The sequence below is a fragment of the Nomascus leucogenys genome, chromosome 4, assembly GCF_006542625.1.
Source record: "Nomascus leucogenys isolate Asia chromosome 4, Asia_NLE_v1, whole genome shotgun sequence".
Lineage (NCBI taxonomy): Eukaryota > Metazoa > Chordata > Mammalia > Primates > Hylobatidae > Nomascus > Nomascus leucogenys.
Genome location: NC_044384.1, coordinates 61,987,870 through 62,276,227, shown reverse-complemented (window position 1 = coordinate 62,276,227; position 288,358 = coordinate 61,987,870). Strand labels below are relative to the sequence as shown.

At 41.1% G+C, this 288,358-nt stretch overlaps 3 protein-coding genes, 2 long non-coding RNA genes, 1 other non-coding gene and 1 pseudogene across 8 annotated transcripts; 3 read left to right on the top strand and 4 right to left on the bottom strand.

Moving 5' to 3' along the window:
• The first annotated feature begins 16,777 nt into the window (after window positions 1-16,777).
• Window positions 16,778-17,036, top strand: LOC100587716 (annotated as a pseudogene).
• A 29,053-nt stretch (window positions 17,037-46,089) lies between these two features.
• Window positions 46,090-62,589, bottom strand: MYL12B (myosin light chain 12B). Its single transcript, XM_003262027.4, has 4 exons — window positions 62,459-62,589; window positions 51,298-51,496; window positions 46,952-47,113; window positions 46,090-46,601 (listed from the first exon to the last, which is right to left on the bottom strand). The coding sequence occupies exons 2-4, from the start codon at window positions 51,479-51,481 to the stop codon at window positions 46,429-46,431; spliced, it is 519 nt and encodes a 172-aa protein (XP_003262075.1). The 5' UTR covers window positions 51,482-51,496; window positions 62,459-62,589; the 3' UTR covers window positions 46,090-46,428.
• MYL12A (myosin light chain 12A) lies at window positions 46,102-77,527 on the bottom strand. Of its 3 annotated transcripts, XM_030810691.1 has the most exons (5): window positions 77,097-77,245; window positions 71,299-71,494; window positions 70,656-70,817; window positions 68,795-68,941; window positions 46,102-46,454 (listed from the first exon to the last, which is right to left on the bottom strand). In XM_030810691.1, exons 2-5 carry the CDS (start codon window positions 71,477-71,479, stop codon window positions 46,429-46,431), a joined length of 516 nt encoding a protein of 171 aa, XP_030666551.1. In that variant the 5' UTR covers window positions 71,480-71,494; window positions 77,097-77,245; the 3' UTR covers window positions 46,102-46,428. The 3 variants fall into 3 exon arrangements, with proteins under 3 accessions (XP_030666551.1, XP_012361734.1, XP_030666550.1); XM_012506280.2 differs by lacking the exons at window positions 46,102-46,454; window positions 77,097-77,245 and adding an exon at window positions 77,416-77,527 and having other exon boundaries at window positions 68,450-68,941; XM_030810690.1 differs by lacking the exon at window positions 46,102-46,454 and having other exon boundaries at window positions 68,450-68,941; window positions 77,097-77,473.
• LOC101176362 lies at window positions 62,340-69,251 on the top strand. Its single transcript, XR_001115620.2, has 4 exons — window positions 62,340-62,619; window positions 63,339-63,397; window positions 68,371-68,448; window positions 68,849-69,251. It is a non-coding gene; the product is annotated as an uncharacterized LOC101176362 (long non-coding RNA).
• A 198-nt stretch (window positions 77,528-77,725) lies between the features above and the next one.
• On the bottom strand, window positions 77,726-136,656 carry LOC115834751. The gene is made up of 5 exons (XR_004029654.1): window positions 136,537-136,656; window positions 133,174-133,250; window positions 109,690-109,844; window positions 88,353-88,450; window positions 77,726-79,070 (listed from the first exon to the last, which is right to left on the bottom strand). It is a non-coding gene; the product is annotated as an uncharacterized LOC115834751 (long non-coding RNA).
• Window positions 107,000-264,434, top strand: MYOM1 (myomesin 1). Its single transcript, XM_003262025.2, has 38 exons — window positions 107,000-107,029; window positions 111,882-112,199; window positions 133,168-133,308; window positions 137,966-138,323; window positions 139,451-139,608; window positions 150,889-150,981; window positions 152,811-152,899; window positions 153,029-153,091; window positions 157,074-157,238; window positions 161,595-161,756; window positions 171,459-171,600; window positions 174,618-174,817; window positions 177,248-177,304; window positions 184,242-184,366; window positions 191,501-191,684; window positions 192,404-192,578; window positions 195,648-195,769; window positions 197,633-197,920; window positions 200,228-200,424; window positions 207,068-207,194; window positions 210,893-211,077; window positions 214,936-215,050; window positions 228,688-228,844; window positions 230,883-230,989; window positions 231,106-231,150; window positions 237,027-237,163; window positions 240,564-240,708; window positions 241,765-241,824; window positions 242,120-242,187; window positions 245,209-245,322; window positions 246,200-246,287; window positions 247,305-247,343; window positions 247,438-247,543; window positions 251,928-252,091; window positions 255,476-255,512; window positions 255,764-255,786; window positions 259,348-259,403; window positions 263,689-264,434. The coding sequence occupies exons 2-38, from the start codon at window positions 111,910-111,912 to the stop codon at window positions 263,980-263,982; spliced, it is 5,076 nt and encodes a 1,691-aa protein (XP_003262073.2). The 5' UTR covers window positions 107,000-107,029; window positions 111,882-111,909; the 3' UTR covers window positions 263,983-264,434.
• On the bottom strand, window positions 237,704-237,766 carry LOC115834921. The gene has a single exon (XR_004029909.1). It is a non-coding gene; the product is annotated as a U7 small nuclear RNA (small nuclear RNA).
• Window positions 264,435-288,358: the final 23,924 nt, after the last annotated feature.

Sequence of the window (288,358 nt, the reverse complement as noted above, 5' to 3'; positions counted from 1 at the left end):
GAGCCTGCAGTGAGCCGAGATCGCGCCACTGCACTCCAGCCTGGGCGACAGCGAGACTCTGTCTCAAAAGAAAAAAAAAAAATCTGTCACTTGCCACGTTTTTATTTATAAGTGACAAAAAATGTTAAAAAATGGATAATGCTCAGTGTTGGAAAGGAGGGACAGAGAAGAGGCACCCTGCTATATAGTCAATGGAAGGATAAATTGGCAAACATTTTGGAAGGGTAATTTTACAGTCTTCCAAAATTTAAAACACACATCATTTGACCCAGTAATTCTACTACTGGGAATTTACCTTATGGGATACATTTGCAAAAGTATTAATTAAATGCATACAGAGATGTTCATTAGAGCATTAATTGTAATGAAAAAATTCTGGGCCAGACACCATGCTCAAGCCTGTAATCCTAGCACTTAGGGAGGCCAAGGTGGGTGGATCACTTGAGGTCAGGAGTTCAAAACCAGCCTGGCCAACATGGTGAAACCCCATCTGTATTAAAAATACAAAAAAAATTAGCCAGATGTGGTGGTGGGCGCCTGTAGTCCCGGCTACTCAGGATGCTGAGGCAGGAGAATCGCTTGAACCTGGGAGGCAGAGGTTGTAGTGAGCCAAGATGGAGCCACCGCACTCCAGCCTGGATGACACAGCGAGACTCCATCTCAAAAAAAAAAAAGAAAAAGAAAAACTGGAAATAATCTAAGCATCCGTTAGTAGGAGACTAATTAAATAAATTGTGGCATGCAATGAAATAATGTGCTGCTGTTAAAAAGAATGAAATAAATTTACACATTTCATGTAAAGACTTCTAAGACATATTATGAAGTGAGAAAAATGGCAAAATATAGTCAGTATTTACTATATCATTTGTATAAATGTTTTCAAGACTATACACATATATGCTGATATTTGTATAAACAATTCTTGAAGGATAAATAATTACAGACTCTAATTATATTTAAAGAAAAGGGCTGGAAGTTGATGGAGAGGGAGACTTCATTTTACATCATTTTATACTGTTTGGATTTTTTTTTTTGCCATCTATGTATCTTATGTTTTAAAACATCCCCTCTCCCATGGGGAGAGATAACTGCCCAATACATCCATTCAAACAGTTTATAAAACTCAAAATTTTATAGCCTCATAATTCTAGACTTGAGATCTTCTTGTCTCATACATAAGAAAATTGAGGTCGAGAGCATTCAGATGATTGAGACTTGAAAGTGATTCAGCAAGCTGGTAACAAGCCAAGATGAGGCAGGTCCTCCTCTGACATGGCCCCAGGCCAAGCGACTGACTATTGCACTCCACTATCTTGATTTTGTGGTGTCTGGGAAATTTCTCCAAGTGTGCCTCAAATTTCAATTCATTTAGACCCCAGTATTAGAAAACCATTTCCTGAAAAGTGTCATACATTATATGTATTAAGCAATGGCCTCAAAGTTAGTCATTGTTTTTCACTGAATAATTTTGAAGTGGCTTAAATGCATGGGAACTACAATCCCCTTCAAACTGAGGTTACTGCTGGTGGCCAGACACCCTTCAGATTCATGGGTGATTCAATACACCTGCGAGGTGCAGTGTAGCCTTTCAGTCCACAATTGTGTTCACGGCACACACGTGTGAGCTGTCAGGCAGCTCAGGGCATTGCATGAAGGTAACTAGAAACACAATTTGCACCTCTTTATAAACTAGTGTAGTTCAAATCTTCCCTCATTTTTAAGTTCTTTTTTATTGAGGTGTAACTTACATTCAGTAATGTGCCAAGTCCTAAGTGTTCAGGTCAATAAATTTTTACAAACACACACATGTGCACACCCCCCTATAGCCACCACCCAGATCAAACACCCAGGGGGCTTCCTCAGGCCACCTCTTATCAATTTCCCACAAAGGTAACCATTATTCTGGCCTTTAACAGCAAAGGTTCATTTTCAAGGCTTCACTATTAAAAAACAACATCAACAACAAAAAACAACCAACTAATGGCATGGGGTCGTAGGCTGGATATGGAAGGGCAGCCAAGAGTGTTTTAATCTATTTTATTAAAAAAAGAAAAAACAAACAAAAAAACTCTGTTACTGTCTTTTAACTTATCTTCCTTGCTCACTGTGTTCTTTTAAAATATAACTGTGTGAAAGATCTTAGATTTAATACATCTCTTTTAAAGGATAATTTTTCTAGACTTCTCTTTTTATGATTTATTTGTGCTTGAACTTTTGGCATGCTCTAGAGATCAGAGAAAGCCTAACGACGCGGAAGGAGGAAAATAACTTCAGAAGGACATTGATTTTCTTTTTTAGTCTTAAGTTCAATTTTCATACCTGTTCTATTTCTCACTGCTTTGACTCTGGACCAACACTTAGCTCTAAATATTCACCAACGTGTGTGCATACTATTGCAGAATATACATATCGAAATATTATTGTTTATTATTTAGTGCTTTAGAATAACTGCAGGAAGATTACATAGTTTCAGCATAGAGATTTCAGGGAGGAAGCAGGTTCTGAAATGGATTTTGTTTAAAGTGTGGGGGTAATTACTCTGGAGTCCCAAAGCAGCAACTTAAAGGATGCTGAAATTGGACCCAAGTGCAAAGGGAGTGTCTGGTATGGAACATCAATGTACTGGGGTTGGGGGTAGCTCCTGATTGGGTGCAACCCAACCCAGAGTTCCACATCTGGCCATCAGCTGACCTAATGTGACCCTTCCTACCAAAAGTAGATGCCCTCTGCTGGCATCTGTTGGGACTGAGAACACTCCAACACCCTTTCAGCTGTGCTGAAGGAAGCTAACAACTTTCAAGAGGCTGGAGGTGGCAGTGGCAAAGCCAGCTCTGTCCCTTACAGACAGTAGCCCTGTCCCCTACAGACAGTAACCCTGTCCCCAGACACTTAAAGTCAGAGAGCTAAGACTTCAATAGAAAAGCTTACAAAACAACTGGATGCAAACTTCATGCAGCATCATAGTGAACAGTAAAGATCAGATTCATGGCTGATCCGGTATAAAACTATAAAAGCACTCTTCTCTATACGTTCAAAATGTGGAAGCAAAACTGATCATTGATATTTATTTAAAATCTTGATTGTCCCACCATGCCACATACTTTCCCTTTAGACTACTCTTTACAACTATTTTCTGAGGCTATTTAACAACAAATACAAACATATTGAGAGTGGTGAAAGAAAACAGGAGTGCTGTTAATTAGAGGTAAAACCACAAGCTGACACAAAATGATATTTTGCTCTAGAAATGAGAATTAGGAGGTGGGAGCTGATGCTGCTTTTTCAGATGGAGCCCCGGGGGGCCGTGGCTGGCCTGGAGCTGGGGTGGCAGAGTCTCTCTCCTGGTTTTGCTCTCGCAGAGCGTGACATCTCCCTGGAGCAAGGTGGGACCACTGCTGAGCTCACATCAGTCACTGTACTTCCTAGGAAGGTTTCTGACACAACGCCATTCCCTATAAGTTAGGATTTTTGCACATGGGACAAAACAAAGACAACAGCTCATCTCTCTTGACCCTGGTAGGCATTTAAGTGAAAACCCGAATCAATGATACATTGCCCTGGGATTTATATTTTTCTGGAAAAAGAAAAGAACAATCTCTGCCTACATCTGCATATCTAAAAGATGGATATAAAATGAAAGCCTCCTCCACTCCAAAAGGAAAGCAAAAGAGTGTTAATGAAAATCAAATGACCAAGGTCATTGACCATGTTATAGTACATCTGAGTGATGCAGAGGGGTAGTAGAGGTGATAGGAAACAGGTACACACAAAGGGGAAGCTGCAATTTTGTCTTCCTTTCAGGAATGTGGGCAAGAAAGTGAGTAAGCAATATATGACAGTTCTCCGGACCTGTTAGGTTAGTATTATAATCTGGGAGTAGGGGGGAATGTCTACAACATAAGTGTCTCATTAAAACAAAGAGGAGGGGACCGGGCATGGTGGCTCATGCCTGTAATGCCAGCACTTTGGGAGGCCGAGGCAGGAGGATCACTTAAGGCCAGGAATTCAAGACCACCCTAGGTAACATAGTGAGACCCCATCTCTACAAAAATAAAAGAAACTTAGTCTGGTGTGATGGCGTGTGCCTGTAGTCCTAGTTGGAGGATCAACTGAGTGAGCCCAGGAGTTCAAGGTTATAGTGAGCTACAGCTGTGCCAATGCACTCCAGCCTAGGCAACAGAGCAAAACCCAGTCTCTAAGAATAAAAAGTAAATAAATTAAAACAAAGAGGAGGGGAAAGGAAGGATATTTCCATGTGAAATAAAAGAGTATAATTTTGAAAGAAATAGTTGCACTTCTTGGCTGGGCACGGTGGCTCACGCCTGTAATCCCAGCACTTTTGGAAGCCAAGGGGGGTGGATCACCTGAAGTCAGGAGTTCAAGACTAGCCTGGCCAACATGGGGAAACCCCGTCTCTACTAAAAATAATAAAATTAGCCTGGTGTGGTGGCCGATGCCTATAATCCCAGCTACTTGGGAGGCTGGGGCAGGAGAATTGCTTAAACCCCGGAGGCAGAGGTTGCAGTGAGCCAAGATGGCACCACTGCACTCCAGCCTGGGCCACAGAGTGAGACTCAGTCTCAAAAAAGAAAAAAAAAAAGAGACAGAGAGAAATATTTGCACTTCTTTATGGCATTAAGCTGTGCTTAAGCAAGGATATTATTGGTAAGCACTTGATAAATGTCAGCTATAATTACAGGCATATCTCATTTTACTGTACCTTGCTTTACTGGGTTTCACAGATATTGCATTTTTTACAAATGGAAGGTTTGTGGCAACCCTGCATTGAGCAAGTCTATCTGTTCCATTTTTCCAACAGCATGTATTCACTTCCTGTCTCTGTGTTACATTTTGGTAATTCTTGTAATATTTCAAATTTTTCATAATTATATGTATTATGACGATCTTTGATGTTACTATTGCAATTTTTTTGGGGTGCCACAAACCACACCCATATAAGATGGCAAATGACATCAATCAATATTGTGTGTTCTGACTTCTCCACCAAATGTGCCACTGGGTGGCCATTCCCTCATCTCTCTCCCTCTCCTCAGGCCTCCCTGTTCCCTGAGGCACAACAATTTTGAAATTAGGCCAATAAATATGCTTACAATGGTCTCTAAGAGTTCAAATGAAAGGAAGAGCACACATCTCTCTCTTTAAATCAAAAGCAAGAAATGATTAAGCTTAGTGAGGAAGGCATGTCAAAAACCAACATAGGCTAAAAGCCAGGCCTCTTGTGCTGAACAGACATGTTGTGAAAGCAAAAACAATGTGAAATGCAAAAGAAGAAAATGTAAAATGCTACTCCAGTCAACACACGAATAATAAGAAAGTGAAACAACCTCATTGCTGATATAGCTAAGGTTTGAGTGGTGTAGATAGAAGATCAAACCAGCCATGCCATTCCCTTAAGACAAAGCCTAATCCAGAGCAAGCCCCTAACTCTCTTCAATTCTATGAAGGCTCAGAGAGGTGAGGAAGTTACAGAAGAAAAGTTGGAAGCCAGCAGAAGTTGCTTCAAGAGGTTTAAGGAAAGAGGGCATCACCATAGCATGAAAGTACAAGATGAATCCCAAGCGCTGATGGAGAAGCTGCAGCAACTTATCCAGAAGATCTAGCTAAGATAATTGATGAAGGTGGGTACGCTCAACAGTAGATTTTAAATGTAGACAAAACAGCCTTCTGTTGGAAGAAGATGCCATCTAGGCCTTTCATAGCTAGAGAGAAGTCAATGCCTGGCTTCAAAGCTTCAAAGAACAAGCCAACTCTCTTGTTAGGGGCTCAGGCAGCTGGTGACTTTAAGTTGAAGCTAGTGTTCATTTACCTTTCTGAAAATCCCAGGGCTCCTAAGAATTATGCTAAATCTACTCTTCCCACACCCCCTAAATGAAACAACAAAACCTGGATGACAGTCTTTCTCTCTTTCTTTCTTTCTTTCTTTCTTTCTTTCTTTCTTTCTTTCTTTCTTTCTTTCTTTCTTTCTTTCTTCTTTCTTTCTTTCTTCTTTCTTTCTTTCTTTCTCTCTCTCTCTTTCTTCTTTCTTTCTTTCTTTCTTCTTTCTTCTTTCTTTCTTTCTTTCTTTCTTTTCTTTTCTTTTCTTTCCTTCTTCTTTCTTTTTTTTTGAGACAGAATCTTGCTCTGTTGCCCAGGCTGTAGTGCAGTAGCACGATTTCAGCTCACTGCAACCTCTGCCTCCTGAGTTCAAGCAATTCTCCTGCCTCAGTCTCCCAAGTAGCTGGGATTACAGGTGCCTGCCACCACGCCTGGCTAATTTTTATATTTTTAATAGAGATGGGGCTTCACCATGTTGGTCAGGCTGGTCTCAAACTCCTGATCTCAAGTGATCCGCCTTCCTCGGCCTCGCAAAGTGCTGGGATTACAGGTGTGAGCCACCATGCCCGGCCAACAGTATATCTCTTTATAGTATGGTTTACTGAATATTTTAACCCCATTGTTGAGACCTACCGCTCAGAAATAAAAATTTCTTTCAAAATATTACTGCTAATTGACAGTGCACCTGGTCACCCAAGAGCTCTGACAGAGATGTACAAGGAGATTAATGTTGTTCTCATGCCTGCTAACACAACATCCATTCTTCAGCCCATGGGTCAAGGAGTCATTTTGACTTTCAAGTCTTATTATTTAATAAATACATTTTGTAAGGTTAGAGCTGCAATAATGATTCTGCTGACAGCTCTGAGCAAATATACTGAAAACCTTCTGGAAAAGACTCACCATCCTATATGCCATTAAGGACATTGGTGATTCATGGAAGGAGGTCAAAATATCAACATTAACAGAAGTTCAGAAGAAGTTGATTCTCTGGAACCTCAAAGTTGAACCCCTCAAAGTTAATCGTCATGGATAAAGTTGGACCCCTCAAAATTCATCCTCATGGATGACTTTGAGGGGTTCAAGACTTCAGTGGAGGAAGGAACATCAGATGGGATGGAAATAGCACAAGAACTCGAATTAGAAGTGGAGGCTGAAGATGTGACTGAATTGCTGCAATCTCATGAACAAACTTGAATGGATGAGGAGTTGCTTCTATGGATGAGCAAAGAAAGTGGTTTCTTGAGATGGAATCCACTCTTGCTGAAGATGCTGTGAACACTGTTGAAATGACAACAAATTATTTCAAATATTACATGAACTTACTTGATAAAGCAGTGGCAGGGTTTGAGAGAATTGACTTCAATTTTGAAACAAGTTCTACTGTGGTGGGTAAAATTCTATTAAACGGTATCCTGTGTTGCAGAAAAATCTTTCATGGAAGACAGAGTCAATCAATGAGGCAAATTTCATTGTTGTCTTATTTTAAGAAATTGCCACAGCCATTCCAAACTTCAGCAACCACATCCCTGATCAATCAGTAGCTATCAACATTGAGGCAAGACCCTCCACCAGCAAAAAGATTACAACTTGCTGAAGGCTCAGATAATCATTAGCGTTACCAACCCAAATGCTCAACAATGATAGACTGGAGAAAGAAAATGTGCCACATATACACCATGGAATACTATGCAGCCATAAAGAAGAATGAGTTCATGTCCTTTGCAGGGACATGGATGAAGCTGGAAACCATCATTCTCAGCAGACTAACACAGGAACAGAAAACCAAACATGCATGTTCTCACTCATAAGTGGGAGTTTAACAATAAGAACACATGGACACAGGGAGGGGAACATCACACACTGGGGCATGTAGAGGGGTGGGAGGCAAGGGTAGGGAGAGCATTAGGACAAATACCTAAGGCATGAGGGGCTTAAAACCTAGATGATGGGTTGATAGGTGCAGCAAACCACCATGGCACATGTATACCTATGTAACAAACCTGCATGTTCTGCACATGTGTCCCAGAACTTAAAGTAAAAAAAGGAAAAGAAAAGAAACCAGTAGTTGCCCCTACTATCTGTTCTTCCTTTTTCCTTAGCGGAAAAATCTACACGTTTTTATTGGGCACAAGGCCTACTCAGAAGAAAATATATATTTCTACACCAGCGTTGTAGCTAAGTGCAACCACAGTGGTGAAGTCCTATGCAATATGTACATCTTGTTTTTTTTTGTTGTTGTTTTTTTTTTGTTTGAGACGGAGTCTTGCTCTGTCACCCAGGCTGGAGTGCAGTGGCGCGATCTCACTGCAAGCTCCGCCTCCCGGGTTCACGCCATTTTCCTGCCTCAGCCTCTCCGAGTAGCTGGGACTACAGGCGCCCATCACCAGGCCCGGCTAATTTTTTGTATTTTTAGTAGAGACGGGGTTTCACCGTGGTCTGGATCTCCGGACCTCGTGATCCGCCTGCATATGTAAATCTTGTGAGAAGATATTTAAATGGAGTGGACATTCCCATTTCCTCTTCTTCTCTCTTTCTCCTGGCTATAAAGTAGATGTGATGGTTGGAGCTAGAGTGACCATCTGGAACCACCTGGTGAACTTGAGCTTGAGACTCTAACACTGCAGAGTGTCATACCAACTGTGATGATCTACTCAGACTTCTAAGTAAGACAGCAATAAACTTCATTCTGATTTAAGCCACTGTTACTTTGAGCTTTTTCTATTACAGTCAAGTCTAATCCTAGCCGATATATGCTCCCTTCAACTTTTCCTCAGGCACTGAGAGAAAAGACAGAGCACAAAAGATGCAACCTCAGACTGAATTTCTAAGAGGAAAACGAGTCTCAGGGCAGTGGGAAAAAGTAATAAAGAAAAGTAATAAATAAAAATTCATCCACACTGTAACTGCAAAAATAGAAAACATGGATAGAGCCCCACATGTTAAAGAGTAGTATGGAGAGGAGGATTATATGAAAATGCAAAAATACAGCAAAAAAAAAAAAGGAACGAAAGATTCAAACTATATCTGGAAAGAAACATACCTTTAAAATGTGAAGGAAAATTCCTAAAACTAAAGTTTTGTAGTCTAGGAAAAAAATTTGAAGTACAGATGGTCCCTGATTTATGATGGTTTCACTTGCAATGTTTTGACCTTACAAAAATGCAAAAGTGATATGCATTCCGTAGATGATGTTTGGTAGGTTAGCTGTATTAATGCATTTTTTTTACTTATATACAATACTTTCAACTTATGATGGGTTTATCAGGACATAACCCCACTGTAAGTTGAGGAGCATCTGTGTATGAATTCAATGAAACAAGAAATCAAAGGTGACGTAAGGCAACAGAAAACTGAGATTGCAATGTGTGATGGTTAAATTTATGTGTTAACTTGATCGGGCCAGGGTATGCTCAGGCACTTGGTCAAACATTCTAGGTGTGTCTGTGAAGATGTTTCTGGATGAGACTGAAATTTGAATCAATAGACCAAGTAAAGCAGATTGTTCTCTCTAATGTGGGTTGGCCTCATGCAATCAGTTGAGGATCTGAATAGAACAAAAAGGCTGAGTAAAAGGGAAGCTCCTCCTACTTGACTGCTTTGAGCTGGGACGTCAGTCTTTTCCAGCCTTTGGACTCAAACTGAAACGTTGGCTCTTCTTGGGTGTCAACCTTGCACACTTTTGGATAGGAACTTATACTATTGGCTCTCCTGACTCTCAGGCTTTTGGGCCAAGTTAAATCTAGACTACAGCCTAAAATTAGTTTTTGCATTCGTAAGTCATTTAAAAATAGTTTTGACATATGAAATACAAATGTGTCTGTCCATGTAATTTTAACTGGAACACGGCCACACCCATTCATGTCTTACTATCCATGGCTGCATTTGCTATATAAGACAAATATGTAGTCGCAATAAGACTATGTCTGGCAAAGAGGAATATTTATTATTTTTCCTTACAGATCTGATTTAGATAGAACAAAACGTGGAGGAAAATTTTTTTTTTATTAATTTTTTTTGCACACAGAACAATAAACATTTTCTAAAAATACATACAAACAAAAAGATGCATATCAAACATATTAGGAAGGTTGCACATGGGAAGACGGGGAATAGAAATGGGGGGTGGGAATGAAAGAAAATAAATGAGAGAGGGACTTTGTATGGATCAATGATAATAACTCAATCCTCTATGTCTTTGACAAAGAAGAAGGAGAAGGAAGAGGAAGAAAAAGAAAGTGGGATAAAGGATCAGAAAGGGAGGAAAATAGAAAAAATTAGAGTATGACTCCAGGGTAGACCTGTTTTGATGTTGCTGGGTTGGTTGGTTGGTTTGTTTGTTGTATTTTTCAAATATTTTGCCATGTTGGCCAGGCTGGTCTCGAACTCCTAGCCTCAAGTGATCAATCCGCCTCGGCCTCCCAGAGTGCTGGGACTACAGGCGTGAGCCACCACGTCCAGCCCCCACACTGCGTCTGGCGTCTGTGGTAGACCTCCCAGACGGGGCGGTCGGGCAGAGGCCCTCCCCACATCCCAGACGGGGCGGTCGGGCAGAGGTGCTCCACACTTCCCAGACGATGGGCGGCCGGGCAGAAGCGCTCCTCACATCCCAGACGGGGCAGCCGGGCAGAGACGCTCCTCACATCCCAGACGGGGCAGCCGGGCAGAGACGCTCCTCACTTCCCAGACGGTGTGGCGGGGCAGAGGCGCTCCTCACTTCCTAGACGGGGTGGCAGCCGGGCAGAGGCGCTCCTCACATCCCAGACGGGGCGGTCGGGCAGGGGCGCTCCACACATCCCAGATGGGGCGGCCAGGCAGAGACGCCCCTCACTTCCTAGACGTGGTGGCGGCCGGGCAGAGGCGCTCCTCAGTTCCCAGACGATGGGCGGCCCGGCAGAGACGCTCCTCACTTCCTAGACGGGGTGGTCGGGCAGAGGCGCTCCTCATATCCCAGACGATGGGCGGCCAGTCAGAGACGCTCCCCACCTCCCAGACGAGGCGGCGGCCCAGCAGAGGCTGCAATCGTAGCACCCTGGGAGGTCAAGGCAGGCGGCTGGGAGGCGGAGGCTGCGGCAAGCCGAGACCACGCCATCTCACTCCAGCCCGGGCAACACCGAGCACCGAGTCAGCGAGACTCCGTCTGCAGTCCGAGTACCTCGGGAGGCCAAGGCGGGGAGAGAGAGAGAGAGAGAGAAAAGGAAAATTTAATAACCCTTCCTCTAAACCAAATTGTCTGCGTCTTCCTTAAAAATAAATAAGCTAAAAGATTTTGAACAAAAATTCCATAGCCTAGATCTAAAAGTAAACAACCAGACTTCCAAGTTCCAAAAATAAAAGTACACACTTAAAGCAAAGAAAACAGAAATCATTAAGCAAAACATAGGTTGTATTAAAACTATAAATATATTCTGATGAAAAATTAACATCAAGTATATGACATATAAATAAAATACATGTAGTAAATACATAGGAGAAAAAAATCAGATTGGGCTAAAAAAAGATTACATGTCATATATAAGAGAGTTAGAAACAAAGTTATTCAGAAAGATAAAAGGGAGGGCCAGGCACGGTGGGTCACGCCTGTAATCCCAGCACTTTGAGAGGCCAAGGCGGGTGGATCACCTGAGGTCAGGAGTTCCAGAGCAGCCTGGCCGAAATGGCGAAACCCCATCTCTACTAAAAATACAAAAATTAGACAGGCGTGGTGGCACGTGCCTGTAGTCTCAGCTACTCGGGAGGCTGGGGCAGGAGAATTGCTTGAATCCGGGAGGCAGAGGTTGCAGTGAGCCGAGATCAAGCCACTGCACTCCAGCCTGGGTGACAGAGTGAGACTCCGTCTTGAAAAAAAAAAAAGAAAAAAAAGAAAGGTAAAAGGGAAAGATAGATTAATAAATCTCAAGACAATGAAAGCAAAAAGAGAGCTGGTATCAATATCAGTCAAGGATGAATTCAAAACAAAGAAAAAGTTGAAAAATGATAAAGAGAAATTTTATGATGATAAAGAAGTGAGGCTTTACCTATGATAAATCTTTATGGACTAAATTGCATATTCTTCAAATACATTAAGAAAAAATTGCAAATGCACAAAGAATTTTAAAAAGACAATAAGAGTAAAAAACACTAATTCCTTGGGAAACTCATTTCCAGTTCTTTGAAAAATACTATAGAATAGGCCGGGCACGGTGGCTCACGTCTGTAATTTCAGCACTTTGGGAGGCTGAGGCAGGTGGATAACGAGGTCAGGAGACTGAGACCATCTTTGCTAACACGGTGAAACCCCGTCTCTACTAAAAATACAAAAAATTAGACAGGCATGGTGGCGGGTGCCTGTAGTCCCAGCTACTCGGGAGGCTGAGGCAGGAGAATAGCGGGAACCCAGGAGGCAGAGCTTGCAGTGAGCCTAGATCACGACACTGCATTCCAGCCTGGGCGACAGAGTGAGACTCCATCTCGGAAAAAAAAAAAGAAAAGAAAAAGAAAAATACTAAAGAATAGCTAGAGGCCAGGCGCAGTGGCTCAGGCCTTTAATCCCAGCACTTTGGGAGGCCAAGGCAGGCAGATCACCTGAGGTTGGGAGTTTAGAGACCAGTCTGGCCAACATGGTGAAACCCCGTCTCTACTAAAAAAAAAAAAAATACAAAAATTAGCTGCGTGTGATGGTGCACACCTGTAATCCCAGCTATTCAGGAGGCTGAGACAGGAGAATCACTTGAACCCTGGAGGTGGTTGCAGTGAGCTGAGATTGTGCCACAGCATTCCAGCCTATGCGACAGAGCAAGATTCCGTCAAAAAAAAAAAAAAAAAAAAAAAAAGAGCTAGAAAATAAGGAAAATGATTATGCAAAAAAAAAAAAAAAAAAACTAAAAGAGAAGAGAATTGAAGGAGACTAGTCCTAACAGAAATGAGCATTGATTCCAAAACTTCAACAATTAACTGACCAATGGAGTAGATTAAAAAGTCCAGAAATAAAACAAACAAAAAAAAAGAAGTATTTTTAGGTGATAAAAATCTGTGGGACAAAAGTAATTATTCAATAAACATTGTTGGTTCAATTCACTAACCATTTAAAGAAAAGCATATTTTAACTCTTGCCTTACTCCAAAATAAATTTGAGGCAGAAATATGAAGCAATTGAAATGCTAGGAAATGCTAGAAAAATTGTGAACAAAGTGAGAAAATTTTAAGTACATATTGTTGAAGTAGATCTTCTTTCTAAGCAGAACACAACCCCACAAGCCAAAAAAAAAAAAAAAGGCATACATTTAATTTGATGAAAATATAAGGTTTCTGTTTAGCTTTAAAAAAACAATCACTCAATATAGTTTTAGAAAACAAGCAACAGGCTGGGTGTGGTGGCCCACAACTGTCATCTCAGCACTTTGGGAGGCCGAGGTGAGTGGATCCCTTGAGCCCAGGAATTCCAGACCAGCCTGGGCAACATAGTGAAACTCTGCCTCTACAAAAAATACAAAAAATTAGCCAGGTGTGGTGGTGGGCCTGTAGTCCTAACTACTCAGGTGGCTGAGGTGGGAGAATCACTTGAGCCCGGGAGGTTGCAGTGAGCCATGATGGGGCCATTGCACTCCAGCCTGGGCAACAGAGTGAGACCCTGTCTCCAAACAAACAAACAAACAAAAACAGGGAAGTAGTTGCCACGCACATCATTGAAAAGGGCTAATTTCATTGACAGATTTAAAATTTCTTATTCAAAAAATATTTGATAAAATTGAGTTTGTGGAGTGTGTGAGTAAACACATTACAAACTCCTGAAAACCTTTTGTTTTAGTTTTAAAAATTCTTTATTGAGATAACATTGACATGTAAAAAACTGCACATATTTAAATGATTTGATCAGTTTTGACATATAGATAAATCTGTGAAACTATGACAGCATGAAAATAATGAAGATATCTGTCACCTCAAAATGTCCTTGTGTCCCTGCAATCTCTCCCTCCGTCACTCCTCTTTTCCAGCCCCAGTCCCTAGGCAACCACTGAACTGTTTTTTTGCTCTTACGGATTAGTTTGCATTTTTATCATTGTATACACATGGAATTATACAGTAATACTCTTTTTTTGTGTGGCTTAACTCAGCATAAATATTTTGAGATTCATGCGTGTTGTTGTATATATCAATAGTTCATTCTTTTTTCTTTTTTAATTTTTTTTTTTTGAGACGGAATCTCCCTCTGTCGCCCAGGCTGGAGTGCAGTGGCATGATCTCGGCTCACTGCAACCTCCGCCTCCCAGGTTCAAGCGATTCTCCTGCCTCAGGCTCTGGAGTAGCTGGGATTACAGGTGTGCACCATGCCCGGCTAATTTTTGTATTTTTAGTAGAGATGGGGTTTCGCCATGTTGGCCAGGCTGGTCTCAAACTGCTGACCTCAGGTGATCTGCCTGCCTCTGCCTCCCAAAGTGCTGGGATTACAGGCGTGAGCCACCATGCCTGGCCAGTTCATTCTTAATCATTGATAAGTATTCCATCATCAGAATGTTCTACAATTCATCTAGCCATTCACCTGTTGATGGACACTTGGGTTGTTTCCAGGTTGGAGTTATTGCAAGTGGAGCTGCAATGAGCATTGGCATACAAGTGTCATATGGACATATGCTTTTATTTCTGTTGGATGAATATCTATCTAGGGGTGGTATATCCTGATATAGAAAAATATCCAAGATATGTCACTAAATTTAAAAATTGAATATAGCATGTATACTTGAGTCTCATTCATGTACATTTTTAAAAGATACACAATTTTGTATGTGCTTCATCACTAATTTCACAGTTTTGCTGAACTCCAAATGTCTGGCAATTAAAATCAATATTTCATTAAAACAATAACTAAAGCATATTATACCACCACAGAATGAAACTGCTGGGTTACAAGAATAAATCTGGAATTAATTAAAACATTAAAATATTAGTTAAAAATTTACTAGTCATATTTTTAGATGATAGACGTCTGTGGGACAAGAGTAATTACTTAATAAGTGGTGTTGGTTCAATTGGTTAACCATTTAGGGAAAAATATAAGTTTCAATTCCTGTCTTATTTCAAAATAAATTCAAGGCAGTGTTTCATGTAAAATATAAAGTAATCAAAATGGTTGAAAATTTTGTGCGAAATGTGAAATTTTGAAATATAATTTTGAAGTAAATTTTAAATATAATTTTGAAGCAGGTCACAACCCCACAAGTGAAAAAATAAAACATGCAATTAATTTGTGGAAAATATAAGGTTACTGTTTGGCTAAAATAAAAGTTACATAAATATAGTTTTTAAAAAACAACCAATAAAACTAAGAAAATATTAAATACCAAATAACTAAATAAAACTCTTAAGGTGTATTTGGCTTACCTACTTCACCAAACAAGTCTACAGAAATTTGAATTTTGATACTCTTTGATCTCAATTATTCTTCCTTGTATTAATACTTTTTATAAACATTTGTGGACTCAAAAAAGAATTTTGGATTTTTTCTTAAAGTTAGCAAACTATTTTTTTTTTTTGTGACAGAGTCTTGCTCTGTCTCTCAGGCTGGAGTGCAGTGGCACGATCTCGGCTCACTGCAAGCTCCACCTCCCGGGTTCAGCCATTCTTCTGCCTCAGCCTCCTGAGTAGCTGGGACTACAGGCGCCCGCCACCACACCCGGCTAATTTTTTGTATTTTTAGTAGAGACGGGGTTTCACCGTGTTAGCCAGGATGGTCTTGATTTCCTGACCTTGTGATCCACCCGCCTCGGCCTCCCAAAATGCTGGGATTACAGGCTTGAGCCACTATGCCCAGCCTAAGTTATCAAACTATTTTAATCTGTGCACTGCCAGTCTATTGCCTTATTTATTTAACTATTTGAAAATTCTTAATATATCTACATGAATGAGTGTGGTAAGTTGCAATAAATATTTACAAAAGCAGAAGGGAGACTAGATTTGGCCGAAGAGCTGTAAAGTGCAGATCCCCTGACCTGGGTGATAATTGATCATGCCCTGAGAATGCTAGAATGGATGCTGAATTTGGCATTTGACTATTAAATCGATCCCAGGCCAAATACGAAACCAAATAGATTTTGGCAGAACATTGAGACCAAGCTGATCTACAAAGCTTCCATAATATACACCAGTAGAAGCATCACGAAATTTTTAGAAAGTTAAATAATTGTCTTGGTTATGTCTGGGGAGTGGAGAGGAGCCTGGGGTAGGGAGACTTTTGCTTTTCATTTCGTATTGTTTACTTTGAAGTTTTTATCATGTGCATTTATTACTTTAAAACAAAGTCGGCTGGGCGCAGTGGCTCACGCCTGTAATCTCAGCACTTTGGGAGGCCGAGGCGGGCAGATTATGAGGTCAGGAGATTGAGACTATCTTGGCTAACATGGTGAAACCCTGTCTCTACTAAAAATACGAAAAAAATTAGCCGGGTGTGGTGGCGGGCGCCTGTATTCCCAGCTACTCGGGAGGCTGAGGCAGGAGAATGGTGTGAACCTGGGAGACGGAGCTTGCAGTGAGCTGAGATCACGTCACTGCACTCCAGCTTGGGTGACAGAGCGAGGCTCCGTCTCAAAAACAAAACAAAACAGCAAAGTAAAAGGGCAATTCCTTGCTGAAGGACAGAATACACAGAATCAGAGAGTTTGCCGTTTGGTATCAAATAAATATTTGTTGTGGTGGTATTTTCTTTTTTTTTTGGACAGAGTCTTGCTCTGTCGCCAGGCTGGAGTGCAGCGGTGCGATCTTGGCTCACTGCAACCTTCCTCTCCCATTCAAGCAAATTTCCCCTGCCTCGGCCTCCTGCGTAGCTGGGACTACAGGTGCGTGCCACTATGCCCAGCTAATTTTTTGTATTTTAATAGAGACGGGGTTTCACCATGTTGGCCAGGATGGTCTCGATCTCCTGACCCTCATGATCCACCCGCTTGGCCTCCCAAAGTGCTGGGATTACAGGATGAGCCACCGCGCCCGGCGGCATTTTATTTTGAATAGAAGATTAAGATTAGCAGACCACTTTTCTTTGCCATCGTGGTGTGTGCTTGACTTCGCTTCTCCCCATGTCTCCTCACAAGACTTTCAGGATTAAGCGATTCCTGGCCAAGAAACTAAAGCAAAATCGTTCCATTCCCCAGTGGATTCAGATGAAAACTGGTAATAAAATCAGGTACAACTACAAAAGGAAACACTGGAGAAGAAGCAAGCTGGGTCTATAAGGAATTGCACGTGAGATGGCACACATATTTATGCTGTGCCAAGGTCAGACCATCTTACCATATCAAGCTGAAAATGTCACCACTATCTGGACAGTTGGACATATTTTATTGGGAATATATTTTTTCTTTCTATGTGTGCTATGAAGGGATTGGTTGGCTGGGTTCAGTAATGAATGTGTGAGGCCTTTACTTTAAAAAAAAAAAAAAGATTAGCAGACCTCTAAAATGCCCTTCTGGTGATAATATATGACAATTCCTGTATCAGGATAATTGACTTAGTTGTGTTTTGGCACCCAACAATCGTTGCACAGGCAACCTAGGATATATTCAAATGCTACAAAGGAATAAGGAACATATTCAACATATTGGACTAAATAATATTAAAAGACATGAAAACTTTAATTCAGTTCATTGATTATGTTTTTATTCTTCTCTTATCATATTTATCATATCTTTGATTCAAATAATTTTTACCCAAAATTACTTTATAATTAATGATAATAGTGTGCAACAAGACAGAGTATTGATCAACGAACCTTGGAGAAATATGAATGACTAATGTCTCTTGAGCACTTATAATGAGCCAGACACTATGCTAAGTGCTTACCATGAGCTATAACAATCACTGTTCATAACACCCCTGTGAAGTGTGTGCTTGTATTTTCTCCATTTTACAGGTGATAAACATGAGGCTTGAAAGGGTTTACAATTTTGTCCAAAATTTAAAGTAATATATATTTACCTTATATTACTTTATATTTTACATGAAATGCTGCCTTGAATTTATTTTGGAATAAGACAGGAATTGAAACTTACATTTTCCCCTAGTTCTGAGATTCCAGCCTAAGCAATGTGATTTGATACGTGCCTGTTATTTCCTGTTACTCTTGCTACCTGCCCCACGGGAGAGGATGGAGAGGATGATTCAGAACGCATTTCCGTTGCCTATGGAAGACACTTTATGACTTCCCAGTGGGTCAGGAGGGACAAGGATAGGGAGGGTTTGGGGGGACAGAGTCACCTCCCCAGTGAATAAAATTGGCATTCCATTTCTGACAAAATGTCATTTGGACTCAAGAAGAAACCTGTACTTTTCAGAGCATCAGTAAAATTTGTTCAGATTTTTAAATGGATCGGTGTCAGGTATGACTCTATCTGCTCACAGAAGAGTAATTGTAATGAAAAAAGACCTCAATTCAACATCACCAATTCTTCCTGTAACCTAAATACCCTGATGCAGTGGAAACACTACAGCGTTTCTCAAAATGTGGGGGAATGCCAATAACACACACTCGGCAGCAGGCTGACCTTGGGCGAGAGCCAGAGGAGACAGAAGACAAGAAGCAACAGAGCAGAGGAAGCGATGAGCTCAGGTCTGAGGGAGAGGAGCCAGAGCTTTATCTGCTGCATGTGAGTACGAAGCAACCTGTGGCTGGAAGAGGAAATCACAGAAACATTTTAACAAGGAGGCTCCCTCTAATCCTTAGATGTCCATGCTTGCCCTCTGAATGACCAAAGCTCATAGAAAGATAAAATTAACAAGCCAGTGGTTTGCTGCAAACATTAGGGCCACAAGAGACAACCCAGCCTGATAGGTCAGGGGCCCAAGGTTCCATGGCCCAGAAAGCTCTGGCCACTGTGTCCAAATGTTCCACTGTTGAATCTTTTCTCTTCTTGGTAAAGTTTGGCTTCATGACTGAAAACAAAGTACTGAAACTTGTAAATCACTTACAAATTCTGTTTCCATTTTTCTTGTCTGAGATCCAGTTATTCCGGAGCCTGGCAACTCTAAGTTCATCTAATTAATCTGAAAATTCAGCCTAATTGGTATGTGAATGGTGCAGTGAACAAAAGCACCAACACCACATTCCTGCACACAGGTAAATGCACGGGCTGCATTCATGCCTCAGCCGGTAAATTAAAAAACACATCCAGACTACCAAGTGCCCGTCAAGTATGAGAGTGCATGGAAACCCTAGGCACTGAATAAATGCAGCCATGAGTCACTTAATCACAGGACATGTTCTGTGAAACGCATGGTTGGCAACTTTGACATTGTATGAACATCATAGAGTATACTTACATAAACCTAGATGGTCTAGCCTCCTACGCACATAGGCTATACGTGATATCCTATTTCTCCTAGGCTACAAACCTGTACAGTATATTACTGTACTGAATGCTGTCAGCAACTATAACACAATGATAGGTATTTGTGTATCTAAACATAGAAAAGGTAGAGTAAAAATATGACATAAAAGATTAAAAAATGGTACGCTTGTATGGGGCACTTACCATAACTTTTATACCAAAAGCTATAAAGATAGCAGTGGAAAACTTCCAAATTGCTCAAATGTATATTTTGGAGAGAACATTAAAAGTTACAAAAAAGAAGATTGTTTCCATGCAATTCAGAAGATCCAACCATCAGTTTAGAGGGAACAGAAAAATATGGTAATGACATCATGATGCAACCATCAGAATGCAGACTGCAGGCAGCTCTAGACTTTGCTACTCTAAGTGTGGTCCATGGATGGGCAGCATCCGCCTCACCTGGGAGCTTGCCAGAAATGCCACATCTCAGACCTTACTCCAGATCCCTGCGCTAAAGCAGAATCTATTTTTATTTATTTATTTATTTATTTATTTATTTTTTGAGACTCAGTCTCGCTCTTGTTGCCCAGGCTGAAGTGCAGTGGTGCGATCTCGGCTCACTGCTCAACTGCAACCCCCACCTCCTCCTGCTTCAGCCTCCTGAGTAACTGGGATTACAGGCACCTGCCACCACGCCCGGCTAAGTTTTATACTGTTAGTAGATACGGGGTTTTGCCATGTTGGCCAGGCTGGAGAATCTACTTTTTAACAAGATCCCCAGGTGGTCTGCATATACTTTAACATTTGAGAAGTAGCACTCTATTGGAGAAGACACCCAATTTCTTCAACAAATAAATTACAACCAAAAGAAAAAGAGGAAGGTAATAAATAGATTAAAAGAGATAAGACAGCCTGAGCAACATGACAAGATCCCATCTCTATAAAAAAATTTTTAAAATTAGCCAGACATGATGATGTGTACCTGTAGTCCCAGCTACTAGGGAGACTGAGGCAGCAGGATCTCTTGAGTCTAGGAGTTTGAGGCTGCGGTGAGCTATGATCATGCCACTGCACCCCAAGCTGGGTGACGGAGTGGGACCCTGTGTATAAAATAAATAAATAAAAGAGATTAAGAGACCTTCAGTAAGATTCAGTGTGTGGACTTTGCTTGGATTCTGAGATTTTATTTTTATTTTTTTATATAGTTTTTACAATTTCAATAGCTTTTGGGGTACAAGTGGTTTTCAGTTACAAGGATGAATTGTATAGTGAAGTCTGAGATCTTAGTGTACTCGTCACCTGAGTAGTGCACATTGTACCCAATATGTAGTTTTTTAAAATCCCTTATCTCCCTCCTACTTCCCCTTCTGAGTCTCTAGTATCCGTTTTACCACTCTGTATGCCTTTGCTTACCTATAGCTTAGTTCCTACTTATAAGTGTAAACATACGGTATTTGATTTTCCATTCCTGAGTTACTCCACTTAGAATAATGACCTCCAGTTCCAGCCAAGTTGCTGCAAAAGACATTATTTCCTTCTTTTTTATGGCTAAGTAGTATTCCATGGTGTATGTATACCACATTTTCTTTATCCACTCACTGGTTGATGGCCACTTAGGTTGGTTCCATATCTTTGCAATTGTGAATTGTGCTGCATAAACATATATGTGCAGGTATCTTTTTGATATAATGACATCTTTTCCTTCGGGTACATTCCCAGTAGTGGGATTGTTGGATCAAATGGTAGATCTATTTTTAGAAATAGATCTACCTGGGCTGGGTGCGGTGGCTCACACCTGTAATCCCAGCACTTTGGGAGGCCGAAGCAGGCAGATCACCTGAGGTCAAGAGTTCGAGACCAGCCTGGCCCACGTGGTGAAACTCCGTCTCTACTAAAAATACAAAAATTAGCCAGACATGGTGGCAGAAGCCTGTAATCCCAGCTACTCGGGAGGCTGAGGCAGGAGAATCACTTGAGCCTGGGAGGTGGAGGTTGCAGTGAGCCGAGATCGTACTATTGCACTCCAGCCTGGGTGACAGACTAAGACTCTGTCTCAAAAAATAAATAAATAAAATGAAATAAAATAAAATAAAAAAGAAATAGATCTACTTGGATGGGTGTGGTGGTTCATGCCTGTAATCTCAGCACTTTCAGAGGCTGAAGTGGGTGGATCACTGGAGCCCACGAGTTCAAGACCAGCCTGGGCAACATAGGGAGACCCCCATCTTTTTTTCTTAAGATACATTGTTTAAAAAAGAAATCGATCACTTTGATAAATCTCCATACTGTTTTTATAGAGGCTGTACTAATTTACATTCCCACCAGCAGCATATAAGTGTTCCTTTTTCACCATATCCACACCAACATCTATTGTTTTTTGACTTTTTAAAAATGGCCATTCTGGCTGGGGTAAGGTTGTATCTCATTGTGGTTTTAATTTGAATTTCCCTGATGATTAGCGATGTTGCACATTTTTCATATGTTTGTTGGCCATTTGTGTATCTTCTTTTGAGAAATGTTTTTTTATGTCACTTGTTCACTTTTTAGTGGGATTATTTGTTTTTATTTTCTTGCCAATTTGTTTGAGTTCCTTGTATATTCTGGACATTAGTCCTTTGTCAGATGCATAGTTTACAAATATTTTCTCCCATTCTGTGGGTTGTCTGTTTACTCTGATGATTATTTCTTTTCCTGTGTAGAAGCATTTTAGTTTAATTAGGTGCCATTTATTTGTTTTTATTTTTGTTGCATTTACTTTTGGGGTCTTAGTCATAAATTATTTGTTTAAGCCAATGTCCAGAAATATTTTAGCTAGGTTTTCTTCTAAAATTGTTATGGTTTCAGGTCTTAGATTTTTTTTTTTTTTTTTTTTTTTTTGCGATGGAGTTTTGCTCTTGTTGCCCAAGTTGGAGTGCAATGGCACAATCTCGGCTCACTGCAAGCTCCGCCTCCCGCGTTCAAGTGATTCTCCTGCCTCAGCCTCCCGAGTAGCTGCGACTACAGGCGCCCACCACCACGCCCGGCTAACTTTTTGTATTTTTAGTACAGTCGGGGTTTCACCGTGTTAGCCAGTATGGTCTTGATCTCTTGAACTCGTGATCTGCCCACCTTGGCCTCCCAAAGTGCTGGGATTACAGGCGTGAGCCACCACACCCAGCCTCAGGTCTTAGATTTAAGTCTTTTATCCATCTTGAGCTGATGTTTGTAGACAGTGAGAGATAGGGATCCAGTTTCATTCTTCTACATGTGGCTATCCAGTTGTCCCAGCACCATTTATTGAATAGAATATCTCTTCCCCAATTTATGTTTTTGTATGCTTTGTCAAAAGATCAATTGGTTGTAAGTATTCAGCTTTATTTCTGGGTTCTCTATTCTGTTCCATTGGTCTATGTGTCTACTTTTATACCAGTAACATGTTGTTTGGATAACTATAGCTTTGTAGTATAATTTGAAGTTGGATAATGTGATGCCTCCATGTTTGTTCTTTTTGCTTAGGATTATGTTGGCTATTCAAGCTCTTTTTTTGGTTCCATACGAATTTTAGGATGGTTTTTTCTAATTCTGCAAAAAAGAGATGTTGGTATTTTGATAGAAATTGCATTGAATCTGCAGATTTCTTTGGGTAGTGTGATCATTTTCATGTTATTGATTATCCAGACCATGAGCATGGGATGTATTTTCATTTGTTTGTGTCATCTATGATTTCTTTCAGCAGAGTTTTATACTTTTCTTGCAGAGATCTTTCACCTCCTTGGTTAAGTATAGTCCTAGGCATTTCATTTTTTTATAGCAATTGTAAAAGAGATTGAGTTCTTGATTTGATCCTCAGCTTGGTTGTTGTTGGTGTCTAGCAGTGCTACTGATTCATGTACATTGATTTTGTAACCTGAGATTTTACTGAATTTGTTTATCAAATCTAGAAGTCTTCTGGTGGAGTCTGTAGGATTTTCTAGGTTTATGATCATGTCATCAGCAAACAGATAGTTTGACTTATTTTCTAATTCAGATGCTTTTTATTTCCTTTTCTTGCTTTATTGCTCTGACTAGGACTTACAGTACTATGTTGAACAGAAGTGGTCAAAGTAGGCATGTTTGTCTTGTTCCATTTCTTAGGGGGAATGCTTTCAACTTTTCCCCTTTCAGTATGATGTAGGCTGTGGGTTTGTCATATATGGCTTTTATTATTTTGAGGTGTGTTCCTTCTATGCTTAGTTTGTTGAGGGTTTTATCATAAAGGGATGCTGGGTTTTATTGAATGCTTTTTCTGAGTCTATTGAGATGATCACATCATTTTTGTTTTTAATTCTGTTTATGAGATAAATCACATTTATTGACTTGGGTATGTTGAACCATCCCTGCATCCCTGGGATGAAACTCATTTAATCATGGTGAATTATATTTTTCATGTGCTGTTGGATTCAGTTTGCCAGCACTTTGTTGAGGAGTTTTGCATCTATGTTCATCAGGGATATTGGTAGGTAGTTTTCTTTTTTTATTGGTAGGTAGTTTTCTTTTTTTATGTCCTTTTCTGGTTTTGGTATCAGGGTGATACTGGCTTTGTAGAATGAGTTAGGGAGGAGTCTCTCTTTCTCAATCTTTTAGGATAGTTTCAGTAGGATTGGTATGAATTCTTCTTAGAATGTCTGGTAGAATTCAGCTGTGAATCCATCCGGCCCTGGGTATTTTTGTGTAAGTGGTAATTTTTTCCTTTGCGATAGGGTCTCACCTTTCACTCAAGTTGCAGTACACTGGCACAATCACAGCTCACTGCACCCATGACCTCCCAAAGCTTAAGTGATCCTCCAACCTCAGCCTCCCAAATTGCTAGGACTACATGTATGCACCACCACATTTGGCTAACTTTTGTATTTTTTTGTAGAGATGGGGTTTTGCCATGTTGCCCAGGCTGGTTTCTAACTCCCGGGCTCAAGCGATCTGCCTGCCTCTGCCTTCCAAAGTGCTAAGATTACAGGTGTGAGCAACCATGCCTAGCTGCTAATTTTTTATTACTGATTCAATCTCACTACTTGTAATTGGTTTGCTCAGGATTCCTGTTTCTTCCTGATTCAAACTTGGAGGGTTGTATGTTTCCAGGAACTTATTCATTTCCTCTAAATGTTCTAGTTTCTGTGCATAGAGGTGTTTGTAGTAGTCTCTAATGATCTTTTATATTTCTGTGGTGTTCGTTGTAATGTCTCCATTTTTATTTCTAATTAAGCCAATTTGAATCTTCTCTCTTTTTGGTTAATCTGGCTAATGGTGTATTGATTTTATTTCTCCTTTCAAAGAACCAGCTTTTTGTTTCATTAATCTTTTGTAATTTTTGTTTCAATTTCATTTAGTTCTGCTCTGATCTTTGTTATTTCTTTTCTTCTGCTAGTTTTGGGTTTGGTTTGTTCTTGTTTCTTTAGTTCCGTGAGGTGTGATGTTAGATTGTCAATTTGTGACCTTTCAGACTTTTTGATATAGGGATTTAGTACTATAAACTGTCCCCTTAGCACTGCTTTTCCTGTATTCCAGAGGTTTTGATACCCTGTATCACTATTATCATTCATTTTGAAGAATTTTTAAATTTCCATCTCAATTTCATTGTTAACCCAAAAATCATTCAGCAGCAGATTGTTTAATTTCCATGTATTTATATAGTTCTGAAGGTTCTTTTTGGAGTTGATTTCTAGTTTTATTCTACCATAGTCTGAGAAGATACTTGAAATGATTTTGATTTTTTAAAGTTTTTTGAGACTTGTTTTGTGGCCTGTCTTATGGTTTATCTTGGAGAATGTTCCATGTGCTGATGAGAAGAATGTATATCGTGCAGTTCTTGGGTAGAATGTTCTGTAAATGTCTGTTAGGTCCCTTTGTTCTGGAGTGTAGTTTAAGACCAGCATTCCTTTGTTGACTTTCTGCCTCAATTATCTGTCTAGGACTATTAGTGAAGTGTTGAAGTCCCCTACAATTATTATGTTACTGCCTATCTCTCATCTTAGATCTAGAAGTAATTGTTTTATGAATCTGGGAGCTCCAGAGTTAGGGGCATATGTATTTAGGATTGTGGTATCTTCTTGTTGGATTCATCCTTTTATCATTATGTAATGACTTTTTTGCCTTTTTTCTACTGTTGTTGCTTTAAAGTCTGTTTTATCTGATTTAAAAATAGCTACTTCTGCTCACTTTTGGTTTTCTTTTGCACAGAATATTTTTTTGCCACTCCTTTAACCTTGAATCTATAAGAATCCTTATGTGTTAGGTGAGTCTTTAAAAGACTGAAGGTATGTGGTTTGTGATTTTTTTTATCCGTTCTGCCAATTTTTACCTTAAAGTAGAGCATTTAGACCATTTACAGTCAACATTAATATTGAGATGTGAGCTACTGTTCCAGTCATCATGTTGATTGTTACCTAAATATTTTGTTTTCTTCACTGTGTTATTGTTTTATAGACCCTATGAGCTTTATGTGTCAAAAGGTTCTGTTCTGATTTATATCAACCTTTTGTTTCAAGCTTTAGAAATCCTTTGAGTATTTCTTGTAGGGCTGGTCTGATAGTGACAAATTCCCTCACCATTTGCTTATCTGAAAAAGACTTTATTTTGTCTTTATTTATGAGGCTTAATTTTACTGAATACAAAATTCTTGGCTGAGGGCTATTCTGTTTAAGAAGGCTAAAGACATTTTGGGAGGCTGAGGCGGGTGGATCACGAGGTCAGAAGTTTGAGACCAGCCTGACCAACATGGTGAAACCTTGTCTGTACTAAAAATACAAAAATTAGCTGGGCGTGGTGGCATGTGCCTGTATTCCCAGCTACTCAAGAGGCTGAGGCAGGAGAATTGCTTGAATCTGGGAGGTGGAGGTTGCAGTGAGCCAAGATCACACCACTGCACTCCAGCCTGGGCAACAGGGTGAGACTCCGTCTCAAAAACAAAAAAAACAACAACAACAACAAAAAAGAAGGCTAAAGATAGGATCCCAATTCCTTCTGGTTTGTAAATTTTATACTGAAAAGTCTACTATTTGTCTGATAGGTTTCCCTTTATAACTTATCTGATGATTTGACTCACTGCTCTGAAAATTCTTTCCTTCACACTGACTATAGATAGTCTGATGACTATGTTCCTTGGTGATATCCTTATTGCAATGAATCTCCCAGGGCTTCTTTGAGCTTCTTGTATTTGGATGTCTAAATCTCTAGCAAGGTCAGGGAAGTTTTCCTCAATTATTTCCTCAAAGAAGTTTTCCACATTTTTTTTTTTTTTTTTGCTTTTTCTTCTCCTTTGGGAACACCAATAGTTCTTATACTTGTCCATTTTACATAATACCATATTTCTTGGATACTTTGTTCATTTCTATTAATTCTTTTTTCTTTATTTTTATCTGATTGGGTTAATTTGAAAGCCTCATCTTAGAGCTCTGAAATTCTTTCTTCTATTTGGTCTAGACTATTGTTAAAACTTTCCAGCTCATTTTGTAGTTCCCTAAATCCCTAAATGTGTCTTTCAGTTCTAAAAGTTCTGGTTGATTTTTTAAAAAATATCTATCTCTTTAGAAAATGTTTCATTTATATACTGAACTGATTTTTAAATTTCTATATGTTGTTTTTCACCTTTCTCTTATATCTCCTTGAGTAGCTTAATGATCAACCTTTCGAATTTTTTGTCTGGTAAAGATTTCTCAAATGCCAGTAGTAGTGAACTGGTCATGTGGACAGACTCAGGACCCCCTGGTTAGCCAGAATGATGCAGGCAATGGTGGTAGCTGAGGTCATGCGCTAGTTTTCTCCTTCCTTGGTGCAGTGTTATTCTACTTGGAGATGCTGTAATGACTGTCAGTTGGCCTCCAACCAGAAGGTGGTGCTTGCCAAGGAGCACCAGCTGCCTTGGTAGCAGTGGGATTTGTGCTTGCCTCATGTTACCCAGGGGAGGTACTCTGGTGACTCAGGTAATGGGTGGGGCCATAGAGCTCCAAAAAATTTCTGTCCTTTGTGTTAAGCTACCAGAGCAAGCGAAGGAGCAAAGCCAGGTGGCGGCTGGGTCAGGCAGGTTCACGCTCTGGCTCCCCACATGTGGGGTAGGCAGTGGCCCCTGTGGGGGTCAGAGAGCATTTCTCTGGCCTCAGGGGTAATGTTGCAGGGAGGGGTGCAGCTGCCCTGCTGCACAGAAGTCTCTGTACAAGGGTTGGGGAGTAGCAGACGGCAGTACGCCCCCCCAGCGCCCATGCACTTGGCAAGGCAGGTCCCTCACCCACAGGGTTCCACTTGCAGCAGCTCGTCAGAATCCAGGCAGTCTGCATTCAGAACTCAAGACTGCCCCATGCCATAAGCCTTCCTCAAGGAGAGAGCAACCAAGGCTTTCAAGCCACACCCCTCCCAGACTGCCCCTGAAGCAGGGGTGCCCAGCTCCTGCACCCGTGGCTACAGCATATTTCCCATTCACTCCTTGGTTCTGCCCAAGGTGGTTTGTCCCCATTCGGGATTATATTGAGAATTTCAGTTGGGAACTTCTGTCAACCTGTGACTGCTGTCTGCATTAGCTGGCAGATTTCTGCACAGTCCTCTGTGAGGTAGGATCAGGAATGTCTTCCCTCCATCCTCACTGGAGCCTGGGAGTGCATGTAAAGCCCGTCCCAATGATGCTTTTTCTCATAAATTCCCCAGTACTCACTAAAATCAGCTCCATTGCTGGATAGGGTTAAGTTCTTCCCTCATGGGCCTCGATTGCCAGATTCCCAAGTGGGAGTATGTGGTCCAGAGGCAATTTATTCCTCTCTCACACTCTGGGGACTTAGTTTTCCACTGGCTCATGGTGTAGGCTGTGGCCCAATGCTTCTTTCAAAGGGTCTGTGGTTTCTTTCAGTTCTCCTGTTAAGTTCCTGTGTTGCTTCTAGGAGAAAAGTTCACAGTGTGAGTCTCTACACACTATCTTGTCTTTCCAACTGGAAGAGGCATGCTAACACTGCCTCCAATCTGCCATCTTGGGAGCAACAGAGTGAGACCTTGTCTCTTAAAAAAAGGTGGGGAGGCTGGGCGCGGTGGCTCACGCCTGTAATCTCAGCACTTTGGGAGGCCAAGGCAGGCAGATTACAAGGTCAGGAGTTCAAGATCAGCCTGGCCAACGTGGTGAAACCCTGTCTCTACTAAAGATAAAAAAAATTAGCCAGGCGTGGTGATGTGCACCTGTGATCCCAGCTACTCAGGAGGCTGAGGCAGGAGAATTGCTTGAACCTGGGAGGCAGAGGTTGCAGTGAGCCGAGATAGCACCATTGCACTCCAGCCTGGGTGACAGGGTGAGACTCTGTCTCAAAAAAAAAAAAAAAAAAAAAAAGAAAGAAAGAAATTGGGAGGGGAAGGAATCTTTTCTTTTAGAGATATCTGCTTTAATATGTATGAACAAATATCAGTGATTTGCTGACAAAATGATTTGTCGGTGATTTACTTCAAAGTAATCCAGTGAAGCAGGTAAGAGGGGCGAGAGATAATGATGAAAGGAAAATGGGAGGGGTTATAGATGAAACAAGTTTGGCCATGAGCTGATTATTATTGAAGCTAGGTGATGCCTACATGGGGATCCATATATTATTTTTTCTTTGCAATACAATCCTCACCTGGAGTAAGGTCAAATTTCACAGGTTAAGGGCACAGCCACTCACAGGACGCTTCTTACCCCAGATACCAGCTATTATATGTTCCAGGGTTCCTGAGCCACCTGTATGTCCTTCTGACCAACTGACTACAAATGCAGGGATTCCCACTAACTCCTCAGGGTTAATAATACACCAGAACGACTCACAGAATGCAGGAAAGCACTATACTTAGGCTTAGAGTTTCATTATAAAAGACACGAATCAGGGGCATCCAAATGAAAAGGTGCAGAGAGCAAAGTCTGGGAGGGTCCCAAATTCAAAGCTTCTTTATGCTCAGGACCTGTCATCCTCCTGGCACACTGATGTATGATTATCAACCTGGAAGTTTCCGCTAGCTTTCATGTCCAGAGTTTTTATTTGGGTTTTATTTTGTAGGCATGATTGGTTGAATCATTGGCAGTGTGATCGAATTCACTCTCCAGCCCCCTGCTGCTCCCTGGGGGTCAGAGGTCAGAAGTCAGGCTGATATCCACATTGCTCAAAGCCCCAACCCTCTAGTCACATAGATGGCTTTTCTGGCATGTCCAGCCCCTATCGTGAGTGGTATCATTAATATAAACTCAGGCATAATCTGAGGGTATTATTTTATAGAAATACAGCCTTCCACAAACGTTGGCACTGGTTAAAGAGTCTCTGTAAGACTGTAGTCCTTTCATCTGATACTGGAGCTTGAAGTCCAGAGGGCAGAGAGTTGGATAGCGACAATGCATATAAAGTGAGGAAGATCAAGAAAAGACTGGAACCCACAGCACGAACTAGAACCCAGCAGGACAAATTGAAACTCATGTCAGTTCATATTCCTTCTGGTGTTGATAGTGGGGACCCATCCTCATGGAACTAAACACACACACACCAGGCCCAGGAGTCAGGGAAGCTGAAGGAAAACCCAGTGGAAGGTAGAGCAGGCCCAGCTGCTGCTTCTTGCTGATGAGGTGAGTCAGCAGATCAGCAAAAATGTGTGTGAGCTACAAAATGACTGCAGCTTCCCATCTGCTTTCTGAATCTCACAAGAATCTCCCTTGTGGCCCACCATAACCAGAAACATACAAGAAACAAAATTGTGGAAAACGTAGTTCAGCTTAGCCAAGTCAATACATTACAAGGCCACCACACCACACTTAATAAAAAGTAAACATTTGTAAATCAATCAACCAGTGCCTGGAAGTACTTATTTAAGAGCCAAGTTATTTCACAAAGTAAACTGAAACACACCTGGTGAATCCCACCCACCACTGGACACATATTTGCATCGCCACCCATTAGTCCTTCCCTCTTCTCCTGTAAGAGAATACGATCTCCCACCAATTCTCCCTCCACCTTTTATTCTGTCTCAGTAATCATGCTTCATCAGTTAACTTCTGTCTCTGGCTGTTCTATATCTTCAGCTTATTTTTTTTTTTTAACTTCCCATGATTCTGTAAGCAAATAACCCTTTTTTCTCTTTTCCATTACAGCCAAGTGTTGAGTACAAAAATCTATTCATGCTATCGTTACTTCTATAATGTGATTTCTCTATAGTATTTGAGAATATTCAATTCTTCTGTAAATAACAAGAGAAACAAACAAGTAGAACAACAGGTGACACTCATAAAACATGTTGAGGAATGATAGGAAATGTACTGTTAGAAATCTTTTAAGTTAAACATAAATAGCATATACAGAACATATGTTTGATAAGCATAGATTAAAAGAATGGAAATACCAAGTGTGCTACTTGTAGATAGGAAAGGATAGAAGGACCGAGTAAACCTAAAATATTAGTAAAATCACAGATCATGTATCCTCCTGAATGACAGCTATGTCATGTTTAAATCACCTACTGAATCATGACAGCTATTCTTGCCCCATGTGACCCCTGTCCAAGATATGCAGATAAATCCACAGCTCCTCAGCACTTTATTGGAGAGTTTCAGTTGTGCACAGGCTGATTAACCTCCATCTCTTTGAAAGAGGAAGCATATGTTGGCTTCAGGCAACTTCAATTTGCTGAATCTCCTTGCTCACCCTTGACTCTGGTCCCTGCATCAGACCATGCCATCAGTAGGGAATTCTGATGTGTCTTTGTATGTGAGAGAGATAGGATATGAACGTTGTGTGACACAGGATTTTGTTTGTATGGCTCTTACATCCAACTTGGATCCTATCCTTAGTGTGACAACTTATCTCAGTTTCCACTTCCTTCTTGCTTTGTGTTTAAAATTTACACATAGGCTGGACATGGTGGCTCACACTTGTAATTCTAGCACTTTGGAAGGCTGAGGTGGGAGGACTTCTTGAGCCCAGGAGTTCAAGACCAGCCTGGGCAACATAGTGAGACCTTGTCTCTAAAACAAAAATAAAAATAAAAAATTAGCTGAGCATGCTAGTGTGTGCCTATAGTCCTAGCTACTAGGGAGTTTGAGGTGGGAGGATTGCTTAAGCCCAGAAGGATGAGGCTGCAATGAGCCATGATGACACCACTGCACTCCAGCCTGGGTGACAGAGCAAGACCCTGTCTCAAAAAAGAAAAGGAAAAATAAATAAACCTTGTGATCCCAGCGTCTTAATTTTCTCTCACCCTGTCTCTTTTGTGAACTCTAGAGCAGCCTGCCTGATAGTGTACTTGGAGGTAGCATGACCAACTTGTCCTGATTTGTAGCTTTTGCACGCAAATCCAGTATCCTAGAAACTCCCTCAGTTCTGTGCAAACGGGGACAATTGGTCACCCTACTTGGAAGTAATTATTACATCAAGTTCATTTCCCACTGAAGCAGTCCACTTACCTCTCCTTTTCTTCTTCAATTATTGTAATCTGGTTTCTACTGACACAAATTGCTATGGGTTGAATGTGTTCTCCAAAGTTCATGTGTTGTAAACTTAATCACCAGTGCAACAGTGTTGAGAGGTGGGACTTTTAAGAGGTAATTAGGTCATGAGAGCTCTGTCCTCACGAATGGATTAATGCCATTATTGTGGAAATGGATTTCTGATAAAAGGATAAGTTCAGCCCTCTTCCCATCTCTCTCTCACATGCTTTCCTGCCCTTCTGCCTTCCACAATGGGATGATGCAGCAAGAAGGCCCTCTTCAGATATAGGCCCTTCAACCTTGGACTCCCCAGCCTCCGGAACTGTAAGAAATAAATTTCTATTCTTTGTAAATTATCCAATCTCAGATATTCTGTTATAGCAGCACAAAATGGACTAAGACAGCATTCTACCACAAATGTTTTCACTGGAAGCACCAGTTACTTCCATATTGTCAAAGCAAATGGACACTTACTTGATTTCACTGAAGCAATTGACACTTTTGTCACATTTTCTTTCTTGAGATTCTTTTCTCTTAGGTTCCACCACGTCTCTTGCATTACCTAGATGCTTTCTGGATTTAACGTGGACCAGTTGGGTGCCAAGCATCTGTAATTCAAAAAGTTCAAATAAGGGTTATAGGCCTTAAAGAAGAGGTAAAGAGAGAGATGAGAATAGAAAGTTTATTCAACGGAATAATAACAGAGAACTTCCCAAACCTAGAGAAGATATCAATATTCAACTACAAGAAAGTTATAGAACACCAAGCAGATTTAATCCAAATAAGACCACCTCATGACATTTAATAATCAAACTTCCAAAGGTCAAGGATGAAGAAAGGATCCTAAAAGCAGCAAGAGAAAGAAACAAATAACATACAATGGAGCTCCAATACATCTGGCAGCAGACTTCTCAGTGGAAACCTTACAGGCCAAGAAGGAGTGGTGTGACATATTTAAAGTGCTAAAGAAAAAAACCTTCCTTTAAAGATCCTAAAATGATACGTCCAACAAAAATATACCTTAACCATGAAGGGGAAATAAAGACTCCCCCACCGTACCCCAGACAAAAAAAAAAGGCCAAGAGATTTCATCAGTGCCAGAACTGTCCTACAAGAAACGCTAAAAGGAGTTTTTCAATCTGAAAGAAAGGGACATTAATGAGCAATAGGAAATCATCTGAAGGTTCAAAACTCACTGGTAATAGTAAGAACACATAAAACAACAGAACATTATAACACTGTAATTGTGGTGTGTAACTAGTCATATCTTGAGTAGAAAGACTAAAATAACCACAAGTTGTAGTACCACAAGACATAGTACAATAAAACATAAATAGAAACAACAAAAAGTTAAAAAGTAGGGGTGGAGTTAAAGTGTAGAATTTTTATTAGTTTTCTCGTTGCATATTAGTTTGTTTATGCAATCACTATTATCAGCTTAAAATAATCAGTTATAAAACTAGTTATATTTGCAGGCCTCATGGTAACCTCAAATAAAAAAAAACACACACAAAAAATGAAAAGCAGAAAATTAAAACATACCACCAGAGAAAAATCACCTTTACTAAAAGAAAGATAGGAAGAAAGGAAAGAAGGAAAAGAAGACTATGAAACAACCAGAAGACAAACAACAAAATGGCAGAAATTCGTTCTTAACATGGAATGTAAATGGACTAAATTCTCCAATCAAAAGATACAGAGTGGCTGAATATTAATAGATCTTAAAAAACAAAACCTCAATGATCCGTCGCTTAAAAGAAACACATTTCATATATAAAGTCGCACGTAGGCTGAAAATGAGGAGATGGAAAAAGATACTTTATGCAAATGGAAACCAGAAAAGAGCAGAGACAAAAAAAGAGATATTACAACTAATATTGCAGAAATTCAAAGGATCATTAGAGGTTACTATGAGAAACTCTCTGCCAATAAATTGGAAAACCTAGAAGAAATGGATAAATTCCTAGACACATACAACCTACTAAGATTGAACCGTGAAGAAATCCAACAGCTGAGCAGACCAATAACAAGTGATGAGATCAAAGCCTTAATAAAAAGTCTCCCAGTAAAGAAAAGCCTAGGACCTAATGGCTTCACTCCTGAATTTTACCAAACATTTAAAGAACTAACACCAGTCCTACTCAAACTATTCTGAAAAATAGGGGAGGAAATATCTCCAAACTCATTCTACAAGGCCAATATTACCCTGATACCAAAACTAGACGAAGATACATCAAATAAAGAAAACCACAGGCCAATATCCCTGATGAATCTTGATGCAGAAATCCTCAAAAAAATACTAACAAACCAAATTCAACGACCTATTAAAACTTCATTCGTCATGACCAAGTGGATTTATCCCAGAGATGCAAGGGTGGTTCAAAACATGCAAATCAATCAATATGATGCATTATATCAACAGAATAAAAACAAAAACCATATGATCCTTTCAATTGATGCAGAAAGGCATTTGAAAAAATTCAACATCCCTTCATGATAAAACCCTAAAAAAAACTGAGTATAGAAGTAACATACCTCAAGATAATAAAAGCCATATATGACAGGCCCACAGCTAGTGTCACAGCAAATGAGGAAAAACTGAAAGTCTTTAAGATCTGAAACAAGACAAGGATGCTCACTTTCACCACTGTTATTCTAAATAGTACTGGAAGTCCTGGCTAGAAAAATCAGATAAGACACAGAAATAAAGGGGATCCAAATTGGAAAGGAAGAGTTAAATTATCCTTGTTTGCAGATACAGAATCTTATATTTGGGAAAACCTAAAGACTCTACCAAAAAACTATTAGAACTGATGAACAGCCAGGCACAGTGGCTCCCACCTGTAATCCCAGGACTTTGGGAGGCTGAGGCAGGTGGATCACCTAAGGTCAGAGGTTCGAGACCAGCCTGGCCAACATGGTGAAACCCCATCTCTACTAAAAATACAAAAATTAGCTGGCTGTGGTGGTGTGTGCCTGTAATCCTGCCTACTTGGGAAGCTATGATAATACCACTGCACTCCATACTTCAGCCTGGGCAACAGAGAGAGACCACCTTGTCTCAAAAAAAAAAAAAAAAAGGAAGAAGAAGTGAAAGAGCTCTACAATGAAAACTATCAAGCAATGATGCAAGAAATTGAGGACACACAAAAAAATGGAAAGATATTTCATGTTCTTGGATTGGAAGAATCAATATTGTTAAAAATGTGCATACTACCGAAAGCAATCTACAGATTCAATGTAATCTCTATTAAAATACCAATAACATTCTTCTCCAAAATAGAAAAAATATCCTAAAATTTACATGAAACCACAAAAGAACCAGAGTAGCCAAAGCTATCCTGGAGTAGCCAAAGAATAAAACTGGAGGACTCACATTACCTGACTTCAAATTGTACTACAGAGCTATAGTAATCAAAACAGCACGGTAATGGCATGACAGATACATAGACCATGGAAAAGAATAGAGAATCCAGGCCGGGTGCAGGGGCTCATGCCTGTAATCCCAGCACTTTGGGAGAACGAGGCAGGCAGATCATGAGGTTAGGAGTTCGAGACCAGCCTGACCAACATGGTGAAACCCCGTCTCTACTAAAAAACAAAATACAAAAATTAGCTGGGCGTGGTGGTGCATGCCTGTGATCCCAGCTACTCAGGAGGCTGAGGCAGAAGAATCGCTTGAACCTGGGAGGCAGAGGTTGGGCGATACAGCGAGACTCCATCTCAAAAAAAAAAAAAAAAAAAAAAGAATAGAGAATCCAGAAATAAATCCATGCATCTACAGTGAACTCATTTTTGACAAAAGGGCCAGGAAGACACATTGGGAAAAGGACTGTCTCTTCAATACATGGTGCTGAGAAAACTGGATATCTATACACAGAAGAATGAAACTAGACTCTTATCTCTCACCGTATACAAAAATCAAATCAAGATGGAGTAAACACTTAAATTTAAGTCCTCAAACTATGAAAACACTTTAAGAAAACATTGAGGAAACTCTACAGGACATTGGTCTGGGCAAAGATTTCTTGAGTAATGCTCCACAAGCACAGGCAACCAAAGTAAAAATACACAAATGGGATCACTTCAAGTTCAAAAGTTTCTGCACAGCAAAGGAAACAATCAACAAAGTGAAGAGACAACCCACAGAATGGGAGAAAGTATTTGCAAACTATCCGTTTAACAAGGGGTTAATATCCAGAATATATAAGGAGCTCAAACAACTCAATAGGAAAAAACATCTAATTATCCAATTTAAAAATGGACAAAATATCTGAATAGACATTTCTTTAAAGAAAATATACAAGCCAGGTGCAGTGGCTCATGCCTGTAATCCTAGCACTTTGGGAGGCTGAGGTGGGGGGATCACTTGAGGTCAGAAGTTTGAGACTGGCCTGATCAACATGGTGAAACCCCATCTCTACTAAAAATACAAAGGTTAGCCAGGCATGGTGGCGCATGCCTGTACTCCAGCTACTCAGGAGGCTAAGGCAGGAGAATCGCTTGAATCCAGGAGGCAGAGGTTGCAGTGAGCCGAGATCACGTCACTGCACTCCAGCCTGGGTGACAGAATGAGACTATCTCAGAAAAAAACAAACAAAAAAAGAAGATATGCAAATAATCAACAGGTATATGAAAAGGTGCTGAACATCATTGATCAACAGAAATGCAAATCAAAACAGCAATGAGATATCACTCATCCAGTTAAAATGGCTTCTATCCAAAAGATAAGCAATAATGAATGCTGGAGAGGATATGGAGAAAAAGGAACCCTTGTACACTTTCGGTAGAAATGTGTATTAGTACAACCACTATGGAGAAGAGTTTGGAGGCTCCTCAAAAGACTAATCATAGAATTACCGTAATCCAGCAATCCCACTGCTAGGTATATGCCCAAAAGAAAGTGAATCAGCATATCAGAGAAATGTCTGCACTCCCATGTTTATTGCAGCACTATTCACAATAGCCAAGATCTGAAAGCAACCTAAGGGTCCATCAACAGATGAATGGATAAAGAAAATGTGGTACATATACATGGTGGAGAATTATTCAGCCATAAAAAAGAAAAAAGAGTTCCTGTCATTTGCGACAACATAGATAGAACTGGAGATCATTATATTAAGTGAAATAAGCCAGGCACAGAAAGACAAACTTCACATGTTCTCACTCATTTGTGGGAGATAAAAATTAAAACAATTGAACTCATGGAGATAGAAGAAGGATGGTTACCAGAGGCTGGGAAGGGTAGTCGGAGGCAGGGGAAAGTGGGGATGGTTAACGGGTACAAAAATAAAGTTAGAGAGAATGAATAAGATCTAGTATTTGGTAGAGTAACAGAGTGACTACAGTCAACGATAATTTATTGTACATCTTTAAGTAGTTGAAAGATTATAGTTGGAATGTTTGTAACACAAAGAAATGCGAAATGCTTAGGAAACCCCATTTACATGGATGTGATTATTATGCATTGCATGCCTGTATCAAAATATCTCATATATGCCATAAATATGTTTGCCTACTGTGGACCCACAAAAATAAAAAATTAAAATTGAAAAAAAAAGTGTTTAAAACTGAACTCGTCATTTTCTCCCCCAAAACTTTGTCCTGAACTCTCTATCTCTCTTGACTATACCTCCACCCACTCAGCTACTCCATAGGCCTGAAAGTGAGTGATCCCAGACTCCTATCCATCCCCATATATGTGTTCCCTGTGTCTCCTTTAGGGGTCCTAGTATGCTCACCAGTAGCTGCAAGTGACTCACAAAATCAGGCCACTCTGGCATCTAGTTGCACTTTCTCCCTTCATTCTCCATCCCACCTGGCCTGATCCTTTAGCTCCCTCCTCCTGGCAAAGTTGGATGCATTTGATACTGCCTTTGCACGAGTTCCCTAGGCCTTAATCTGACATAGGCTTGGATGTTGATATGGTTTGGTCTGTGTCCCCACCCAAATCTCATGTCAAATTGTAATTCCTAGTGTTGGAGGAAGGGGCTGGTTGGGGTGGATGTCCCCCTTGCTGTTCCTGTGATAGAGCTCTCACAAGATCTGGTTGTTTGAAAGTACGTAGCACTTCCCCTTTCGCTCTCTCTCTTCCTCCTCCTCCCGCCATGTAAGACGTGCTGGCTTCCCCTTCAGCCATGATTGTAAGTTTCTTGAGGCCTCCCAGCCAAGCCTCCTATACAGCCTGCAGATCTGTGAGTCAATTAAACCTATTTTCTTTATAAATTACCCAGTCTCAAGTATGTCTTTGTAGCAGTGTAAGAACTGACTAATACAGATGCTGTCTGTCCATTTCTACTGTTACCTTCAAGTAGACCTGCAGTGACATCCTGACCCCTGTCTTCCAGGGGAGGGAAAGCATGGTGTCACTCCTATCATTTCTGCAACTGCCAGCTTCTTCACCATCTCACTCCTTTTTGGCCGAGGTGCTGCAGGAGTTCCTTAACTAGTCTCCTACTTCTAATATTATAATATTTCCCACCCCCAGTATATTTTTTTTCTACTGCTATTAGTGATCTTTGTTGTTGTTTTTTTCTGGGATTGGTTTTCACATTTGTATTGGGGGCCACAGGGAAGGGAGCTCTTTCCTGTCAACAGAGGAGCTCACAGATTCTTCAGCCATTCCTGCTTCTTCAGAATCTTCTTCCAATTCATTCATTCTCTCAATGTCCACCACTCCAGCTCAGATCTTTCTAAGAATATGGGTGTCCCAATGACAGGGCCAGGAAGGTGGCATCCAGGCCCAACCAATACAAACACCAAAGTTCTCACTGTCTTTGCCATAGCACTGCTATCAGGAGCCCTCGAACCCATGGTACTCAAGAGCCACTTGCTTACTTGGGAACATATGTTTGGCCCTTCAACATCTCTGTAGTAAAGTCATAAAGGAAAGATAACCTACTTTAACCTCCCTTCAAACTGAGGTGACAACTAGGATTTTATTCCCCTTATGCCAAGGAAGAAATTGCTCAATGGGACTGCTTTGAGATTTTCCTACTCTTGCAAAGAATATATCCTTTAGTTAAGATGATTATCTTATGTTTTAGTTTTAATGGGAAATGCAAGGGCACATTCTAAAATTTTAAAAAGAAAGTGTTTACAACGTAATTAAGTTTTCCTCTCACCCCTGGCCCATGGCTACTAAATTCCCACCACAACAGCAACCAGCTTCTGGTGTGTCTTTCCAGAGATGTTTGATTTATGGCTGCATGAACACACATGTGCACACATGCATGGAACACGCATATTATATATGAATTGATTTCAAAATACAATACCTTGGCTCTATTTTTTTTTTCTTTTTTTGAGAGGGAATTTCGCTCTTGTTGCCCACGCTGCAGTACAGTGGCGTGATCTCGGCTCACCACAACCTCCGCCTCCCGGGTTCAAGTGATTCTCCTGCCTCAGCCTCCCAAGTAGCTGGGATTACAGGTATAGGCCACCATGCCCAGCTAATTTTGTATTTTTAGTAGAGACGGGGTTTCTCCATGTAGGTCAGGCGGTCTCGAACTCCCAACCTCAGGTGATCCACCCGCCTCGGCCTCCCAAAGTGCTGGGATTACAGGCGTGAGCCACTGCACCCAGCCTACCTGGGCTCTATTTTAAACCCAAGCCACGGATTTCCCTATCTGTTTGTCATTTCTGACCTCTGTGACACAAGCACAAAAGCTGGAACACATACTTGTCCCTGACTCACACTGCCCTGGCCTGGACAACCCCAGCCTGCACCACAGGTCCTCACGGCTGGCCCATCCCACCCGCAATCTGCTATCAGTGTCTCTTTCACAGGTGAGGAGGTAGCTAATTTTGATACCTATGTCCACTTTAGCCCAGGTACAAAGAAAGTAGGACAGTGCCTTTGTATCTTCTAAATCAAATGCTTCTTTTCAAATAAAAGAAAAATGTGCCATGGAAGAGTTTCAAAATTGAGGTCTGTTTTCACATATTCAGGTAAAGTAGCAAAGTGGTAGCAGTGACATGACAGACAGGTGCAACATACGAGGTCAAAAAGAAAAAAATCACAACAAAAATCATATGCATAAAAACACAGATATGCACTGAAAAGGTAAGCAAGAATCTAACCTTTTCCATCTCCATGATTATGCAGAGTAGAAAAGCTTATTTTTCATCTCTTTAAAATTACCTTGTCTGTTTCCTCTTGGTAATAACTTGGTCACATCCATCTGCCTTCTGTTTCACTTGATTTACTCAGCCCTGGCCAATGCTGCCAGCCTGACAATGAGCCTGGATTTGCACAGCCAGCCCGGATTTGCAGGTCTCTCCAGTGTAGCCGTTGTGGGCTGGCAGTGGGCTCTCCTCCGCCCCTCCCCTCCACAGGGCAGGATGGGCTTGCTTCCCATCTGCCAGGCAACTCAGGGTCCGCAGCTCTGTGTTGCAAGCCCATCAGATAAAGAGGGATTCCCGTTCTTGTTTGGTTGGTGTTCTGTGAAGAGGCTGGGGTTGCAGACCCTTTTTGTCTTTTAACAGGGAAGAAATAGCCAGACTCACAAACAAGGGAGGGGCAAGGTTATATAAATGTGGTATTGTTCAAGGGGTGTGCTGTGAAGATCCCCTAGCTACCTCAGACTGGGAGCTAAAACCAGATTTGGACCAAGGAGAGAGGCCCACCCTAGAGAGACACAAGTCTTTTTTGCTTGGGAAGAGTTTCTCAGCACCACTGATTAAAATTTGCCGTTATGAATGGCAAATTTTCTAGGATTGCTCAGTTTATTCCCATGAATGCAGGCCTTGTTTCCTGCTTGCTTCTCTATTTACAGACCCTTGTCTTTTCCTATTGACATCCTTGGTGTTTTCATACCCACGGGGAAGAGGAGAAGAGTGGTGCAGAACTCAAGGGCAATTTAAAAACAAAAGGAAAAGATCTGGAGTTGGGTAGGGCAGACAGATCCCACTGCCTGATAAACTGGGTGAGACCACAGTGGCTAAGAAGAAGCCTGGATTAAGAGGCTAGTTCTGGAGGCTTTGGGGCCTTAGTCTTCCAATCTGAGAAGTGGGAGTTTATCTCTCAAGATGCCTTTCAGCAAGTGGCCCCTGCTCCCAAATGTTTATCATCTGGCAGCGATGAAACACAGATAATCTACTGAATTTCTTTAGCTTGTCTGTAAAATAATCAGGAAATCCTGGATATTTTCAGTATACAACTCTTCAAACTGAGGTTTTTCTATTTCGTGTTTGCTTGAGTTCTCAGCTATGTGATTGGCTGGTATGAAGGCGATCACCGGTAGCACTGAGAGAACAAGCATCACTGTCAGGGCAAGCATTTCTTTTTTTTTTTTATACTTTAAGTTTTAGGGTACATGTGCACAATGTGCAGGTTTGATACATATGTATCCATGTGCCATGTTGGTGTGCTGCACCCATTAACTCGTCATTTAGCATTAGGTATATCTCCTAATGCTATCCCTCCCCCTCCCCCCGCAAGCATTTCTAAAAGCTCCCTTTGACCTCTTCAGTGAGCGGTTAGACACCCGTCGCAGCTCCTGAACAGCTGTTTGGCACCCTGGTAACGGAAGAGAACTCACATTCATTACGTGCTTCCAAAGTGCTGGGCGTTAAAACACTCCCAGAGAGAAGGGTCCTAGTTTTGCTATCACCCTCGGCTCTCAGATGTAATGTGCACTTCAGTAAGTAAGAACTGAATAAATAGATTGAATAAAAGATTACTTGAGAAAAGTACAGTAAGCACAACCTCCCAAATGAGCCAATCTCAATTTACACTCGGATTATTAAAAAATGCGAGTAGACGAAAGTCTTCAGATTGGTTTTTGCTGTGCTAGTTACCAGTGTCCAAGAGGCAATATGCATCATCATCAAGTTCATTCAGAATGACTGTCTGAAAGGAAGCCTGTGTCCTGGCAATACAATCAACTGCAGTCAAGTGCGACTGGTAAAAGATGAGGCTGGTCTCCTGCAAGACGTGTTAGAACAATGTTTTATATTTAAACACACCCATTTATACACATCTCACAAAAAACTTTTCGTATCTTTTGAGACCAGCCTGGCCAACATGGCAAAACCCTGTCTCTACCAAAAATACAAAAATTAGCCGGGCGTGGTGGCAGGCACCTGTAGTCCCAGCTACTCGGGAGGCTGAGGTGGGAGAATCTCTTGAACCTGGGAGGCGGAGGTTGCAGTGAGCCGAGATCACGCCACTGCACTCCAGCCTGGGTGACAGAGCGAGACTCCATCTCGAAGAAAAAAAAAATATAGAAGCTGTCTCATAGTCATTTTTGCTAGAGCTGTTTTTAATCAGCTTATGTGCCTTATTAGAGTATATTATCTGGAACTATAATAGATACAGTTCTCAACATTCCTGAGGTGGTAATAATAGCATTCCTATATAAAGCATAATTTTACAAAGTATTTTCATACATACCCACTAGCTCTGTGCTTTAGCCTTCTCATCTCTAAAATAGAAGTGATAGTAACAAGAACGACTTGTTCAAGTCAGTAAGTTGAGGAAGTCTGGTCTTTTCAGTGCAAAGCCTATGATCTTATGTTCAAAAAAGGTCATTACTTCGGTGTAAAAGCTGCTGGAGCCAAGCTGAGATTCTGGCACTTTCCAAGCACTCAATAAATACTTGTAAATTAATGAAGGAAGGAGGAAGGAAGGAAAGAAGAAGGAAGGAAGGAAGGAAGGAAGGAAGGAAGGAAGGAAGGGAGGGAGGAAGAAGGGAGACAGGGAGGGAGAGAGGGAGGGAGGGAGGGAGGAAGGAAGGAAGGAAAGAAGGAAGGAAGGAAAGAAGGAAGGAAGGAAAGAAGGAAGGAAGGAAGGAAGGAAAGAAGGAAGGAAGGAAGGAAAGAAGGAAGGAAGGAAAGAAGGAAGGAAGGAAGGAAGGAAGGAAGGAAAGGAGGGAGGGAGGAAGGAAAAAAGAGGGGAGGTGAAGGGGAAGGAAAAGGCAAAAGGGGTGGAGAAGGAGAAGGGAATTTGCCATTGGTATTTGTAAAAAGGAGTCCTAGAGATTATTCCCTACACTTGGGGTTCATGAAATAGTATGAATTTAATTGTAAGACTTTTCATCATTTATTTAAGAAACAACTTTGACAAAGTCACAGCATTACTGACAATAATGCTGTCTATATACTCATGATTTGGCTGCTTTATCTCAAATTCATTAGGGAATGGGTTAAGACAGTACTATACTAAGAACAATAGTGCCACCTAGTGACACTTCTAGTTATTGTCTCTAAAATTGCCTATGACAACCCTTCTAAAAAAAAAAAAAGATCCGCTTAAGAGACTGTGATGTGTGCAATCCATCATCTTCATCATTTTTCTATACAAGAAACCTTTTCTTGAAATTTTAGTATGTGATAAATCTTTACATCCTCATTCAGATTTCCCAGATGATGTTTCTAAGGGACCTTTTTATACCTGATTTTTCAGTAGTTTATGTTTCTATTTCAAAAACTGTTTTTCTTATAATTTAAGAAATATAAATTTATTTTATATTCCTGTTTCTTATATTTTGGCACATATCAATTTTGAGATGCAAATCGGTATAATTGCTGCTTTTCAGGATAGACAATATTAAATATATACATTGTGAGACATTCTGATCAGGCTACAGGTACCAATTATTTAATTAGGAAATTATAGGTTTAATGAGAAGCACCCATCTTGGTCAAAAAGTGTCGAAGCTAGACACTTCTCTAGCTTCTTTATTATACAAAGTTGAGCGGGTCAGGTAACTTCAGTAATCTCATCTGTGAAATAGGATGACAATTCCTACTTTATCCACTTCCTAGGGTTCTGAGGATCAAGTACAATAACAAATGCTTGTAAAACTGGCTCATGACCATAAGAAACTAGTGATGGTGTTTCCATAATCATTTTCTTGGGAGGAGCACAACCGCCTGGGCTCAGGTGACTGCCCCACTGCTTATTCCTTGTGTAACTTTGGGAAGTTACCTCCTTGCCCCCTGACATTTCATTTGTAGAAGACGGATAATAAAAATACCTACCTCAGGCCGGCCACGTTGGCTCATGCCTGTAATCCCAGCACTTTGGGAGGCCGAGGCAGGCGGATCACTTCAGGCCAGGAGTTCGAGTCCAGCTTGGCCAACATAGTGAAACGCCGTCTCTATTAAAAATACAAAAATCAGCCAGGTGTGGTGGTGCACACCTGTAATTCCAACTACTTGGGAGGCCGAGGCATGAGAATCACTTGATTGAACCTGGGAGCAGAGGTTGCAGTGAGCCAAGACTATGCCACTGTACTCCAGCCTGAGTGACTCTGTCTCAAAAAAAAAAAAAAAAACCTACCTCAAAGGGCAGTTGTGTAACATGTTTAGTACATAGTGAATACTCAGTACATTTTCACTGTGACCACACACACACACACACACATGCTCACTGCAGTGGCCACGGGATCAACCATAAACTAAGGAGATTGTCACCATGTGGTTCTCAAAAGGAGAAAGATATTAAGTAGACAAAGTTTTCATTGTCATCATTAATAATATTTACTGGACACCAAAAAGAAACCGTCTTGGCCCAGGTGTCTTCCACTACTGGATTCCACAACGCTATTCACAAATAATATAGATGAAACAGAACAGTGTGTCAGGTAAACATAAGGCAGTCAAGAAACAACTAAGTTTTTTTGTTTTTAATCTTCAAAACTTTTCTCTCAATTTTTCAAATCTGGCTTTAAGCAGATCAATAAAATAAGCACAGTTACGATTATGCCAGAGATGGAAACAAGGCTGAGCTGGAGAGGAGGAAACAGGTAGGACCCAGAGAGGCGTTTTATAGCCATCTCCCCTGCTGCCTGAGTCCACGCTGCCCGCTCTTGCCTGGACGACGGCAACAGCCTCCATACTGGCCTTCTTGCTTCTCTTCGTGCCCCTCCATTCTAGACACAGCACCAACACTGATTTTAAAAATATAAATCGCCTTTCTTCCCCACAGTTCACGTTAGGACTCTGCTCCAAATACCCTCCTTGGACCCGTATCATCCATGTGCTCTCCCGATGCTCCTGCCCCGCATGCCTTGGAGTGGACAGCCTCACCCTGATCCTCACATGGGCCCGGACCTCCTTCCTGTCATTCAGATCTCAGCTTACCACGCCCTCAGAGGCCTTTCCTGACCACCCTGTCATGCTGCCCAGTTCTCTGCACAGCACTTACCTGGTATTGCACACGGATTGTCTCCCAGCAGAGAATGCAGTCCCAAGAGGGCAGCATCCTTGTCTGTCCCACCCCCCAGTTATCCCCAACCCTTACAACAGTGTCGGGCACATAACAGGTGGTTGACAGTGGTTCAATGATCATCAAGATTATCCCACTGTATTTTTCTGTTTCCTGTGAAATACACAGCAATTCTCCACCTGGTTTTGTGACACTTTGTGACTTTAAGCTTCTAAGTGGAAAAAAGAGCCAGATGTGGATTCTTATATTTGTTAGATCTTGGGCAGGAGCTTCAGTCTAAACCTCAGGTCTATTAATAAAAAGTAGAACTGATACCTCAGAGACTAAGAGGATTAGGTAATAAATACGACAGTTCATATGAGCTGCTCCCTCATTCTAATGATAAAAGGAAGCCCGGGTAAATTGTTAGCAAGTGAATACAGACCAGCCTACTGCCCCAAGTTGTAAAGCACCAATTTAAACAACATATAAATGCTTTGGTGTTAAGCAGACAAAATACCATCACAATAATTTTAAGAGGGGAAATTGGTGTTGAACAACATTGGGTAATTTTTTAAAACGGATTTTTTCCTTTTTTAGATTGTTCTCTTTATTCTCATATTGCTCGGCCTTGAGGATTCTGAGCTCAGAGCAACCTTGTCTTTCGGCTCTTTTCTAGTCTATATATTACATGAACTGCCTTCAAACACACAATAGTATTGTTTATTTTAACCTGGGATACAATTTTCTGAAATTCTGTTCCAATAATCAATTACCCCAAGATTCTTTTAAATTTCAATAATGACCACAGAATTGTATCATAATAGAACAGAAATGTCTTGACTCTTTTAAGCATTTGGGGCTTTTCATAGAGACAGTATCGTAGTTCCAGCACTGTGAGCTCTGAAGTTAGGTGCCCTAGGTTGGAATTCCAACTCTCACGTCCTAATAGTTACCCTAATCAACTACTCAACTATGCTAAGTCTTCCCACTTGAAATACAGGGCTAATAAAAATCCCACAAGGTTGTTGGGAATAAAAATTGTGTAGGCACAATGCTCCACATATAGTAAATGTACAATAACTAATCTTCGGAATTTTGCCTCTTCTCAGAATCTTAGATGAATGCAATGTTTAATGTCTTCCCAGATACATTCTATATTTATCATTTAATAAACATCTGACTAGAAGCATGAAAGAAACAATGGCATGACTAGTTTTTACTGCGTAATAATGTTAAAGGGTACTTAAAAGTTCTGAAGAACACTGTCCCATATATGTGAAAAATCAATTTTCCCATAAAACCTGAATCATATGAAGTTGAAAACCTGAAAAAAGGACTACCCCCACCTATCAATCATTTGTTTAGCTTGCCATTACATTGCATTTGAGTCAGCATAATCTTTATTTCAAAATAACATTTTTATTATATAAAAATGTAAAAATCCAGCAAAACCAGAAATACGAATATATTTTTCTGGGCTTTCACATTTGTTGATTTTTATTCGCGATCTCTTTTTCAATACAATTTACACCCTCATCCCCATTTCCAGTCTGATTATACAAGTGCTAAGTGGCAGAAAGGTCTGGAATAAATACATCAAAAAGAAGAGGCAAAGCTGTGAAACTAAGTTGCATGCAATAGGTTCTATGAGGGTGGGGGAAGTGTCTGAGAAATAAAAGAGAGTAAGACAATGTAACTGGAAGATTTTAGCTAAAGTTCTTTCAGTCATCTTTGTCTTTGGCTCCATGTTTCAGGATGCGTGTGAACTCGATGTAATTGAAATTCCCCTTTTTGTCAATAGGTGCTTCTCTGTACAGCTCATCCACTTCCTCATCCGTAAACCGATCCCCCATGGTTGTCAGCAGCTCTCTCAGGTAATCTTCCTGAATGGTGCCTGGAAGGCAATAGAAAGAAGAAAGCAGTCATCAATACTTCCTGGCACTTTAATGGTTCATTTCTAAAGCTCGTCAATCTTAGAAAATATTTCAGAATATCCATATCTATAAACAAAATAAGTTAGTGAACTACGGCTATATGAACTATATCATTATGTTTTCCAATTATTCTTAGAGTTCTGTGTTAATATTAGATCAAATCATTTAAAAGCTCAGAAATAGATCATATGCTTACGAAATTATTCTTAAGCAAATATTTTCTAGAGGTAAAAAAATAAAACCCTTTCTATTTTAGAGAAGTACTTTATATAGTCTGGAATGAGGCTGGGCATAAACAAATAGCACTCACCTGTTGCTTCTTCATCAAAGCAAGCAAAGGCATTTCTGATGACATCTTCAGGATCTGTGCCATTTAACTTCTCACCAAACATGGTGAGGAACATGGTGAAATTGATGGGGCCTGGTGCCTCATTCATCATGGCATCAAGGTATGCATCAGTGGGATTCTTCCCTGTAAGAATGCACATTTTAACATTTAAAGACAAAAACATTTAATTTCAATAGTTATTTCACTATTATGCTCCCCAACATATTTTAAAAATTTACATCATTTGAAACTAATTTTTCAATTAACTTTAAGAACATTTTTAAAAGATTATTTTTGACAACTTCAAAAATATTTGATACATCATTATAAAAATGTATTCCAGGCTTATATTGAAGGTTATTTATTCGTTTATGTGAACTTTCTCTTCATTATTTTTCATTAAAAACAAAACAAAAACCTGAAGCCAGGCAGTGCCACATTATTACATCTTAACTTTTTTTTTTTTTTTTTTTGGACTACAGGCATGTGCCACCATACCCTGCTAATTTTTTGTTTTTTGTAAAGACTGGGTTTCGCTATGTTGCCCAGGCTGGTCTTGAACTCCTGAGCTCAAGTGATCCACCTGCCTTGGCCTCCCAAAGTGATGGGATTGCAGGAGTGCATCACCGTGCCCGGCCTACATCCTGAATGTTGATAACATCAACGGTCCATCAGGGGAGTCGGTTCAATACCAGTCATACAAAAAAATCTAAATATTCACACTTCCAGTTGTGGTACAGATGCCCATGAGTTGGTATGCTTCAAAGCTGTATTTGTAAGTTGGCCATTTAAGTTTAAACTGTTAGCATGGTTTTGAATTGGGTGCTTATTTTGAACAATGTTAGATATCTTCAAACACTGTTTACACATGTCATTGAACTGTGGTCTTGTTTGGTATCGTTTGTAATGGGAAATCTTAACCTCCATTCCAAGTGTGAACACTTCTTTTAGTGCAGTGGTGAGGGAACTCCCGTGACCTTTCCCTAGGAGCTGGAAGAAATCTCCCTGGAATGGCCAGACATGGTGGGAGCGTTTTTAAGGCCCCATGGTGTGGGGAAAGCAGCACTGTACCAAGGATCTGGAATACTGGGTTTGAATCCTGGTTCTACCACTGGTTGTGTGATATAGGAGGAAGTGACAGAACTGGCATTCAAACCCAGTATTCCAGATCCTTCGTTCAGTGCTGCCTTATGTAGAATTTACTTCTTTTTTAAAAAAGTCTAACATTGACTGGTTAAAGTTGGTATCTCAAAGGTATCTTCCAGCATTTAAGTTTATATGATTTTACATGAAAAGAATATGTATTAGTCAGATATTCATATCTAAGGAACCATCTAAAAATTATACCCAACTAAGTCAAAGCTAGAATGACAATCAAAGCTACAATTATAGTTCATATGTAAGTTTTAATTCTGGGAATTTGGGTGAAATTTAAACATCATGTTGGCATCTATTTCACTGCATTGCAGTCCTACCTGATTACACTTACTTAATGTTCCAATATCAAAATTAGCCCAAAATTAAACTCAAGATTCACTGAATAGGTTAAAGTAGCTAAAAAGATCTACTTTCCTACCTCCAGACTTAACCCAACTCACTTGCAGCATTTTTTGGGGGGAAGAAAAACTGTAACCAAAAGGTGTGAAGAGAACTCTAGGGTACAAAAAGTTACAGGGATTTAAAATGAATCAGTTTAGGCTAAGCACTTATGGACCCGCTCAAGACATCCAATGTAATCTGTTGATTTGAAAGGTAAATATGTATCTTTTAAAAATTCATATTTATTTAAATTGTTATGGGTACACAGGAGGTGTATATATTTATGGGGTACATGAAATACTGTGATACAGGCATACAATGCATAATAATCACATCAAGGTAAATGGCATAGCCATCCCTTCAAGCATTTATCATTTCTTTGTGTTACCAACATTCCAACTATACTGAGTTATTTTAAAACGTACAACAAATTACTGCTGACTGCAGTCACCTTGTTGTTCTATCCAATACTAGATCTTACTCATTCCATCTATACTTTTGTATCTATTAACCATTTCCACTCTTCTCCCTGCCCTTCCCAGTCTCTGATAACCATCCTTCTACTTTCCATCTCCATGAGTTCAATTATTTTAACTTTTAGCTCCCACAAATGTGTGAGAACATGTGAAGTTTGTCTTTCTGTGCCTGGCTTATTTCACTTAACATGTCTTCCATTCCATCCATGTTGTTGCAATGACAGGATCTCATTTTTTATGGCCGAATAGTATTCCATTGTACATAAGTACCACATTTTTTAAATCCGTTCATCTGGTGATGGACATTTATGGGTTTTTCAAATCATGGCTACTGTGAATAGTGCTGGAATAAACATGGGAGTGCAGTTACCTCCTCAATGATACTACTGATTTCCTTTTTTGGGGGTATATACCTAGCAGTGGGATTGCTGTATCATATGGGAGAGCTCCTATTTTTAGTTCTTTGAGGAACCTCCATACTGTCCTCCACAGTGGCTGTACTTATTTACATTCCTACCAATAATGTACGAAGGTTCCCCTAAAAGGTAAATACATATGTTAAAGCAAACTAAATATGGCCTGAGAAAGACTCTGTACTTCTATAGTTGAGTCCTTGTGGATGAACTATATCCTAGCTTAACAGTCAGACGATTGAAAACCTAACTTAGGAGTGTGAGCCTGTAACAACTGCTAAGCCTTGGCCAATCCCAGCAGCCATACTTCAACCATTCATACACTGCTGAGTGTTCAACCATGTTCAAATAAGGCATATGCCGAGCTGTAATCAATCCAGCCATTCCATACCTCACTTCCAATTTCTGTACGTCATTTCCCTTTTTTTGTCTATAAATCTTCTTCTACCACGTGGCTGCACTGGAGTCTCTGTGAATCTGCTGTGATTCTGGGGGTTACCTGATTTGCAAATTGTTCATTGCTCAATTAAACTCCATTAAATTTAATTAGGCTGAAATTGTTCTTTTAACACATATCTTTAAAAGGATGGGTTTCTGCAAAACAGAAGGTCTCAAAGACAACCTCTGACTCTACCATGACTTGTTCATTCAACAAATATCTATTGAGCATCTATTATAAGCAGAGTATAGACTTGAGAGTTCAATCTTTGGAAGACGGCTACGTTCCTCAATTTTCCTCAGAGGCCTTCTTCAGTACTGATTTGCCCAAGAACATACTCAGACATTCTGAATGTGAGAAACACTAGGTTATAATCTAATTGCAAGTCAACAAATCAGATAAAAATATTTGATTCTACTCTCACCCTGGATAAAGAAAAGTTACAAAATGTTAACAATCAGTGAATATAGCTAAAGATGTATAGGTGGTCACTATAATGTTCTTTCCACTTTTTGTAGGCTTAAAATTTTTCAAAATCATATGTTGGATAGCAATAAGCACACACCTAAACTTTACTTTCAATGTGTTAGGAGAAATAATCAAAATCAAAAGTCAGAAGAATAAAAGCTAGCTAATCATTTTGTAGGCATTAAGAGAAAAAAAAAAACCCACCTCTTCCTTTGCCTTTTTGGCCAGTCAGCCAAGCAGGAGGACAGAGTGCAAAGTCTCACTGTAGGCCATCCCTGACCCACTCCCAGCCTGCCTCACCCCCTCCGCTTTGGCCTATCAAGGTCTCCTTTGCCTGCAGTTCTTTGACTCCCAACTGTAAAATAACTGCTGACTCTGGGCAGAACATGTAGGATGCTCCCTCCTGTCCTTCTTTTTAAGGTCAAAAGAAACAATAACGAAATCATACAAGGAATATTAACACCCATATACCAACATACAAACGACTGCTTATGTGTGCTTTAAATCCTGTATCTTTACATTTTATTTAGTTATTTAGAAAATCATACAAAATATTGTGAAAGTCTTCTTCCCTCTGTTCCCTTTTCCAGTCGCACTGCTCCTCCTTCCCAGAGATAACCATCATCACTTACTGTCACTCCTTGTTTATAACCTGTATTCAACCTTTATTAAGAATATTATTTAGCTACACTTGTTTGAAACTCTGGTATTTTGCTGCCTAGCCATGCCCTGGCTTTCCATCTACAGACCTAAAAAATTTAGCTAACAGGAACGTTAGCCTACCTGGGCACAGCATCTGCCAGGTCCCCAACCTTGTAGGCTTATCCCCATATGACTGGCCAAGTCCCAAAATAGCACCTCCCAGACCTAGAAATCTCTCCAGAGGCCTTTTGAGACTAGGAGAGAAATATTTGTACATCACACACAAAAATGATTCATAAAGAGACAAATTATTATTTTAGGGAAAATACAAATAAAGAATATAAAGTCTACCTAGAGAAGCAAGCATATCATGCAAATCTTCCTTGTCGATGAAGCCATCTCTGTTTTGATCAATCATGTTGAAGGCCTCTTTGAACTCCTGAATCTGTGACTGGTCAAACATGGCAAACACATTGGATGTTGCGCGCTGAGGGCGCTTCTTGGTGGTCTTGGTCTTTGCCTTTTTGCTCGACATGGTGGTTGTTTAATTCTGGATTTAAAAAAACACAAAAACATAAAACAAAAAAGTGTATAAAACAAAGCAAAAACAGAATACATAACACCTAAAGTTAGTAGGTAAAAATATCAATAAGGAATTATTACTTCAATTGGGTAGGAATAAGTACGCACCTAAACTTTATTTTCAACGTGACAATTAAATGACTGAGTGGAAAAAAAGCAGTTTTGAAACATTAAGGAACAGAATTTGCCAGACACCAGTGGCTCATGCCTATAATCCAAACACTTTGGGAGGCCAAGGTGGGAGGATCACTTGAGACTAGGAGTTCGAGACTTGCCTGGGCAACATAGTGAGACTCCCGTCTCTAAAAAAGAAAGAAACACAATAGAAATTATTGATGTACCTTCTCCTAAACTTCAGGGGATCAATTTTTATGAAGTGAGAATTTAAAATATCTAACAATAGCTAGCATTTATGGAGTACTTACTCTGGCCAAGCAGTTATGAAGGCATAGGGCTTCCTCAAAGAGAAAGTCTCCAAAGTTGATCTCTTACTCTGACAAATACTGTCCCCATTTAATCCTCACAACAGCTGTCTATGGTAGGTACTCTTATTCCCATTTCACTACCAGTATAACATAACCTCTCTGAGCCTCAATTTTTCATCAGTAAAACATGATATCTACTTCAATGCAAAGAACTAGTTGAGATAACATATGTAAAAAGATTAGTCATGTTCAAAAAAGGTTTCATCTTTATAAATATCAAACCTACCCTTTCATCTTTCTAGCTATCCCTGCATTTCCCTTTTCCCTTGACAAGACTTTCAGAATACCAGTCTAATGCTGAACTGTCTTAATTTTTCCTTCTGTTTTTTATTTGAGAGATGGGGGGTTTCTCACTATATTGCCCAGTCTGATCTTGAACTCTGAGGCTTGAGATCCTCCCAAACTGCTGGGATTACAGACATGAGCCACCGTGCCCAGCCCCTTTTCTCTTCTTCCCAATCATTCTTCGATTCTCTGTAATATGGCTTTGGTAGTAGCCTCCAACACTCTACTGAAAGCCACCAATAATTTAAATGTCAAGCAGAAAAGACACTTGTCATTTCATTTTTTACTTGCAGTTTTAAATAATAAATAAAACACAAAAATACCATCAGCTCTAGAGTTAGGAAGTCCTGAGTTCAAATCTCAGCTCCACCGTTAATAGCTACATATAATCTCTGAAAACCTACGTATCTGTGAGCCTAACAGCTTTCAGTGAGTTCTGTGAGTCTTAGCAAATAATCAAACTCCAGGGTGGTCTTAGGACATCCAAACTGGAAACTGCTGTCAGAAATGATGGTCTTGCAGACTGTTTCCATAACTTCCCGCAATGTGAAAACAAATGACTAGAGAGGTCAATGACTGAGCAGGGGGATTTTGGACCTGAGTCTCCAGGACTTCTGGTATTGGGATTTTTTTATATAAATTTATTGTCTACTTCTATTTCTTCAAGCTAAAGAACATCCCACAGGGTGTTTTGAAGCCTGGCTTAGTGGTGTAGTTTCGAAGTACACCAGCCTTACAGTCTTTAACATTCCAACTCCTTACCCTCCCCATATACAAGTCCTAAATAAATGTTCATTTTCTTCTCTTCCCTGTAACTTAGTTATTTGACCTTAGTTATATCGAAGGTTAAATCAGAGACAGAATGTAGTCTACTAACAAGGCATTTGATTATGTTTTCATTCTTCTTCACATACCAAAACTTAGATTAACATTCATTCTCATGCTAAAAATTTTGACTCAATTTCTTTAAGATTAGTCAATTATGTCTGAAGGCAAAAATTATTAGTTCTTTCTCTCTCAGTATCAGCAAGTAATTTTTGTAATCGAGTTATTTAGAAAAAGTTCCCAAAGAGTTAAATATTTATTTTTAAAAACTAATCAGGCTGGGTGCAGTGGCTCACACCTGTAATCTCAACACTTTGGGAGGCTGAGGCCAGAAGACTGCTTGAGCCCAGGAGTTTGAGATAGGACTGGGCAACAAACTGAGACTCTGTTGCTACAAAAAAATTAAAAACTTAGCCAGGTGTGGTGGCGCATGCCTGTGGTCCCAGCTACTATTTGGGAGGCTGGGGTGGAAGGATCATTTGAGCCTGGGAGGTCGAGGCTAGTGAACCGTAATGGTGCCCCTAACCTCAGCCTGGGTGACAAAACGAGACACTGTCTCAAAAAATCAAATCAAATCAAAATCAGTCAATTGTATCATGCTACTTCTACAGTTAACCCAAAAATATACTATATTTAAACATTTTTGAAGTTTAGTCCGAATTCTCTAAGAAGCTGATACCAAGATAGAATGAAACACCCAAGGATTTTATTAGGGGAAATGCCTGTGAGAAAGAATAGGGAGTTAGTTAGCCTGATAACTAGAAGAGCCATCACCATCTGATGGTGACGCCCAAGAGAAGGAAACAGAAGGCAAGTTGATGGAAGAGAACAAAAAACAATTCACTAACTGGTCCCAATCAAAATATGTTAGAGCAGATATAGGCTCAATGTAGTAATACTATATTTTAAATTTTTTTCAGACTTCATTTAAAAACAGTGGTACATTTGTATATGTATATGGTACCTATAAAAACTACACATACAATATCAGCTGAAAAGTGAGGCAAAGTTGCATCAAAATAATCAATCTGAAGGGAACTCTGGCCCCCAAAGAAATTACCACCCTCTCTCTTTCCCTTCTGAAATAAGTATCTTGGCTTCCTCCACCTTCTCACTTCCCACTCACTTTTCAACCCACCACAATCTGGCTTTCTGTTCTCTACTGCAACTGCTTTAATTGCCAAATCTGGTCTAAATCTTCTTGGATCAGTCTACTGCATCACACTATTATCCCTCTTTTCTTTGGAGACTCAGCCACTGTTAGCCTGGTGCTCCATAACTGCAGAAATAAACTTTCCCAGGTGGAAAGGGTCCCAACCTTGAAGAACTTACGCTCTAATGAGGAAGACTGCTAAGCATTATATTGGAAAGACTGATTATGTAAAACGGTGTATCTGACTTACTCCAGCTCAGTTCTCCTATTTCTAAGACTTCCTCCTCCATTTTCCTCTTAGATGTTTATCTCCGCTTAAATATTCACGTTTCCCAGTATTCTAGCAGCACATGGTTTAAAGTTCTTTTCAGTCTTCATTCCTTGGATGATCTCATCAACTTTCACTGTTGTGACAACGCCTGCACCTCCCAAATCCGAACCTCCAGGCCTGACCTTGCCTTGGAGCCTCGGACTCAAACATCCAAATGCCTGTGAAAGGCACCCTTCTGGATATGCCACAGACACTCATAATCAACATGCTGAAAACTCAAATATCTCTCCCCTCCTGAACTTTACCATCTTTGTTTCCAATCATCTACCCAGTAGCCAGAAACCTAGGAGTCAGCCTCCCCAATCCCTCTCCCTGATGAACCAAGCCCTGCCTCTGAGAAATATTTCTCAGAGTTGCTCATCTTCCTCATTCCTCTGTCACCACCCTAAACTGGATCCTCATTATCTCTTGTGTAAAATTTTTTTTTTTTTTTTTTTTTTGAGACGGAGTCTCGCTCTGTCACCCAGGCTGAAGTGCAGTGGCGCGATCTCTGCTCACTGCAAGCTCCGCCTCCCGGGTTCACGCCATTCTCCTGCCTCAGCCTCTCTGAGTAGCTGGGACTACAGGCGCCCACCACCACGCCCGGCTAATTTTTTGTATTTTTAGTAGAGACGGGGTTTCACCGTGGTCTCGATCTCCTGACCTCATGATCCGCCTGCCTCGGCCTCCCAAAGTGCTGGGATTACAAGCGTGAGCCACCGCGCCTGGCCTCTTGTGTAAAATATTTCTATGGCCTCTTCACTATCCCTTTGCCTCTCGGCTCTCTCAAAACTACCCTTAGTTTTCTAGCCAGGGCTGTCTAAAACATGCATATGACCTCATCATTCCACTTTTTAAAATCTTTTTTGGCTCTCCACTTCCTAAAGGATAAAGTACCAAGTTCCTAAACATGGCGCATGAGTCTTCCTTTCCCTACTCTAGAATGACCTTTCCAGCCTCCTCTCTAGCCGTTCCCTGCTTTGTACTTTTCCTTTAGCAACACCAAACTGCAAATGTCCCCAAGGTACCATGCCATATCTTATCTTATATATCTTTGTTCTTGCTATTTTTCCAGCCCCAATTGCCCTGATCTACTTCTCTGCCTTAGGAACAGAGAATTAAAGATCTACTCAACTTACAGCTACTACCATTTATTAAGTGACTCATGTGCTAGAAACATTATGTACGTTAAATGAAACATGCCCACCTGCTAAATGAAGAAACTGAAGTCCAAAGATATTAAATAATCTTGCCCAAGGTCACCTAGTGGCAGAGCTAGGATTCAAATCCCACTTGTTACAGGTTGTTTCTCCCTGTATATTTTCTACTTCCTGCTAAATACTCTTCTAATTATTTTGAGTTTAGCACAAAATTTTTTAATACTTGCAATGCCACCAATATAATTCAACACTGATTTCTGAGCACCTACATTCCTCTAAATTCAAATCCTAGACAAACTGAGTTTAAATCAAGTCAATCTACACCAGAAAAACCAAGGTACAGAATAGAGTTGCAGTGAGTAAATGAAATGTGAATGGCACTCCCTGGAATTGTGCATTGTAGTAGCCCTGGTTGGGTTTAGTCAGGTGGCAACTGTCAGTCATGGCTTTCCTTTGAAACTTTGATCTAGGACTGTCCAACTTATTAATGTTTAACCAAGAAGCATTCAAAAACAACAGCAAACAAAAACACGAAAAACTAATCCAACCCTTACAGACAGAAAATAGCCACATAGAACACAGCACAAAATGAATGTAATAACCCTCAATAGCAGTAAAAACACTTCTTCCTTCCTCTGCAACACTGTTACTCTGATATTGCTATAAATTTCTAATATAAAGTGAACTAAAGGATATAAGTAGTACTCAGAGGTTACATCAAAGGCAGGCATGTAGGAATTGATACAGCAGTCCCTCCTTATCTGAGGGGGATACATTCCAAGACCCCAGTGGATGCCTGAAACCAGGGATAGTACCTAACCCATACAGTTAGCCCTACATAGCCACAGGTTCCGCACTCACAGATTCAACCGAGAATCAATTGTTCGTTTATTTGGAAAAATACAAACAAAAAATACAACAATAAAAATACAAATAAAAAATACAGTATAACAACTATTTATATAGTATTTGCATTATATTAGGTATTATAAGCAATCTAGAGATGATTTAAAGTATTCAGGAGGATATGTGTAGGTTATATGCAAATACTATGCCATTTTATATTGGAGACTTGAGCATCTGCAGATTCTGGTATCTGCAGGAGGGTCCTGGAACCAACCCTCTGCAGATACAGATGAATGACTATATACACTGTTTTTTCTTATACATACACACCTATGATAAAGTTTAATTTATAAATTAAGCACAGTAAGAGATTAACAATAACAATAAAATAGAACAATTATAATATACTATAATAAAAATTATGTGGAGCTCTCTGAAAATATCTCACTGTCCTGTACTCACTTATTTTCAGATCTCAGTTGACCACAGGTAACTGAAACCGAGGAAGCAAAACCATGGACCGTGGAAAGAAGCATCATATAGGATTACTGTATTATGTATTATAGGTGGCTGTGGTATCAACATACTTAGTTGATAACAAAAATGTTTGTAAAGTCACCTGCAGTACTGATATGCAAACAAACATGGACACCATCATCATTAATAAGCAGATACTGTCTATGTACTTCAGCATATATGGCTTTATCGAAGCTTGGGGAAGATGCTCACAGAGCACATTCTGTCAGTTACCTATGATTTCCTTAACATTGCTTTGAGGCTTCTTCCTTTAAGTATCTTAAGTCAGCTAGAGCAAGTAAATACGGCTCTTAAAACAGTGAAATCCTCTGGTTTCAATCTCGGCTGCACATTAGAATCACCTCAGAAGTTTCAAAAAAGTGATGCCTGTAGCCTCAAGGTAATGGAATGTCTGGGGGTGGAGCCCAGGCATCTGTATTTTCAAAAACGCACCAGGTGATTTCAATGCACATTGAAGGTTGAGAACCACTTAGATTAAGTTAACCACTTAGATCACATTGGCTGTTTATACATCTAGTTCCCCTTAGTTTCTCAATGTTGTCATTGTGGTTTAATGGAGATGCCGGAGACATGGATTCTAATTCCAGTTCTACCACTCACAAGTTGTATGACTGCTGGTCATTTTGGCTTTCCCAGACCTCATTTTCCTCATCCATTAAATAAGTGTTAAGTAGATCAGAAGTCATAACCTGGCAGCTACCAAACTACACGCAGTCTGCACAGAGGTTCATTTAGTAATCCCCAGGGATGACCTTTAAAATGCCTCTTTTAAAAACTGAATTAGTTTGCCAACTTTTAAAAAAACTGAACATTTTACATAACCTAAATTTCAGATATTTTAAACAACTGTACAATAAGGAATCACTTGACCAGCATCCTGGAAATTCCTGTAGGTCATAAGTGTTCAACAAGCAATCCCCTCTACTCCCTACATCTCCTTATCCCAGCTGCTATTAGTTTGTTATCTGTCTGGCCCCTCAGAACACTTTAACTTGCTCCTCTGGTCATGGTGGTAGCCAGGTTCCAAGAAAGCCCTCAAAAATTCTCATGCCCTTGTGCAGTCCCCTCCAACAATGAAAAGTGTTGACCTGTGTAACCAATAAGATATTGTGACAATAAGGTATTGTGAAATGAGGGTGTTTGGCTTTGTCATAACAAACCTTGCAGCTTTTGCCCTGGTCTGTCTTGGATCACTCAATCTGCGGGAGCCAGGTCATAAAGACACTCACACAGCCCTGTGGAGAGATCCATGTGGCAGGGAACTGAGGATTCTTGCCAACAGCCAGCACCAACTTGTCGGCTATGCATCAGCCATCTTGGAGGCTGATCTTCCTTCAGATGACTGCAGCTTCCGCATGTGACCTCATGACAGACCCTGTTGTGCCAGAACCACCCACCTAAGCTGCTCTGGCTCTGACCCTCAAAAATTGTTCATTGTTTCTGAGGTGCTAGGTTTTGGAGTAATCTGTTATACACCAATAGAAAAGTAATAAAGCCACTGTCTCCTTGACCTCTTTAATGTTAAAATAGGGCAATGCCTTTATTTCAGATTTACAGCCACAGTCCAAGTTCCAAGGGACCACAGTCAAATTTGCATAGCACAGGGAATTTTCCATTTCTGAACAGAAAAGTTTAAGTCCTTCTACTCAGTTTCCATCCAAGTTCTGTAGGTTCTTCTTTTTACTGCACAAGTCACCCTTCCTCAACATTCCCACCACCACCATCCTATTCTTTTGGCTGAATTCCTCTGGCTCTGACCAGCAAATCACTTCCTGATTTGCTAGTTATTCCTGCTTTCTAATTGGATTCTCAAAGCTCTGTCCTTTTTCCTAAGTGCTGACTGAAAACTTGGTAGTATAAAGGTACCACTCAAAAATGAGGTAATTGGGGAGGGGAGGGAGGAGCTGGTTTTGTCAGCAAAGGATGATAAACAACTCAAATTTTAGCTGGGCCACAGTAGAATGCTAGTAGAGGACAGGACTCTGAGGGGGTCTTGTTAGCAGTGCTGATTTGTGAGCAGAGGCACAAGGTAAAGCCCTCAGAGTAGATGAACTCACACAGAAAAGCAGAGAGTAGTTCTTGGGCTAAAACCTAAGGTCATTTTTACTCCACCTCATCTTCACCAAGGTCTATCAGAATCTTTAGAAATTTCTCATGGATTCTTATGGTTATTACTGTAGTCAAGATGAATGTTCTAACTGGAAGACTCAAATGACTGGATATATAAGCAACAGTCTGAAAACAGCAGTCGTAAACAGAATTTAGTATATATCAAGTTAAAATACTTCACAAAATTAACCTCATATACCTAATGACATATAATTGTTTTGTGCTGCATATTTAGGCAAAAAAACCAGTTCCATAAATTATTAGAAGTATTTTTTTTTTGGGAGCCAAACTCAATTTTTTCAACTTTTTTTTAACACCACGGAAGCATTTCCCCTAGTACTCTATATGTATTTTAACACTTACCACATACACATTATAACACTGACATTTCTTTCTCTATTATAGGTTTTATGATCATTCCAGTTGGCTGCAAACTTTCTATTCTCTGAGCTCCTATATCATTTTTACTGCAGTGAAATTTATATAGTCAAATGTATAAACCTTAATAAGTTTTTATAATGTGTATACGCATGTAACCATCACCCCCATTAAGTTACGAATGTTAACACTGTTCCAGAAAATTCTCTCCAAGTTAATCACCATCTCCCATAGGCAACCACTGTTCAGATTTCTATCACCATAGATTAGTTTTGTTTTTGAACTTCTTATAAATGGAACTGTACAGTATATATTCATATATATGCCTGTCTTCTTTCACTCAATACAATGTTTTTGAAATTTACCTCTCTTATTGGGTTTATGGCACAATCATAGTTCACTGTAGCCTTGAACTCCTGGACTCAAGTGATCCTCCTGACTCAGCCTCGAGCAGCTGGGACTACAGGCATGAGCCACCATACACAGCTACTTTGCAAGGAGCGGTAGAGACAGGGTCTCGCTATGTTGCCCAGGTTGGTCTTGAACCCCTGGCTTCAAATTATCCCCCCACCTTGGCTTCCCAAAGCATTGGGATTACAGGTATGAGCCACCGTGCCCGGCCATATTCATTCTTTTTATTGCCTTTTGCCTTTCCACCTTGGAATGCAGAACTTAGCAGTGTGCCTTGCCCACGGCAGGTGCTCAAATAATCCTAATTAAGCAAATACATATATATATATATGTATAGATATACGTATAGTATATATAGTTGTATATAGTGTGTGTGTGTGTGTATATATATATATATATATATATATAGTTCCTTCCTGTCACAAACAGAATTACACATACATGTTCATTACAAGGTAGGTCCCGGATCTGAATTCCAACATGAGGCTTTTCTCTATGGTCTACCTATGGTTCCAGTCTCTTCCCCAAGAGATCCCTAAGGAAACTTAGTAGCTACCCACTGCTCCATACCTGGAAGAAGCAGTACTAACCAGGGACAATAACTGGGTGCTAAAGATGTGCCAGGCACTGATTTAAGCATTTTATATGTGTCAACACATTTAATCCTCAAGACAACTCATCATATAGGTATTGTTATCATCCTCTTCTCTCAGATACGAAAATCAGGGTAAAGAGAATAAACAACTTGCCACACAGCTAGAAAATGGCAGAGCTCAGAGTCAGGATCTGTACTCAGGAAATCTAGCTCCAGAGCTTGAACCACTAGCCAGTAACATCCTGCATACAGGCAGCTGAAATTCTCTACCATGAAAACATGGATAGCTGGGAGTAACAAGCAATGACACCCCAAAGCTAATGTGTGGAATGAGGAAGGAAGATCACAAAGATGCTGGCAAAAAGGGTATGATAAACTCATCCCCAGATATACCTAGAGTCTTTGAATCTTGGGAGTAAGGGAGAACTAGTCCCATGTTGGGGCTCTAAATCCTGTCCTTTCCTAAGCTTAGCAACTCTCGTCTGGGGATCTGTCCTTCAGAAGCTGCAGTTCATCTTGTCCAAGCTTAGTCTCATCAAAGCATAAATGAACATCGAGTCAGCCATCATAAAAGTTGTTTCACTCAGCAGAGCCTAAACAAGACAAAAGCTGTGCTCTTAGTTACGAAGTCCAGGAGGGTCCACCACCTTGGACAAATTACCTCACCTCTCTGGGTTTCATTTTCCTCAGTTATAAAACGCAAAGGCTTCACAAGGTAATCTATCAGGTCCTACTGAATTCTAAATGCTTTGATTCTTCTCTTACCAAAAGACCATTCCACATCTACCTTTAACTAAAGCGGCCAAACGAATCCTCTAAACATTCCTTTCTTATTACTCCGTTAGTGAAGACTCCAAAATTACTCTCTATGGCTTCTTACATAATGTTTCCTTTCTCCTAAGTTTTCAAGACATCCAATAAGAAGGTCCTACTTACCTATCTACCCTTATTTCCCACTATTAGTCATTACAGTTCTGTTCCATACCCGCCGGTCTCCCCACGGTCTGCTTTTCACAGGACACAATTCCCAGCTTTTGAGTTTTGCTCTTGTTACCACCTCCCACACATCTAGCCGGAAACGCTAAGTTCACCCTCCTAGGGCTGAATCCAAGGTCTTCAGTGAGGTCACGATTCTTTTCCAAGTAACCTTTCCCTATTTCTGTTAATTGTCCTTTCTTCAATCAACACGAATAAACTAAACCTTTACAAGATGCAAGACACACTGAGCAAATTACAACTCTATGTAAATCACTACATTTGAGCCTGTATCAACCACACACTCGGGTACCGGCATGCTAATGGCTTCCTTGGAGGCTTCACCTTAGGCAAGACCGTACACTAGGAGGCTCCTCCACCCTCCAAAGCATCTAGGACAGTGTTGGGCACAGGGCAGGTGCTCCACACGAACACGCCCGGGTCGGCCCTAATCCACCGCCAGGACCCACCGCGGCGCCGGGAGGGCAGGCGTTGGCCGCGGGGCCGCCGGGCCGTCCAGGGCCCAGGTGTGTGAGGTCACCCAGGTGGCGCAGGGCCAGCCCACGCACGGCCGGGACCCGGCCACCTCTCCAGCAAGGTGTCTCCCCAGACCGGCTCCATCGCCTGCAGCCTCCCGGCCCCTGGACGTCCAGGCCAGGGCCTCGCCGCCAACCCTCCTCCCGCCGCCAACCCTCCTCCCTCCACCTCCGGCCCCGCGCGCCCTTCTCAGCCACTCTGACAGGTCCCGCCGCCGCCTGGCCGCGCTGGGGCGGGGTTCGGCCGCAGGCGCGCGACGGGAAGGGGCGCGGGGGTACGGAGGCGGCCCGAGGGGTCTCGCGAGCGGAGTCGAGCGCCACTCACCCGGCGCCAAACACCAGAACCGGGGCCGCCCTGCGCGAGACGACAAGCGACAGCGAAGAGCGTTAGGCTGTGGCCGGACAGTGGCGGCGCCGACACTTCCTGCCTGAAGGGGCGGAGCGGAAGGCGCACCGGAAGGCGCGGCGGGACCAAGTGGAACGGGGGTGCGCTGAGTGTTCGCGCCCGGGCCGGCGGGGTCTGCGTGTCCGCCGAGCGGCGGGGCTGCTAAGGCCGGACGCACACGGCCAGGGTCTTAATTGCCTCTCCGGCCTGCTCCGATCCGCTGCGATATCGTGGCCTGCGCTGCGGCGGTCGCCCGCAGCCCGGCCCTCGTCCCCCGCTCCTTTGGTAGCTCCGCGGCCCTTCCGCATTCCTGGGCCCGCTGGGCGCGGCTGGGCAGGCCGCTCGAATTTGACCCCAGCGGGCCGCGATCGGCCGAGGACTTGGGGTACCCTTTGACCCAGGGGGGGCGCGATCCGCCTAGGATTTGGGGTCCCCTGGCGCCGAACCCTGAGTTGCCAGATTTAGCAAGTAAAAGTACAGTTCTTCTAAATTTGAATTTCAGACAAGACAGGTTTTAGGGTTCGTCTCATGTAATGTTGAGGTGAGGGCGGCGCCTGGGCGGATTCTTCTCCGTTCCAGAATCCCTTTCTCTTATCAAACCACATTCCAGCCCGAGTTAAATTCTTTAACCTACTCCTCTCTGCTTACCCTCATAAGGTTTACGGCCGTATCAGGCTATGGCCACAGCCTACGGCTGTTTCATTCCGCTTTTAGCCACAAGAAAGTTTTATTCGAACTACTTGCTTTCCTTTATCAAGAAAATGGCAACGCACACACATACATGCACACACAAATAAAAACACAGAGCTACGTTTTTCAGGTTTTGTTCTAGATCGTGTTTGTGGCTGTGTTCTTCAGGATATTTTCCCTCAACTTGAGGTAATCTAGCATTACTTCATCTAGCATTACTAAAATAGCATTACTTCAGGATGGTGGAGGATCGGCAATCTAATAGCAAATCTTTATTGAACTCTTCTTACTGCCTTAACAAGTGCCGGATGCTGAGACATGAATTCAAAGCCTCTTAGGGAGTTTATATTCTAGAAATCTTTGATCAGAAATTCCTAGAAGAGAGAGACCTCGTGTTCAGCACTCTATAGCAGTTCTTAAACAGTAGCACGCATAACAGGGCTTTTAAAAACATTTTTGAGCCTCAAAACCGGGTATTAGGATTCAGTGAGTAAGGGGTGGAGGATAATTCGAATTTCTGGTAAGCACACATGATGCTGATGGGGTGCTAGTCATCCCAGCAGCACAGCTCTAAATGCAGTTCATAACTGTGTGTATTTTCTGAATAGTGTTAGAAAAGCAATTGCTGAAAAGTCACACCTGGTTCTACAATATTTACTCTTTCCCTTAACTGTAGTCTAGGTTTTGGTTCGATAGACTAAATAATTAAAAAAAAAAAAGTTTCTAGAATTGTGCTGTCCAATACAATCATCATTAACCACATGTGGCTAAACTTAAATTCAGTTCCTCAGTTGTATTTGATACGTTTTATTTTTAGAGATGGGGTCACCCTATGTTGCCTAACCTGGAATGCAATGGCTATTCACAGGCGTGATCATAATGCACTACAACCTGGAACTCCTGGGCTCGAGCGATCCTCTCACCTGAGCCTCCCAAGTAGTTGGGACTACAGGTGAGAGACACTGCACCAGTGCATCTGGCAGTACTAGACACTTTTTTTTTTTTTTTTGAGACAGAGTCTTGCTCTGTCGCCCAGGCTGGAGTGCAGTGGCTTGATCTCGGCTCACTGCAACCTCTGCCTCCCGGGTTCATGCGATTCTTCTGCCTTAGCCTCCCGAGTAGCAGGGACTACAGGTGTGTGCCATGATGCCCAGCTAATTTTTGTATTTTTAGTAGAGATGGGGTTTCACCATGTTGGCCAGGATGGTCTCAATCTCTTGTACTCGTGATCCGCCCGCCTGGGCCTCCAAAAGTGCTGGGATTACAGGCGTGAGCCACCGCGCCTGGCCAGTATTAGACACATTTTAAGTGCTCAATAGCCACATGTGGTTAGTGTCCTTATTGTATGGCACAGAGAGCATTTCCATAATTACAGAAGCTTCTATTTGACAGCACTATTCTTAAGAAATAATTCTAAGGTATACTGTTCTCTCTAGATGCAAAAGAAAAGCCTATAGTAGGCTTTATTTAATCATTAATAAAAATTTATTCACTAATAAAAATAGCTGGATAGCTAAATATCATTGGAAAATTGTTAACTATAGCATACCCACATCAAAGATAACTGAAGAATGGTTGAAAAAGCAATATACTCAAAACAATGGTGGCTACGCCAAAACATGAGATATAATTTAAGTAGTAAATGAAAAAAACAAGTTGTAAACTCATTACAACTCTAAAATGTATGTGGATAAATATTGGAGAAAAGTCACAATTCCTGTTATTTGAGCAGACACAGAGAATCTAGACTAAAAAGATATAGGGACTTGGAAGATGGAAGAGCAAGTGGAAATGATTCCAATAAGCAGCACTGGGAAAACTGGGCATTTCTTCAATGTGGGATTAGCTACTACAATCCCTTTATGGACAGAAAAGATAAACTGTAGCCGTGAAGAGGACCTAATGCGACACACACAAGTCTGGCATATTGGACCTGCTCAGGAAATCGAAAGTAAACTATTTCAGCATCCACTAGTATCAAACTGACAGGCATTTATATGAATAGTCTTATAAAATCTTCCTAACAACCTGTTAATGAAATTCTACTTTGAAATCCATCCACTTTTCTAAGGGCAATCCTACGTGTGGTCTAGGTTCTGTCACTTCCTGGCTCTTAGACATGATCCGTTTTGTTCCACTAATTGTTCCCTCCTAGTTTGTCGTCTTCTACTCTGCCTACAAACAGGCTTGAATTTAAAGATATGCCCTTTGTCCCTTCTCACTGGCCCACTCGTAAACAAAATAACTACTATTTGGATACCTAATGTGTCCCCAGACCATTTGCCTTTCATGCTTCTAATTTTCAGAAGAAACTTGGATGGTATTGGCCATTTTACAGATGAGGAAACTGGCAATTAACAACACAAAGCTAGTCAAATAAGGAGGTGCAATTCCTTAAGCATGGGTCCAAATCCATGCTGCTCTTAATCACGGAAATGCTGCTTTATATATTATGTTCCTAATATGAACTAACAGCATTATTTCCATTTTATAAATGAATAAATAGGCCAAGGGAGTTTAAATAACTTACTTAAGGTTATAGAGCCATGATGTAGCAACAAACAGACATTAAGTGTAGGTCTGCCTGACCCCACACCTAGGCATTATTCACTATCCTGTGTTGCATTATGGATTCTGCACTCAAAACTCTAATAACTCTAGCAAACATGACTAACAACTTGTCAAATCTGCGGGGGGGGGGGGTCTCATTTAAACCTTCCCATACTCCACTTTTCTATGTTGGACACTACTAACCTCCTTACTCTTGAAATTAAGTTTCCGTAAGACTGTTTTTGTGGCTCTATTTACCTGTCCAAACACTGATCATTTTTTATCTGATCCTCAAGTCTACCTTTTAAACCTCTTGCTGTCCTTCCTCTTTTCACTTTGTAGCAAAGGGTTTCCTTTCCTTCTCAATTTGCTTTTTCTTGTCTCTTATGCTCAGGACTTCCTCCTTTCTTTTCAAGGAGCATTCAATTCCTGCTCTCATCAAGTCATAGATTCTTTCATCAAGTAAAATTTGGGGCCTGGAATCCAAATGACCGTATCATCATATGCAGGTGGATAAGGATGCCACCCCCATTAGGCTGGTTTTGTCCCATTTTTTTTTTTCTAAGACAGGGTCTCGCTGTCACCCCAGGCTGAAGTACAGTGGCACAATCAGCCCACTCCAGCCTCAAACTCCTGGGCTCAAGCAATCCTTCCACCTTAGCTTCCAGAGTAGCTGGGACTATAGGCACCCACCACCATGTCCGGCTAATTTTTATTTTTTAATTTTTATGTAGAGATGGGGTTTTGCTTTGTTGCCCAGGCTGATGTCAAACTTCTGGCTTCAAGCAGTCTTCCTACTTCGACTTTCCAAAGTGCTGGGATTACAGATGTGAGCCAACATGCCTAGCCAGATCTTTTGAAATGGTTTGTTTCAAGTATGACTTTCATCATGGAAACTTTTGAGACTGATTTTTCAGTCAAACACACCATTGAAATGGATGCTTTTACCTTTCTGTTGGCAATCATTCTTGTTTAAGCAAAGAATGCTATTACTAAATTAGGAGAATTATTTCATTCAGGGTACATCATTGTTCTTAATGCAAGTTGGTTCTTTGAGCAGTTATCTGAAAGGGAAACAGGGGCCCTGCAAGAGATCCTTTTAGTAGTACCTTGTTTTTCATATAATGGAAACAATGCTATCTGTTCTTCACTAGAGATGTAACAAAGCATATGATAATTTTTTCTCTTGACATGGAAATTCAATTCAAAAAACAAGATTTTAGCACCATGGCCATAGCCTGGAAAAAGTATTTTGGCTTAACCAATGAATAAAATTCAGAAACAAAAGACAAAGAATGAAGGCAGGTTCTAAGATTCTAATGTTGAAGAGGGCAAGGACTAGCTTTGACTAGTCCTTCTATTCCTATAGCATTGGCCTTCCCAGGTTACAGGATCTAGCTGATCTATCTTATTGGCTGCAAGGGCCTGCTGCCCAGAAGGCTTTTAGTAATTGTTTACTGAATGAGGTAATGGTTTTGTCCAAGGAGAGTCATGTTAATCGTATAGCATAAAACTTAAAGTTATTATAGTAATTGTCAATTACTCATCTTCATAGGCTAATTGTCAGCTCTTTTCAACCAAATTCTTCTCCATTTCAAATCTTTTAAAACTCATGAATCTTTGAGAGTCAGAGTTTTGGGCTGGGCATGGTTGCTCACACCTGTAATCCCAGCACTTTAGGAGGCAGAGGTGGGAAGATCACTTGAGTACAGGAGTTTGAGACCAGCCTAGGCAACATAATGAGATCTTGTCTCTACAACAAATTAAGAAACTAGCCAGGCATGGTGGTGCATGCCTGTAGTCCCAACTACTCAGGTGGCTGTGGATCACTTGAGCCCAGGAGGTCAAGGCTGCAGTGAGCTGTGATCGTGCCATTGCACTCCAGCCTGAGTGATAGAGCAAGAGATCCTGTCTGGAAAAAAAAGAGAATCTTGAAGCCCTTTGAGAGTCAGATTTTTAAAGCTGAAAAAGAACGAAACTGTCTGCCACTCCCTGATTAACTATCAAACAGTTCTGCATTTCTGCAAATAGTAGAAGTTATTTTTAGGACTGAAATAATGACCTCACTTTCCCAGGCATGTAGATTCAGCTGTTTTGATTGTGGGAAGGTCAGGAATGTCCAAAACTCATACACGGACTCATGGTGAATCTCCGCATAAACAAATATCTTTCAATACGCACTGCTGTGTTAAAAACTACATATAATAAAAAAATACTGCATTATATTTCCAGCACTTTAAAACATAACATAAAAATCTCTCTTTGGTAGCATTCCACAGAACCTTAAGCCAAAATGGTTTTTAAAAATATGACAAATTGAAATTATACTCAGTGACCTGGTCTAATTTTAAATGACCAGAAATTACAAAAGTTTAAATAAAGTGGAAATGTTGGCAGGTATGTCAACTTAAGGACTTAAAGCTACGGAAACTATCATATATATGCAAATTCTACAGGAAATTATTTTAAAAATTGGAAGACAAAGTGCAGAACACTTGATTAGGGCAGTTAAAATTGGATATCCTTGGGAGGAAGAGGAATGGATAGTAGAGGGGATACGATTGTTAGGAAAATTGGAGGAAGAAAAAGCTAACAACCATATCATTTTCTAGGATTTCCCTCATCTACCTTTCTTGGGGAGATACAACTAAAACCAACAAAAGCCAAGTTTGGTAAATAAGTTTAAACAAGTATTTTACCATAAAGTTTAATTATGATTCAGAAAAAATCGAGCGAATAACTTTCTCTGAAAAAATATATTGACTCTGTATAGACCACAGTTATTGGGGGAGAAGGGCTGGTAGGTTAAATTACCCTATTTTCTATTCTGAAAATGGTATTAATAGAAAAGTCCCGTTTCCAGTCTGATTATAAAGATACATATGCCCAAAATGGCTGAGAATAAATACAACAGGAAATGCAAAAGCTGTAAAGCTAAGGGCATGCAAGAGAAAATCTCAGAATACCCAAAGTGGCAACAAGGAACATTTGGCTGGAATTTGAAGTTATTTCAGTCATCTTTGTCTTTTGCTCCATGTTTCAGGATGCGTGTGAACTCGATGTAATTGAAATTCCCCTTTTTATCAATAGGTGCTTCTCTGTACAGCTCATCCACTTCCTCATCTGTAAACCGATCCCCCATGGTTGTCAGCAGCTCTCTCAAGTAATCTTCCTGAATGGTGCCTGGAGAATAAAGAACAAGGAATCAGAATACATAGTATTCTGAGGGTTAATTACAAAGAATATCTACACTCGACTAAGCATGTTCTGTATGCTACAAACTATAAACATGCAAATATATGAACTACAGGGTGTCCCCCTACTTAAAACAGCCTCAGCAGAGAAGTGCCTAGAAAAATGCCTAGCTGCTTAGCAGCATTGCTCTGCGCTATCATTTGCTCTGTCATTCTGCCTCCACATTCAGCTTCTGATCTCTTGCTAAGAGAGACTAAACCTATGCCTAAACAAAGTAATAAAAAGTATGGTTAAATAATCTAAGCCTTACGGTTCCTTAAGGTTGCATGAATGGTCACATCTTATTCTACAAGCAAATAACATTTACCTGCCAGGCTAAAATCAACACTACATCATACACATCAATAAAATGGTATAGTGGAAAGAATACTGGAAACGTGAGGCCCAGTTTTAACAAGCTATTTTATTTCAGGCATTTCACTTTATCCTTGACTTTGGTTTTCTCAGATGTAAAATGAGATTTTTACTGTTTACAAATCCAATTATTGTAATAAATATGGCCAGTCCCAGCACATGCAAAAACATGGAATAAATATTTGAGCACTAACTATGTGGCAGGCACTGTGCTAGGCAGTGGGGATGTGCAGTGGTAAGCTGAAAGGTGTGTGCTCTTTACTTTGGGAATTTTATACCAGGGTTCTCATAAAACCTGCCTGCCTACAAGAATCTGATGTCACCCGATTTATTTTCTGGTATTGGTATTTTTAAGATTTCCCAAATAACTGGCATGCACATGTGGGGAGCCTTGAAAGCCACAGGCCATGCTTCCATCAGCAGACCATGCTTCCATCAGCAGGCCCTGGCAACCACCCAGTATTTAAACTCGTCCCACTAATGGAGGCAACCAAAGATTGTGCCTTCCTTCACTAAACACACTTGGCTATGCCATATTGAGTTGGGAATCACGGAAAATATTCCCTCATTATGTTTTCTCTTACATACACTTCTGCCAAAGGATCAGGCCCCTATATAGATAACATTTTGTTTTTCTAAGAGTTAACTCTATGCCACACAGTATGCTAAGTACTTCATGTACATCTCACTTCTTCATTTAATTCTCACAACAACCCTATGAGGTAGGTAATACTGCTCATTTTATAAATAAGAAAACAGAGGCTTACAGAAAGTTAAGCAACTTGCCCCAAATTATACAGCTATTATGTGGAAGAGGAATTTGAAGCCAGATAGTCTAATTCCAGACCCTAAGTTCTACTGGGTGTATTTTAAAATGAAGGTTAGATGTCAGATTTAAACAATTTGAGAGCTGACAGATACCTGGTAAACATACACAGGATTGTAGTGGTGCAATGGTCTATAACAATTTATACTTCATCAAGATTATTCTGGTAAAAGTTTTTTATTCAATACATATGTTCTGAGAGCCTAACCCTTGTGGAGTTAACATGGTAGGAAAGGGGTAATATAAGTTCCCAAAGAGGTTTCAAATACAACCTATTCATTGTAAACTACTACTTAGAGCAGAAGCGGCAAAGTGAGTGACAAACTTGCTAAGACAACTCTGTCTAAAAACACAGGTGTAGTACAAACCTGAGGGTATTATCATATTTTAAGTTACTGTATATTTTAGTTACCATAACTAAAAATTAAATCACTTTGTAATTAAAGGTTACCTCTCACTTACCAGTTGCTTCTTCATCAAAGCAAGCAAAGGCATTTCTGATGACATCTTCAGGATCTGTGCCATTTAACTTCTCACCAAACATGGTGAGGAACATGGTGAAATTGATGGGGCCTGGAGCCTCACTCATCATGGCATCTAGATACTCATCAGTTGGATTCTTCCCTAAATTTTTAAAAGGGGTCATAATTTTAATTACATTACAATACATATCAACTATTAATGACAGTAAACATTTTGGTAAGAAAGATTATCATTCATACAGTTTACTGTTTGCACTCATGACAGCAAAACTATTTGGGGGGAAAAGTTTTCTTAATGAATAGGGCCTATTAAAGAGTCTGGAGAGTATATGATAGTCCATTGGAATGTCAGAAGGAATAATACTGCTTCCATAATCAAGATCAGTGTTTTTATACACACACACACACACACACACAAACACACACACACACGAACCCCAACACAATCCTAAGACAGGGTCAGGAATCTGCTGGTGGTCCAGTGGGAAACACTGTTCCACACTTTACTCAAACCTTAGTAGACTCATTAGACAGGCTTTACAGAGCTTTAAGATTCATGAAATCAAGATGAAAGGCACCATGGAAATTCTATCCAATAGATTAATATTTAAACTGAGCATTACCCAATGAAGCAAGCATATCATGCAAATCTTCCTTGTCGATGAAACCATCTCTGTTCTGATCAATCATGTTGAAGGCCTCTTTGAACTCCTGAATCTGTGACTGGTCAAACATAGCAAACACATTGGATGTTGCACGCTGAGGGCGCTTCTTGGTCTTGGTCTTTGTTCTTTTGCTTGACATGGTGGTGGTTAAGTCCTAATTAGGAAAGGAAATACAATAAAAACCAAATCAACGTCTAAGATTACTTAAGTTTGAATCAAAACAATGATTAACAAAAGTACACAGAACCAACTTTCCTGATATGTTTGAGCTACTCAGAAATGTGTCTTTAGAAGACACATCTCAACAAGATTACATATGTCCCGTACTGCTATATAGCTAACAACAGCTGATAACCAAATCTGCTGATTTGATAACAATAAAAAACCAAGAAGCAAAAAAAATTAGGTACCTAGGAAACTCCCAAGTTCTATACTTCAGCAGTATAGGGGTGCTGAGGTATACTAATTCATCTTCAGTAGGTTCCCCCTTTGCAGCCTTAGCCTAAACTGGCTATTCCATAGTACGGTGGACAGAAAGGTGAGGAATAGTAAGAATGACTAACTGATGGAACAGGTCTTCATCTCCTAATCTCTATTGACAAATATTGTTCTTTCACTTTCAACTAACATTTTTTATTGTACCCTCACCTCTAGGCAAAAGTAGTTCAAAAAAACTATTTGTTGAAAGGCTAACAATAAAGTATAAACAAACTGAAGGGAATTCATCTATAGTTTTATAGACATTGCACTCTATCCAAACCAGTTTCTTGCATTACAATCACACTAAATCACTGGAAGTATCTAAGATCTCTAAACAGAAATCAGAGCACAAGCTTTTAAAATAATTTTAAAAGTTTTAGAAAACATCTTAAAGGTAGAAACTACCTTTGCTCTCTTACCTAAATTTATCCCAGTAAAATTTAAGTTAAAATTAAAAAGAATGTCTAATAATACCTAAAATAAAAAGGCAATTTTCCTTTCAATACTCAATCTTTTAAAAACTACAAAAATTTGTTTCAAGTTAAAAATCTCATAGTCATCAGACAATAAAATTCTACCGTACCATCCTTCAGAGTTGCAGTGAAGATGGTAGTCTGCAAAACTGCTCAGCAGCAAAAGTAAGACACTGCATTGAGTTATATTCTTCTAAGCAGGTCTAAAATAGGCACTACTAATTTCACTCTGACCAGGATAACAATTTTAAAGCTTACGTTCTGAAAACAACATTTAGCTATGATCTGGCAAAACACTATGCCATTGCTCTAAAAATAAGTCTGTGGACTGCAAAGAATGAACTACCACCTAGATCTCAGCACTCCAAAGTGACCCTAAGAATGTGTTTCCGATGTGTTTAAAAAGTAATTTCTTACATTCTTTCCTTGATTATAACCACATTGTCCAGACTAAATACAATTATGGAATGATTAGAAAAGCTCTGCCTCAAATTTTTTAAAGCTAAATCTGTTTTCAGATTTTAATAGGAAATTCCACAAAGGATAGTCACAAATTCCAGCCCATCCAATATAGCACCGTATGGCAACTGGAATATATTGTTGAAAAGATATATCCTACACAGCACAGAAGTTATGATATACGCTGCTCCCAAATTTCCTAGAATTCTTTAATCAACTTTTAGGATGCTGCTTTTCACGACTTAAACCATTCATAAATGCATATTTTCATTCTATAACACCTTTGGGGGTAGTAAATCGCATTCATATCTAAACTACATGGGGATGTACTTTCCTCGTCTGTTATAAATGCTGTATTTAAAAACTACAAAGAGTTATAGAGTGTATTATTCCTCCATCTCTTAAACGTACTCAAGGACTTGGAGCAAGAGGTTGAAACCCAATGAGTGACACGTTTACCAGTCCATATCGCTTTAGTATTTTAGGCATGTCACGCCTTTGCAAGCCAAAGCACATCTTTAAAAATAGTCTGTTTTGTGTGACAACATTGTCTTTCCCTAATGATGCAGAAATGTCAGCTATTTTAAGAACAAAGAAACTGATGAGGTCAAACGGCTGACACATCTGATTTTTTAATCTATTATATAAAATCTTGTATTACTAAATTTACGACAGTCCTCTAGATACCTTTTCAAAATGCTTAGTTTTGGTTGTAAAGTAGTATGTTTTCTGAATTCTGATGTATTTCCTATTCTTTTAATCATGCACTTTTTTGAATTTGTAAATGTATTATAAAATAGATTTTTAAAGTAAAGCTTTTTTTTTTTGGTCAGCACTGACAATGGCCTCATATAGAGCTCTTCTTCAGCACATTTAATACTTAATCTTATCAATTTTATTATGAAGTTAATTACACTAATATGTATCAAACGTCATATTAATTATGTTGAATACTAGCTAAGAGTTAAGAAATTTAAGGCATGTGTCCTATCTTCAAGGAGCTTAATATAGTTGGGGAGGCAACTATAAAGAAATGCGATGATTGGTTCAACTTATGAAATGAGTCATAGTTTTCATTCCAGAAGTATGACTCTAAACTTAAAACAATGTGTGACAATAATGAAAAATAATTCCTAACATGGTACATAATTATCAAATGCTGTGAGTTCAAAAAAGATGTTTCTGAGTAATTAACGGATTGGGGAGGAGGATGACCTTGAAAAACCCAGTGTGGGATCATTTAGAAGCTCCAAGGCATTGTTAGAATGAAGAGATTCGGGTGTTAGTCTTAATTCTAACAAATTAAGGTAGTTAATTCTACCAAAAACTGATAGTGTAATGTTGAGCAAGTTACTACCTAGGCCTTTACTTTTTCAAGGAGGCTGGATTCTGATCTATGAGTTATTTTCCACCAGAAACCTTTCAGCGATAGGGAGTTTGGCTTCACAGTCACTGTTCCAAAATACAGAAACTGTGGGGTTTTTTCCCTACCAAACTAAAAGTGTAGAGGGAATAAATAATGGTGGAGGGAGTCAAATCACAGTGCTATGATCTCAAGGAGCAGATCATTTCTGATATTGTCAGGGTCCTTTTTGCTGATTCTAGTTTGCTGTTCATTTTACTTTTCCTTCAAACAATTGAGACTGTCACTCTTCATGTAATAAGCCTTCAGCAAATGCACAACTCTCATCGAAGTTTAGAAAACTAGGGTATAACCCTTAATCTAAAAAAGTTGAAATTGCTTTTTTTATTATTAAAGTTTTAGGGTACATGTGCACAACGTGCAGGTTAGTTACATATGTATACATGTGCCATGTTGGTGTGCTGCACCCATTAACTCGTCATTTAGCATTAGGTATATCTCCTAATGCTATCTCTCCCCCCTCCCCCCGAAATTGCTTTTTACAAAAAGCAAGCTAGGGTAAAATAAATTGAAAAAGGCCGGGCGCGGTGGCTCACGCTTGTAATCCCAGCACTTTGGGAGGCCGAGGCGGGCGGATCATGAGGTCAGGAGATCGAGACCACGGTGAAACCCCGTCTCTACTAAAAATACAAAAAAATTAGCCGGGCGTGGTGGCGGGCGCCTGTAGTCCCAGCTACTCAGGAGGCTGAAGCAGGAGAATGGCGTGAACCTGGGAGGCGGAGCTTGCAGTGAGCCGAGATTGCGCCACTGCACTCCAGCCTGGGGGACAGAGCAAGACTCCGTCTCAAAAAAAATAAATAAATAAATAAATAAATTGAAAAGACTTCATGTCAATGTAATTATTCTTTAGGATGCAAAGATCGCCAGGTAAGGACCCGAGGTTTCCAAATTACGAAGCTCCTCAATCATAAAGTCGAGTCTTCATTTATTTATTTATTTTTGAGACGCAGTCTTGCTCTGTCGCCTAGGCTGGAGTGCAGTGGCGCGATCTCAACCTCCACCTCCAGGGTTCAAGCAATTCTCTGCCTCAGCCTCTGGAGTAGCTGGGATTACAGGCGCCCACCACCTTGCCTGACTAATTTTTGTATTTTTAGTAGAGACGGGGTTTCACCACCTTGTGCAGGCTGGTCTTGAACTCCTGACCTCGTGATCCACCTGCCTCAGCCTCCCAAAGTGCTGGGATTACAGGCGTGAGCTACTGCACCCAGCCCGAGTCTTTATTTTTGAGGGATTAAGTGAAAGATCTTTGGTGTCAAGGAGTATCTGTTGTACGAAACTGGAAAGCAGAGAGACTTACAGAACAGGCTTCTACAAAATATGAGGATTTCAGATGCATGAGAAAGTGGATGAAGGGCAGTCAGGAGACTGAGTTTACAGATCTAAAGGAGCATAACCTTTTTTTAAGTCAGGCGAGGTGGGCGCTGGTGGCAATGAATCTGGTTTTTATTTTGTGTTTTAGCTCAGAATCATTATGGGCTGTAACAAGAGAGATACACAACATGATTAAGGAAAATGTTAAGACTAGATTAATAGGTGGGAGAAATAGAAGAGATTCTCAGAGTGGCTTTCCCCACACACCAAAGGACACGAGAAGTTTTCAGAATCTCTAGAAACTATGTTCATTTATAAAATGGGACTAATCCATACCAATATATACATTAGAGTTCTGTGGTTAGAATCCTAGAGTCCAGCATTTACAAAGTGGCAATAAATGTAAAATAACCTAGAAACTTTTTCTACAAAACGAACACTCAAATTGATAATATTCTGAGAAATATCAGATATTCTGCAAGAAAAAACCATCTTACAAAACACTGCGTAGTGTGATAGCACCTAGTATTTGGTGGGCTTTCTAAACCCTGACCAAATATACCGCCTCATTTAATCAATGCACTTAACAAAAAAACCTAAGTATAACTTATTTTCTGGTGCTAACCACAATTTTTAAAAAGTGTATTTCAAGTTGGTGCTTCCGTTCCAAGTAAATCAAGTTTCATTTCTTATGCAAACTTCCGGTAGAAGGTAAGATTCGTTCTCTTGGACTGCCACACCCAAAAGTTCTCACCACTGGACAAAGACAATTAGCTGTAAGGGCTGACTTGCCAGTAAAGCCTCGCTTTTGAAAATAAAGTGCTTTTCTGATTACCGTTTATTAGAGCCCTTCCAGAACATGAGACAAATACCAATAATTTTAAGAAATATTCGCTTTATTCGCCGTTAAATATAAAACTTTTTGCACTTAAGTTCAAATCTCTGCTAAATCCACAGGTCTCTCAAGAACTGATAGATACATTCATATACCTACTAAACTACTTTAAAAAGAAGACACTTCCATGGCGAATTGAATTAGCCCAAACTTTCCCCTCAAATGGTACAAGGTATTACATTTTGAAGTTTTTCTTCGAGCCACAAACTAAACTCCAGATCTCTCTGTCCAAAATTCCATCGCTTAAAGAAAAAAAGTTCTAATTATAGGAGCGGATGCTGAGCTGAAGAACTTCCCAATTTGAGTTGGTTATTCCTACTAAACGCAGCCACACAGCTGCAACAACAGCTGCAGCAGGGGGACAATGGGCTACGTTTTTTGCGCAAACCCTCTTGAATCGGGCAAGTTGACGTTAGAAACTAAAATAGTCCCGGAGTCAGCTCTGCAGGGGTCGGGTTTCGCGGGCCCGGCAGTCGCCCAAGCTCAAGGCGCCAGTGAGCGAAGCCATATTTCCAGAGTTCCAAGTTTGGGCACAGGAGCGAAGTTCGGGTCTGGGCCACTCCAAGCCATGGCCTCGGATCCCAGAACCGGGGACCTGGCTGGCACACCTGCCCAGGTGCGCTACCGGCGCCAGGAGCCCCGCCGCCCTCCAGCTGCCCCGCAGAGACGGGTCCCCGGGATGGGTCTCACGCGCCCGAACGCGAGCGCCACTCACCCGGCACAGCTACGAGAATCCCAGCACCTCTGCGAGCCCCTCGCTGCCGCTATCACACCACCCTGCTACCCAGAGAGCCGCTAAAAACCACCGCTTCCGGCCTCTGCTTAGCAAGCCGGAAGGAAGCCCGGTCACCTTTCTTGGCCCGCATAGTGGGCCTGACTTCACGGAGGGGCGACAGAAACGGAGGTCGCCAGTGTGGTCAGCGGGCGCGGTATTGACCAAGTGCATGAGAAGGAAGTGTAAAGTGGGCGACCTAGAATATAGAGCAATATATAATGGTTCTCTGGGTCCTGCTACTGAGTTTCCTTTTTTGTACCTGTTGTTGCAGTGTTAAGTCTTCCTCCCCCCTATCCTTTCCGCAGATGGTTGCGTCCGTCCTGTGGCTTTGCCTGGCCGCACATTCCAGGGCACGGCGAAGGGCGGGGCCCGTCGGCCCAAGTCCTTGTAGGGAAATCGAGGAGAGGGCTGCGGGCCCACGTGACTGACCCTCGCCCCGCCCCGAGGCCGGGCTCCAGCCTCTGGGCGGTAGTGCGCCTGCGCTTGACGCCCCACGCGGGGTCTGGGTCTCCGCTTGAGGGCCCCGGAGCAGCGCGCGTATTCCGAGAGCGGACCTTGATGCTAGCTCTGTGTGCAGTGTAATTTTATGAAGAGTCCCGCTCCCTCCATACAGGAGGAAACTTGTGTCCCTGGGGCCCTCAACCAAGCGTCCACTATCTTTTTGGCCCAGACGGATTTCACAGGTCACAAGTGGCTGGAGGCTTCCACTTGAAAAACATTTGCCGTCGTTTTTCCCTGGCAGAGCCCCTTTGACCCTGGCTGACAAGGACAGCCTGACTTGGATCCCACTAGGCAGGAGAGAAGGCGACTCTTCCCCGCACCTCTTGCTACGATTAGGACTTGCGGCTTGGTGAAAACAGGAATCAAAACTTGGGCCTATTTCTCCTGAGGTCTGTTTGCCTAGAACAATTCGTAACAATGAATCTTATTAAAAAGAGAAAGTCCTCCCCGCCTTTATCTTTTTCCGCCCAGAATCCGATAAGGAAGACTTGTTCTGGCCCCCTCGGCTCTCTGACCTCATCTACCAGAGGAGTGAGTGGGATCCTCTAACACTCGAGCCGTCATCCCAGCACTAGGGGACAGTGACCGGTGTGGCTCCCGTGGCCAGAACCCTTCTGAAGTTTGGGTTGCCCTGTGGTTTTCGCCTTCAAAGCAGGCCGTCACTTGAATCCTTCTGGAACGGACAGTGTTGCTGTAAACGCTGCGGAATAGTATCTTCTAAGTATTCGTAGCTTCTTTCTTGAGGGATCTCGGGAACGTTCCGTGTATTAACCACTAACATATTCCAAAGTTAACTTTGTGGTAAAGTCACTGGGGAAAAAAATAATTGCTCCAGTTCCACAGGTGATTGAAACAAACGTTCCACAGGTGGTTGAAACAAACGTGATTTGTTTCCCAAACTTCCTTGATGGTAAAGAATGACTTGGGGTACTAATTAAAAATAAAAATAATTGCATCATTTCCAACCTACTAAATCAGAGTCTTTAAGGGCAGGTCCTGGGAAGCCATCCATGTAACGGGGGTCCTAAGTGGGCTCTTATCGGCGAGGGCGGGGACTCGGCGAAAGGGCTGGCAGCGACGGGACAAACCCCAGACGGCTGCGCGGATGCGTTTGTTCCTGGAGCTTGCGAGCACTTGCAATGCATGGACACCTCCACAGGGTGGTGGCCTGCCACCACGAGAGCACCAGCTCCGCCAACGTCCTCTCCAGAGGACACTTTAGAGCAGAAGGAAACGGCCAGTTCAGTCTTCCCCTCAGCTTGAAGGCAGCATTCTTTTGCTTCTCTTTGAGTCAGGTAATTGTCTTGTCTTCCTTCCACTCAGTTAGCAGATATTAAACAGCAACCGCATTACCAAGCACTGTGGTGGGGGCTGTGGCTTATGCTTTCTGGAACAGAACATAGTTGTTGCTACCTTGGGGATGGGGGCCGGGGGGAATAGAAAGAATGCGGAGTTAGCGGAGTATCAGGGAACAAGGGTGAAACACATAATAATTACAGTACAGTTAGTTAGGTCCTATTGAAGAAGCACAAATGAAGAATAAACTTGTCTGGGAACTAGTGGAAGGTGTCCCCCAGGGGATGTTAAAGAGCTGATTCTAGAATTAATTCAGTGGGGAAAGAAAAGGAGAGAGAGATGCCAGGCAGAGGGAGCAGCATGTCTGGAGGTGATCAGAGGGCCTGGCTGATTGAAGATGAACAGGAATTCTGTAGTCTGTGTTCATTCATTCATTTATTCATTCCACAACTATGGATTTAAAAACGGTTAGTCAACCAATGTGGAAAAATAACATCTCGATAAAATGTCGTTCAAATGTCCACCTAGTATTTTGATATTCAGTTTTCATGACTAGACCCACCATCAAAGGCCTCTGACTCTTTCTGATATTTCTATCCTTTGGACCCTATGAGAGATCTTTGCTTCCACGTGATAATCTCCTTCTCACGTTTTTACTAAAAGTTTGGAGACTTGAATTCTGCTCCAAACAGAGTGAAACAGGGTCTTGCTCTGTTGCCCAGGCTGGAGCACAGTGGCTCGATCACAGCTCACTGCAGCCTCCATCTCCCATGCTCAAGCCATCCTCCCTCAATCTTTTGACAAATACTCATAGTAATAAATTTATTTCACTAAGAAATACTTGACTACCTATAATGTTTTTCAAAATTTTCTATTCTGTTCTTTTCAATTCTGTTATTAGTCTGCTTTAGCTGCCATACAAAATACTACGCACTGGGTGGCTTAAACAACAGAAATTTATTTCTCATACTTCTGGAGGCCTGGACGTCCAAGATCAAAGTGCTGGCCAATTCGATTGAAGGCCCTCATCCTGACTTGCAGATAGTCAGTTGCCTTCTCCCTGTGTTCTCATGTGGCAGAGAGATCTCACTCTCTTCCTCTTCTTTTTTTTTTTCCTTTTTAAAATTTTTTTTTGTATTTTGTTTTACGTTTATTTACTTATTTTTTTGAGATGGAGTCTTGCTCTGTCGCTCAGGCTGGAGTGCAGTGGCACGATCTCAGCTCACTGCAACCTCTGCCTCCTAGGTTCAAGTGATTCTTGTGCCTCAGCCTCCCGAGTAGCTGGGATTACAGGAATGTGCCACCACGCCTGGCTAATTTTTTTTTTTTGTATTTTAGTAAAGACAGGGTTTCACCATGTTGGCCAGGCTGGTTGCCAACTCCTGACCTCAGGTGATCTATCCGCCTCAGCCTCCCAAAGTGCTGGGATTACAGGCATGAGATGCCACACCTGGCCTCTTTTTTTGTACTTTTAGTAGCAACAAGAGTTTCGCCATGTTGGCCAGGCTGGTCTCAAACTCCTGACCTCAAGTGATCTGCCAGCCTGTGCCTCCCAAATGGCTGGGATCTCTTCCTCTTCTTATGATCCTTCAGTGTTAATGGAATTAGGGCCGACTGTTATGACTTCATTTAACCTTAATTATATTTTAATTATATCTCCAGATATAGTCACACTGGGGGTTAGGCCTTCAACATATGAATTTGGCAGGGAGGGGACACACAATTCAGTCCATAGCAAATTCTATGTCATTTAACTTTTACAATACCTCTCAAGGCCCACTAAATGTGAGCTTATGATCCACTATTGCAGTGGTTCTCAATAGTGGAGGAGTGGTGGTTGGGTTTTGCCCTGAAGGAACATTTGGCGATGTCTGGAGAGACAGTTTTGCTTTTCACAGATGGGACAGATACTGCATCTAGTGGGAAGAAGCCAGGGATGCTGCTAAACATCCTACTATGCACAGGACAGCCCTCAACAACAGAGCATTATTCAGCCCAAAATGTCAGTAGTGCTTAGGTTGAGAAAAGCCAGCACTAATCATTTGGGAACTCAATATTTATAGTAATCAATTATTTTGAGAGTACTGTAATTTCTACAAGGACACTATCCATTGCTCCTGCCTCAGAGTAAGGTGGTGGTGTTTTTTTTCCCCAAGTGAGATCTGAAGGGAGAAAAACATGGAATGAACAGTTATTATTATCTGTGCCTATTATGTGCTAGGTATTCTATATAAACATTTCTAATACATAATTCTTACAACAACCCTGTGAGATAGATATTATTACCTCCATTTCATTGATGGGGACACAAGCTCAAATACTTGAATGATCTGCACAGGTTTCCCAAAAGGCAATGAAAGAACCTGGATTATAACTCATGTCTCTGATTGTCCGGGGGTAGAATAGAAAGGAAAACAGTAAATATGTGGATATTTATCCACATATCTCTAACTCCTAATACCATGCCTAATATCCACAGGTGCCAGTAAATACATGATAACTGGTCAATTGTTCAAGTGCACATAGCTAGTAAGTGGCCCAGCCCGAAGCCCATATTTTATTTTACTATACTGTGCTTTCTCCTTTAGTCCAAAGTAGGAAAATTTTGTTACCCAAACAACAGCAAGGAAGCATAGCAGAATGGATCCTTGGTATTTACAACCTAAGTCAATGATTTTATATGGATCGCTTGCAATTTTTATTGCATGTAAGTAACTATTGAATGTTAAGAGACGTGGCTTACATTCTGGTTTTGCCTACATAAATGGAATTATAATTCTTCATACATGAAATATGTATGATGTAACAATTAGCATTAATCCTTTAATTCAGGAAAACAGTAGGAGGAGCTCCTTTCTTTTAAATGAGTAAGTGTTTACATAAATCTGTATAATAATTAATTTTAGAGCACCAAAACTACAAATAATATATTACAAAGATATGGAAGATTCTACATATATAAAGAATTGCTTTTTAAAAAACTTTAGTCAGAATTATCATTAAAGTCGGGGATGATAAATGAGATAAAAAATTATGTGAAATTGAATTAAGGGCATTTGGGGATACTTACTACTTCCATTCTAGAAAATTTGAAAAAATAAGTTAAATAGATACATGCTTAGAAAAATTAAAATACTAAATGAGATATAAGAACAGAGAATGTGAATAAAGCAAACAAAAAAAGGAATAAGGATTATATAGATAATAAATTATCTGGCTGTATTAGTCTGTTTTCATTCTGCTGATAAAGACATACCCGAGGTCAGGCGCAGAGGCTCACGCCTGTAATCCCAGCACTTTGGGAGGCCGAGGTGACTGGATCGCTTGAGGTCAGGAGTTCGAGACTAGCCTGGCCAATATGGTGAAACCCCATCTCTACTAAAAATACAAAAATTAGCTGGGCATGGTGGTGTGCACCTGTAATTCCAGCTACTCGGGAGGCTGAGGTTGGAGAATCACTTGAACCTCAGAGGCAGAGGTTGCAGTGAGCCGAGATCATGCCACTGCCCTCAAGCCTGAGCTACAGAGCAAGACTCCATCTCAGAAAAAAAAAAAAAAAAGGACATACCTGAGACTGGGCAATTTACAAAAGAAAGAGGTTTAATGGACTTACAGTTCCATGTGGCTGGGGAGGCTTCACAATCATTGCGGAAGTTGAAAGTCACATCTCACATGGTGGCAGATGAGAAGAGCTTATGCAGAGAAACTCTCCTTTTTAAAGCCATCAGATCTCATGAGACTTATTAACTATCATGAGAACAGCACAGGAAAGAACTGCCCCCATGATTCAGTTACCTCCCACTGGGTCCCTCCCATAACACGTGGGAATTTAAGATGAGATTTGTGTGGGGACACAGAGCCAAACCGTATCATTCTACCCTGGCCCCTCCTAAATCTCATGTCCTCACTTTTCAAAACCAATCATGCCTTCCCAGCAGCCCCCTAAAGTGTTATTTCAGCATTAACTCACAAGTCCACAGTCCAAAATCTCATCTGAGTCAAGGCAAGTCCCTTGCACCTATGAGCCTGTAAAATTAAAAGCAAGTTAGTTACTTCCTAGATACAATGGGGGTACAGGCATTGGGTAAATATAGCCATTCCAAATAGGAGAAATTGGCCAAAACAAAGGGACTACAGGCTCCAAGCAAGTCCAAAATCCAGCCGGGCAGTCAAATCTTAAAGCTCCAAAATGATCTCGTTTGACTCCGTGTCTCACATCCAGGTCACGCTAATGCAAGAGGTGGGTTCCCATGGTCTTGGGCAGCTCCGCTCCTGTGGCTTTGCAGGGTACAGCCTCCCTCCTGGCTGCTTTCCCAGGCTGACGTTGAGTGTCTGTTGCTTTCCAGGCACACAGTGCAAGCTGTTGGCGGATCCATCACTCTGGGGACAGGAGGACAGTGGTCCTCTTCTCACACCTCCACTGAGTGGGGCCCCAGTAGGGAGTCTGTGTTGGGTCTCCCACCCCACATTTCCCTTCTGCACTACCCTAGCAGAAGTTCTTCATGAGGGCCCTGCCCCTGCAGCAACCTTCTGCATGGGCATCCAGGTGTTTCCATACATCCTCTGAAATCTAGGTGGAGTTTCCCAAACCCCAAATTTTTGACTTCTGTGCACTGCAAGTTCAACACCATGTGGAAGCTGCCAAGGCTTGGGTCTTGCACCCTTTGAGGCCATGGCCTGAGCTGTACCTTGGCCCCTTTCAGCCATGGCTGGAGCAGCTGGGATGCAGGGCACCAAGTCCCTAGGCTGCCTGCAGCATAGGGACCCTGGACCTGGCCCATGAAACCACTTTTTCTTCCTTGGCCTCCAGTCCTGTGATGGGAGGGGCTGCCATGGAGATCTCTGAGATGCCCTGGAAACATTTTCCCAATTGTCTTGGGGATTAGCATTCACCACCTCGTTACTTATTCAGATTTCTGCAGCTGGCTTAAATTTCTCCTCAGAAATAGAATTTTCTTTTTTATTGCATTTTCAGGCTGCAAAATTTTCCGGACTTTTATGCTCTGCTTCCCTTACAAAACTGAATGCCTTTAACAGCACCCAAGTCATCTCCTGAATTCTTTGCTGCTTAGAAATTTCTTCTGCCAGATATCCTAAATCATCTCTCTCAAGTTCAAAGTTCCACAGATCTCTATGGTAGGGGCAAAATGTCACCAGTCTCTTTGCTAAAACATAGCAAGAGTCACCTTTACTCCAGTTCCCAACAAGTTCCTCATCTCCATCTGAAACCACCTCAACCTGGATTTCATTGTCACTATCAGTATCAGCATTTTGGGCAAAGCCATTCAACTAGTCTCTAGGAAGTTCCAAACTTTTCCGCATTTTCTTGTCTTCTTCTGAGCCCTCCAAACTGTTCCAGCCTCTGTGTGTTACCCAGTTACAAAGTCACTTCCACATTTTTGGGTATCTTTTCAGCAGTGCCCCACTCTACTGGTACCAATTTTCTGTATTAATCCATTTTCATGCTACTGATAAAGACATACCTGAGACTGGGAAATTTAAAAAAGAAGGAGGTTTAATGGACTTACAGTTCCATGTGGCTGAGGAGGCCTCACAATTATGGCAGAAGATGAAAGGCATGTCTTACATGGTGGCAGACAAGAGAAGAAAAACTTCTGCAGGGAAACTCTCCTTTTTAAAACCATCAGATCTCGTCAGACTTATTCACTATCACGAGAGCAGCACGGGAAAGACCTGCCCCCATGATTCAATTACCTCCCACCAGATCCCTCCCACAACATGTGGGAATTCAAGATGAGATGTGGGTGGGGACACAGCCAAACCATATCACTGGCTCTGATAGTTAACTGGAGAAATACTGTTTCAACTGTTAAAAGACAAAGATTCCTGATATCTAAGCTGTTTTGAAGTATATAGCCCAACATAGTGATACTATAATAGTTTGTTAATGAATGAACGTAGTGATCAAATTACATTTACTAAATTAATCTTATGACACAAATATTGTTTTTGAATCCCAGAAATAAAACTAATACCTAAAACAGAAATTATAGCCGATGCTTACTTTAGCCAATCTTTTAGTTTCCTCATCTGTAAAAAGGCATAATAATAGTGCCCACTTTATTCCGTGGTTGTGAGGATAAAGCACAATAATCCATGTAAATTTCTTAGGGAGAAATTTACTACTCTGACTAATTAATATATGAATTCTTTGTCCACTTGAGTGTAGGAAACAAGCGAAGTGGTTGCACTTTAAATTAATGACCACAGACTTCAAGTGGGCCCTCGATGCCCACAACATTTCTCTAGTCTTTTCATACTCCGCTCTCTCAGGTTCTTTTTTTTTTTTTTTTTTTTTTTTGAGACAAGGTGTTGCTGTGTCACCCAGGCTAGACTGCAGTGGTACCATCATGGCTCACTGCAGCCTTGGCCTTCTAAGGGTCAATCAGCCCTCCCACCTCGGCTTCCTGAGTAGCTGGGACTACAGGTGTGCACCACTACACCTGGCTAATTTTTGTATTATTTGTAGAGGCAGGATTTCTCCACGTTGCTCAGGCTTGGTCTTGAACTCCTGAGCTCAAGCTATCTGCCTGCCTTGGCCTCAAAAGTGTTGAGATTACAGGCATGAGCCACCATCCCCCGGCCCATGCTCTTGTCTATTTGATGTCAGTTTTATAACTTTTGCCTCTTCACACCTCTAACACATTCTATTCTATCGTCACTCTCAGTTGACAACCTTGCTGCTAAGTCACTGAGAAGATAATGGCTCTCACGAGCCCCCACCACATTTACCCACCAGCCAACATCTGTCTTCATGCATTGTCCTCCCCTCCTCTCCTGCTAACTAGAGAGGAACTCTCCTTGCTCCTACAGAAAGCCAGCTCCTCTGTTTTCTTGCTCATGCCACACCAGCAATTCTGCCCTCTCCTGCATCATCAAGTTCTCTCTCTCCATTGGAGTATCCCCATCAACATGAATGCTGTAACGTACCCCATATGTAGTAAGCAGACTAAGGACCCCCAGAAGATACCCCTGTCCTAATTCCCAGAACCTGTGATTGTGTTAGGTTACACAGGAAAGGAGAATCAAGGGAGAAGATGGAATGAGATTGCTAATGAGCTGACCTTAAAATACAGAGATTATCCTGTATTATCTGGGTATACCCAGTGTTGCCACAAGAGGTCTTAAAAGAAGCGGGAGGAAGAAGAGGGAGGCAGAAGAAGACTGTTAGAGAAAGATGTGACTGTGGGCGAAGGGGCAAAGAGATACAGTGTTCCTGGCCTTAAAGATGGAAGAAGGGGTCAGGAGCCAGGGAATGCAGGAAGCCTCTAGAAGCTGAGACAGGCTAGGAAACTGATTCTTTCCTAGAGCCTCGGGAAAGGAACACAGTCTCCCTGACAGCTTAATTTTAGGCTGGTGAGATCCACATTGGACTTCCAACCTACAAGATTGTAAGATGACTAAGTTGTGTTGTTTTAAGCCACTAAATTTCTGATAATTTGTTACAGCAGCAATAAAAAACTAATCTACTATATCACAAACAAACAACAACAACAAAAACTCTCTTCAGCTGTTGTCCTATTTTCTTGCTCTCTTATAGAAAACCCTTTAAATAAGTCACCTGTACTCACTGGTTCTCAATGCCCCCACCCCCGCCACCAATTTAGTAAAATGTACATAACATGAAATTTCCCATCTTCACCATGTTTATTGTATAGCTCAGTGCAGGGGTCCCCAACACCCCCTGCCTCCCCCCTCCCCCAGGTCGGAGGGAGTGATGCTTTGTCTATACTTAACAACTGCTCACATCGCTCACATTACTGCGTGAGCTCCGCCTGCTGTCAGATCAGCAGTGGCTTTAGATTCTCTTAGGAGCATGAGCCCTATTGTGAACTGCACATGTGAGGGATCTAGATTGTGTTCTCCTTTTGAGAATCTAATGCCTGATGATCTGTCACTGTCTCCCATCACCCCTGAGATGGGACCGTCTAGTTGCAGGAAAACAAGCCCAGGGCTCCCACTGATTCTACATTATGGTGAGTTGTATATGTATTTCATTATATATTACAACGTAATAATAATAGAAATATTATTTTGGCACTATAAATGTAATGAGTTGAATCATTCTGAAATCATTGCCCCCCTACCGCCACCCCTGCCCCAGTCCCTGGAAATATCATCTTCCACGAAACTGATCCCTGGTGCCAAAAAGGTTGGGGACTAAAAGCTTAGTGGAATAAATATATTTGTAATGTTGTGCATCACCACCATCCAGCTCCATAACTCTTTGCATCTTGTAAAACTGAAATTCTATGACCATTAAACAATAACTCCCCATTCCTCCCTTCCCCCTAGTAACCACCATTCTACTTTCTGTCTAGAATTCTGGCCACTCTAAGTATTTCATGTAAGTTATGGAATCATAGAGTATTTGTCTTTTTGTGACTTAGCATAATGTTCTTGAGGTTCACCGATGTTGTAACGTGTCAGAATGTATTTCCTTTTTTTTTTTTTTTTGAGACGGAGTCTCGCACTGTTGCCCAGGCTGGAGTGCAGTGGTGTGATCTCGGCTCACTGCAAGCTCCACCTCCTGGGTTCACGCCATTCTCCTGCCTCAGCCTCAGTGCTGGGATTACAGACATGAGCCACCATGCCTGGCCATGTCTTTCCTTTTTAAGGCTGAATGATATTCCATGGTATGTATAAACCACATTTTCCTTATCTGTTCATTTGTTGATGGACACTTGGATTGCTTCTACATTTTAGCTATTGTGAGTAGTGCTGCTATGAACATGGGTGTACAAACCCGATTCTCTCTTTATTTTAGTTTTTACTTTTTTCTTTCTCAGTGATCCTTTTCTGACCAATTATCTCTTGAATCTGCTATAATAAATCTTTTTTCTCTGACAACTCCATCAAATGTGTGCTCATCAAGGTCACCAGTGACCTCTACATCCTCATAGCCAATTCTCAGTTCTCAAATAGTATTAGAAAAGGTGCTCACTCCCTCACCTTTGGAATACCTTCTCTGGCTTCCAGGACGCCACACTGTCCTGGTTTCTGCCTTCATTTGTGGTTACTCTTCAATCTCCTTTGCCAATTCCTCCTAGTTTCGCTAATCACATGGAGTAGCCCAAGATTCAGTGCTTGGATCTCTTCTCTTTTCTGTCAACCGTCCCTTTGAGCTGACCTCATCCACTCTCATAGCTTTAAATACCACTTATACACCGATCACCAAGTGTGTATCTCTAGCCAAGACCTCTGACCTTTACTCCAGGCTGACATATCTAACCTCTCACTTGACAGCTCCGTGAGGATGTCTGTTGGGCATTTAAACCTTCACACTCCACAACTGATCTAATTTTACCTCCAAAACCTGCTCATCCTGTTTGTCTTCTCCATCCTTTAAGTTGCTCAGGCCGAAAACCTTTGGCTCACCTTTGCCACCTCTTTTTCTTTCCTGCCCCTTGCTCAACTTTTCAGTCAATTCTGGTAGGGTTTTCTGTCTTCTTCGTTCGTAGAAGTATCTCCATGGCCTAAAACCATAATTAGCACAAGCCTATTAGCGAAGTTCTTCAAAATATATCCAGAATTTGATTAAGTCTCGCCACTTCTACTGCTATCCCAGTGCAAGTCATTTTCATGTCAAGACTGGATTTTTGTTATAGCCTCCTAAAGGGGTCTAAGTAGTTTTCTTACTTCCTTTTCTTCCTATAGTCTGTTCTCCACACAGCAGACAGAATAATCCTTTAACTATAAACTAGAGCACATCATTGTTCTACCTGACACCCTCCATGGTGAAGTGAAGTGTCCTACCACCTCTACTTACATCACTACGCTGAGTGAAGTGTCCTACTTCACTCAGAGTAAAAGCCCAATGCTTTACCATGACCTGCAAGGCCTAATAACTCAGGTTCTGGGAACTTCCCCACCCTTGTCTCCTACTTCCTGCCCTCCCCAGTCTGCTCAGCCATATTGACATCCTAAATGTTTCTTGAACAAGTCAGGTAACTTTCCACCTCGAGACCTTTGCATTTGATGTTCCTGATTTCAATGCTCTTTCTTCAGATTCTTCACTACTCACGCCCTCAACTCCTTTGCATCTTCAAGCAGGTATTACCATCTCAGTAAAGCCTTCTCTGGTCATTCCATTTTAAGTCTCCATCACCCAGCTTCCATCCACAGCATTCCCCTCTCTCGGTTTATTTTTTCCGTTGCACTTATTACCACCAACACACCAGACACTTTACTGATTTTGTTTACCATCTATCTCCCCTACTAAGTTCCATGAAGAGGATCTTTTGGCCTGCTTTGTTTACTAAAGTATCCCAAGGCCCACAAGAGTATTTGGCACATTATAGGCATTCAATGTGTAAAGATACATATTTGAATGAATGAATTGCTGGAAGGCAGAATATAAAGGGAAAATGTAGAAACATGAGGCCAACAGGGGAGGCAGGGACTGTGTCCTCAGTGACTTCTAAGCCATGTTTCAAAGGTCAGTGGGATGCCATCTTAAGTATGGGATTAGTATGTTCAGAATCGTATTATTTAAAAATCACTCTAGTAATAGTATGGAGGATTAGCAGAGGGTAAGTCTGGGAGAAGCTCAAGATTTCTGACAGATGGTAAGGCCACTCACTGAACTAAGGAGGAGAAATAGTTTGGAGGGCAGAGGGTGGTAATGGTAGGAAATGATGGTTATCATTTGGGACATTTTGAGGTAGTGGATTAGAAGAAGTACTGAGGCCTTAACCCAAACACAGTACAAAGAGACAAAAAGGACAAAAAATGTAGAAGTGCTGTCAGGAATCATGGAGGATGTATTGAGATGACATGGTATATATTTGTGTATAGGAAAGCCAGAACAAGATAAAGTGAGAATGATGGAAAAAACAATATCAAAAGTATGTCGGGCCAGGCGCAGTGGCTTACACCTGTAATCCCAGTACTTTGGGAGGCTGAGGAGGGAGAATTGCTTGAGGCCAGGAGTTTGAGACCAGCCTGGGCAACCTAGCGTGAACCCCCGTCTCTAAAAAAAAAAAAAAAAAAAAAAAAAAAAAAAAAAAAAAAAAAAAAAAAAACTAGATAATGACAGAGTTTTCTGAAACTGAAAGATAGTCAGAATTTTTCATTCAAATGGAGAGTGTACTCTGAATATCAAGCAGGAAAAATAAAATATATAAAATCTATAGTAAGTTCTATCACAATGAAGCTGCAGAAAATGCAGGGTAAAGGGAAATGGTAAAAGCTGGCAGAAAAAAGGGAGTGTCTTCAATGGAACAATAATTAGGCTGGCAGTGTGCTTTCCTGTAGCAACCATGCAAGCTGAAGGTGGCACAGCGATAGCTTCAAAATGCTGTGAGAATCGCCGCCAACTCCTCACTGTGTGTGGGCTGGGTGTGGCACGCTGGCAGCTCTCCCCAAACGACTCTGGATGCTGGTGTCCCTAGAATCTCTTGGGTCTAAAGATTGATCTTCTTACCTCCTATAATTCCTGGGGTGGATAATTAACTGGGGGGTCACAAAATTAATTCCACAATCTTGTAACATGTCCTGAATAGATGTTCTGACAATGAACATTTCCAGGTTTTGGGACATCTCCCACAATTCTAAAATAACGGGAATGTCATGCTTAACATCCTAGTACAGTGAACAATGTTACAAAATTTGGGATTTTCCTCTACTGTTTCATGTATGTTTGACTTGCTTCCCAAACTGGCTTGTAAACATATATTACTTTTACATTAGCTAAGTAGAAGTTTTTCAATGTATACTTTTAACAATAATAATAAACATTATATTCTTCTTCTTCTTTATTGAGCACGTCCTATGAGCCAAGCTCTCTGCAAAGTGTTTTATTCACATTATCTCTCATTAACATTAGCTGCAAGGTAATGACCGTCACCTCCATTTTACAGATGAGTGAGCTGAAGTTTAGCAAGGTTAGTGACCTGCCCAGGGTCATATTCTGGGTAAGAGGAAAAGGCAGGAATGTGACGCATGTCTGTATAACTTCAAAGCCTGACCTTTCAGCCTCTGCTATATTGATCTGTGAAACATACTAACTATTGATAAGAATGACTGTGTTAATAATTTGGAGTGGGAATATTTACTTGAAATGTTGACTTTTTTGTTGTTATTCTTCCCGGAAAAAGAGTCTCTATGGTCTCTTGCAGAATTTCCATCAAGGCCTAATTCCACTGAAATCAGTGCCTCTACTTTACCAGCCACCTGTAGATGTATTATGGCCTTTGATTGAGTTCTTCTTTCCTCTGGAGAAGGAATGGTAGATGAATCCGTGGACAGTTTCCATTCATATGACTTGTCAGCATTGAACACATAACACCTCCTTTTGCATTATCTCGCAGTGTTCATTCAGTAAAGCATTAAAGCTGTGGGCTGGCAGTGCTACCCAGTAATCCCTGAAGGGCCACAGAGCCATAGGTTAAGTTTGGAGGGGCTTTACCAGGGTCTATTCTTCAGTGTCCTGCCATGTGCTACACAGTTCATTATTTGCTTGAGGAAAAAGAGCAAGCCCTGATAGTAAGGGGGTAAGGGGACATGCTTCCCAAGAGTAACTTACTCTGTTTATACTCTCAGTACCTTGCAGAGTGCTAGCCATGTCATGTGTGCCTAGTAAAACCTCAGTTAAATCTATAAACTTTAAGAACTTTGGAACAAAAGTAGTAGAAAAAGTAAGGGAGTTTTAGCAAGTGGGTAAATGATGAAAGTAATCCTGTGTTGAAACTCAACCAGATGAATGTTGTTACCAAACTTCTGTAAGGTCCACTAGGTCCAAAAATAAATTTTTGTGGTTCATAGGTAGTAGAAGTGGCCAGATTAGCCACAGACAGATCTTGTTTACATATAAACGCACAATAAAAACTATTGTCCAAGGCAGGGGAGAACAATGCATAAAATCTTTAATATATCTATACTAGTTCTTACAGTAATTCTTTCTATTATATGCTCTTTCCATTATAAAATGCTCATTAGGGTGCATGCCTTAGCATGACTTTAAAACACTACAAAGGAACCAAATTTCAAACCTCCAAATCAGATTGTACTATGTTTAAAAATAGGAAAATTGGCCAAGGAATGAAAAATATTAATAGAAATAAATTTAAAACTACAGTGCTCAACACATGATTTTCCAATGGTGAAAGATATTATTTATATGAAATACAGTTGGAAAATAGATTATTAAAACTGAAAAATATAAACATAATTAATTTCTTATAGCATATATCACAATTGCAGGTGAATTATAGGTAAGCATAGAACATAAAGCATAATAAGTTGAATAGAATTGTATAAGTATCCTTGTTGGGAAGAATAGACATTTTTAAAAATGGCTTTAACTAATGTATTATTAGAACACAATAAACTACACATATTTAAACTGTACCAAGTGACAAATTTTAATACATGTATACACTTGTGAAACCATCATCACAATCAAGATAGTAACATACCCATCACCCCAGAGTGCTCTCGGGCTCCACTGTGACCCACTGCTCCCAAGTCTTCCCATCTGTCCCCTCCCCCAGACCCACACAACCACTGATCTGCTTTCTGTTACTATCATTTGCATGAATTTAAGTTTTTGACTGGTAAAGTGGTTATTGATTATATGATGGATGGTTCTACTTTTTTTTTTTTCCTCAATGGAGTCTCACTCTGTTGCCCAGGCTGGAGTACGATGGCGCCATCTTGGCTCACTGAAAGCTCCGTCTCCAGGATTCAAGCAATTCTTGTGCCTCAGCCTCTCGAGTAGCTGAGATTACAGGAGTGTGCCACAACGCCCAGCTAATTTTTGTATTTTTAGTTGAGACGGGGTTTCACCATGTTGGCCAGGCTGGTCTTGAACTCCTGACCTCAGGTGATCTGTCAGCCTCAGCCTCCCAAAGTGCTGGGATTACAGGTGTGAGTTGCTGCTCCTGGCCCGGTTCTACTTTTAAAAAGTCAAAATATAATGAAAAAAAGCAAGGAAATAAGTGAAATGGAAACTTTTTGTGGTAAATGACAAGTAAAAGCTTAATATCCACACTAGCAAACATTTAATAGAAAGAATATTTTATTTTGGCTTGTTTGATTGCAAGGAACAGGGACAGTCCAATTAACTAAAAAAAAAAAAAAAAAAAAAAAAGATGCGGCTGGGCGCAGTGGCTCATGCCTATAATCCCAGCACTTTGGGAGGCCGAGGCTGGCAGATCTCGAGGTCAAGAAATCGAGACCATCCTGGCCAACATGGTGAAACCCCGTCTCTACTAAAAATACAAAAATTAGCTGGGCGTGGTGGCATGCACCTGTAGTCCCAGCTACTGGGGAGGCTGAGGCAGGAGAATCGCTTGAACCCGGGAGGCAGAGATTGCAGCAAGCCGAGATCGTGCCATTGCACTCCAGCCTGGGCAACAAGAGTGAAATTCCGTCCAAAAAAAAAAAAAAAAGGATGCATATTTTAGGGATACACATGACTGGATTACTGCTGAAAACAGAGGTAGTTTGAAGCCTTGGCTCTTCAGGTTTTCTCTCAAGGGTCTCATGGGCCAAATGTTTGTTCTCCAATTGCACCTCTGCTTCTTTAAGCCCATCTGTTTTGTTTGCTCCCTGCCACCCATCTTTGTCTGCTAACTTTAGTTTGCGGTCCCTCATAATTTCAGCATGCTGTTGCTCATCTGATTCCAAATACACCTGTGGCATACCTTGATTCAGCCTCTTTGACTTTCGTTCCTTCTATTAAGTGTATTGACACTCAGTCTTTTCAAATTCAGATTCTCATGGGAGGAGTGTGATTGGCTTGGCTCGCCTTTTTGGCCCAGGCCATTCACTGTTACCTTTAGATCAGAAATGACCCATCACCTGGGATCAAAAAACAAGGTCACCTGGTTCTAAACATCAGCAGGGCAGCTTTCCTCAGGAAGGGGTATGAGTAGTGCAGACATTGAGTGCTTTCCTGTCTAGCAAAGATAATGGTGCTTGAGAGCCAGCTGGAACTGGGTTCAAATCCCAGCTCTATCATTTAGTAGCTGTGTCACTTTGGGGTACTTGCCTAACCTCTCTGAGCCTTCGTTTTTTTGTTACTGTTGGAAGGTGTCCAAATTCTTGGCATCATGAACAAAGAATTAGACAAAATGCACAAACAAAGCAAGGAAAGAATGAAGCAACAAAAGCAGAGATTTATTGAAAATAAAAGTATACTCCATATGGTGGGAGTGGCCCAAGCAAGCAGCTCAAAAGCCCAGTTATGGAATTTTCTGGGGTTTAAATACCCTCTAGAGGTTCCCCATTGGTTACTTGGCGTACACCCTACGTAAAGGAAGTAGTGGCCTGAGATCAGTCTGATTGATTGCAGGAGGGGGCCAATCAGAGGCTGAAGCAAGGTTACAAAATTATACCCTATGCAAAGGTCTGATTGGTTGCAGAAAGTGACCAATCAGAGGCTGAAGTGAAGTTACAAAGTTATACTACTACGCAAATGAAAACTTGGCCGGCAACCAGCCTGATTGTCTCCCAGAGGGGACAAATCAGAGGCACTTTCAATTTTTCATCTGCCACTCAGAAAATGGGAGGTTGCAAAGGTATTAGCCTATGGTCCTTTTGTTACCTGGCCATGGAAAGTTGGGGTTTTCCTTGTGATTTAGTTCTGGGGAGTCAGCATGAATTTGGCCTTAGGTTCCCTGCCTCCAGACCCTAGTCTCCTGCCTCATTTTCATTTTAACTTGGGAATAATAACTGCCTTGAAGAGATTTTGTAACAAATATATAAAATAATATCTGTAAAGCATTGGTATAGTATCTAGCACACAATAGGTCTCGACTAATGGTAGCTATTTTATTATCACATTAACAGATTAATAATGATCTCAGGAAAAAGATACCTCACAGAAGAGGAAGGCCAAATAGTGGGATAACATTTAAGGACATGCTCAGCCTCACAAATAATTTTTTAAATGCATTTGAGGATAGCTATGAGACACATCTCACTTCTTTTTTTTTGAGATGGAGTTTCACTCTTGTTGCCTAGGATGGGTGCAATGGCGTGATCTCGGCTAACTGCAACCTCCGCCTCCTGGGTTCAAGTGATTCTCCATTCTCCTGCTACAGCCTCCTGAGTAGCTGGGATCACAGGCATGCGCCACCACACCCGGCTAATTTTGTATTTTTAATAGGGACAAGTTTTCTCCATGTTGGTCAGGCTGGTCTTGAACTCTTGACCTCAGGTGATCCGCCTGCCTTGACCTCCCAAAGTGCTGGGATTACAGGCGTGAGCCACCGTGCCCGGCCACATCTCACTACTGTTAAACTTGCTAAAATAAATTAAAATTAACCATTCCAATATTGATAGGGCAATGAGGAAAGAGTACATTCATATTTGGTTGATGGCATTATACATTAGCCTAATTATTCCAAATAGCAATCTCATAAAACATACCCTCCAATTCATAGTACCTTCTGGGCAAATACTTCCCAAGGAGGGAGTTAAAAAGGAATACTTCTATTCGTACAAAATATTTATAGCTTTCTTTTTAATTCAGGCTTTTATCCTTTTCGAACTGAAAGAGACCTAAGAGGCTTTTTTTTTTTTCTCTTGGGTTGCATGTTAGAATCATTTCGGAGCTTTTAAAAAATACTGATGTTCATGTCTCATGCCAGAGATACGGAGTTAATTGTCCTAGAATATGGCCTAGGCCTGAGTACAGTTTCAAATCTCCTCAGGTGATACTAATGTATAGCCAGGAAGGAGAACCACTCTTCCAATCCCACTCTATTAGGGAAACTGTTAATAAACAAGAGCCCGAGAGGCTAAAAGGCCTCTCAAAAGAAGTCACAGAGAGGTGATAAAAGAGCTGGGTTGAAACTAAACATGCTCCAAATGCCTGCTGCCAGCTTCTAGTCCTGGTGAATGACTGGAAATTTCTAGGTGCTCAACACTTAGAGACCAGGTAACAAATTATAGCGGAGCAATACAACCCATTCATTCATTGTTATTGAAAGGACAACTGCGGACAGGGCAGGACATTGGTGAAAACCAAGTGTGATACTGGTGCATCCATTACTGACCCTCATAGAGAGACAGCAACTGTTTCCAGCTGAAAGGGTTGAATCCCCGTGGGTGCCCTTATCTCCTCCTCCAACATCTCTGTTGTGGAGGGTGAGGTTATCAATGTCCAGAACTGCTGAATGCTGGGCTGTCTGTGCTGAGCAGTGATGAACTAGCAAGAGTTGATTTTTAAAAATTGTGGTGAAATACGTATAGCATAAAATTTACCACTTTAACCATTTTTAAGTATACAGTTTCTCTGGCATTAAGTACATTCACATTGTTTTGCATCCATCACCACTGCCCATCTCCAGAACTTTTTCATCTTCCCCAACTGAAACTTCATACCCATTAAACACTAACTCCTAATTCCTCCCACCCTGCCACCTCAGACCCTATTACTCCACTTTCTGTCTCTATAAATTCGACTATCGCAGGTACCTCATATAAGTGGGATCATGCAGTATCTGTTCTTTGTGTCTGGCTTATTTCACTTAGCATAATGTCTCCAAGTTTAAAAGGCCATTTAAAAAAATAAATTATCCTCTTTCTCTCTGCTCCCCTGTTCTTTCCACCAAATGTCCTTTTCCTTCCAGGTTGAGGATCACCTATCCCTTCTATCGATCCTGGCTTTCCCATTCTAGTGGCTACTCTGCCTTTTTCCTCGTCCTTTAAGGCTCAGTGTTATCTAGTGAGCAGGATAGGAAACGCTAGCTCTGTAAGCTCGCATGTGAGACTGCAAAGTCTGAAGGGTGGTTTTGTTTTGTTCTTGCATCTTCATTTCTGTTTCAGTGTGGACTGAGGATAGAAAAGGGACTCTTGGGGTATGAGAGAGAGAAAGAGGAAAACAGAACATAATCACATTTATACTCAGAAACGTAGACCTGTCTCACATGAAAAACTGGTATCTACATTATTTTAGAAATCGGAAAAGTTGTAGAATTTTATCAGAAATGCTTTGTTTTTATTTATGAGGAAATATTGCACACTGTTTAAGCATATTAACTCTGGATCTGAATTATCTGAATTTGAATCCTAGCTCTAATACTTCTTAGTTGTGTGTTCTAGAGAAAATTACTGAATTTCTCTATACCTTAGTTTTTGTTTTGTTTTGTTTTTTGAGACAGGGTCTCACTCTGTCGCTCAGGCTGGAGGGCAGTGGCATGATCATAGCTCACTGCAGCCTTGACCTCCTGGGCTCAAGCAATCCTCTTGCCTCAGCCTCTTAAGCAGCTGGGACTACAGGCACACACAGCCACATCCAGCTAATTTTTTGTATTTCTTGTAGAGATGGGGTTTTGCCATGTTGTCCAGGCTGGTCTTAAACTCCTGAACTCAAGCAATTATCCCACCTTGGCCTCCCAAAGTGCTGGAATTACAGGCATGAACCACCATTCCCATCCTGGTCAGTGCTTTGATGTTTCATTTGGTTAAATAAGGAAAAATAAATTTTTTAAGTTTTAAGATTTAAGTTAACATTATTCATAATAGCCTCAAACTAGGCATAATGCAAATGTCCATCAGTTGATGAATGGAGAAACACAATGTGGTCTGTCTTTCAATGAAATACTTCTTAGCAATAAAAAGAAACAAGCTGCCGAATCACACAACACCACAGACAAAACTCAAAAACATCTTGCCAAGTGAAAGAAACTAGACACAAAAGACTACATATGGTAGGATTCCATTTGTGTGAAATTTCTAGAAAAAGCTGAACTGTAGGGACAGAGGTCAGTGGTGGCCTTGGTCATGTGTGGGACCCAGGATTAACTGCAGACAAGCCTGAGGAAACTTTTCTGGGTGATGGAAGTGTTTTAAAACTGGATTTTGGTGATGGTTGCACAATGTAAAAATTGACTAAAACTCACTGAACTTTACTCTTAAAATGGATTAATTTATGGTGTGTCAATTTTATTGCTATAAACTGTTAAAAGGAAATTTGAAATGAATTGAAACTGAAAACTCAGATCTGCTGATCTTTATTCTGGTTCTTACTTTTAAAGGAAAAAAAAAAACTATTATTTTTGTAAAAATAACACGCAGTCATTGTTGGGAGACAATTCTCTGCGGTTTTCTTGTGTTTCGGCACATGTTGCAAGTGAAGATCTGGCTCTCCTTTGTTCCAGCCTGTTTCTGCAGGACTGTTCATATAGTGAACAGCCTTTGAAGACAGAGGAAGTCTCTCCCGCCACAGCAAAAGGCAGACACGCTTACTCTCCAGTGTAACAAGAATATCTCCCTCTGCAGCAAAGGGCAGGTATGCCGAATGTTCATGATGAAATATTCAGGTGCTCTAAAGTGAAGATTCTTCTTCTGTAATGCAGCCCACTGTGACTGCAGGTGTCACCTGGTCTTCATCACGTTGTCCTTTGGGAACATGGGGATTGGGGGCTGGCAAACCAGTGAAGAATATGCTGACACTTGGCCACTTCTCTTGCTGTCAGGAGTAAAGCTCTTTGTCTTCTTGTGTCTTCTGTCAACACCTATGAAACTGTAGCAGGTTCACTTTTTAGCTTGCAAGTAGGGTAAAATCTCTTGACTCCTGTGTTCTTATTTAAAAAAATTGTGGTAAAATATACACAACATTAAATTTACCATTTTAGCCATTTTAGGGATACAGTTCAGTGGCAGTAAGTACATTTACATTGTTATATAACTATCACCATTACACATCTCTAGAGCTTTTAAAAAATTAATTAATTTATTTTTTGAGATGGAGTCTTGCATGGCCCCCTGGGCTAGAGTACAGTGGCTCAATCTCGGCTCACTGCAACCTCCGCCTGCTGGGTTCAAGCGATTCTCCTGCCTCAGCCTCCCGAGTAGCTGGGATTACAGGTGCCTGCCATCACGCCCAGCTAATTTTTTTGTATTTTTAGTAAAAACAGGGTTTCACCATGTTGGCCAGGCTAATCTCAAACTCCTGACCTTGTGATTCGCCCACCTTGGTCTCCCAAAGTGCTGGGATTACAGGTGTGAGCCATCGCGCCTGGCTCACATTGCTCTAGAGCTTTTTAATCGTCCCATGTTGAAACTCTACCCATTAAGCAATACTCCTCATTACCCCCTTTCCCCAGCCCCTGGCAACCACTGTTCTACTTTCTGTATAAACTCAACTACTCTAGGTACCTCATATAAGTGGAATCATACACTATTTATCCTTGTGTGACTGGCTTATTTCATTTTGCATAATGTCTTCAGGGTTCATCCATGTTGTAGTGTGTGTCAGGATTTCATTCCTTTTTAAGGCTGAATAATATTCCATTGTATGTATATACCTTCACAGTTCTTGATGCTAATTATATCTTAAAATCAAGTAAAAAAAAATACAAACAAGAAAGTTAAAAAAAAAAAAAACGAAAGAAAGAGAAAGCGTCTCATCATTTGGAAGTCATTATCATTCCAGATATCTATTTATGAATAGACAGAAAAACAGGTAGAGACAAAAAATGTTAGAAAATGGGCTTTGGGGTCTTGCTTTCTAATACTCACCTCCAGCTCCCTGGCCTGGACTATGGGTGCAGGCAGCTTTCTGGCTTAGGGGCTTGTCCCACTCCCAGAATCTACCCACCAGCTCCTGAGCCTCACACACAGGTTAAGAGGGGCTCACAGCAGTTGTCCTCCCCGCAGCTGAACAGCTGATCCCTGGCCACACTGATTCCCAGCCCTTGTTTTTTCCCATCTCTAAGGAGTCCCTATGTCCTGAGGAGTTGTCCTATGCCACATTTCCCAGTTTTCCTCATTCAGTAATTCTTTATTAAATGCCTGTTGTGGGTCAGGAGCTTTGCTGGGTACTGGGAGCACCTAGCCATAGAGATCCCGCTCCTACCAGCGAGTACTCACTGTGCAGAGACAGAAAAGTAAACACGTAAATACTGCATGAAAAACTTCCCATCCTAGTGGAAGTAGGGTAGCTTCCCAGAAGGAGATGGTACAGGGTGTTGAAGGAGCGGGGTGAAGGAAGTGAGGAACTGTGCGTGTGTTGGCAGGGCTTGGAGGAGCAACAGGTGTGAGGGAACCGGGGCGCTGGCGTCCTGGAGTTTGAGGGCTTGCAAGGAATTACCCATGGTTCAAACTTAGGAGGCAGGCAGGGGAATGGAGAGGGGCGGAGCTGGAGAATTATGGAGGCTCATAGGGTGAAGATGCCCTCATGCCATGCTGAGGAGGCCACTTGGGGAAGAACAGGGAGTGAGGGGCCATTGGAAGGTTAGAAGCAGAAGAGGACATAGTGAGCTCTGTCTGAATGCATTCTCCCTTTGCCATAGCGTCAGCTCACATTCTGTCCTCAATCCCAGTGCCTGGTTTACTGCAGCACTTCTACTCTCCATCCAGTGCACCCTTCATGCTGACGAATGAATGGAACACAACGTTCCTTAGGTCTTCAGCAAATGCCACATAATGTATGCATTAGGGTTACAAATGAACAGATACATGAAATGGAATTTTGATTCTCCAGTAGTTTGGTTTTGGTTCTAGTTCTAGTTGCGAATGCCATTATGTGAAAATACTGATGGGGCCATCTCTCTTCTTAAAGTGCAAGATTTTGAAATTGTGTCATATTTCTGGAAATTCAAACACATCATTTACTGACAATCACTGGTGAATGATGAAAGGGCAATATTTCAGTCTAAGTCAACCCAATTCCTGGCAGACCACAAGAAAGCAAAAAGATTAACCAGCCTTGGCTGCCTGACCTGTTCTTTGTCCTCAGCCATAATACAGCATGCAGACAATTCTTCATTAACCAGAGAGGGGGAAGAAGGGGCGTGGTGGGAGGAGGGTGTGGATCAGCATAACCACAGTCAACTTTCCATGGCCTTGGGACATATTAAATGTGGCTAAGGCTCAGCTGGACTTTGGACATGTTCGGCATTTAAGACACTGCCCATTCATACTGAGTCTGCCCTCCTTCACCTCCAAAAGGGGTAGTCTAGGAAGAGAGGTGCCAAGCCTTTGTTCTGGAGTCTGGGGCTCTGGAAGAGGCCAAGATCACTCCTCCCCCACTGTATTGGGAGCTTCAACAAAGGCCACTTGCTACCCCCCTCCTTTGCCTTATAGGGAAATATTTTATCAGCTTCTATTCAATTATCCAACAATTCAAGGGCCAGGTGCACCTTAACAAATAAAGGGCTTCCCTCCCTTCTCCTGTGAACAGGGGAAGAAGGTTCAGATGGGCAAAATGAGTTTCTTTGATGCAGGAGGGAATTGAGAAGAGAGAGAAGTATGGGTGACTAATGAAGAATAAAAAGTAATCCCAGGCCGGGCGCGGTGGCTCACACCTGTAATCCCAGTACTTTGGGAGGCCAAGGCGGGCGGATCACGAGGTCAGGAGATCGAGACCATCCTGGCTAACATGGTGAAAGTCTCTACTAAAAAAAAATACAAAAAATTAGTTGGGCGTGGTGGCAGGTGCCTGTAGTCCCAGCTACTCGGGAGGCTGAGGCAGGAGAACGGTGTGAACCCGGGAGGTGCAGCTTGCAGTGAGCTGAGATGGCGCCACTGCACTCCAGCCTGGGTGACAGAGCAAGACTCCGTCTCGAAAAAATAAAATAAAATAAAAATAAAAATAATAATAGGCCAGGCACGGTGGCTCATGCCTGTAATCCCAGCGTTTTGGGAGGCCGAGGTGGGTAGATCATGAGTTCAGGAGTTCGATACCAACCTGGCCAAGATGGTGAAACCCCGTCTCTACTAAAAATACAAAAAAAATTAGCTGGGCATGGTGGTGGGTGCCTGCAATCCCAGCTATTCAGGAGGCTGAGGCAGAGAATTGCTTGAACCCAAGAGGCGGAGGTTGCAGTGAGCCGAGATTACGCCACTGCATTCCAGTCTGGGTGACAGAGTGAGATTCCATTTCAAAAAATAATAATAATAATAATAATAATTCCATTTCCATAACCAAGAGTGGAGCATTTCACAACAAATTATGTTTGTGCTTCCTAATGGCCTGGAGTCTAGTCTAGAGGACGGGGTAATAGGCAAGGATCTGACTAAGGCTTGGGCCCTATCCCACTTACCTGCCAGTTCTGCACCATGGCAGGCATGCCCTCTTCCAAGGCTGGGCTTTTAGCCCAGCACTTCTTCCCCTTTCCAAAACTGGGAAAGGAGCTCACAGGGGTCCCTCACAGTCTGTGGATTCTGTTGCAAGATGTCAACTGCATTGGCCTTAATTTTGCCATTGCCCAGATACACTCAACATTCAAACTAGATCTAATTTTATGTCAGGTGCAGTAGCTCATGCCTGTAATCCCAGAACTTTGGGAGGCTGAGGCAGGCGGATCACTTGAAGTCAGAAGTTCGAGGCCAGCCTGGCCAACATGGTGAAACCTACTAAAAATACAAAAATTAGCTGGGTGTCAAGGCGGGCGCCTGTAGTCCCAGCTACTCGGGAGGCTGAAGCAGGAGAATCTCTTGAAGCTGGGAGGTGGAGGTTGCAGTGAGCTGAGATCATGCCGTTGCACTCCAGCCTGGGTGACAGAGTGAGCCTCTGTCTCAAAAAAAAAAAAAAAAAAAAAAAATCTAATTTTAGATTTAGCTCACCTAGTTTAGATCTAGTTCACTTAATAACTAGATGAAATTTGGCTTCTGATAAGAGTCCTAGGCCCCACTCTCCAGCCACTCCCACCCTCACCACTGGCTCTGCTTCTCTCCCTCTCCACTACTTATTACACACAAAGACTTAAAAGAAACAATAACATACTGAAATACCTTTCTGGGTTATTTTCAGCATAGTAGGGATTAAAGTCATAAAATGACACTCTCAGGGAGGAGTATTTCAGATGTGAGCCAGCAGATAGAAGCAGACTTTTTGGATCAGGGAGGATTTGTTTTATCCTTCCCACAAATTGCTCCACACAGAATGTTGCTAATCTGCTTAGGAGCAAGGCAAGAATAAAATAGTTACTTTGTGGATTGATAGCACAGGTTATTAGAGCTGGAAAGCACCTTAGTGATCATCTAGCTCTAAGCCCTTTAGTTTACAGATAGAAAATGGAGCTTCAGAGAGGTGAAATGATTTTTCAAAGTTACTCAGTAAACCACAGGACTAGATGCCAAATATAATATCTTTCTTATTTTAGTGTTGCCTATACATTAGTCAACACTGAAGTAGGAAGGATACAGCAAATTTACGGCTTTCAAAAGAGCACACTGAACAATTTATTTAAGATTTTTCTTCTGTGGAAAGCATCCGCATTGAAGAAAAAATAAACAAAAATAGGAGATATAAGTCCTCATAATAGTAGCTAATATTTAATGACTATTTGCTATATGCCAGGAAGTAATACTGTTTTACAATATCTTATTTGATTATCATATGCGTGATTATCATGAAAACATTTTATGGATTAAGAAATTAAGAAATTGAGATTTACAGCCAGACATGGTGGCTCACACCTGTAATCCCAGCACTTTGGGAGGCCAAGGCAGGCAGATTGCTTGAACTCAGGAGTTCGAGACCATCCTGGGCAACATGGTGAAACCCCATCTCTACAAAAGTACAAACATTAGCCAGGTGTTGTGGCGTGTGCCTGTAGTCCCACCTACTTGGGAGGCTGAAGTGGGAGAATTGCTTGAGCCTGGGGAGGTCGAGGTTGCAGTGAGCCAAGATTGCACCACTGCATTCCAGCCTGAGCAACAGAGCGAGAGACCCTGTCTCAAAAAGAAAAAAAAAATAGAGATTTAGAGAGATTAATATCCTTAAAGTCACAACCAGAAGGTGACAGAGGATGGAACCCAGGACTGTTCCACACAGAGCATAGCCTCCTATATATCACACTGTGCTGCCTCTCAACCACTTAACTGTGTGTGTATGCCTGTTTGTGTGTGTATGTGTGTATGTGCACACACACACATTTATGTTGATAGAGAGCACCATGTGCCAATACTGTCCATTAGAAGGAAGAACTGTTACAGAAGAAGAGTTTCATTTATGTTTCTTATTAACAGACAATGATTTATTAGGTCAAAATGTACTGGCTACAAGTATCAATACATTTAAATATTTACTGAACTTTCATCCTTGTTAAAAATACAGCCGGGCGCGGTGGCTCACGCTTGTAATCCCAGCACTTTGGGAGGCCGAGGTGGGCGGATCACAAGGTCAGGAGATCGAGACCACGGTGAAACCCCGTCTCTACTAAAAATTCAAAAAAATTAGCTGGGTGTGGTGGCGGGCGCCTGTAGTCCCAGCTACTCGGAGAGGCTGAGGCAGGAGAATGGCGTGAACCCGGGAGGCGGAGCTTGCAGTGAGCCGAGATTGCGCCACTGCACTCCAGCCTGGGCGACAGAGCGAGACTCCGTCTCAAAAAAAAAAAAAAATACAAAAAAACAAAAATGAGAGAAGTCCACACACACTATGGAAAAACTAAAATATTATCATTGATTCATTGATACTCAGGATCCCTGTGAAAGCAAGAGTTTATTCCAAACAAATATACAATAAGTTTAGACAAAAGAAGCATGAGCTAGACCCAGCAGAATCTCCTAAGTGATCTTTCTGCTGTGGCATCATCTAGATTCAGGTTTTTCTAACAGCAAATTTATCTGAATTACAACTAGCTACATAGTAAATTACATATGGTGATGTACTGGATAATAAAACTGAAGAAGAAAAACTTGGGCTTATATGAATCAATTATTGTAACTTAGTTATGATTCCTTTATATATGTGGACTCTGGTCAATTACACTTACTCATGATACCCTTACAGATATGTAATTATCCTGAAAACTTAATGGAGTGGTTAGCCAGCTGTTAATTTCAAATTTCCCAGAAAATCATCTAATGTAAAACACTTTTTAAAAAGCATTTGTTTATTTTTCCTCTTTTCTGCTTTGAGAAGATTTGGGGCAATTTACCAATGTTCTCTAGAGAAACGGCTCACCAGGAATCATCCTAATGGCTGGTGGATAAGACTTGAGAAGAATCACTGCATTCTGTATTGGATGTTTAGAGAACAAATGGAAGCTTGGTGAACATAACACTTGGAAAACTCGCCTATGGCTTCCAGATAGCTAAAATGTCCACATGCTCACTAATAGCAGATGTATGTATATGAAGAAATTCCAGGTTGAATTTCACAGGTAACTGGATCAGAACTAGATGGAATAGATTCTTTTACATACTTTGAGTAGCTCAGAAGCTAACCCTCTATTACAAGTGAAGACCCATATTGCACTTGAAAGGCCATTTCAAAATATCTAGTTTCTTACCATCAAAGTGCCACTGGAGGAGACAGCAATACATGACTACAAGTACACGGGCTTTGGAATCAAATGTCTCTGAATGAAGTTGCGTTTCTGTCATCTACCAGCTGTGTGATCTTTGGCAAATGCCTCCCCTTCTGGAAGCCTTGCTTTCCTCAATGGGGTAATGAAGCTGTACCCTGCAACGTATCAGTGGGATACAAGAAGTCAGTGGGATCATGTATATAAACTGCCTATCCCAGTGTCTGGCACTGGATAGGTCCTCAACAGTGTTAACTGTAGTTATCATCAAGAAATTCATGATGAAGTATACTATAATATTGAGTCTGTTCAATATCTTGATAGAGGCTGGGTGCAGTGGCTCACGCCTATAATTCCAGCACTTTGGGAGACTGAAGCAGGTAGATTACTCGAGTCCAGGAGTTTGAGACCAGCCTGGGCAACATAGTGAAACTCCATTTCTACCAAGAGTTAAAAAAAAAAAAAATTAGCCAGGTGTGGTGGCACGTGCCTGTAGCTACTCGGGAGGCTGAGGTGAGAGGATTGCTTGAGCCCGGGAGGCAGAGGTTGCAGTGAGCCAAGACTGCACCACTGCACTCCAGCCTGGGCAACAGAGTGAGACCCTGTCTCAAAAAGAGAAACAATTTTGATAGACACAAGTGACCTTTATTCAGTTGATGTAATATCACTGTCAGAACATAAGGCCAGTAGATCAAAATACCAACCTGCTGCATACATATAATCTAACAATGAGCTTTTATATTATTGGTATCAGTAATAATAGCTGATATTTACTGAGTCTATATTACGTGACTGTTACTAGGTCAAGTGCTCTGTCTGCAGTATCACATTTAATCACCACAGCAATCCTATAATTTGGATATCATTATCCCCATTTTATAGTCAAAAAACCTGAAGCTTAGGAAGGAGAAATGAATTGCTAGAGATTACGTGGCTACTAAGTTCTATCAATATAGTGGGATCTAGATCTGGTCTGAATCCACAACACAGGCTCTCACCACCGGGTTATACCTCCTCTTAACTGGTCACACCATTTAAAGAACAAAGAAAGAGAATCTCTTATTAGATGGACTGACCCTACTGTGAGTTAGGAAAGATAAAACATTGAGTTGCATCTCAAAAGGCTTTAGTTGATGAACAGGGAATCAAATATTCAGGCTTGAAGCTAGGACTTAACCTTGTAAATTTTCCTGAAATGAGAGAAATAGTGACTGTGATGTCAGGCAAAAATTGCCACCATGTGTAACCCATTTCTTCCTTGTTTTGCCTTTAGTTAGCTTCAAGTTCTTTTTTCACGTTGTATCTTTTAAATGTACTGTACGTGTGTTATTAACAGCATGCCCAGAACCATATCTTGGCATTAAAATTCCATGAAGTCCATTTTGAGAATCATATTACTACACCTATTTTTAGCTGTTAACACAAACTACTCTTTCCATTACACTTTTAAATTATCTAATGATAAAGTGACGTTGAAAATAGCTCTTGTTGCCAAATAAAAATCCTATATTTGGTTTAATCGGGCCAGACCCATTGACCGGCATTATGCAATTATATTACTAAGGCTGCTACCTGCCCATGCCCCTCTCCTCCTTCTGGTTTGGGACTACCCTCCCCATCTGCTGCTATATTTATCTGCCTTCTTGGCCATAAAAGGCTGGTTGTGTGGCCTGACATTCGACTGCCTGACCACATGCATTATTTTTGAACTGGCCCCCAGGGTCCTGTCTTTAGCCCTGCCTCTTAACATTGTCTTGGATTCAACCTAGGTGGAGTTTTCATTCTCTCATCCAGCTCCTCGGCCTCATCGGAACATTTCCACCACCATTACTCCTTTGGAAACTGGTAAGTGTGACACTGAAGCAGAAGAATGCGCTTGATAGCTTATGAGCTTAGCAGCACTGCAGTGTAAGTGCTTTCTTTCTGTCTTCTGAACTCAGCAGTTTTCTCAAAGAGATGTCAGAATAACAGAGAAATAGGAAAGTGAAGCTCCAGGGAGGGAAACCAGAACAGCCAAGTGCCAGTTGGGCTGGCACAGCTCTTCTCTCACATCACTGTATTCTTCTGAAATTAAGCTGCTGTTCCCGGAACTGTAAGGAGGTCATATTTGCCTCAGATTGAACTGTAAGCGTGTGTTTAATGCTCTTTCCAAGTACGGTTTGGTTGAAATCTGAAATGCATGAGAGACAGGAGGCCCTGTATTTTCAACCTGCATGTGCCATACAATGCTCCCTGGTTACAAAATAGACCGAAAGAAGGAAAATTAACTCTGAAGTCACTAGTTTATAATTCAGGGATCTTGCTGTGATGATGCAATGTGGATAAATGTGAGCGTGCACAATGATATGGCCTCAAAATGGTTAAGTAATATTTCAGAGGCAACATAGAGCCCCACACAGTGATTTTTCTGGAAATCGTTTTCATCAGCTTTTGCCCTCTAATGCCTGCACAAAAGTATCATAAATTACAGCTATGGAATTTGTATTTCTTCCTAAATTCTCAAATTATTTTCAGAAAGAAAATTTAGGTCTTCAATAAACAAAAGACACTAAAACCATCTTTCCTCCCAACGTACTCCAGCCGTCATGTGTTGGAGCTAATCCTGGCTTTAGTTAACTTCAAGGGCTTACTTGATGAAGAGGAGGTGGTTGTACCTTTGTTCCAGAGGTCAGGGCTGTGACAATCAGCAATGTGGGCTTCAAGTCAAACCCTGTTTACTTGTAACTTCCTATCTATGTGAGAGGAATATTAAGTATTATTAAAAATAAATGTATTTGGGAGAAATAGAAATAAAGAGAGTAAAAAATAGTATTGGGGCAAGATATTTAAAGATTTTATTTTGTGAAAATAACAGCATTTCAAGTCATCTGGGGAATGAATTTAGTTTATAACATAACAAGGTTCTTTATTATTTATTTGAAAATCATTCAAATAACATGTGCCATGTTACAATGTAGTATCATAACAGAAACTTCTCTAATATCTTTATAACTGCCTAACTTAATTCTGTATTAACATTTTCTAACCCCTTTGTTTTATCAAAATTCATCTAGTAGTTATTAATTATACATGGTAATTATCCTCTATATTTTGTAACAGAAAATAGCCATCTATTTAAGGGTTGAAGCAAAGTTGCTTGCTAGTAGCTATTTTTTTCCCTTAGGAAATGCCCTGTAGACTGATATCTTCCATGAGCCCTAAGATAAATATTTCTGGAGTGAAGTTTGCTCAGTTTTCTTCTCTGGGGAATACATGCTGACTTTTAAAATAGTTTAAATAAAAAGTAGTTTTAAACTTGACAAAGAATATGCTGAGTTTAGAAGGATTCATTCTTCATTTTGAATTTTTTTAAAAACGACATTTGGAGAAAACAGATCACTTTAAAACTAATTCTACAGCATTAAAACACTTGGGGGTGGAGCTTTTATAAAACTATTACTTCATCCAGGGTTGTCAACGTGGCTGATAGGCCTGCTTCAGTGGATAAACTATTCAAGAATGCTAAGGCCATGTGACGTCTCCCCACCCTATGCTAAACAAACATACCTTTGACTTTTAGTAGAACTGCTAGCTCAAGTTCACAATGCCAGCTGCCACCCTGGGAATCGACTCTCTTACCTCTTTGTGTAGGGAGACTAGAAGCCTGCGTGTTCCTTATAGAGCAAACAGTTTTTTTTTTTTTTTTTTTTTTTTTTTTTTTTTTTCTGGTTTGAGACTATACCTTTGCTTGAAATGTTTGTGAGATTTGAGAGAACTTATATATAAGATTAGCATACTCCGGGGTTCAGTTCTAGGACTTTATTTTACTTTTTTTATTTTATCTTAGATTTTTATAATAGAGACAAGGTCTCACCACGTTGCCCAGGCTGGTCTCAAACTCCTGGGCTCAGGAAATCCTCCTGCCTTGGCCTCTCAAAGTGCTGGAATTACAGGCGTGAGCCACCATGTCTGTAATTTTCTTTTCCGTGTATAATGGTTCTCATGTTTTCTTTTAGGACTTTCTTTTCCGTGTACAATGGTTCTCACCTATTTTCTTGGCTTTCAATACCACCTATATGCTGCTGACTCCCAAATGTAAATCTGCATCCTGGACCTCTCCCCTGCACTCCAGAGTCACGTATCCAACATCCGATTTAAAATGTCTCCTCTGGGAGGTCTAACAGGCATCTCAGATGTAGAGCATTAAAACCAATCTCCTGTTCTTCCACCCCAAATTGATACTTTCCCACATTCCTCCCCATCTCAGTTAATAGCAACTTGTCTTTCAATTGCTCAGGCAAAAACCTTGGAGTCATCTCTTTCTTTCACATCCTAATTCAGAACTTTCAGCAAATGCCATTGGTTCTAACTTCAAAACCTGTGCAGAGCTTGACCACCTCTCACACTTTCACTGCTACCCCTGTCACCTCTAGCCTGGACATTGCAGTGGACTTTGTATTCTTTTGCCAGGGCTATCATAGCTAAGTGCCATGGACTGGGTGGCTTAAACAACAGAAATTTATTACCTTACAACTCTGGAGGCTGGAAGTCCAAGATCAAGGTGTCAGCTGGGTGGTTTCTTCTCAGGTCTCTTTTCGGCTCATGGATGGCTGTCTTCTCCCTGTGTCTCCATGTGGCCTTCCCTCTGTTATGTATATATTTGGATCTTGGTTTTCTTTTCCTGTAGAGACACCATCATATAGAATTAGGGCCCATCCTAATGGCCTAATTTTAACTTAACTTCCTCTTTAAGGACCCTGTCCTTATGGTCACATTTTGAGGTACTGGAGGTTAGGGCTTCAACATAGGAATTTTGAGAGTATACAACTCAGCCCTTTCATAGGTCTCCTGGCTTTCACTCTCGTCCCTCCACAGTCCATCTTCAGACATCAGTGAGAATGAGTCTCAGCTCAGAGTCTTCCAATGGCTTCTCAGCCCTTTCACAGTATTAGCTGAAGTCCTTACTGCTACCTATAGGACCCTACACTACCGGCCCTTCCCCCATGCACATAGCTCACCTCTCTGACATCATCTCCTATACCTCTCCCACCCCAGAACCCCTGCCAATCAGTGGTTCCTGGAGCACGATAGTCATGTTCATTCCTCAGTGCCTTTGCTCTAGTATTCCTTCTGGAATACTCTTCCCCAGTCTCATGCTCAGATGTTACTTTCTAGGGAAGCCATCCCTGCTGAGGCTGTTGAAAATTGCATCCATCCCTCTTACCTGCTTTGTTTTTCTCTGGTTCTTGGCACCTTAACCTATCTCATACTTGACTTATTTGTTTTCTCTATTGTCTTTCTCCTGCAGTAGACTGCATGGTTCTGTACAAGGTAATTAGAGCAGGCATTTTGTCTGTTTTGTTTACCACTGTATTTCTTTTTTCTTTCGTTTTGTTTTGAGACAGAGTCTTGCTCTGTTGCCCAGTATGGAGTGCAGTGGCGCAACCTCAGCTCACTGCAAAGTCCACCTCTGAGTTCTAGTGATTCTTCTGCCTCAGCCACTGGAGTAGTTGGGACTACAGGTGCCCACCACCATGCCAGGCTAATTTTTGTATTTTTAGTAGAGATGGGGTTTTGCCATGTTGGCCAGGCTGGTCTTGAACTCCTGACCTCAAGTGATCTGCCTGCCTCGGCCTCCCAAAGTGCTGGGATTACAGGCATAACCCACCACGCCCAGCCTCATTACTGGATTTCATGGGCTGGATGGTGCCAGGCACACAGTAGGTGCTGCTAATTATTTGTTGAATGAACACCACATGACTCTCTATCCTTCCACATTCTCCCAAATGAAGTCCCAAATGAAGAATGAAATGGCAGAAAATTAGAAATATGTATTTTGAAGAGTCTGAGGAAAAAACACAATAGCCAGCGTAGAAAAACTTTGTTTTTCTAGGAAAACCTCCTAGATACAATTTTTTTTAAAAAAGGTACAATGACAGGAGGGGCATATCTGGGCTATGAAGTGGAGAGTTTTTTGAATATCCAGTTATGCTAAACTTCATACCCTTTTTGGTTTACTCTTTGGAAAAGATAAGAATATTAATTTTTTTTTTTTTTTTTAGACAGTGTCTTGCTCTGTCACCCAAGCTGAGTGCAATGGTCAATCATAGCTCACTGCAGCCTCGAAGTCTTGGGCTCAAGCAATCCTCCTGCCTCAGCCGCCGGAGTAGCTGGGACTACAGACACACACACCACACTCGGCTAATTTTTTCTTTTTTCTTTTTGTAGAGATAGGGTCTCACTGTGTTGGCCAGGTTGATTTTGAGCTCCCGGTCTCAAGAGATCCTCTTTGAGATTTCAAGCATGAACCACCGCACCCAGCCGAGAGTATTGATTTTTTTTTTTTTTTTTTTTTTTTTTTTTTGAGACGGAGTCTCGCTCTGTCGCCCAGGCTGGAGTGCAGTGGCGCAATCTCGGCTCACTGCAAGCTCCGCCTCCCGGGTTCACGCCATTCTCCTGCCTCAGCCTCTCCGAGTAGCTGGGACTACAGGCGCCCGCCACCACGCCCGGCTAATTTTTTTGTATTTTTAGTAGAGACGGGGTTTCACCGTGGTCTCGATCTCCTGACCTAGTGATCCGCCCGCCTCGGCCTCCCAAAGTGCTGGGGTTACAAGCGTGAGCCACCGAAGAGTACTGATTTTTACACATTGATTTAGATGACTTGTTCCATGGAAGTTGTTCCTTAATAAGTCACTCAAAAAGTGTTGTTTTCCTTCAGGTGGCCCGGTTCCTTCAAGGGGCACAGGATGTCTTTGCCTTTTTATCAGAGGTCCCACCAGCACTATGATCTCAGCTACCGCAACAAGGACCTCCGCACCACCGTGAGCCACTACCAGCGGGAGAAGAAACGCTCTGCCATCTACACCCAGGGCTCCACGGCCTACAGCAGCCGCTCCTCCGCCGCGCACCGCCAGGAATCCGAGGCCTTCCGTCAGGCGTCCGCCTCCTCCTTCCAGCAGCAGGCCTCGCAGTACGCCCTGAGCTCTGAAGTCAGTCGGAAGGCGGCCTCAGCCTACGACTATGGCTCCTCCTATGGGTATGTCGGAAGCACTCTTCCAACCTTCCAACCTCAGGGAAGAGGCGTGTGCTCTGAGTAACCCTCCCAGTTACTTCTTGTTTTGTTTTGGTTCGGTTTTGGTTTTTTGAGACAGAGTTTCGCTCTTTTTGCCCAGGCTGGAGTGCAATGGCGTGATCTCGGCTCACTGCAACCTCTGCTGCCTCCTGGGTTCAATCGATTCTCCTGCCTCAGCCTCCTGAGTAGCTGGGATTACAGGCATGCACCATGACGCCTGGCTAATTTTGTATTTTTAGTAGAGACAGGGTTTCACCATGTTGGCTAGGCTGGTTTTGAACCCCTGACCTCAGGTGTTCCACCCGCCTGGGCCCTTCAAAGTGCTAGGATTGCAGGCGTGAGCCACCGTGCCCAGCTTCTCCCAGTTCCTTCTTAAATACGGCAGCCCTGCATTTCAACCAAATGTGCAGACAGACCTTGTTTGGGAGACCTGGGACTCGTGCCTACCTAATTCCCTTTATTGTCTCTTTTAGCTTCACAAAGAGCTTCGTGTTCTCACAGGCGAGTCTTGCTTGTGTTGCCAATTTGCTATTTCTAAGAGCAGGGAAATTTTGCCACAGGTTACGTTAGCAGCAGCAGGGCCAGAAAAGATCATTTCAGTATTCACAGCGGGTTTCCTTGCGCTCAGAATGTTTCTGCCTAGATGAGAAGCTGATATATACAATTTAAAATTCACAGGGCACAGGAGACTGAACTACTGCAAAGATATATTCTATTAAATATGTTTTCAATATCTAATAGCAAATACTTAAAATTCGGAACTACTATTTTCTTTAGCTCGACCATTTGATAAAAACATGGCCCTATCTCAGTCAGTCGAAGAATAATAGGAACCAACCTGTATTTTGACAAAATTAGGTTTATTGACCCAATTCGATGAAGGAGACTAAACACTAGAGGAAAAAGGGTTATTTTAGGTTTCTAGGAAGAGTAGATGCAGTTCTGGTCTGCAAAGTGACCCCAGGGTGCTATTTCTTTGGAAACAATAAAGTTAATGTGGATTGTTGCATCCCCAAGCCCCTTATCTGGGACTTCTCACCAGAAGTGGAATTGAGGCTGCTTCTCTGCTTCAATGAAGCAACTAAGATCCTGTAGGCAAGAGTGAGATGTTTTATTCTTACTGATATAATTTTAAACAGCAAGCTCACTGATTGTCTTTGATATTAGAGAAGAAAGTTTCTCAGTGAATCTATAGTCACTCAAAGAAGGAGGTTACCATGACACTTTACAACAGCAATGTTCCTGGGAGAAATGTCATTTCCTGTTCACTTTGCAGTTGGCTTATCTGTGTCTGCTGTTTCAGCCTGATGAATGTTGGGCAGATATTTACTTTCTCAGTCCAAGGCAAGTTTTATTTTCTTCATATTCAGAATGAAATATTTCATGGAGATTAAAAAACACTTGCAAGATACATGTGACTTTTATTTAAAATCTATCTGGTCCACAGAAAAAAATTGCTGATCTTCAAAACATAGACATTTCTGGGCTATGTGGTCGATAACCACCTGCTGCCTCTAATCCTCTTCTCCAAAGTATCTGGCATAGGTTGCATTTTTTGCTATAAACTTAACATACTTTTCAGTCTTACAAAATTTAAGTCCACAAAATATCTGGTAGGGCAACTAGAAGAGCTGTTTTCTCTGGGAATCTAAAATGTTACTGAGAAAATAGTAGAGTGGTCGGTTTAACTAGAAGTGAGGCATGCTTCCAAAGGCAGAAATTCCTAAATCCCTGTTGGGTTTGAGCAGCACCTGATCTACAGATATCATTTTATCAGTGATGGTGGCCTCCTGGGAGCTTCTGCCGGATTCAGTAACAGAGCCAGACTCTGCTGGGGTTTACCTGGAGTGTATGATGGCAACACTCTGAAATTCCATTAAAATGGAACAGGATCACTTCGCAATCTCAATTTCATAGGTCATATTCTGCCGTGGGATATTCATAAGGATCACATTGGCTGCAGATATGGTAATACTGTCACTGAGGTGAATTATTTCTTTTAGCACTTGCCTCAAACGAACTGCCTTCCAAATAAAAGCTGGGAGGAATTAATACCATATGTATATGACAGCCTCAATTTGTTTCCCTGAAAAACTTTCTGCAGATATGCTTAAGAACCTCATTTAGGAAAGTACATGTAATAGAGAAAGATTACATTTTAAATATCCATTTTCCTGAGCTGTTTGTGCTAGGTTTAGAGAGGATGGGCATTTTCATTATAAGGCAGTTGTCAATGTAACTCCTTGTGTACTTATTTCATTTCCCCAGTGCTGTAGAATCTAGAGTTTTATGAATTTGTATTTTTAAAGGATCTTTATTTACTCAACTGTATTGCAAAATTTTATATTAAAATTATTTTAATTTTATACAAATCCTTTTAGCCACATATGCAATATTTATATTTATTCATAATATGATATATCATTAATAATTAAACCTTTGAGCAAATTTTATTGTGAAAACATGTGCTCTGTATAATCCTCAGGAGACTTATCCATTTTGGCCATCAAGAGCCTTAGATAATAAACTTTCTCTAGGGAATGGAACTGTAATTATTTTTCTATGTTCAAACTCATTGCTTTTTCCTTCCTACTATGTATATATTTTTGTAGGTAGGTATTTATTATGGCTTGCTATGTTTGAACAACTTAAACTTTTTGGTAGAAGCATGCTGACCTAGAAACAAGAGGGGGGAAAATGCCAGTATGTTTTCCTTTGAATAATTCAATGTGAAAGACAAAGAAAGCCAACTCAATCCTGAAGGTATTTTAGTCTTTCTTTTTTTAGACCTAGAACACAGGTGCAGATAATATTTTTTGAACACTTCAAAGTCTTCATAATTCCTTTAGGTTGTATTTTAGCTTGCTCAAAATGAAGCAACTTTTTCCTGCTAAATGAAAGCATTCTCTTTGGATTGTGAACAGCGTTGTTGATTCAAACTCCTGGGGTTGGAAATGCACCTCTGTGGAGTGTAAGTGCTCGGCTTGGTCTATTTTTAGATCTGCTTTGTAGTTAGACCTCCAGGGTTAAAGTGGAAACTATGGAGAGTTACATGTGCTCAGGGCTTGGCTGACCTTAGTGAGTCTTAGGAACAATGACTAGTTTAGTGTCAGTGCGCTGGCAGTACAGATCAGTTACCAATTGTATTCTGAGCCAAGGGCTATAAAGTAAATTCTGGACGTTTACTCTAAATGCCTTTGTTCTTGGTCACAGTGGGAAAAATAAAGAAAATAATTTAGGAAAACAAACTCTTAAAATGACAAGATTACTGTTTCATGCTAATAATCAACTAAATATCATTAGGATTAAAGGAGCAGTATTACTTATGACCACATTGCAACCATTAGGCAAGGGTTCTTAACCTCTGTCCATGAATGGTTTCAGTAGAGTCTTGGATCTGAAATTATATGCAAAATTATATGCAAAATCCAATGCAAAATTGGATCTGAAATTATATGCAAAACAGATGAGAATTTTTCTGGAGAGAGGGACTGTAGCTTTCATCGGATTTTCAGGGAGCTCCGTGACGCAGCAAAGGTCAGAACCATTGCTCTAGAAAGTCTAAAAATGAATAACAGAGAGTCTAGTGTATGACCTGAGGACCTCTTTCCTAATGCCAATGTTATAAGGACTTGGGATGAAATAAGGCAGATGTTTACAGAAAAGGTGGTATTATGGAAAGCAGGGACCTTCCATTCTTGCAAGTGAGCTGGATCATACATTAAGATGAAAATAATTTAAAAAGAATGTTTTCTTATTCTTGTAAGTAGAATGAATAACTTACAAGAATGAATAGCTTACAAAAACCAGAGAACAGCACAGCAGGTTTCTTAGGTTGTGGGAAGATTTAGAGTTGTTCCTCAACTTTCCATGGTAGCAGTAGACATTTAGTTATCTTATTCTAAACATTAAAATTCAGCCTATATGACATAATTCAGCATTGCATTCTCTATACCACTGAGTCTTTACAACAGCCCTGAGCAGTAGAAATGTTTATCTTCATTTTATAAATGAGAAAATTGTAAACCAAGGAGTTTAAATGACTTTTCTTCATTACACTAGAAAGTAGCAGAGTAGTTATTTGAACCCTCCTCATACCCAAGTCCCCACCCTTTCCACGGGCACCCGATGCCAGTTACAGTCAGCAACTCCCCTTGATCATACACCACTGGGTTTTCCTTGAAGCATCAATATGTAGTTTTGCATTGTGCTTCCTTTGATTTAGCCTTCTTCTAGAGAAGTTATTGAGTCCAAAATAACCAAGATTTACAGCAGGGAACAGTAGATAGAAGGACACAAATTCTAACAAAGAAAACCCAAGGAGTGTCCATGAATGCCAAGCCTGGGACCTTACAGACACTTTAACTCACCATTTAGAATCAGACATAGATATTTGCAAAGGACTCTAAGAGACAGCAGTTTGGGGATGAAAATACTGAGGCTTGAGTGACTTTTCCTGGGCACCCTAACTTTAAACCATGCTCCTCACCTATCCCTATGTCACATTGATCAACCACCCCCACTCCCACGTGTCACCCAGATTATAACCTCTTGAAACTACTAGAGTTGGTGAAGACCATGCTAACATTCAAAGCAGTTATAATTCAGACAGAAGATACCAATGCTAAAAATAAAGACGACTAAACACAGCAGAGAGAGCAGAGAACTTGAAAGTTTGGTCCACCTCCTACCCCAATATCCTTTCAAAATGTGTTACCGAAGAAATCTGCCTTGTGGACACTTTTGTGGCCTAACCTCAGCTATGAGCTGTAGATTCATGTCATTTTCTACATATCTATTTCTGTAAAATGAGGAAAATGACTGTCCCTCATGTTGTGAGGTCAGAAAGAGATAATCATGTAAGATGTTGAGTGTAGCGGTGGCTGGCACAAGGGGAACACTCAGGTTTAGGCATTATGAGTCATTCATTCAATAAATATTTACTGAGCGCTAAGCACTGCTCTAGGTGCTTGGGATAAATTACTGAGCACATTGTATTGAATTCTGTCCTATTAAGTAGAATTATATTTTATACCAGAAGGTAATACATGTTATAGAAACAATAAGAAACAGAGCAGGGTAAGAGAGATCAGGGACGTGGGCCAGGAGTGCAGGTTAGAATTTTCAAGAGGGCAGTCAGGCCTTGTTGAGAAGGTGATATCTGAGCAAAGAAATGAAGTAGCTCAGAGAGTTAGCCATGAGGTTTTCTGGGTAAAGGTACACCAGGCATCAGGGACAGCCACTGCAAGGCCTTACAGCACAGAACAGCATCGAGGCCCATGCGAGGGAATGGGGGAGTGATGGATAGTGCAGGTGGAGAGGATGTCAGAAAGGTGATGGGTTGGGCAGGACTGATCATGGAGGGCCTGTGGGCCACTGAAGGGAGCTGATATTCTGAGTTAAAGAAGGAATCCATGAGTTTTGAGCAGAATAGCGACATGCTCTGACTCAGTGGTAACAGCATCACTGTGACTGTTGCAGAAGCAAGTTCCCTTGTTAGGAGGCTAATGCTGTAGTCCAGCCAGGGCCAGATGTGCAGTAAGAGCAGATGTGTGAGCGGTGGCCAGATGTGAGGATCTACTGGTTATGGCTGAGTTCTGAATTCCGTCAGATTTCTCCCAGAGCTCCTCAGCACCCTTAGCCAGGGAGTTTTGAGGCTGTGAAATGGTCTGTGGAGATTTTGTGCATACAGTGAATCTTCTGAGACTCTCTTTAGGTGGTATGATGACAGTAAAACCATTCACTTGTTCCCCATTTTCCCAGATTCCATCTACATCGTGTCAAAGAAATGCCTTATTCTTTTGTTAGTGGTTTTCTGGTATTTAATAAGAAAAGCATCTTGAAATAACCGCAGTTGTATGGAGACTCAAATCCATCTGGAGACTGAAGTGGCTGAATCTGAATAACAAAAAATATTGACCCAATTGACTGTTACTAGAAATGAAATTTGCTTAGGAAGCTGCTGATAGTCTGGGCACAGTGGCTCATGCCTGTAATCCCAACACTTGAGGAGGCCAAGGCAGGAGGATTGCTGGAGCCCAGGAGTTTCAGACCAGCCTGGGCAAAATAGTGAAACCTTGTCTCTATTGTTGCTGATATATCAAGGTTTTACTTTTTTTCCTTTAGAAATGATTTTATTGCTTCTTCTCTAAAGAAAATTTTAATTATTATATATAAGAAAAAAGCATCATAGTTCATGGGTAACAAAAATCAATACAATATTCTAGGGTTTGTCTTCCACTATTTAAATACCAACAAAATGATGAGCCACATTATTTCCTGTATGGTAGAAGTTCAGAGGGAAATATCTATGAAAGCAGAAAAGCCAGAGTTACTTTGTTTAAAAGGCTGTTGCATTATGTTTTTTTTTTTAATAGGTGGGATCTTGCTCTGTTGCCCCGGCTGGAGTGCAGTGGTGCGATCTCAGCTCACTGCAACCTCCACCTCCTGGGCTCAGGCAGATCCTCTTGGCTCAGTCCTTTCAGCCCGCAAGGGGTTGGAACTACAGGCGTGCGCCACAATGCCTAGTTAATTTTTGTATTTTTTGTAGAGACGGGGTTTCACCATGTTGCTCAGGCTGGTCTCAAACTCCTGAGCTCGGGCAATCCACCCACCTTGGCATCCCAAAGTGCTGGGATTACAGGTGTGTGCCACCATGCCCGGCCTGTTGCATTATGTTCTGAATCGCAAAGACCAACCCTAAATCCAAGAAGAGTGGTCCTCTCTATGTACCAGCCTCCTGCTCCAACTCCCTCAGCTGTAAACACAGGGAGTGAGAGCTAGGATTCTCACTCCTGGTAACAACAGGTTCACATAATTGGCAATTTATAGATCCATAGAACTGTGGAATGTTAAAGCAAGAAAGGGCCAAAAGGTCATATAATTTAAATCCCTCCTTTCATAGATATGTGGACTGAGGCCCAGAAAGATGTGGTTCCTTCTTTGCCTGCTGTGCTTGACTCTTTTATCAGGCTCTCATGCAGCCTAAATGAAGTTGAGATGGCACCAGATATACCCAGAATGGCATAGTCTTCCCTAGGCAGGTGAATCATGCTGTGAGAAGGAAGGCATGTCCTTTCTTAGAGTGGAGTAGAATGAGTCAGCCAGAGGTGGAGGAAAGGCAAAGCTGCTACCTCCCTGGGCTCAGAGGTGAAACATTTGCTCTGTCCCTGCAGGCCCTTGGCCTCCATAGAGTCGGCACTGGCCAGGTAGTGGGGTGTAACTGAGCTTCCACAGAGAGACCTCTGGACTCTGGAAGCCCAAGGGTGCCTTTGCAACAGGCTTGAGGTTTCCCACAGCCATCTTTTAGATGAAACAAGAAAGCAAGAGTAAGGTAACTTTCATGCAATGTCTAGTCAACCCCAGTGACCATCCCAAAGTAGAGTGGGATGTTGGTGTCTGGGCTGCTTTATAAATAAGTTAATAAGACCTGCTTTGACCAACCCTGGACACCTCAGTTCACAAAGAAACAACCTTAGACTTCATAAGGCATCTCCTCATACTATTGTCAAGTGTCTTTAAACTATAATGTCTAGGAAATATGGGACAAACTCTTTTACTCCTGTTTAAAAACCATTATCTAGTCTGATTAAATTCAGTTATGGAATAGTCAGAAGTGAATAAAAACTGAAGGATGTATATACATAAGAACCATAAGATATTTAATTCTCTCAGAATTTTACACTTCCACCTTTTCTGGAACACATGAATATTTTACATTCCTAGGGCATTTGTTTTTATATCATGTACTGTGTAAAGTTACTGAAAAAGCAAATAAAATGTTACATATCAATGGAAAGTTAAATCACGAAAAAAATAAAGCAATAAATTAAATGAAAAAATGGTGGTTATATTCCTATTTAAATAGTTTTTAAAAAAAAAAAACTAAAAGCGAGATATTTCTGTGGCTAAGAGTAAAACGAACAGAAGAGATTAGTGTAAGATAATGCAAAAAAAATTAAAATACAAAGGAAAGTTATTTATTTTAACATCATAATATTTATTATGATGCTACCTGTGGGTAAATTTCAAGGATCATGTCGATTTAACTAAATTCATGTTTGTACCATAAGAAACTGTTCCTGAAAAGTGTATTAGCAAAAAGGGGATTCTTTTCAGCTTCCTACTTGTCCACGAACTTTGAGGTTCTCCTGAAACCTCCATGTGTGTCAAGATTGGGAAATGGGAGAATCAAGAATCAGTAGGTGTTAGGCCACCGGAATTGCCTTTATCAAAGGAGGAGCACAAAACCAAGCTGCTCTCAATCAAAAGTAGGTCCAAAACAATGTTTTCACAAAAGTCCAAAGAAAAGTATCATTTTTCAGGTTTTGCAAAGAGGAAATTGTGGCCGACAGAAAAATAGAGAGTAGAAAAGAGTATGCAAATTCCCAGTGACTCGGCACAGGGTCCTGAAGATGAGAGACGTTAATTCAGATGCTGAAGCCCTGTGGAGGAGCTGCTAACTGGAGCAAAGACAGCCCAGAAGAGGCCCAGAAAAAGCTGACCCACAGTTTAAAAACATGGCCTCTCTCCCTCTTCCAATAAACGGCTGAGCATTCTGCATATATGTGAGCAGTACTGAGCTGTAAATATATGTAAAGATGAAGTTTTTAAAGGAACATTGTTAGAATAGAAAAAATGAATTCAGCTCTTTTGTGGCCACTCAGTAAAGCCTAATGACAACACGTAGATAAGTCAGCATTAAAAACAGAGTTTTTCATCCTGGGATGTCCTACCCATCTTTCAATGTCCAGCTCTTCCACAAAGGATTCCCTGATAACCCCAGACAGAAACTTGCTCTCGAGTGTGTGAATTCACATTTTGTTTGCACTGGCCTTTGTGGTTACTGGCCTTCCTTCTTTGTGTTCTTCCATCCTTTCTTCCTTGATTGACATAATATATTTACTCCTTTACTAGACTGTAAAGCTCTCAGAAGATAAGGGTTTTACATTTATTTTTGTATCCTACTCCTACTCCAGTGCCGATCACAGTATTTTGCACACAGTTGATACTCAATAATTTTTTTTTGTCGAATAAATGAAATTGCTACAGAATGTTAAGAAATAAACCTGTGAGGATTTCAGTGGTATTATAACATATAACATGTTATATATATACATTGTGAATGATTGAACAAGGAGATTGTTCAATAATGTTTGAAATAAACTTTCTCATGCACTTTCTGAAATACCAGCTGGGTTGTATGCTAAGTTTACATTTAACTCTATAAGAAACTACCCAATGGTTTTCCAAAGTGGTTGTACTGTTTTACCTTCCCACAAAAATATATGGGGATTCTAGTTTATCCACATCCTTGCCAACATTTATTATTTTCTGTCTTATTTATTATAGCCATTATAATGTGTGTATATTAGAGTTTTGTTGTGGTTTTGATTTGCATTTGCTTAATGACCAATTTTGTTAACCATCTTTTTTGCATTTAGCAGCCATTTCTGTATCTTCTTTAGTGAAATGCCTATTCAAATCTTTTGCCCATTTTTTAATTGGATTTTTTTCTTATTGAGTTGTCATAGTTATTTAAATGGTTCGGATACAAGTCCTTTATTAGATATGTTTGCAAATACTTTCTCATATTCTGTGCCTTGTCTTTTCCTTCTCTTTACCACAGTGTCTTTCCAAGACCAGAAGTTTTTAATTTTGATGAAGTTCAGTTCAACAATTTTGTTCTTTTCAAATCATGCTCTTGGTATTATAGCTAAGAACTCTTTGACTAAGTCAACACCTTAGGGAGTTTCTCTGATCTTTTCTTCTAAGAGTTTTATCATTTCAGCACTTACATTTAGAACTGTGATGCATTTTGAAGTAACTTTTTTTGTATAATATTGAGTAAAGCTCTAAATTTGTCCTTTCACATATGGGTGTACAGTACACTGATTGCCCCCGCACCGTTTATTAAAAAGATTATCCCTTCCCCCATTAAATTTCTTGATACCTTTACCAAAAATCAATTGACCATAAATGTAGAGGTTTATTTCTGGACTATCAGTTCTGTTCCATTAATCTATATGCTTGTTCTTATACCAGTACCATAGTGCTACTGTTGCTTTATAAAAAGTTTGAAACTGGTGAATGTAAGTCCTCTTAGTTCTTCTTTTACAATATTGTTTGCCTATGTAGTTCCTTTGTATTTCCATATAAATTTAAAAATCACCTTGTCAATTTCTACAAAGAACAAAGTCTACTGGGATTTTGATTAGGATCATGTTGAATCTGTAAATTGATTTTGAAAAAAATGTATCATTTTAATAATGTTGAGTTTTCCATTCCATGAACATGAAATACTTATTTATTTAGTTGTTCTTTCACTTATCATAATAATGTTTTGTAATTGTCAATGTACAAGTGTTGCACTTCTTTGTTAAAGTTATTTCTTAGTATTTTATTCTCTTTGATGCTATTGTGAATGGAGTTGTCTTAATTTAATTTTTGGATTATTCATTGCTAGTATATGGAAATATAATTGATTTTTGTGTTTTGATTTTATATCCTATGACCTTGCTGAACTCATTTATTAGTACTAACAATTTTTGTGTGTATTTTTTAGGATTTTTCTACACATAGGATTATATCATCTGTAACAAAAGGTAGATTTACATCTTTTCAATTTTTAAAAAATTAATTACCCTGACTAGAACCTCCACTACAATGTTGAACAAAAGTGGCAAGAGCAGATCATTGCCTTGTTTCAGTCTTAAGAGGAAAATATTTGGTTTTTACCATTAAGTGTGATATTAGGGGTAGATTTTTCATAGATGACCTTTATCAGGTTAAGGAAGTTCCCTTCTATTTCTAGTCTATTGAGAGTTATTAATAAGAATGCTGACTTTTGTCAAATGCTTTTTCTGCATCTATTGAGATGATAGTATGGTTTTTGCTTTTTATTCTATTAATACGGTATATTACACTGATTGATTTTCATATGTTAAATGAACAACCTTGCATTTCTGGGGTAATCTTCACTTGGTTTTATATGTTGCTGGATTCCATTTCTTAATATTTTATGGAGGATTTTTGTGTCTCTATTTATGATGGATATTGGTCTGTAGTTTCCTTTTATTATAATGTCTTTGTTTGGCTTTGATATCATGTAATACTGACCTTGTAGAATGAGTTGGAAAGTGTTCCCTTCTCTATTTTTGGAAAAAAAAAGAGAAATGATTGGTATTATCTCTTTAAGTATTTGATAGACTTCATTAGCGAAGCTATTTGGGCATGGACTTTTCATTGTAGGAAAATTTTAAATTACCAATTCGAGTTCTTTACTTGTTATTGATCTCTTCAGATTTTGTAATTTGTTCTTGAGTTAGCTTTAGTAATTTGAGTCTTTATAGGAATTTTCCTATTTTGTCTAAGTTGTCTAATTTGTTGGCATAAAGGCATCTACATTATTTCTTTGTGAGCCTCTTAATTCCTATAAGGTTGTTAGTGATGTCTCTTCTTTCATTCTTGATTTTAATAATTTGTGTCTTCTATTATTTATAGTCAATTTAGTGAAAGCCTTACTAATTGTCATGATCTTTTCAAAGAACCAACTTTTGTTTCATTAATTTTATTGTTTTTCTGTTTTCTTTTTCATTTATGTCCCCTCTAATCTTTATTATATTGCCCTTCTGCTTGTTTTGTGTTTAGTTTTATCTTTTTCTAGCTTCTTATGATGGAAGCTTAAATTATTAGTTTGAGACCTTCTTTTCTAATATAAACACTTAAAGCTATGTATGTCCCTCTAAGTACTGCTTTAGCTGTATCCCATTTATTTTAATAAGTTGTGCTTTTTTTTTTATATAGCTCGAAGTATTTTCTAATTTCCTCTGTGATTTCTTTTTGACCAATAGGTTATTTAAAAGTATGTTGTTAATTTCCTCATATTTGAGAATTTTCTAAATTTTTTTCTATTGTAGATTCTTGTTTAATTCTTCTGTTATCTGGGGATATATTTTCCATGATTCTAGCTCTTTTAAATTGACTGAGATTGTTTTGTGGACTACCCTATGAACCCTCCTTGAGAATGTTGAGAAGAATAAGTATTCTGTTGTCCTTGGGTAAAGTACTCAAGAAAGATCAGTCACGTCAAGGTGATTGATAGTGTTTTGCAAGTATTCTATGTTCCTGATGATTTTTTAAATCTAGTTGTTCTATCAGTTATTGAGTGTGGAATATTGAAGTCTCCAACTATTATTTTTCAGTTTTATATTTCTTTTAATTCTGTCATTTTTGCTTTATGTATTTTGGGGATCTGTTGTTAGGTGTATATACATTTACAATTATTATGTTTTTCTGAGAAATTGACCATTTTATCATTATGAAATATTCCTCTTTGTCTCTAATAATATTTCTTGATGTAAAGTATATTATGTTTTATATTAATATAGCTTACCATTTGCATGGTATATCTTTTTTATCCTTTTACTTTAACAAATGTGTCTTTAAATTTAGGGTGTGCCTCTTGTGGCAGCTTATAAGTGGATTAGTTGAATCTTTTTTTTTCCATTCAGTCTGACAACCTCTGCCTGTTCCTTGGAGTTTTTTATTCCATTTACATGTAATAAAATTACTGATATGGTTGTGTTTATGTCTGCCACTTTTTTTAGTATATCTCATATCTCTTTAATTACTCCTTTATTGCCTTATTTTGTATTAAATGGAACTTTTTAGTGTATTATTTTAATTCTTTTGTTTCTTGACTATATTCTTTGAGCTATTTTCCTAGGGATTGCCTTAGGAATTACAATATACATATTAACTTATTTCTATCTACTTCAGATAATATGTACTCACTGAATACCAGTAAACATAGAAACTTTCCTCTAATATAGCTTCATTTCCTTCTCCCTCCTTTGCACTATTGTCAAGTATATTACAACTATGAATGTTGTAAGCCCAACAACACAATGCAATGAGTATTTTATACAATATTATATCTTTTAAAGAATTTAAGAGAAGGCTGGGTGCAGTGGCTTACATGTGTAATTACAGCACTTTCAGAGGCCGAGGTGGGTGACTCACTTGAGCTCAAGCATTTGAGACCAGCCTGGGCAGCATGGTGAAATCCCATTTCTACAAAAAATACAGAAATTAGCTGGGCATGGTGATGTGTGCCTGTAGTCCCAACTACTTGAGAGGCTGAGGTGGGAGGATGGCTTGAACCCGGGAGGTCCAGGTTACAGAGTTATGGCCATGCCATTGCACTCCAGCCTGGGTGACAGAGCAAGACTCTGTCTCAAAAAAAAAAAAAAGAATTTAATAGAATATATATGTAAAAATTTACATACATATATGTGTATAAGCTTATATACATACAAATTTATATACATATGTATGTATAAACTTATGTACATGTATGTGCATATACATGTGTGTATGTACACACACTGTCTTTTGTATTTACCCAATTATTTACTTTCTGGTTGTTCTCCATCTTTTTGTGTGGGTTTAAATTACAATTAAATTACCTTTAGTCTTTTTTTTTTTTTTTTTGAGACAGAGTCTCACTCTGTCGCCAGGGCTGGAGTGCAGTGGCACGATCTTGGCTCACTGCAACCTCTGCCTCCCAGGTTCAAGCGATTCTCCTGCCTCAGCCTCCTGAGTAGCTGAGATTACAGGAGTGCACCACCATGCCCGGCTAATTTTTGTATTTTTAGTAGAGACAGGGTTCCACCATGTTGGACAGGCTGGTCTCAAACTCCTGACCTCAAGTGATGCACCCCCTTCAGCCTCCCAAAGTGCTAGGATTACAGGCATGCACCACTGTGCCCAGCTGGATATAGAATTCTTGATTAACATTGTTTTTCAGCACTTAAATATGTCATGTCAGTGCCATTTTTCCTGATGAGAAGTCTACTATTAACAGTATTATTGTTCCCCTGTGTGTAAAGAATCATTTTACTCTTGATGCTTTCAAGGTTTCTCTCTGGCTTTGACTTTCAACAGTTTGACTTCGATATTTCCAGGTCTATGTATCTTTTTCTGTGTTATTCTGCTTGGGTTTTTTGAGCATCTTGAATCCATAGATTAGTATTTTCATCAAATTTTGGAAGCTTTAGTCTATTATTTCTTCAAATATATTTTCCTGCCCTTTCTCTCTCTCTTCCCTTTCTGGCACTGCCATTACTCATGTGTTAGTATGTTTGACATTGTCTCACAGGTTTCTGAGGCTCTTTTAATTTTTCTTTATTCTTTTATCTCTTTGCTTTAGAATGGGTAATTTCTATTTTCAACTTTATTGATTCTTTCTTCCCTTATCTAACATCTGCCGTTGAGTCCCTCTAAGAAATTTTCATTTGTTATTGTACTTTTTAACTCCAGAGTGTCCTTTGATTTTATTTTATAATTTATATTTCTTTGTTGACATTCTGTATTTGTTGAATCATTGTTGTAATACATTCCTTTAACTCTTTAAACATGGTTTCCTTCAGTTTTTGAACATATTTATAATTGCTGCTTTGAAGTCTTTGTCTGCTAAACCCAACATCAAGGACAACCCAGAGACAATTTTTATTTACTACTATTTTCACATTGGTGTGGGTTACATTTTCCTATTTCTTGGCATGTCTCATAACTTTTATTGTTGTTAAAAATGGGACATGTCAGATAATATATTGTTACAATTCTGAATTCTGAATTTTCCTCAGAGTGTGTTGTTGCTGTATTTTGGTTTTGTTTTTTGTTTTTTGGGTTTTTTTGTTTGTTTGTTTGTTTGTTTTCAGCTGGAGTCTCACTCTGTTGTCCAGTCTGGAATGCAGTGGTATGATCTCAGTTTTGTTTAATAATTTGGCTGGACATACTTGTAGAATCTCTTTAACTACTGTGTGGCTGCAGGTGTGTCTGCTCAGCTTTGTTTTTGTTTTTTAAATTCTTGTTCTCATTTTTAAGCCTGAATTCCTAGGAATCACACTGTGTTTGCGTAGATTAATGGCCAATGAGTGGTCAGACATTGTGCCCAAACAGCTCAAGACAGTAAATCTTCCACCCTCTGGCAGTAGATCTGAGTGTGTGTTGGGGAACACAGCTAAAGTGTGCAGGTAATTTTTTTTTTTTTTTTGAGACGGAGTCTCACTCTGTCGCCCAGGCTGGAGTGCAGTGGTGCGATCTCAGCTTGCTGCAACCTCCACCTCCCGGGTTCAAGTGATTCTCCTGCCTCAGCCTCCGGAGTAGCTGGGACTATAGGCATGCGCCACCGTGCCTAGCTAATTTTTGTATTTTTAGTAGAGACAGGGTTTCACCATGTTGGCCAGGATTGTCTTGATCTCTTGACCTCATGATCCACCCACCTCGGCCTCCCTAAGTGCTGGGATTACAGGTGTGAGCCACCGTGCACAGTCTGTGTGCAGGTAATTTTTAAGTAAGTCTGGTTTTGCTTAATTCCAGGCTCTCTTGCCTGTCCTCTGCACACGTGCACAGGATTACAGTCAGCCAATGATGTGTGGAAAACTTGGCCCTCTCCAATTTTTCCCACACATATATGTATGGAGAGCTTATGAAGGACCCTGTGACTACCTTATTTTCCAGATCTTCCTGGTAAATTTCTGGCTGATCTACCAATCTGCTGCTTGCCCCAAGCCTGACTGTAACCTCAGGCTAGCTGAGCTGCTGGTCTTCCCTTGTTTGTTTGCCACCTAGATTGCTACTGTTATTCACAGTGCTGCTGGATGTGGGGTTTTATCATATTGTGCCCCAAATCAAGTCAGTCTTCCCTGGCTGCTCCTTTTCATGCCTTTTCTCATCTTGGTTGAACTACCTTATGGACTAAGCTGGGGGTAAGGGATGGGAGAAGCCTAGGCAGGAATGACACACAGACTCCCGCTGCTCATACGTGAAGTTCAGTTGTTTGTTTGTTCTATGAATAGCCAATTCTCAGTGTAGTGTATGCCTTTGATTGGTTTTCAGAGCCCTGATTGGTTATTTTTGACAATGTGTTGTATATCATCACTGCTTTGGGGAGAGGAACTGAGGAACTACTCCTTCCACCATACTGGAAGTCCCACCTCTGCATCAGTCATTTTTAATCATTCCTCAGCTGATTCTGATGTGAAACCAGGGTTGAGAATCCTTGAGCTAGGGTTTTATTACAGGAGAATAAATCTTTTTTTCTTCTTTTTTTGAGACAGAGTCTCCCTCTGTTACCCAGGCTGGAGGGCAGTGGTGCGATCTTGGCTCACTGCAACCTCCCTCTTCCGAGTTGAAGCAATTCTCTGCCACAGCCTCCTTAGTAGCTGGGATTACAGGAGCCTGCCACCACGCCCAGCTAAGTTTTGTATTTTTGGTAGAGACGGGGTTTCACCATCTTGGCCAGGCTGGTCGTGAACTCCTGACCTCATGATCCACCCGCCTCGGCCTCCCAAAGTGCTGGGATTACAGGTGTGAGCCACTGCGCCTGGTCATAAATCTTTATTTCACTTCATTTAATAAACATTTATTGAGTTATGTCAGGCACTAGGCACAGTGCTGAGAATATAAAGATCACTGAGACCATCCCTCTTCTGGTGTAGTCACAGGCGGTGGGAAAGACAGAGAAACCAATAATGCAGCCTAACCCTGAATACATAAGGATGGGTAATGCTGGCTTTGGTAGCACAGTCAGTGGAGACAATGCCCACAGTTCATCCTTTCTCTGAAACGTGCTGATAGGCTGTCAGAATGTTTTCAGAAAGTAACATAGCCATTAAGCAGATCTATACTTCTCATAAGCATGAACACATTTATTCATCCTAGTGAACCTGGAACAATTTCCCCAAATTATATGGTGATTATAAACATAACTTTAAGGGGCCAGCATTTTACTTATGTTCAGTTTAATGAGTTTTTTTGTGCTTTATTTTTAGCTGTAACTGATGATTTCATAACTTCAATTTAGGTGAATAAATTCAGGGAGAGCAAATCAACATCAAAGTCATCATGGGCAGTATGACATGGTTTTATGGTCTGCAACCTGGGGAGTCCACAAAGGCAAGCCATTGGAGTATAGAACGAAATAGTAACATTTCTTCTTTTTTTTTTTTGAGACAGAGTCTCGCTCTGTCCCCCAGGCCGGAGTGCAGTGGCGCAATCTCGGCTCACTGCAAGCTCTGCCTCCCAGGTTCACGCCATTCTCCTGCCTCAGCCTCCCGAGTAGCTGGGACCACAGGCGCCCGCCACAAGGCCCAGCTAATTTTTTGTATTTTTAGTAAAGACAGGGTTTCACCATGTTAGCCAGGATGGTCTAGATCTCCTGACTTCGTGATCCGTCCGCCTCGGCCTCCCAAAGTGCTGGGATTACAGGCATGAGCCACCGCGCCCGGCCTTAACACTTCTTTAAAAAAAAAAAAATCAAGCGTGGTCTTTAGTGTTTTTCTATTGGTTGAATGCTTCATAAAATGAGACTATTTATATAGTAGTATATGGATAGAACTTATAAATAAACATATATAGGTAGTACGCCCCCAATTTTTTGTAATTGAGAGTACTTGATCATAAAAGTTGGAGATCCCAGCACTTCGGGAGGCCGAGGGAGGCGGATCACCTGAGATCAGGAGTTTGAGACCAGCCTGGCCAACAGGGCGAAATTCCGTCTCTACTAAAAAGTACAAAAATTAGCCGGGCATGGTGGCGTGCGCCTATAATCCCAGCTATTCAGGAGGCTGAGGCAGGAGAATTGTTCGAACTCGGGAGGCAGAGGTTGCAGTGAGCCAAGATCGCGCCATTGCACTCCAGCCTGGGCGACAGAGTGAGACTCCGTCTCAAAAAAAAAAAAAGAAGTTGGAGATGACTGGTATAGTGTAAAGAACACTAACCTGAAAATTAAGAAGAGATGAATGCTAGTCCCAGTTCACCACCAACTCACTGTGTGAGCATGGGTGAGTTGCAAACACTCTCCAGGCTTTGCTTTCCACATCTGTCAAATCAAGGGCCTGGTATAAATATCCCCGAGTCCTCTTTCAGCTCTGAGATTCTATAAATGGTTTTGTTCTTGCTTTTCCTGTTATGAAGCTGAACAAGCAGGGGGTTATAATATTTTCTATTCAGTATTTGAATTAGATGCAGGTGTAAGCCTACTTCTGAGTTCCTGGAATATTTCTGGAGAGTACATTTTGTACCTTGGCTACATCTCTTCCCTGTGGTGCTACCAGTCATAGATGTATGTGATAATGTCCTACACACTAGGATATGTATTTAAAATCTGTTAACTGTAGACATATTAACAAGGACTAGCATAATTGGTGGGGGAGTACAAAAAGATGTACCTAGATATAGATACAGTTGCAGGCTCATAGATACCTGCGCGCACACACAATTAACCCTTGCCTTTTGCTTAATTTGATTGCTTTCATCAAAATTCAGAAAGCTTCAAGATTTAAGCTAAGTACATTAAAAAACACTACATGTAGTTTTAATAGGTAAAGACTGACAGCAATCCATACATATTAAGTTTGGTATCTACTCAGAAACTGAGTTGTTGGCCTATTTTCAAAATTTAAATACGTAAAAGCCCAAGGGGTTAGCAAGCCCTTATTTAGCTCTTTGATTTAAGATCAAAGAAATTTAAAATCTACATATTCTATGTAACTCCTCTAGAAACATTATTCAACTTTAAAATTTGATAGAGTAAGTTGTTGGACTTCAGAGTTCATGGATCATGACAAAATAGACTATGGATGGTTTTTCTTAAGATAATTATGCTTATTATAACACAGTCACTTTCTTTAAAGTTTGTGTCTATCTGATTTAGTTTTGTTTGCTAGCCTCAATAAATAAATGTCTTAGCATTACTAAATCATCAGTTCGCATGGTATTTTAACATCTAATTCTTCAATACTCTTTATTAGAAATCAAAGGCTTGAAGAAAATTAGCATAATAAAAGTGGAGATCTTGCATTTTCTAAGCAGTACTATATAACACAACATCATAATGCTTTTTAAAAATTCTTCTGTTCCAAATGAAATATGAAGTGGAAGCTGATGAAAGTGCCATGAGTCTTTAGCATAAAGTTCAACTATTAAAAATCAGCTCCTACATTGGAAGGACATACAAGAAAAAAAAAAAAAAAACAGCTCCTGTGATTTACTTGTGAGAATGGAATACTCATATTATGGCACATTCTATGTAATAAATGCATTATTTTAAGAATTTGTCTTACAGGATAAATGACAGAAAAAGGAGCAATGCAATGAAAAGAATAACAAATCATAGCTATTTTGATATAAATAAATGTCAAAAAATAATGAGCTCATGAGAATATGACTGTAGCCACTAGAATGGAAGTAAAGAGAGAAAAGCAAAAGCAGAAAAACAGGAGAGAAATTGGAAATTCAACTGTTCTAGAAATGGGGGAAAAAATGAAACTCTTAAGCCCCATAAGTATGTTATTTTGGATGCTAATGGAATAAAGAGGTGAGGGAAAATACCACTTTAAACTTAGACCTGTATAAGCACAGCCTGTACTTTGTGACCTGCTGGGGTATAGAATGCAGTCGTTTTGCTGCTGCCCAGGACAGCCGGCCAGGAACAAATGTCACCCTGGCTTCCAGTTGGTAACCAATCCACAAGCTTGAATTCAAAGTTCTAACCTTTAGTTTTAATGCTCATCATAGAAAAAGAGATGGATATTCCCCACTGGGGGAGGGGGTAGATAGTGGGGAAGGAAGAGTTTGGCCATTTCCATGCGACCTCCCCGGAGGATTCAAGGGGCCGCTGCCTGCTCTGCATGTCAAAGCCCTGTGCTGCTTGTTTTCTTGCATCGTCATATATCCATTTTGTACCATGTATGTGCTTGGCCTCTCTTCTGCTTTTGATTAGGTAATCCCTTTTGCTTTTTCAAATGATTTTTGAAGATTAGGAAATGGTCAAGGTTTGGATGGTTTGGAAGGTTTTTCTATTTCAAATGGGCAGCTTGGCTTTTCCCATGCCACAATACCCCTATTCACCTTGTCTTTAGAGATTCTCTAGACAGGGGCTTTTAAAAAATATATTAACTTTTTTTTTTTTTAAGAATGGTTTCAAATTTACAAAATGATTACAAGGATAGTGCAGAGAGTTCCCATACAGACCCCTATTGTTAACATCTTTCCTTACTGTGTAGATCAGGGACTTTTAGCTCCAAGTTCATGGATTGACTTCAGGGAGTTCATGAACTCCTGAAGTTTATGCCAAATTGTATATGTTTGTATAAAAATGCATTTCATTTCATTCAATAACTACATAAATTAAGACTATTCTTTTCATTTCATCAGTCCTTTTTCTCTGCTATCTCTGCTCTCATGTTTTCCACTTCTCTAGTCAATTTTTTGGTTTGTTAGAACACTAATTACCTCCAAGTGCACATTTGTACCAGTGTGCATAGGAAGACAGAACTGATCAAAGGCTTCTTTATCACACCCTTGTGAATCACTGAGTCAATTGGCATCATGTGTTCCCGTAAAATATATTGACTCTATTATTTAATAAGCCCCATGTCCCTTCAAAGGCAGGAGTTGCCTATAATACATAAAGGTCTCAGTTAAACCAACGGTCCTACATCAGAATGAACCTATCTAGAAAAGTGTGCATTTTAAATAAGCTCCCAAAAGAATGTGGATGCACCATGTATCAAAACCATTTATATAGACTGCCTAAATTTCCAACATGACATTAACACAAAAGGGCATTTAGAACTATCATAAAAGCATCACTCTTTTCCCTTGAGACTTTAAGTTGGGGAAAAAGCCATGCAATTACTGTAGCCATAAAATTATTATCACTATTTTTCTTTTCTGTCTGTATAGAATCCATTATTTGAAATCTTTCTAACTCTACTTTAATTGTAAAGATAAGAGATAATTGTAACATTAGAGATCTAGGATTTGGTAAAATTTCTCCCAAGTTAAAACTTCCTATATCAGTATTTTGAATATTGTAAATGGCTTTTTTTGTTACTGTCTGATGTTAGGTGGTTTGTTTCAGACTTACAGATTCCAGTCTGCTGTTAGATGATTATTCATCCAAGTTGAGCCCCAAACCAAAGAGAGCCAAGCACAGCCTTCTGTCTGGAGAAGAGAAAGAAAATTTGCCCAGTGACTACATGGTACCCATTTTCTCAGGACGGTGAGTGTGCTTTTTCTTCGTGGCTTTAATTATTAAGAAGTATATAGTAAGTGCTATAGGAATAGCAGATTATAGTCATAATTGCTGTGGACAGATTATAGAAATAGCAGCTAACATTTATTGAGCACTTGTTAGATCATAGTAAAAGCAGCTAACCTTTTATTAAGCACTTACTATATACTGATTGAGTAAGATCTGAGGAAGCTTGGAACCCTGCACTGAGAGAGATGTGTTAATTGTGTTAAAAGGGACTTCCTTTTCAGAATTTTTGCCATCACGTAGGATGGCTACATGACAAACAAGAATGATCAGAACTTAATGCTGCTTATAAAACTAGCTGGAATGGGAAGTGGATCCTGGGATGCTAGTGATTGGACAGGACAGCCAGAGTAAAAAGAAAGCTTCAAAAACTACAAAATGTTGGGTGCATTTTTATTATTGCGTGTATATATATATATATGTATATATATATTTATGTATTTGAGATAGGGTCTCACTCTGTTACCCAGGCTGGAGTGCAGTGGCACAAACATAGCTCACTGCAGCCTCAACCTCCCAGACTCAGGCAATCCTCCTACCTCAGCCTCGCAAGTAGCTGGGTCCACAGGCACGAGTCACCACACCCAGCTAATTTAAAAAAAAAATTATTTGTAGAGATGGGGTCTCACTATATCACCCAGGTTCGTCTTGAACTCCTGGGCTCAAGTGATCTTCCCTGCTTGGCCTCCCAAAGTGCTGGAATTACAGGCATGAGCCACCACACCTGGCCTGGGTGAACTTTTAAAAAAAACCCAAGATGACACATTTAGATAGCTGAAAAATATCTTGGTTATCAGTGTGGTTTTAATTATTATTCATTGGGGGAAAAAATCTCATCATAATTTGAATGCCTTGTTCAATGGGAAATAGATTGCTATTTACTTTGAGGTAAACTTCAAACAAAATAATCACTAAATCACAAGTCTGTGTGATGCCAATTTTCTATCTTTATTACATAAACATTATTTTTGAGCAGTAATAATATTCAAAGGAATTCTTGAAAGGAAACTTGTCCTGGACACCAAGATTGAAGCTCAGCAGGAACTTTCTGGTTCATCTCCTGTTTATTTCTCTTTGAACAGAGAGTTAGTCCCATAGCTCAGGTGACACTCAAAGTGAGGCCATCCTCTAAGAGCAAATGTCATGGAAAAGTAGATCCTCTTGGAAGTCAGGAAATAATTTGGTTGTGATTGATGGTGACCTACTTCTGTTGCCTGTGTTTTTCTTTCCATTGCCCTCTGACAGTTCCTTTCTGACTTGTGTCAGAGGCTAATGTCATAATTGCTCTGAACCCAATTAGGAAGGTAAAGGGATAAATAACATTCTATTTTTAGCTTTTTATCTGATATCTTTGCTATCTCTGATTTTTTTAAGTGAACTTTCCAGACAAACACGCTTTCGCTGCTAAGTATGCATGCCCAGCCTTTTGACCTCTTCACAGTAGCTTAATGTAACTCGCATTCCTTATAAGAGATGGTAGGCTAGAGCAGTAAAGTCTTTTGTCTCCAGTATTTTTCCCACTCTGTTTCAAAAAATCATTTAAAAACCACATCAGCTTAACACCAGCCTACGTGACATGACTCCACCTGGCAGGGAACAAAATGAAGCTTCTTACTCCTAACATCTTCTCCCTGCTGTGTCCACACCAAACTATTTGTCTCTTCCTGGCCAATCCCAGGAAGTGACCATTTACCAAATAAACTGTGATAAAAGAAGATGTGAGGCCAGGCACGGTGGCTCACACCTGTAATTCCAGCACTTTGGGAGGCCAAGGCGGGCGGATCACAATGTCAGGAGATTGAGACCATCCTGGCTAACATGGTGAAACCTGGTCTCTACTAAAAATACAAAAAAATTAGCTGGGCGTGGTGGCGGGCACCTGTAGTCCCAGCTACTGGGGAGGCTGAGGCAGGAGAATCGCTTAAACCTGGGAGACGGAGGTTGCAGTGAGCTGAGATCACGCCACTGCACTCCAGCCTGGGCCACAGAGTGAGACCCCATCTCAAAAAAAAAAAAAAAAAAGATGTGAAGAAAAATTGATCTTCTAGGCTTTATTTCTAGTTCTCCATTATATCTTATATGGTGTCATCACCTATACTCTGTTACTATGTCGAAAATAACATTTCACAGTGGTTTTGGCAGTATTAACAATTTGAGGAGAGGATGGAAAAGAAACGAACATCTGTTGAGTGTCTATTATTATTTGCTGGGACTCACGCAAGGTGCTTTATATAAACCATCTTGCTAAATTCTCCATACAACCCACAACCCTGCAGAGATATTACTATATCAACGTTTTGGACAAGGAAATCATGGTAGAGTGACTTGCTGAAAGCTGCATGCCTGGGAGGGAAAGAATTGAAAGTCCCACGTAAGCCTGGCGAATGCAGTGGACATGCCCTCTGCACTCACAGTGTGCTTCTGGAAAATACCATTTCCTCTGCGTGGCACCTGAAATTTCCACTTACATTCCAATAAATCGGGTAAACTTTGTGTCAACAAGAGATTTTTGAATTGAGACTCTCAGAGATTCGCAGAGTACTGGGAGATTTTAGATTTATTTTTACTTTGTAGTAGTGTACTTTTGTCAACATGTTAGCCTCACAGTTTTGCTTTTGTGTCCAGATTATAGAAGGGTTTACTTAAAGGAGAATATCCCTATTGCCTGGGTCTAACATACTTTTTAAGTGTAGTTGAGTTCTCGTGTGAAATAATTAGGTTTTTTTTGAAGTTTAGCTTCTTTGTCAATGGAAAAGGCAAGGAGACTATCACTTCATTTGGCCCTCTAGAGCTGTGCCAACATATCCAGTATCAGTAGTAATGAGAACTTAAACATAAAGTTCTCTTACTCGGAGCCTGGGGCAAGACTAGCACTGAATATGATCCATCATTACATGAATTGAAACAGCTCACAAAGCTCATTTCACATCTCTCTATTGCATATTGACTTCCATAGAGAATTCCAAGCAAATTCTCCTGATGGTTTGTTTCGTATTCAGTTAGTAATTCATTCACTTCCTGTCTTGTTCAAAAAAGAATGAGAGGTTATTATGTGAGGACACTAAGCTAAAAATCTTTCATCTTCCTCCTCCCCCCCCCAAATAATAATGGACATATTACTAACGTCCATAGTAGGGATTAGCTTATTAATATTTACAGAGAGAAAAAAAAAACTTAAAATTTACTCACTACATTTAGTCAGAAACAACGTGGACTCATCTCGTCTGCCAGATGTTTTAGGAATAGTCCATGAGAAACGCCAATCTTGGCAAATGTGGAATCTTATTCCTCAGCAAGGGGCATAGATTTAGATGTCAGGAACTTGCTAACACAATGGCAGCATTTGCTTACATTCTGAAGTAATCATTCTTAGAATGCACGATTCTGACTTAAGAGGTCCAAGGAGACTCAATGTCAAGAGAATCTTCGATGTAATCAATACACTCTCTCACTAAAACATTTGAGGGGGTTTACAACAAAAGGCATTGAAATACGTTAAAATAATTCAGATATTTTTAAACAATATGAATAAATCACAGCACAGATTCTATCATAAACTGCCACAGTAGACATTGCACTTCGGATGTTACCACTCCCTTACTATTGTCATCAATTATGAATAATAACGAGTCACATTTATAAACGTCACCACTTCCATCACGAGTTTGACAACTTCTTAGTATGTAGTATAGGTACACACATAGTATATGCACACACAATATGTATTATCTTAGAAAGAAACCCAGTAGGCATAAGGAACCTCATGTAAATTCAGAACTTATTCATACATGTAACAACTCCAGGCAATGCATTACATCAGCAAAGTGACAGAACCCAGATCAAGCTCCTACTCATGTATCAGGGTCACAGGCATACAAACTAGATCTCATTTGACAATATGGTTTTTCTGGAAAGGAACCATAATCTTTTATTTTAAACAAAATCATGTTTAAACACACTAAGACAACCAATGAGACGACCTTGGCCAAGTTATCTAACTTATCTGAACCTCGTTACGATATATTTAAAACAGAAATAATAATTTATCTTGGCAGGGCACGGTGGCTCACGCATGTAATCCCAGCACTTTGGGAGGCCAAGGCTGGTGGATCACCTGAGGTCAGGAGTTCGAGACCAGCCTGGCCAACATGGTGAAACCCTGTCTCTACTAAAATTACAAAATATTAGCCGGGCATGGTAGCAGGAGCCTGTAATCCCAGCTCCTTGGGAGGCTGAGGCAGGAGAATTGCTTGAACCCAGGAGGCCAAGGTTGCAGTGAGCTGAGATCACACCACTGCACTCCAGCCTGGGCAACAAGAGCGAGACTCCATATAAAAAAAAAAAAGTTTATCTCATAAGGCTTGTATGGGGATGAAACAAGATAACGTATGTGAAAAGCACCAGGGCCATTATAGGTGTTATTATTGTTGTTATTTGTTAAGGCGAGGAATACTTCTGTACATGAAGCGTCAGCTTCTGATATACCTTCTTTTCTATATCGGGTTTTCCTTTGGTGCAGGATATAGTGTCTGAGGTGTGGTACTTTGAACTTAGTAAAATTACTCAATCTTATCACTGCCATCCACAACATCTACATTTTGCCATTATTGTGTTTTAGTCAAAAGCATGTCAGTGGAATTACAGATACAGAAGAAGAAAGAATTAAAGAAGCTGCTGCTTATATAGCCCAGAGGAATCTTCTTGCTAGTGAGGAAGGAATCACAACATCTAAACAGTCCACGGCATCTAAGCAGACCACGGCATCTAAGCAGTCCACGGCATCTAAGCAGTCCATGGCATCCAAGCAGTCCACGGCATCCAGGCAGTCCACAGCATCCAAGCAGTCCACAGCATCCAGGCAGTCCGTGGTTTCCAAACAGGCCACATCCACTCTTCAACAGGAAGAAACTTCTGAAAAGAAGTCAAGGAAAGTTGTGATTCGAGAAAAGGCAGAACACCTGTCCCTAAGGAAAACAGTAAGAAAAGACAGTTTAAAGTAACTTACAAAGGTGGAAATGCATGTCATAAGGGGGTGTGTGTGTATGTGTGTGAGTGTGTGTGTGTAGATATAGATTGATTTTTTTTTTTTTTTTTGAGATGGAGTCTCACTCTGTCCCCCAGGTTGGAGTGCGGTGGTGCAGTCTCAGCTCACTGCAGCCTCCGCCTCCCGGGTTCAAGCGATTCTTCTGCCTAAGCCTCCCAAGTAGCTGGGATTACAGGCACGTGCCACCACACCCGGCTAATTTTCATTTTTTTTCTTTTCTTTCTTTTTTTTTTTTTTTTTTAAGTAGAGATGGGGTTTCGCCATGTTGGCAAGGCTGGTCTCGCACTCCTGACCTCAAGTGATCCACCCACCTTGGCCTCCCCAAATGTTGGGATTACAGGCATGAGCCACTGCACCCGGCTGATTTGTTTCAAATGAAGATTATGTGGTCTTTTGGAGCAACAAAACATAAGAAAACAAGGAGAAAGACATTAAAATATTAATCTGTAGGTCAAAGAAAGCAAACAATAGTTTTAAACTACATGGAATTTTAGGTTTTAAGGAAATTAAAGATTTTAAAGAGCCTTAAGAAATCCACCTTGGAGAAGTAAAATATGATCAGGTGTGGTGGCTCACACCTGTAATCGCAATTTTGGGAGGCCAAGGCAGGAGAATTACTTGAGGACAGAGTTTGAGACCAGCCTAGCCAACATGGTGAAACCCCATCTCTACTAAAAATACAAAAATTAGCCAGGCATGGTGGTGCATGCCTGTAATCCCAGCTACTCGGGAGGCTGAGGCACGAGAATCACATGAACCTGGGAGGCAGAGGCTGCAGTGAGCCAGGCTGCACCAGTGCACTCCAGCCTGGGCCAAAAAAAAAAAAAAAAGGAAGAAAAAGAAATCAAAGATGTTACTTAAGCTTAGAATGTTAAATGTCAAATAACTACCTCTGTTCTTAAAAGGGAGAAGGAGTGCATTTTCTCTACACAAAATTAAGCTTCCAAATGGAAAAATAAAACTTTTGCCTTCTACTTCTACTTGTTATTTTAGCATCAAAATTCACTTTGATTTATTGGTATTTTGGTAATATGTTTGTTTGCTTATTTGTTTTTTCAGTTAGAAGAAACCGAGGCATATCATGCTAAGCTGAATGAAGACCATCTTCTCCATGCTCCTGAGTTTATCATTAAACCTCGTTCCCACACGGTTTGGGAGAAGGAGAATGTAAAATTGCATTGCTCCATAGCAGGCTGGCCAGAACCTCGTGTCACGTGGTATGTTATCTTTATGAAAGCTAACAGAATTCATTACACACAGTTAAGTTCACCTCTAGTGGAAACACACAGAACAACCATAGGCAAGAGTCAATGAAGACATCTACAAGATTGTATAGGTTTTCAAAAGAGTGAAGAAGGGTATTGAGATGAATTGCATAGGAAGAAAAAACAGTTTTGCATATATATGCTACATGATAATACTCTATGATCTTATTACACAAATGGATCTTTATTTTATATGAAGTATTGCATTTTAGTCAACATATGTACCAACATACCAAATATATGTCTGTAACTCTTACGGATGATAAAAGTTAGGTAAAAATTAGCTTCCAACATTGAACTTTACACAACATGGCAGGATTTTGTGATCGGAAGCATTGCTGCCTTTTACAAAACTCCCTTTAACTAAAACTCCCATCTCTTCCCCATCATGTGAGCTGAGGCCTTAATGTGCCTTTCTTTCTTTTCTTTCTTTCTTTCTCTCTCTTTTCTTTCTTTTTCTTTCTCTCTTTTCTTTCTTTCTTTTTCTTTCTTTATCTTCCTCTTTCCTTCCTTCCTTCTTTCTTTCTTTTCTTTCTTCCTTTCTTTTCTTTCTTTCTTTCTTTTTTCTTTTCTTTCTCTTCTTTCTTTCTTTTTTCTTTTCTTTCTCTTCTTTCTTTCTTTCTCTCTCTCTCCTTCCTTCCTTTCCTTCCTTCCTTCTTTCTCTCTTTCTTTCTTTCCTTTCTTCCTTTCTTATTTATTTATTTTTTTACCAGAGAGCATAAGCAAGTTGCATCAATGTGTTTTCTGACACCAAACAAAAGAAAGAATTGGATGGCAGATATTACCCAACATGGGGCATGAGATATTTTCTTTCCATAAAGAATAAGCACTCTTTTTCCTCCTTCATAATATATCCTATTGCAATTGTCAATGACTTTGTGATCCCTAACCTGAGAACTTTCCTGTCATATGTCACAAATATCTGCCATAGACGGCAGAAGTATGAAAATAATTGAGCCAATTAAAAAAGATATTTCAGTTTTACTCTCTGGTGAAGGTATTTGCATGCTTTTTTCTTATTTTCGGGAGTGGTGGTAAATGCACCTTATGTTGCAATATAAACACTGCATGAATGTCACGTCACCCAGAGTGTCTGCGTCCTTCTCCTTTCTTTTCTATTATTTCTAATGTTGATCAGATGCCTGCCTAGCACTGTGGAGGTAGCTGACAAGATAAACCCAATTAACTCTCTAAGGTTATTCTTTTTTTTTTTTTCTTTTTTGAGGCAGAGTTCTGCCTTGTCACCCAGGCTGGAATGCAGTGATGTAATCTCGGCTCACTGCAACCTCTGCCTCCTGGGTTCAAGCGATTCTCCTGCCTCAGCCTCCCAAGTAGCTGGGAATACAGGTGCATACCACCACACCTGGCTAATTTTTGTATTTTCAGTAGAGACGGGGTTTTGCCATGTTGGCCAGGCTGGTCTTGAACTCCTGACCTCAGGTGATTTGCCCACCCCGGCCTCCCAAAGTGCTGGGAGTACAGGAGTGAGCCAGCGCTCCCGGCTTCTAAGGTTGTTCTTAAGGAGCACATGGGGAGTTTTTACTTGTAATCTTAATCTGTCTTTGATGATTTTGGATTTACTTACAATTTTTCTATGTATGTAAACTCTTTTCAGGGCTTCTGAGTTTGAAAACCAAAGAATGAAAATCAAAGCTGGCTATGAATTATCAGGGCAAATAATTTATAGATGAGAACTGTGGAAACATATTTCTATAAAAAGGAAGTTTAGAAGATCAATTTATAAGCTTTAAAATGGAAAAGTAAGTTAGCAATCACTCTGCCTTTGCCTGCCCTTCTCTGTGACTATAGAGTTGCACAATTTGGCCTGTTAAAGGGACATTTCTTCTTAAAAAACCGATTACTTCCCACCTCAAAAAAAAAAATTCCAAACTTTCCTATAGAAATGCACAAACAATAACAAATTTTCAGCTGCAAGAAATATTAGTAAAAATATTTCTTCTTTCATGAATTAAAATGTATCAATAATAAATGAATAATTAGAGGCCTTTGTTGAATAAATGTGTTTATTACACAGTTTCCTATCTGTGTTTTCCCACTTTAAAAAAATTAGAATTAAAGATGATTATCAAAAGGATACAAAGTAGCTTCTGGGAGATAAACATTCAATTCCTAAGCATTTATTTATTCTGTTAAGTACACAGCAACTTGAATAAAAACCCGGCCACATACCGCTGATGGTGTTATTAAGCAAAAGTGATGTGATTTCACAAAAGCAGAGCTGAACTTCAGAGATTAGACTCCTTACATTGTGCTCTGTTGATCTGGAAAAAAAGTAATTAAAAACAAAAAGAATGGAAACTCTCTGGAAAAATAGGAGATGACCAAACTGTCAACCCTTCAAATTCCAGTTAAATTCAAAAATAGAAATACTGTCCATTTCCAGTGATCCTCACTAACAGAGCTGAGAAGCAGTAGAGTTGATCCCCAAACCCTTTACAAGTGGCTTTGAAATATTTGCATCCTTTACATGTGAAGTTTATGTCCTAGGGGCTCATTTCAAACAAAAGGGAAGACACAGAGACAAGCTTCCTCTCCAGAAATACTGGATGAGCCTCCTCTTGTCCCTGTACTTCCGTTAGTGCTCTTGGAGAGAACAACTCCCTCGAGCCCCGTGCAAAGCATCAGTCCTAGTGACTCCATTCTTTATCGTACATTCTCCCACGAGGGACAGACCAGAGCATTTCACAGACAGTCTCCTTGCCTTGCAAGCTAAGTGAAAAATAAATATTAAAACAAACGAACAACAAGGCTGCAGTGAGCTCTGATCTCGCCACTGCATTCAAGCCTGGGCAACTGAGCTAAAAAAAAAAAAAAAAAAAAAAGAACTGGGAGACAACTAGGAAAATAGTTAACTATACTTCTGAGAGCAAGATTTGCCCTGGGTAAAGCTGAAACTTGGACAATCAGTTAGCAGATAACTGATGACCGGAAATGGCAGTAAACAGGGTCAGGGTCAGGTTTTGTCGGCATGAAGCTGATACAACTTGGAGGGCACTCTTTACAAACTAAATAAATAAATTAGCGGTAGAAGCTAGGACATAAGGTCTTGCTGGGATTTGGGTAGTGAGAGACCCTGAAATTTAAGCTTCATTTGCTTCAAGGTAAATCCACCTCTGGGAGTTGACTTCTGGATGGGATTAGTATATATTTCTGGGCATGTTTTAAAAAAGTCATTAACTGGGCTGGGCGAGCTGGCTCACACCTGTAATCCCAGCACTTTGGGAGGCCGAGGTGGGCAGATCACTTGAGGCCAGGAGTTTGAGACCAGCCTGGCCAACATGGAGAAAACTTGTCTCTACTAAAAATACAAAAATTAGCCAGGTGTGGTGATGCATGCCTGTAATCCCAGCTACTTGGAAGGCTGAGGCAGAAGAATCACTTGAACCTGGGAAGCAGAGGTTGCAGTGAGCTGAGATGGCACTACTGCACTCCAGCCTGAGCAACAGAGTGAGACCCTGTCTCAAAAAAAAAAAAAAAAGAGAGAGAAAAATCATTCACTGGAGTGCTAATTGACTTTGCACCACTGGTACAGAGCATGAAATCTTCAATAAGCAGCATTCCCCTTGAAGACCTGGGAACCCGCAGCCCAAGTAAAAACCAAGATTGTTGGTGATGACATTGCTCACATTTATAGCTTTTTGGTATCCCATTGCAGTTTCCTGGGCCTGACACTGAGGAGAAGTACAACGGGAATATGAGAATGCCCTTCCTGAATAGCAGCAGGTTTATTAAAGAAGTAAATTTGTGATGATGCTTCATATAATCACACTACCTCCACTCATAGCAGTTACGTCCTTAGCCATGACTTTCAAAGGCACGTGTGGCGGGCCTGGCTCTGGCAGAGTCCTTTCCAAAGAGGGTTTGGCTCCAAGTTTCCACTGGACACCTTCATGTCATGGGAGTTCCTGAGGCCTAACAAATGATACAAACACTCAGCAGCTGCTCTCCAACCAATCCCACATTACTAACCAAATCTATTCATGTGGAACCTAGAGGTTACCCAGAGAGCACTGAATGACAGGGCACACACATCCCTCATTAAGGTCAGGTGCAGAGACAGGATGCAGTACTGTCCTATTCCCAACTCGCAGGGAGCATGTCTAACTAAGCATTGGCCTCGGTAGAAAAGTTAAGTTACAGGCCGGGCGCGGTGGCCCACGCCTGTAATCCCAGCACTTTGGGAGGCCGAGTCGGGCGGATCACCTGAGGTCGGGAGTCCGAGACCAGCCCGACCAACATGGAGAAACCCCGTCTCTACTAAAAATACAAAATTAGCCGGGCATGGTGGCGCATGCCTGTAATCCCAGCTCTTCCGGAGGCTAAGGCAGGAGAATTGATGGAACGCGGAAGGCGGAGGTTGCGGTGAGCCCAGATCACGCCACTGCATTCCAGGCAGCCTGGGCAACAAGAGCGAAACTCAGTCTCAAAAAAAAAAAAAAAAAAAAGAAAGAAAGAAAAGGTAGTTGCAGAGGATGCTGCTGCACCCCTACCGTGAAGCTGGCCAGCCTGCAGGAGGACTCTGTCAACACAGAAGGGAAAATACATATGTAGTGAAAAAAATTAAAGTTTTAAAATTTAATAGGATACATTTATGTAATAACTTGTATAATAAGAGTCTTTCTGTTTAAAGGGGGGGGGAAGCATTTATGTTTGTGTTTGTTTTATTTGCATAATGAAATTCTGGAAGGATATGTAAGAACCTAAGAAAAGCTATTGACCCTGAGCGGGAGCCTTGTCAAAGGGACGAAAGTGCTAGGAAGTTACCAGGAAGGGTTCACTGTGCACCCTTTGTTCTTTCTGGTTCTTGAACCATATAAACGTATTACCTAGTCAGATTTTAAACATTATGTGAAATAGTGGAGAAGGAAAAAGTTTTCTTTAAAAGGAGAGAATAGTGTTAATTGTATACTTTTTATTATTATTATTATAATACTTTAAGTTTTAGGGTACATGTGCACAACATGCAGGTTTGTTACATATGTATACATGTGCCATGTTGGTGTGCTGCACCCATTAACTCGTCATTTACATTAGGTATATCTCCTAATGCTATCCCTCCCCGTCCCCCCACCTCACGACAGGTATACTTTTTAAAGAGCAGGATTCAGTTGGGTTTCTGGCCTGAAGCCTAGATTGAATTTGTCCATGGAAGTCTTGATTGTAGCCTGCAGGGAGATCAGGAAAACTCACTGGAGCAATGTGTTGGTATTAGTGTGTATTTGTCATTCACTCACTCGGCACTCATGCTTTCATATCTATATGTTGGACACTGGACTAGATCCTCAAGCAAAACATTTACAATACATGTTTAAAATTCTTCAGTTTCAGCCAGTTACAGCCACGCCTGTAATCCCAGCAGTCTGGGAGGCCAAGTAGGGCGGATTACCTGAGGTCCGGAGTTTGAGACCAACCTGGCCAACATGGTGAAACTCCATCTCTACTAAAAATACAAAAATTAGCTGGGTGTGGTGGCAGGCACCTGTAGTCCCAGCTACTCAGGAGACTGAGGCAGGAGAATCGCTTGAATCTGGGAGGTGGAAGTTGCAGTGAGTGAGATTGCACCACTGCACTACAGCCTGGGGGACAGAGAAAGACCCTGTCTCAAAAAAAAAAAAAAAGAAAGAAAAAATTATTCACTTTCACCCAAAAGTCATTGTCAAATAGATACTTAAAGAAATGTGTCATTAAGCCCATTATAATAATTCAAAACCTAGGAATAAAATAGTTACAAAGGCAGAGATTTGGAAAACTCTTCTATTCTCACAAATTATGAGGGTTTGTAAATTTCATAATAGAATCATGCATTGAGTTTATTTTCAAGATTAGAATTATTCATCACATATTCAAATTTATTAGTTACTACCATATTATCATAGAAAAAACAGCCTATATTTAAAATGGTTAACACAAATTATTTATAATTCACAACAGTTTTCCAACATATGGATTTGGAGTTTTATTTTGGATTTTTCTTATTTACGTAATTCCAAAATCTATCAATGGGATCTCTCTCTCTCTCTCTCAGATAATTAGTTTTTAAAGTGGGTCTAGAATGATTTATTCAAAACAGGTTGGATTATAAGCAGCAATCTCATTTGTGGTGAGATTCAGTATATTAAAGATCATCTTTGGCCGGGCGTGGTGGTTCATGCCTGTAATCCCAGCACTTTGGGGGCCGAAGCAAGCAGATCACCTGAGGTCAGGAGTTTGAGACCAGCCTGGCCAACATGGTGAAACCCCATGTCTACTAAAAATACAAAAAGTAGCTGGACGTGGTGGTGTGCTCCTATAGTCCCAGCTACTTGGGAGGCTGAGGCAGGAGAACCACTTGAACCCAGAAGGCGGAGGTTGCAGTGAGCACAGATCGCTCCACTGCTCTCCAGCCTGGGTGACAGAGTAAGACTCCATCTCAAAAGAATAAAGATCACCTTGGTGTGCATTATTTGTGGGTAGAAAATAATTTTTGTGAAGTCTTTTGCTTGATCATGCTTTACACGGCCAAAGAGCTTTTACTGTGACCCCATACTATAAACTCGGCCCAACATCCAAACTGACATTTGTCCGGGGGAATTGTGTGTTTTACACACATAAAGGAAATGTCACTGGAAAAACTTATAGTATACTGAAAGCTCATTAACAATTCATAGACATTACATAAAAATGATAAGGGAGATAGTATACATCTGAATATTCACAGGGATTTAAGAAAGCTTTTGACATGTAATCCCAGGGTGTGGATTAACCTCCAAAATTAGCCGATGACTACTCAGCTTGGAATTTCATGTTCCAGAAATAACAAGCTGTGAAGTATATGCAGAACAGACCCCAAATTCTTCTTTTCTTCCCTGACTTAAAGCTAAAGACGGCCAGTCTCAAGTGACTCCAAACCTAAATGCGTCACTGGGTGAAATTCCTTGGAGAATAGAATCAAATACCTTTCTGACTTAATCCTTGCCCACTGCTTTAAATGAAGAATTTCTCACATTGGTATCTGGAGCTCCAGAGAAAAGACTACAGGCTCTGCAGTCAAAGTGATGTGTGGTGTGTGCGTGTATTTTAAATCCATTTCTCTTGTCATGTGGTGATAATAGAAAAGTCGTTAGCTGGGGGAAAGGCATTAAGGTGCTAAATTGAGTAGTAATGCAAGGAAAGGATGGTGAAGCAACTATGGGAGCTGCAAAATAGTTTTTTACTTTTATTTTTAAAAATTTATTTTTTACAGTCATGGAGTCTTGCCATGTTACCCAGCTGGTCTCGAACTCCTGGCCTCAAACGATCCTCCCACTTCAGCCTCCCAAAGTTCTGGGATTACAGACATGAACTGCCACTGCTGACCTGCAGAATACTTTGTAATGAAAATTTTATAGAGATATGAGCAATACTTTTGATCAGAAGCCAAATTGAGTGTCACTGAGTCATTTGGTCAAACAGCACATGTCACAGCCTTTGGTATCACAGCGCTTTTCTTAGGCAAAGAGGAACCACTGAAAACCCTCCAACACAAGAAAGAGCAGAGCCAGAGTGAACTTCTGAGTCCAGTGTGAAATTACCTAAACCAATTATAGAAGACGAGCATGCCAATTAACATGTTCTACCCTGTACTTCATCTAAACGGGGAACGCTGGAGATTAGGAGTGGCCAGTAGATTTCTTTTTCCAGGCCATCTCTCATCAGATAGTCCTGTCTGCTCGAGCTGGGTTGAGACAGCTGTCTGAAGCTGCTGGCAGGAAACAGCACTGCATCAACTTGTAGGGTCTTCTGTGTTTGGAGAAGGTTATGTTGCTGCACCTGCCACGCAGCTGTGATTCTTAAGCCAGTCCCACCCTCTCCATTTCACATCTGAGGGAACTGAGACTCAGAGTGTCATCTTACTTTCTTCGTGTGCATTTATTTAAAATCATCCAACTTTGGGAGGCTGAAGCAGGGGGATCGCTTGAGCCCAGGAGTTTAAGACCAGCCTGGGCAACATAGTGAGACCTCATCTCTATTTATTTAAAATAAAATCATCCATATCATGACATATATGTTTGTCAGAACTCTGTTCTCTCAGACAAAAAATTATGAAGCTACAATTAACCTATTGCATTACGTAATAATTCTGTTCAACCAAATTTAACCAATTCTGAGGGCCTGCTGGTTGCCATGACTCATTCTTCCTCAGGAGTAGGAATAGAAGTAAATGTGGATCAGGCCAGGTGCAGTGGCTCATGCTTGTAATCCTAGCATTTTGGGAGACTGAGGTGGGAGGACTGCTTGAGCCCAGGAGTTTAAGACCAGCATAGGCAACATAGCGAGAGCCCGTCTCTACAAAAAATAGAAAAAATTAGCTGAGTGTGGTGGTGCATACCTGTAGTCCCAGCTACTTGGTAGTCTGAGGTGGGAAGATTGCTTGAGCCTGGGAGGTGGAGGTTGCAGGGAGCTATAATCACACCATTGCACTCCAGCGTAGGAGACAGAGTGAGACCCTGTCTCAAAAAAAAAAAAAAAGTAAATGTGGATCAGACACAATCCCAACCTCAAAGGTTTGGCAACTTAATAGAAGAGACATATATCCAACCATAATTTTGATAAATGTTATATTTAGTAATTTGAAGCAAGTAACTCTGATGCAGAGGCAGGAACAATTCATATTATATCATATTTAGGGAAGAGTTTATTGAAGAAGTTGCATTTGATCTGAATCTTGAAGGATGAGTTCAGGTTTTGCTATATGGAGGAGAGTGTTTGTTTGCTTGTTTGTTTGAAGTGTAGAAAATGAATAACGTGCTTTAGGGATGGAGGGGTGTATGTGTGTGTGAGAGAGTTGGGGAAAGGAAGGAGCTGACTGAAGCCAGTATTTTTCCTTTCTCTCCCTTTCCATCATGTTCCCTACTCCCAAACCTCCTTATGATCATGTCCACAAGTCTGAAGAAATGAAATGCAGAGAGAACAATTGGAAATGGAAGCATCATATGGGTCAGCAGCCAGGCTGCCGGTTCAAATCCCCCCTCTGCTGTTCCTGGCTGTGGGACTGGGCAAGTTCCTGAAACCCTCATGCCTTGGTTTCTTCATCTGGAAAATGAGGTTAAAAACAGCAGTATCTCATACGGTGGTTGTGAGAACTGAACTTACCAATGTATGCAAAAAGCGCTTAGAGCATTGCCTGGCTCATAGTCAATTCTCTGTGTCAGCTGTGTTTATCAGGGTTATTGACGTCATCTGTGCGTGCGAAGTGGGCTGTCTGAAAGGGAAACAAGTGAAACCCAGTTCCTCTTTTGGGCAGAAAATGGTTTAAGTAGAAAAGCCTGGTCTAGCACCATAGCCACTGGCTACTGAGAACATGAGGAAGTGGTGAAGAATCCAGGTGCCACGTACAGACCAAGAAGACAGGGTCCCAGGGAGAGGCCCCCTGCGTAGTCCACTCTCTGAGGGCTTAACCAGATATGGAACAGCCAGAAAAAGGGAGGCTTTCAGCCCTTATTTGTCAGAAGTTTCCTTTCATGATTTGTATTATAAATTCTTCCAAGGCAAGAGCCGTGTTTGTTTATGATATTGAATAAAACACTTAAATATAACGATCGTTCAATACAATGATATTGCAGGCTGGGCATAGTGGCTCACGCCTGTAATCCCAGCAGTTTGGGAGGTCGAGGCAGGTGGATGACCTGAGGTCAGGAGTTCAAGACCAGCCTGTCCAACATGGTGAAACTCCGTCTGTACTAAAAATTCAAAAAACTAGCCGGGCGTGGTGGCCGGTGCCTGTAATTCCAGCTATTGGGGAGGCTGAGGCAGGAGAATCGCTTGAACCTGGGAGGTGGAGTTTGCAGTGAGCTGAGATGATGCCATTGCACTCTAGCCTGGGCAACAAGAGTGACACTGTGTCTCAAAATAATAATAATAATAATGATATTGCTTCTAACAACATGCAAGAATGTTAGCAGGAAGAATGTTTTGCTCTCATCCTACACAGATAGCCAACAATAAAACCCCCAACACAAAGCCTTCCTCTCTGTTACATCAACAGTGATCAACTTTTCAAAAAGCTTATTTATGTATTTATTTGTTTTATTTATTTATTTTTAAAAAGCTTATTTATTTGTTTGTTTGTTTTATTTATTTATTTTAAGACACGGTCTCACTCTGTTGCCCAGGCAGGAGTGCAGTGGTGCGATCATAGCTCACTGCAGCCTCAACCTCTCAGGCTCAAGCTATTCTCCCACTGCAGCCTCCAAAGTAGTTGGGACTACAGGTTTACACTCAGCTAATTTTTTGTAGTTTTTGTAGATTCAGGGTCTTGCTTATTGCCCAGGCTGGTCACAAACTCCTGGCCTCAAGTGATTCTCCCACTTCAGCCTCCCAAAGTGCTGGGATTACAGGAATTACATGCATAAAAGCCACCATGCCAGGCCTAAAACCTTTTAAATTATAATATAACATACACACAAAAAGTGTGCATATTATATACTGCTTTTTTTTTTTTTTTTGAGATGGAGTCTTACTCTGTCGCCCAGGCTGGAGTGCAGTGGCACAATCTCAGCTCACTGCAACCTCCGCCTCCTGGGTTCAAACAATTCTCGTGCCTGAGCCTCCTAAGTAGCTGGGATTACAGATGTGTGCCACCATGCCTGGCTAATTTTTAGTATTATTAGTAGAGATGGTGTTTCACAATGTTGGCCAGGCTGGTCTCGAACTCCTGACCTCAAGTGATTTGCCCGCCTTGGCTTCCCAAAGACTGCAGACTTTTATAAATGAATTGCTTTAGTGAATTTTTGTAGATTGCACACACTCATGTAACTGACTCCCAAATCAATAAACATTATTGACACTCAAGAAGCCTCCTTCATGTGTCCCAACACACTACTGATTTCTAGTAGCATTAGTCTTTTTGTTTTTGTATTCTGTATAAAAGCAATCATTTTGCTGTGCACTCTTTTGTAACTGGCTTTTTTTGGTAACATTATGTTATATGACATTCAGCCATATTGTTGTGAATAGTCAACATTTTTCATGTAAGTTTATAGAAGAGGGCAAAGCACTTCATCAAGAATGTGAATGTATTGCTGGTGCACTTCACGTAAGCTAATATGATTTACATTTATTTAATCGATGCTGCTGCTACCCTCAGCGCCCTGTTTACAGGTGTTCCTGCAAAAATAAGAATTGTATGTGTGTGTTTAATCATGAAGTTGTTTATACTTCAGCTTACTTCATTTTGTTTCCATTCTGTTATAGGTATAAAAACCAGGTGCCAATAAATGTCCATGCAAACCCTGGAAAGTATATTATTGAGAGTCGATATGGAATGCACACTCTGGAGATTAATGCGTAAGAGAACATTAGTGACCATGTGTTGCTCACCATTGCTCAGGGAGGCGTCTCACCCCTGCAGTTAACTGCCACTCTCCCCACTTCTTCCCAATGCTGTGTGATCACAATGAGAGACATTCATATACGGTGCTTCTCTGGGTGCACACCTGAAAGTGATAATGTATGACTGATCCTTACCATACCCACACTACCTCCCAAAGTGATTTTATATTTGGATTTGGTCAAAGATGGTGAGAAAAAAACCAATTTGCATGTTTTTATTTATTTTTTTATATACTTGGGAATTTTTCTCAGATGTAAGTAAGAAAAATATGTTGCATAAAGAGGCATTTATATTCAGCAATCATTTCAGAGTCCCAAATCAATATCATCATCACATTCTCTTGTTTTTAATAAATGAAGGCCATGGAGATCCGGGTAGGTGGCATTGAATGTGGGCTAAACTTGGAGATAATGTTCTTTCCTTTAGCTTGCCAGGAACCATGGTATGTACTCTGTCAATCTGTGTATGTGAAGCAGGCTAGACATTGAGATGTTTGAGCTTAAAGTAGAATCCAAAGCAAAATTTGAAAATGAAACCTACATCAAAATTCCTAAGTTCCCAAATGTTTATTATGCCTCCCAAGATGATTTTGAAATTCAAACCTAATTAGGTCAATGAAAAAGCTAAACAAGCTCCCGCCATTTTCAGTTTAGATAAAACCATGGTGTGCATAAATGTCAAGGTGAAATTTATATCATTCATTCTCAAGAGACTTATAGCCTTCTCCTCAGATCAGAGGAGTTGGCCAAGTGATGCTAGGACCCTGTGACATTTGCCAAGCACTGACCCTGACCCAAAGTCAGGTCAGTTCTGCCAGTAGGTGGTTCTGCTGAAGCAGCAGTGAGCTATGTGGTTACTTTCAAAATTAAGTAGTTATGAAAAGGGCAACTGTATTTGCCTTCCTGGGGTTCTATTGATGTCTGTAAAATTTCAGCAAGAAAAAAAATTTACACAAATGAAACTAAACCCTGAGAAACAATGAAGAACATGAGAAACTGGTAATGATAAGGCATAAAACAACCTGCTTTGAAACCTTAGCCTCTTCATCTCTCCATGAGACCATTCTCTCCCTAATGGTCCATTTTTATAAGAATTCCAATTTCTGTATTATAACTTAGAAGGACATCCAAATGGTGCTTCTTGTGTTGTGTGAGCTGAAATTCCAAGTATGGCCTGAACCTTAGTGGAAATGAAGTGTAAATAACTTAGATGAGCTTTGAAGCTAGAACACACAGACCAACCTGGCTCAGGGAGGTTGTGGGAATCTACATGGGGGGACTGCTTCTTTCTCTTCCCTATTGCCTGGTTGCCCCCAGACTGAAACCCACCACAGGGGCAGGACAGCAGGAAAGCCACGCCCTCCAGTGTGCCTCTGGGTAGTTACTTGCTACAAAGGTACATGCCTGCACATTTTCTCCTCCCAATGCAACTTTAGACAAGTAAGCAGATCACAATCCTGTTCACTCTGTAATTTATGTGCCTAGCACTTGGTTGACATTTTTTTTTGACATTTTAAATGAACCCAGGTTAGGGTCACAGTGAACTATAGGTGTTCTCTCCCCAGTCTATGCTGCTGGCATGAAACTGCAGTAGATCATTTGGACTAGGTAATACCCCACAGGTAGGTAGATCAGAGACAGTAGCTATACCAGGAGAACCAAAGAGCCATGTGTTAGCCACTGATTTGCGAGGGGCTGTGATAGCAAAGAGTTCCCTCATAGAACAGCTAGTAATTACAAGGATTGTCACTACAATGGATATTCATTTCCATCTGTTCTTTCAGATGTGATTTTGAAGATACAGCTCAGTACCGGGCGTCAGCGATGAATGTTAAAGGAGAGCTTTCGGCATATGCTTCAGTTGTGGTAAAGAGTAGGTTTGCTAGATTTGTTTCCTTCAAAGTGTGTGTGTGTGTGTGTGTGTGTTTTTAAATTTCTTCCCATTGTTTTAAAATAAATCTATCACAAAGCAGTTCACATACATTTCTGTTTTCTTGTCTAGGGTATAAGGGAGAGTTTGATGAGACTCGCTTCCATGCTGGGGCTTCCACCATGCCCCTCAGCTGTAAGTTTAAAAACACATTTACTAAGTGTCACCTCTATGTAAAATATGGCATAATAAGCTAGTCCATAATGCTGAAATAAATGCATACTATATATAACATAGTATATGCTAGGTTGGATATAGTAGGTACCTGTGGTTATTTTATTTACTTATTTTTTTAGATTTTTTGGTTACTGTTCTCTTTCTGAATCGAATTGCTTTGTGCTGGTTTTATGAAAGCACAGATATGATGGGCTAAAAATAGCAAATGCTTTTATGTCTTTCTGGGTTAGACTGAGAAAGATCATTATACAAACCTGAGCAGAATGACTTAACCAAACACACACACACACACAAGTCTGGACTATATCAAAGCACTCTCACCCTTAAATATGCAGATGGGCATCACTTCCTTGGGAAAGCAGGTCTGACCCCCACTGTTGCCCCTACACCCTACCCAGTCAGGGTTACGTGTCCTGGGTGAGGCCACGGCACCTCATCGGAGTGTCAGTGAGGCTGGACACTGTTACCTGTTGTGTGTCAGTCTCTCTCACTGGTCCATGAGCCACTTGAAGGCAAGGTTGGGCCTGCCACAGAGTGGGTATTCAATAATGAATGAATAAATAAATGCATTAAGTTATAAAGTACAATCTAAAATGAAGTCTAAATGTGATTAAATAAAAACTTATTAAAAATATTCTGGTCAGTGGTAATTTGCAAATTTGTGAATGTCAGTCATTTCATTTACATCAGAACTTGTATTTATGAGAAGCAATAAAAGCAAAATCTTTATGGTTGTTGAAATAATTCTATACTTACAGTGGTCAGACTGAAAAAGATAGTCAAGCCCTAACTTGGTTTTCAAACATTAAAAAATTAGTGGTAGTTTTGAAAATGGCTGATACCAGTTTTTCACCTGGCTGGTTAGCTTGATGTCTGTGGCTGACCTACTCCACTGATTTCATGGAATGGCTTCTCATTTAATATCCCAAGTTGTGATGATTGGTATCAGCCCCATGGGTGAGAAGGGATGACTGGTAGAGCAACAGAGAAGCACATCCTGAATCATGTTCTTCTCCCACCTCTTGATTTATGCTGAGATAGAATAGTTGGGGCCAGGCACTCAACTCTGCCTCTGTAACACAAAAGCAGCCATAACAGTAGGAGAATGAATGAGCATGGCTGTGCTCCAATAAAACCTTCTTTATGAACATTGAAATTAAAATTTCCTGTGACTTTTCACGTCACAAAATATTGTACTTCTATTTTTTTCAACCACTAAAACATGCAAAAACCATTCTTAATGGTCTAAACAAGAGGCATTGTAGATTTGCCCCAGACTTGCCAACCCCTGCCCTAAACCATTTTTCCCAGGATAGTAAGTACACGTGATAAAAGATTGAGGACATGACAACGGAATGATGTGTTGTCTTCTGGTTGTTAAACTGGGGTGCCTCCTACTGAACCCCAAAGTTATTGCAGACAGTCCAGTCCAATCTCAGATACAGAAGAGAACCTAGAAGTTAGGTCCGTTTCTAGGTCACCTACTTGTCTTTCCAGCTGGATCCGGAACATCTGGCGGCAGCCCTCACCTCTACCCGCTAAGGCAGCTCTGGAACCAGCGCAGCCTCCCAGCGCTGTGCAAGATCTGTCAAGTTGTTTCTCTCTCTGGTCTCAATGAACATCAACACATTAAAGTGAGGCAGATGGGAGATGTGCTTCCAAAGAGAAGTTATTTCACTGTTGATTAGGGTTACCTGGGAACACACAAAATCAAGAGAGTACAATGTATTGGTCAAGAGCACAGAAACGGCCAGCCGGTGCAAATGTGGCTCTGCAGGGGCATGTGGTCAGTTATTTTGCCTTCCTGTGCATCGGTTTCTTCTTCTATAAAATGCAGATATTAGTGGTACTTACGTAATAGCATTATTATGGGGTTTGTGTTAATATGGGGTATTAAATGCTTGGACCAATACTTGGTCAAAGTCGAACTCAATAAATGTTAGCTTGCATTTTCAAGTGTAATGAAAGAAGTCTTAGGAAGAGGGACAAAATATGTGAGAAAGGGCCTAAGTTTTGGAGTCGAGAAGTTATGAGTGTGAATTTCAATTTCACACAGCTACCTGTGAAATTCTGGCATTAGGTGTGTGTTACTTTTGTGAACTTCCATATCCCCATCTGAAAGAGAGGAAGAAAATAATATCTACGGCATAGAGTTGTTGCAAGGAATTGATGATATGTCAAATGTGAAAGTGTCTGGCATGTAATAACCCATCAATAAACAGTCGTTTCTTTCCCAAGTCCTTTCTTTGGTGAAAAGAGGAAATAAAGCCTAGGAGAGTTGATTACGCAGGCTGCATTTACTCAATCTGTAAATAAGATACTTCTGAGAATAATATTTTTAAAAGTTAGAATATTTTAAACTTTTCCATTTTCTCCTGTGGACATTTCTTATAATATTTATTACTCAGATCATTAAAGAAACTGAAGCAACTTATTTTAAAACTCCATTAAAATTATTTAATTAAAAATTATTTTTATTTTTATGGATACATAGTAGTTGGACATATTGATGAAGTACATGTGATATTTTGATACAAGCATACAATGTGTAATGATCAAATCAGGGTAATTGGAACATCCATCATCTCAAACATGTCTTATTTCTTTGTATTAGGGACGTTCCAATTCCACTCTTCCCATTGTTTGAAAATATGCAATAAATTATTAACTGTAGTTGCGCTATTGTGCTACCAAATACTAGATCTTATTCCTTGCATCTAATTGTATTTTTGTACCCATTAACTAACCCTTCTTTATTTCCCATCGCACTACACTTCCCAGCCTCTGGTAACCATCATTCTACTCTCTATCTCCATGAGTTCAATTCTTTTTAGCTCTCACATTTGAGTGAGAACACATGATATCGGTGCTTCTGTGCCTGGCTTACTTCCCTTAACATAATGTCCTCTAGTTCCATCCATGTTGTTGCAAATGACAGGATTTCAATCTTTTTTTTGCTGAATAACATTCCATTGAGTATATGTACCAAGTTTTCTTTATTCATTCTGCCATGGATGAACACTTAGGTTGATCTCACATCCTGGCCTATTGTGAAAAGGGCTGCAATAAACATCGGAGTACAGATGTCTCTGCTATATATTGTTTTCCTTTCTTTAAGATATAAACCCAGCAGTGGGATTGCTGGATTATATGGAAATTTTTTATTTTTTTGAGGAACCTCCATACTGTTCTCCATAGTGGTTGTACTAATTTACATTCCCACCAACAGTGTAAGAGGATTTCCTTTTCTCCACATCTTTGTCAGCGTTATTGCCTGTCTTTTGGATACATTTTAATTGGGGTGAAATGATATCTCATTGTCGTTTTGATTTGCATTTCTCTCATGTGATGTTGAGCATTTTTCCATATACCGGTTGGCCATTTGTATGTCTTCTTTTTAGAAATATCTATATAGATCTTTTGCTCATTTTTAAATTGGATTACTTGAATTTTTTGCTATTGAGTACTTTGGGCTTCTTATATATTCTGGTTATTAATCCCTTGTCAGATGAAAAACTCCACTTTTATGAATAATGGATATGGCTATTTTGTCCCAAGAGTACAAGCAGTAGAGTTTAACTCAACATCTAAAATTACAAAGTGCATATTTTGCAGCTAAAGATTTAAGTCTAGGCTAAATGTGGTATTAATTTGCATTTAAGACATTAAAACTGACCCTTTGAATTCTATTCATTACAATAATAAAAATAAGCATTTAGCTTATATAACCAATGAAGCAAGAATTTCCATACAAATGATATATGCATATGTTCTAAATACTTCTTATATAGAGTTTCATTTTGACCCAGTTAAATCATTTGCTCATTTGTTCATTTTTTTTTTTTTTTTGCTGTGACTGCTTTGTGCCTGTGCTTATTAAAATGCTTATGTCTCTTTGATGAAGAAAAAAATTACTGATATTTGTTATTTTTGTACCCAGTTGGTGTGACCCCGTATGGTTATGCATCCAAGTTTGAGATCCACTTTGATGATAAATTTGATGTGTCTTTTGGGAGAGAGGGAGAGACAATGAGTCTAGGCTGTCGTGTTGTCATCACTCCTGACATTAAACATTTCCAGCCAGAGATCCAGTGGTACAGAAATGGTGAGTCTTTAGAATGAATGCTCACTTAGGTTCTTATTTGAAGAAGGTTGTAGACTAGATTGCAGATCTCTTTATTGGAGCTGGTGGAATCTGGAAGTTAGAAGGGACTACCTTTACACGATTAAAAGGTTTTTACATGTATAGCAAAGTAGCAACACTTTCATATTTGTGGAGATGGTATTTTCCTTTTAACAAGTAAGATGTGGAAAGAATCATAAAGAATGTATATTCTGCTGGGCATGGTGGCTCATGCCTGTAATCTCAGCACTTTGGGAGGCTGAGATGGGCGGATAACCTGAGGTCAGAAGTTTGAGACCAGCCTGGCCAACGTGACGAAACCCCGTCTCTACTAAAAATACGAAAATTAGCCAGGTGTGGTGTGTGCACCTGTAATCCCAGCTACTCAGGAGGCTGAGGCAGGAGAATCACTTGAACCCAGGAGGCAGAGGTTGCAGTGAGTGGAGATGGTGCCATTGTACTCCGCCTGGGCGACAGAGCGACTGTCTCAAAAAAAAAAAGTATATTCATTTTGTAAGTTAATCCATTTGGTAAAATACCCATCCTCATAGACTTATTTATACCACAAAAATGGTATGTAACTTTAAAAAACATAACCTTATGAAACAATAAAATCCTGATATTATTATTAATTAACCAGAAGAGTACATTCAGAAGAATTTCAGACTCTGGTACTTTTATTTTAACGTATTAAAGGCTTTTTATAATTTTGAAATTTTTGATAAATATATTCTGCATGCAATATATCCAAGTTCTACTGATGTCCCTGAAGGACACAAAAATAAATAAAATGATCCTTTTGCTTTACATCATATTATAACAGGTTGGTAGAACAGAAAGAAAATCCTTCCATTGTCAGTTCCTCTGACTCTGGCTTTAAATCACAATTCAATCTCACTTTGCTTCAAAAGGGCCTAGAGCCATGATAGTTTGGTGTGAGAAAGAAATAAGGATTTAATTTCCCCTTTTTAAACTCCATTTGGGTTAAAGTATATTTAAAGTAACACTCCAGGTAAAACCCAATCAAAGCAAAACAAAACGAAAAAGCTATCAAAACAAGTTGATGAGTTGAAGCATTGGGCTTAAAAAATAATGCTATTTCTAAAATAACAATAGGCCAGGCACAGTGGCTCACACCTGTAATCCCAGCACTTTGGGAGGCTGAGGTGGGCAGATCACCTGAGGTCAAGAGTTTGAGACCAGCCTGGCCAACATGGTGAAACCCTGTCTCTACCAAAAAATACAAAAATTAGCTGGGCGTGGTGGTGCACACCTGTAGTCCCAGCTACATGCATGGCTGAGGCAGGGGAATCGCTTGAACTCAGAAGGCAGAGGTTGCAGTGAGCCAAGATTGTGCCATTGCACTCCAGCCTGGGCAACAGAGCAGGACTCCGTCTCAAAACAAAACAAACAAAACAAAAAACATAAAATAAAATAACAATAAATCTTAGGTCCAAATACACTGTTTCTATACTAGAGTATCTCATAGAATAGACCAAGATATAGAAACTGTCTGAAGAGAATAAGGGATTGCCCCAAATCGCACAATCAAATTCTTGCCACGGGAGACCTCCAGACCTGCTGGTGTTTACTCTAAGCCTGGAGATCTTTTAACTACCATGTGCCTTCTTTTATATTGTCTGTATTAGGTCTAACACAGATAAAAAGCCTCCAGAGAAAATCTGTACTTTCTCTGACTTGTCTGCCTCCCTTCATGCCTAGGTATTGAAAACAGCATTGAAATTTAAGAAATTGAATTTGCCCATACATACATATCTGCGAGGCCCATGCTAGCTCCTAGCTAATAGAAGATGTGTCGTGGAGAGAGTAATGAATAAGGCCTAGGGACTTTCATCATCCCTTTTAATTTATCTTAAAGTTTTCTCTTGGTTTATTTATAGAGATGATTATATTTTAAAGCTCTTAAAAACTTTAAAATTCCAGACACATTTAGTAGTGTACTAGTAAGATTATCATATAATTTTTCTGTTTAATTGTTTTAGAAAATAAATTTTGGAAAAATGCAGAAAAATGAAAGAAAAAATAGTTAATGATAATGCCTTGTGGTATTGTCCTATAAGGTACTTTATTATTATTATTTGTATGGCTATTTATTATTCAAACTCCATTTTGTTCAGGTAAAAAACAAAAGCACAGAGAGGTTAAGTAATTTCCCTGAAAGTTACATAATTAGTTAAACAGATCAGACTGAGCTGGGCACAGTGGCTCAGGCCTGTGATCCCAGCACTTTGGGAGGCCGAGGTGGGCAGATCACTTGAGGTCCGGAGTTTGAGACCAGCCTGGCCAACCTGGTAAAACCCCATATCTACTAAAAAAAAAAAAAAAAAAATTAGCCAGGCATGGTGGCGCATGCCTGTAATCCCAGCTACTCGGGAGGCTGAGGCATGATGATCGCTTGAACCTGGGAGGCAGAGGTTGCAATGAGCTGAGATCACACCACTGCACTCTAGCCTGGGTGACAGAGCGAGATGCCGCCTCAAATTAAAAAAAAAAACAAAAACGAGATAGAAAGAGATCAGACTGAAATATAGGTCCTCTCCATAGCTGACTTTTTGGGCCTGTGAACGGTGCCATTTTATAGGACCAAGAGATCTGGGCTTCATTTAATGCTCTGCTGTCACCCCCTTGAAGTTCATAATCACTTTATCTTTGATCTTGTGTTTTATACGTGGAGTCCAATGGGACTATGGCACATGCACATGATCAGAGGAAATATGGGAATAGCAGTGCAGACACATGTAGGTGCTGGCTCCCGGGCACAGTGGACAGTGGGTAGTAGTCAGTGTGTGCACCAAGCCGCAGGTGTGGTCTTCAGTTGTGCACACGAGCACTTGGGGCAGTCTGTGGCACCATGGCATTCCAAGGTGATGGCAGAGACCAGGAACTAGGGCCAGACTGGAATTAGCAATGGTGGTGGCACCAGCAGCAGTAGCCGTGGTGATGGGTCCCATGGCTGCAGAGGAGAGAAGGGGCTCAGCGTGGAGGCAGCATAGGGACACACAGCGTGGGGCCATCTTGCCCGGCTTTCCCCAGAACTCAGCTCTGTGGGATCTGCACAAATATTAACTCCTGGCCTGAGCATGGGGACAGGAACTGTTGGCAATAGGACAGTAAATTTTGTCAGTAAAATATTATAAAAGTGTACATGTAGACACTGCAATAAAGCGCATAAGGCAGTTATTAGAATTCTTCAAGGAGGTTCGAATCTCTGGTTTTGAGGCTTAGAATTAGAAGTTAAATTTAAAGATTGTAGCATTTGATGGAAAAGAACATTTTCATATGAAACTTTGGATGAGCCTATTATTAACAAGGAAGACAGTTTTAAAATGACCACTTATAATTGAAGGTGCAGTAATAGAATACATAAACAGGCATCCTGAATTTTATACAAATCATGAAATCATGTTCGGCTTGTAGTATCACCTCCATAGGTTAAAGCTATATTGGACAAAGCATTAAAATGAAACTGTATAAATTCACACTTAAAATTAAATTGAGATTTACATGAAACTGATTTGTATGAAGAGTTAAATCTTTTTAGAATAATTGTCCCTTTATTCTAGATTCTAGATTGTACCTTTATTCTAGGTTCTAGAATCTGGAGTCATCAGTTCTAGATTACTAAAATTTATATTTTGAAATAGTTTCTCAGAAAGTTAACCCAATGTTGTCATAGCCTATGTAACTTTCTTAACAGCTCTGGTAACAGTTACATCAGCAGAAAGGTCCTTCTAAAAAAATTATGGAAACTCATTCGTGAGCTTGCATTTATAAAGAGTTACTGATGTTGCTTTTGATTATATTGATTTAAAATGAAGTTGCTAAAAGTATAAATTTTGATGACTAATAAATGAATTTGCAGAAAAGCAGACCAGCAATATCTTATTATCAATCAAGGTCTCCTACTAGTAATGTATTATTATTGATTACATATACAATTATGGCACCAAAATACAATTTTTTGCAACTTGTATTACCCCTATTACATTACCATAAGTAATAAAATATTTTTAAAGGAATAAGACATATTTTAGCACCTTTAATTGCACTTTTTCTCTGCTTTTTGAACAAGGGGCCTTGTAATGTAATTTTACACGAGGCCCCTGCAGATTATGTGTCTGCCCCTGATCCCCTTACTTTTGGTCCAGTATTTTTACCAATGTAAACATATTAGGACGGCTCAAAGTCCTAGAGACTTCCTCTAGTAGTTAAATTACTTTCATTATAGAAAAGGCTAAGGAGAGGAATGGAGGGGAGACAACAAAGAAGTTATAAAACAAAAATAAGTTAATTTGCTTACTTTTAAAATATTTCTAGGAGTACCTCTTTCTCCATCAAAATGGGTGCAAACACTTTGGAGTGGAGAGCGGGCAACACTGACATTTTCCCATCTCAACAAAGAAGATGAAGGCCTCTATACAATCCGTGTACGGATGGGAGAATATTATGAACAATATAGTGCTTATGTCTTTGTTCGAGGTAAGTCCTAGCAAAAAACAAAACACCTAACAATATTTAGTACACTGAAGCCAAAGCAGTTTTTGATTACAAAACTGTTCAAACATGTTTCATAATGATGGAAGAGTCATTTGAAAATTCTGGCAGGGTGCGATGTCTCACGCCTGTAATCCCAGCACTTTGGGAGGCCAAGGTGGGAGGATCTCTTGAACCCAGGGATTCAAGACCAGACTAGTAACATAGGTGAGAACTCATTTCTACAAAAAAAAATTTTTTTTAATTAGCTGGGCATGGTGGCATGCACCTGTGGTCCCAGCTACTTGGGAGGCTGAAGAGGGAGGATCACTCAAGCCCGAGAGGTCAAGGCTGCAGCAAGCTGTGATTGCACCACTGCACTCCAGCCTGGGTGACAGAACAAGACCCCATCTCAAAAAACAAAACAAAACAAAACAAAAGAAAGAAAAGAAAAAGGAAATTCTTGCAGATTACATTGAATAAGAATATATTCGTTTCCAATAAAATAGACCTAGGCCCAGTGGCTCACGCCTGTAATCCCAGCACTTTAGGAAGCTGAGATGTGTGGATCACTTGAGCTCAGGAGTTCAAGACCAGCCTGGGCAACATGGTAAAATCCCATCTCTACAAAAAATACAAAAAATTAGCTGGGCATGGTGGTGCGCACTTGTAGTCTCAGCTACTTGGGAGGCTGAAGTGGGAGGATGGCTTGAGCCTGGCAGGCGGAAGTTCCAGTTGGCTGAGATTGTGCCACTGCACTCCAGTCTGGGTGACAGAGCGAGACCCTGTCTCAAAACAAAAACAAAAAAAAGTAGACCTAGTGTAAAAGGTGAGCCCTGAGGGCACCAACTCAAAAGTCACCATTTTCCAGACCATGTTTCCATCATTGTTATCAGGACTTTCTTCATCTTCAGGGAGCCACTAGTACAGTTCCCTATGACTGTTCAGGTGGAGATGCTAAATCCTAATGATACCAGCCATCTCAGTTTAAGGAAGCTGCTGCAAAAGAGGGATCTATTATTTTGGGCGTAAGTCTTTAATATGTATTTCAGAGAGTAAATTTATTATTTCATTTCAGGTCCCTCGGCCCATAACTGAACTTTATAGCCTCTGTTTTGATGAACTAGGAAGCAAGGGGTTTCAGCTTAATTCTTGAGACAAACCAAAATTGTTGACTTTAGGAGTCTTTCTTTTTTTCAGTGGTGTGTGGTTTTTTGTTTTTTGTTTTTTGTTTTGAGAGGGAGTCTCACTCAGTCACCCAGGCTGGAGTGCAGTGGCTTGATCTCAGCTCACTGCAAGCTCTGCCTCCCAGGTTCACACCATTCTCCTGCCTCAGCCTCCCGAGTAGCTGGGACTACAGGTGCCCACCATCACGCCTGGCTAATTTTTTTATATTTTTAGTAGAGATGGGGTTTCACCATGTTAGCCAGGATGGTCTCGATGTCCTGACCTCGTGATCCACCGGTTTTGGTCTCCCAAAGTGCTGGGATTACAGGCGTGAGCCACCGCACCCGGCCTTTTTGGTGGTGTCTTAAATGGATTGGATATGTACATGTGGAATATTATTCCTCCACAGGATCCTAGCACTTGGGAAGACCATTAGCACTTTTAGGCTACCAGGGTAGTGTTCTATGTTTTTTTATGGGATGATTAGTTAGGTGCAGTCATAAGAAGAGATCCAGGAGAGGCACAAGAAAACAATGTTTATAATACTCACAGGTCCTAGAACAGGAACAGCTGGGCCACATGGGAAAGTGCCAGTGTCAGTCATGAGTCAGAAGGGGCAGGAGGAGCTAAGGAGTGCCTAGACCAAGCCCTTTATTAGAGTTTCCTTGGGAAGGGAAAGCAGGGCAAGTAAACAAGTTAGGATTGGCTAGTTCAAATAATTTCAGTAGACTGTAAGTTACAGCTGTGGTCCCTACTTGCCTGGAACCTGGCCCCGGGGATGATTAAGGCAGACCAATATTGCTTCCCCGGTTCTACAGGCCAGATAAAGGAGGTGTGGCTGAAGTGGCTAGTTTGCATATCAGTCATGCTCCCCTCTGGGCCCTAAGAATTGGCTCGCCTCAGGAAGGCAGGCCCTCCTTAGCCAGAAAGGTGTCTAAGATGTTAAAGCATCATAATATAGAGAAAATTTAAAATATAAACAATGCAGGTAGACTAGCTCATTTTTATCTGTCATACACTAAACAGAATCATAAACTCATAAACATTCTGAGTACTCAACTGGGATCCACAGACTTCCAAAGGGTCTATGATTAGAACTGTATTTCAATATATTTAGGTTTTTTGGTAATCACATGCGTTTTATTTTATGTGTTTAAATGCATTACTCTCAGCCGGGCGCGGTGGCTCAAGCCTGTAATCCTAGCACTTTGGGAGGCTTAGGTGGGCAGGTCACGAGGTCAGGAGTTCGAGACCATCCTGGCCAACATAGTGAAACCCTGTCTCTACTAAAAATACAAAAAAATTAGCAGGGCGTGGTGGCGGGCGCCTGTAGTCCCAGCTACTAGGGAGGCTGAGGCAGGAGAATGGCGTGAACCCGGGAGGCGGAGCTTGCAGTGAGCCGAGATGGTGCCACTGCACACCAGCCTGGGGGACAGAGCCAGACTCTGTCTCAAAAAAAAAAAAAAAAAAAAAAAAAAGCATTACTCTCAGAGGGACCTCTAGGCTTTACTGGCTTGTCAAAGGGGTCGATGGCTCAAAAATGTTAGAATTCTCATCCTAGTACAACCCCTTAATTTTAAGATGCAGAAACTGGGGTTCAAAAAAGTACCATAATTTACCAAAAACTTCAGTTAATTAGAAGCAGAAGTGGAACTAGATTATAGGTCTTCCAATGGCTAACCCAGGATTTTAATTAGGATCTAGACTAAGCTGCTGAAATGAAATAAAAAAAGGTTTGTTTCTCTCCTGTATGTGAAAGTTGGGTATGATCCAGATGCCTCTTCCCAGGTCCCCTCTATGTTGTTATTGCACTGTGCCCTGGGGTACTGTCCCAGGTTCCCATCCCAGCCTATGGGGAGGGGAAAGAAAGGGAGTGGTGAGGCAGAGGCGGAATTGCCCTCGTCACCTCTGCTTGGTGTACGCTTAGCACACGCAGACCCTTCACAGTGAGGGGAGCTAGGATGTACTGTCTTGTTAGCCAGCCATGTTTTCTGCTAACACTCAGGGGTCCTAGTACTAAAAGGAAGCAGGAAGAATGATTACGGGGACAGTTAGCAGGCCATACCACGTCAGCATTGAACAGTAAAAATGACCATTGAATTCTGTCCCAGACCGTCAACTGGTATAGATATCTGAATGTCTAAACATCTGAAAAGCATATCAGGCTTTCTCCACCACAAAGGCATCATGAAAATGTCTATATCGTCAGGGAAGACAGGAGCTGACCTTCTGGGAAAATTGCAGTAAGAACAGACACACTGCAATTGGCAAGTGTGTTCGTTTAGCCAAATCAGCAGGATCAACCTGGCTAGATGAGGATGAACTAAGCTAAGTCTTTGCTTCTGCTTTCCGTTGTTTTACCAGAGCCAGAGAACATCGCTGGCTATTCCAAAAATCTTTGTCATGCTATGGTCCTTCCTTTGTGAACTTTTTCTGGGAATCCTGACCCAGTCTAGGGTTCCTCAACATTTCTCAGTGCCCACACCCAGAATGGTGCCTCTTTGCCAGGTTTAGGCCAGACTTCACGTTACTAACTATGGACGGGACGAAGGTGTTCCAATTTAAAATTTATACTTAAGCCAGTTTTCAAATCCACAAATTAAGGAAATGGAAAGATTCTCAGTTTATCAGAGGTTGATGTGAGAGAATCAAAAAGATAAATGGAAAAGGCAAAATTGGAAAGGTAAATTTCAGCAATTGCACTGTGAATTTTACAATCTTTAGAAAAAGATTTCACTTATAAATTTATTTTAAATGATATATATTAGGTTTTTAAAAGCGTATTTTTGAGATATAATTTACATACCATAAAGTTCACTCATGTTAAGTATACAATTTGGTGCTTTTTAGTATATTTGCAGAGTTGGGCAACCATTACCCACACTCCACTTTTAGAAAATTTTGACCAGGTACAATGGCTCATGCCTGTAATCCCAGCACTTTGGGAGGCCAAGATAGGAGGATCTCTTGAGCCCAGGAGTTTGAAACCAGCCTGGGCAACATAGCAAGACCCCATCTCTACAAAAACTGAAAACAGTTAGTGGGTGTGGTGCATGCCTGTAGTCCCAGCCACTCAGGAGGCTGAGGTGGGAGGATTGCTTGAGCCCAAGAGGTTGAGGCTGCAATGAGTGGTGATTGCAGCACTGCACTCCAGCCTGGGTGACAGAACAAGACCCTGTCTCAAAAAAAAGGAGGAAAAAAGAGAGAGAGAAGAAGAAGAAAAGAAGGAAAGGAAGGGAAGGGAAGGGAGAAGAAGAAGAAGAAGAAGGAGGAGGAGGAGAAGAAGAAGAAGAAGAGAAGGAGAAGGAGAGGAAAAAAGAGAGGGAGAGAGGGAAGGAAGGCAGGCAGGGAAGGAAGGAAGGAGGGAAGGAGAGAAGGAGAGAAGGAAGGAAGGAAGGAAGGAAGGAAGGAAGGAAGGAAGGAAAGAAGGAAAAGAAAGAAAATTTACATCACCCTAAAAAGATTTCTCCTCCCTCTTTCCCTCTCCCATACCCAGTCTAGTCTCCCGCAACTACTAATTCACTTTCTATCTCTATAGATTTGTCTTTCTGGACATTTCTGGATCTCTATGGTTTTTTATGTCAGCCTTCTTTGGCTTTACATGTTTTGAGGTTCATTCATGTTGTAACACATATTGTTCCTTTTTCTTATTAAATTGCATTCCAATACATGGATATGCATCCTTTTGCCTATACGTTCACCTGCTGATGGACAGTGCGATTGTTTTCACTCTTTGGTTATTATAAACATGTGTGTTCATATTTATAGGCCTATATCTTCATTTCTCTTGGGTATCTACCTACAAATGGAATTGCTAGGTCATATGGTAAATTTGTGTTTAACTTTGTAAGAAACTGCCATTGTTTAAATAATACTTTATTTTTTAAAAAGCTTTGTATTCATTGAGCTGCACGAGGTCACTTCAGGGCATTGTTCTGGAGCTCTGATATTCTTACAGCTTAGAAAACAGCTTCCACACCAGAATGATCAGTGTATAAAGCACCATATGTCTGCAGAAACACATTGTAAAGAGCTGTACGCATTTGGCCAAGATTTTATTACATAGATAATATGTGTTCATTGTGAAAAAAATAGATAATATAAATTTAACAAATAAAAAGTAAAGCCGGCCGGGCGCGGTGGCTCACGCTTGTAATCCCAGCACTTTGGGAGGCCGAGGCGGGCGGATCACGAGGTCAGGAGATTGAGACCACGATGAAACCCCGCCTCTACTAAAAATACAAAAAAAATTAGCCGGGCATGGTGGCGGGCGCCTGTAGTCCCAGCTACTCGGAGAGGCTGAGGCAGGAGAATGGCGTGAACCCAGGAGGCGGAGCTTTCAGTGAGCCGAGATCGCGCCACTGCACTCCAGCCTGGGCGACAGAGCGAGACTCCGTCTCAAAAAAAAAAAAAAAAAAAAAAAAAAAGGAAAGCCGTCCATAAGTCTACCACCCACAGGTATCCAGTGTTATCATTTTATTACATATTCTTTGAGGCTTTGATATATTCTTTCCTTCTCTTTCTCTTTTCTTTTTTTTGCACTCTCTGTTTCTCTCGCTCTCTCTCATGCAGAGAGAAAAAGACAGAGAAATAATAAAGTGATAAAGGATGTCATTAAAATGTCATGAAAGAAGAATTGAAAATGGCAAATAAGTATATGAAAAAATTTTCATTAGCAATCAAAACAATGAAAATTGAAATGAGGCTGGACACAGTGGCTCATGCTGGTAATCCCAGCACTTTGGGAGGCCCAGGTGGGAGGATCACTTGAGCCCAGGAGTTCAAAACCAGCCTGGGCAACATAGTGAGACCCTGTCTCTACAAAAAATAAAAAAATTAGCTGGGTATAGTGGAGTATGCTTATAATCCTAGCTACTTGGGAGGCTGAAGAGGGAGGAGAGCTTGAGCCTGGGAGATCAAAGCCACAGTGAGCTATGATTGCCTCACTGCACTCCAGCCTGGGCCACAGAGTGAGACCCTATCTCAAAAAAAGAAAGAAAGAAAGAAAGAAAATTGAAATGAGATTGTTTTTCCTATCATATTGAAAAGATTTAAAGTTTTTTGAAATCCACTGGGGTAAAAGAATGGAGGAACAGGCACTGCTACAGTGGCTGGTGAGTATAAATTAGTTCAACTTTTCTCAGGGTCTTTGCCACTAAATATCAAAAACACACATTTCCAACAATTCTAGTTCTAAGAACTAAGGGGACAGAGGTGAAAAAAATGTTTGGGGAAAAATTAGAAGAAATATAGATATTCACCAATATGCAAGCTGTAGAATAAAGTATAATAGATGCTCCATGAAACCGTGACATACCACACAGCAATGAAAACCAATGTCTACCCACATGTATTGATATGGAAATATATCAAGAAAAAACAGCTTACATGAAACTATATAGTACAATCACTTTGTTTCAAAAATAATCATTTCTGAGTTTATAAATATAGAATAAAAGTCTAGAAAGATTTAGGCCAATATGTTAATAGTAGTTATCTCTGGGTTATAAAAAAGGGATTTTTACATATTTTTTGATTATCATATCGTTCATATAAAATATATATAATACTTTTACAATAAAGACAATAGAATTACTTACATTTTGCAAAAAGTTATTAATAGTCTGTGTCAGAGGTCAAAATATAAAGAGTAGTAGGCTAATCTTTGATCTAATAATCAAACTTACAAAAAGTTTGGCTATTTGGAGGGCTGGGAGAGGGAAGGGCAGAGGCGTAGAAGAGGATTAATGTTGTCTGAAGGGTGCTGTGGGCCCCACACTGTGTAGCAGCTGCTAGAAGCCAAATACTATGTTTCCTTGCTTCACAGCTGCCTCTTGTCATCCCAAGTATGTTTTGTTTCTCACACTATATTGTAGCTTCTTGAGAAAAAGAAGGATGATGATTATTATTATTTTTGGAGACAAGGTCTTGCTCTGTCACCCAGGCTGGAGTGTAGTGGCGCGATCATAGCTCACTGCAGCCTCTACCTCCCAGGCTCAAGCAATCCTCTTCCCTCAGCCTCTCAAGTAATTGGAAACATAGGCCCGCACTACCACACCTGGCTATTTTTTTTAAATGCATAGAGACAGGGTCTCACCATGTTGCCCAGGCTGCTCTTGAATTCCTAGGCTCAAGTGATCTACCCAAAGTGCTAGGATTACAGGCATGACCCACTGCACCCAGCTAGGATCCTTATTTTTTAACTTTTGCAGTTAACACCTAGAAGAATACTGAATGAATGAATGAGTGAATGAATGAATGAGAGAATGAATGCCTGAGTAACTTGGAAGATTGTCAAGCCTACCTCAGTTCCAAGCAATGCTATGCAAATGCTGAACAATGGCTCCCTGAATGCCTGCTGTCTGCCAGGCTCCATTACAGCATATTCCTGCCATCGTGCATCTATGCCATGGATGCCCAGCTCACTGAACCCTGCTGTATCAATGCAGGGGCTCCTGGTTGTTGTGCTATAGGCCATTAGCAAAAGGACATGGCTAGAGGTTGCCAGCTGTCCCCCTTGTAGCTGATGGCTTTCTAGCAATGCCTCTTTTGCAGCCCAAGCATGTCAGCCTCAGCATCCCCACCTCCTCTGCAGCTCTGCTCTGCCTTTGCCATCAGCAGCCCCACTCTCCGCCATCCAGTGCTCCGAAAGCCTGGAAGGAAAGAAGTGTCTCGCCAGATGCGGTGGCTCACGCCTGTAATCCCAGCACTTTGAGAGGCCGAGGCGGGCAGATCACAAGGTCAGGAGTTCGAGACCATCCTGGCTAATACAGTGAAACCCCATCTCTACTAAAAATACAAAAAAAATTAGCCAGGCTTAGGTGGTGCACGCCTGTAGTCCCAGCTACTCGGGAGACTGAGGTGGGAGAATGGCATGAACCCGGGAGGCAGAGCCTGCAGTGAGCCGAGATCGTGGCACTGCACTCCAGCCTGGGTGACAGAGTGAGACTCCGTCTCAAAAAGAAAAGAGAGAAAGAAAGAAGGAAGGAAGGAAGGAAGGGAGGGAAGGAGGGAGGAGGGAGGAAGGGAGGGAGAAAGAAAGAAGTGTCTCCTCATCAAAATGCTCATTTCCCATTGAGTGGCACGCAGAGATTCTGCATTAAGTTTTAGGCACAATGAGTTAGTTACATTCTCCTATAGCACTTCTGCAGGAGATATTTGCCTAGACGCTTTCCTGCTGGTTCACAGAGCAAGAAACAGAATGTTCAAAACCCAAGTAGCTTGAGCTCTTCACAGATAATGCAAATCTATTAAATGCAGAAGTAGACAAATATTTCTGCTATGTTATCAAATGTTCTTGTAACTCATAAGAGTTACAGAATGTAGATCATATGGAAAGAAAGTGTTTGTTTGGTCGACGTGGGTGCTTTCCCTTGAGTGAGTGGCTCCTGCGTGTCTCGGCCTCTTCTACTAACTCCGTTTATGAAAGCGTTGGTCAAATGCCAGGAGGAATTGGCAAATGTGGGGCTCCACCCCCAGGGACCCTGCCTCTTGTCTTAATTATTCTCACTTAAAAGGTTACTAACTGAATATTTTCATTTCCCCTTTTCTCCCTCCTATAAACAGCCCTGATTCACTAATTTAGCTGTGCCTGAGGGGCTGTGTGGTCAGGGGATCCCATTTCATAAAAAGGGATTGTACTGTTTCTTGTATTATCGCGGACTTTTACTAAACTCAGATAAACTAAGCTCAGATGTGAGTATTGCATTGGAGTTCTTTCCCCAAGTGTCTTCAGTTTGGTAACAATCATTTGATTAAAACGAATGTTTTCTCTTTCAAAATGGTAGTGTCTTGCCTAGGGACTGGCAAAGCTCTATGACTCGTATTTTCTTGTGGATGCCTCCAGAAGGGGCATTTGTCTCCCTTGGGAGCCTTTCTTAGTTTTTTCTTAGCAACATTGCACAATCAATGTCATGAGAACAGACTTTCTGGCACAACTGACTTGTCTGAATGCAATCTTCAGCATCTCTATATTAATTTTCTTTTGGAACATTTTGGGCCACAAGGACCATGAGGCAAAGGTCATGGGTTCTTTTCGGAGCACTTTCTATTTTCTGACACAATGTTCTTCCTGCTGAAGGTAAAAAACACACATTGTTATGTTGGTCAACAAATAGCAAGATTTGGCCGGGCGCAGTGGCTCAAGCCTGTAATCCCAGCACTTTGGGAGGCCGAGGCGGGTGGATCACAAGGTCAGGAGATCGAGACCATCCTGGCTAACACGGTGAAACCTCATCTCTACTATAGCGCCTATAGTCCTAGCTACTCAGGAGGCTGAGGCAGGAGAATGGCGTGAACCGGTGAGGTGGAGCTTGCAGTGAGCTGAGATCGCACCTCTGCCCTCCAGCCTGGGTGACAGAGCGAGACTCCGTCTCAAAAAAAAAAAAAAAAAAAAAAATAGCAAGATTTGATGCTTGCTGTGTTGGGGCCAAAGACTGAGCCACTGTGATGATGTGGTAAGAAGCGTGTGCGCTGAGACCTCTGCCTGCCGACTGACAGCATGTCTGAGAGGGTTAATGGGATCCTTCTCTGTCTCCACAGATGCTGATGCAGAGATTGAAGGAGCCCCAGCTGCCCCCTTGGATGTGAAGTGCTTGGAGGCCAACAAAGATTATATCATCATCTCCTGGAAACAGCCAGCTGTCGATGGAGGGAGTCCTATTCTCGGATATTTTATTGACAAGTTAGTGCTTAGGCTAACATCAATTACAGTTATTTGGTCATAGAGATGCATGCTTGATTTCTCCCATCATTTCTAGGGGAAATATTTTCTTTTCTGGCTTTCCTCTCCTCCTGTTTCTATTTCTGTGTCTCTCTTCATCTTTCTTTTTCTCTATTTGTCTCTGTCTCAGTCTCTCGCTCTCTCTCTCTCTGTGTATATATCTACACACACATATACATACATACATATAGACACATACATATAATGGTACCTACATATATATATATATAAAATGGGTATATATACCCATTATAAATACGTGTGTGTGTGTGTGTGTGTTGAGTAGGTACTTGGAAATGCTGATTTCTAATTGAGTGCTTTTACAGCAGTTAGTACCTGCAGATGGAGTGGGTCACTCCCCAGCAGACAAATGTGACAGCTCATATCATAGTGTCACAAAATTCATCTTTGGAACTTAGGTAAATAGGTAGGTAGATATATATACATATATATATTTCATTTCCAAGATGGCCTCTGTTAGGTCTCTATTAGGTCTACAAATTCATAGCATTCTTGCCAAATTAGCAATATGAGCTGGTAGTCAAATTCAAAAAATTCTTATTTGGAATTTAGGTAAAAGTTCCAAAAATGAATTAAATATTTACCTAAATTCCAAAGATGAATTTTTTTGAATTTGGCTACCAGCTTATGTCACTAATTTGGCAAGAATGCTATGAATTTGTAGACCTCATAGAGGCCACCTTGGAAATGAAATCATTGGAATTCAGCGTAATGTCCATATTCCTAATATGTCAATAATTTAAGAATATTTACTTTGGTAATACTACCAAAGTCTTATTTCTACCTCAGGATGTGTTTTCAAGTTATACAAAGAAGTAACAACAAAAAATCAATAGGAGCAAATTATTCACTATCTACAAGTTCTTGTCTACATTCTGCAAAACTTGGAGGCTCTGATATTTATAGTAACTGGGCTTTACACGTTAATTATGACATGAGTGTGGACAATACAGACAGCAAGTTTAGATTTGGCCTAAATAACATTGTTCTCTGACTTGGTTTCTATTCAGATCATTGCTCCAATTCTCTTTTCATTTTTGAGTATTGAAATCTCATTGTAGAAATCAATAGAGACGGATAATCTGTGTCGTATTAGCACAGTGGGTTTGTACCAAGGGTGTGTTGAATTTCACAGTTATATAAATACATGTGATTGTGCTCAGAACTATTTGTAAGAAATATTTCTAATAAATTATATACTATTTAACCATCCATGTGAAATAATGCTTCCACAACATTTCATCATTTAGTAGTGATGAATTGTGAAGGTTTAGATATATTCTTTTTTGTGCTTTATTGTCTTTGGCACATTTCCAAGGGATTTTTAAACTTTGACCAGTGAAAGGCCAGGGACAATCAGTACATTTTGTTCTCCTCTGGCCTTAGTCGTAGTGAAAACACCCACCCTGTGGCTATTATTTATTAAGCATTTACTGTGTGCATGGCACTGTTCTAAATACTTCGCTCATATTAACCACTAACCCATAACCACCCTTTAAGGTCGTTGCTATTATTTCAAGTAGGAAATGAGGCCCAAGACCACATATCAGTGAGGAAGCACTAACTCGCCTAAGATCACGCAGGTAATAACTAGCAGAACTAGAATTCAGATGTGAGCCTGGCTGTAGGTTTGTGTTCTTTCTGCTCCAGTGTGCTGCGGAAAGTGTCAGGAGCAGTGAGTTCCACTTTTCTTTCTGCCCACATGAGGTTAGGAAGGATGCTCTAGTGTCACCGGGTCACCATAGCAGTATCTGCACAGAGAAGAGGCTGAGTCCTGGCAGAATCTCTGGAGACAGGTGTAGATGGAAGAATTGTCCTGGCCCTATCAGCTTCTGCCACAGCCCCACCTCCCCAAACCCCTAGCAGCTCCAGAATTTCTACCAAGTAGGATTAGGGGAAATGATGGAAGGCAGGGATTGAAGCCACATTTGACAGCACTTTACATAAGGAAAGTGAGGAAATTGTCTATTCCACTTTACATAAGCAAATTGTCTATTGTCTATATCAAAGAGAGGAAGGTGATTGTGAGGAGGGGAGATAAACCCCCCACACCAGCCACCTCTGTCCTGCCACTGGCAACCCCCACGCCCCTGAGAATCATTTGGGAATTACACATTTTGGACATGGAGCCCATGCTGGGGAAATGATATGAACGGCACTCTGCTCATAAAAAAAGTAAGAGTTGCTTAATCCTAATGCTGTAAAATTTAATCACATGTTGAACCCCTAAAGCTTTGTTGATCAGGCCAACAGCATGATATGAGCTGTCATATTTGTCTGCTGGGAATGACCCACTCCATCCCCAGGTACCAACTGCTGTAAAAGCACTCAATTAGAAATCAGTGTTCCCAAGTACCCACTCAATCTGCCCCTGCCAGGCCTGGGCGTCTCTCCACCTGTCATCAGTCTCTTCTATTAAAGAAACAAACATCTTCACAATAACCTTCTTACCCTCCACACAGGATGGAATGACCATGAAGTGAGAAAATATGGCGAACTCTTTTCCAAACTACAGTGCAAATAGTTAGGTTTTAAGACCCCAATTTTCTCAATAATACCTCTGTTTTTCAAAGAAAATACCTAAAGAAGACAAAGAAGTCACTAATGGTAGAATTGAAGGCATCAGCCGGGGAGATGTTTGGGGATCTTCTCCAATGCTAAGATTGGAGATATTTATCTGCTTATCCCAGCAATCCCCAAACCCCTCTGCTTTGTACACAAGGCCCCTCAGATGCCTGCTTTTTATGGGTTCAGGAAGGACCTGAGGCTTCTTTCCTCTTGGTAAAGAAGACACAGTGCATTTGAGTGAAACGGAGTGCCTGCAGTTCACCAGCTAGCCTGACTTGGATATTTTACAGGGAGAAGATGTGAAACAACTGGGAGGTTTTGCAACTCTGGAGATATTCATTAAGCCATACTTCTTTTAATATTTTTGTCAATCACACTCATTCCTTTAGGTGTGAGGTGGGCACAGATAGCTGGTCACAGTGCAATGACACACCTGTGAAGTTTGCTCGTTTTCCTGTCACTGGATTGATCGAAGGTCGTTCCTATATCTTCCGAGTTCGAGCTGTGAATAAAACGGGAATAGGTTTCCCATCTCGAGTTTCCGAGCCCGTGGCTGCTCTGGATCCGGTTGAGAAAGCTAGACTTAAAAGTAAGCACTTTTCATTTTTCAGGACCTTCCCTAAACCTTTTTAAAATGACTGCAAGAATCAGCTTCATTGCAAGGTTGTTCCTCTCCCTTCCACTAGAGGGAGACAAGAACAAGAAATCCTTTTTTCATCAGAAAATCCGAGGGGGAGAATCCCCCGAAAACATTGCCTTAGCCATTCTCTTAAGGGTTTTATTTTACTTTATTTTATTCAGAAACATTTATATTGTTAAACTGAGTTCCAGGCATTGTGTGTGGAATGAAGTATGAAAGCAAAGAGCCTGGAGAGCATTTTTATTCCCTTTATTATACATTCCAAAAATAATTTTCTTTCTGGCTCAAGGTCTATTTTTTTACCTTGGAGTCCACCCTTAGAGCATTAATATCTTAGCACAGTGCATCTCTCCATATCAAAGGAAAAACAGATAGACAACGTTATATCTAATCTATGTTTGAGTTCTCATATTAGACTGTCAAAAATTATCTTTTCAGGCCTGGCGCGATGGCTCACGCCTGTAATCCCAGCATTTGGGGAGGCTAAGGTGGGAGGATTGCTTGAGCCTAGGAGTTCTGAGACCAGCCTGGGCAACATAGAAAGACCCCATCTTTACAAAAAAAAAAAAAAAATGAAAAAAATGAAAAAAAAAAAAAAGCCAGGCATGGTAGCACATAGCTGTAAGTCCCAGCTACTCAGGAGGCTGAGGTGGGAGGATCGCTAGAGCCCAGGAGGTCAAGGCTGCAGTGAGCTGTGATTACACCATTGCACTCTAGCCTGGGCAACAGAGCAAGACCCTGTCTCAATAATAACAATAATAATAATCTTTTAATATATGTAGTCTCCAAGTCTTAATGTCGAAACCATGGTACATGAATCATGCCCTGTAATCATGCCTTGTATTTGTTTCATGGAAACCCATATGGCATCTCCAACAATAGGGAACGTAAAATGACATTATGAGAAGTGTTGGATAGTAACATTTCAGTCTTATGTCAGGCTTCTCAACCTTGGCCCTACTGGCATTTTAGGCCAGTAATTCTTTGTTGTTGCGGGAGGTGGCTGGGGGTGTCCTGTTCATTGCAGGAGGCTGAGCAACATCCCTTGTCTCTACTCACTAGATGACAGCAGTGTCATGGAGACACTACCAAATGTCACCTGAGGGGCAAAATCACCTTTGTAGAGGACTGCTGTTCTATGCTACATTCACAGTGTTATTCTTTACCTTCAGTACATGTAGTGGCATCGTAAAAGTCTAATTAAAATAATGTCACTGGCTGGGTGTGGTGGCTCACACCTGTAATCTCAGCACTCTGGGAGGTTGAGACGAGTGGATCACCTGAGGTCAGGAGTTCGTGACCAGCCGGGCCAACATGGCAAAACCCCCATCTCTACTAAAAATTACAAAAAATTAGCCGGGTGTGGTGGCAGGAGACTGTAATCCCAGCTACTCGGGAGGCTGAGGCAGGAGAATCATTTGAACCCGGGAGGCAGAGGTTGCAGTGAGCCGAGATCACGCCACTGCACTCCAGCCTAGGCGACAGAGTGAGACTCCATCTTAAAATAATAATAATAATAATGCTACCATTTCCCCGCAACCACGTCTCATCAGGCTCCTTGATTGCTCTTCAGTCACTTTTCACCAACCCTCCGACTTCCTGCCCTCCTTTCTAAACTTGCAAATTCCATCTCATACATTTGTTTGCTCCTCTTTTATCAATTCCAATCAAAATAAGATTTGTTTGAATTGAAAATAAGTTACCTTCTTTACTGCCTTTCTGTTTTTGCACAAACTCTGATAAAAAGTCCCCTGGTTAATGCAAGAGTAGAACCACTCTCTCTTTCTGCTGTTTATGGGATCATACAAGTGAATTTCCTCTTTAACTTTGTACCCGTATCATTCATTTTCCTTGCTCAGGATCTCAGCTGATTTCCTTTGGAGATGATGTTTTTCAAAATATAATGGGAAAAATTTGCTTTGCTGAGCTTTACTGCAGGATCAGCATCCCCTCTCCTCTTTCATCTTATTATGACAGATAAATAACTACTGGGCTTGCAATTGTTCTGGAAATGTTTCTCCCAAACGCATGCCATCTCTTCAGAGGGGATGAGCAAGCCTACCTGTTCCAGGAGATTCATATTGAACAGTTAAATGAACACAGGTTACTTACCTAGCTTGTGCAAGTACAGTTCCAGAAGCGTCTACGCAGCCAGTCCAGGCAGATTCTAGGCTCCAGCAGATTATGAGTCCCTTGAGGACAGGGGCTGTGCTTCCCACAATGCCCTCTACATGATTGATACCATTCACGGGAAAACACATAAGTCTACTAGTAACAAACCCAGTTGTGACTAATCTGGCCACTTTCCCAATTCATCAGTGCAGCTGATAAATTGCACACTTGTGAACGTTTGTGATTCTTATATTTGTCTTTGTTCAGGTCGCCCCTCAGCACCCTGGACTGGACAGATCATTGTTACTGAAGAGGAACCTTCAGGTAAGAAGTCTGGTCGCCCCAGATACTATTGCTGATGTTTTGCTAAGCAGTTTGCCTTTTGTTGTGGAGGGTGCAGTGTGTATTGCTTAAGATGTTTTGGGAAGAACATTCTAAAATATCTGGAGATTGTAAGTAACTTATGTCAGAGAATCCCATTTTATTTTTAAAGCTTTATTGAGGTGTAATTGTCATACAGTATACTGCAAATATGTAACATGTACAATTTGATAAATTTTACACATGTATATACCCATGAAACCATCACCATTTTCAAAATAATGAACATATTTGTCACCCCTAAAATTTCCCCCTGCCCATTCGTAATTCCTCCTTTTCATGTCTCCCCATCTCCAGCCATCACTGATCTGCTTTCTGTCACTATAGTTTAACATCGTCCACAATTGTAGATCAATTGAATCGTGTTCATTTTTGTCTGTTTTTCTTTACTCAGCATAATTATTTTGAGACTTATCTACATTGGTGCGTGTATCAATTCATTCCAATGTATTTATCCATTCACTGTTGAAACATTCTTAACTGTTACTGTGGACACATGCTTTCATTTATATCTTGCATAAATACCTAGGAGTTGAATGGATGTGTTATGTGGTAGGTGTATACTTAATTTTTAAAGGAACTGCCAACTGTTTTCCGAAATGATTGCACCATGTTCCATTCCCCTCCAGCACTACATGAGAGTTCCAGTTGCTCCCACATTGTCACTAGCACTTAGTGTGGCCAGTCTTTTTAATTTTAGCAATTCTAGTGGGTTCATAGTGATATTTCTTTGTGGCTTTGATTTGCATTTTACTCATAATGTCGAGCATCTTTTCATGTGTTTATTTGCCAATTTTTGTGACTTTGGGCATCTTTGTCAAATCCAGGTATTTTTCCTGTTTTTTTCCCCCTGGAAATGTTATAGCATTAGTTTTTACATTTCACTCTGTGACGCATTTAAAATTAATTTTTTCTATATTACAAGAAGTAAGGTCTCAGTTATTACTATCATTCATACTTGTATATGGCTATTAAATTATTTCGGCAGTATCTGTTGAAAAGATTATTTTTTACCCAATGAATTTGTCTTGGCACCATTGTCAAATTCAATTTATTACATGTGTGTGGATCAATTTCTGGAATCTCTATTGGTCAATTTTTTTTCCCCCTCCATCAATACCATACTGTCTTTATTACTATAGCTTTTCTGAGCTTCATTTTTTTATATATAAATTTTAGCATCTTAAAATCAGTATAAGTCCTCTAATCTTGTGTTGTTTTTTTCCCCCCAAAGTTGTTTCAGCTATTCTGTCTTTAAATTTCTATAAAAATTTTAAAATCAGCTTATCAACTTCTACAAAAAACATGCTGGGATTTCAGCCGAACAGCATTGAGTCCTTTGATTTATGAACATAACCTGTATCTCCATTCATTTAGCTTTGCTTTCATTTCTCTCACCTTAGTAGTTTTAGTGTGCAGGTCCTGCACATTTTTATAGATTTAATCTCATACATTCGTTTGCTCCTCTTTTATCAATTCCAATCAAAATAAGATTTGTTTGAATTGAAAATAAGTTACCTTCTTTACTGCCTTTCTGTTTTTGCACAAACTCTGACAAAAAGTCAGAGTATCTGACTTTATATATATGTATTTATATATAATATTTCTGATGATGCTGTAAATGGTATTGCTTTTTATTTTAATTTGTTTTTAATGCTAGTATAAAGAAACACAATTGATTTTTGTATATTGATTTTGTGTCCTGCATCCTTGCTGAACTAATTTATTAATTCTCACAAACATTAAGGTTTTTTATGAAATTTATTATGGATTTTCTATTACAGGATTATGCCATCTATAAATAAACATAAATTAACTTCTTCCTTTTCAATCTGGATACCTTTTATTTCTTTTTCTTTCCTTATTGCTCCATCTGGAACCTTTAGTACAATGTTGAATAGAAGTGGTAGTCCGGTCATCTTTGCCTTTTCCTGATCTCAGGGGGAAAGCATTCAGTCTTTCACCATTAAGTCTAACATTAAGTGTAGGTTTTGTATAGATATCCTTTATCAAGTTGAGGAAAATTTCTTCTACTCCCGGTTTTCTGAGAGTTTATATTAGAAAAAAGTGTTGGATTTTGTCAAATGTTTTTCCTGTATCTATTGAGATGATCGTATGATTTTTATTTTTCCATTAACATGTTGAATTACGTTGATTAATTTTAGATTATTAAACCTAAATAAAATAAATAACGCAAACTAAAGCTCACAGTCTTGGGTTGAATGTCACTATGTTATGCTGTGTTATCCTTTTTATACATTGCTGGAGTTTATTTGTTAAAAATTTTTAAAGGAATTTTTGTATCTATATTCATAAAAGTTATTGGTCTGTGGTTTTTCCTAGTAAAGTCTTGGTTTGGTTTTGGTATTAGGGTACTGAGTGGAAAGTATTCCCATTATTTTAATTTTTTGAAAGAGCTTGTGTTAACTTTTATTTTTTTTTTTTTTATTAAACATTCAGTATAATTTACCAGTAGAGCCATCTAGGCCTGGAGGTTTGTTTTTTGGTTTGTTTGTTTTGTTTTGTTGTGGGAAGCTTTTATACTGCAAATTCAATTTTTAAAATAAATTTAGGACTATTCAGGTTATTTACTTTTTCTTGAGTAAAATTTAATAGTTTTCATCTTTCAAGAAACTTATTCATTCATAAAGTTGTTCATATTTTCTTATTATCCTTTTAATAGCTGCAGAATTTGTAGTGGTGTCACCTCTCTCATTCCTAATATTGGTGTTTTACCTCCTTTGTCCTGAACTGACTAGAAGTTTATCAACTTTATTAATGTTCCCAAAGAAACAGCTTTTGGTTTCATTGATTCTCTATATTTTTCTTCTGTTTCCAGTTTTATTTATTTCTGTTCTTATCTTTATTGTTTCCTTTTTTTCTGCTTATTTGAGTTTAATTTGCTGGCTTTTTTTTTCCAGTTTCTTAAGGTAGAAGCTGAGGTCCTTAATTTGAAGTATTCTTTTATAACGCATCCATTTAGTGCTAAATATTTTTTCTAAGTACTCCTTTAGCTGTATTTCACACATTTTCATCTGTTGTGTTTTCATTTTTATTTTGTGCAAAATACTTTCCAATTTTTTGATACCTTCTTTGATACATGGATTATTTGGAGTATGTTATTTAGTTACTAATATTTGCAGATTTCCCAAGTACATTTCTCTTACTTGTTTTTAATTTAATTCTATTATGAAAATTAAATAGAACATATTTTGTATTATTTGAATCCTTTTAGATTTTCTTGAACTTGTTTTATGGTCCAGAAAAAGATCTATCTTGGTAAATATTTAGGGTGCACTTGAAAAGCATTGTATTTTTTTTTGAGACAGAGTCTCACTCTGTTGCCCAGGCTGGAGTGCAGCAGCTCAATGTTGGCTCACTGCAACCTCCGTCTCCCAGGTTCAAGTGATTCTCCTGCTTCAGCCCCCATGAGTAACTGGGATTACAGGCACGTACTACCATGCCAGGCTAATTTTTGTATTTTTACTAGAGATGGGGTTTCACCATGTTGGCCAGGCTGGTCTCGAACTCCTGACCTCAGGTTACCTGCCTGCCTCAGCCTCCCAAAGTGCTGGGATTACAGGCGTTAGCCACACACCCAGCCAAAAAGCATAGTATTCTGCTATTGTTGAGTTTTATAAATATTAATTAGGTCAAGTTAGTTGATAGCATTGCTCAAGTCTTTTAGATCCATAATTATTTACTATTACTAATATCTACTTGTTCTATCAATTATTGAGAGAGTAGTGATGAAATAGCCAACCAAATGGTGCATTTTTCTATTTCTTCTTGCAGTTCTACCAGTTTCTTCATGTATTTTGGGATGTTATTAAATGCATTAACATTTTTATTATTATATCCTCTTACTCGTTGACCAGTTTATTGTTATAACGTGACTTCTTCTTTTGCCCATGGTAATGTTTTTTGCTGGGAAATCTACTTTTAATATAGCTATTCCAGCTTTCTTTTTTTTTTTTTTTTTTGAGACGGAGTCTTGCTGTCACCCAGGCTGGAGTGCAGTGGTGTGATCTCAGCTCACTGCAGGCTCCGCCCCCCCGGGGTTCATGCCATTCTCCTGCCTCAGCCTCCTGTGTAGCTGGGACTACAGGCGCCCGCCACCTCGCCCAGCTAATTTTTTGTATTTTTAGTAGAGACGGGGTTTCACCATGTTAGCCAGGATGGTCTCGATCTCCTGACCTCGTGATCCACCCGCCTCGGCCTCCCAAAGTGCTGGGATTACAGGCGTGAGCCACCACGCCCGGCCTCCAGCTTTCTTTTGATTAGTGTTAGCATGGTATATTATTTCCATCCTTTTACACTTAGCCTATGTGTGTCTTTATATTAATACAATGTGTTTCTCATAGGCAGCATATAGTTGGGTCTTGCTTTTTAAAAATCTAAATTGGTAATCTTTGCCTTTTAATTGGAGTGTTTTAACCATTTACATTTCATGTGATCGTTGATATGGTTGGATTTAAATCAATAATCTTGCTATTTGGTTTCCATCTATTCCATTTATTTGTTTCCTTTTTTTCTCTTTTTCTACTTTTTTTGGATTGAGTATTTTTTATTATTCCATTTTATCTGTATTCTCTTGTTGGCTATGATTTTTTGTTTTGCTTTTTAATAGTTTAGAATTTATAATATACATATTTTCACAGTCTACCTTCCAGTAATATTATATTACTTCACATGTAGTGTAAGAATTTATAACAGTGCCTTTTTGTTTGTTTGTTTTTTGAGATGGAGTCTCGCTGTGTCGCCCAGTCTGGAGTGCAGTGGTGCAATCTCAGCTCACTGCAAGCTCCGCCTCCCAGGTTCATGCCATTCTCCTGCCTCAGACTCCTGAGTAGCTGAGACTACAGATGCCCGCCACCATGCCCGGCTAATTTTTTGTATTTTTAGTAGAGACGGGGTTTCACTGTGTTAGTCAGGATGGTCTCGATCTCCTGACCTTGTGATCCACCAGCCTCGGCCTCCCAAAGTGCTGGGATTACAGGTGTGAGCCACCATGCCCGGCCTTCTTTTTTTTTTTTTTTTGAGACAGGGTCTCACTCTGTTGCCCAAGCTGGAGTGCAGTGGCATGATCATGGCTCACTGCAGCCTCGACCTCTTAGGCTCGAGCAATTCTCTCACCTCAACCTCCCAAGCAGCTGGGGCTATAAGTACACACCACCATACCTGGCTAATTTTTGTATTTTTTGTAGAGATGGGGTTTCACCATGTTGCCCAGGCTCATCTCAAACTCCTGAGCTCAAGCAATTCACCTGCCTTGGCCTCTCAAAGTGTCTGGATTACAGGCATGAGCCATCATGCCTGGCCTGCAACAGTATTATTCCATTTCCCACTCTTAGCCTTGGTGCTGTTATTTTCATACATTTTATTTGAATATTTATTGTAAACTACACAATATGATATTATTATTTTGACTGTGGTCAATTATCTTTCAGAAATACAAAATGTAAGAAAAAAGACTTTTTTCACTCACATTTTTATCATTTCCATTGCTTTTCATTTATTTGTATAAATCCAGATTTCCATCTGATATGATTTTCTTTTCACCTGAAGCACTTCCTTGAACATTTCTTGTAGTGCAGGTATTTTATCTTTTGTTATGTAAAAAAAACCCTCTATTTTACCTTCATTCTTGAAATACATCTTCACTGAGTATAGAATTCTAGGTTGACAGTTTTTTCTCTCAGTACTTTAAGAGCTTTGTCCAGCATAGTGCGGATCTACACTACAAGAATGATTGCTTTTATTCGTATTTTTGTTCCTCAATATATAATGTGTCTTCTCTATCTGCTTTTAATATATTCTCTTTATCACTGTTTTTTCAACATTTGATTATGATATGCATTATGTAGTTTTCTTCATGTATCTTGTGCTTATAGAGTTTGCAAGTTTCTCTAATCTGTGAGTTTGTAGTTTTCATCAGATTTGGAAATTTTTCATCATTATTTCTTTAAATATTTTTTCTGTACCCCATTATTTTTCTTGACCTCTGGAGTCTATGTATTTCCAGTCTCCTCCCTCCCTGCCTGATAAGACCAACTTTACTGTAACTGTAAACTAAAACTGTCCTAAACTTTACTAAAACTATAAACTCAACTCCACTGGGACCTTGGCTCCTGCCTATCTTTTTATAGGATTCTGTGCCCCACTTATTTTCATATCTGAGCCAGGGTAAATCCTGTTTGTGGAGGGTTCATGTGGCTCTAAACTCTAGATGCTCTGGGACTTCTGGGATCTGGGTGCTTCTGGAAGTTTGTCCTTGCTTTCACCCTAACACTCCTGACCTGGCCTCAGAACTATTTAAAAGATAAGAAGAGTATCCTAGATTCCTTAGCTCTATATTCTAAATGAGCAATGGGGCTGGCTGCAGTGGCTCACGCCTATAATCCCAGCAATTTGGGAGGCCAAGGCAGTAGGATCACTTCAGCTCAGGAGTTCAAGACCAGCCTGGGCAACATAGGGAGACCTCATCTCTACAAAAAAAAAAATTTTTTTTTGAATTATGTAGGTGTGGTGGTGTGCACCTGTGGTCCCAGCTATTTGGAAGGCTGAGGTGGGAGGATCACTTGGGCCCAGGAGGTCAGGGCTGCAGTGAGTCATAATTGCACCACTGCATGCCAGCGTGGATGATAGAGTGAGACCCTTCCCCCCGCGCAAAAAAAACAAAACAACAACAACTGCTCAACGGCATTTGAAGAATGAATGAATGAATGATGTTTTGGGGGAATTTTAGAGACAAGGTACTTCTTTATACTGTGGAGACATAATTAACTCTTCCTCCAGGAGGAGAGCAGCATCCGTGGCTCTCTGAGTATCCTGGGCTACCCAGAATGTGTGCTTCTCATTTTTCCTTGTTGTTTTTCAGAGGGTATTGTGCCTGGCCCTCCGACAGACCTCTCTGTCACTGAGGCCACCCGGAGCTACGTGGTGCTCAGCTGGAAGCCCCCTGGCCAGCGTGGTCATGAGGGCATTATGTACTTTGTGGAAAAGGTAAGACTCTAGAATCAACATGATCTCATACTACCTCCTAAGGATTTCTTTAGAAAAGTAGAGGCTAAATTCCCAGGGACAATGGAGTGAGGGAGGAGGAGGGAGCATGTCCTGATCTCACTAGATCGTTATAAACTGTGAATTCTCTCCATAGAACAAAGTATATCACACAGAACTGTGCCTGAAAATCAAGGGGTTTATGGATCCCCAAGACTCACCCATAGACTCGTAAGAGATGCAGACCCAATATCATAGGCCCTACAAGAAGAGAAATGTTTCCGAAATGGTAGATTGCCTGTATGACAATGTTTTCTAGAGACCTTCCTGTCTCCCTTGCTTTGGTAATGGCTTTTCATCTCTCTACCACTCCTCCTTCTGTAGTAGGACATGAACATCGTGAGGCTAGAAGGGAGGGGGTAACAGAGAGGGGGCAATACTCTCAAATGGCCGGGAGTGTGGAAGACAGCAACCTCACGCCACTGCACTTGGCTAGCCCCACTCTGTGTAGAGGTAGCAGAATGAGGTCAGAGATCACAAAACAATAAATATTGGCAAGTTCTTTCCCAGATATCTTACAATTATGTCGGGAATTAGAACATTAGAGAGGACAGCATGCAATGAAGGCCCAGAATGGGTGGAATGAATGAGAACGGTATGTGAATCAACCACACATCCATATTTGAGGGTAGTTCTGATAAGGATTTATGCCCAACAAATGGAGAAGAGCCAAGACCTGTACAGGACATTATTTCAGCAGAACTGACTCAGCCACAAGTGTAGAAATAGGAGAGCCGGCCAGGCAAGGCACAGGTCTTGGGGGGGTAAGAAGTCCTTGGCTAACAGGATCATTGCTACTGGAAAACGACATTTAAAGAGAATTTGCTTAAAATGAGGTTCAAAATCCATTCGTTAAAAAGGTTCTGATGGCGGCCGGGCGCAGTGGCTCATGCTTGTAATCCCAGCACTTTGGGAGGCCGAGGCGGGCGGATCACGAGGTCAGGAGACTGAGACCACGGTGAAACCCCATCTCTACTAAAAATACAAAAAAAAAAAATTAGCCGGGCGTGGTGGCAGGCGCCTAGTCCCAGCTACTCAGAGAGGCTGAGGCAAGAGAATGGCGTGAACCCGGGAGGCGGAGCTAGCAGTGAGCCGAGATCGCGCCACTGCACTCCAGCCTGGGTGACAGAGCGAGACTCCATCTCAAAAAAAAAAAAAAAAAAAAAAAAAAAAAGGTTCTGATGAGAAAATGAAAGAAAATAAGTTTATTTCATCCCATATGTAAGAACATTTATATTTTTCTTGGTAGCAATGCACCATTTTTTAGAACAATAAATGAAACAAGTGTTTGTACTTTAAAATTTTATTTTTATAAAATTGTGTGATAGCATGAAAAGGTATCATTTACTTTACATTTTACTTTCATAGCAAAATCGTAGAAATATTTTTTATAAAAATGTGGTGCTCAGTTAATTTTCCTAAAGGTCTTTCTCTTTTATCCTTAATACTGTTTTGATCATTCAATTTTTGTAACACCTATTGGGTCACCCTCCCTGATAATTGTTGCAAGAGAATACATTTCATAGGTATATAGGTGTATGCAAACTTCTGCAAATTAGGTAACAACATAAAGACAATATGCAAATATCTTTGAGCTGCACTCTTCACTTCCTTTTTATTCCTAGCAAATCGGTAACAATGAATGCCTTATCTCCTCTACATGCAATATGGATATCTTCCAAGAGAGTCTTGTTTTACAATAATAATATTCAATTTTTATATACTTTCTAGATATCAGCTTCAAATATAATATAACTTGAGTAGCATTCTAAGCTTTTTTTTTTTTTTTTTTTTTTGAGATGGAGTCTCACTCTGTTGCCCAGGCTGGAGTGCAGTGGCACAATTCCAGCTCACTGCAACCTCCGCCTTCCCGGTTTAAGTAATTCTCCTGCCTCAGCCTCCCTAGTAGCTGGGATTACAGGCGTGAGTCACCATGCCCGGCTAAATTTTGTATTTTTAGTAGAGACAGGGTTTCACCTTGTTGGCCAGGGTGGTTTTGAACTCCTGACCTCAAGTAATCCTCCTGCCTCAGCCTCCCAAAGTGCTGGGATTACAGGCATGAGCCACCATGCCTGGCTGCATTCTAAGCTTTTTAAAAGAAAATAGATGGCAAAAATAGAGTGGTGGATCAATGTTCATTGCCTAGTGTGTTTTATACACACCCCCACTGAATCTCTTTGAAACATTCCATAGGAAGAAGGTTCTGAATAACCTCTGTGACAGTAATTACCATCTTTCCTACAATAAGGACACATAACAACTATTTGGAGGCATTTTCTGTGGATGAGTCAACTTTGGCTTCTGCTGAACCTTTCCTCTGGTTATATAAACTCTAATTTCTCTGTGAAAGTCTATAACTTCCCTCAACCTAAATACCTATGAGTTTGTGATTAAAAATTTAAATATTCTTCCCCCAGCACACCTTTTGGCATGGAACAGAAGGGGACGTTTATGAACACAGTACTATGTAGGGAGGCCTGCACAGGGCATAGAACACCCAGGATGTTGGGTATTGAGGACACAGAACACATCCAGGGACCTGGGGTACATTTGCAGAACCATCCAAATGTCAAACTGTTCTGAGCTGAGGCTAAAATTATTTCTGGTGCAGCTGTTCTGATATGCTGACCTTTCTAAAGGGAAAAGGTTTGTGCACTCCTCTCCCTGCCGTGTCTGTTCCAGGGTGCCCTGCACCCGGCATGCCGCCTCATGGGCCACCCCTGTGCTTGTTCTTCTTCACGGCATGTCCTTGATCCCTGGAATGGGTGACATTGAAGGGTTTATAGCAGGGGACTCAGATAAATCCACTTCCAGCCTCCCCGTCCTACTGTGTTCTTTTTAGACCCAAACTTTTTCCTCAGGTGTCTTACGTCTTGAGCTCTGTCTCTCACTCCTCTATCAAAAATCCAGTCGTGTCAGAGACAAGGACTGTATCACTCGTTAACAGCAGGAATGAACATAGCTAAGATTTGCACTGTTCTAAGCACCTTACATGAGTTAATCCACTTAATTCAGAGTAGCCCTATGAGGTAAATATTTTTGTTTTCATCATGCCTGTATGTTTTTAAGTGTTTTGTAGAGATGGGGTCTCCCTGTGTTGCCCAGGCTGATCTCGAACTCCTGGGCTCAAGCAATCCTCCCCTGTTAGCCTCCTAAAGTGCTGGGATTATAGTTGTGAGCCACTGTGCCTGGCAGATCATGCCTATTTTGTAGATGAGGAAACTGAGGCATAGAAACGTATATAATTTGCCTGAGGTCACAGAGCTGGTACAACACAGAACTGAGATTTGAACTCCAGCAGTCTGGTTCAGGTGCATAAATCCAACTATTACACCAGGCCACCTTTCAATCTTCCCAGGCTTGTCTTCTCTGGAAAACGTTGACAATCATACAATACGACCTCCACAATACCTACTCCATGGCATAGTTGAGAGGAGTAAAGAGTAAAATGGCTTATAAAGTTTTTGGCCAGTGAAAGGCAGCTATTTTTTTAATGAGAGTATAAACAACTGATAATGGCTTAAGAATTTGCCAGGATGGAATATGTTAAAAGAAATCAAAGCCATAAACGAAAAGATTAAAGGTCTGAGAGAGTTTCGTCCCTCAGGAGACAGCAGAAACACAAAAGATAACGTTATCATAAAAAACGCTGCAAGGAACTTTAGAGGTTACCTTGTCAAATTTGCTCATTTTATAGAAGACGAACCTGAGGCCGAGAGCATGCATTTGGCTTTCCAAGGTCACGTGCCTTGTTATTAACACAAAGGGACCAGATCCCATCCCGTTGTCTCCTCTATGCCATGCCATGTTGCCTCTCTATCAAGTCAAGGAAGATCATCCTGTGTGATGGACTAATAAACTTAAAGTCCCAAAAATGTACCATCCTGACAGCCGGTCAACCTGTCATGAGATCTGGATTTCAGAAAAGTCTTTTGAAAACATTACAAAATTCTGTAGTGAAATCAGGCAAGAGTTTCTAAATTTCTTCTCTTACCAACCATGGGCAAAGTTGGAAATTAAAATAGGAGGGAAAAAGGATTACCAAAGACTTCTGACAGTTTTCTTACTGTATCTTCTACCAGAGCTCAAATATACACCACGTCGTTCATTCGAGGATTTCCAAGTCACTCTAAATCATTTTAATTTTAAAAATAGAGTCTCATTAAATTAGTTTTCCCATTAATTATTCTAAGACTTGGGCAAAAAAAGAGAACATCTTTTTTTTTTAATCTGGTTTTTATGGATACATAATCATTGCACATATTTACAGGGTACACTGAATATTTTGATACATCTTTGCAATGTATAATGATCAAATCAGAGTAATTGGGGTACCCATCACCTCAAACATTTGTCATTTTTGTGGAGAAAAATTCCAAATCTTATCTTTTAGGTATTTTGAAATATATAATAAATTACTGATAACTATAGTCACCCTACTGTGCTATTGAACACTAGAACTTATTTCTTCTGGCCGGGTGCGGTGGCTCACGCTTGTAATCCCAGCACTTTGGGAGGCCGAGGCGGGCGGATCACGAGGTCAGGAGATCGCGACCACGGTGAAACCCCGTCTCTACTAAAAATACAAAAAAATTAGCTGGGCGTGGTGGCAGGCGCCTGTAGTCCCAGCTACTCGGAGAGGCTGAGGCAGGAGAATGGCGTGAACCCGGGAGGCGGAGGTTGCAGTGAGCCGAGATTGCGCCACTGCACTCCAGCCTGGGCGACAGAGCGAGACTCCGTCTCAAAAAAAAAAAAAAAAAAAAGAACTTATTTCTTCTAATTGTATTTTTGTGCCCACTAACCAACCTCTCTTCACCACCACCCCCAACCGTTCCCAGCCTCTGGTAACCACCATTCTACTCTCTACCTCCATGAGATCAAATTTTTAGCTCCCACATATGAATGAGAACATGAGATATTTGTCTTTACGTGCCTGACTTATTTCACTTAATGACCTCCAATTATATTCATATTGCTGCAAATGACAGGATTTCATTCTTTTTTGTGGCTGAATAATATTCCATTGTGCATATTTACCACATTTTCTTTATCCATTCATCCACTGATGGGCACTTGGGTTGATTCCATATTTTGGCTATTGTGAGTAGTGCAGCAATAAACACGGGAGTGCAGATATCTCCTTGACATACTGATTTGCTTTCTTTTGGATAGATACCCAGCAGTGGGATTGCTGGATTATATAGTAGAAAAACCTCTTCATCTTTCAGTCATTTAGAAAAAAGAATACTGGGCCGGGCATGGTGGCTCACTCCTGTAATCCCAGCACTTTGGGAGGCTGAGGCGGGCGGATCACGAGGTCAGGAGATTGGGACCATCCTTGCTAACACGGTGAAACCCCCTCTCTACTAAAAATACAAAAAATTAGCCAGGCATTGTGGGGGGTGCCTGTAGTCCCAGCTACTCAGGAGGCTGAGGCAGGAGAATGGTGTGAACCCAGGAGGCGGAGCTTGCAGTGAGCCAAGATCACGCCACTGCACTCAAGCCTGGGTGACCCAGCGAGACTCCGTCTCAAAAAAAAAAAGAAGGCTGGGCGCTGTGGCTCACGCTTGTAATCCCAGCACTTTGGGAGGCCGAGGCGGGCGGATCACGATGTCAGGAGATCAAGACCACAGTGAAACCCCGTCTCTACTAAAAATACAAAAAAAAAAAATTAGCCGGGCGTGGTGGTGGGCGCCTGCAGTCCCAGCTACTCGGAGAGGCTAAGGCAGGAGAATGGCGTGAACCCGGGAGGCGGAGCTTGCAGTGAGCCGAGATTGTGCCACTGCACTCCAGCCTGGGCGACAGAACGAGACTCCGTCTCAAAAAAAAAAAAAAAAAAAAAAAGAAAAAGAAGAAAAAGAAAAAAAAAATACTGTAGTTATTATGTACTATTTGCCAGATGGAATTCTATGCTCTGTCATAAAGCAGTGAACAAAGCTCCTTGAGTTTATGTGATTTGCTCCTCAGTGGAGGAGACAACAAATAAATAACTTAATTTCAAATAGTGATACATGATTGAAGAAGAATAAAGCAGGCTAAGAAACAGAGAGTGATAAGAAAAGGACCAAGAATTCTTTTAAATAGGTAATGGGCAGGCCAGGCGCAGTGGCTCATGCCTGTGGGAGGCTGAAGTGGGTGAATTGCTTGAGCCCAGGAGTTCCAGACCAGCCTAGGCAACATGGGGAAGCCTTGTCTCTACAAAAAAATTACAAAAATTAGCCAGGTGTGGTGGCATGTGCCTGTAGTCCCAACTACTTGGGAGGCTGAGGTGGGAGGATCACTTGAACCCAAAGAAGTCAAGGCTGCAGTGAGCCATGATTGTGCCACTGTACTCCAGCCCAGGTGACAGGGTAAGACCCTGTCTCAAAAATAAAATAAAATAAAATTTAATTTAATTTAATTAAAATTAGAAAATTACCTGACCCCAAACTATCCTCAAAATAAGACTTTTGTAAGCAGATTATTGTATTTAGTTAACAAAGGAAGCAAAATATTAAAGTAGCATATTTTTCAAACAATACAATGCTGTATTAGTCCATTTTCATGTTGTCAATCGACATACCAGAGACTGGGTAATTTATAAAGAAAAAGGTTTAATGGACTCACAGTTCCATATGGCTGGGGAGGACTCACAATCATGGTGGAAGGCAAAAGGCATGTCTTACACGGTGGCAGGGAAGAGATAGAATAAGAGCCAAGTGAAAGAGGTTTCTCCTTATGAAACCATCAGCTCTCATGAGACCTATTCACCACCATGAGAACAGTATGGGGGAACCGCCCCCATGATTCACTTATCTCCCACCAGGTCCCTCCCACACACATGGGAATTTTGGGAACTACAATTCTAGATGAGATTTGGGCAGGGACACAGCCAAACCATATCAAAAGCCATGTTCGATTTAGAGAATCCTACAAACTTCAGATGCCTCATCCCCTATTTCCTCCTCATCTCTCCTCCAGTCCAGCTTGCAGTACAGGGAGTGGTTTGTTGCAGATGAATGAAACTTGGAGTTGCCTGGCCTGGATTCTCGCTTGTGCTTGCTGTGCTTTCAATGGGTTTCCCTGTTCTTGCTGCAGTGTGAGGCAGGAACAGAAAACTGGCAGCGAGTGAACACGGAGCTCCCCGTGAAGTCTCCCCGCTTTGCTCTGTTTGACCTTGTCGAGGGGAAATCCTACTGTTTCCGCGTCCGCTGTTCTAATTCTGCAGGAGTTGGTGAGCCCTCGGAGGCAACGGAGGTGACTGTGGTAGGGGACAAACTTGGTAAGCAACTGTAAGCTTCTTTTACTTCAAGAGAAAATTTCAAAGCAAGATCTAGTATATGTATACTTGGCCAGGAGTAAAAATGGTGACATCCTTCTTTCATATTATAAATTTACTTGATGGCTGTACTTAACCTATACATTAAACAAAAATTCATTATTTTTGTTTATGAAAAGTAAACTTCTTTGGGAGTTTCAACAATATTGATAATGTGTTTTTTCTGAAGTTCATGGACATTTAGTTTATCCATGCTCCCTGTTTTTAAATTTTTTGCTTTAATAAATACAAGTAGGCCAGGCGCGGTGGCTCATGCCTTTAATCTGAGCACTTTGGGAGGCCGAGGCAGGCAGATCACCTGAGTCCCAGAGTTTGAGACCAGCCTGGCCAACATGGTGAAACCCCATCTCTACTGAAAATACAAAAATTAGCCAGGCGTTGTGGTGCGTGCCTGGTAATTCCAGCTACTCAGGAGGCTGAGGTGGGAAAATTGCCTGAACCCAGGAGGTGGGGGCTGCAGTGAGCCGAGATCCCGCCACTGCTCTCCAGCCTGGGTGATAGAGCGAGACTCAGTCTCAAAAAAAAAAAAAATCGTAAAATAAAGCAGCTGTTCTTTTGACATGACGAAGTGTATAAAATACCTAGGTGTGTGTTTGTGCGTAGATGGTAAGGATGAATTTTTAAAACCACTTGAATTTGATCACCATTTTCCTCTTTCTCAGATATCCCCAAGGCTCCTGGCAAAATCATCCCAAGCAGAAACACAGACACCTCAGTGGTAGTTTCATGGGAGGAGTCCAAAGATGCCAAAGAGCTGGTCGGGTACTACATAGAGGCAAGCGTTGCTGGCTCTGGCAAGTGGGAGCCCTGTAACAACAACCCCGTGAAGGGCTCACGGTAACTCAACCGGGCATGCAGGGCGGGCAATGGCCTCTGGAGCTGCCATAGACACACATGGCACACAGACATCCAATGGGGGAGATTTTTTAAAAAACATTTTACTTTTTGGCTGGATGTGGTGGCTTACACCTGTAATCCTAGCACTTTGGGAGGCCAAGGTGGGAAGATTGCTTGAAGCCAGGAGTTCAAGACCAACCTGGCCAACATAGTGAGACCCTGTCTTTACAAACTAAAAAAAACAAGAAAACATTATACTTTAAATAAGCCAAGGCAGTGGCAGGCCTGTAGTCCCAGCTACTCAGGAGGCTGAGGAGGGAGGATCCCTTGAGCTTGAGTTCAACTTGAGTTCAACTACAGCTTGAGTTCGAAGCTGTAGGATACAATGACCAGGCCTGTAAATAGCCACTGCCAGCCTGGGCAACATAGGGAGACCCTATCTCTAAAAAACAAAACAGAACAAGGCTGGGTGTGGTGGCTTATGTCTGTAATCTCAACACTTTGGGGAGGCCAAGGTGGGCGGATTGCTTGAGCCCAGGAGTTTGAGACCTGCTTGAGCCCAGGAGTTTGAGACCAGCCTGGGCAACCTGGTGAAAACCTGCCTCTACAAAAAATACAAAAATCAGCCCAGCATGGTGGTGTGCTGTAGTCCCAGCTACTCAAGAGGTTGAAGTGGGAGAATTCCTTGAGCCTGGGAGGTCAAGTCTGCACTGAGCTATGGTCACAACACTGTACTCTAGCCTGGGCAACAGAGCAAGACCCTGTCTCAAAAAACAAACAAGCAAAACAAAAAATTACACTTTAGATACTTAAATGCATTTAAAATTGAACACATTAGATGCAATACATCTCTTTTAAAAAGGTTTACTGGTGATGTTAAACACTTAGCAACACATAATGCCAACTATTGTAAGAGTTTGTTTCATAGTGCTTTTGCTGCTTCTTCCTTTTTTAACCCTCTGATTTTATATCTAATATGCAACGTGATATTAGATTCTGAGGATATAATATGCTCTACTTAACATAAATTACCCAGGAATTTTAAATGAAGAGAAAAAAGTATCGAAATTTTACAAATTCTGGACATCAACATGATTAAATCCAGTGCTAAGCAGACATAGTAACACCAAAACAAAGACATTCAGAGTAATTTGCTGCCTCTTTGTATTTGTTTCTAATGGGGAGAGGGTTGGTTTTTTCCTTGCTTTCAACTATTTTATCAATCAGCTTTGCACATTGATGGTGAATTCTGATCTACACCCAGACCAGAGACCAATATGAGAGGGGGATGCTGCCCTCCCAGAAATTGTCAAATAGACTTGTTCTGCAGCTTCTGGCTTGGACCACTTCTCAGTCCGAGGACCCCAATAGAATGAGTTGGCTTTGCAGAACGTGAGAGAGTAAAGATAAACAGATTAATTAGGGAAGGCAATATGTTTTGCCTGTTGGTGTATTTCATTTTTCCTTGGAGTTACCCAGCATTTTCCTGGGACTATTTAGAAGTGATGGTTGTGCGTAGGCAGGAGCTGCTGGAGGGCAGGCACCACTTCTTGTTCATCTTTTGTCCACAGTACTTAACTCAGTGTCTGGAACACCGAGACCTCAAGAAATCTTTGCTGAAGCAAGCTGACTCTAAGGACTGAAGGACTGGCCTAGATTATGGCTCCTTTTTTAAATACTTGAACAAGCTAATAGTCACAGATTCGTTAGCAGACCTGTTATTTCCTCTGGCTGCAGTCCTTAGGATGGATTCATATGTTACAGTGATTCATAAACCAGCTATTTATAACCATAATAGCTATGAAAAGAGTGAGGTTGTTTTATGGATGAAACTGCCCATGGATTCACGCCTCATTATTGAATCTTCATTTCTAAATGGTAATTCTAGAATCCATTGTTCACCTTATCTTCAGATTCTATGGTAATTTCCCAAGTAAGTACCTTCCTTGGCATGCAGAGAGACAGTGACTAGGCCTCTATGACAAGGAGCCACCAATGCCTTACAGCCATAGTTATATACCTAAAATAGTCAGTAATCATATTATTAATTGGGTATTAGGCTTAATACCTGGGTGATGAAATAATCTGTCAACAAACCCCTGTAACACGAGTTTACCAATATAACAAACCTTCACATGTATCCCTGAGCCTAAAATAAAAGTTAAAAAATATATATGAGTTGGCTGGGCTTGGTGGCTCTTGCCTGTAATCCCAGCACTTTGGGAGACCAAGGCAGGTGGATCACGAGGTTAGGAGTTCAAGACCAGCCTGGCCAAGATGGTGAAACTCCATCTCTAGTAAAAATACAAAAAAATTAGGCAGGCGTGGTGGTGGGTGCCTGTAGTCCCAGCTACTCAGGAGGCTGAGGCAGAGAATCACTTGAACCTGGGAGGTGGAGGTTGCAGTGAGCTGAGATTGCGCTACTGCACTCCAGCCTGGGCAACAGAGCGAGACTCTGTCTCTCTCTCTCTCTCTCTCTATATATATATATATGTATTATAGTATAACTCATATATATACATATATATGAGTTATACTCTAAAATTATTATTAAAAATAATATTAATACTAATTATTATTTATTAAGTACCTCATATATGCCAGGCCCTATATAGGTACTTTATATACTTTATAACTAACCTCTACATGAAAATTATCATGTAAGCATCATTATCACTATTTTACTGGTGTGCATTCGGGAAAGACCAGGACTCCTCATTTTTTGACAAAGTGGGTTTAGAAAAGTGCCTTAGTTACCTTCTTGTCTAAAGTATATACATTACCTGAATCTTTCTACATCTTTTTCTTCCTTTAAAAAATGAATTATTAGCTGGGCATGCTGCTTACAACTGTAATCCCAGCACTTTAGGAGGCTGAGGTGGGAGAGAGGATGGCTTGAGGCCAGGAGTTCAAGACTAGCCTGGGCAACACAGCAAGACCCCATTTCTGTTCAAAATAAATTACAAAAAAAAATTGTTTTCATAAAGCCAGATCCACTCCATTAAGCTAACAATCATCTTCCTTAATCTTCCTCCTAGGAAAAATTTTTTAAACTTGTTTTCCTTTTAGATTTACTTGTCATGGATTAGTGACTGGTCAGAGTTATATTTTCCGGGTCAGAGCAGTCAATGCAGCTGGACTTAGTGAATATTCCCAGGATTCAGAAGCTATTGAAGTCAAAGCTGCTATTGGTAAGTTCCTTATGCATAACTGTATGGGGGAAAAATGGATTTTTGTATGTTAGAAAGGAAGATACCATCTTCTCCAGAAATTATTTAGCTTCCAATATTGCTGGATGATTGCATCCTTAGATGATCATTTTCTCTGACTCTAGGTGATGTCTAACCTTCCACAGCTGTCATTTTACAGACCTTCATCACTTATCCAGATTCTGTGCATCCGTAGCCTTTTCATCTTCATGAACCCAAGTTTCCTCAGATATTTCACATTGTGTGAAACTCCATTCTAACTTCGTGCTCATCCTGGGACTGTGAAGGGCCATCCCGATTCCATGAAGTGGTATATCACCCATAACACAGATCATCTTGTCCCTAAAAGCCATTTGGTCTATGCCAGAGCCTGGCTTGTTTTTGCTAACAGAACATTAACATGCTTCTTATAAACCCCTCTAAAATTCATGCAAGGCACATGTAATTGCTTAATCATATGTTTCATCTTTGCTTGCAAAGTAACCAACAGAATAAAACCAATAATAAAGTAATTCTATGTGTGTATGTGATGTACCTCCCAATCTTGGATAAAGTAGAAAAGGGACCCAGGTGGTTAGAAACAATACAAATAATATTTGTGGGCTGAGCATGGGGGCTTACACCTGTAATCCCAGCACTTTGGGGGGGAGAGGCAGGCAGATTGCTTGAGTCCAGGAGTTTGAGACCAGCTTGGGCAACAGAGTGAAATCCCATTTCTAAAAATAACAATAAAAAAATTAGCCAGGCATGGTGGTGCATATCTGTAGTCCCAGCTATTCAGAAGGCTGAGGCACGTGGATCACTTGAGTCCAAGAGTTCAAGGCTGCAGTGAACTATGATCTCACCACTGCACTCCACCCTGGACAACAAAGCAAGATCCTGTGTCTAAAATAAATAAATAAATAAAATAAAATTTATTATATAGTAACACATGTTTTTTTAAAAAGCTGATTTAATATTGATTGTCTTCAGTTAGCATCTCATATTACTTTTTCATATTCCTTATAACATAGGGATCGGGCACAGTGTCTCACGCCTGTAATCCCAGCACTTTGGGAGGCTAAGGCGGGTGGATTACTTGAGGTCAGGAGTTTGAGACCAACCTGGCCTACATGGCTAAACCCTGTCTCTACTGAAAATACAAAAATTAGCCAGGTATGGTAGTGCATGCCTATAATCCCAGCTACTTAGGAGGCTGAGGCATGAGAATTGTTTGAACCCAGAAGGTGGAGGTTGCAGTGAGCCAAGATTGCGCCAGTGCACTCCACCCTGGGGGACAGAGTGAGACTCCAGAAAAAAAAAAAAAAGAGAAGAAAGAAAAGGAAGGAAGAAAGGAAGATTCCTTATAGTGTGAACCATTCTAAACATGTCTTTTTGAGGTTGAGAGGTACAGACCGTTACTATTGTAGTACTGCACATAATTCGAAGTGTTATAAAATCAGGATCTTTAATATTATGCCTCTTGTGCACTTTATCGTCCTTTTTTCATTCTGTTGAATAATAGAGCTTACATCTCTCAATATTTGTGTCTAAGATTTGCTTTTCCTTATATATACTAAAAGCCTTTTGGGTTCTGCAAATCAAAATGGTTCCTATTCTATCTGTGGCTTCTTTGTTCTCATTTCTTCTTTTTCCAGAATACGGGGAAGTTGAAATGTTCCTTGGCGTACGTTGTGTGAAATGTAGTCTTTCCATATTTCTTGCAAATGCGAGCGATTTTCTTTAAGCCAAGATTGTTTTTGTTCTGCTTGTGGTCCTAATGTTTTTCTCTTTGTTCTATCCCATAAGAGCAGCTGATACTCTGTCCAGGCTCAATGCGTTTCTGTTGTTGTCTGGCAATTGTAGGGGGAGGAGTGTCTCCAGATGTGTGTCCCACACTGAGCGATGAGCCTGGTGGACTAACCACCTCCAGGGGGCACGTGCATGAAGCCTCCCCGCCAACCTTCCAGAAAGATGCTTTGCTTGGCAGCAAACCTAACAAACCTTCACTACCCAGTAGCTCTCAAAACCTGGGCCACACAGAAGTGAGTAAAGTAAGTGAAACAGTTCAGGAAGAGCTTACCCCGCCACCACAGAAAGCGGCTCCTCAGGGGAAAAGTAAGTCTGACCCCCAGAAAAAGAAGACAGACAGAGGTGAGAGTTGAGAAAGTGAAGCTGTTCCATCCGTCTCCATCAATGTCCTCACCTCTCATCGTCTACATCACATCCTTCATCCATGTTTGCTTTCATCAGTGTCCATTCTTATTGTATGTGTTTTCAGCTAGCCATCTGAAATGTGTACTTTCATCTGATGACTTCAAAAAGTAATTGTGGGTTTGGCTTTTACACATCATTTTGGGTGCTTAATGATGCTAGAATGTTTCAAGTAATTTGGTTATAGAGCCTGTCTTGGTTTGTCAGGCAGATACACCTCTGGCCTCATTTTGCTAAGAGAATTAGATATGAGAGCAGGACTTGGTACTGCTAGCCTGTGTGAGGTCCTTTGAAATAGTCACGTTTGGAACACGTAGAGGAGAAAGATCTCACAAAGAAGGTGACATTGTACCAGGGTCATAGTTGTTACCTTCTTGCTCATCCTCAGATTATTAAGCGATTATTCACATTTAGTTTAAATAGTTTGCAAGAAAAATCAACACTGGAAAATTAAATATTTTAAGTAAAAAAAGTACATAAAAAGATTAAAAATTTCTAAAATAATAATAATTTAAATAGCTACTTACCTACTACTTTTTGAAATGAAAAAAGAAAAGAAAAAAATAGCTATAAATGTATCTTTGAGTTACCATGAAAAGTTTAAAAGTTAAAATTATAATCACATATAGCTATATTGTATGATATATGATCCTCATTCCCAGAAGTGATTTATTTAAGATGATTTATCAGTAGGATAAGAATGATCTGATTAGGATATTTGGTACCTGTGGCTAATATATCCTAGGAGACATTGTTTTTCCTATCAATTAAAAATGCACTGATGAGCATGTGCTGATAAATTTTTAAATGCCTCTCATCCAGTTCTTTTTTCTACCCCACCCCAACTTCTATAACCTCCTCTATTTTATGACACCTTTCTTTGTCCCTCAACTTGAGAGGAGATATTCATTTGAGAGCACATATTCAACAATGCTCTGAAATAGAGGGAGAGAGAGAAAGCTTTTTTAAAATGTGAAGAATAAAGGAGGTTGGTAAGTGGAGAAGAGATAAATATATTTTATTTTAAAAGCCTTCATTCTTCTGATACTCTTTTTGGATAAGAATGAGATAGTTTCTTTATCTCCTATAATCCAAATAAATATTCAGAAAATTCTCTTTGATGTTATTGGATATCTAGATGGATTTCTTTCCACCACTTCACCCCCTCTCTTCATTGAAAACTGTAATTTCAGTAGTTGAGTGAAAAGCTGATCAGCAAAGCCACATAAATGAAGGAAGACTTTTGAAATACCCTCCAAATATTTTTCTAGCTAAGCACTGATAAACATGGTGACAGCTGTATAGTATTGTACCACATGAAAAATATTCCAACATCAGATTAAAAATAATGTGATAAAAGTATTATACACTAAGAGAAAGTCACATAGCAGATTGTGCCTGTTTTTTTAAAAATGTTTTCTAAAGCTGTCATTTAGCTGAGCTCTAGAGTAAATTTTTTCTTGTGTGCAGACAGAGCTATGTAGTTGTAAGGTCTCACAAGGGTAAGTGTGCCTGAATGGTGAAAGGCCAACCATTTGAGAAATATATGGAAATTCTGGGCCAGGTGTGGTGACTCACACCTGTAATCCCAGCACTTTGGGAGGCTGAGGCGGGTGGATCACCTAAGGTCAGGAGTTCCAGACCAGCCTAGCCAACATGGTGAAACCGTGTCTCTTCTAATAATACAAAAATTAGCTGGGCATGGTGGTGCACACCTATAATCCCAACTACTTGGGAGGCTGAGGCAGGAGAATCGCTTGAACCCAGAAGACGGAAGTTGCATTGAGCCAAGATGGTGCCATTGCACTCCAGCCTGGGCGACAAGGGCGAAACCCCATCTAAAAATATATATATATATATATATGGAAATTCTGAATAAGCAAATTGCAGCAGAAATTGATATACACATTTTCCTCAGGGAACAAATGAAAACTCAACCACATAAAGAAACAAAAATTATACCTTGGGAAAAATATTTCTTCTTACGGGGAAAAGAATCATTTTCTTTCAGGGTATTGTACCATTTTGCTAGGACAGGTTCATTTTATCTTTGAAATAATAATTGTAGTGTACTTTTTACTGTGTCCGTTGCATACACCAAGTTGAATGCCAAGTTCATGATCAGCCTCGCATTTTAGTTTTATACTGCAAGATCTAGTGCCCTCATATGTGGCACCAATGGAAATGTTTATATATAGAATCATAAATGCATTTCTGCCTACTCACAAGCTATTCATATTGCCACAGCACCACCATCTCCACCCTGTGATATCACCTGTCTTGAAAGTTTTCGTGACTCAATGCTTCTTGGATGGAAACAACCAGATAAGATTGGAGGGGCAGAAATTACTGGCTATTATGTGAACTATCGCGAGGTCATTGATGGTGTACCAGGAAAATGGAGAGAAGCCAATGTCAAGGCTGTCAGTGAGGAGGCATACAAGGTAAGCACGTGACTTTCTGTAGTGTGGCGTGTCCTATGTATGACGCTATGCTTGCACGCCCAGGCAAGCACACACCCAGCACCTTGTAAGAGAGTCACGTCATTTCTCCAGAGTCCATTGTCTGCAGTGGCGTAAGTCTTGTGAAAAATATACTGTGGCGAATACAAGTAGTTTGGCTAACCAGATTCACACACATAAGCATAATAATTTCCTAGAATATTTACTATGAAATGTGCGCTTACTGTACAAACTAATTTTTTTTTCAAAATTTACAAAATATCTACAATTAATATGCCACTAGCCTCAAGAGTCCCAGGATCCTTCCGAAGCCCTCAAGTTGAGGAAAAAAAAAAGAAAAAGAGTCCCAGGATTTAATGACACTCTGGATTTTTAACTTTTTTTTTTTTTTTTTTTTTGAGATGGAGTCTTGCTCTGTCGCCCAGGCTGGAATGCAGGAGTGTGATCTCAACTCACTGCAACCTGCACCTCCCAGGTTCAAGCAATTCTCCTGCCTCAGCCTCCCGAGTAGCTGGGATTACAAGTGAAAGCCACCATGCTCAGCTAAATTTTCTATTTTTAGTAGAGGGCTTCACCATGTTGGCCAGGCTGGTCTCAAACTCCTGGCCTCAAGTGATCCGCTCACCTCAGCCTCCCAAAGTGCTGGGATTACAGGCGTGAGCCACTGCAGCTGGCTGGGTTTTTAACTTTCAGTGTCCAAATTACAGCGGTTGAAGGGACATGGGCTTGATGGCCAGACTCAGCTCACCACCTGTGAAGTGGCCCTTGTTATAGTTGCTTGATGGCCACAAAGGGTGGCCTCACATGTGTTCTCCTCTACATGGGGGCCTCCACTGCTCAGGTCACATAAGGCAACCAGAACAGTCTCACTGTTGCCTTAGCTGACTTTCTTCCCTAGAGCTGCATCAGCTACATCCAAGCTACCACCTCTTAACACTCACAGAATCCCATGCCATGAGGGTTCAGAGCAAGGTGAGGCCAGGGACGACACTTGCCCCAACTCAATGCCATGCTCTTTTAATTTAACATTTGAAATTTATGAAATATCACGCACATGCTGAGAATGCATAAAACAAAATTGCTTTTTTTTTTTTTTTTTTTTTTTGAGCTGTTCACTCCTGGCCTCAAGTGATCTGCCCAACTTGGCCTCCCAAAGTGCTGGGATTACAAGCGTGAGCCACTGCACTTATACAAAATTGTATTTTTAAGATTCTTCCCTGTTAGTGCACGTAACTCATTCTTTTTCATTACTATATGGTATGGTATTCCATTATGTGGTCATATCACAATATATTCTTCCATTCAATTCTTATTGCTATTTGGGTATTTTTGCATTTTTAGCTACATCAAGCAAGGTAGCTATGAACATTTCTGTATACATCTATCTGCTGGTACATATGTGAACCAGTTTCTCTAGGTGATCACCTAAATGTAGAATGGCTGGGTCAGGGGGTCTGTTTATCTTCCACTTTACTAGATAATTCCATACTGTCTTCTGAAGAGTGTGTGAGAATTCCCATCGCTCTGCATCCTTGCCAAAACTTGGTCTATTCACACATTTTCAGCTTTGACAATCTGAGTGTCAAATGAGTTTGAGCATCCTTTCCTATGTACACAGTCCAGTTTGATATCCTCTTTTATGCCTGTTCAAGGTTTTTGCCCATTTTTCTAATGCATTCTTGTTGACTTGCAAAGTTCTTTACATGTTATGAGTAGAAATCCTTTGCAGGTCTGTAAGTCGCGTACATCTTGTCTGACTTTAATTTTAATGTCAAATTCATTGTAGTCAGATTTACTAACATTTGCTTTGTCCTTAGTGATTTTTGTGCCTTTTTGATGAAATGCCTTCTCTATTCCAAGATCATGGAGGTACTGTAGTTGATTTTATTCTAAAAGCTATATACTATTTTGCCACTTACATTTCTGTCATTAATTCACCTTTATATTTTTATATGCTGTGAGTTAAGCATCAAAATTAATGCCCCCCACAGAGACATAGCTGTCCCAGCATCATCTATTGAAAAGTTTGTCGTCTGCCTGCTATTCTGCAGGGGTATCTGTATCACATATCGTTTCCTCATATGCGTGAGTCTGTGTTTGTGCTTCTCATGCTGTTCCACTGGTCTGTTTGAATAACAGGGGGTGAATACCACACTAATTTAAATATTATAGCTTTATAGGCCGGGCACGGTGGCTCACACCCATAGTCCCAGCACTTTGGGAGGGCGAGGTGGGTGGATCGCTTGAGGCCAGGAGTTTGAGACCAGCCTGGCCAACATGGTGAAACCCTATCTCTACTAAAAATACAAAAATTAGCTGGGAGCGGTGGCTCTCGTGTGTAATCCCAGCTACTTTTATACCTTTTACTCAGGAGGCTGAGGCATGAGAATCACTTGAACCCAGGAGGTGGAGGTTGCAGTGAGCCGAGATCACACCACTGCACTCCAGGCTTGGTGACAGAGCGAGACCCTGTCTCAAAAAAAAAAAAAAAAAATTATAGCTTTACAGTAAAGTTGATGACTGGTAGATCAGGTTCTCTCGGTTTATTCTTTTTCTGGAGCTACTCTTAGCCCTTTGCACTTGATATAAATTTAAGTATTAGGGTCCCAAGTTCTACCAAAAATAAAAAATAAAAAATAAATAATAATAATAATAAAGACAAAACAAAAGAAAACAACGATAAAAAAGCTTACATTCAACCCAACTAAACCCATTAGAATTCTGATTGAGGATGCATTGAGTCTATAAAAAAATTAAGGAATAACTGACATTTAAAAAATATTGAACCTTCTAATCCACGAACATGTTATTTTTCTTCATTTGTTTCGGTCTTTTTAAATCCTCTCATTAAAGTTTTACAATTCTCTACAGAGGTTTGTATATCATTTGTTATTTATTAATAGAGACTATATATTTTCAGTATATTTTTATATCAGTTTTTATTGCTAGTAAAGAGAAATATAACTTTAATATATTGATTTCACATATAATTATTATATATAGTCTTTTGTTAAATTTTTTAAATAATTTGAATGTTACCTTGAAGTTCTTTTGGAGTCTATGTATATTCATATCATCTGCAAATAGTGGCAGTTTACTTCTTCATTTCCAAATTTTATACCATTTACTTCATTTTCTTACCTTACTTTCTGCATAGCGACTTTAGCACTATATTGAATAAAAGTGGTGATGTTGGGGGCACGGTGGCTCACACCTGTAATCTCAGCGCTTTGGGAGCCTGAGGCGGTGGATTGCTTCAACCCTGGAGTTCAAGACCAGCCTGGGCAACATAGTGCAACACCGTCTCAAATTTTCTTCTTTTTTTTTTTTTTTTTTAAAGTGGTGATGTTGGTCATTCTAGGCTTGATAGTTATCTTAAAGGGAAATTTTACAACATTTCACCATTAAATACTGTGTTGTGTGTTACAGGTGTTTTGTAGACATCTATTATTGGTTAAAGGAAGTTTCCTTCTATTCCCTGTTGGCCAACAGTTAATAAAATTATCAAAAACATTTTTTGGGTCTATTGAGAAGATTATATGATTTTTTCCCCTTTTATTTTAATTTGGTATATTCTAGTAATTGTCTAATATTAAAACTACCTTGCATTCCTGGAATAAATTCAACTTGGACACTATATATACCCTGTTTATATCACCTGGATTTTGTTTGCCAATTATCGTTTAGGATTTTTGCTTCTATGTTCATGAGTGAGATTATTCTGAGACTAGAATTAATTTAATTAATTAATATCTGACAAGGATAGCACAGGAAGGAAAAAAATGCAGGATAATCTCCGTTTCTTAAGATATAATTCACATACCATAAATTTCACTCATTTAAAATGTTGCCTTATAAATTTTGAAGTGATATTTTTAAATGGATACAAAATGACTCTTTACCACTACGAATACATTTTACCTTAAAGTCTATATTGCCTGTTATTACTATAGATACACTAGGGTTTTGGGGTGGGGTGATGTTTGCATGGTATGTAACTTTTCATCCTTTAACTTTCTATCTTTCTGAAACTTTCTGCTTTACATGTGTCTCTTAAAAATAGCACGGAGTTAAATTTTGTGTTTTTCCTCCTTGACAGTCTTTGTCATTTGTTTGCTATTACTGATTACTTTTTAAAAAACACCTAATCATCTTATTTTATGCTTTCTATTTGTCCTTTCTGTTTTGTGTTTCTTTCTCTTTTTTTTGAGACAGAGTCTCACTCTGTCCCTGAGGCTGGAGTACAGTGGCATGATCTTGACTCACTGCAACCTCCTCCTCCTGGGTTCAAACAATTCCCATGCCTCAGCCTCCCGAGTGGCTGGAATTACAGGCATGTGCCACCATGCCTGGCTAATTTTTGTATTTTTAGAAGAAACAGGGTTTCACCATGTTGGCCAGGCTGGTCTCAACCTCCTGACCTCAAGTGATCTGCCCTCCTCGGCCTCCAAAGTGCCGGGATTACAGGTGTCAGCCACCACACCTGGCCTGTTCTGTGTTTCATTTTCTGTCCTTTTTTGATTATTTTTGAATCGTTTTTTTAAAATTATTCAATTTTTCCTTCTATACTACCTTAAAAGTTATAGATTCCGAGTTTCTTTGGTTTTGGTGACTGTGCAACTTAAAGTCTGAAGTTATTTCATTCGTTTTACTCTTGTCTCAGAAACAGAAGGGCCTTAAAAACTTTACCTCTTTACCTTTTCCCCAACTTGTATGCTATTGTGTATGTATGTGTCTGTGTTTTAATTCTTTTTAAAATCCAAACAGCAATGTGATTATTGTTTTATAGATTCAACTTACCAATATATTTACCATTTTATTTGCTTTTAATTAAGTGCTTTGAAGATGTAATTGCACCATCTTCTGGCCCATTGTTGCCACTGACATTCAACTCTTGGTCTGCTTGCTTGTTTGAGGGTAATTTGCCTTTTTTCTTGGACAGCTTTTGATATGTTCACTTTATCTTTGGTGTGCTATACTTAAAACACTATAGCTCTAGATGTGGGTTTTTTAAAAAAATGTATCTACCCAGGACTTTAGGGGGAAGAGGATTTTTCATCTGTGGGTTGGATTTTTCAGAAGATCTTTCTAGAAAATTCTGTATCTCCTAAAATATTGTTGCTCCCTCATTTTCTCTCTCTCTGCACTTCTCCCAAAACTAATTAAACATATGTTTGATGTTCTCATTCTATCTTCCATGTCTATTAATCAACTTTTTTCTCTTTCCCATTTTTGAGTCTTTCCACATCATGTTCTGTGTAATTTCTTCTGACTTTCTGTCAGTTTACGAACTCTCTGTTCTTTTGCATCTGATATTCTGTTGAAAATGTCTATTATTTTTTCTTACTGTATTTTCCATCTCTTGTCGGTCACATTTTACATATTTTATAGTTTGCTGCTTCCTACAAATGTTTTTCACACTAATATATTCCATCACTTCTATTTTGCAAATGTTTTAACATTTATTATTTTATCATGTATATTTACCCTCACAACAATCCAATTCCTACTGAGTGATACAGAAAATATTAGGTCACTCAGTAAAGAGCAGAAACATTATGAGAACTTGAGCATTTTGATTCCTAGCTTAGAACTCGTTTAAATTTCACCTGTACGTGCCCTAGCTTTCTATTGCTACATAACAAATTACCACAGACTCGGTGGCTGAAAACAACTCACATTTGTTATATCACAGTGTCCCTGAGTCAGGGGTCTGGGCACGGCGTCACGGGCTCCTCTGCTCAGAGTCTTACAGGGCTGCAATCCAGGTATCAGCCGGGCCACATTCACATTGAGTTCCTCTTCCAAGCCCACTCAGGTTATTGGCAGAATTCAGTTCCTTGCAGCTGTAGGGCTGAGGCTTCCACTCCTAGATGCTGCCTTTCTCCAAATGTGAGTGGGTAGGCAGCTCTCAGTGTGACATTTACCTCCTCAAGGCCATTGGCACCATGTTTTTCTTTTTCTTTTTTTTTTTTGAGACGGAGTCTCGCTCTGTCGCCCAGGCTGGAGTGCAGTGGCACAATCTCGGCTCACTGCAAGCTCCGCCTCCCGGGTTCACGCCATTCTCCTGCCTCAGCCTCTCTGAGTAGCTGGGACTACAGGCGCCCGCCACCACGCCCGGCTAATTTTTTTTTTGTATTTTTAGTAGAGACGGGGTTTCACCGTGGTCTCAATCTCCTGACCTCGTGATCCATCCGCCTCGGCCTCCCAAAGTGCTGGGATTACAAGCGTGAGCCACCGCGCCCGGCCCATGTTTTTCTTTAGGAGGGGCCCAAACCCCATTGTAAGTATTCCTACCTGATGACATCAGGCCCATCCAGGATAATTTCCCTTTTAATTAACCTCAAATCAGCTGACTAGGGACCCTAATCTATAATATCTTTTCTCCTTTGCCATATGGGGTGACATAATCACAGGATTTGATCTCCCAATTCCTTTGCCACGTTCTATTGTAGGCTACAAGGAGGTCACGGTTTCATCCACACCCAGGAGATTACAAAAGGGGTGTGACTCATTGAGGGTCACCCTAGGGTGTGTCTGACACGGAAGGTAAATAAAATGTTCAACAAGTAGAAAAAAACCAAACCTGGAACATTCACTATCTGTGATGTTGTCAATCTTGCAGATTAGCAACTTGAAGGAAAACATGTTGTATCAGTTCCAAGTGGCAGCCATGAACATGGCTGGGCTGGGCGCGCCCTCCGCAGTAAGCGAATGCTTCAAATGTGAAGAGTGGACCATCGCCGTCCCAGGTAAACCACAGACATCTGCCTCCACACCGCACCTCAGAATTTCCTCCAAGAGAACCTACAACCTGGAACGAAATTCAAAGTACTATATGGTCGACATTTAAGGGAAAAGAATTCTCTTGGCCCCTCGTGCTTACCTAAAATATTTTAATGATAATATTAAATAATAGGTAGCAATGTAAAACTGAGTATAAATCCCTTATGCTTGTGTTCCAAGTAAATCCTAGAGCCCTCATCGCTCAGCCTGTGCGAGGAGTAGGACTAGCAGAGGCAGCCGGATTGAGTGCAAATGAATATTTAAAAGGAATTCCAATCTTTGCTTTTGCTTCTGAAAGGCCATTTAAAGGTTATCCAATTTATATCCCACGGCAAAATTTCTCAAACACTTCTCCCTGCACTTCTTTGTTCTCATATATTGTCACGCTGCTGGGAAGGTTCTCATTTATTAGCCCCCCAAAATCTCTCCCTCCATACCCAAGCTATGTGGCTTCTTAGGCTGTCCTTCTCCCTTCTCCCAGCTGTTCATCATATCACATGGATGGATTTCATACACCTGTCTAGGGTTTAAGGCTGACCTCTCTCCACTTGCCTCTCTGCACTGACTTTTCCAGCCCTTTCTCTCTACGCATTTTCCAAACTCTGAACCAAAAGAAAGTTCCTGGAACCTGGCAAATACTGTCCTTCAGAGGTCACCACAGGGAGTGGTTGGGTGGGCAGGGAAGAAAGTGGGAAGTGGGGCAAGGATGGGGGTGGGGGAAACTTACCTTGCTTATAACTCTTACAGAGTTATAAAGACAAAATAAAATAAAAATCGAATGCAAATTTACTAAGCCATTAAGATTTAAACTAGCAATAGTAAGGTATGTGGTGGGTGATTTTATGTCCCTGGTGCCACCTGCTTCCTCTGTTTGAAACCCTTTGCCCTTCAAGACCATCACGTTGCCTTTGCTGAACTTCTCTGTCAGGTGTGAATAACAAGATTCCAAGAGAAACTCAGGAGCAGTTCAAGTGCTCTCTTGACTTCAGTAAATAGGGAGAGACAAACACATTGCTCTTTCCTTGTAGTTCCTTGAGGCCAGTTGGTATTTCTTAAGTCCTTTCTGCCACCTGCATAAAAGTGGGTCTATTTTCAAATTCTTGCAATTCCTGAGTAAAGTGAAATTCAATCGACTAGAGACTAAGACATTCCGAGCAGGCCTGTAGAAATTTTTTTTTTTATCAAAAGTGATGTCGTTGGCTGGGTGCGGTGGCTCATTCCTGTAATCTGAGTGCTTTGGGAGGCTGAGGCAGGGGGATTGTCTGAGCCCAGGGGTTCAAGACCAGGCTGGGCAACATAGTGAAGCCTCATCTCTTAAAGAAATTGGAAAACATCATTCTCAGTAAACTATCGCAAGGACAAAAAACCAAACACCGCATGTTCTCACTCATAGTTGGGAATTGAACAATGAGAACTCATGGACACAGGAAGGGGAACATCACACTCCGGGGACTGTTGTGGGGTGGGGAGAGGGGGGAGGGACAGCATTAGGAGATATACCTAATGCTAAATGACGAGTTAATGGGTGCAGGAATTCAACATGGCATATGGATACATATGTAACAAACCTGCACATTGTGCACATGTACCCTAAAACCTAAAGTATAATAATAAAAATAAAAAAATAATAAAACAACAACAACAACAACAACAAAAAGTGTTTTTTAATTAGCTGGGCATGATGGTGCATGCCTGTAGTTCCAGCTACTCAGGAGGCTGAGGCAGGAGGATTGCTTGAGCTCATGAGGTCAAGGCTACAGTGAGCTGTGATCACACCACTGTGCCCAAGCCTGGATAAGAGTGAGGCTCTGTCTGTCTTTAAAAAAAAAGTGATGCAGTTGACAAAAAAAGGTCACAGGTGAGCGCTGTCAACTTAGAGAAGAAATGAAGGGGGCAGCCCCCCACCCTCCTGACATCCTGGCTTCTCAGTCCCATCCTTGACTTACTGAGTAGTGTTAGGCAAGTCTCACTTCAAGAAAGCCCTTATGGAAGAAAGCAATAAGAATGTTTTGTCATCCTGTTTTACAGATGAAAAAACTGACACTGAGGTTAAATGATGCCCAGAGGGTCACAGAGGTAACAAGTAGCATAATTAGGGTAGGAAACTAGGTCTGCTTTTCCCTAGACTAGAGCTGCTAGGAAACAGCAAAGCGTAGTTCCTTGTCTGTAGGGCAGGGATACTGCTCCCAATCTAGATGCCTCCCTGGGTTCTAAGGATGACACAAGATCACAGTTATAAAAGCCCTTTGCAATACAGAACATGCCACATTTGTGTGAGGTATTTGGTATTAATATTTAAATACAGCTTTATACAAAACATTGGAAGGCAAGCATGACGCATATTTGCAGCCATGAAGCCAAGGTAAAGGGCCAAACAAATATTGAACTATCAATTACAAAACACCAAAGCATGGCATAACAGAGTATGTCCTTCTACAAGTTGGCTTTCAGGCTACTGTGAGTCACTTCAGGTGATTTTGATTGGTTGGCTAGATGTCAGTTGTTATTTAAAAAAAAAAAGGAAAGGAAAAAATAAATAAATTTTTCACCTGCATAGCAGCTGGTGGTCATGCAAAGATACAGGCAGTCACTTAGTAGTTTGGACTTTGCCAAGAATGTGAATAGCATTCATACAGCCCACATTCTGGCTTTCTCCCTGGAGAGGGTTATCCAGTGACTTGGCTTCTCTGAGCTTTCTGTTAATTGTCTTAAGGAAGAGGGAGATAAATGAATGTAAGGTACCTGGCAGTATTTAGTGCAGATGCGGGACCCATAGGATTGATTATATTTACTTTGGTAAAGGATTTTGTAAACCATAACATATCATTTGTTTTTACCCATTTGTGGGCTGCACATACTCTTTAGAGGGAAGATTTCCCTCCAATTGGGAGTGATGCTTTTTCCTTTGAAAGAGCTATTACTCTCTATATTCATATGCCATCAAATAGAGCTGCTTTCTTTATACTATTTGAGATTAAGGGGAAATTTTAGGCTGTCACTCAAAAATTATCTGAAACTGGGTGCCAGATATGGTGGCTCCCACCTGTAATCCCAACACTTTGGGAGGCTGAGGCAGAAGAACCACTTGAACCCAAGAGTTCAAGACCAGCGTGGTCAACACAGCGAGACCCTATCTCTATAAAAACTTAAAAAATTAGCCGGGTGTGGTGGTGCACACTTGTAGGTCCAGCTGCTCAGAAGGCTAAGGTGAGAGGATCCCTTGAGCCTAGGAGCTCGAGGTTACAGTGAGCTACCGTCACACCACTGCACTGCAGCCTGGGTAACAGGGCAAAACCCTGTGTCTAAAAATAAAAATTAAAAAATATGAATCTGCAGCTAAATCAAACTGTTCCAATAAAAGGTCTTTAAGACTAATGCAGGCCTGAGAATGGCCTGAAGGGAAATTTTGGGTCCACCCTTTGAGAGGCACCTTAGAGTGGCCTTACCTACCTGCCACCCTTAAAGGGACTCAGTGGGCTAATGTAGGGCAGCATGGAAACAATGTGAAATGACCACAGAATACTTATTTTTCATGGGAATGCTAGATTTTGAAAAAAGAACACCAGTGTTAGATTAGCTTGAAGACTTATGAGTGGTTCTAAACATGTGGAGACTTGAGTTTTCTATGTTATGATTTCTACTCATTGGCTTCTCTCTCTCTCAGGACCACCGCACAGTCTCAAGTGTAGTGAAGTCAGGAAAGACTCCCTGGTTCTCCAGTGGAAGCCCCCAGTCCACTCCGGGCGGACTCCCGTCACTGGTTACTTCGTGGACTTGAAGGAGGCCAAGGCCAAAGAAGACCAGTGGCGAGGGCTCAATGAGGCGGCTATTAAAAACATATACCTGAAGGTAAGAGGATGCTCAGTTCTAGAGCTTCCTCTACTAACTGCTCTACTCATATGAACTTTAAAGTTAGCAAGATAAAACAGAGTATCTCTGCTTTGATCTGTTTCATATATTGGGCTCCTGGTAAGATTCCATTGGCAGAGGTTGAGGCTTGGAGAAGTTTCTGATGCTTGAAACAGTTTGGTTATATTTAACCTGAATTCCTTAGCATAGCTTTGAAACGCACCCAACAGCTCCTTCCTCTCTCCTTGCCTCAACTTACCCACTACACATTTTTGTTACTCATAGTCTTAAAACCTTACTGCTTACCATCCCCAGAAGGTGATTTTTTCATTCCTCTTTTTTCTAGGGGGATGGTTGATTTGAGGGTGCGGTTTTTATAAAGTCATACCAGGAAGCCTGTGACTACTGATCCTCTCGAGTCACTCCTGTCTCATGTTACCTCCTCCCTCAGGCCGGTTCTCATATGAGCTCTCAGAGATTAGTGGAACGGATTCACTCAACCCCCTTATCCATGTCACTGCCTTTCAGGTTCCTCTAGAGTGTGCTCATTGAACCATTTCCTAACTCTGTCGGCCAAAGACTGTTCTGCTGTAGCCACCAAATCTCTCATTTGTACCAAAAGGAAATTTCGAAAGAATATTTTCCCTTAGTGTTAGCAGTGGCACCTGGAGACCCTGACGCCCCAGCGGGGCCTCAGAAACTGTAGGGAATATGATTGCATTACTTACCACTTAGAATGAAATGTGACTGACTTCACCACAGTCACTCAGGAAGTTACACACTGCGTTTGCACAGTCCTATCTTTTGGCAGAAGTCATTGCCTATAAGGTGAGCTTTGGAAGATACTCAAAAGTAAACCTGGCCAAAAAGATCTCTCCCTGACCTGCCTCATGAACTAAGTCCCTTCCATCTGTCAGCCACTCTCCAGGGTTAAGGTATTTCCAGCCACTCTAAACTATGTAAATATATCCTCCGGGAGATACAGCCCATAAACCATTATACCCAACATGCCATTAACTCAACTTAGCATATGCCAATCAGCTCTCCAGCTTCTTGCAAAACTCTGAAGAAATAAGACAGGTCATCTTTTCATGAGGAAGAGAAAAGCTCAAGGAAGGACTGGAGCCTATGATGCTGTTTGCTGTCAAGATGAGTCCAGAGGCCCCTGGATTCAAAGAAACCCCCAAAGTACAGTGTAAAATAAAGGTCGGGAACATCCTAGATGATGGTGGTGGGTGTATATGGCTGGGATGAAGATTTCCAAGTCTTCAGTCTGCCACTGTATAGGATGCCAAGGGCCTGAGGTTTGAACTGACTCGGGTGAAGCAAAACAAAGGTGAAGAAGCAAATAAAAAGAAAAAAAAAAGTAGAGTTTAAATGTGTAAAAGAATGGTTAATGTCACTCATTTTTAAAAAGAAAAAGAATAACAGCAATTTTAAGAGAGAGACAGAGAGAGAAAGAGAGACTGAGGTTAAGTATGCCTAACAAACCTGGAAGTGAACTTCCGTAAGGAGAGTTCTTACGCTTTATCAACAGTTTTTATAAAGTGAAAATAATCTTTTTTGATTTTTCTGATTATAAAACTAACAATTTAAATGAAAAATTCAAACATAAGAAGCACAAAGAAGAAAGTAGGCCGGGCATGGTGACTCACGCCTATAATCTCTGGGCTTTGGGAGGCCAAGGCAGGCAAATCCCTTGAGCCCAGGAGTTCAAGACCATGGGAAACATGGCAAAACCCTGTCTCTAAAAAATAAAAAAAATAGAAAAATAAAAAAATTAGCTGGCCATGGTGTCATGTGCCTGTATTCCCAGCTACTCAGGAGGCTGAGATGGGAGGATTGCTTGAACCAAGGAGGTGGAAGCTGCAGTGAGCTGTGATTGCACCACTGCACTCCAGCCTGGGCAACAGAGCGAGACTCTGTCTCAAAAAAAAAAAAAAAAAGGGAAAATAGATCTGCATCGATGATCTCGATTACGTATTTGTGGTGCTGTTGAGGCCAGTGGTCATTGCTCCTGTGGTGATGGAAGAGCAGAGAGTGCCCCTGTCACCCCAGGGACCAGATACTGGAATGTGAATAGACTTCCTGTACATGTTGCAGAAATCTGACTCACAGCCATACATCATCACCTAGGTGGCAGGTGCAGATGTGTCAGGTACCTGGTGATTACTCTATTTTTATTACATGGAAATGTTTCTGTGTCCTTCTGGAAATCCACAGTTTCCTGGCATTATTTCTAAACATAGAATTTAAATATGTCAGACTCTATGCATTTAACCTATAACTAAGTTAAAGTTCATTTACAGAATAAAATCAATTTCAAAAATCCGTTAGTGCCAGTGAAGGCTATTACTACATAAATAGTGACATTCTGCTGTAAACAAATACAATTAGTTAGATTAAAAACCTAACAATTTAATACATACCTCATTTAAATACATGGTCACAAACACTTCACATAATTGAATAACTTTATTCTAACATTGTTTGATTTAAATCACATTTTGGATAGTGGTCTCTATCACATCTTGGGGAAAAATTATGCCCTCTGTGTAATAAATTCCTTCTTAAAACATAACATAGCTTTTAAAAGTCACATGTTTTTAAAATAAAAATGTTGATAAAACATTAACAGTATTGATAATAGTAATGAGATTGTTCAAAACCCAAAGAAAGTTACAAAAAATTAAGTAGGAAACCAGGCATGGTGGCTCACTCCCGTAATCCCAACACTGTGGGAGGCTGAGGTGGGAGAATTGCTTGAGCCCAGAAATTTGAGACCAGCCTGGGCAACATGGTGAAATCCCGTATCTATATAAAAAATTTTTTTTAGTTAGCCTGGTGTGCTGGCACATGTCTGTGGTCCCAACTATTCAAGAGGCTGAGGCAGGAGGATTGCTTGATCCCAGGAGATCCAGGCTATAGTGAGCTGAGATCGTGCCACTGTACTCCAGCCTGAGCAACAGAGTGAAACTCTGTCTCAAAAATACGTATGTATATATATATATACACACGCACATACACACATATATGTACATACACATATACACACATGGATGTGTGTGTGTATATATGTATGTGTGTGTGTATATATACATGAAGTAGGACTGTCATACAAAAATAAATTATAAATGCTTTTTTTTTACAGCTCTTTGTAACTCTAGCTTAGTGGCACATATGTAGTGGATTCTCAGCACACATCTTGATTATTAAAAACTTGAGGATTTAGAATTTTAGTACACTGATTATTCACAAATTATTCAGACTCACAATTGTGTTAATTTCATGTCTATTTAGTAAGAAATAGTTATATTAAATTTATAGGAACAATTATTGTTTGTTTTGGTTCTAGTAGTTTAACATGCTTTTAAACAAATGGAAAGTGTTCGTGATTCATGCTTTTAATTCTCCTCTTTTGCCAAGAATTTCATCTGAAATTATTCATGGAATGTCTCAAAAGGATTGGGGGGAAAAGCGACATATATGCTATAATGAGCACTTTGTATTTTGTCCTTTTGAACAAAGAATACAGTGGCTAATGCATGTGACACCTACCTACACTAGTCTCTGTTTCTGATGTTGGTGGCCACTAAATTAACTAAAAAGGAGAAACATCAGAGTGAGAATGGATACTGGAAACTCCTCTCTATCTACACATGGTCCAGAGAGAAGACCATCTACAGCTAAAGTCACCTGCTTAGTGTTTGACAGAATCAAGTCTAGACCACAAGTCTTGTATCCCTGGTGCTAGGTCACTAAATCATTACTACAGAGGAAGAGCCCCATCTGTTTAAATGACATAAAACAGCCACTGCTTCATCAAACACCCATTGCTTCTACACCTGCTTCTACCAGGTTCGAGGCCTCAAGGAGGGCGTCAGCTACGTGTTCCGTGTTCGAGCCATAAACCAGGCGGGAGTTGGGAAGCCATCTGACCTTGCTGGCCCTGTTGTGGCAGAGACTCGTCCAGGTGGGCTTTCACCTTTTCGTTAAAACTAATCCTATCTGTGTAAGATACTGAACTAAGGTTCAGCCTTTGTGTGCTTTCCTCTAATTTTCAAAATAATCAATGTGTGCTATCTGAATATAATTGATAAGTAATGATCTTAGAGCATGACAGTCATTGGTCCCATCACAGGCACCTCGGGACAGGATTGAGCCAGGTTTGATGTGGTCTAGGGGCTATTCTGATGCATACCTAAAAACACAGAAGTTCCTGATCAAGTTAAGCTTCCTGGACCAACTGTTCCAAGCATTCATTCCTGGAATGTTATTCCTATTACACCCTGGCCATTAAGTCTCATAAGAATATTTTCCCAATCATAGGGGAATCTAGAACAGCCCAGTTAGTGGGCACAATCCTTAAACAAAAGTAGGATTTATGTAGTTGTAGCTATTATGTTTAAACCAGAGGTCAGCAAACTTTTTCTGTGGAGGGCCAGATAATATTTATCGCTCAACAGCCCTGTGGTCTCTGTCACAACTTCTTAACTCTGCCATGACACAAAAGAAGCCATTGAGGATACATAAACTACTGAGCATGGCTGTGTTCTAATAAAACTTTATCATGCATATTATATGTATTATATAATGTGATGTGTTATATGCATTATAAAATTTCAATCTTGTATAATTTTCCTGTGTTTTGAAATAGTAATCTTTCAATTTTTTCAACTATTTAAAAATATAAAAACCATTCTTAGCTTGCAGCCCTTGCGAAAAGAGGTAATGGGCCAGATTTAGCCCACAGGCCATAGTTTGCTGACCCCTGGGCTAAACTAACAGTGGTCCCAACTGAATGGTTTATAGATTGGAGGCAGCCCTCATTTCCCAGTTTCAAAGATGCCATGATTACTAGAGAAGACAGACTTGCCATTACTTATGAGAACAAACTTTACTGTGTTCATTGTCCAACGAGTTTCAGATCATTACAGAATAATTTCTTTTATCATTTAACCTGTATTATTTTTCAAAGCTATCATATATTTCAGTTCATTAAAGTTACATAAGGGAAAGCACCAGAGGCCAGGCACTGTGGCTCACGTCTGTAATCCCAACACTTTGGGCAGCTGAGGCAGGAGGAACCTAGGAGTTCGAGAGCAGCCTGGGCAACTTGGCAGAACCCCACCTCTACAAAATTTTTAAATTAGCTACATGTGGTGGTGAGTGCCTGTAGTCCCAGCTACTTGGGAGGCTGAGGTGGGAGGATCACTTGCACCTAGGAGGTCAAGACTGCAGGGAGCCATGTTTTCACCACTGCATTCTAGCATGGGCGACAGAGTGAGATCCTGTCTCAAAAAACAAAACAAAACAAAACAAACAAACAAAAAGAAACAGCACTGGAAATGAGAGATGATAAAGTATATCACTTTGAAGACTTGGAAGGGTGAGGGCTGAGGGTGGTGTGGATGATGAAAAATTACGTACTGGGTACCATGTGCATTACTGGGGGGTGATGGATACGCTAAAAGCCATGACTTAACCACTATGCCATCTAAGCATGTAATGGAATTGCATATATGCCCTATAAATTTGTACAAGTTTTTATTTTATTTATTTATTTATTTATTTTGAGACGGAGTCTCGCTGTCACCAGGCTAGAGTGCTGTGGCGCGATCTCGGCTCACTGCAACCTCCAGCTCCCTGGTTCAAGGGATTCTCCTGCCTCCGCCTCCCAGGTAACTGGGATTACAGGTATGCGCCACCATGCCCGGCTAATTTTTGTATTTTTAGTAGAGATGGGGTTTCACTATGTTGGCCAGGATGGTCTCGATCTCCTGACCTCGTGATCCGCCTGCCTCGGCCTCCCAAAGTGCTGGGATTACAGGCATGAGCCACCACGCCCAGCCTGTACAAGTTTTTAAAATCACCCAATTATATTAAATTTATATTCATTCTAGTACTGCTATACCCAAGCGAGTTGGAGAAAATACCACACTTTGAGACGAATTAAGAGTCCTTTATTTAAGCCAGCGGCCAAGAGAGGGCTTGATGCTCCAGAATTCTCTCGGCCCCAAGGAAGGGGCTTGATTTACTTTTATACCTTGGTTTAGGAATGGGAGGGGAGCTTAAATGCAATAATTCTACAGAAGTAAAAACATGCAAGAATCAAGAAACAAATGGTTACAGAGAAATAAACAATTTAAAAGACAAATGGTTACAAAAAAAGCAACAGAACCAGGTGCGGGGGTCTAAATCTTTCATAAGAGTTAGATATGAATGCTATGCAGGACACAGACTCAAGGCTTTATGTTGTTATCTTTTTGAGCAAAATCCTGGGAACCTCATACATTGTTTGTTCCAGTACCTTATCAGTTAATTGGGCTCCTTTGAAATGCTGAGGATCTGCTTACACAGGTTAACTCCTTGAGGAAGGGGGTTGGGTAAGGAGCCCTTAATGTCTTGTAAATCAAGGGGCCAGATAGAGTTCATCTGGCTTTCTCAGCTAAGGGAGAGTCTACTCATATGGGAAACAAGGCTAGGTAATTAAAGAGACAAAAAGGGAAAATTTAAAAATAGGGTTAGTAAAAAAACAAGGTTAGGCATTACAGTACAAGCACTTTTGCTTTAATCTGTCCCTATTTTCAGGCTGAGATAAACAAAGAACAGATACAGAATGTAATATTTATTTTTCTGATGAGAAAAGAATGTAAATATAGAAAACTACTTTCACTGCATGTTACTTGAAAAGAATATAAAATGAACCCTTTGAGAAAATATCTTTCCATTTCATCCTATTTCTTCATAACCTGTTTTCAGCTAGTCTTAGAACTACTCCCTGGACATGAGTCTGACAAAAGTGGCCTTCTTAGACAAAAGCGTGGTAGGTGTCTGTAAGAAATACCACACTGCGTGTAAATAACCTATGCTAAACTTCATAAGAAAACAGAAAAATGCTAGGAACGTATACACCAGGTAAAAGGTAACACACAAAGACACCAGAACACATATTCCTATAGAAATCAAACCCTTCAGCTGACAATTATGTGGATAGTAAAGGTGCCAAATGGACATCTCCAAGGACCCAAGGGCAGAGTTTGCTCTCAGAACAACATAGATTGCCACACAAGTAAACTCTTAATCTAGTCAGGGCTACATCAAAGGCACCCTGGAAGACATGGGTTCCAAATATGATTGTTAAAAGAGCTTAATTTCTTATTTTCTCATCTATAGCCTCAGAAAGGCAGGTGATGGGCATGACATTAACAGAGCCATCACTAGGGAAATTTTGCCACCAGAAAAGGATCTGCTGGTGACCTCCTAGGTGAGAGTTTTATTTCACTGACTTGGATTAAAGAACCAAAAGTCATCTGCATGCCATTCCATTCCCAGACTCGAACTGCAGACAGCTGCCACACTGATACGCTAAGCAGCCCCCTGTTAACCCATGGACAAACCACTGGCTCACAGCCTAGAGAAGAACCCTGGATACATGAAGTGCAAATGCTTTGCTGTGAAAGAGCACCAAAATCCCGTGACATCTGAGCTTGTTTTATATGCAGTAGGCACACACTCATTATTGCCACATGTATTTCTTGAGCTCCTACTGTGTGTCGGGTGCCATTTGGGCCCCAGGAATAATATGACATCATCACTGCACACTGGGCTTGCAATCTAATGGAAAAGACAATATTTACAGCATAGGATGATGAGAGCTAGGAGAGGTGTTCATAAAAGATTTCTTATAGGCTATAAACTAGGTAGCAAGGTTTTATAAGTCCCTATAAAAGCTTTATATGTAGCCTAAAATTTTCTGTATGTATTCATTCTATTAGATAGCAACATATTACTTTTACCCACTTTATTTATTTTATGTTAGAATACATGGCAGAGGAGCATGTTATCAACTTCAAGATTTGGGATGTGAAACTTGGATTGCTATTTCAAAAGAACAACTTTTGGGGGGATGCATTATTAAAATTTCAGTTAGAAAACAAAGCTTATCTCGTAATAGCAAACCACAAATACATCTACCAGGATACTTCAAGTGTAATTTGAATTCCACTTTAAAAGTTAACTTAATCTTCCGGGGTTGGTAGGATCACCGGTCTCCCTTTGAAGTCAAAGAATACGTTGCAAGTGGATGTATTCTTGTCTAATTGTGCTGGGAGTAAGAATCCAGATAATGGACTAAGTGTGGCATGCTTTACCAAGAAGTCCATTAGCTAAAGAAGCCTATAAAAGAATGGAGTAAAACATACTTAATGTGGATGAGTTGGCACATAAAAAAGGATGGTCTCTCCTTGATATTAGATATTTTAAAAACAGTAGCTGTGGCTGATTGCATCAGGCCTGGGGTGAAGGTAAAGGCCAGGTGAGCCAGATCAGATGGAAGACAAGAGAGAGACCTGCCAAAGCCTGGCAGGTGATCTGGAGGGCACCATAGCTGGCACTACAGACCGCAGGTATTCTTACCAGAAAGACCAAGCAGCAGGCAGGAGAATCAGGTGATGGGCTGGGTCCCAAGCTAAAACTGGATTATAGAAGTTAGCTTGGTCACAAGGAGCAAGGCAGGTTAAGAGAAAGCATTACCAGAAGGAATGATGAGTTGAGATTGAGTTGATAACCTACTAAGCAAGAGCTCATTACAATCCCAGTGTCTAAACACTGGTTGGTTCCAGAGCCTGGCAGGAATGAGAAGGCAAATGTGTGCTCAGTGGCCAAGTGGTGGAGTCATGAAGTGAAGGATTCTAAAGCAGGAAGCCAGACTAACTTTAAAAGATGAACTCGGCTGGCTCATTTGGAGAACTGCACTTGGCCGGGTGCAGTGGCTCATGCCTGCAATCCCAACACTTTGGGAGGCCAAGGCGGGTGGATCACAAGGTCAGGAGTTCAAGACCAGCCTGGCCAAGATGGTGAAACCCCATCTCTACTAAAAATACAAAAAAATTAGCAGGACATGGTGGTGTGTGCCTGTAATCCTAGCTACTTCGGAGGCTGAGGCAGGAAAATTACGTGAACCCAGGAGGCGGAAGTTGCAGTGAGCCGAGATTGTGCCATTGCACTCCATTCCAGGCGACAGTGCGAGACTTCATCTCAAAAAAAAAAGAAAGAAAAAAATTAAAAAAAGAAAACTGCACTTGTATTTGCTTGCTAACTGATCTCTTTCATTTGCTAGGACCATAGTTCTCAACCTTGCCTGTACATTAGAATTATACGAGGAACGTTTTGAAAATACTGCTATCCGGACTCAACTCCGGACCAATTAACTCAGAACCTTTAGGGCTGATGGGATGATGACAGAAGATCAGATCTTCTTAAAAAAAAAAAAAGAATCTCTTAGGCTGGGTAACTGAACATAGGCTTATTGCTATTTGTTCGTGTACTTAGCAATTTAGGTAATTCCAGTGTGAAAACGGGCTTGTGAACTGTACATTAGACCATAGCTCCTCAAAATAGGAACTGTGTCTTTTCTGTACATGTGCTGAGAGTCTAACATAGTACCAGATATATAGCAGCTAATTTATTAAATGAAAAAATAATGAATGACTAACATGTTTGCCAGTGAGTGTGACTCTTTCTTGAAGCCTCAGTGTGTGCACTTCACCCCAGTCATCTTGTACTGCCCGCCCTGGTTATGATGGGTGAGCTGGGAAAGAAACGTCTGGTGTAGGCTCTGATGTGGGCATGAGGCTGAATGGTCAGCTGCCACTCCTCGTCTGAAACCCAGGGCAGCTCAGTACTACACTTGACCGATTACATTAACTCAGTTTCCTCTACTTCTATTCTGTCTCACTCTTCAGTTTTTTAAACATCACTGCCCCCCCACCCACACACACATCCACACCATGGGGAACAAATAATTAAAGCTTATAAAAGTCATATATTCACGCTCACGTAAAACACTTTATATGAGAAAGAATTATCATATCAGATTATAAAATGTATAGGAAGGTGAACAGTTTACTGTGATTTTATTTAAGCTTTTAAATTTTATCCTTTATTATCATTTTTTGCGGGGAGGAGAAAGAAAAGTGGGATGAAATGAGTTAATTTCCAAATAGTTCATTTTAGTCCTGAGCCACACTTGAACCCACTAGGATACCGGGAGTTCTGGGCAAGCCTTGGAGGGACCATTGGAATGCTGTCTTGGTCCTGTAATCCCAACACTTTGGGAGTCCAGACAGGAGGATCACTTGAGCCCAGGAATTGGAGACCACCCTGAGCAACATAGTGGGACCTGTCTCTATTAGAAAAGAATAGGAAAGAAAAAATGATAATAATAATGTAAAATGAGATCTGTTAAAATCAGTTATCTCTGTGCCTATATTAAGGATTTGCTTAGGTTGAGGAGCTGACTAGTGACAACTCTTCTTAAATCCTTTTAGGCAGCAACAACAACTCTCTCATGTTCTATACCTAAACCTCCTGAGATCTTAATTAAGTTCTTCACATTCGTGAACAGGTTAAAAGGTTGTTTCTGAGAAAATCTAATTTATGCCAAATTTTGGTCCACTTTTCTAGCCCAACTTTGTGGGAAAGTGGGATGGCCTCTCATCTGGATAAGAATACCCACAAGGACCGCTTTACTTTGATAGCAGAACATCAAACTTGCTTCCTGCCCATTAATTATCAGAACCACATCCCTCAATCAACTTAAGAGAATATGCCTCTGGAGGCATTTCTCAGAGTTCAACCATTAATTAATTGATAGGAGCTCAGCTCTGGAAAACCTCAGCTAAGTTGTGGGATATTCTAAAGAGAAAATTTGGCTAGGTACAGTGATTCACGCCTGTAATCCCAGCACTTTGGGAGGCCAAGGCGGGTGGATTACCTGAGGTCAGGGGTTCGAGACCAGCCTGGCCAACATGGTGAAACCCCATCTCTACTAAAAATACAAAAAAATTAGCTGGGCATGTGGCAGGCATCTGTAATCCCAGCTTCTCAGGAGGATAAGGCAGGAGAATCACTTGAACCTGGGAGGCAGAGGTCACAGTGAGCCAAGATCATATCACTGCACTCCAGCCTGGGCAACAGAGCAAGACTCCATCTCAAAAAAAAAAAAAAAAAAAAAGGAGAAAGAAAAAGGAAAATTTGAGGAGGACGTTATAGGTAGACTTTTCTCTCAGGCTTTTTCTGTGATATTGTACCAAGTTAATCTCCACAAGACACTATCTGGTGGGTTAGCCTGGGGCATGTTAGAAATTCTGAAATGCTGTCATTGGCCGGGCACGGTGCCTCACGCCTATTATCCCAGCACTTTGGGAGGCCAAGGCAGGTGGATCACAAGGTCAGGAGTTCAAGATCAGCTTGGCCAACATGGTGAAACCCTGTTTCTACTAAAAATACAAAAATTAGCTGGGTGTGGTAGTCCGCACCTGTAATCCCAGCTACTTGGGAGATTGAGGCAGAATTGCTTGAACCCAGTAGGTGGAGGTTGCAATGAGCTGAGATCATGCCACTGCACTCCAGCCTGGGTGACAGAGTGAGACTCCATCTCGAAAAAAAAAAAAAATGCTGTCATTGCTTTATGGGCTAATACATTGGCTTTGGTTTTGCTAGGGCATCTATAAAAAGAATCATCCATTTGAGTATCCCATATCTTTTGTTAAATTGCAATAGAATTTTTTGTCTACTATGTACAGGACCCTTATTTAAATAATTCTTTAATTCCTCATAAAATTTGTCAAGGAGGAGATCCAGCTTCAAATTCTGAGTATAAAATTAAGTAGGAAGCCCACTGCCACTAGAATATTTCCTTTGTTAGTGTAATCGCCCATTAGGTTCTCCCTTCCCACTGCATAGACAAAATCAATCCACTGCAACTGCAGCATTGCAGTTGAGAAAGAGTTTAATTAACCTGAGGCCAGCTGAAGTGAGAGACCTAGAGTTATCGGTCAAATCAGTCTCCCTGAAGGCTCAGAGGTTCTTTGAGTAAGGGCATTTTTTTAAGAGTGACTTAGAAGACCAAGATGCCTATAATGGGAAAGTAAATTGAGTCACAAGTCAGGAGTCTGGGTGGGGTCAGTCTTAAAAACATCTAAAAGAAAACAATCTTAGGTTCTACAGTACTGATGTTATCTATAGGAGCAATTGGGAAGCTCACAGATCTTGTGACCTCTGGCCACATGACATCTAAGCAGTAAGGGATAATAGAAACTACACCTGTCTTGTAACCTCCCATTAGTGGTTTCAGCCCCTGAACAGAAAGGACTATTATCATTCTTGCTTTCAAGTTAAACTATAACCTTCTCCCAAAGTTAGCTTAGCCTATGCTCAGGAATGACCAAGGGCAGCTTGGAGGTCAGAAACAAGATGAAGTCAACTATGTCACAATTTTGCAAAGGCAGTTTCACTGGTAATTTTGTTTCCTCTCACCTCTTTATCAGAATATTGGTGTTATGCTTTAGCTTTAACAAGACAGGTTCCAATAAAATAAATGTCATAATCTTAAACTGGCATTTATCTTTTAAAGCTGTTTTTTTTTTTTTTAAATCTCAATCCAGTCCCTGGCATGTGTAAATATGTAAGGGAAATATAAAAGACCTTTGTAGAATTTAACCCTATTCTCAATAAACTAAACAACCAGTGCAACTTTTTGAAAAATGAAAATCCAATCAAATAATCCTCTTAGCCAGTTGTAATTTTTAAACCTGGCCGGGTATGGTGGCTCATGCCTGTAATCCCAGCACTTTGGGAGGCCGAGGTGGGCGGATCACGAGATCAGGAGATTGAGACCATCCTGGCTAACACCGTGAAACTCCCTCTCTACTAAAAATACAAAAAATTAGCCCAGCGTGCTGGCACACGCCTGTAGTCCTACCCACTGGGGAGGCTGAGGCAGGAGAATCACTTGAACCCAGGAGGCAGAGGTTGCAGTGAGCCGAGATCGTGCCACTGCACTCCAGCCTGGGCAACAGAGTGAGACTCTGTCTCAAAAAAAAAGAAAGAAATTTTTAAACCTTAAGTGCCAAATATAGTTTTAATAGTTTTTATTTGTTTCCTTTATTGTTCATTTATTTAATAAATCCACCAGTAGCACCCACAATTATGTGTGCATAAGTTGAAGAAATGTTCATGTCTCTCTTTTCTACCCACTACAGATACTGCTTATGGTATACTGATTTGACATAATTAATCAAGAAAAGCTTCACAGATAAGGGAAACTCTTAGATACCTCTTTGGCTCTCTCCTAGCAATTACTTAAGTTTGTTTGTCTGTTTTTGTTTTGCAACAGGATCTGATTTTGTCACCCAGGCTGGAGTGCAGTGGCATGATCATTGCTCACCACAGCCTCCATCTCCCAGGCTCAAGTGATCCTCCTACCTCAGCTTTCCTAGTAGTGCTACAGGTGTCAGCCACCACATCCCACTAATTAACATTTTTTTTTTGTAGATACAGGGTCTCATTTTGTTGCCCAGGCTGGTCTCAAACTCCTGGGCTCAAGCAATCCTCCTACCTTGGCCTCCCAAAGTGCTAGGATTACAGGTGTGAGCCAGTGAGCTCAGCCAATTACCTAATTTTAAATTACAATTTTTAATGTAAGACTTTGAAAAAATTTCCACATTCTTTTCTAAAAGTATACATGACCCCATTTCTTATGTTACAACTCAACTATAAGGTAATGATGTACCACTCACAGGTTGAAGTTGAAACACAGATGTGGCTTGGAACCTAAAAATAACATCTTTTATTTAAAAAGGCAAATAAGCAACATTTTTTGTTTCATTTCATATTTTCACAAAAGATCTCGAAATGCTTTACAAAGTTTATTTTTCAGAATATAGTTATCCCTCTTTATCCTGGGGGATCAGTTCCAGGACCCCCTGTGGATACCAAAATCCAGGAACACTCAAGACCCTTTATAAAATGGCATAGCGTATGCATATAGCCTACAGACATCCTCCTTTATACTTTAAATCATCTCTAGCTTACTTACAATACCTAATATGATGTAAATACTATGTAAAGAGTTGGGATACTGTATTGTTTTTTAATTTGCATCGTTTTTATTGATGTGTTGTTACTTTTATTATTTTTTCCCCAAGTATTTTCGATCCACAGTTGGTTGAATCCACGGTTGCAGAACCCATAGATATGAAGGACCAATGTACTTCAGTGATTCAGCTCTATGTTCTTTGCTCAGTAACTGAGGCAACTGAGACAAAAACTAAACAGGATTTTCTTTCGAGACAGAGTGTTGCTCTGTTGCCCAGGCTGGACTGCAGTGGTGCAATCTCAGCTCACTGCAACCTCCGTCTTTCAGGTTCAAGCGATTCTTGTGCCTCAGCCTCCCAAGTAGCTGGGATTACAGACATATGCCACCATGCCTGGCTAATTTTTATATTTTTAATAGAGACGGGGTTTCGCCTTGTTGGCCAGGCTGGTTTTGAACTCCCGGCCTCAAGTGATCCTCCTGCCTCGGCCTCCCAAAGTGCTGTGATTACAGGCATGAGCCACCATGCCTGGCCAGGATTTTCTTATTCTCCAAGTTTCATGGGTTTGGGACCAAATTTGGCCATTCAAAAACCTGAACAAATTATTGTTTTAGTTGACCATTTGTTCCATTTGCCTGAGGGTTTACTACTAAAGCATTAATACTTTTTTTTTTTTTTTTTTTTGAGACGGAGTCTCGCTCTTTCACCCAGGCTGGAGTGCAGTGGAGCGATCTCGGCTCACTGCAGGCTCCGCCCCCCGGGGTTCACGCCATTCTCCTGCCTCAGCCTCCCGCGTAGCTGGGACTACAGGCGCCTGCCACCTCGCCCGGCTAATTTTTTGTATTTTTAGTAGAGACAGGGTTTCACCGTGTTAGCCAGGATGGTCTCAATCTCCTGACCTCATGATCCACCCGCCTCAGCCTCCCAAAGTGCTGGGATTACAGGCGTGAGCCACCACGCCCGGCCGCATTAATACTTTAAAATTTCATTTAATACTTTCTGATGAAAATCCTTTTAAAATAAATTATGCAATTTAATAAGTGCTTTTCATCCTTCTTGGATGCAGTATACTGAATCTTATTTACCTTTTTCTGTGACTCAGAGCTGTAAGTATCACCTTTATTTAATACACAGTGTTGTGATACAGCAATGTTGTTATTGGGTGGAGAAGCTATCTACCCCTATAGTAAATAATGTTTTTGTGCCTACTTTTTAGTCTTTCTCCCTCTTCTCTTGCTGTCATTTTCTTTATTCTCGATGCTCCTGTTCATAGTATCTTCTTACCTCCCTCTCTTTTTTTAATCTACTGAGGGAAACCAACCAAGTAGGCTTGTTAGAATTGTCTCAATCAAAGTATAAAAAGACTTCAAGCCTGGGCACAGTGGCTCATGTCTGTAATCCCAGCACTTTGGGAGGCCAAGGCGGGTGGATCACTTGAGCTCAGGAGTTTGAGACCAGCCTGGCCAACATGGCGAAAGCCTGTTCCTACAAAAAATGCAAAAAAATTGGCCAGATGTGGTGCCATGCACCTGTGATCCCAGCTACTTGGGAGGCAGAGGTGGGAGGATGACCTGGGAGGCCGAGGTGGGAGGATGACCTGGGAGGCCAAGGCCACAGCGAGGCAAGATCATACCACTGTACTCCAGCCTGGGTGACAGAGTGAGACCCTGTCTGGAAAAAAAAAAAAAGATTCCAGTTCCCTGGTGAGTGTGCAGCATACTAGTGTGTGGACTTTGTCACATCAGAACTGGTATTAGAGGCTTATTTTCCTTATTTCTTGGTTTTGGGCAATGTTCCAAATGGGTGAGGTGTTACAGTACAAAAGTTACCTACAGCATTGAGAGAATGGCGAAGCTGATTAAATTGTTCATATTCTTTCTGTTTTGTTTTCAGAAAAGTCAAATCTTTCACAATCAAGATCCTTAACCTAAGCAATATTTTTGTTGTAAACTTGTCATACCTCTAATGTAATAAACAGCAAGCATATGGATGATTCACTTCCTTTTAAAAAGGGATTACAGATAGAACAATGAATGATTAATGTGAGCAATCTGTCATGCTTCCAAAATAGAGATTATGCAAAAAGCAAGATTACCTCACTTCTTTTCTCTCCATAACAATATAGATATGCAAAAATTTCTGTTTACATTCTTTCTGTGACTCAGTCACACAAACTGTATATTATAATACAGTCTAAACCTCAACACTCTTCAGTGTTAGCCTTTTATTAAGTTTTAATAAGAGCATTTGTTCAACATTTATTATACGAAAATAGAGTGTGAGGATTAGTCACGTGTTACCAGGAATAGAAATAAAATGTGGTCTGCAACTTATAATGGAATACATATAGCCCTTTAAAAGTAACATATGGCGGACAATTAAGGAATACTTAAGCCTTTAATTGATTGTTATTTCACTTTATCTATGTAACCAAATATGAAAGTAGCCCTTTGTTTAAGAAAAAGGAATTTTAAAAAGTTTTCTAGAACCAGTCTTCTCTAAGCTTTGTATGTGCTAACAATCACTTTTTGGAAGTTTATAGTTGAAGCATACACTGCCATCTGTACAGACACAAGTTAGATCAACTGTCAGGCTCAAGAACCAAGATCATCCTGCCAGGCACCATTTGGGCACTGGTTTCCTCTTGGCCTTCCCTTGGGAAAACGTTTGCAATTTTTTTTCCACTAACAAGTTTTATTGGACAGTAGGCCAGGATGTTGGCCTCTTATAATACAATCCAGACAGAAAACATTCAATTCTTTTGGAAGGTTTTTTTATGCTTTTTAAAAAAATACAGCTGTACTTTTCTGGGATTAAATATAATATATTTTGTATATATTTTTCCTAATGTACTGAAACAAACCAAGTTTAGACTGGCAATTGAATGAGTATAAATCTGAGTAGAGCATTTTACTCCTTTCAACTGGATTTAGGCATAGATGTGAATGTTTCATATGCTGTACAAATTCTCCTTGAATTCTCTATTAGATGCAGGTGCAATTTATTATAACTCTCAAAAATAGAATAACTCAAAACACTAACTGAATTTTTTTTAATCCAAAAACCAACCTTCCTGAAAGAGTTGAATCTCTTGAAACTCATTTCCATTTAAATGTCCATGCAGTTCAATAATAGTCATTTCTCAGTTGCTATCACTCACACTAATCTACAGGGGCATCTTTAAATTGATTTATGGTTATGTGATCCACAGAGCAGGCATCCATATATTTCTCCACTCTCAAATGACTTAAGGACTTTGAATATGTGAATATAGGCGATTCTTAGTCTCTCACTTTCTCCCATTCAATTTCCTTTTGGGTTCTTCAACTCTACCCTTTCCTGATGACTGATTGCATGTGGATATTATTGAAACAAAAGTCATGAATTAGGGTCTGATAAAAATCAATTGACTTTCCCTTTTCCCAAAGCTGCCTTGTCTCCTTATTGCAATCAATCCACTCCGGTAACTGTACCATCAGTCACATCACAAACAATCCTGTCCATGGTGTTGACTCTACCTAAGAAATGTGGTGCAACCATCTAATTTTGTGTTACGGCATAAAAGTTGAATTGTGGAGTAGGACTGCCCATCCACATGAGTAGTGAAGCTTTTTCCTGACCTAGGCTCAGGGCCCTGCTTTAGGGTTAAAGTAAAGAATCTCAAGGTAACAAATTCTTACTTGGTTGCTTTCCTCCACGAAGTATCAGTGCCTTCTTTTTGATTTTGTAGGAACCAAAGAGGTTGTTGTAAATGTGGATGATGATGGAGTCATTTCATTGAACTTCGAATGTGATAAGATGACTCCAAAGTCCGAGTTCTCCTGGTCCAAAGATTATGTATCCACTGAGGACTCTCCACGATTAGAAGTCGAAAGCAAGGGCAACAAGTAAGGACTATGTCAATCAAATCATGGGTTTCCTTTTCACTGTAGGAGAATGAGGTGAGCTCTTTGATTTCCACTTAAATTGCTTGGAATAAGAGGATGAAGTCACATATATTTTATATCTGGTATTGTAGAAAATAATAACCAACTTAAACCTTAAAAATAATCATCCTAGGCTGGGCGTGGTGGCTCATGCCTCTAATCCCAGGACTTTGGGAGGCCGAGGCAGGTGGATCATGAGGTCAGGAGATCGAAACCATCCTGGCTAACAAGGTGAAACCCTGTCGCTGCCAAAAATACAAAAAAAAATTAGCCAGGCGTGGTGGTGGGCGCCTGTAGTCCCAGCTACTTGGGAGGCTGAGGCAGGAGAATGGCGTGAACCCAGGAGGCAGAGCTTGCAGTGAGCCGAGATCGCACCACAGCACTCCAGCCTGGGCAACAGAGCCAGACTCTGTCTCAAAAAAAAAAAAAATCATCCTAGACTGGCTCATTGGCTCACACCTGAAATCCTAGCAACTCAGGAGGCTGAGGCAGAAAGATCACTTGAGCCTAGGGGTTCAAGACCAGCCTGGGCAACATAGTGAGTCCCTGACTCTAATAAAATAAAATACTAACAACTCTTATGAAATACTTTTTACATTATTCCATTTAAAGTGCTTTCTTATTTATTATCTCATTTATGCTATTAGAAACATTCAATTGACATAAAGATCAGCTTTAATAATGATTCTTATTATCTATGAAATTTTGAAATCTTAAAGTAACGATGAGGACACTTATAGGGGGCTAGGAAGAACTTGCTGTTTCAAGTTATGGTAAATTAAACGGATTGAGGATAATCTCTTCTGCTTTTTTGATCATCACTCATGAGTGACACAATAGTACATGGGGAGAAAGCTCTATGTGGAAGTATAAGATGGACGAGCTCTAGGCCCATCTCTACCAGGAGCTGGCTGTAGAACCTTGGGCAGCTATTTAACTTCCATAAACCTTGGATTTCTTTTTCTATAAAATGAGGGTGGGAAGAATGCAGGAATTGTACGATCTATCGTTTCCTTTCAATGCCAAGATTTTGAGTGTTCTTTTTACTTTGCTTTATAGCAAAAGCTTACCAAGCTTTACATTTTCAGTGTCAACCACATTGGATTGATATGATAAAGCAAAGTATTTGATAAAGCACAGTATTTCTAAGTACTTTTTTCTATTACAATGAAGCTCAGTATATCTCAGAAATCAAAGAAAAAACTAGCAATTTTGTTGTAGAATGACAAGGAAATACCGAATATAATTAAAGGATGCTTTTCTGCCACTATGCTGTCAATTTCTTGACATAAAACACATTTGCCCCAAGAAAAGATAATTGAACGATAAATTTTTCTCCCAGTTTGTACACTTAACATTTCAATGTTTGGTTGATCTTAGACACAGTGGCCTAGCAATATAGCTTGCCAAAGTTAGAAAACACAATGAAGTTGCCCACTGAGCCATTCATTTACCTATTACACGTATTATGTGCCAGACAAGGTACTGGGTGCTGGGGATGACACAGTAAACAAAGCAGTTCCTGTCTCCGAAGGCACAAGGATTACACAGTGAGGAGAATACAGATGCTTTGAGCTCAAGATGCTTATAATAAGTTCAGAAAAGGGAAGAGCAGGAGATGGCATAGGAGAGGCACCCAGAGTTACCAACAGCAGATTCTGCCCTTGGCGGGGAAAGTGTCTGGCTCCCAGCAGGGACTGATCAGCCGGATATTTTTCTGCAGGATATGCACTGATAAGCAACATAGCTTGGGCATGTGGGATTTGTGCCAGTCCCACTCTCCCGTCACCATCACCCCCTGGAAGGAGGTAAGGAAAGTCCTTCCAGAGTAAATGACATTGAACCTGAGACACCAAGAACACGTAGGTTGTAGCTCAGCAAGATGAGAGCAGGTGTCCAGATGAAAGAAGTAGCATACACAAATGCCCAGATTCAGGGGAAACACAGGCCCACAGATCCCACACAGCCTCATTTCTAAGAAAAATATTTTGTTCCGAAGGACAAAAATGACCTTCAAAGACCTTGGGATGGATGACTTGGGTATTTACTCTTGCGATGTAACAGACACTGATGGAATAGCATCAAGCTACTTAATAGATGAGGAAGGTAAGTTTAAAATCAGTGCATTCACGCGTCGAATGTTGCTTTGATTTCTCAATTATTCTTAAGTGACTTTTATTTTAGTAGTTTAAGGTTTAACTGCTTTCTTTTTCCCCCTACAGAATTGAAACGTTTACTTGCTCTCAGCCATGAACACAAGTTCCCAAGTAAGTATCCACAATACATTCACAGATTTTAGCAGTCTTACTAGGCAGCAACTTCTGGAATAGATCAGATGACAGCTCTGATGGGATTAAGAGAGAGACTCTTGAGAACATATAATGGAACACACATCAGTAGTTACAGATGTGCTTTCTAGAAGTGATGCCTTTTCCTTTGCCATTGTGCTCCAGAGATACCAAGGATACTAACATAGAAAATATATCCCATGCTCCATTACATGGCGAAGTGTCAGGCTACACAGGTGTAACATCTGAGTAATTAAGTTCTTCACTTTTTGCCCACATATGTTGAAATCACATATCTATTTTCTGGATATATATTCACTTATATGTCTTTATGCAAACTAATCTTTTCCTAAGTAAGATTGGCACTTAAAAGAAGAATCATACCTCTAAATAAAGACAATATAAAGACAGTGCCTACCATTTTCAACTCCTGGAAAATTGGGCAAACATGCCTTCGTCAGAAAAAGAATCCTCTGAACTATGTACAACCCTTCAATAAAGCACCTTCTACATAAAAGATTAAATTCCACACTTGACACTAAGAGAAGAGAAGGAAGTCGGAAATGACCCTCGGAAGGTTCCACTGGCCAGATAGGGGGATCTCTTGCCATTAGTACCCACTGGCCAAGGTAGTGAAGCATCCAGAGAGTTACACCCTGGAGTTTGAGAAAACAAGTAGAAAGTGATAGTATACACTCATTCTTTTTGCATCAGAAATTTTAATACTTAAAATATAAATCCTCCACTAATAAATGAGTTTCAGGAATCCAGAAAACTATATTCCTATTCCAGACTATGGACAAACAGCCTTTGTATATTTATATATGTGCATTTTTCTAGGAAAAGTATCCTTCACTTTTAGTAAATTCCCAGTGGAGACTGTAATTTAAAAACACACACACACTGCTCTAGAACGAATTGTGGACCTTCTCTTACATCTGCAAGGAGTGACTTGGTTAATAGTGAGGCTGAGTGCTGGTGATATTGGCCTCAGCTGTAATGTTCTCAAAACCAACTTTGGCTGGACACAGTGGTTCACACCTGTAATCCCAGCACTTTGGGAGGCCGGAGTGGGAGGATCACTTGAGGCCAGGAGTTCAAGGCTACAGTGAGCCACGATCACGCTACTGCAGTCTACCCTGGGCAACAGAGCGAGTCCATATCTCTAAAAACAAAAACTAACCCAACTTTGTTCAGCAAAGTAGCAGAGTGGAGTGCCCATGAGTGACTGTAGGGCGCAGACTTCTACATTCTGGGGAAGAACCCTCTATGCCACCATGTGGCATTAGGCAAGCCATTTCTCATCTGTATGCTTATTCACCATAAAACTGGAAAAGTAATATCATGAGTGAGGTTTCCAGTGTTAAATTTGAAAAAGTTTATGGAAAGTACTAAAGTGTATTGCAAAGTGTTTGGCCTGGACTCTCTTTGTTCTGGACTTTTGACTCAAGCTGTGCGCCTGGGCAGCTCACTTTTATTTCTCTGTGCCTTGGTTTCTTTTCCAGGAATGGCTATCACATATATAGCCCATATAGAATATATATGGCTCTCCCATATAGAAATGCTGTAAGAGGGCGGGGTGCGGCGGCTCACGCCTGTAATCCCAGCACCTTGGCCAAGGTGGGTGGATCACGAGGTCAGGAGTTCAAGACCAGCCTGACCAACATAGTGAAACCCCATCTCTACTAAAAATACAAAAAATTAGCCGGGTGTGGTGGTGGGCGCCTGTAATCCCAGCTACTCAGGAGGCTGAGGCAGGAGAATTGCTTGAACCCGGGAGGCGGAGGTTGCAGTGAGCCGAGATCATGCCACTGCACTCCAGCCTGGGTGACAGAGCAAGACTCCATCTCAAAAAATAAAAATAAATAAAAATAAAATAAATGCTGTAAGAGATAATAAATATAGTATTGATGGATCCATGAACTATTTGGGAAAAATGTAAACATTAATTGAAACAGACCAGTGATCCCTGAACCTGCTGCCCAGAGCAGAAGTCTCCAAGCTAAATAAGATGGTTGTACTTTCTACTCTCGAACACTGACAGAAATGGGGAGAAACAGCAGCACCTACTAATCTAGTCAGATAATAAACATTGATTAAGGGTCCAGACAACAACTAGTCCAAACAACATTTACATTCAGCTTAAAGAGTGGAGATGAGAGAAGATGGGGTGTCACTTTTGAGCTCAAGATGCCCTGGCCTCCCTGGAGTTTAGTGTTCATATGGACTTGGAGAGAGAATTAATCCAGGCAGTAGGCATTGCCTAATGTCGTTATCATTTATACTGAGATATTTTATCTTGCATAAACCCAAGAACTCTGATTATTCGTGCTACGAGAGAGGGTAGCAGCAAACTCAGGTATCCTTTTATTAGAGACCCAGTGTCGCATTTTGGTAGAGAGAACCTGAGAATGTGATTAAAACTCTGACACGCGGCTGGGCAAGGTGGCTCATGCCTGTAATCCCAGCACTTAGGAAAGCCAAGGCGGGAGGATCACTTGAGCCCAGGAGTTCAAGACCAGCCTGATCAATACGGTGAAACCCTATCTCTACAAAAATACAAAAATCAGCAAGGTGTGGCAGCAGCTCCTCGGGAGACTGAGGCGGGAGGATCACTTGAGCCTAGCAGTTGGAGACTGCAGTGAGCCGTGATCATGCCACTGCACTTCAGCCTGGGTGACAGAGTGAGAATCTGTCACAAAAAAATAAATATAAAAATCACAAAGTAACAAACTCTGACATGCAAGTGTCAGAGCCCCCAACCCAAGGGTGTTTTGGTTAACCCGAGGAAGCCACGTTTTTCAATACTAAAGCTCCAGCTCTTTTCTTTCCTCTACCACTATCAGACCAATGAGGCCACAACATGAATGTTTTCAGAGGTCTGGTGGTAGGATCAAAGTAGCACATGCAATTTCTTGATTCATACCCACTTCCTCTTTGTAAATGCTGGCATGTTGATGAAGTCGTTTTCTTGAAATTTTATAAGGTTTTAAACTGTCTTATTTCTTAGAGAAAGTAATAAAGAGTATAGTATTCCTTTATCCTTTGGCACAGTAAATTCTCCTATTTTAAGCTGTTTTCAAAATTATTTTGAAAACCACTAAACATGTGCCTTAAACCTACAAATAACATATTTCGCTGAGGCACATTAACTGCCAGAGAAAAGAGCCTAAGGAAATTTAGAGCTGAGTAAATGGAAAAAATAAAAATGCACAAAGCTAAAAATAGAAATCGACTTAGTCTATCTTGCCAGTATTGATTCTAAATTGCAGTGTGGAAAGATAGCTTATTTGAATATATATCCGTACACCAAGAATTCAAGGTATTTTGGGGGGAGTTGGGGGGAGGGTACACTTTGGTATTATCAGCATGCTGCATAATAGCCCTTCATTTGCAGACACCGGTTGTTACCCGTCTTGTATACATGCACTATATGTGAGGAGACATGCACAAGCACGTATACATAAACATAGATATGTTGGTGTGTCCTCTTAGGTGTCAACATATTGTATTCTAAAATTAGTGGTTGTAAAAATTAACCAGGTGTGGGGGCTCTCGCCCGTAATCCCAGCTACTTTGGAGGGTAAGGCACAAGAATCTCTTGAACCTGGGAGGTGGAGGTTGCAGTGAGCCGAGATCACGCCACTGCCTAGGCGACAGAGTGAGACTCCATCTCAAAAAAAAAAAACAAAAAAATGGTGTTTCTGGGGTGTTGTAGAAGCAACTAGAGGAGGAGAGAGATAACAAAATATTAACAGCCAACATTAATAGAGCATTTATTATATGCCAGGCTCTTTATAGAGTATTTAAGCAGGATATATTATTTGAATTCCACGATGACCTTAAAATGGTTGGTATTGTGGCGATTTGATTTTAGAGGGGAAGAACACGAGGCCCAGAGAGGTTAAGTAACTAGATCATTTGCACACAGCTGGTTAAACCCAGGTGGTCTGCCTCTGGAGCCTGCTCCCCTGACCGTAATGTGGGCTATCTCTATGTAGGCACGGCCACATTTGCTCTGTGCCCACTGAGGACATTCAAGGCAGCCAGCATTCCCCAGACGATGTTCTCAGGACTCAGGGAGGACAGTGAACATTAAGGGAGCTGGAGGCTTCCAGGAGGGCCTGTTCCTCCTCCTCCCTCACTACTCTGGGCCTCTTAGGTAACCTCCTCACTCACATAGTAAGTTTCCTAGAATGAGGTCTCCAGATATTTTTAGAAGAAATTGTACTTTCTACTCTCCTCAAGACTTACCTGTAGCAAGCATGAGCGTCCTGTAAGGGAGAAGCTTAGCCTCTGCCCTTGCTGCCCTGGTGCACTCAGCCATCCTGCTCACACTGGAAAACCACCGTGTGGACAACCAGGACCAAGAGGAATACAGAAGAGAGGGAGTGACCCTGCTCTCAGCTCTACCACCCAGACGTGTTACCACTGTCTCCTGGGGTGCAGTTGAGATTTTGTAAAGAGATCAGTAAAGTGAGGGGAGGAAGAGAACCAACCTTCTTGAACACAGATCACTATTCACAGTACCTTAATGTGTTCCCTTACTATATTTACATTTGTTTGTTTGTTTATTTATTTATTTATTTGAGACAGAGTCTCACTCTGTTGCCCAGGCTGGAGTGCAGTGGCACGATCTCGGCTCACTGCAACCTCTGCCTCCCAGGTTCAAGCGATTCTCCTGCCTCAGCTTCCTGAGTAGCTGGGATATAGGCGCCCACTACCATGCCTGGCTAATTTTTGTAATTTTAGTAGAGATGGGGTTTCACCATGTTGGCCAGGCTGGTCTCAAACTTCTGACCTCAAGTGATCCGCCCCCCTCGGCCTCCCAAAGTATTAGGATTACAGGCGTGAGCCACTATGCCCGACCATATATTTACTCTTCATAGCACATCCATGTTAGCAGGTGAGGGACACAAGGTCTAAAGGAGGAGAGTAACTAGTCCAGATCTTGGTGGGACTCCAAAGCCCACCTTCTCTCCACCTTGAAACCCCCTCAATAGATGACATCTGAGCCCCCTCTCAGTCCCGCATTGGAATGAATTTATCACACTGAACTTGGTAGTAAATATGGAATAATGCAAAGAAAAGCATCCCTTGAGACTTGAAAAGGGTAGTTTTAAAATAAATACAAAGAAATATTAATTTACATTTGACATAAGTTTAGGAAGCTTCTAATTTAAAATACAGCACATGCCAACCAGATGAGGTGGCTCACACCTGTAATCCCAACACTTTGGGAGGCCAAGGAGGGAGGATCACTTGAGGCTAGGAGTTCAAGACCAGCCTGGGCAACATAGTGAGTCCCTGTCTAATAAAAGAAAAAATAAAACTAGCCAAGTGTGGTGGTACGTGACTGTTGTGTGAGCTACTCAGGAGGCTGAGGTGAGAGGATCGCCTGAACCCAGGAGGCAGAGGTTGCAGTGAGCTGAGATCATGTCACTGCACTCCAGCCTGGGCAACAGAGCGAAAACTTGTTGCAAAAAAAAAAAGAAGAAGAAGAAAAAACACCAACCAAAAGCCACAGTAGAAAGTTACAGATATTGGCTACAAGTGCCCCTATGCCCCTAAAGGTAAGTTCATCTTCCTCATTTTTACAGTTGAGACAACTGTGATTCAAAGAGGATGAACAACTTGCTCTAAGTGACAGTCCCAGCATCAGAACCGAGTCCCTCTGTCTTTAATCTAAGCCTTTCCCTGCAACTCTCACTGCCTCTGGGCTTTGTAAGAAGCAGGTGCTACATTGTCATTTCCATTGCCTGTTTTTTTTTTTTTTCTTTTTCACTTGTTGGAAAATGAGTACCAATATAATTGGTTACCAATATAATTACTGTGTTTATTTTTACTTTTCATAGCTGTCCCAGTTAAATCAGAGTTGGCAGTTGAAATTTTGGAGAAAGGCCAGGTCCGGTTTTGGATGCAGGCTGAGAAGCTTTCTGGCAATGCCAAAGTCAACTACATATTTAACGAGAAGGAAATTTTTGAAGGCCCGGTAGGTTTTACACTGTTTAGACTTTTTAATGTATCATTGTAGAATACACTGAGGAAGCCTTATGTGGATGTGGATATGTTGTTATAAAAACCGCTGGGTGGTGGAGTGGGAGAGTTTAAATCCTTCTCACAAGTGAAAACTGTGAAATGAAAATACAGATTGACTATATCATATTATGCAAACTGGGACGCTTTGAGAATGAAAGGACAACAGTCATAAACAGTCATAAACCAAAACGGTCTCAGGCAAACCTAGATGTATGATCACCCATGAAAACAGAGAGGCTCTCCTGGGAGGCAGAGGAGTCCATACCCTAACCTGAATTCACATCATCCTCACACTGGACACCCCAGCACGGACTTGATTCATTATATGAAGAATAGGCCTCTTGTCCCAATGGCTCTGAAAAATGCAATAAAAATACCTTTCATTGCTTTTCTGGCTAAAAACACAATACATCCTTATTGTAAAAAGCGTTAAAGACTCAGAAAGGACTAATCACACATTCTTACGGCTTTTCTTAATTTGGTGGTGGTGGTGGGGAGCCTTCCCAGCAAAAACCAGAAAGCCTGCTAGACAAATTCTAAAAGAGCTGTAACACTTCTTACGGCTTCCTGATGTACATATTGGTATATGCTTTTTTAGACTTTTTTCTATACTTCTCTGTGTGTACGTCTGTTTGAGTCATATTTACATAGGTAATTTTATATATATATAAAATATTCTTTCCTTTCCTTTTACCATAAACATAGTTTTTATAGATAGAGTTACAACATCTAAGCTTTATTTGTCCTCCCCACAGACGTCAGTCAAGTCAAGATCAGGCCAGTGCCCAGTAGTACTGAAGAACTGGGGGTTCAGGGGCTCTGACCATCTCCTATGCTATCATGGGTGTAAATGGGAAACTGAAAGGGCAGAGGAGTGTGGTTTGTGGCCATTATTAGCAACCCCTTCCCTTTTCACTGAGATGTATTTTTAAAACACTTGAGGACTTGTTAGTGAAAGGGAAACGAGTACCATGAATATTAGGAGAGTATGCAGTATAGTCCTTTCCAGTGCATAGAGTAGCTTGCTGTGGGGCCAGAACAAGTCACTCCTGACTCCTGTGTCCACTGCGACCCGTCTCCTCTCTACTTTCAAAATGTTCCCTTGACTGCTGTGATCACCACCTGGCCAGGGGAGAGGAAGGAAAAGTGTTGTTGGCCTCACTCATCACCCCACAGCCATTGAGTGAACATTCATGCGTTTGTGCATATAGACGTACTCCCCTTCACGTGTTCAAGCATGCACACATGTTGCCTTGAGAGTATGCAGCTGCTCTTAAAGTTTCTTAGAAAGAGAGTCTGAAGTAGTTTCTTGTTCAAGTGATTTATTGTTGGGGAGCAGGATAGGATGGGGGGATGCTAAGCAAAAATGTGATCTCAGTTGGAGACTGACTTCCTGCAGCGGAGCCTCGGGAGCATGAATTGCATCACAGAGTTCATCCCAGACCTGAGCCTTTATTCTGTGATATTTTATATATAGCAAAAGTTAACCAGTTCAAATCCTTCATGGAATTTGTGCTTGCATGCCTAGCGACTAAAACTTATCTTTACATTCTGGGAAAAAAAAAGTTGTCTAAACAATATGATAAAATAAGTATAGTCTAATAGGGCTATTTCCATTCGTTAACAGCAAATAGGGCAAGTCATGGTGGCTCACACCTGTAATCCCAGCACTTTGGGAGGCCAAGGCAGGGGAATTACTTGAGTCTCAGAGTTTGAAACCAGCTTGGGCGACATAGTGAAACCTCATCTCTATAAAAAATTTTTTAAAATTGGTGAGGCATGGTGGTGTGTGCCTGTTGTCCTAGCCTCAAGAGCCTGAGGCCTGAGGCTTGAGTCCGGGAGTTCAAGGCTGCAGTGAGCTATGATTGCACCACTGCACTCCAGCCTGGGCAACAGAGCGAGACCCTGTCTCTAAAAAGAGAAAAAAAGAGAGAGTAAACACACTTAGAAGCATTTTTTTCATGTATTAGTTCAGCAGATATTTATTAATTGACTACTATATACCATGTATGTGCAAGATGCCAAGGAGATAGCAATGAATGAGCAAGATACCAGCCTCTGCTGCCTATAGTTTTACATTATTCTACTCATTAAAAATAATGTAGGGCGGGAGCAGTGGCTGATGCCTGTAATCCCAGCACTTTGGGAGGCCGAGGTGGGCAGATCACTTGAGATCAGGACTTCAAGACGAGCCTGGCCATCATGGTAAAACTCCGTCTCTACTAAAAATACATAAATCAGCTGGGTATGGTGGCACACACCTGTAGTCCCAGCTACTCAGGAGGCTGAGGCAGCAGAATCACTTGAACCTGGGAGGCCAAGGTTGCAATGAGCCAAGATTGCACCACTGCACTCCAGCCTGGGTGACAGAACAAGAATCTGTCTCCAAATAAATAAATAAATAATGTAATCTGGAAGGTAATGTGAGAGTCTAAAGACGACTTTTTGACATTTTGTGACTTGGGGTAACAAAACTTTATTTAGATTTAAGAAACTAAATTTCAGACTTTTTAGTAATCTATTCTGGTCTAGGTCATAAACTCCACATAATATTTCCCTTTTCCTGGGTATAAGAATATAAAGAACTTGTTCAGTTATGAAGAAATTTTATTTAAATTATTAGTCTAATTTTTAATGTTTAATTTGTTTATTTTTAGATATAGTCTCCTTCTGTTGCTCAGGCTGGAGTGCAGTGGCACAATCATGGCTCACTGTAGCCTTGACCTCCTGGGTTCAAGAGACCCTCCCATCTCAGCCTCCTGAGTAGCTGGGATTAAAGGTGCACACCACCATGCCCAGCTGATTTTTCAGTTTTTTTTTTTTTTTTAGACGGAGTTTTGCTCTTGTTGCCCAGGCTGGAGTGCAATGGTGTGATCTCGGCTCACTGCAACCTCTGCCTCCTAGGTTCAAGCAATTCTCCTGTCTCAGCCTCCCAAGTAGCTGGGATTACAGGCGCATCCCACCACACCAGGCTAATTTTTGTGTTTTCAGTAGAGACGGGGTTTCATCATATTGGTCAGGCTGGTCTCGAACTCCTGACCTCAGGTGATCTGCCCGCCTCAGCCTCCCAAATTGCTGGGATTACAGGCGTGAGCCACTGTGCCCAGCCTATTTTTCTGTTTTTATATAGACAAGGTCTTGCTTTGTTGCTCAGGCTGTTCTCAAACTTCTGGCCTCAAGCAATCCTCCCACCTCGACCTCCCAAAGTACTGGGATTACAGGCATGAACAGGCACCGCATCTAGCCTAAAATTATTGTTCTTTGGGGTTTATTTTTATTTCATCAAGCTTATTGTCATCCAAGTAAAATATCTGCCTCAGTGATTTCTCTGTCATTTTCTTTTCACACTGAAGAAATATAAAATGCATATTGACCGAAACACTGGCATCATTGAAATGTTTATGGAAAAGCTACAGGATGAGGATGAGGGAACGTACACCTTCCAGCTTCAAGATGGAAAAGCAACTAACCATTCTACTGTTGTTCTCATTGGAGATGGTAAGAATTCCGTGGAACACTAACCAGCAGGCTTTGATACTCCCTTCAATCTAAATACCCGATGGCACAAAAGTTGTCATTTGAAAGGTAGTAGGAATTGTTTTTTAATTGAATTCTAATGTTCAAAATACAATTTTCAGCTGGGCGCGGTGGCTCATGCCTATAATCCTGGCACTTTGGGAGGCCGAGGCGGGTGGATCACCTGAGGTCAGGAGTTCAAGACCAGCCTGGCCAACATGGTGAAACCCCACCTCTACTAAAAATACAAAAATTAGCCAGGCTTGGTGGCGTGCACCTGTAGTCCCAGCTACTTGGGAGGCTGAGGCATGAGAATCATTTGACCCGGGAGGCAGAGATTGCAGTGAGCCAAGATTGCACCACTGCACTCCAGCCTGGGCGACAGAGTGAGACCCTGTCTCAAAAAAAAAAAAAAAATACAGTTTTCAGTTAATACTTTACATGGTATTTTATTTCATAGAAAACAAAGTTAATTTAAAGGAACACCAAATTTATCCCTAGCCCACGGGCAAGACTGCATTTAAATACTTTCATATATAAACAAATGTATATTGCTAAAATTCTCCAGTGAGGGAGACTGCAATACAACAAAGACTGTATGTGTCTCAGAAACAAACCATGAGACTGTTTTGCCATGTGTACTTACTGTAAATTACTAAAATTGAGAAGAAAAATATGCAAAAGTAGTGCCTGCCGAATCTACTAATCATACATTGTAACTGGATTGTAGTAAATCAGCTGCTCACTTACTACCACCCAGATTTAAAATGTGGCAGTTACGAAGGCAATGGAAAGGCTGGCCAGATCTCTGTATTTGCAACAGCCAATATTATTTCACTGTTTCCTAGCTTTATGACCTTGTACAATTTATTTAACCTTCCTAAGCCTATTTCTTCATCTATAAAGATAAAAAATGAGCAGGGTTGTCACAATGTATGAGTGTTACAATAATGAATATAAATCACTTAGTGCAGTGGCTGACATGTGCATTTATACCACCCAACTCAATTTCACACTTCCTTGTTTTTCAATTTGTAGTTTTCAAAAAGCTCCAGAAAGAAGCTGAATTCCAGCGGCAAGAATGGATCAGGAAACAAGGTAAAAATAGGCAGTGGACAAAGAGAAAATTTTTAATTTTTTTGTACAAAATATTCCAAGGTTATTTCCATAGCAAATTAAAATGAATATTATTGATTATGTTAATAATGCCTAGTAAATTAAAATCATTAAAAATATTTACTGTTAAATATGTAGACATTAAAATATTTAAAAGCTAAATCTAGAATTTTAAAAATTTGACTTCAGATGTAAATCACCTTAGGACTTAAGTATGAGCTTTGATTTTGCATTTGTGATAAATAGAGTAATCGCTAATGTCATTAAAATTTTATAGGTCCTCACTTTGTTGAGTATTTGAGCTGGGAAGTGACTGGTGAATGTAATGTACTATTGAAATGCAAGGTAAGAGGTAGATAAATTTTTAATATTTGATTCAAGGGAAATGAAATAGAATGTAGAGAAGAGGAAGCTCAATTTTTCATCTCTTCCATCTGAGCCAAAATGATAAGTGGGACACATATTTACTGTTCAATGTTACTGTAACCATTTGTTGATAAGAAAGATTTAAAATAAAATGACATAAAATATGAGAAAGCAAGGTGATCATTCCTAGTCACTACTCATGATCTAGTTAGTAACACCCTAGACTTATCTAATTAGTAATCTCCAAAGACTCTCACATTGTTTTTGTTTTAAGACAAATCTATATTCTAAGTCATAGACCTGTTCCAGAATCACTCCAGCTGCAACGTTTCGTGGACCTTGCTATGTAAATTGTGAGGCTGGTGCGACAATACCCCTGGGTGTTCCCCAGCTGTGCCACTGACTCCAAGCCACTGTGCTGTCTTGAGGGAGACATGTGGAAAAGAGTTGGCAGCTCACAACCAATTGTCTTATTAAGACTTTGGAAAGACTCAGGAAAAAAAAAATTCTATATAGCATTCTAAACAAGTTTGTACTTTAGCATGTGATGTGGAGCTGAGTGAGTCATCAGAAATGTTTTGAGTAAGGAACGGGTGGGTGAGGTTGGAGCGTGAAGGTGGTGCTGGCTGACAAGGACAAGTGGAAGCGTAGGTGTGGCATTTGGTCTGGATTTCACAATTGTCATGATAAAAGCCAGAACCCAAGTGCCCCAGTGTCTACTAGATCTGATAAACTCAAAGAAACAGTCTATCAGAAATACATATAAGGAAAATCAATTCTAGGTTTTAACCTCGCAGGAAATGGCAACGCTGCTTGAAAAACTCTTTCTCAGGCAGCAGCTGAAGCCCTCACCTCTCTCATCCCAGCTGCCCTGTCGTGCTGTCCCCCACTCACTTCTTCATTCGCATGGCCCCTCCCTATAAGCCATCCCTTTTCTAAAGCCCACACCTCCCTCGCCTACTGCGTTTGCTGTTTCCCTCTGCAGAGGAGCTCTGGTGTCCTGTGATGGCCTTCCTCAGGACAATCAGCCCCATACCCAGATTCTGAGCAACCAAGGGCAGCCTGGAAATGGATTGTGAATATTCACACAGTTCGTGCTTATGCTGTCGTTCCAATGCCTGGAATGACGTTCTTTCAGCTTCTCTGACAAAATCCTTTCCCAGGCCCAGCTCAGTCATCTCTAGAAGGCCTCCCGCTTCCTCTGTCTTCCCATAGCTCTTTGTTCCATTACTGTGGCAATTCCTGTAAATTTAGCCACTCACTTGTCGCATTACAGTTCATGGAGTATGTGCAGCGAATCATTCAGACTCACTGGACTATCGTGGGTCTTGCTTGGCGCTGGTCTACTGAAAAAAAAAAAAAAAGTAGGAGGGGCAGGGAGCGGTGGCTCACGCCCGTAATCCCAGCACTTTGGGAGGCCAAAGCAGGCAGATGACTTGAGGTCAGGACTTCAAGAGCAGCCTGGCCAACATGGTGAAACCCCGTCTCTACTAAAAATACAAAAATTAGCTGGGCGTGGTGGCGGGCATCTGTGGTCCCAGTTACTTGGGAGGCTGAGGCAGGAGAATCACTGGAACCCAGGAGGCTGAGGTTGCAGTGAGCCAAGATCATGCCACTGCACTCCAGCCTGGGCGATGGAGTGAGACTCTGTCTCAAAAAAAAAAAAAAAAAAAAAAAAACAAAACCGTAGGAGGAACCCTAGCTTGCACACTGGGGCCTTCCTCTCCCTCAGGGGTCCACATGCGGAGCTATGACCTTTTTCACCCCGGACAACAGAAAGCTCAGATGCAAGGAGACAAGATGCACTTTGGGCAGGTGCAAGACGGCGCCATGACTTAAAAAAAGCCCAAAAAAACTTCATGCCCAGAGGAGCTAGTATCTTTTCTAACAACTGCCTAAACAGAGCTTCCAGGATCCACACAAGGGATGTGTCCAAATTTCATGAACAAGGTACTCAGCAAAGCCCAAAGCTGCAGAGTGCATTTCTAGTCCTCCAGGTCCAGACGCAGCTTTCCAGTCGAGGTCATTTTTATCGTAAGCAATGTCAGCTGGTAACACACTTTCTACAATTCACGAACCAGTTTCCAGGGTCATAAAGAATGATTGTGTGCAGTGGTTTCACTACAGTTACTAGGGTGGTTCCTATGTTTATTTATTAGCTGAAATTATTTCACACTGTAAAACCTGTATATTGTCACGTATAATGAGACATTTTCTTTGTCTGTTGGTTTTATAGTTGTATTTTCTCTTTGGGGAATGGTATGTAGCTTTCACTCGTTATTCAGTGAGGTCTTTGAGATGGTTTTCTTGATTTGTAGAAAGTCTTTACTTTTTCATACAATTTGAATTGTACAATAAATACATGAGTATATTCTCCTTTGTAAAAAAAAAATTCAAGCATTATAGATGAAGCTTAAGATCCCTTTAACCATATGCAGTTGTTTAGTCCATTTGAAATAGATGATATGATGAGAAGATAAGTGTATCTAAGTAAGTCTCCTCAAAATTGCTAAGTAATTAATTTACTTAGCATGCCTCCCCTCCACATATATTTGTAATACTTCATTTATCTTTTATTAAATTTTAAGATACAGATTGCGGCTTACTCATTCTGTTCCTTTAATAAAGCCATTTGTTTTTGTAACACAGCTTGTATTTTAATCTGATGGGATTTTTCTTCCTTTGGTTTTGTGATTTCTATTTTCATTTAAGTATTATGTCAGTATGAATGTATCTATTCTCTCTTTTCTTTCCTGATTAAAATCAGTTTTCACTGCTGGAAATAGAGATGCTATTGATTTAGGTTTATTCATTGGTGTCCACTTGATTCTAAACTCTTTTCTCAATTAAAATAGCTTTCAATTGATTCCTTTAGAAATCTATGTCTTCTCACTCCACGTTCAGTGCTTTTTCTTTTATATCTTGCTGCATTAAGAACTATTTAACCTTACAAGAGTACATTTCCTTATTTTAAGAAAGTAATTATCGTTTTTCTCTTAGGTGGCAAATATTAAGAAGGAGACTCATATTGTGTGGTACAAAGATGAGAGGGAGATATCAGTGGATGAAAAGCACGACTTTAAGGATGGTATATGTACCCTGCTTATAACAGAGGTGGGCAATTATAAATGTAAAATGTAATATATTAGCTCTCTACCCTCTATTTTACCCCAAAACGGTGACTAGATTCTGTATTCCTTTCATGACCAGGGGATTAATATTAGCTTACTTCCAACTGCTGTAGGAACACAAAAGCTTCTCTAGCCTTGTGATGTGTGTGGATTTGTTAGGTAGCAAACCAGTATCAGATGAATGCCACAACTCTTGCTTTTCTGAGTTGCTTTTATCCATATGTGGGCAGTGAAGTGGATCATTCTTCATTTGTACTTAAGCCTCCTGGTCCTAAAAATACAGAGACATCAGACATGGTATTCATTTAAGGATAGATTTTTATCTACTTCTTGTCTAAAAGAGCACAGCATTTAAATATATCACTATAAAACTAGTGATCACTAGTTTTTAATAAATGAAGGCAGAGTAAAAGGTAAGGATGTTAAGCCTCATATCAATTACAGCCTTAGAAGGTAAAAAGTCAGGACTGCTAGCTCGCTGGTCAAATTATTATGGAGAGGTGCATCTCTGCATCTGTGAACGGTTCACCACTCACAAGTTAGATGCTTGTTCAAAGAGTGTTTTGATGGCAATTCTGTAAATCAAGGGCCTTTAAAAATGCAGATAGCAGGTGAGGTGCAGTGGCTCACATCTGTAATCCTAGTGCTTTTGGTAGGCCAAGGCTTGAGGCCAGGAGTTCAAGGATACAGTGAGCTATAATCATACTTTTGCACTCCAGCCTGGCTGACAGAGTGAGACCCTTGTCTCAAAAAAAAAAAAAAAAAAAGAAGCAGCAGAAGAAGCAGAAGAAAAAAAAAAATCACAGATACCATGCCTGGGGCTACGAAAGGTGCAATGTGGTATATCTATTCCCCCTTAGTTTTCCAAGAAAGATGCTGGGATTTATGAAGTTATCCTGAAAGATGACCGAGGAAAAGATAAGAGCAGACTGAAGCTTGTGGATGAAGGTCAGTCCACCAACTGCTGGGGTCTGTCTTGTGTGTTTCTGCATACAGCTTACCAGAATGATGATTGAGGCCAAGCTGACAATTGAAATCATGATGATTTTTTTTGTCCACAGATTTTGGCTTAATTGAAATTCCAACAGAGTGAACTGTTTTATTCAAAAATACCTCACTTCTAGTCATCTTCGAAATCAGAAGTGTATTTTTGATCCTTAGAGAATTTATAGTCCAGAGTCCACAAGAGATCTGTTTTCAATTTAAATCATTTTTGTTTCAACTCTATAAAAATGTTCCAGGCTCAAAAACTTCTGTGAGAAGCATGACAAAAAATAGTCCACTCTAAAGGTAGCAAGCAAGATTTATATATGAAATGTGAAGCCTTGCAGTTTTTAGCAGAGCAAGAAAGCAAATTCCATTTTTCAGAGACTACTAAGGACAAATATATCATGATGATGAAAATCTATATGGGACCCCCAAACTTACAATTTTGTTCCTTAACAAGATTTTTAAAATAATATTGCTAACAAACGGCAGAAGTCTGACTAATTTCACCTTCCTACTTTGGATGGAAGTGGGGCTAAATGTGTTTGTTGGCAAAAAGCATTATCAGGCTGACGAAGGCCAGGAGACCTACATGGTTAATTCATTATGAATCGATGACACGGATAAGAAAATGTCTTCTAATGTAAACTAAGGCTTCCTGGGAATTAAGAAGAAAGAGAATCCCAAAGCCAAGCACCTTCCTAGAAATCTCTTGTGGCCCTTTCTCTAGAATGTAAATTTGGCGATTGTTCCAAAGAATTCAAGGGAAAAAAAATCAAAATAAGCAGGGATCTTTTAAAACCTGATAAAATTGAACTATTTCCTCGAAGAATACTCATTATCAGTGGGTCAACAAATTCACCTTGTTTCCATTTCCTTTCATCCAGAAACGGAATTTTTGAGAGCTAAGAATTTGAGATTTAACCTTACATTGAGAATTTTTATGCTAAAGTTTTGGCTCTGAATCTCTCTCCACAGCCTTTAAGGAACTGATGACGGAAGTATGCAAAAAAATAGGTGAGTTAAACATTTCACACCACGACAATGCTTTATGATCCTCCTGCCAGGAGGGGCATGCAGATGCATGAAATATGCTATTTTCTTCTTTCAGCTTTGTCTGCTACAGACCTGAAAATCCAGAGCACAGCCGAGGGCATCCGACTGTACTCTTTTGTAACTTACTACGTGGAGGATTTGAAAGTTAACTGGTCCCACAAGTAAGTAAATGGGAACTTACTTGCTGTGTAGAAATTCTTTCCCTGCCAGCCGCGGTGGCTCAGACCTGTAATCCCAGCACTTTGGGAGGCCGAGGCGGGGGGATCATTTGAGGTCAGGAGTTCGAGACCAGCCTGGCCAACATGGTGAAACCCTGTCTATACTAAAAATACCAAAAAAAAGAAAAAAAAATGAGCTGGGCGTGGTGGTGGACACCTGTAATCCCAGCTACTGGGGAGGCTGAGGCATGAGAATTGCTTGAACCCAGGAGGCAGATGTTGCAGGGAGCTGAGATTGCACCACTGCACTCCAGCCTGGGTGTCAGAGTGAGACACTGTCTCAAAAAAAACAAAAAAATAAAAAAAAAGAAAAGAAAGAAAGTAAAAGAAATTCCCCACTGAAAGAGGGGAGGATAGGGAAAAAATTTTTCTGTTCTTCTCAAGTAAGGAGTCTTCTTAATTCTCAAGTCTGACATTGGTGAGCACAGGAGAGAAACATCCAAGGCATTCTCTTACTGTGAGGTTAGCTCTTTCCCTCAACATGTACGTACTGAGGCCAGTCATAGTTACAGTACATCTTTCTTTGTGATTTAAGAAGTACCATAATTCACAGACATCTCTATAATGCAGCCTCCACCTCCAGACAGTCATGCTTGGGCTCTCTCTGCTGTGCCAGGCATCTGGAGCCACATTCTTACCTTTCTCTCTATACACACGGTTAACACATGCTGTGGTCTGGAACAGAAATGAAGCAGTGTGTGCCAGGAGGCACCAAATTTCCCACGATATGAATGAATGGGCATTCACCAAAGAAGCCTAATCCAACGAGTGCTCAAGATTATTGTTGTTGTTATAGCACCTGGCAGAGTGAGACATTAGCGTGTTTCTAGTCCACTCTCAGAAGGCTTTGGAGATTTCAAGGTGACTTTGGGGAAGGTGGGTTTGGACCTCTGTGCAGTTATACAGGGACTCTATTCAAGTTCACTTCTGGGATTCCAAGAGCTGAAATCAGTTTCCAAATCAAACCAGGCCTCCCATTCACACTCTTGACAGTGTCCTTAACCTCTGTGCTTCCTTGAAATATCCTGAGCTGAAAGAGAATGGAGGCCTGGCATAGATAATCTGATGGAGTGTAGCCACCTTCAGTCCAACCTCAGGATGCAAATGTTCCAAACTGCGAATGTTCCTAGGAGCCCCACTGAGAAGAAGGTCAGATGGCATCCCCAGGAGGGTGCAGATAATAAGTTTCCTTGCACTGTACCCTCAGTGGCATTGACAGTCAAAGTCCTTTACGTATGTGAATTCATTTCACATTCACCATTCTATGTGGTAGGTGCTCCTCACTTGAGGGATGAGGAAGCTAGGGCTCGGGGAGGTGACCTGCCTAAGGTCACACAGCTAAGAGGTGGGTCAAGGCTGAGCCTAGGCAGCCTGGCTCCAGAGCCTGGTTCATCATGGTACTACCTGCCACTGGATTCCAGCTGTGTGAAGTCTAGATTAGAGATCCCCAAACCCCAGGCCATGGACCGGTACCAGTCCGTGGCCTACTAGGAACTGGGCGGTGTAACAGGAGGTGAGTGGTGAGTGAGGGGGCGAGCATGACCACCTGAGCTCCGCCTCCTGTCAGATCAGCTGCGGCATTAGATTCTCATAGGAGTGCGAACCCTATTGTGAACTGCTCATGCGAGGGATCTAGGTTGTGCGCTCCTTATGATAATCTGATGATAAATGTTATGTACTTGAGTCATCCCAAAACCCTCCCCCGACCTGGTCTGTGGAAAAATTGTCTTCCATGAAACCGGTCCCTGGTGCCAAAAAGGTTGGGGACCACTGGGCCAGATTGAACAGTTAGCCAGAGCCAGGTCCCACAAAGCAGCCGTTTGCGTTTTCTTTAAGATGACTTTACTGTTATATAAAACAGTGTTTTCGTTAGTATTATGATTTATTATTTCCTGAGTCATAAAAATGAGAATTAGTAAAATTCCAATGTAGAATGCTTGGGGCTTATTCCTTTGTTCTGTTTCTTTCAGAATACATTTTAGGAAAGTAATTATAAACTAAAATAGATCAAATTCCAGGAAATTCCTCTGTGGCATCTAGGACATTCTAATATATCAGTCTGAAGAATGAGAGAAGTAAAATTCATTGAATCATCAATCAAAAAGCTTTATATCTTCTCTAAAAGAATTACTTGTTCAAAAATGAGAACACTGAAATATGTTTTGAGGAAATTGCTATTAGACCAGCAAGGCATAAGTATCTTAATTATTTGGTCTAGTCAACCAATTGTGTCTCTTGTGTTTCCGTGTGCCTATGACATTCAGAGATAAGGATGATCTTTGCTGTCTGTATGTGGCAGAGAGGGAAAAAAAACCCTTGAAATGGATTTTAGTCTTCAGTTTGCTCCTGTCTTCTCTTATGATCTTAGGCAGGTCATTTAATTTTCTGAATCTCAGTTTTCTCTTGTATAAAATAGGACCAATAATACGTATTCCATCAGAAGCACGTTACAGATGTAAGGTACCCTTATCCATGTTACCCAGAGATTAAAGATTTAAAACAGATTTATTATAGCAAAGCAGAGGACAATCTTTCTGTTTAACTCTCTTTTTTTTTTTTTTTTTTTTTTTTTGAGACAGAGTCTCACTCTGTCACCCAGGCTGGAGTGCAGTGGCGTGATCTTGGCTCACTGCAACCTCTGCCTCCCAGGATTAAGCAATTCTCCTGCCTCAGCTTCCCAAGTAGCTGGGATTACAGGTGTGTGCCCCACCATGCCCGGCTAATTTTTGTATTTTTAGTAGAGACGAGGTTTCACCATGCTGGCCAGGCTGGTTTCGAACCCCTGACCTCGTGATCCGCCTGCCTCGGCCTCCCAAAGTACTAGGATTACAGGCGTGAGCCACCGCGCCTGGCCCTGTTTAACTCTCTAAGACACATCTATTGCTCAGGCTAAAATCTGTGGGGTACAGATGGATTTCTTTACATTTTATGGAATCTTAATTTTTAATATCTTTTTAGATAAATAAATAATGTTATTTAGGTAGGAAATTTTTTTTTTTTGAGATGGAGCCTCACTTTGTCACCCAGGCTGGAGTGCAATGGCGTGATCTCGGTTCATTGCAACCTCCACCTCACGGGTTCAAGCGATTCTCCTGCCTCAGTAGCTGGGACTACACGCACGTGCCACCATGCCCGGCTGATTTTTTGTATTTTTAGTAGAGACAGGGTTTCACCATGTTGGCCAGGCTGGTCTGGAACTCCTGACCTCAGGTGATCCACCTGCCTCAGCTTCACAAAGTGCTGGGATTACAGGTGTGAGCCACCGTGACCAGCCAGAAAATTTGTTTTTCTGTGTTTTCTAAAGTTCATTTTGTTTATTACAACAGACATAAGCCATGCTTGTTTCAGAAAATACATTTATAATAATATAAATTAGAAAAAATTATAATATAATAGTATCCATAGTTTTACCAGCCGTAATATGAACATTTTAGGGTACTTCCTGCTAGCCTTTTTTCTATGCATGATGGTTACTATAATAACGTCATTTTGTATATACCACTTTTTAACATCATTTTGTATACCACTTTTTAAACATTTCCTCACTTTTAATAACTTCTTCATAAAGTTTCTTTTAACATAATTAAAAGTACATCTACCTAGCTTTCTCTTAGTTCGTCTATATCTGTAGCATTTCTACACCACAAGATCACAAAACAAAGGGCTGTATTTCCTTATATTCTCTTGCAGAGAATATATTGCATGGGTCTGCTCATGACCTACTGTAGAATTCTGAGAAACTCACATCCCGGGACAGAGAACATGCCTCATTCGTGTTGGCGGCAACTCTGTTTTTCATTCACTCTTGGCTCTACTACCAAGTGCATATTTATCTGTTTTAAATAGCTTTGTAACAACATATGCCAATAGATGTCAGGCACAGGTGAGCCTCCATAAGTGTGTTTTTGGACTAGCTTGTAAAATCTGATTTATAGCCATAGATTATCTAGATGAAATATGCAGTAAAATAGTATGTAGTTTGGCCTTTTAGCTTTATAGATTACCCTAGTCCTACAAATAAACCCAAACAAAAACAAAGATAATTAATAGCACTGAGAAGTATTAGTATTGTGATTTGCACTGGGCCTCAGACTGCTATGAGGAGTTATTAATAAATAAATATTCAGACTGTCAGACCTTGGGCCTTGGAATCCCAGTTCTGTGTGTCATGGCCCATAATTTTTCTGAAGCAGAAGAATAACATATGCAGATCCCTCGTTTTTTGAAAGCCTACAAAACTTCATGGCAAGAGCTTCAATAAGAGACAAAATAAAGATCAGCCCTGAATGGAAGCAAACGCTAAGGAAGTTTTCTTCGATTTTCACAGTGGGACTGCCATTAGGTACTCAGACAGAGTTAAGACCGGGGTCACTGGAGAGCAGATCTGGCTACAAATCAATGAGCCGACCCCGAATGACAAAGGGAAGTATGTCATGGAGCTCTTTGATGGCAAAACTGGACATCAGAAGACAGTGGATCTCTCTGGACAAGGTAAACAGATATTTTGCAGATTCAAATTTACTCTAGATGAATGAGCCTTTTAAAAGAAATGAAGGGAGTTGGGCATGGTGGCTCATGCCTGTAATCCCAACACCTTGAGAGGCCAAGGCAGGAGGATGGCTTGAAGTCAAGAGTTCAAGACCAGCCTGGGCAACAGAGTAAAATTTCATCTCTAAAAAAAAAAAAAAATAGCTGGGTAAAGTGGCACACACCTGTAGTCCCAGCTACTGTGGGAGGCAGGAGAATCAGTTGAGCCCAGGAGTTCAAGACCAGCCAGCCTGGGGCAACATAGCGAAACCCCATCTCTATAAAAATAAATAAATAATAAAAAATGCTCACTTGTAAGCAAAAAGTTAAAAAAATACTGGACCATTTATCCCTTTCCCAGAACTATACTCTTCATCTTATTCTTTCTTACAAAAATACAACAGTCTGCTGGCATGGTGGCCTTTAATCCTAGTACTTTGGGAGGCCAAGGTGGGAGGATCACTTGAGGCCAGGAATTTAAGACCAGTCTGGGCAACATAGTGAGACCCCAGCTCTTCAAATATAAAATTTTAAGAAATTAGCCAGGTGTGGTAGCATACGCCTGTAATCCCTACTACTCAGGAGGCTGAGCTAGGATGATCACTTGGGCCCAGGAGGTTGAGGCTGCTGTGAGCCAAGATCACACTACTGCACTCCAGCCTGGGCAACAGAGCAAGATTCTGTCTCTAAAAAAATAAAAAATAAATAAAATAAAATAGTCTATACTGCATTAAAGTTAATAAAGACAACTGTGGACTAACTTTTCCTCTACTTCATTTTAAAATACAATCTCAGGTGGGCATGGTGGCTCATGCCTGTAATCCTAGCGCTTTGGGAAGCTGAGGAGGGTGGGTCACCTGAGGTCAGGAGTTTGACACCAGCCTGGCCAGCATGGCAAAACCCCATCTCTACTAAAAATACAAAAATTAGCTGGCTGTGGTGGCACATGCCTGTAATCCCAGCTACTCGGGAGGCTGAGGCAGGAGAATTGTTTGAATCCATGTGGCGGAGGTTGCAGTGATTTGAGATCACGCCACTGTACTCCAGCCTGTGCTACAGAGCTAGACTCTGTCTCAAAAAAAAAAAAAAAAAATACAACCTCAATATACAGTAACTCAGGTTTTTTCAACCTCAGAGAGCAGATTCACCATTTAGAGTGTAGCCCTTCGGCCCTGCTTTGAGTGTTTTTGGTGCTGAATCCCCTTGTCTTCACTTCACCCATTCACGGTGACTAGAAAGACTCGCTGCAGGACCTTTCAGTAATGGGAGCAGCTGCTCCAGAGGGATGCGGACTTTCTAGGACACACTTTGCCTGCATCACAAGTGCACAGTGACAGGGGATTTATTCCACACTCCATCTGACAATGTGAAACACAATAGAAAAAGGGAGGCAGTCAGTAGGTGGAAAATTTTTAATTTTTAAAAATTTTATTTTTACTCTCTGGTCCACCAAAGCTTATTTAACTACCCCCCTCTGAAATCCCTTTTAAGGAAAAGGCTGTAGATTGTCCTACCAGCATGGCCACTGCCACCAAGCACAGATTGGCTCGGCCATTCCCACCTCTCTCTCAGAGTAGTGTGGGGACAAGGGGAAGCACTAACCTCAGCCTGGGTCCGCCTAACTGGTCTACCTTCATTTTACAGATGAGAAACAATCAGGACCAGCAACTTTAAGCCTAGCTTTGTACTTATTTTTCCCATCTGTAACATGAGGGAATAAACTAGTATTATCTAAGCATTCTTTAGACTTAAAATATGATTCCTAGACCACTGAGGAGATTAAAAATGAGGTGAGAGGGATTTCAAAATGAAGCAACCTGCCAGACATGGTGGCTCACAGACTGAGGCAGGAGGATCGATTGAGCCCAGGAGTTCAAGACCAGCCTGGACAACATAGCAAGACCCTGTCTCTACAAAAGAAAAAAAATTTAAAAATAGCTAGGTGTGGTGGCACACACCTATAGTCCCAGCTACTCGAGAGGCAGAGGTAAGAGAATCACGTGAGCCCAGGAGTTCGAGGCTACCTCAAGCTGTGATTGCACTACTGCACTCCAGCCTGGGCAACGGCAAGACCCTGTCTCTTGAAAAAACAAAAACAAAAACAAGGCCGGGAGTGGTGGCTCACGCCTGTAATCCCAGCAGTTTGGGAGGCCAAAGTGGGTGGATCACGAGGTCAGGAGATCAAGACCATCCTGGCCAACGTGGTGAAACCCCATCTCTACGAAAAATACAAAAATTAGCTGGGCATGGTGGTGGGCGCCTGAAGTCCCAGCTACTCAGGAGGCTGAGGCAGAAGAATCACTTGAACTGGGGAGGCGGAGGTTGCAGTGAGCCGAGATCACGCCACTGCACTCCAGCCGGGTGACACAACTCCGTCTCAAAAAAAAAAAAGTTGCCATTTTGCTTGAATCTTTAATCAAAGTGGCTTACTCTGCAGGCACAAAAAAAAATTATTTGAGAACTACATAGATCTCATTTTCTTGTCCCACTTGCCTTTCATCCCCTCTCCATCATGGCATAAGAAACATTGCTTCAGGCAAGCACCAGCACCCTCTGTGATTACAGTAACTCATTGTGCTTTTTTGCCGAAACAGACCAGACAGCGTAACAGGAAGAGAGTTAACTGCCTATCTAGGAGGCTCCGATGTCTGGAATAATTTAATAAGACAAAGTTTTTGGTTTTGTTTTTATTTGACACTCAGGATGTTTACTCAACAACCAGCTTCTCTTTGAAACAGACTTTTATGGCTGGGCGCAGTGGCTCATGCCTGTAATCCCAGCACTTTGGGCGTCCGAGGCGGGCAGATCACTTAAGGTCAGGAGTTTGAGACCAGCCTGCCCAAAATGGTGAAACCCCGTATCTACTAAAAACACAAAAATTAACTGGGTGTGGTGGCGCATGCTACTTGAGTGGTCCCAGCTACTTGAGAGGCTGAGGCAGGAGAATCGCTTGTACCTGGGAGGTGGAGGTTGCAGTGAACGGAGATTGCACCACTGCACTCCAGCCTGGGCACAGCAAGACTCCATCTCAAAAAAAGAAAAGAAACAGACTTTTATTCCCATTTTTTCTTTGTTGGAGTTAATCTTTGCCTTTCCGTTTGAGGGGCTGAAGCCCTCTTGCTGAATTGAAAGCTTCTAAAATCTACTATTTCATATTTTGTGCCTACAAAGTATTTCCTGGCCTTGTTAAGTACATTAAGCTGTGGAGTGAACACATAAGCGCAGTCTTAAAGTTGGTTTAGTCATGTCTGGACCGATCACAATGATCTCCAGTTGTGAATTTTAATCGCCCCTGTGTGTCATCAATTCTGGGTGAGAAAATTCTAACTTTTCTTTTTTCTTTTAAAGCATACGACGAGGCCTATGCTGAATTCCAGAGGTTGAAGTAAGTCCCTTGTCCTAGCAAATGCCACTTGCATGCACTAATTTCCCTGGAAGCTTGCGTGCTGCTCGCCCCTCTGAGTGTTAGAAAGAGCCTTTTATTTCAGAAAGTAGAGTAGAAGCAGCACTTCCCACTGTTATATTGAACAGCAAAATGTTTCTGAGGCAATGAAAATGTCGTCAAGTTTAGCTACTTTGAAGTAACACTAATACAAAATTCTTCTTTGTCTGTTTGTTTGTTTCTCTCAACCACAGACAAGCTGCCATTGCCGAGAAAAGTAAGTAAACCATTTTCACAAGTACTCCTGGGATAGATTCAAAAGATAATTTTATTTTGCTATTATGACTACAGATGGAGGAGAGTGGAAGTGGTTTTTTTCTTTTTTAAATCTTAGGTGTTCTACATATGTTTTCATTTTAGTCTTTTGAGTAAGAATATCTATGAAGAGAAGGTCTCAGGTTACATTGTAAAGAATGTCACCCTGCCCTTGACTTGAGCTACAGCCCAGACATCCTGAGAAACCTCTTGGCTGCAAATCATACAATAGGTTGTTAGTCACTTGCAGGTACAGTGTTTCATAAAAATATGTATATATTGGAGAAAAGAAACATCAAGAAACATTGTAAGGGCCAGGCTTGGTGGCTCACACCTGCAATCCTAGCACTTTGGGAGGCCGAGGTGGGCGGATCACCTGAGGTCAGGAGTTCAAGACCAGTCTGGCCAACATGGCAAAACCCCATCTCTACTAAAAAATACAAAAATTAGCTGGGCATAGTGGCAGGTGCCTGTAATCCCAGCTACTCGGGAGGCTGAGGCAGGAGAATCACTTGAGCCCGTGAGCCAAGATCATGTCACTGCACTCCAGCCTGGGCAACAGAGCGAGACGCTGTCTCAGAAACAAAACAAAACAACAACAAAAGAAAACAGAAACATTGTAAATTTGATATCAAGTAATTCACTGTAACTTGGCCCCAACAAGTACTGTGCATTTTCCTGGGAGTGCCTGCGAGATAAAAGCTACCAAATAAGGCCTTCCTTACTTTCATATAACTAGACACAGTCCAAGCAAAGCAACACCAATCTGTCAAGTCTGTATGTGTACCCAGAAACACACACACTGCAGTATTTCTGTGAGCTGTTTCTTTCACACACAGGGATTTTTAGAAGAACTCAGTCTTACAGGATCTTAGGAGTAACTGACTAATCCATAATACTAATTCAGCTTCTTTGTCCAAGTGGGAGCCAGAATTTTAAAATTGTTACAGGCTAAAATGGTAGAGTCCACCTGAGCTGGATGTGAAGGGGACAGGGAGAAGGAGCAAGAATGGAAGTCATCCTTCCCCACAGGGCTCCATGTGCTTCTGGGTGCAACTTTCAACTTTGAACCTGAAACTTGCACTGCTCCCCTCCATTCCCTTCTCCACTTTCCCCCTCCTGCTCAGGCCCTATGTATGTGGGCTGCAGCTGGGGGTAAGGGGCAGAGGCTGGTACTGGGGCACCAGAGGTCACGGGGGAAGCTGGGGGTGTTGAGCAAGAGGGAGCTGTTCTTGTTTGGTACTGAGCAAAGCCTACATCCACAAGCAGTTTTCTGTCTTTCCAGATTCTTGAACTCTTCTGTGGGCAAGGAGTTCATGAACTCTTTAGAACTGGAAGCAACCTTAGAGCTCTTCTAGCTCCATGTTTGGGAAACTTTTGTAAGCCATGGAACACTTACTTCAAATTGATGCAGGATTTTTGCTCCTTAGTTCAGCTAAATCCAGGTTCTTGTCTCACGACCAGGAAAAATTAGGCACATGGACACATTGAAGGGTGAGGCAGGCGGAATTTATTAAGCAAAAGGAAAGCTCTTGGCAAAGAGAGGGGTTCTCCAAGCAGGTTTCCCCCTCACAATTGAATACCAGGGCTACCATGGATGAGCTGAAGAGGCCAGACCCCTCCCCTGCATAAGGTGCAAATTCCTGGTGGGTTCCCCCCATTCCCCCTGTGCACATGTACGCATGCCCAGGCAAGCCATAGGTAGTATCAGAAAAGGCAACGTTCGATTGGTTAAAAGGCATTATTCAGAAATAATCATAGTTTCCCCAGGTCTAATGCAACCCCTGTCCCCCATTCTACAAATTAGGAGACTGAGGCCAACACAGTGAAGTGACTGGCCCAGTATCACACAGCATGTCACACAGGGAACCAGAGGAAGGGTTAGGCTTACAGGTGGCATGATGGAATTAGCAATAGAATGCTGTCATGTTTCACCAAAAGCAAAGCTTTAGTCTCACTTAGTGGAGAAGGGAATTGTAGACAGGGAAGTCAAGAGTCACACATTAATTGAAGCAGGCCGAAAAATGAGAGGGAGGTGGCCACTGTGTTCATGCCAGAGAGAACACCTTTGAGTGAATGACAGAAAGGTGCCCTTTCCAGGGGCTGAGGCAGTCATGCCCAGAGCATGTAACTTGGCCGAGGGCACCAGCCCAGGATCCCAGCACCCATCCCGTGCCTCGTCCCCTCACCTGCGGACCTTTATGCTCACAGCCATAGACAGTGGCCTGCACAGCACTACCAAGAACTACCAGGAGGCAAGAAAGGGACGCTGTCTAGGGAAGGCTTCAAAGAAAGCTTATGGCCAGGCCTGGTGGCTCGTGCCTGTAATCCTAACACTTTGGGAAGCCAAGGCAGGATGATGGCTTGAGCCCAGGAGTTCAAGACCAGCCTGGGTAACATAAGACCCTGTCTCTTAAAAAAAATAAAAAATAAAAATAAAAAAAAATGCTTACATCTGCATGAGCCTCCAATCTCCCTAGCATATAGCCCTTCCATTATACAACCTTTTCTCATCATATGGAAACCCATAAAAGAGGCCAAGCTAGGCTTAGAGGCTGTCCATAGAGATCTGTTCTACTTCCTTGAGCTTAGCCCTACTAAGCTGCAGAAGGGCCAGGGCTGAAAATAGCCATGAAAATGATAGAGCAGGTCTTGATATGGCAAAGCTATCACACACTGGTATTTTAGATACAGATATAGGCACCCACACACACACGCCATATGATGGTGAAGAAGGATTAAAATCCTGAATCTGGCCAGGCCTGGTGGCTCACACCTGTAATCCCAGCAATTTGTGAGGGCGAGGTGGGCAGATCACTTGAGGTCAGGAGTTCAAGACCAGCCTGGCCAACATGGTGAAACCCTGTCTCTACTAAAAATACAAAAATTAGCCAGGTGTGGTGCTGCATGCCTGTAATCCCAGATACTCAGGAGGCTGAGGCAGGAGAATCACTTGAACCTGGGAGGCGGAGGTTGCAGTGAGCCGAGATTGCACCACTGCATTCCACCCTGGGTGACAGAGCAAGACTCTGTCTAAAAAAAAAAAAAAAAAAAAGCCAGGTGCGGCAGCTCACACCTGCTGTTATCTCAGCATTTTGAGAGGCTGAGGTGGGTGGATCACGAGGTCAGGAGTTCAAGACCAACCAGCCTGGCCAAGATGGCGAAACCCCGTCTCTACTAAAAATACAAAAATTAGCTGGACACGGTGGCAGGCGCCTATAATCCCAGCTACTCGGGAGGCTGAGGCAGGAGAATCGCTTGAACCCAGTGGGCAGAGGTCGCAGTGAGCCGAGATCGCGCCATTGCACTCCAACCTGGGTGACAGAGTGAGACTCTGTCTCAAAAAAAAAAAAAAAAAAAATCCTGAATCCCTGGATCATTTTCTTCTTTTGTATGTTGAAAACTGTACAAAAGAACTATCAGAAGGAAACTAAATTGGAAATGTAGCTTCCTGGGTGGTTTTGTGAATATGACCACTGGCCTTGGCACTGCAGTGATTAACCCAAAATGCCTATGCTTGCAGATCGTGCCCGGGTGTTGGGAGGTCTCCCAGACGTGGTCACCATCCAGGAGGGGAAGGTAAGCATGGATGGAGCCTGCCTGTGCCTGCTTCTTCTGCACTACGAACAAGTTCCAGCACCCCAGACTTTGTTCCTTCTTTAAAGATACACTTAGCAGCCCACCACCTTCATCTTATTCCATAGCTGCTTATACTTGACCAGAGTAACCAAACACGAAGTTAAAAATCAGTCGGTTTTCTGGCCGGGTGCAGTGGCTCATGCCTGTAATCCCAACACTTTGGGAGGCCGAAGCGGGCAGATCACCTGAGGTCAGGAGTTCAAAACCAGCCTGACCAACCTGGTGAAACCCCGTCTCTATTAAAAATACAAAAGTTAGCTGGGTGTGGTGGCAGGTGCATGTAATCCCAGCTATTTGGTAGGCTGAGGCAGGAGAGTTGCTTGAACCTGGGAGGTGGAGGTTACAGTGAGCCAAGATCATGCCACTGCACTCTAGCCCAGGCAACAGAGTGAGACTCCATCTCAAAAAAAATCAGTCGGTTTTCCAATCATCTTAACGTTTTATAGGTCAAGCATCGGGATAAAAGTTTGTCTCTAATAGACATATGTAGACCACTTAGTATCTTTCAAGAGTCACCCTTTAAAATTATGGGAAACTGAACATGTTCTGTGTTAACTCTATGACAAATAAAATTGAAGAAAGAAATTACCTCTAACAGAGTGGAATATGGAAATTTCTATAGGCTCTAGTTCTGTTGAAAATGGGCTTCTTTCTTTTTTTATTAATTTTTTTCCCCTGGGACAGAACTCCAGGGGCTCCTGAGAACATGTGCCCCTAGGCCGGGCGCAGTGGCTCATGCATGTAATCTCAGCACTTTGGGAGGCCAAGGCGCGCAGATCACTTGAGCCCAGGAGTTTGAGACCAGCCTGGGCAACACGGTGAAACCCCATCTCTACAAAAAATAGAAAAATTAGCCAGGTATAGTGGTGCACACCTGCAGTCCCAGCCACTCGGGAGTCTGAGTGGGAGGACCGCTTGATCCCAGGAGGTGGAGGTTGCAGTGAGCCAAGATCACTCCAGCCTGGGTGACAGACATCATGTCATACACACACACACACACACACACATACACACACACACACACACATACACACACACAAAGAACATGCACCTCTGGTTTCTTTCCATTTGGTTTTAAACTGATGTAACCTGTCACTATAATAATCTCTCCAAGAGATTACAACGTTGTAAATTTGGTATCAGGTAAATCACTGAAACTTGTCCCCAACAAGTACTGTGAATTTTCCGAAGAGCCCCTGTAAGATAAAGGTGCCAAATAAGGCCTTCCTTACTTTCATTTAACAAGATACAGTCTGAGCGAACCAACATAATTTCTACCTGGATTCGCTTTTTTTGTCTTTATGTTTCATTAAAAAGTTTACAGCCACTGGGTGCAGTGGCTCATGCCTATAAACCAGCACTTTGGGAGGCCAAGGCAGGAGGATTGCTTACGCCCAGGAGTTCAAACTAGCCTGGACAACATAATGAGACCCCGTCTCTACAAAACAATGTTTAAAAGTCAGCTGGGTATGGTGGTGCATACCTGTAGTCTTAGCTACTCTGGAGGCTGAGATGGGAGGATCGCCTGAGCCCAGGAGGTCAAAGCTGCAGTGAGTCATGACATCATACCACTTCACTTCAGCCTGGACGACACAGTGAGACACCGTCTACAAAAAATAAATGGAAAATGAATTAAAACAAGTTTAACATACCAGTCCTAGGGGTAGAGATATTTGTAGTGGAACAGATTTTCCACTTCAAAGGGCAGTGAAGACACACAGTGGGTGATCGGAGTTCAGGTAACAAAGCAAGGCATGTGGAAATGCTTTAGCAGGAGGCAGGTTTCATTCAACTGCGTTTCCTCAGGGTTGGAAAATATGATCACATTTGACTTTAAGCTCAACCACTGTAGGGGTTCTTTTGTTCTTCAGCTCTCTTTTCCATTTTCCTCACCTAATAAGGTTAAAACTATACAACTCTCTAGGTCGTACTGAGAATTAAGAAAGAGAATGTACATGAAAGTACTTTGTAATGCAGAACTCAAATCTGAAGTGTGGATAAGAGTTTTCTATGACGCCTAAGGTGTTTGGGAGTTTTGTTTTTTCTTTTTTGCATTTTTTTTTTCCTAACCACTAGACTCTCAGGGAGCATTTGGGACTTTTTGTTTGATTTTGTTAAAAGCTTTAACTACAAGTAATCACAGTTTCCAAAAGCATATATCTAATCTGCTCATTAAGTTTAAGGATAATAATTGGACTCCTCTTTTTTTGACTGAAATGTATTTGTAGGATAATTCAGTAAGAAATATTAATTAGTGATGGGAGGAAAACATTTCTTAATCCATCCAATTTTAAATGATATATCTGCAAAAGGGGTAACAAATAATCATGCAAGACCCTTTAGAAAGATATGTAGACGAGTGTTCTTTCTCCGTACATTGTAAGCTCTAGTTCCTTCCTTATCACATCTGGATTTTAGTAAGAGAAAAATACAAGAATGGAATTTTAAAATGTGAAGTAAATTCAACATCATTAACCACCAGGCAAGTGAACATTAAAACCACAATGAAATATCACACCACACCTATCAGAATTGCTGTAATAAAGAATAGTAGCTGGGTGGGCTGGTGTACAACAACAAATGGTGGGGAGGCTGTGGAGAAACTGAATCACTTGTATATTCTGGTGGGAATGTAAGCCAAAATTGTATAGCCACTCAGAAAAACCGTTTGGCAATTTCTGGAAAAAAAAAAAAAAGAAAACATGGGCTGGGTGTGGTGGCTCATGCCTGTAATCCCAGCACTTTGGGAGGCCACAATGGGAAGATTGCTTGAGACCAGGAGTTCAAGACCAGCCTGGTCAACATAATGAGACCCCATCTCTATTCTTTATTTTTTTAATTAAAAAATATAAATAAAAAAATGAAACATGCATTTATCATACATTCCAGCAATTGTATCCCTGGGCATTTATCCCAGAGAAATGACAACTTATGCTCACATAAAAACCTGTACACAAATGTTCATAGCAACTTAGTGCATCATAGTTAAAACTGGAAAAAGCTCAGATGACCCCTTACGGGCATAAACATAGTATGACATTCTATTCAGCAATAACAAGGGATAAACTATCGATACATGCAGCACCTTGGATGAATCTGGAAGTAATTATGCTGATTTACAAATGTTATTCTGAAAGATTACATAGTGCATGATTATATTTGTATAATATCTTTGACCTGACAAAATTTTAGAAATGGAAAACAGATGAGTGGTTGCCAGAGATTAGGAACAGAGGTTGGAAGTTGGAGGAGAGAGGTGGGTGTGGTTATAAAAGGACAACACAAAGGGTTCTTGTGATGATGAAAATATTCTGTAAATTGAATAGAATGAAACACACACAAACACAATAAGCACCAGTAAAATTAGAGAAATCTAAATAAGGTCAGCGGATTGCATCAATGTCAATATACTAGTTATGACATTCTACTATTTTGTAAAATGTTACCACTGGGGAAGCTGGGTAGACAGCATACCAGATCTCTTTATTATTTCTTATGGATCTCTTTATTATTTCTTACAACTGCATGTGAATTTACAATTATCTAAATCTTTTTCAATTAAAAAAAGTAAGGTAAAGTAAAACCGTAGACCTCGTATCTACATATATTTCTAGAATATCGATCTTTTAGAATAAGTTTTCGGCACAGATGGGAATATTTTCTTTAGGAATACGTTTTGGTAGGGTACCACTGCAAGTGCAGCAGATTGGATGGGGTTTAAGGAGAGAAGTAAAATAAGGGTGATGGAATTTGAAAATTAGTAACATTATCTGAAGCAGCTGCCGTGATTCTGCTGCCCGGCTCTTTGACGCAAATGAAATGCAAAAGTGAGCAGGTGGCAATTACAGCAAGGAGATTCCTCTACCGAGACAGAACCCAAAATGCCACAATAGAGCAAAAGGCATCTATATGTTTATGAAAGAGAAAGTGAAAATGGGGAATAGACATAAACTCTTTCGTGTGTTTTTGATAATAAGCATTCCAGAAGCCAGAAAGCATATAAAGGCCTTGAGGAGCATTAAAAGGCCTTGAGGAGATCCCCTCAGATGTTATTTCAAACTGTAACTCACACAGGTGCATACACATAACTACTTTAAACCCTGGTCCGGGAGGCTTTTACTTATCCTCCCTTTGGTCATGCCAAGCCATCAGCCGGCAAGATTATTGACAGTGCATCTATTATATCTAATTTATCTTCTTCTCTCCCGTAAAATCTGTCTTGCAGGCCCTTAATCTCACTTGCAACGTGTGGGGAGACCCACCTCCGGAGGTCTCGTGGTTGAAGAACGAGAAGGCCCTGGCCTCAGACGACCACTGCAACCTCAGGTTCGAGGCCGGGAAGACCGCGTACTTCACCATCAACGGCGTGAGCACTGCTGACTCGGGCAAATACGGGCTGGTTGTGAAGAACAAGTATGGCTCGGAGACCAGCGACTTCACCGTCAGCGTGTTCATCCCAGAGGAGGAGGCGAGGATGGCCGCCTTGGAGTCCCTGAAAGGCGGCAAGAAGGCAAAGTGACCGGAGGTGCGAGGAGAGCCAGCTGGCCTGTACTACTTGGGTGTGAATGGTTTGGGTTAAGGATGAGACGTCTTCATGCTTTCTCCTCCCTATTATTTTCTGGCTTGAGGGGAAAATAATGTCAGATCTTTCACTCATAAAAAGCAGCAACTAATGACACTTTAATTGTTTTTCTTTATCTACAAAATTATGTGTTAAGAAAATACCATTCATAGCATGAAGATTAGGAAACAGTTTTAAGGAGAAGACTTGAATAAAGTTGGAGGGACATTGAATGATGGTCAGAGGGCAGACGAATGTGTTGTGGGGCGAGCTGGGATTTGCTGCAGCTGTGAAGCCACGGCCATGTCTCGTGTGTTGTTACAGAAGTGATGTGCTTTTCGACGGGCGCCTTGTGGCTTGGAACCTCCTCTGTATGAATAAACAGTTTTCACATCTGTCCTCTTCCCCGACACTGTTTCTCAAATTCCTGCTATTTTGCTGCTAGGTTGGGTGGCTTCTTGGTGCTTCTTTCTCAATGAGTCTTGTGCCACATCTTCTGATTTAAATTCCTTTTGGTGAAAGCAGTACCTTGCAACATGTTCAGATAAGTCGTTTGAACTCAACCAGGTTCAGGGGTGTGAAATTACACTGCCACTGCACATCTGGTGGCTTACCACACAATCAAGCCCATTCCATTAATAAGATACACAAGGCAATTGAATGTAATGTGACAATTACATGTGATAAGATGGTGTGAGGTGCCTCCTGCCAGAATTGGAGACTAAGGGCCCACAGCTAAGAATAAAAGGTACAAAAGAAGCCTCATTCTAAGCTCAGAGAACTGCCAGCTGTGGAATTTGCCACTCCCTGAGGGGTTTGCCGAGGGTCAGCATCCCAGCAGCAGCTGTTTTAGAAAGTTTTGTCCTCCCCAACCCCAGCACCACACACACACACACACACATAACACACACCATTCTAGGAAAATTGTCATGGTGAAGTTTTTTCTGTTGGGTGCAGTAGCTCACACCTGTAATCCCAGCACTTTGGAAGGCTGAGGCAGGAGGATTGCTTGAGTCTAGGAGTTCAAGACCAGCCTGGGCAACATAGCGAGACCCCTCTCTACAACAAATTTTAAAAATCAGCTGGGTGTTGTGGTGCCCACCTATAGTCACAGCTACTTGGGAAGCTGAGGTGGGAGGATCATTTGAGCCTGGGAGGTCAAGCCTGCAGTGAGCCATGATGGTGCCACTGCACTCCAGCCTGGGCAACAGAAGAAGACCATCTCATAAAAACAATTTTTTCCCCTTTTTCTCCTGCCAAAGGTAGCAGATGGGGCAAGAAATTTCCTTATACAGTTGGCAGGGGTTCCTACACACCCTCTCCTTTACAAGTTTAAGGCTGGAAACTGCTTCTCATCTGACTGTGGCCAATCCACTTGTCCAGACAAGTGCTGGATGCTGCTGCTGTGACACTGAACACCAGGCAGGAGCCAGATGCTGTGTTCTCACTCCCAGATATGGCAAGGAGATGAGCTTCCCAAGGGCCAAGTGGACCCCATGGAAGGTGGCTGGCCATGAGCAGTCTGCAGTTCTGTCTGCCTCAGTAAGAGGGCTACATCTGAACAAGCCGACCCAGAAGGGAACTGTCAGTGGGTGGACACCTGCTGGGGAGCTAAAGATGGGAGGGTGGCGGGGTGGGGGTGGGGGCAGGAAGGGTTCAAGCAGCGGCAGACCTCCCATGCCAAGGGCCAAGGGCTGTACAAGCGAGAGGTCCCTAAGACTCTCCGAAAAGCCCCACCACACCCCTCAAAGAGCCAGCAACAGAGTTCCCAGTATCAGAGAGGTGAGGTTTCTGCAAGCAGCACCTCCCACCCCTTCCCTAATTTCCACTAGCTGGAGCCCAGACTGGGGAGAAAGCAAGAAGGGTGTTGAATCAGGTGGAAACAAAATTTTAAAACAGTGTATTCCAAATTCTGAAATTGTGCAAAAATGTATGAAATCGAAGTGTGCCCTAAGACCCCTGCACCCAGCAGAGGGGCATGATAGGACACAGCAGCAGTGAGGTGGGGAGATGGCTTTTGTGTTCAGAGCTCCATACGCTGGGATTTCTCAATAAAACAGCTGTAAGAATTATTTCAGCCATTATTATGACCAAACTAAACCAGTGACCTCAAGATTTAATAGCTTAGGTAAAAAGCTGCTATTTCTACAGGGGAAAATATAACTGAAACTATAGATCCATCACTTTAATGATGCCGAAGGTACTTTGTAACACATAAAAATTTATGAACCTGTGACCTGGTAAATGTGAAGTAGTGGTACTTAAAGGATCAACTTGGAACACAAAAAGGACCATTCAGAGTTTACTTTAGTTTTATAAAATTAATATATAGGCTGGGTGCGGTGGCCCATGCCTGTAATCCCAGCACTTTGGGAGGCTGAGGCAGGTGGATCACCTGAGGTCGGGAGTTTGAGACCAGCCTGGCCAACATGGAGAAACTCCATCTCTACTAAAAATACAAAACTAGCCGGATGTGGTGGCACATGCCTGTAATCCCAGCTACTCAGGAGGCTGAGGCAGGAGAATTGCTTGAACCCTGGAGGCGGAGGTTGTGGTGAGCCAAGATCTCGCCATTGCACTCCCGCCTGGGCAACAAGAGCGAAACTCCATCTCAAAAAAAAAAAAAAATATATATATATATATATATATATATATATAAAAATATATATATTAAATATATAAATAAATATATATATAAAATATATAAATATAAATATCTATATATAATAGTCAAGGGACACATTTTAAAACCTAGATCTTCCTAAATTCTTGAAGTTCAACTTTAAAACATTATTTTTCCGTTTAAAAATCTAACCATTGAAGAACATTAAGTTTAAGGCTGCTTTTTATGGCATAACTTAATTCCCTTTAATTTGTTAAGCTTTATTTATAAATTAATACATTTTCTCTCCACTTTAAGGACTACTATTGTCTGACTTAAACAAAACTGTCTCAAGAACTTAAATAACTTTATCTACTAAACTAAGTATATAAATACAGAAAATTTGGAGTTTTCACAAATATTCTCATATTGTATATAAACTTAGTAAGATGAACAGTCAATTAAACATTTTACATTGGAATCACAAAGCTGAAGGCTGGGTGCAGTGGCTTACACCTGTAATCCCAGCACTTTGGGAAGCCCAGGCAGGAGGATCACTCGAGCCCAGGAGTTTGAGACTAATCTGGAGAACATAGTGAAAACCCATCTCTACAAAAGATCCAAAATTAGCTGGGGGTGGTGGCATGAGCCTGTAGTTCCAGCTACTCGGGAGGCTGAAGCAGGAGGATCACTTGAGCCTGGGAGGTCAAGGCTGCAGTGAGCTGGGATTGCACCACTGCACTCCAGCCTGGAAGACAGAGTGATACTCTGTCAAAAAAAAAAAAAAAAATTGGACTTAGTCACTAGGCTAAGACATTTCAAGTACATGAAAATCAAATATGCACAGCCTACATAATGCAGAAATACTAATTTTGCCTAGATATAGCCTCTAAGAGCTGGGGCTGGAGTTTTAATACCCATGCCAGAATGAGAGATGTAGACCTGGGTCGTTCAAGGTGGTGAGTTGGTACCAAGATCCCCGCACAAATCTGAGATGCACAAAGAGTGGCTTAGTCAAAACAAAAATGGGAATAGTAAAAATATCACCAACTGACATAGAGAAGCTATACAGAAGCTTTCCATCTGCCTGGGGGCGGTTCTGGATAGAAGAAAATTTAATGGATTCCTCAAACCAGTACTGCATGTTTGTGGGGTGCAAATTTACAGCACCACATGGTAACAATCTCACGCCAAGAATTCCCATAAAAATGGTCGAGGTCTGGGGCCTCAGGGAAGCAAACGTAAAACTATGCTAGACGGGACTTCTCTGTCTGCCCACAAAGGATTACTGTTATGGAAATTGTCCTCCCACCATGAACAACTAGAGAAACACGCAAAATACATGGAAAAATAACTGTTTCGGGCATTGGCCAGCAGATGTGCAGGCCCAGGATGGCTGAGAGAAGAAGAAAAAGTGATCAGACACCTATGATTGCTCCAGCTTCTTCTTGCCTAGACAGAGTGCTCAGGCTGCAATTCAGCAGGGGGAACCTGTCAGTCTCATTGAATTGAGGGGATAGAGATTGAGGTTCAAGGAGTCTGGGTCGTCTAAAACGTAGCAGAAAGAATAATAGAGAGGAGAGTTGCACGAAGACAGGGTGCTGGAGGCTGCACATGCTGTTTGGCTGAGTACTATTCAGCGAATGTATGGGAGAAAGAAATCTGGAAAGCCTCAGGCCAAACAATTCTTGGAGCTCACGTGGGCTGGAAACAGAGTCCATTTCCACCAGCTGGAATGAAAAGACTTTGTAATACGTGGGCCTCGGGTAGAGTCCTCAGAAGTTTCTCACCTCCATAATGGGGCACCACTAAGGTGAGACATTAATCCTAGATTAAAAACTCTGGCCCCACCCTAACAGAGCTTAAAAGCAAGCCTCAAGAGGATCAAATATCTACAACAAATCGTGTGTCAGAACAAGGTGCAGCGCACTTTAAATGAACACACTGGCACGGTCTCAAGTGTTCATTAGTTCTGTTCTGTGGGCCTGCTTCACTTACCCACAGCAAGATGTTTAGATAAAATACTAATACATCAGTTATATGGAGGATTACAAGCTGGATACATAGTGACCATCACATCACAGCTTCAAATATTTGCATTTTGACCTCTACCTTGGGCTTTAGAGATAAAATTACGTTTAAAAAACAGTCTTAAGTTATTTAAATTGCTTCTGAAGAATCAACTGATATATGTAAATGAAAATCTCAATCTCTAAAATGCACACGAAAGTTTCCAAAATTACTTAGCTCATACTTACTAACATCTAAGTGCATTTTTTACTTTTTTTAGAACATACTTTAATTGTAGCCCAGCATCAAGAAGGCATAGTAGACTTGTCACAAAGCTCACACACACACTGTGGTTACTCAGACAGTCCATACTCCCTGCTACCCACTTCTGAGGACAAATATTTACATTCTGAAAAAATGATATACAACTAAGTTTAATTTAAAACACTTTGGGAACAAAATAGGCACTGTTATGAATAAATTATGAAGGTAGTGCTCCCCTCCCCTGGTCTTGAGTTTCTACAGTTTCCTTCTGTGGTTTCTTTCCTCTCGTTTCTGGTTTTAAAAGTTTAAGTGCATAACCTATCTGGCTGGGACTTCAGCCTGAGGCATTACTAGTGCCCATGGTATCACACAAAAGCCACCCACTCTGCTTGCTAAGAGCTGGTTCTAAGCCAGGAGAAAAGGTGTTACATTGCTGGGCCAAACTGAAGCAAAGTGTTTCCTTTCAGAGATGAGGGGACGTGTCCCCGAATCAGAGAGTGTTTTATTACGTTGACTCTATTTCGGTTGTTCCGGGCTGATCTTAGTTATCTAAATATCCCCTACTGAATGCACCCGTAGTTGCCCACAGGAACCCTCTCCAAGGAGACCCCCATGCCAACTGCAGTATATATATGAATGCTCCCTCAGTTTCCTTGTTCTTTACAGCTTAATATTCCCTGCTGGAAAGAGCTAACCAGTTCTCAGAACCCTCTTTGCTCACAGGCTTCTGTCAGTACAGGCACCTCTGGTTCATAAGCTTCCCACGCAGTCTGGACACATTCTCCAGAATTTCACAAGAAGCGTGTGTCTTCCTTATACTCAAAACCAGGAGCTGAATTGCCAGGAGGCATTTGGCTTTATGAAAGTGAAGACTGTGCAGAGAAAGATGAGAAGCAACTCATTGCTGGGGCAGAATCGAGAAATCTGAGATCCTCCTCTCAGGTGAAAGTTTCAGCAGCACTGAAGTACGGATGAAAAAATAATGAAAATGAAACCAATTCCTTGTCTTCGTCTCAAAACTGAAGGAAAAACAATTACCTCTACGTCATTCTATTAAAAACACGGGGCATTGCCTGGGCACGGTGGCTCACACCTATAATCCCAGCACTTTGGGAGGCCAGGAATTTGAGACCAGCCTGGGCAACACAGAGAGTCCCCATCTCTACCAAAAACAAAAAATAAAAATAAATTAGCTGAGCATGGTGGTACATGACTGTAGTCCTAGCTACTTGGGAGGCTAAGATGGGCAGATGCTTGAGCCCAGGAGCTCGAGGCTGCAGGGAGCCATGATCGTGCCACCACTCTCCAGGCAGGGCAACAGTAAGACTCTGTCTCCAAAAAAGACAAACCATAAGATATCATTTCTTCCATTCATTCATTCATTCATTCAACAAATATTTACTTGGTGTGGGTGAGGCCCTATTCTCCCAGGCCCTTCTCACCTGCCATGGTAGAAAGCCCTCTGTCCCTAAAATTCCTGCCTTTTTGCCAGGTTTATGTCCAGCACAAGTGGAAAATCACCAACAGCTTTGACCTCTGAACAGACACTGCCGGAAGTCATGGAAGTGAACTGGGGTGAGGAATTGGTTTTTTCCATCTCACTCAAGTGTGGCAGGACAGTTGCTCTGTGGTGCCGGGGGCCAGGAAGTGAGGGAGAAGAGGCAGGAAATGTGTACTGGCTCCTACACATAAACTTCGTATCTATAAAGAATGAGACTATTTTGTTTAAACGTTTTTAGTTGGAATGTTTCTCAATTTTATATTCCTTGAGGCTCTTAATTTTGTTTCTTATCTGGGCTGCATTATGGTTGTTAACATTTCAAAAAGTGGTTGAGCATTTCTAACGCTGTGTAAAAGAAGGTTGTTGCCTTTAAATACAAGGCAGCAAAGAAAAAGAAAAACTGTACGTAAAAATATAGGCCAGGCCCGGTGGCTAACGCCTGTAATCCCAGCACTTTGGGAGGCTGAGGCGGGTGGATCACCTGAGGTCAGGAGTTTGAGACCAGCCTGGCTAACATGGTGAAACTCTTATCTCTACTAAAAATACAAAAATCAGCTGGGTGTGGTGGCACACGCCCGTAATCCCAGCTACTCGGGAAGCTGAGGCAGGAGAATCGCTTGAACCCAGGAGGTGGAGGTTGCAGTGAGCTGAGATTGCGCCACTGCACTCCAGCCTAGGCAACAGAGCGAGATTCCTTCTCAAAGAAAACATAAAAATATAAAAACATAATGATAATGAGAAGCCATTTTAGCTAGAGTAATAGAAAAAATTCATTTGCATTTTAAAATATGGTCATGCTAAAATCACTTTAGCTTTTAAATAGACACTTTGATGTCCCTGGTTCTACTAGAACCTGTCAGGGACATTTGAACAACTTTTATGAAGTAGAAGCAGACTGATCTCCTGCATAGCTAAGGTTCAGAGACAATTTGTCTCATTTTCACTCTACTTTAATAATACAAAACTAACATAATGAGGAAATGTATCACCATAAGGCAGAGATTATTAAGTATTCAGACCTTTGTTGATAAAGAATTTAAAGCGGGCCGGGCGTGGTGGCTCACGCTTGTAATCCCAGCACTTTGGGAGGCCGAGGCGGGCGGATCACGAGGTCAGGAGATCGAGACCACGGTGAAACCCCGTCTCTACTAAAAAATACAAAAAAAAAAAATTAGCCGGGCGTGGTGGCGGGCGCCTGTAGTCCCAGCTACTTGGAGAGGCTGAGGCAGGAGAATGGCGTGAACCCGGGAGGCGGAGCTTGCAGTGAGCCAAGATTGCGCCACTGCACTCCAGCCTGGGTGACAGAGCGAGACTCCGTCTCAAAAAAAAAAAAAAAAAAAAAAAAAAAAAGAATTTAAAGCAAAATAAGTCCAAAGGCTAGAGGAAGTTAAAAAAAAAAAAAAAACTGGCCGGGCGTGGTGGCTCACGCTTGTAATCCCAGCACTTTGGGAGGCCGAGGCAGGTGGATCACGAGGTCAGGAGATCGAGACCACGGTGAAACCCCGTCTCTACTAAAAAATACAAAAAATTAGCCGGGCGTGGTGGCGGGCGCCTGTAGTCCCAGCTACTCGGAGAGGCTAAGGCAGGAGAATGGCGTGAACCCGGGAGGCGGAGCTTGCAGTGAGCCGAGATCGCGCCACAGCACTCCAGCCTGGGCGACAGAGCAAGACTCCGTCTCAAAAAAAAAAAAAAAAAAAAGCCACATGTCACTTCAAATGTTTATTATAGTGGTATGCTGTAGAGATATTGTTGTAAAGTATTGTTACTGTATTATTTGTGTATTATATAGAGATATATAGAGATACAGTTGTGTATTATTGTTATAGTAATATTATCTTGTTTTATGGTTGTATATTACAGAGCTACAAACATAATAAAAATTAGAAAACTTGAAAGAAATTGTATAAAGGCCTTAATGCAGTGAGACGATTGGAACTGCTCTCATTTCTATGGTAGCCACAGTAACAGAAATTCAGTGTGTCCTTTGTCAACACAGGAAGTTTGTTACAAAGACATCATTCAAAACAAGAGTCAAATTCTGGGAACTCACTTTGAAATGAAAAGGGGAAAAAAATCAGAAAGCGTTTATTTTTATAGCCTTTAAAGTGCTTTTTGTAGAGATTAGGCCAGTCACTGCAAAATAAATAAATAAATAAATTCTAATTCAATTCACTTCTTCTATGGACCACTTGCATGCGTCCTTGAAAATTACACACCCTTAGAGCATGATATTTTCTTTTGCCGGAGGTATTCATCAGCCTGTATAAAGGTATGCATTAGTTACCTGCCTCCTCTGCCCCACAAGGCAGGCTTTTGAAGCATTAACATTTTTGTTGTTTTTCTCTTTTGTGAGGTGGGGGGTGTTGTTGTTGTTGAGACGGGGTCTCCCTGTGTCACCCAGGCTGGAGTGCAGTGGCGCAATTACAGCTCACTGCAGCCTTGAACTCCTGGGCTCAATTGATCCTCCCAACTCAGCCTCCCGAGTAGCTGGGACTACAGGTGCACGCCACTACACCTGCCTAATTTTTGTATTTTTTGTAGAGATAGGGTTTTGCTGTGTTGCCCAGATTAATCTCGAACTCCTGGGCTCAGGTGATTCACCTGCCTTGGCCTTGAAAGTGCTGAGATTACAGGTGTGCCTCACTATGCCTGGCCTTGAAGCATTTACTCTGGGGAGCTGACAAAAATTCTGCTAAGCACATTATGTCTTAAAATTAGTCAAGTATTGATCATGGATTTGGGGAACTCCTCAATAGTTGACTTTAGGTGTAAAATATAAGCCAGTTTTGCTGCTATTGTTATCATTCACTTATTCCTTCCACAAATGTTTACTGAGCAATGTCTGTGAGAAAACAAAGATGAATCAGATGGAGATTCGCCCTCAGGATGTTTACTGCTAACTGATGTGTTAGCAGTACCAGAATGTGAATAACCACAATATAAGCAACGTGTTCATAGGGAAGAGACAGACAGTATGCTATCCTGTGAGTTCAAGGAGGGTGCGATGCTTGCTGTGCGGTGAGGTTAGGGTACAGGGGAAGGTGGATTACAGGAATCAGAAAAGGTTTTGTGGACACAGTAGCATTTAATCTGTGTTTTGATGAGCAGGAGGGTGTTTTGATGAGCAGGAGGTGAAACTTGATGAGCCAGTTTCAAGACTGAAGGGAAAAGTATTTATGTTAAAGAAATCCCTCTGCCGGCTGGGCGCAGTGGCTCACACCTATAATCCCAGCACTTTGGGAGGCCAAGGCAGGCAGATCACTTGAGGTCAGGAGTTCCAGACCAGCCTGGCCAACATGGTGAAACCACATCTCTACTAAAAATACAAAAATTAGCCAGGCGTGGTGCATGCAACTGTAGTCCCAGTTATTCGAGAGGCTGAGGCAGGAGACTCGCTTGAACCTGGGAGGCAGAGGTTGTGGTGAGCTGAGATCACGCCACTGCACTCCAGCCTTGGAGACAAGAGCAAAACTCCGTCTCCAAAAAAAAAAAAAAAAAAAAAAAATCCCTCAGTACCATGAAGGCATCCCCAGAGCAGACAGGTATACACAGGTGTGAGCTTCAATATCTACTCCCAGACAAAGGAGGCATTGGCCAAACTCATTCTGTCCTTATTACGGGCCGAATTGTGTCCTTCAAAATTCATATGTTGAAGCCCTAACTCCCAGTACCTTAATATGTGACTGTGTTTGGAGGTTATGTCTTTAAGGAGGTAATTGAGTTACAATGAGGTCAGTGGAGTGAGCTCTAACCCAAAATGACTGCTGTCCTTGTGAGGAGTTTAGGACACAGACTCAAAGGGAAGACCACGTGGAGAAGCAGGGAAAATGTGGCCATGTGCAAACCGAGGAGGGAGGCCCTGGAAGAAGCCAACCCCACGAACACCTTGATCTCAGACTTCCAGCTCCAGAACCATAAGGTAACACGTGTCTGTTGCTTAAGCCACGTACTCTGTGATCCTTCGTTATGTGGCAGCACCAGCAAACTAACACAGTCCCCATGGAGACTTCAGACATTCTCCTGGTTCGAACTTGGTTTGGTTTTCGGGCCCCCCACCTTGCTCCAGCTAACAACTCAGCCGAGCAAGGCTGGTGGACCGCTGTGATGGGCCATCTCACCAGCAGGTCCTGACCCACAAGGTGTGCAGGTAGCAGAAACCAAATACAACAAATACAGCAACAAGAAACACCTCTCCAACACCTGCTAGTCCTAGAGCCTTGTGATTGACACTGGGTCATTGGTGTTTACGCTGCCTCTATTCGTAAGTACTTACAATGTGCCAGCTCCTGTCCTAAGCCCTTTACTCACTGAATCCTTTCTATAAGCATGTAGGGGAGATACTATTATTGGGCTGCTTTTCCACATGAGGAATCTGAGGTACGAAGAGGGTTCCTTTTGTCCAAAACCACACAGCTAGTAAGTGGTCTGGGATTTGAGCCTAGGCATTTAGGCTCCAGACTTCATTTTCTTAACAGTTAATTATACCCAGCTGCCTCTGGATAGAAATATTTTCACAGTCTTTAAGATATGCCAGGAGCATACTTCGCAGGGCCACATATAAGGGAGGGGTGACCTCTGGGTATTACTGCAGATTGAGCTAACTCCGTCATAGGACCCCCACAAACCCACATGCTCCAAACACACAACCATGCAAGATCAAATATAACAGGACTGTCTTTAGTACATTTAGAGCGTGGAAGGAGAAAGAGAATCCTTTTGAATGTATAATTGTTCAGGGAAAAGACATTATTTACTTCACTGCTGATTGTCTAGGGCTTAGAATCATGCCTGGCGCATTAGTAAGCATTTAATAAATATCTATTGAATGAAAAAAATTGGGGATAGAAATGAACAGTGAACTCAAAGGCAAAGTAGTGTGCAAGTGTAAAAGTGAATGGATAGGCCGGGCGCGGTGGCTCACGCTTGTAATTCCAGCACTTTGGGAGGCCGAGGCGGGCAGATCACGAGGTCAGGAGATGGAGACCACGGTGAAACCCCGTCTCTACTAAAAATACAAAAAATTAGCCGGGCGTGGTGGCGGGCGCCTGTAGTCCCAGCTACTCGGAGAGGCTGAGGCAGGAGAATGGCGTGAACCCGGGAGGTGGAGCTTGCAGTGAGCCGAGATCGCGCCACTGCACTCCAGCCTGGGTGAAAGAGCAAGACTCCGTCTCAAAAAAAAAAAAAAAAAAAAAAAGTGAATGGATAAAGAAGGTGTTGGAACTCAAACTTCAGGAGTGTGGAGCTGGGGTCTTATTCATACATCAAATGATCATAGATCAAATACACAGTGTTCACTCATGTCAAAAGATGAAGCTGGCCAGGCGCGGTGGCTCATGTCTGTAATCCCAGCACTTTGGGAGGCTGAGGCAGGCGGATCACAAGGTCAGGAGATCAAGACCATCCTGGCTAACACGGTGAAACCCTGTCTCTATTAAAAAAAAAACAAACACAAAAAAATTAGCCGGGCGTGGTGGCAGGCGCCTGTAGTCCCAGCTGCTCGGGAGGCTGAGGCAGGAGAATGGCATGAACCCGGGAAGCGGAGCTTGCAGTGAGCCGAGACAGCACCACTGCACTCCAGCCTGGGCGACAGAGTGAGACTCCGTCTCAAAAAAAAAAAAAAAAAAAAAAAAAAGAAAAGAAAAGAAAAAAAAAGATAAAGCCACAAACCTGTGTGAGGAGAGTTCCCTGTATAAAGCCAAGGAATTGTCCCATCTGTGAAACTGAGACCAGAACATTCTAACTGGACAACCAGTCCTGAGAAGCCTCAGCCAGCTGACCAGCTCCTCCTGTAACTTCTTGTAACTATACAACCTGAGGAATGTGGCTCCTGAGAGAAAATTGGTGGAAAACACCTACTACAGATGAGCTCATAGGTAAAAATTTAAAACCATCTGGGAAAGGAAGCAGCACAAGGAAGAATCACAAAAGAGATCATTTCCATCCAGGAACTAGAGTTAATGAATGGGAATGATCCATTAACTCAAGGACTCCTCCGGAGTCCCCAAAGTCCATTATGTCATTCTTCTGCCCTTGCGTCCTCATAGCTTAGTTCCCAAAAATAATCGTGTTTAAAATATTGAAGGAAGAAATATAACCTATAGGGCAGGAATAGTATATTATTAGGGGAAAAAAGCTAAATGAATTTGGAAAATAACAAATAGAAATCCTACACTGAAATATATATGAATTCATTTTTTTTAATTTAATGGATGGTAAGGGACCAATCTGCCCTTCATTCTTGCCCACTCTTCACAAAGTTGGACTTCGATGGGCCAGAAGAGTGCTACTTTGGCAGGGGTATCAGAGGTCTACCCTGTCAACCGTGGGAGGTGGATGGATTAGGGGATAGTGGCTAGATTATCATTTTATTACAGTGTCAGGAACTATCTCAAAAGGAGCATTTAAAACAGCTGGCTATGAAGTGATGTCAACATACTATTTGTAACTCTATTCCTGTTCCTCTCAACTTTAATCCTGCTTCAGTTTTGGATAGATGCCCAAGAATATGCTTTTATTTATTTATTTTTTTGAGACAGGGTTTTTATTCCCTGACTTCGAGAAAAAATAAAAATAAAAATAAGTCAGGGTTTTTCTCTGTCACCCAGGCTGGAGTGCAGTGGCGTAATCATAGCTCACTGCAGCCTCAAACTCCTGGGCTTGAGAAATCCTCCTGCCTTAGCCTCCAGAGTAGCTGGGACTACAAGCATGCACCTCCATGCACAGGTAATTTTTTCTTTTCTTATTTTTGTAGAGACAGGGTCTTGCTATGTTCCCCAAGCTGGTCTTGAACTCCTGGCCTCAAGCAATCCTTCCACCTTGCCTTCCCAAAGTGCTGAGATTATAGGTGTGAGCCACCACACCTGAGCCAAACATATTCTTTACTGGAAAATAATTAAATCATGAGTCAACCAACAAACAGGCTTCATTGCACAGCATCAATTATTTCTTCAAAAAATATTTTTTGGCTGGGCGAGGTGGCTCACACTTGTAATCCTAGCACTTTGGGAGGCTGGAGGCGGGTGGATCACCTGAGGTCAAGAGTTCAAGACCAGTCTGGACAACATGATGAAACCCTGTCTCTACTAAAAATACAAAAAAAAAAAAAGTAGCCAGGTGTGGTGGCATGTGCCTATAGTCCCAGCTACTTGGGAAGCTGAGGCAGGAGAATCACTTGAATCCAGGAGGCGGAGGTTACAATGAGCCAAGATTGTGCCACTGCACTCCAGCCTGGGTGACAGAGGGAAACCTTGTCTCAAAAAAAAAAAAAAAAAAAAAAAAAATTATTAAGTGCCTACCAAGAGTAGGATACTGTGTTGAACAGAGTGAAGAGCTGTGAAGATGTGACCCGACAATGGGTGGTAGAGATGATGAATGGTAGAGACGATGAATGGTACAGATGATGAATGGTAGGCTTGAACTGGCTTAGATAGGATGATCCAGGCAGAGGGTGCAGCAAGTGCAAAGGCCCAGGGGCATATCTGCCCTTCGCATGTTTGAATAACAGCAAGTTGGTCAGTATGCCTGGAACATAGGTACAAGGTCAGAAAGGGAAGCAGGGGTCAAATCATGTGGGGCCACGTAGAGTGAGGTAAGGAATTTTGACTTTATTCTAAATCCAGTGGGAATCCACTGGAGGGTTTTAAGCAGAGGAACATGAGTTCAACAACTTTTTTAAAAGATCACTCTGGGCCGGGCGCGGTGGCTCACGCCTGTAATCCCAGAACTTTGGGGCGGTTCACAAGGTCAGGAGATCGAGACCATCCTGGCTAACATGGTGAAACCCCGTCTCTACTAAAAATACAAAAAATTAGCCGGGCATGGTGGCAGGTGCCTGTAGTCCCAGCTACTCAGGAGGCTGAGGCAGGAGAATGGCATGAACCTGGGAGGCGGAGCTTGCAGTGAGCCAAGATTGCGCCACTGCACTCCAGCCTGGGGGACAGAGCAAGACTCTGTCTCGAAAAAAAAAAAAAAAATTCATTCTGGGTATTTAGTTGGCGAATGGATTGAAGAAGGACAAAAATGAAAGGGGAAAGGGTCAAGTTGCTCTTCCACTGTTCAGGATAAAATTGAGGACAGCTTAGAATAAAGCTAGCAGTAGAGATGCAAAGAGGCTGACAGATTCGAGATATAACTTCAGGATAAAGTTCTGTGGATGCACTGGATATAGGGAATGAGGGAGAGAAGGAAGAGTCACGGATAACCTGGAGACTTTTAGCCTATCGGCTGGAAGGGGCTGGGCACCACTACTTGAGATATGAAAAAATGGGGAGAAAGAGTTTTGGAGGAAAATCAAGCTTCCCATGTTGGGCATGTTAATTTTGAGACACCTGTTAGACCTACAAATGGATATGGCAAGAAAGAAGCTGGATAAGTAAGTCTGTGGTTCAGGGGAGAGATCATGGGAGAGATGGAGATTTAAGAGTCATTGGACTACAGACGCTCCTGAAATCCATGGGTTTCCAAGGGAGGACCCCTTCTGGAAAGAGGGAAGGAAGGAAAAGAGAGCCCTGGTGCACGCCAACATTTAGAGTTCTAGAAGAGGACAGGAACCAGCAAAGACAACTGAGAAGAAGAAACTTGGGAGGGAGAAGAAGGACCAGGGAGTGTCAGGGAGGTGAAAGAGAAGAGCATGTGTCCCCCAGACAGAATGGTCAGCTGTGTCCAGCGAGGATGAAGTTGTCATAGAGTTTAGTTTTTGTGACAGAGGCCTTGGAGTGAATTTGAAAGAAAATGGAGGTTGAAAAAAATGGACACAAGGCTGGGTGTGGTGGCTCATGCTTGTAATCCCAGCACTTTGGGAGGCCGAGGCGAGTGGGTCACCTGAGGTCAGGAGTTCGCGACCCTGTCTGGCCAACATGGCGAAACCCTGTCTCTACTAAAAATACAAAAATTAGCCAGCTGTGGTGGCGAGCACCTGTAACCCCAGCTACTTGGGAGGCTGAGGCAGGAGAATCACTTGAACCCAGGACGCAGAGGTTGCAGTGAGCCGAGATCGCACCATTGCACTCCAGCCTGGGCAACAAGAGCAAAACTCCATCTCAAAAAAAAAAAAAAAAAAAGAAAAGAAAAGAAAAAAAGAAAGGAAAAAATGGGACACAGAGCACGGATAATGATTTCAAGTAGTTTTTTTGACTGGGGAGTAAAGAAATGAGATGGTAGCTGAAGGGAACTCAGTGTAGAGTGGGGGACTTTAGGATGACAGGTGATAGATTAGAAGATGCTGATGAGACTGACCGAGGAAAAGGGAGGAGGCGACAATGCAGACAGATCTTAGGAGACAAGAAAGGGTGACATTCAGAGGACAGGCGGGGGTTCATCTGTGCTTGGATGAGGACCCTTGCCCTCTACCTTCATAGGACAGGAGGCAAGAATATGAGCACAGATACAGGTGGTTAATGGTGAGATGATGATGACGTTCCTTTCTGTTTCCATATTCTTAAGGAATTATGAGGCCATGTCATCAGTTGAGAGTGAATAATTAAGAGGAAGATGGAAAATGAGGTAAGTGGAGAGAGGAAAAGGCATGATATAACTATCTTAGAGAGCAGGGGGATGTGAGAGGTTTCCAGGAAGTGCCAGGGTCCATTCGAAATCTATGTTTCACACTAGTGGCACCATTGTGCAATTAGCTGCAACATTCATTTGCGCAAGTTTGGTTATGCTGAAGGACGGGGCTGTGTCAGGTAGGCAAACAAATGGAGAGAGAACAAAGGAACAAAGTCAGGGGTGGTTCTTTCTTTTTGTTTTTTGTTTTTTGTTTTTAAATGAGAATCCCCAACTACTTTATTTTTTTTGTTTGTTTTTGTTTTTATTTTTATTATTATACTTTAGGTTTTAGGGTACATGTGCACAATGTGCAGGTTTGTTACATATGTATCCATGTGCCATGTTGTTTTGCTGCACCCATTAACTCGTCATTTAGCATTAGGTATATCTCCTAATGCTGTCCCTCCCGCCTCCCCCCACCCCACAACAGTCCCCGGAGTGTGATGTTCCCCTTCCTGTGTCCATGAGTTCTCATTGTTCAGTTCCCACCTATGAGTGAGAACATGCGGTGTTTGGTTTTTTGTCCTTGCGATAGTTTACTGAGAATGATGGTTTCCAGCTTCATCCATGTCCCTACAAAGGACATGAATGCATCATTTTTTATGGCTGCATAGTATTCCATGGTGTATATGTGCCACATTTTCTTAATCCAGTCTATCGTTGTTGGACATTTGGGTTGGTTCCAACTCTTTGCTATTGTGAATAGTGCCGCAATAAACATACGTGTGCATGTGTCTTTATAGCAGCATGATTTATAGTCCTTTGGGTATATACCCAGTAATGGGATGGCTGGGTCAAATGGTATTTCTAGTTCGAGATCCCTGAGGAATCGCCACACTGACTTCCACAATGGTTGAACTAGTTTACAGTCCCACCAACAGTGTAAAAGTGTTCCTATTTCTCCACATCCTCTCCAGCACCTGTTGTTTCCTGACTTTTGAATGATGGCCATTCTAACTGGTGTGAGATGGTATCTCACTGTGGTTTTGATTTGCATTTCTCTGATGGCCAGTGATGATGAGCATTTTTTCATATGTTTTTTGGCTGCATAAATGTCTTCTTTTGAGAAGTGTCTTTTTGTGTTTTTGAGACAGAGTCTTGCTCTGTCACCCAGGCTGGAGTGCAGTGGCAGGATCTTGGCTCATTGCAACCTCCACCTCCGGGGTTCAAGCAATTTTTGTGCCTCAACCTCCCAAGTAGCTGGACTACAGGCGCACGTCACCAAAACCAGCTAATCTTTGTATTTTTTTAGAAGACATGGGGTTTCGCCTGTTGGCCAGGCTGGCCTCGAACTCCTGATCTCAAGTGATCTGCCCACCTCAGCCTCCCAAAGTGCTGGGATTTTAGGTATGAGTCACTGTGCCTGGCCAAGGGTGGTTCTCAAAGAAGTGATTATAGTGTTGGACCTTGGAGTCTAAGGCTGGGTAAGAAGAATGGGAACATTTGATGAATGATGCTCAGTAAACTGGTAGTCCCGATGAGAGAGGAATATTTGGAATTTAAGCTTTTCGGTAAGCAGGCCAGAGGATATTATGGTCAGAGAGTGGAATGCTTAAGTTTGAGATTTCAAAGACTATTTTCCCCACTAACCTCTCTTTATTAGTAGGCAGAGTAGTTAATAATCCATGAAATGAGATTCCAGAAATAGAAAAAAAAAGGTGCATTGTCCTCACCTCACCCAAAATATATATCCCCTTATTTCCTCTCAGTGGGCTGAAATTGCATAATGAGAAAGCCATTTGCCCTTCATCAAGTTACTTCCTATGACTTATGCCAACCCAGCAGGGCACTGCATCTACTCCTTCTGCTAGCAAGTATGGATAAAGCCCCTCTCGGCCCAAAGTCTCATGCAATCAAGTCACCCATGCACAGCACTGGGCAGGACCGATGCTGCTCCCAGCTTCACGCAGTGAGCATCTTCCCTGATTCACCTTTCTGTGAGAATTAATTTATCAGCTTACTTTCAGAGAATGGTTTTTATGTGATAAAGAGAAGAGAAGGCACCTGTAATTCCAGCACCTGGGGAGGTCAAGTCCGGAGGCCTGCTTGACCCCAGGAGTTCAAGAGACCAGCACTGAAAACAAAACAAGCCCTTATCTCTACAAAAAATTTTAAAATTAGCTGGGCATGTTGTCATGCACCTGTGGCCCCAGCTACTCTGGAGGCTGAGGCAGGAGGATCACTTGAGCCCAGGAGTCTGAGGTTATAGTGAGCTATGATCGCACCACTGCACTCCATCCTGGGCAACAGAGCTAAATCCTGTCTGTTAAGAGTAAGTAAATAATACAAAATAAAGAGCAGAGAAGGTTTGGACCTTCACAATTTGCTTGATGCTGGCATTGTTTTTCTAAAGGTAGAGCAAAACTGCAAGTTTTAGAAAAGGGAATAAAAAGCAGAAATATGTATCAAAAATTTTAATTTTTTTTTTTTTTAGACGGAGTCTTGCTCTGTCACCCAGGCTGGAGTGCAGTGGCGCGATCTTGGCTCACTGCAAGCTCTGCTTCCCGGGTTCATGCCATTCTCCTGCCTCAGCCTCCTGAGTAGCTGGGACTACAGGCGCCTGCCACCACGCCCGGCTAATTTTTTGTATTTTTAGTAGAGACGGGGTTTCACCGTGTCAGCCAGGATGGTCTCGATCTCCTGACCTCATGATCCGCCCGCCTCGGCCTCCCAAAGTGCTGGGATTATAGGCGTGAGCCACCGCGCCTGGCTAAAAAATCTTAAAATTATATATCCTTAGACATAGAAATTCTGCATTAAATAATTTTACCATAAGAAAATAGAGATAATGGACTAAGATGTTTGAATAAGAATATTCACCACAATATTATTTACACATCAAAACACACTCAAAGCATTTCTTTTTTTTCTTTTTTTTGAGACGCAGTCTCACTCTGTCTCAGAGGCTGGTGTGCAGTGGCACAATCTTGGCTCACTGCAACCTCTGCCTCCGGGTTCAAGCGATTCTCCTGCCCCAGCCTCCCGAGTAGCTGGGATTACAGGCACCAGCCACTGTGCCTCAGCTTCCTGAATAGCTGGGACTACAGGCGCTCGCTACTATGCCTGGCTAATTTTATTTATTTTTTGTACTTTTAGTAGAGACGGGGTTTCACTATGTTGGCCAGGCTGGTCTTGAACTCCTGACCTTGTGAACCACCTGCCTCGGCCTCCCAAAGTGCTGGGATTACAGGCATGAGCCACCGTGCCGGGCTCAAGCCATTTCAATGCTAAAGAGTGAGACCTTATCTCTATTTTTTAAAAAGTTAATGCAAAAAAAAGGAGATTTTTAAAAATTAAAAAAAAAAAAAAAAACCTGTGGTAATCCACAGAGGAAATGCTATGTAGCTGACAAAATGTTAATTGATATACTGCTTAACTGGTAAAAAAAGTTTATTTCCTTTTCTTCAATTTAAAATCACACAAATGGGCCAGGCGCAGTGGCTCATGCCTGCAATCCCAGAACTTTGGGAGGCCAGAGGGGGAGGATCACTGAGGCCAAGAATTTGAGACCAGCCTGGCCAATATAGCAAAACCCTGTCTCTACTAAAAATACAAAAGTTAGCCAGGCATGGTGGTGCATGCCTGTAATCTCAGCCACTCGGGAGGCTGAGGAAGGAGAATCACTTGAACCTAGGAGGCAGAGGTTGCAGTGAGCAGAGATTGCGTCACTGCACTCCAGCCTGGGCAATAGAGCAAGACTCTGTCTCAAAACATAAAAAAAAAAAAAAAAAAATCACATAAATAAATGTGGAGGAAGAAAGATGAAAGGGGCATGAACCAAATTGTTATGGCTGTAGGGTGGGATTATGTGTGATTTTTAGTTTACTTTGGGATTTTTTTGTGCTTTACTGTTTTTGTGGAAAAGCAAACTAAATGTAAGTGTATTTAATCATGAAGAAAAACATCCAATTTGATTTTATTCTCTAGCTGTACAAAATGTATTCATCAACCAGCCTCAAAATTCTGCCATAAGACTTAATTAACTCTAACAAATAAAGCTTTTCATTCGCAATACTTATTCTGATAGCATCCATCACAAAAAAAAAACAGTTGACTCAAACTAAATTACTTGATAATAAAAAGAAATTCTTGCCAGAAAATAACGATGCCCATGAACAGACAAGAAGGTACAGCATTCTTTTCCTAATATATATTTTTTTCTGATAACAAAATTATCCTACTTTGGAAAATGTAGTTAACGCAGTAGCTTGAGCCTGAAGGCCGGCAGTATTGTAAGGCAAAAACAGCTCCGGCATCTTTCCGGAGTCTGACTGGGAGCATCGCCGGAGGAAATGATGGGCAGTAATTGCAGGGACTGCCATCCGTCTCTGCATGCAGAGAAGTCGCAGACCGCCCTGGGATGTGCTGCCTTCTAGCCCACTTCCTGTGTTTCTACTTTAGACTCCAAACAGAGCAAGAGGGACGGGAGGGAGAGAAAGGAGGGCAATGAATCCAAAGATGGAAAAGCAGAGACAATTTAAAAAGAAAAGACGGAGGGGCAGAAGAGAGAGGCCCATGTCACTTGTTCTTTGGAATGCAAGAGGGCAGGTGATATATTTATTATTCAATAACACAATCATATATTCATTCATTCTCTCAACAAACACAAACCAGGCTCCCACAATAGTCCAGGCCCTGGGTTATGACAAGAAAGAAAACCATCTTTCCATGCAGGTGAACACAATAGACCAGTCTTCTAGATGTACTTTTTTTAAAGCAGAGACTCAGTTTGTTGCCCAGGCTGCAGTGCAGTGGCGCCATGATGGCTCATTGCAGCCTTCAACTCGGGAGCTCAAGCAATGCTCCTACCTCAGCCTCTGAGTAGCTGGGACTACAGGTAAGCATCACCCAGCTGCCTACTGTTTAAATGTTTTGGGCTGAGCATGGTGGCTCACGCCTGTAATCTCAACACTTTGGGAGGCCAAGGCAGGAGGATCACTGGGTGACAGGAGTTTGAGACCAGCCTGGGCAACAAAGCAAGACCCTGTCTCTACAAAAATAAATTAATTGGGCTGAGCGCAGTGGCTCATGCCTATAATCCCAGCACTTTGGGAGGCCGAGATGGGCGGATCACCTCAGGTCGGGAGTTCAAGACCAGCCTGACCAACATGGAGAAATCCCGTCTCTACAAAAAATACAAAATTAGCCGGGTGTGGTGGTGCATGCCTGTAATCCCAGCTACTTGGGAGGCTGAGGCAGGAGAATCACTTGAACCAGGGAGGCAAAGATTGCGGTGAGCTGAGATCATGCCATTGCACTCCAGCCTGGGCAACAAGAGCAAAACTTTGTCTCAAAAAAAAAAATAAATACTAAAAATAAATAAATAAGTTAAAATAATTTTTTTGTAGAGATGGGATCTTTCTATGTTGCCATGGTGGATCTTGAACTTCTGGGTTCAAGTGAGCTTCCCATCTCAACCTCCCAAAGTGCTGGGATTGCAGATGTGAGTAGAATATATTTTTTGTTATTCCTCTACACAAAACTTTATGACGTTGGCTCACGAACTTGCTTAATAAATTTGGCTCATGATTTTCCAGCCCCTGGAATCACTTTTTCCTTCATGTTGCCTAGCCAACTTCTAATTATTCTCTGCTGCTTATCTGTTCCACAGAGTCATCTTTATTTCCTCCAAGCTATGTGAGTATTTCATTGAACTCCAATTTCATTAATAATGAGCATCAGACTTACATGTTAGAATAACGTTATTCTTTATTTGTGTGCATTTTTCTATTCGGTTTGTAAGGTAGGTCTTGTGGGTTCCTCACACTAATACACCAAGAATAACAAACATCTATTTAGCATCCCTATGAACTATAAACTAGGTAACATGTATAGGGTAAAATCAGGAATGGGGCATGGACCCCACACACAAGAAGCTCAATTGTCTCAATGGAGCAAAGTAAGCACGTTACCCATACGTTTTGCTTGGCAGTATCTGGAGGCTGTGTGGGTATCATTATCACCTGAGAGAACACACAGTCTTAGTGGTAACCCAGCTCAAACACACCCTATGTCTAAAGAGCACAGAAATGAGTCTTAATTTTCACATCCAACCCCCCTGCCACTCACACAGAACTCTTTCCGTTCAGATGCTTAGTACAAGTTCCATCGACTTCTGGTCTCCCTCCCACTTTTCTTCCTTTATGTTTCCAGGGGACTTTTCTGCCCCTCTGCCCTCCTCCTGCAGACACCAGGCATTGTCCCAGGCCCTTCTGCACCAGAGCAGCTGTGGGCCCCTGGTGGGCCTAGGCCTTACACGTTCTTCAGACTGGACAGCCTATGAGACAAACAAACCTTTCTCCTGCTAATCTTGAGACCATCCCTGTAGTCTGTGATCAAGGTAGAAAGGGAGGGCCCAGGAACTGAAGCATCCTGTACTGATGCAGATCCACAACGAAATATAGTCGTGTGCTGCATAGTGACCTTTTGGTCAACAATGGACCACATATATGACAGCAGTCCCGTAAAATTATAATAGCGTATTTTTTACTGTACCTTTTTTTGTTGTTGTTGTTGTTAATTGAGACTGAGCCTCACTCTGTCGCCCAGGCTGGAGTTTAGTGGTGTAATCTCGGCTCACTGCACCCTCTGCCTCCTGGGTTCAAGCAATTCTCCTGCCTCAGCCTCCCGAGTAGCTGGGATTACACGCATGCACCACCACGCCTGGCTAATTTTTGTATTTTTAGTAGAGACGGGGTTTCACCATGTTGGCCACGCTGGTCTTGAACTCCTGACCTCAAATGATCCATCTGCCTAGGCTTCACAAAGTGCTGGGATTACAAACATGAGCCACCACGCCCAGCCTTACTGTACTTTTTCTATGCCTAGATATGTTTCAATACACACTTACCTCATTATATCTTCCAACTCCCTGTCACATGGGAGCTTCTCTGTAAGTATTTTATTATACACTAATGAGCTGAGTATAAGATGCAAAACACGAAGAAAGCGCTTACTGAGTAATCCAGACAGACGCAGGACAAAGACAAGTCATCTCCGGCCCAGGCAGTCGGGTCAGTTGAGGGAATGCTATGCAGAGAAACTTCCTCTTGGCTTGTTGCCCGCAGTGGGGCTGTTAGCCTTTCTGCCCTTTATTTGCTTACTTTATTAGATTTGTTTAACTTCTTTTTGCATCTAGCACAGTGTCTTGCACAGGGTAAACCCTCAATGCATGCTCACAGAACTTAATGCAAACTGTGCCATGATTGGTATTTGGTGGCGTTTTTGTTTGCTTGATTGTTGATGAATGGTGAGCATAAAGCCTGCTGCATATAGGAATTGCTGCTTTTGCTGCTTTTGTTTCCTGCCACCCTCCCTTGATTTCACTATGCAATCTATCTTGTTCATTTTACAACTACCTGGGCAGCCTCAGTACAGTCCCCTGCAAGCCTCCATTCCTTCCACCCTCAGCTGGCCTTGAGATAAGCACCCCTAAGAGTATTCAGCATGGGGGCTGCCCAGCCTAATCTGGCGTGGCATTTCCCACCGTGTCCTCACAGATGGATCCCCTGCCCACTCCGGACACCCTCTCAGACTGCTCAGTGCAGCTTTCCTAGGTCTTGGCTACATCCTTGCTCAGACGATCTTGAGTAAATACTTCTCCCTGCTGAATCCAAATCTGGGCCATCTGTGGGTGGCCCATCTGCACAGTTTACCCTTTTCAGCAAGCAGAAACTAGACCAGACTTGTTGCTAATCCTCAAACCATTTAAATCTATAATTCTGGAATTCACTGACTACTTTTCCACAATGAAGTCTTTCTAAGAGGCTAGTTTGGGGGCATGAGAAAATCTAGGGGAAGTTACTAGAGCTATGACAGCCGTGTAAGGGAAGGCAGGACAGAAGCCATGGCCTCTGCGATATAGATATACAGTCATCTCTCCATATCCACAAGGAATTGGTTCCAAGACTGCCCCAAAGATACCAAAATCTACAGATGGTCAAGTCCCTTATATAAAAGGGCATAGTATTTTCAGATAACCTATGCACATCCTTCTGTATATATTATTTATTTATTTATTTAATGTTTTTTTTTTTTTTTTTTTGAGACAGAGTCTTGCTCTGTCCCCCAGGCTGGAGTGCAGTGGCACGATCTCGGCTCACTGCAAGCTCCGCCTCCCAGGTTCACGCCATTCTCCTGCCTCAGCCTCCCGGGTAGCTGGGACTACAGGCGCCTGCCAACACGCCCGGCTAATTTTTTGTATTTTTAGTAGAGACGGGGTTTCACCGTGTTAGCCAGGATGGTCTCGATCTCCTGACCTCGTGATCCGCCCACCTCGGCCTCCCAAAGTGCTGGGATTACAGGCGTGAGCCACGGCGCCCGGCCTAATGTATTTATTTTTGAGACAGAGTCTTGCTCTGTTGTCCAGGCTGGAGTGCAGTGGTTCGATATTGGCTCACTGCAACCTCCGC

Bases quoted from the DNA above. Each gene is read 5' to 3' on its own strand.
- MYL12B (XM_003262027.4), bottom strand. From the start codon at position 51,481: ATGTCGAGCAAAAAGGCAAAGACCAAGACCACCAAGAAGCGCCCTCAG. The intron at 47,114-51,297 runs GTAGACTTTATA...GCATTCTTACAG, and splicing joins TGATATGCTTGCTTCTCTAG to GGAAGAATCCCACTGATGCA. The intron at 46,602-46,951 runs GTGAGTGCTATT...ATTGCCTTCCAG, and splicing joins CTTTGATGAAGAAGCAACAG to GCACCATTCAGGAAGATTAC.
- MYL12A (XM_012506280.2), bottom strand. From the start codon at position 71,479: ATGTCAAGCAAAAGAACAAAGACCAAGACCAAGAAGCGCCCTCAGCGT. The intron at 70,818-71,298 runs GTAATGCTCAGT...TTAAAAATTTAG, and splicing joins TGATATGCTTGCTTCATTGG to GGAAGAATCCAACTGATGAG. The intron at 68,942-70,655 runs GTAAGTGAGAGG...TTTATTCTCCAG, and splicing joins CTTTGATGAAGAAGCAACTG to GCACCATTCAGGAAGATTAC.
- MYOM1 (XM_003262025.2), top strand. From the start codon at position 111,910: ATGTCTTTGCCTTTTTATCAGAGGTCCCACCAGCACTATGATCTCAGC. The intron at 112,200-133,167 runs GTATGTCGGAAG...GGTTTGTTTCAG, and splicing joins GACTATGGCTCCTCCTATGG to ACTTACAGATTCCAGTCTGC. The intron at 195,770-197,632 runs GTAAGTTCCTTA...TGGCAATTGTAG, and splicing joins TGAAGTCAAAGCTGCTATTG to GGGGAGGAGTGTCTCCAGAT.